Source organism: Taudactylus pleione, unplaced genomic scaffold (genome assembly GCF_031769625.1).
Source record: "Taudactylus pleione unplaced genomic scaffold, aTauple2 ptg001576l, whole genome shotgun sequence".
NCBI classification, from domain to species: domain Eukaryota; kingdom Metazoa; phylum Chordata; class Amphibia; order Anura; family Myobatrachidae; genus Taudactylus; species Taudactylus pleione.
Window position 1 is genome coordinate 197,338 of NW_028285973.1, and position 242,086 is coordinate 439,423.

Sequence of the window (242,086 nt, forward strand, 5' to 3'; positions counted from 1 at the left end):
TACTGATGTGTGTGTGTGTGAGATTACATGTAGTTACTGATGTGTGTGTGTGTGATTACATGTAGTTACTGATGTGTGTGTGAGATTACGTGTAGTTACTGATGTGTGTGTGAGATTACATGTAGGTACTGATGTGTGTGTGTGTGTGTGTGTGTGATTACATGTAGTTACTGATGTGTGTGTGATTACATGTAGTTACTGATGTGTGTGTGATTACATGTAGTTACTGATGTGTGTGTGTGTGTGTGAGATTACATGTAGTTACTGATGTGTGTGTGTGTGAGATTACATGTAGCTACTGATGTGTGTGTGAGATTACATGTAGCTACTGATGTGTGTGTGAGATTACGTGTAGTTACTGATGTGTGTGTGTGTGTGAGATTACATGTAGTTACTGATGTGTGTGTGTGTGTGAGATTACGTGTAGGTACTGATTTGTGTGTGTGTGTGAGATTACATGTAGTTACTGATGTGTGTGTGTGTGTGTGTGATTACATGTAGTTACTGATGTGTGTGTGAGATTACGTGTAGTTACTGATGTGTGTGTGAGATTACATGTAGGTACTGATGTGTGTGTGTGTGTGTGTGTGTGATTACATGTAGTTACTGATGTGTGTGTGATTACATGTAGTTACTGATGTGTGTGTGATTACATGTAGTTACTGATGTGTGTGTGTGTGTGTGAGATTACATGTAGCTACTGATGTGTGTGTGAGATTACATGTAGCTACTGATGTGTGTGTGAGATTACGTGTAGTTACTGATGTGTGTGTGAGATTACATGTAGGTACTGATGTGTGTGTGTGTGATTACATGTAGTTACTGATGTGTGTGTGTGTGTGTGTGAGATTACATGTAGTTACTGATGTGTGTGAGTGTGTGTGAGATTACATGTAGTTACTGATGTGTGTGTGTGTGTGTGAGATTACATGTAGTTACTGATGTGTGTGTGAGAGATTTCATGTAGTTACTGATGTGTGTCTGAGATTACGTGTAGTTACTGATGTGTGTGTGAGATTACATGTAGGTACTGATGTGTGTGTGTGTGTGATTACATGTAGTTACTGATGTGTGTGTGAGATTACGTGTAGTTACTGATGTGTGTGTGAGATTACATGTAGGCACTGATGTGTGTGTGTGATTACATGTAGTTACTGATGTGTGTGAGATTACATGTAGTTACTGATGTGTGTGTGTGTGAGATTACATGTATTGACTGATGTGTGTGTGTGTGTGTGTGTGAGATTTCATGTAGTTACTGATGTGTGTGTGTGTGAGATTACATGTAGTTACTGATGTGTGTGTGTGATTTCATGTAGTTACTGATGTGTGTGTGAGACATTACATGTAGGTACTGATGTGTGTGTGAATTACATGTAGTTACTGATGTGTGTGTGTGTGAGATTACATGTAGTTACTGATGTGTGTGTGAGTGTGTTAGATTACGTGTAGTTACTGATGTGTATGTGTGTGTGAGATTTCATGTAGTTACTGATGTGTGTGTGAGAGATTACATGTAGTTACTGATGTGTGTGTGTGTGTGTGTGTGTGTGTATGTGTGTGAGATTACATGTAGTTACTGATGTGTGTGTGTGTGTGTGTGTGTGAGATTATATGTCGTTACTGATGTGTGTGTGTGTGATTTCATGTAGTTACTTATGTGTGTGTGTGATTTCATGTAGTTACTGATGTGTGTGTGTGTGTGTGAGATTATATGTCGTTACTGATGTGTGTGTGTGTGATTTCATGTAGTTACTGATGTGTGTGTGTGATTACATGTAGTTACTGATGTGTGTGAGATTTCATGTAGTTACTGATGTGTGTGTGTGAGATTTCATGTAGTTACTGATGTGTGTGTGTGTGAGATTTCATGTAGTTACTGATGTGTGTGTGTGTGTGTGTGAGATTTCATGTAGTTACTGATGTGTGTGTGTGTGAGGGATTTCATGTAGTTACTGATGTGTGTGTGAATTACATGTAGTTACTGATGTGTGTGTGTGTGTGTGTGATTTCATGTAGTTACTGATGTGTGTGTGTGATTACATGTAGTTACTGATGTGTGTGGGATTTCATGTAGTTACTGATGTGTGTGTGTGAGATTTCATGTAGTTACTGATGTGTGTGTGTGTGTGAGATTTCATGTAGTTACTGATGTGTGTGTGTGTGTGTGTGAGATTTCATGTAGTTACTGATGTGTGTGTGTGTGAGGGATTTCATGTAGTTACTGATGTGTGTGTGAGAGAGAGATTTCATGTAGTTACTGATGTGTGTGTGAGATTACGTGTAGTTACTGATGTGTGTGTGAGAGATTACATGTAGTTACTGATGTGTGTGTGTGTGAGATTACATGTAGTTACTGATGTGTGTGTGTGTGATTTCATGTAGTTACTGATGTGTGTGTGTGTGATTTCATGTAGTTACTGATGTGTGTGTGATTACATGTAGTTACTGATGTGTGTGTGTGAGATTTCATGTAGTTACTGATGTGTGTGTGTGTGAGAGATTACATGTAGTTACTGGTGTGTGTGTGTGTGAGATTTCATGTAGTTACTGATGTGTGTGTGTGTGTGTGATTTCATGTAGTTACTGGTGTGTGTGTGTGTGAGATTTCATGTAGTTACTGATGTGTGTGTGTGTGAGGGATTACATGTAGTTACTGATGTGTGTGTGTGAGATTTCATGTAGTTACTGATGTGTGTGTGAGAGAGATTACATGTAGTAACTGATGTGTGTGTGTGAGATTACATGTAGGTACTGATGTGTGTGTGTGTGAGATTACATGTAGTTACTGATGTGTGTGTGTGATTTCATGTAGTTACTGATGTGTGTGTGTGAGATTACATGTAGGTACTGATGTGTGTGTGTGTGAGACATTACATGTAGGTACTGATGTGTGTGTGTGATTACATGTAGTTACTGATGTGTGTGTGAGAAAGAGATTACATGTAGTTACTGATGTGTGTGTGAGAGAGATTTCATGTAGTTACTGATGTGTGTGTGAATTACATGTAGTTACTGATGTGTGTGTGTGAGATTACATGTAGTTACTGATGTGTGTATGAGTGTGTTAGATTACGTGTAGTTACTGATGTGTATGTGTGTGTGAGATTTCATGTAGTTACTGATGTGTGTGTGAGAGATTACATGTAGTTACTGATGTGTGTGTGTGTGTATGTGTGTGAGATTATATGTAGTTACTGATGTGTGTGTGTGTGTGAGATTATATGTCATTACTGATGTGTGTGTGTGTGATTTCATGTAGTTACTGATGTGTGTGTGTGATTTCATGTAGTTACTGATGTGTGTGTGTGTGTGTGAGATTATATGTCGTTACTGATGTGTGTGTGTGTGATTACATGTAGTTACTGATGTGTGTGAGATTTCATGTAGTTACTGATGTGTGTGTGTGAGATTTCATGTAGTTACTGATGTGTGTGTGTGTGAGAGATTACATGTAGTTACTGATGTGTGAGATTTCATGTAGTTACTGATGTGTGTGTGTGTGTGAGATTTCATGTAGTTACTGATGTGTGTGTGTGTGTGAGATTTCATGTAGTTACTGATGTGTGTGTGTGTGTGAGATTTCATGTAGTTACTGATGTGTGTGTGTGTGAGGGATTTCATGTAGTTACTGATGTGTGTGTGAATTACATGTAGTTACTGATGTGTGTGTGAGATTTCATGTAGTTACTGATGTGTGTGTGAGATTACGTGTAGTTACTGATGTGTGTGTGAGAGATTACATGTAGTTACTGATGTGTGTGTGTGTGTATGTGTGTGAGATTACATGTAGTTACTGATGTGTGTGTGTGTGATTTCATGTAGTTACTGATGTGTGTGTGTGTGATTTCATGTAGTTACTGATGTGTGTGTGATTACATGTAGTTACTGATGTGTGTGTGTGAGATTTTATGTAGTTACTGATGTGTGTGTGTGAGAGATTACATGTAGTTACTGGTGTGTGTGTGTGTGAGATTTCATGTAGTTACTGATGTGTGTGTGAATTACATGTAGTTACTGATGTGTGTGTGAGATTACATGTAATTACTGATGTGTGTGTGTGAGAGAGATTACGTGTAGTTACTGATGTGTGTGTGTGTGATTTCATGTAGTTACTGATGTGTGTGTGTGTGATTTCATGTAGTTACTGATGTGTGTGTGTGTGAGAGATTACATGTAGTTACTGGTGTGTGTGTGTGTGTGAGATTTCATGTAGTTACTGATGTGTGTGTGTGTGTGTGTGTGATTTCATGTAGTTACTGATGTGTGTGTGTGTGTGTGATTTCATGTAGTTACTGATGTGTGTGTGTGTGAGGGATTACATGTAGTTACTGATGTGTGTGTGTGTGTGAGATTTCATGTAGTTACTGATGTGTGTGTGTGTGTGAGAGATTACATGTAGTTACTGATGTGTGTGTGTGAGATTTCATGTAGTTACTGATGTGTGTGTGAGAGAGATTACATGTAGTTACTGATGTGTGTGTGTGAGATTACATGTAGGTACTGATGTGTGTGTGTGTGTGTGAGATTACGTGTAGTTACTGGTGTGTGTGAGATTACATGTAGTCACTGGTGTGTGTGTGAGATTACATGTAATTACTGATGTGTGTGTGTGAGAGAGATTACGTGTAGTTACTGATGTGTGTGTGTGAGATTACATGTAGTTACTGATGTGTGTGTGAGATTACGTGTAGGTACTGATGTGTGTGTGTGTGTGTGATTACATGTAGTTACTGATGTGTGTGTGAGAGAGATTTCATGTAGTTACTGATGTGTGTGTGAATTACATGTAGTTACTGATGTGTGTGAGATTACATGTAGTTACTGATGTGTGTGTGAGTGTGTTAGATTACGTGTAGTTACTGATGTGTATGTGTGTGTGAGATTTCATGTAGTTACTGATGTGTGTGTGAGATTACGTGTAGTTACTGATGTGTGTGTGAGAGATTACATGTAGTTACTGATGTGTATGTGTGTGTGAGATTTCATGTAGTTACTGATGTGTGTGTGTGTGTGTGATTTCATGTAGTTACTGGTGTGTGTGTGTGTGAGATTTCATGTAGTTACTGATGTGTGTGTGTGTGAGATTTCATGTAGTTACTGATGTGTGTGTGTGAGGGATTACATGTAGTTACTGATGTGTGTGTGTGTGAGATTTCATGTAGTTACTGATGTGTGTGTGTGTGTGTGTGATTACATGTAGTTACTGATGTGTGTGTGATTACATGTAGTTACTGATGTGTGTGTGTGTGTGTGAGATTACATGTAGTTACTGATGTGTGTGTGTGTGTGTGAGATTTCATGTAGTTACTGATGTGTGTGTGTGTGTGAGATTTCATGTAGTTACTGATGTGTGTGTGTGTGTGAGATTTCATGTAGTTACTGATGTGTGTGTGTGTGAGGGATTACATGTAGTTACTGATGTGTGTGTGAGAGAGATTTCATGTAGTTACTGATGTGTGTGTGAATTACATGTAGTTACTGATGTGTGTGAGATTACATGTAGTTACTGATGTGTGTGTGAGTGTGTTAGATTACGTGTAGTTACTGATGTGTATGTGTGTGTGAGATTTCATGTAGTTACTGATGTGTGTGTGAGATTCCGTGTAGTTACTGATGTGTGTGTGAGAGATTACATGTAGTTACTGATGTGTGTGTGTGTGTGTATGTGTGTGAGATTACATGTAGTTACTGATGTGTGTGAGATTTCATGTAGTTACTGATGTGTGTGTGTGAGAGAGATTACATGTAGTTACTGATGTGTGAGATTTCATGTAGTTACTGATGTGTGTGTGTGTGTGAGATTTCATGTAGTTACTGATGTGTGTGTGTGTGATTTCATGTAGTTACTGGTGTGTGTGTGTGTGAGATTTCATGTAGTTACTGATGTGTGTGTGTGTGAGATTTCATGTAGTTACTGATGTGTGTGTGTGAGGGATTACATGTAGTTACTGATGTGTGTGTGTGTGAGATTTCATGTAGTTACTGATGTGTGTGTGTGTGTGAGAGATTGCATGTAGTTACTGATGTGTGTGTGTGAGATTTCATGTAGTTACTGATGTGTGTGTGAGAGAGATTACGTGTAGGTACTGATGTGTGTGTGTGTGTGTGAGATTACGTGTAGTTACTGGTGTGTGTGAGATTACATGTAGTCACTGGTGTGTGTGTGAGATTACATGTAATTACTGATGTGTGTGTGTGAGAGAGATTACGTGTAGTTACTGATGTGTGTGTGAGATTACATGTAGTTACTGATGTGTGTGTGTGTGAGATTACATATAGTTACTGATGTGTGTGTGTGAGATTACATGTAGTTACTGTTGTGTGTGTGTGAGATTACACTAGTTACTGATGTGTGTGAGTGATTACATGTATTTACTGGTGTGTGTGTGTGTGAGATTACGTGTAGTTACTGATGTGTGAGAGATTTCATGTAGTTACTGATGTGTGTGTGAGATTTCATGTAGTTACTGATGTGTGTGTGAGATTACATGTAGTTACTGGTGTGTGTGTGAGATTACATGTAATTACTGATGTGTGTGTGTGAGAGAGATTATGTGTAGTTACTGATGTGTGTGAGAGATTACACGTAGCTACTGATGTGTTTGTGTGTGTGAGATTACATGTAGTTACTGATGTGTGTGTGTGTGTGTGAGAGATTACGTGTAGTTACAGATGTGTGTGTGTGTGTAATTACATGTATTTACTGATGTGTGTGTGTGTGATTTCATGTAGTTACTGATGTGTGTGTGAGATTTCATGTAGTTACTGATGTGTGTGTGTGTGTGATTACATGTAGTTACTGATGTGTGTGTGTGTGTGAGATTTCATGTAGTTACTGATGTGTGTGTGTGTGTGAGATTACATGTAGTTACTGATGTGTGTGTGTGAGATTTCATGTAGTTACTGATGTATGTGTGTGTGAGATTTCATGTAGTTACTGATGTGTGTGTGTGTGAGGGATTACATGTAGTTACTGATGTGTGTGTGTGTGTGTGAGATTTCATGTAGTTACTGATGTGTGTGTGTGTGAGAGATTACATGTAGTTACTGATGTGTGAGATTTCATGTAGTTACTGATGTGTGTGTGTGTGTGAGATTTCATGTAGTTACTGATGTGTGTGTGTGTGAGGGATTACATGTAGTTACTGATGTGTGTGTGTGTGAGATTTCATGTAGTTACTGATGTGTGTGTGAGAGAGATTACGTGTAGGTACTGATGTGTGTGTGTGTGATTTCATGTAGTTACTGATGTGTGTGTGTGAGATTACGTGTAGTTACTGATGTGTGTGTGTGAGATTACGTGTAGTTACTGATGTGTGTGTGTGAGATTACGTGTAGTTACTGATGTGTGTGTGTGAGATTACATGTAGGTACTGATGTGTGTGTGTGTGAGATTACATGTAGTTACTGATGTGTGTGTGTGTGATTTCATGTAGTTACTGATGTGTGTGTGAGATTTCATGTAGGTACTGATGTATGTGTGTGTGTGTGAGATTACGTGTAGTTACTGGTGTGTGTGAGATTACATGTAGTCACGTGTGTGTGTGAGAGATTACGTGTAGTTACTGATGTGTGTGTGTGAGATTACATGTAGTTACTGATGTGTGTGTGTGTGAGATTACATGTAGTTACTGTTGTGTGTGTGTGTGAGATTACACTAGTTACTGATGTGTGTGAGTGATTACATGTATTTACTGGTGTGTGTGTGAGATTACGTGTAGTTACTGATGTGTGAGAGATTTCATGTAGTTACTGATGTGTGTGTGAGATTTCATGTAGTTACTGATGTGTGTGTGTGTGTGAGATTACATGTAGTTACTGGTGTGTGTGAGAGAGATTACGTGTAGTTACTGATGTGTGTGAGAGATTACACGTAGCTACTGATGTGTTTGTGTGTGTGAGATTACATGTAGTTACTGATGTGTGTATGTGAGATTACATGTAGTTACTGATGTGTGTGTGTGTGTGTGTGAGATTACATGTAGTTACTGATGTGTGTGTGTGTGTGAGATTACATGTAGTTACTGATGTGTGTGTGTGTGTGATTACATGTAGTTACTGATGTGTGTGTGTGTGTGAGATTACATGTAGTTACTGATGTGTGTGTGTGTGTGTGTGTGTGTGAGATTACATGTAGTTACTGATGTGTGTGTGTGTGTGTGAGATTACATGTAGTTACTGATGTGTGTGTGTGATTACATGTAGTTACTGATGTGTGTGTGAGATTACGTGTAGTTACTGATGTGTGTGTGTGAGAAAGAGATTACATGTAGTTACTGATGTGTGTGTGAGAGAGATTTCATGTAGTTACTGATGTGTGTGTGAATTACATGTAGTTACTGATGTGTGTGTGTGAGATTACATGAAGTTACTGATGTGTGTGTGAGTGTGTTAGATTACGTGTAGTTACTGATGTGTATGTGTGTGTGAGATTTCATGTAGTTACTGATGTGTGTGTGAGAGATTACATGTAGTTACTGATGTGTGTGTGTGTGTGTGTATGTGTGTGAGATTACATGTAGTTACTGATGTGTGTGTGTGTGTGTGAGATTATATGTCGTTACTGATGTGTGTGTGTGTGATTTCATGTAGTTACTGATGTGTGTGTGTGATTACATGTAGTTACTGATGTGTGTGAGATTTCATGTAGTTACTGATGTGTGTGTGTGAGATTTCATGTAGTTACTGATGTGTGTGTGTGTGAGAGATTACATGTAGTTACTGATGTGTGAGATTTCATGTAGTTACTGATGTGTGTGTGTGTGTGTGTGAGATTTCATGTAGTTACTGATGTGTGTGTGTGTGTGTGTGTGAGATTTCATGTAGTTACTGATGTGTGTGTGTGTGTGAGATTTCATGTAGTTACTGATGTGTGTGTGTGTGTGTGTGTGTGTGTGTGTGTGTGTGAGATTACATGTAGTTACTGATGTGTGTGTGTGTGTGTGAGATTACATGTAGTTACTGATGTGTGTGTGTGATTACATGTAGTTACTGATGTGTGTGTGAGATTACGTGTAGTTACTGATGTGTGTGTGTGATTACATGTAGTTACTGATGTGTGTGTGAGATTACGTGTAGTTACTGATGTGTGTGTGAGATTACACGTAGCTACTGATGTGTTTGTGTGTGTGAGATTACATGTAGTTACTGATGTGTGTATGTGAGATTACATGTAGTTACTGATGTGTGTGTGTGTGTGTGTGAGATTACATGTAGTTACTGATGTGTGTGTGTGTGTGAGATTACATGTAGTTACTGATGTGTGTGTGTGTGTGATTACATGTAGTTACTGATGTGTGTGTGTGTGTGAGATTACATGTAGTTACTGATGTGTGTGTGTGTGTGTGTGTGTGTGTGAGATTACATGTAGTTACTGATGTGTGTGTGTGTGTGTGAGATTACATGTAGTTACTGATGTGTGTGTGTGATTACATGTAGTTACTGATGTGTGTGTGAGATTACGTGTAGTTACTGATGTGTGTGTGTGAGAAAGAGATTACATGTAGTTACTGATGTGTGTGTGAGAGAGATTTCATGTAGTTACTGATGTGTGTGTGAATTACATGTAGTTACTGATGTGTGTGTGTGAGATTACATGAAGTTACTGATGTGTGTGTGAGTGTGTTAGATTACGTGTAGTTACTGATGTGTATGTGTGTGTGAGATTTCATGTAGTTACTGATGTGTGTGTGAGAGATTACATGTAGTTACTGATGTGTGTGTGTGTGTGTGTATGTGTGTGAGATTACATGTAGTTACTGATGTGTGTGTGTGTGTGTGAGATTATATGTCGTTACTGATGTGTGTGTGTGTGATTTCATGTAGTTACTGATGTGTGTGTGTGATTACATGTAGTTACTGATGTGTGTGAGATTTCATGTAGTTACTGATGTGTGTGTGTGAGATTTCATGTAGTTACTGATGTGTGTGTGTGTGAGAGATTACATGTAGTTACTGATGTGTGAGATTTCATGTAGTTACTGATGTGTGTGTGTGTGTGTGTGAGATTTCATGTAGTTACTGATGTGTGTGTGTGTGTGTGTGTGAGATTTCATGTAGTTACTGATGTGTGTGTGTGTGTGAGATTTCATGTAGTTACTGATGTGTGTGTGTGTGTGTGTGTGTGTGTGTGTGTGTGTGTGTGTGTGTGTGAGATTACATGTAGTTACTGATGTGTGTGTGTGTGTGTGAGATTACATGTAGTTACTGATGTGTGTGTGTGATTACATGTAGTTACTGATGTGTGTGTGAGATTACGTGTAGTTACTGATGTGTGTGTGTGATTACATGTAGTTACTGATGTGTGTGTGAGATTACGTGTAGTTACTGATGTGTGTGTGAGATTACATGTAGGTACTGATGTGTGTGTGAGATTACATGTAGTTACTGATGTGTGTGTGTGAGATTACATGTAGTTACTGATGTGTGTGTGAGATTACATGTAGTTACTGATGTGTGTGTGTGTGTGAGATTACATGTAGCTACTGATGTGTGTGTGAGAGATTACATGTAGTTACTGATGTGTGTGTGAGAGATTACATGTAGCTACTGATGTGTGTGTGAGAGATTACATGTAGTTACTGATGTGTGTGTGTGTGTGAGATTACATGTAGTTACTGATGTGTGTGTGTGTGAGATTACATGTAGTTACTGATGTGTGTGTGTGTGATTACATGTAGTTACTGATGTGTGTGTGAGATTACGTGTAGTTACTGATGTGTGTGTGAGATTACATGTAGGTACTGATGTGTGTGTGTGTGTGTGTGTGTGATTACATGTAGTTACTGATGTGTGTGTGATTACATGTAGTTACTGATGTGTGTGTGATTACATGTAGTTACTGATGTGTGTGTGTGTGTGTGAGATTACATGTAGTTACTGATGTGTGTGTGAGATTACATGTAGCTACTGATGTGTGTGTGAGATTACGTGTAGTTACTGATGTGTGTGTGTGTGTGAGATTACATGTAGTTACTGATGTGTGTGTGTGTGTGAGATTACGTGTAGGTACTGATTTGTGTGTGTGTGTGAGATTACATGTAGTTACTGATGTGTGTGTGTGTGTGTGAGATTACATGTAGTTACTGGTGTGTGTGTGTGTGTGTGATTACATGTAGTTACTGATGTGTGTGTGATTACATGTAGTTACTGATGTGTGTGTGATTACATGTAGTTACTGATGTGTGTGTGTGTGTGTGTGTGAGATTACATGTAGTTACTGATGTGTGTGTGTGTGAGATTACATGTAGCTACTGATGTGTGTGTGAGATTACATGTAGCTACTGATGTGTGTGTGAGATTACGTGTAGTTACTGATGTGTGTGTGAGATTACATGTAGGTACTGATGTGTGTGTGTGTGATTACATGTAGTTACTGATGTGTGTGTGATTACATGTAGTTACTGATGTGTGTGTGTGTGTGTGAGATTACATGTAGTTACTGATGTGTGTGTGTGATTACATGTAGTTACTGATGTGTGTGTGAGATTACGTGTAGTTACTGATGTGTGTGTGTGATTACATGTAGTTACTGATGTGTGTGTGAGATTACGTGTAGTTACTGATGTGTGTGTGAGATTACATGTAGGTACTGATGTGTGTGTGAGATTACATGTAGTTACTGATGTGTGTGTGTGAGATTACATGTAGTTACTGATGTGTGTGTGAGATTACATGTAGTTACTGATGTGTGTGTGTGTGTGAGATTACATGTAGCTACTGATGTGTGTGTGAGAGATTACATGTAGTTACTGATGTGTGTGTGAGAGATTACATGTAGCTACTGATGTGTGTGTGAGAGATTACATGTAGTTACTGATGTGTGTGTGTGTGTGAGATTACATGTAGTTACTGATGTGTGTGTGTGTGAGATTACATGTAGTTACTGATGTGTGTGTGTGTGATTACATGTAGTTACTGATGTGTGTGTGAGATTACGTGTAGTTACTGATGTGTGTGTGAGATTACATGTAGGTACTGATGTGTGTGTGTGTGTGTGTGTGTGATTACATGTAGTTACTGATGTGTGTGTGATTACATGTAGTTACTGATGTGTGTGTGATTACATGTAGTTACTGATGTGTGTGTGTGTGTGTGAGATTACATGTAGTTACTGATGTGTGTGTGAGATTACATGTAGCTACTGATGTGTGTGTGAGATTACGTGTAGTTACTGATGTGTGTGTGTGTGTGAGATTACATGTAGTTACTGATGTGTGTGTGTGTGTGAGATTACGTGTAGGTACTGATTTGTGTGTGTGTGTGAGATTACATGTAGTTACTGATGTGTGTGTGTGTGTGTGAGATTACATGTAGTTACTGGTGTGTGTGTGTGTGTGTGATTACATGTAGTTACTGATGTGTGTGTGAGATTACGTGTAGTTACTGATGTGTGTGTGAGATTACATGTAGGTACTGATGTGTGTGTGTGTGTGTGTGTGTGTGATTACATGTAGTTACTGATGTGTGTGTGATTACATGTAGTTACTGATGTGTGTGTGATTACATGTAGTTACTGATGTGTGTGTGTGTGTGTGTGTGTGAGATTACATGTAGTTACTGATGTGTGTGTGTGTGAGATTACATGTAGCTACTGATGTGTGTGTGAGATTACATGTAGCTACTGATGTGTGTGTGAGATTACGTGTAGTTACTGATGTGTGTGTGAGATTACATGTAGGTACTGATGTGTGTGTGTGTGATTACATGTAGTTACTGATGTGTGTGTGTGTGTGTGTGAGATTACATGTAGTTACTGATGTGTGTGTGTGTGTGTGAGATTACATGTAGTTACTGATGTGTGTGTGTGTGTGAGATTACATGTAGTTACTGATGTGTGTGTGAGAGATTTCATGTAGTTACTGATGTGTGTCTGAGATTACGTGTAGTTACTGATGTGTGTGTGAGATTACATGTAGGTACTGATGTGTGTGTGTGTGTGATTACATGTAGTTACTGATGTGTGTGTGAGATTACGTGTAGTTACTGATGTGTGTGTGAGATTACATGTAGGCACTGATGTGTGTGTGTGATTACATGTAGTTACTGATGTGTGTGAGATTACATGTAGTTACTGATGTGTGTGTGTGTGAGATTACATGTATTGACTGATGTGTGTGTGTGTGTGTGAGATTTCATGTAGTTACTGATGTGTGTGTGTGTGAGATTACATGTAGTTACTGATGTGTGTGTGTGATTTCATGTAGTTACTGATGTGTGTGTGAGACATTACATGTAGGTACTGATGTGTGTGTGAATTACATGTAGTTACTGATGTGTGTGTGTGTGAGATTACATGTAGTTACTGATGTGTGTGTGAGTGTGTTAGATTACGTGTAGTTACTGATGTGTATGTGTGTGTGAGATTTCATGTAGTTACTGATGTGTGTGTGAGAGATTACATGTAGTTACTGATGTGTGTGTGTGTGTGTGTGTGTGTATGTGTGTGAGATTACATGTAGTTACTGATGTGTGTGTGTGTGTGAGATTATATGTCGTTACTGATGTGTGTGTGTGTGATTTCATGTAGTTACTGATGTGTGTGTGTGATTACATGTAGTTACTGATGTGTGTGAGATTTCATGTAGTTACTGATGTGTGTGTGTGAGATTTCATGTAGTTACTGATGTGTGTGTGTGTGTGAGATTTCATGTAGTTACTGATGTGTGTGTGTGTGTGTGTGAGATTTCATGTAGTTACTGATGTGTGTGTGTGTGAGGGATTTCATGTAGTTACTGATGTGTGTGTGAATTACATGTAGTTACTGATGTGTGTGTGTGTGATTTCATGTAGTTACTGATGTGTGTGTGTGATTACATGTAGTTACTGATGTGTGTGAGATTTCATGTAGTTACTGATGTGTGTGTGTGAGATTTCATGTAGTTACTGATGTGTGTGTGTGTGTGAGATTTCATGTAGTTACTGATGTGTGTGTGTGTGTGTGTGAGATTTCATGTAGTTACTGATGTGTGTGTGTGTGTGAGGGATTTCATGTAGTTACTGATGTGTGTGTGAATTACATGTAGTTACTGATGTGTGTGTGAGAGAGAGATTTCATGTAGTTACTGATGTGTGTGTGAGATTACGTGTAGTTACTGATGTGTGTGTGAGAGATTACATGTAGTTACTGATGTGTGTGTGTGTGAGATTACATGTAGTTACTGATGTGTGTGTGTGTGATTTCATGTAGTTACTGATGTGTGTGTGTGTGATTTCATGTAGTTACTGATGTGTGTGATTTCATGTAGTTACTGATGTGTGTGTGATTACATGTAGTTACTGATGTGTGTGTGTGAGATTTCATGTAGTTACTGATGTGTGTGTGTGTGAGAGATTACATGTAGTTACTGGTGTGTGTGTGTGTGTGTGAGATTTCATGTAGTTACTGATGTGTGTGTGTGTGTGTGTGATTTCATGTAGTTACTGGTGTGTGTGTGTGTGAGATTTCATGTAGTTACTGATGTGTGTGTGTGTGAGGGATTACATGTAGTTACTGATGTGTGTGTGTGTGTGAGATTTCATGTAGTTACTGATGTGTGTGTGTGTGTGAGAGATTACATGTAGTTACTGATGTGTGTGTGTGAGATTTCATGTAGTTACTGATGTGTGTGTGAGAGAGATTACATGTAGTAACTGATGTGTGTGTGTGAGATTACATGTAGGTACTGATGTGTGTGTGTGTGAGATTACATGTAGTTACTGATGTGTGTGTGTGATTTCATGTAGTTACTGATGTGTGTGTGTGAGATTACATGTAGGTACTGATGTGTGTGTGTGTGAGACATTACATGTAGGTACTGATGTGTGTGTGTGATTACATGTAGTTACTGATGTGTGTGTGAGAAAGAGATTACATGTAGTTACTGATGTGTGTGTGAGAGAGATTTCATGTAGTTACTGATGTGTGTGTGAATTACATGTAGTTACTGATGTGTGTGTGTGAGATTACATGTAGTTACTGATGTGTGTATGAGTGTGTTAGATTACGTGTAGTTACTGATGTGTATGTGTGTGTGAGATTTCATGTAGTTACTGATGTGTGTGTGAGAGATTACATGTAGTTACTGATGTGTGTGTGTGTGTGTATGTGTGTGAGATTACATGTAGTTACTGATGTGTGTGTGTGTGTGTGAGATTATATGTCGTTACTGATGTGTGTGTGTGTGATTTCATGTAGTTACTGATGTGTGTGTGTGATTTCATGTAGTTACTGATGTGTGTGTGTGAGATTATATGTCGTTACTGATGTGTGTGTGTGTGTGATTTCATGTAGTTACTGATGTGTGTGTGTGATTACATGTAGTTACTGATGTGTGTGAGATTTCATGTAGTTACTGATGTGTGTGTGTGAGATTTCATGTAGTTACTGATGTGTGTGTGTGTGAGAGATTACATGTAGTTACTGATGTGTGAGATTTCATGTAGTTACTGATGTGTGTGTGTGTGTGAGATTTCATGTAGTTACTGATGTGTGTGTGTGTGTGAGATTTCATGTAGTTACTGATGTGTGTGTGTGTGTGAGATTTCATGTAGTTACTGATGTGTGTGTGTGTGAGGGATTTCATGTAGTTACTGATGTGTGTGTGAATTACATGTAGTTACTGATGTGTGTGTGAGATTACATGTAGTTACTGATGTGTGTGTGAGTGTGTTAGATTACGTGTAGTTACTGATGTGTATGTGTGTGTGAGATTTCATGTAGTTACTGATGTGTGTGTGAGAGATTACGTGTAGTTACTGATGTGTGTGTGTGTGTATGTGTGTGAGATTACATGTAGTTTCTGATGTGTGTGTGTGTGATTTCATGTAGTTACTGATGTGTGTGTGTGATTTCATGTAGTTACTGATGTGTGTGTGATTACATGTAGTTACTGATGTGTGTGTGTGTGAGATTTCATGTAGTTACTGATGTGTGTGTGTGAGAGATTACATGTAGTTACTGGTGTGTGTGTGTGTGAGATTTCATGTAGTTACTGATGTGTGTGTGAATTACATGTAGTTACTGATGTGTGTGTGAGATTACATGTAATTACTGATGTGTGTGTGTGAGAGAGATTACGTGTAGTTACTGATGTGTGTGTGTGAGATTACATGTAGTTACTGATGTGTGTGTGAGATTACGTGTAGGTACTGATGTGTGTGTGTGTGATTACATGTAGTTACTGATGTGTGTGTGATTACATGTAGTTACTGATGTGTGTGTGTGTGTGTGTGTGAGATTACATGTAGTTACTGATGTGTGTGTGTGTGAGATTTCATGTAGTTACTGATATGTGTGTGTGAGATTTCATGTAGTTACTGATGTGTGTGTGTGTGAGAGATTACATGTAGTTACTGATGTGTGAGATTTCATGTAGTTACTGATGTGTGTGTGTGTGTGTGTGTGATTTCATGTAGTTACTGGTGTGTGTGTGTGTGAGATTTCATGTAGTTACTGATGTGTGTGTGTGTGAGGGATTACATGTAGTTACTGATGTGTGTGTGTGTGTGTGAGATTTCATGTAGTTACTGATGTGTGTGTGTGTGTGAGAGATTACATGTAGTTACTGATGTGTGTGTGTGAGATTTCATGTAGTTACTGATGTGTGTGTGAGAGAGATTACATGTAGTTACTGATGTGTGTGTGTGAGATTACATGTAGGTACTGATGTGTGTGTGTGTGTGAGATTACGTGTAGTTACTGGTGTGTGTGAGATTACATGTAGTCACTGGTGTGTGTGTGAGATTACATGTAATTACTGATGTGTGTGTGTGTGTGTGTGTGATTACATGTAGTTACTGATGTGTGTGTGTGAGATTACATGTAGGTACTGATGTGTGTGTGTGTGTGAGATTACGTGTAGTTACTGGTGTGTGTGAGATTACATGTAGTTACTGATGTGTGTGTGAGATTACGTGTAGGTACTGATGTGTGTGTGTGTGTGTGTGTGTGTGATTACATGTAGTTACTGATGTGTGTGTGATTACATGTAGTTACTGATGTGTGTGTGTGTGTGTGAGATTACATGTAGTTACTGATGTGTGTGTGTGTGAGATTTCATGTAGTTACTGATGTGTGTGTGTGTGTGAGATTTCATGTAGTTACTGATGTGTGTGTGTGTGAGGGATTACATGTAGTTACTGATGTGTGTGTGAGAGAGAGATTTCATATAGTTACTGATGTGTGTGTGAATTACATGTAGTTACTGATGTGTGTGTGAGATTACATGTAGTTACTGATGTGTGTGTGAGTGTGTTAGATTACGTGTAGTTACTGATGTGTATGTGTGTGTGAGATTTCATGTAGTTACTGATGTGTGTGTGAGAGATTACATGTAGTTACTGATGTGTGTGTGTGTGTATGTGTGTGAGATTACATGTAGTTACTGATGTGTGTGTGTGTGATTTCATGTAGTTACTGATGTGTGTGTGTGATTTCATGTAGTTACTGATGTGTGTGTGTGTGTGAGAGATTACATGTAGTTACTGATGTGTGAGATTTCATGTAGTTACTGATGTGTGTGTGTGTGTGTGTGTGAGATTTCATGTAGTTACTGATGTGTGTGTGTGTGTGTGTGTGTGATTTCATGTAGTTACTGGTGTGTGTGTGTGTGAGATTTCATGTAGTTACTGATGTGTGTGTGTGTGAGATTTCATGTAGTTACTGATGTGTGTGTGTGAGGGATTACATGTAGTTACTGATGTGTGTGTGTGTGTGAGATTTCATGTAGTTACTGATGTGTGTGTGTGTGAGAGATTACATGTAGTTACTGATGTGTGTGTGAGATTACGTGTAGTTACTGGTGTGTGTGAGATTACATGTAGTCACTGGTGTGTGTGTGAGATTACATGTAATTACTGATGTGTGTGTGTGAGAGAGATTACGTGTAGTTACTGATGTGTGTGTGTGAGATTACATGTAGTTACTGATGTGTGTGTGTGAGATTACATGTAGTTACTGTTGTGTGTGTGTGAGATTACACTAGTTACTGATGTGTGTGAGTGATTACATGTATTTACTGGTGTGTGTGTGTGTGTGTGTGAGATTACGTGTAGTTACTGATGTGTGAGAGATTTCATGTAGTTACTGATGTGTGTGTGAGATTTCATGTAGTTACTGATGTGTGTGTGAGATTACGTGTAGTTACTGGTGTGTGTGAGATTACATGTAGTTACTGGTGTGTGTGTGAGATTACATGTAATTACTGATGTGTGTGTGTGAGAGAGATTACGTGTAGTTACTGATGTGTGTGAGAGATTACACGTAGCTACTGATGTGTTTGTGTGTGTGAGATTACATGTAGTTACTGATGTGTGTGTGTGTGTGTGTGAGAGATTACGTGTAGTTACTGATGTGTGTGAGATTACATGTAGTTACAGATGTGTGTGTGTGTGATTACATGTATTTACTGATGTGTTTGTGTGTGATTTCATGTAGTTACTGATGTGTGTGTGAGATTTCATGTAGTTACTGATGTGTGTGTGTGTGTGAGATTTCATGTAGTTACTGATGTGTGTGTGTGTGTGAGATTACATGTAGTTACTGATGTGTGTGTGTGTGAGATTTCATGTAGTTACTGATGTATGTGTGTGTGAGAGATTACATGTAGTTACTGATGTGTGAGATTTCATGTAGTTACTGATGTGTGTGTGTGTGTGTGAGATTTCATGTAGTTACTGATGTGTGTGTGTGTGAGGGATTACATGTAGTTACTGATGTGTGTGTGTGTGTGTGAGATTTCATGTAGTTACTGATGTGTGTGTGTGTGAGAGATTACATGTAGTTACTGATGTGTGAGATTTCATGTAGTTACTGATGTGTGTGTGTGTGTGTGTGAGATTTCATGTAGTTACTGATGTGTGTGTGTGTGAGGGATTACATGTAGTTACTGATGTGTGTGTGTGTGTGTGAGATTTCATGTAGTTACTGATGTGTGTGTGAGAGAGATTACGTGTAGGTACTGATGTGTGTGTGTGTGTGTGATTTCATGTAGTTACTGATGTGTGTGTGTGAGATTACGTGTAGTTACTGATGTGTGTGTGTGAGATTACGTGTAGTTACTGATGTGTGTGTGTGAGATTACGTGTAGTTACTGATGTGTGTGTGTGAGATTACATGTAGGTACTGATGTGTGTGTGTGTGAGATTACATGTAGTTACTGATGTGTGTGTGTGTGATTTCATGTAGTTACTGATGTGTGTGTGAGATTTCATGTAGGTACTGATGTATGTGTGTGTGTGTGAGATTACGTGTAGTTACTGATGTGTGAGAGATTTCATGTAGTTACTGATGTGTGTGTGAGATTTCATGTAGTTACTGATGTGTGTGTGTGTGTGAGATTACATGTAGTTACTGGTGTGTGTGAGAGAGATTACGTGTAGTTACTGATGTGTGTGAGAGATTACACGTAGCTACTGATGTGTTTGTGTGTGTGAGATTACATGTAGTTACTGATGTGTGTGTGTGTGTGTGTGTGTGTGTGAGAGATTACATGTAGTTACAGATGTGTGTGTGTGTGATTACATGTATTTACTGATGTGTGTGTGTGAGATTTCATGTAGTTACTGATGTGTGTGTGATTACATGTAGTTACTGATGTGTGTGTGTGTGAGATTTCATGTAGTTACTGATGTGTGTGTGTATGTGAGATTACATGTATTTACTGATGTGTGTGTGTGAGAGATTACATGTAGTTACTGATGTGTGTGTGTGAGATTTCATGTAGTTACTGATGTATGTGTGTGAGATTTCATGTATTTACTGATGTGTGTGTGTGAGATTTCATGTAGTTACTGATGTGTGTGTGAGATTACATGTAGTTACTGATGTGTGTGTGTGTGATTTCATGTAGTTACTGATGTGTGTGTGTGAGTGATTACATGTAGTTACTGATGTGTGTGTGTGAGTGAGAGATTACATGTAGCTACTGATGTGTTTGTGTGTGTGTGATTTCATGTAGTTACTGATGTGTGTGTGAGATTACGTGTAATTACTGATGTGTGTGTGTGAGAGAGATTACGTGTAGTTACTGATGTGTGTGAGAGATTACACGTAGCTACTGATGTGTGTGTGTGTGTGTGTGTGTGAGATTACGTGTAGTTAGTGTGTGTGTGTGTGAGATTACATGTAGTTACGGATGTGTGTGATTACATGTAGTTACTGGTGTTTGTGTGAGATTACATGTAGTTACGGATGTGTGTGATTACATGTAGTTACTGGTGTTTGTGTGAGATTACATGTAGTTACTGATGTGTGTGTGAGATTACGTGTAGTTACTGGTGTGTGTGAGATTACATGTAGTTACTGATGTGTGTGTGTGTGTGAGATTACATGTAGTTACTGGTGTGTGTGTGAGATTACGTGTAGTTACTGATGTGTGTGTGAGAGATTACATGTAGTTACTGATGTGTGTGTGTGTGTATGTGTGTGAGATTACATGTAGTTACTGGTGTGTGTGTGTGTGTGTGTGAGATTACATGTAGTTACTGATGTGTGTGAGATTTCATGTAGTTACTGATGTGTGTGTGTGAGATTTCATGTAGTTACTGATGTGTGTGTGTGAGATTACGTGTAGTTACTGATGTGTGTGTGTGTGAGATTACATGTATTGACTGATGTGTGTGTGTGTGTGTGAGATTTCATGTAGTTACTGATGTGTGTGTGTGTGTGAGATTACATGTCGTTACTGATGTGTGTGTGTGTGATTTCATGTAGTTACTGATGTGTGTGTGTGAGATTACATGTAGGTACTGATGTGTGTGTGTGTGTGAGACATTACATGTAGGTACTGATGTGTGTGTGTGATTACATGTAGTTACTGATGTGTGTGTGTGAGAAAGAGATTACATGTAGTTACTGATGTGTGTGTGTGAGAGAGATTTCATGTAGTTACTGATGTGTGTGTGAATTACATGTAGTTACTGATGTGTGTGTGTGTGTGAGATTTCATGTAGTTACTGATGTGTGTGAGTGTGTTAGATTACGTGTAGTTACTGATGTGTATGTGTGTGTGAGATTTCATGTAGTTACTGATGTGTGTGTGTGTGTGTGTGTGTGTGTATGTGTGTGAGATTACATGTAGTTACTGATGTGTGTGTGTGTGTGAGATTATATGTCGTTACTGATGTGTGTGTGTGTGATTTCATGTAGTTACTGACGTGTGTGTGTGAGATTATATGTCGTTACTGATGTGTGTGTGTGTGATTTCATGTAGTTACTGATGTGTGTGTGTGATTACATGTAGTTACTGATGTGTGTGAGATTTCATGTAGTTACTGATGTGTGTGTGTGAGATTTCATGTAGTTACTGATGTGTGTGTGTGTGTGAGATTACATGTAGTTACTGATGTGTGTGTGTGAGATTTCATGTAGTTACTGATGTATGTGTGTGTGAGAGATTACATGTAGTTACTGATGTGTGAGATTTCATGTAGTTACTGATGTGTGTGTGTGATTTCATGTAGTTACTGACGTGTGTGTGTGAGATTACATGTAGTTACTGATGTGTGTGTGATTACATGTAGTTACTGATGTGTGTGTGATTACATGTAGTTACTGATTGTGTGTGTGTGTGAGATTACATGTAGTTACTGATGTGTGTGTGTGTGAGATTACATGTAGCTACTGATGTGTGTGTGAGATTACGTGTAGTTACTGATGTGTGTGTGAGATTACATGTAGGTACTGATGTGTGTGTGTGTGTGTGTGTGTGTGATTACATGTAGTTACTGATGTGTGTGTGTGTGTGAGATTACATGTAGTTACTGATGTGTGTGTGTGTGTGTGAGATTACATGTAGTTACTGATGTGTGTGTGTGTGAGATTACATGTAGTTACTGATGTGTGTGTGTGTGAGATTACATGTAGTTACTGATGTGTGTGTGTGTGTGTGAGATTTCATGTAGTTACTGATGTGTGTGTGAGATTACGTGTAGTTACTGATGTGTGTGTGTGATTACATGTAGTTACTGATGTGTGTGTGAGATTACGTGTAGTTACTGATGTGTGTGTGAGATTACATGTAGGTACTGATGTGTGTGTGTGTGAGATTACATGTAGCTACTGATGTGTGTGTGAGATTACATGTAGTTACTGATGTGTGTGTGAGATTACGTGTAGTTACTGATGTGTGTGTGAGATTACATGTAGGTACTGATGTGTGTGTGTGTGATTACATGTAGTTACTGATGTGTGTGAGATTACATGTAGTTACTGATGTGTGTGTGTGTGTGTGTGTGTGTGTGTGTGTGTGTGTGTGATTACATGTAGTTACTGATGTGTGTGTGAGATTACATGTAGGTACTGATGTGTGTGTGTGTGTGATTACATGTAGTTACTGATGTGTGTGTGATTACATGTAGTTACTGATGTGTGTGTGATTACATGTAGTTACTGATGTGTGTGTGTGTGTGTGTGTGTGTGTGTGTGTGTGTGAGATTACATGTAGTTACTGATGTGTGTGTGTGTGAGATTACATGTAGCTACTGATGTGTGTGTGTGATTACATGTAGCTACTGATGTGTGTGTGAGATTACGTGTAGTTACTGATGTGTGTGTGAGATTACATGTAGGTACTGATGTGTGTGTGTGTGAGATTACATGTAGCTACTGATGTGTGTGTGAGATTACATGTAGTTACTGATGTGTGTGTGAGATTACGTGTAGTTACTGATGTGTGTGTGAGATTACATGTAGGTACTGATGTGTGTGTGTGTGATTACATGTAGTTACTGATGTGTGTGAGATTACATGTAGTTACTGATGTGTGTGTGTGTGTGTGTGTGTGTGTGTGTGATTACATGTAGTTACTGATGTGTGTGTGAGATTACATGTAGGTACTGATGTGTGTGTGTGTGTGTGTGTGATTACATGTAGTTACTGATGTGTGTGTGATTACATGTAGTTACTGATGTGTGTGTGATTACATGTAGTTACTGATGTGTGTGTGTGTGTGTGTGTGTGAGATTACATGTAGTTACTGATGTGTGTGTGTGTGAGATTACATGTAGCTACTGATGTGTGTGTGAGATTACATGTAGCTACTGATGTGTGTGTGAGATTACGTGTAGTTACTGATGTGTGTGTGAGATTACATGTAGGTACTGATGTGTGTGTGTGTGTGTGTGTGATTACATGTAGTTACTGATGTGTGTGTGTGTGAGATTACATGTAGTTACTGATGTGTGTGTGTGTGTGTGTGAGATTACATGTAGTTACTGATGTGTGTGTGTGTGTGTGTGAGATTACATGTAGGTACTGATGTGTGTGTGTGTGTGTGTGTGATTACATGTAGTTACTGATGTGTGTGTGATTACATGTAGTTACTGATGTGTGTGTGATTACATGTAGTTACTGATGTGTGTGTGTGTGTGTGAGATTACATGTAGTTACTGATGTGTGTGTGTGTGAGATTACATGTAGCTACTGATGTGTGTGTGAGATTACATGTAGTTACTGATGTGTGTGTGAGATTACGTGTAGTTACTGATGTGTGTGTGAGATTACATGTAGGTACTGATGTGTGTGTGTGTGATTACGTGTAGTTACTGATGTGTGTGAGATTACATGTAGTTACTGATGTGTGTGTGTGTGAGATTACATGTATTGACTGATGTGTGTGTGTGTGTGTGTGTGTGTGAGATTTCATGTAGTTACTGATGTGTGTGTGTGTGAGGGATTACATGTAGTTACTGATGTGTGTGTGTGTGAGATTTCATGTAGTTACTGATGTGTGTGTGTGTGAGAGATTACATGTAGTTACTGATGTGTGAGATTTCATGTAGTTACTGATGTGTGTGTGTGTGTGTGTGTGTGAGATTTCATGTAGTTACTGATGTGTGTGTGTGTGAGGGATTACATGTAGTTACTGATGTGTGTGTGTGTGTGTGTGAGATTTCATGTAGTTACTGATGTGTGTGTGAGAGAGATTACGTGTAGGTACTGATGTGTGTGTGTGTGAGGGATTACATGTAGTTACTGATGTGTGTGTGTGTGTGTGAGATTACGTGTAGTTACTGATGTGTGTGTGTGAGATTACGTGTAGTTACTGATGTGTGTGTGTGAGATTACGTGTAGTTACTGATGTGTGTGTGTGAGATTACATGTAGGTACTGATGTGTGTGTGTGTGAGATTACATGTAGCTACTGATGTGTGTGTGAGAGATTACATGTAGTTACTGATGTGTGTGTGAGAGATTACATGTAGCTACTGATGTGTGTGTGAGAGATTACATGTAGTTACTGATGTGTGTGTGTGTGTGAGATTACATGTAGTTACTGATGTGTGTGTGTGTGAGATTACATGTAGTTACTGATGTGTGTGTGTGTGATTACATGTAGTTACTGATGTGTGTGTGAGATTACGTGTAGTTACTGATGTGTGTGTGAGATTACATGTAGGTACTGATGTGTGTGTGTGTGTGTGTGTGTGATTACATGTAGTTACTGATGTGTGTGTGATTACATGTAGTTACTGATGTGTGTGTGATTACATGTAGTTACTGATGTGTGTGTGTGTGTGTGAGATTACATGTAGTTACTGATGTGTGTGTGAGATTACATGTAGCTACTGATGTGTGTGTGAGATTACGTGTAGTTACTGATGTGTGTGTGTGTGTGAGATTACATGTAGTTACTGATGTGTGTGTGTGTGTGAGATTACGTGTAGGTACTGATTTGTGTGTGTGTGTGAGATTACATGTAGTTACTGATGTGTGTGTGTGTGTGTGAGATTACATGTAGTTACTGGTGTGTGTGTGTGTGTGTGATTACATGTAGTTACTGATGTGTGTGTGATTACATGTAGTTACTGATGTGTGTGTGATTACATGTAGTTACTGATGTGTGTGTGTGTGTGTGTGTGAGATTACATGTAGTTACTGATGTGTGTGTGTGTGAGATTACATGTAGCTACTGATGTGTGTGTGAGATTACATGTAGCTACTGATGTGTGTGTGAGATTACGTGTAGTTACTGATGTGTGTGTGAGATTACATGTAGGTACTGATGTGTGTGTGTGTGATTACATGTAGTTACTGATGTGTGTGTGATTACATGTAGTTACTGATGTGTGTGTGTGTGTGTGAGATTACATGTAGTTACTGATGTGTGTGTGTGATTACATGTAGTTACTGATGTGTGTGTGAGATTACGTGTAGTTACTGATGTGTGTGTGTGATTACATGTAGTTACTGATGTGTGTGTGAGATTACGTGTAGTTACTGATGTGTGTGTGAGATTACATGTAGGTACTGATGTGTGTGTGAGATTACATGTAGTTACTGATGTGTGTGTGTGAGATTACATGTAGTTACTGATGTGTGTGTGAGATTACATGTAGTTACTGATGTGTGTGTGTGTGTGAGATTACATGTAGCTACTGATGTGTGTGTGAGAGATTACATGTAGTTACTGATGTGTGTGTGAGAGATTACATGTAGCTACTGATGTGTGTGTGAGAGATTACATGTAGTTACTGATGTGTGTGTGTGTGTGAGATTACATGTAGTTACTGATGTGTGTGTGTGTGAGATTACATGTAGTTACTGATGTGTGTGTGTGTGATTACATGTAGTTACTGATGTGTGTGTGAGATTACGTGTAGTTACTGATGTGTGTGTGAGATTACATGTAGGTACTGATGTGTGTGTGTGTGTGTGTGTGTGATTACATGTAGTTACTGATGTGTGTGTGATTACATGTAGTTACTGATGTGTGTGTGATTACATGTAGTTACTGATGTGTGTGTGTGTGTGTGAGATTACATGTAGTTACTGATGTGTGTGTGAGATTACATGTAGCTACTGATGTGTGTGTGAGATTACGTGTAGTTACTGATGTGTGTGTGTGTGTGAGATTACATGTAGTTACTGATGTGTGTGTGTGAGATTACGTGTAGGTACTGATTTGTGTGTGTGTGTGAGATTACATGTAGTTACTGATGTGTGTGTGTGTGTGTGAGATTACATGTAGTTACTGGTGTGTGTGTGTGTGTGTGATTACATGTAGTTACTGATGTGTGTGTGAGATTACGTGTAGTTACTGATGTGTGTGTGAGATTACATGTAGGTACTGATGTGTGTGTGTGTGTGTGTGTGTGTGATTACATGTAGTTACTGATGTGTGTGTGATTACATGTAGTTACTGATGTGTGTGTGATTACATGTAGTTACTGATGTGTGTGTGTGTGTGTGTGTGTGAGATTACATGTAGTTACTGATGTGTGTGTGTGTGAGATTACATGTAGCTACTGATGTGTGTGTGAGATTACATGTAGCTACTGATGTGTGTGTGAGATTACGTGTAGTTACTGATGTGTGTGTGAGATTACATGTAGGTACTGATGTGTGTGTGTGTGATTACATGTAGTTACTGATGTGTGTGTGTGTGTGTGTGAGATTACATGTAGTTACTGATGTGTGTGTGTGTGTGTGAGATTACATGTAGTTACTGATGTGTGTGTGTGTGTGAGATTACATGTAGTTACTGATGTGTGTGTGAGAGATTTCATGTAGTTACTGATGTGTGTCTGAGATTACGTGTAGTTACTGATGTGTGTGTGAGATTACATGTAGGTACTGATGTGTGTGTGTGTGTGATTACATGTAGTTACTGATGTGTGTGTGAGATTACGTGTAGTTACTGATGTGTGTGTGAGATTACATGTAGGCACTGATGTGTGTGTGTGATTACATGTAGTTACTGATGTGTGTGAGATTACATGTAGTTACTGATGTGTGTGTGTGTGAGATTACATGTATTGACTGATGTGTGTGTGTGTGTGTGAGATTTCATGTAGTTACTGATGTGTGTGTGTGTGAGATTACATGTAGTTACTGATGTGTGTGTGTGATTTCATGTAGTTACTGATGTGTGTGTGAGACATTACATGTAGGTACTGATGTGTGTGTGAATTACATGTAGTTACTGATGTGTGTGTGTGTGAGATTACATGTAGTTACTGATGTGTGTGTGAGTGTGTTAGATTACGTGTAGTTACTGATGTGTATGTGTGTGTGAGATTTCATGTAGTTACTGATGTGTGTGTGAGAGATTACATGTAGTTACTGATGTGTGTGTGTGTGTGTGTGTATGTGTGTGAGATTACATGTAGTTACTGATGTGTGTGTGTGTGTGAGATTATATGTCGTTACTGATGTGTGTGTGTGTGATTTCATGTAGTTACTGATGTGTGTGTGTGATTACATGTAGTTACTGATGTGTGTGAGATTTCATGTAGTTACTGATGTGTGTGTGTGAGATTTCATGTAGTTACTGATGTGTGTGTGTGTGTGAGATTTCATGTAGTTACTGATGTGTGTGTGTGTGTGTGTGAGATTTCATGTAGTTACTGATGTGTGTGTGTGTGAGGGATTTCATGTAGTTACTGATGTGTGTGTGAATTACATGTAGTTACTGATGTGTGTGTGTGTGATTTCATGTAGTTACTGATGTGTGTGTGTGATTACATGTAGTTACTGATGTGTGTGAGATTTCATGTAGTTACTGATGTGTGTGTGTGAGATTTCATGTAGTTACTGATGTGTGTGTGTGTGTGAGATTTCATGTAGTTACTGATGTGTGTGTGTGTGTGTGTGAGATTTCATGTAGTTACTGATGTGTGTGTGTGTGTGAGGGATTTCATGTAGTTACTGATGTGTGTGTGAATTACATGTAGTTACTGATGTGTGTGTGAGAGAGAGATTTCATGTAGTTACTGATGTGTGTGTGAGATTACGTGTAGTTACTGATGTGTGTGTGAGAGATTACATGTAGTTACTGATGTGTGTGTGTGTGAGATTACATGTAGTTACTGATGTGTGTGTGTGTGATTTCATGTAGTTACTGATGTGTGTGTGTGTGATTTCATGTAGTTACTGATGTGTGTGATTTCATGTAGTTACTGATGTGTGTGTGATTACATGTAGTTACTGATGTGTGTGTGTGAGATTTCATGTAGTTACTGATGTGTGTGTGTGTGAGAGATTACATGTAGTTACTGGTGTGTGTGTGTGTGTGTGAGATTTCATGTAGTTACTGATGTGTGTGTGTGTGTGTGTGATTTCATGTAGTTACTGGTGTGTGTGTGTGTGAGATTTCATGTAGTTACTGATGTGTGTGTGTGTGAGGGATTACATGTAGTTACTGATGTGTGTGTGTGTGTGAGATTTCATGTAGTTACTGATGTGTGTGTGTGTGTGAGAGATTACATGTAGTTACTGATGTGTGTGTGTGAGATTTCATGTAGTTACTGATGTGTGTGTGAGAGAGATTACATGTAGTAACTGATGTGTGTGTGTGAGATTACATGTAGGTACTGATGTGTGTGTGTGTGAGATTACATGTAGTTACTGATGTGTGTGTGTGATTTCATGTAGTTACTGATGTGTGTGTGTGAGATTACATGTAGGTACTGATGTGTGTGTGTGTGAGACATTACATGTAGGTACTGATGTGTGTGTGTGATTACATGTAGTTACTGATGTGTGTGTGAGAAAGAGATTACATGTAGTTACTGATGTGTGTGTGAGAGAGATTTCATGTAGTTACTGATGTGTGTGTGAATTACATGTAGTTACTGATGTGTGTGTGTGAGATTACATGTAGTTACTGATGTGTATGTGTGTGTGAGATTTCATGTAGTTACTGATGTGTGTGTGAGAGATTACATGTAGTTACTGATGTGTGTGTGTGTGTGTATGTGTGTGAGATTACATGTAGTTACTGATGTGTGTGTGTGTGTGTGAGATTATATGTCGTTACTGATGTGTGTGTGTGTGATTTCATGTAGTTACTGATGTGTGTGTGTGATTTCATGTAGTTACTGATGTGTGTGTGTGAGATTATATGTCGTTACTGATGTGTGTGTGTGTGTGATTTCATGTAGTTACTGATGTGTGTGTGTGATTACATGTAGTTACTGATGTGTGTGAGATTTCATGTAGTTACTGATGTGTGTGTGTGAGATTTCATGTAGTTACTGATGTGTGTGTGTGTGAGAGATTACATGTAGTTACTGATGTGTGAGATTTCATGTAGTTACTGATGTGTGTGTGTGTGTGAGATTTCATGTAGTTACTGATGTGTGTGTGTGTGTGAGATTTCATGTAGTTACTGATGTGTGTGTGTGTGTGAGATTTCATGTAGTTACTGATGTGTGTGTGTGTGAGGGATTTCATGTAGTTACTGATGTGTGTGTGAATTACATGTAGTTACTGATGTGTGTGTGAGATTACATGTAGTTACTGATGTGTGTGTGAGTGTGTTAGATTACGTGTAGTTACTGATGTGTATGTGTGTGTGAGATTTCATGTAGTTACTGATGTGTGTGTGAGAGATTACGTGTAGTTACTGATGTGTGTGTGTGTGTATGTGTGTGAGATTACATGTAGTTTCTGATGTGTGTGTGTGTGATTTCATGTAGTTACTGATGTGTGTGTGTGTGATTTCATGTAGTTACTGATGTGTGTGTGATTACATGTAGTTACTGATGTGTGTGTGTGTGAGATTTCATGTAGTTACTGATGTGTGTGTGTGAGAGATTACATGTAGTTACTGGTGTGTGTGTGTGTGAGATTTCATGTAGTTACTGATGTGTGTGTGAATTACATGTAGTTACTGATGTGTGTGTGAGATTACATGTAATTACTGATGTGTGTGTGTGAGAGAGATTACGTGTAGTTACTGATGTGTGTGTGTGAGATTACATGTAGTTACTGATGTGTGTGTGAGATTACGTGTAGGTACTGATGTGTGTGTGTGTGATTACATGTAGTTACTGATGTGTGTGTGATTACATGTAGTTACTGATGTGTGTGTGTGTGTGTGTGTGAGATTACATGTAGTTACTGATGTGTGTGTGTGTGAGATTTCATGTAGTTACTGATATGTGTGTGTGAGATTTCATGTAGTTACTGATGTGTGTGTGTGTGAGAGATTACATGTAGTTACTGATGTGTGAGATTTCATGTAGTTACTGATGTGTGTGTGTGTGTGTGTGATTTCATGTAGTTACTGGTGTGTGTGTGTGTGAGATTTCATGTAGTTACTGATGTGTGTGTGTGTGAGGGATTACATGTAGTTACTGATGTGTGTGTGTGTGTGTGAGATTTCATGTAGTTACTGATGTGTGTGTGTGTGTGAGAGATTACATGTAGTTACTGATGTGTGTGTGTGAGATTTCATGTAGTTACTGATGTGTGTGTGAGAGAGATTACATGTAGTTACTGATGTGTGTGTGTGAGATTACATGTAGGTACTGATGTGTGTGTGTGTGTGAGATTACGTGTAGTTACTGGTGTGTGTGAGATTACATGTAGTCACTGGTGTGTGTGTGAGATTACATGTAATTACTGATGTGTGTGTGTGTGTGATTACATGTAGTTACTGATGTGTGTGTGTGAGATTACATGTAGGTACTGATGTGTGTGTGTGTGTGAGATTACGTGTAGTTACTGGTGTGTGTGAGATTACATGTAGTTACTGATGTGTGTGTGAGATTACGTGTAGGTACTGATGTGTGTGTGTGTGTGTGTGTGATTACATGTAGTTACTGATGTGTGTGTGATTACATGTAGTTACTGATGTGTGTGTGTGTGTGTGAGATTACATGTAGTTACTGATGTGTGTGTGTGTGAGATTTCATGTAGTTACTGATGTGTGTGTGTGTGTGAGATTTCATGTAGTTACTGATGTGTGTGTGTGTGAGGGATTACATGTAGTTACTGATGTGTGTGTGAGAGAGAGATTTCATATAGTTACTGATGTGTGTGTGAATTACATGTAGTTACTGATGTGTGTGTGAGATTACATGTAGTTACTGATGTGTGTGTGAGTGTGTTAGATTACGTGTAGTTACTGATGTGTATGTGTGTGTGAGATTTCATGTAGTTACTGATGTGTGTGTGAGATTACGTGTAGTTACTGATGTGTGTGTGAGAGATTACATGTAGTTACTGATGTGTGTGTGTGTGTATGTGTGTGAGATTACATGTAGTTACTGATGTGTGTGTGTGTGATTTCATGTAGTTACTGATGTGTGTGTGTGATTTCATGTAGTTACTGATGTGTGTGTGTGTGTGAGAGATTACATGTAGTTACTGATGTGTGAGATTTCATGTAGTTACTGATGTGTGTGTGTGTGTGTGTGTGAGATTTCATGTAGTTACTGATGTGTGTGTGTGTGTGTGTGTGTGATTTCATGTAGTTACTGGTGTGTGTGTGTGTGAGATTTCATGTAGTTACTGATGTGTGTGTGTGTGAGATTTCATGTAGTTACTGATGTGTGTGTGTGAGGGATTACATGTAGTTACTGATGTGTGTGTGTGTGTGAGATTTCATGTAGTTACTGATGTGTGTGTGTGTGTGAGAGATTACATGTAGTTACTGATGTGTGTGTGAGATTACGTGTAGTTACTGGTGTGTGTGAGATTACATGTAGTCACTGGTGTGTGTGTGAGATTACATGTAATTACTGATGTGTGTGTGTGAGAGAGATTACGTGTAGTTACTGATGTGTGTGTGTGAGATTACATGTAGTTACTGATGTGTGTGTGTGAGATTACATGTAGTTACTGTTGTGTGTGTGTGAGATTACACTAGTTACTGATGTGTGTGAGTGATTACATGTATTTACTGGTGTGTGTGTGTGTGTGTGTGTGTGTGAGATTACGTGTAGTTACTGATGTGTGAGAGATTTCATGTAGTTACTGATGTGTGTGTGAGATTTCATGTAGTTACTGATGTGTGTGTGAGATTACGTGTAGTTACTGGTGTGTGTGAGATTACATGTAGTTACTGGTGTGTGTGTGAGATTACATGTAATTACTGATGTGTGTGTGTGAGAGAGATTACGTGTAGTTACTGATGTGTGTGAGAGATTACACGTAGCTACTGATGTGTTTGTGTGTGTGAGATTACATGTAGTTACTGATGTGTGTGTGTGTGTGTGTGAGAGATTACGTGTAGTTACTGATGTGTGTGAGATTACATGTAGTTACAGATGTGTGTGTGTGTGATTACATGTATTTACTGATGTGTTTGTGTGTGATTTCATGTAGTTACTGATGTGTGTGTGAGATTTCATGTAGTTACTGATGTGTGTGTGTGTGTGAGATTTCATGTAGTTACTGATGTGTGTGTGTGTGTGAGATTACATGTAGTTACTGATGTGTGTGTGTGTGAGATTTCATGTAGTTACTGATGTATGTGTGTGTGAGAGATTACATGTAGTTACTGATGTGTGAGATTTCATGTAGTTACTGATGTGTGTGTGTGTGTGTGAGATTTCATGTAGTTACTGATGTGTGTGTGTGTGAGGGATTACATGTAGTTACTGATGTGTGTGTGTGTGTGTGAGATTTCATGTAGTTACTGATGTGTGTGTGTGTGAGAGATTACATGTAGTTACTGATGTGTGAGATTTCATGTAGTTACTGATGTGTGTGTGTGTGTGTGTGAGATTTCATGTAGTTACTGATGTGTGTGTGTGTGAGGGATTACATGTAGTTACTGATGTGTGTGTGTGTGTGTGAGATTTCATGTAGTTACTGATGTGTGTGTGAGAGAGATTACGTGTAGGTACTGATGTGTGTGTGTGTGTGTGATTTCATGTAGTTACTGATGTGTGTGTGTGAGATTACGTGTAGTTACTGATGTGTGTGTGTGAGATTACGTGTAGTTACTGATGTGTGTGTGTGAGATTACGTGTAGTTACTGATGTGTGTGTGTGAGATTACATGTAGGTACTGATGTGTGTGTGTGTGAGATTACATGTAGTTACTGATGTGTGTGTGTGTGATTTCATGTAGTTACTGATGTGTGTGTGAGATTTCATGTAGGTACTGATGTATGTGTGTGTGTGTGAGATTACGTGTAGTTACTGATGTGTGAGAGATTTCATGTAGTTACTGATGTGTGTGTGAGATTTCATGTAGTTACTGATGTGTGTGTGTGTGTGAGATTACATGTAGTTACTGGTGTGTGTGAGAGAGATTACGTGTAGTTACTGATGTGTGTGAGAGATTACACGTAGCTACTGATGTGTTTGTGTGTGTGAGATTACATGTAGTTACTGATGTGTGTGTGTGTGTGTGTGTGTGTGTGAGAGATTACATGTAGTTACAGATGTGTGTGTGTGTGATTACATGTATTTACTGATGTGTGTGTGTGAGATTTCATGTAGTTACTGATGTGTGTGTGATTACATGTAGTTACTGATGTGTGTGTGTGTGAGATTTCATGTAGTTACTGATGTGTGTGTGTATGTGAGATTACATGTATTTACTGATGTGTGTGTGTGAGAGATTACATGTAGTTACTGATGTGTGTGTGTGAGATTTCATGTAGTTACTGATGTATGTGTGTGAGATTTCATGTATTTACTGATGTGTGTGTGTGAGATTTCATGTAGTTACTGATGTGTGTGTGAGATTACATGTAGTTACTGATGTGTGTGTGTGTGATTTCATGTAGTTACTGATGTGTGTGTGTGAGTGATTACATGTAGTTACTGATGTGTGTGTGTGAGTGAGAGATTACATGTAGCTACTGATGTGTTTGTGTGTGTGTGATTTCATGTAGTTACTGATGTGTGTGTGAGATTACGTGTAATTACTGATGTGTGTGTGTGAGAGAGATTACGTGTAGTTACTGATGTGTGTGAGAGATTACACGTAGCTACTGATGTGTGTGTGTGTGTGTGTGTGTGAGATTACGTGTAGTTAGTGTGTGTGTGTGTGAGATTACATGTAGTTACGGATGTGTGTGATTACATGTAGTTACTGGTGTTTGTGTGAGATTACATGTAGTTACGGATGTGTGTGATTACATGTAGTTACTGGTGTTTGTGTGAGATTACATGTAGTTACTGATGTGTGTGTGAGATTACGTGTAGTTACTGGTGTGTGTGAGATTACATGTAGTTACTGATGTGTGTGTGTGTGTGAGATTACATGTAGTTACTGGTGTGTGTGTGAGATTACGTGTAGTTACTGATGTGTGTGTGAGAGATTACATGTAGTTACTGATGTGTGTGTGTGTGTATGTGTGTGAGATTACATGTAGTTACTGGTGTGTGTGTGTGTGTGTGTGAGATTACATGTAGTTACTGATGTGTGTGAGATTTCATGTAGTTACTGATGTGTGTGTGTGAGATTTCATGTAGTTACTGATGTGTGTGTGTGAGATTACGTGTAGTTACTGATGTGTGTGTGTGTGAGATTACATGTATTGACTGATGTGTGTGTGTGTGTGTGAGATTTCATGTAGTTACTGATGTGTGTGTGTGTGTGAGATTACATGTCGTTACTGATGTGTGTGTGTGTGATTTCATGTAGTTACTGATGTGTGTGTGTGAGATTACATGTAGGTACTGATGTGTGTGTGTGTGTGAGACATTACATGTAGGTACTGATGTGTGTGTGTGATTACATGTAGTTACTGATGTGTGTGTGTGAGAAAGAGATTACATGTAGTTACTGATGTGTGTGTGTGAGAGAGATTTCATGTAGTTACTGATGTGTGTGTGAATTACATGTAGTTACTGATGTGTGTGTGTGTGTGAGATTTCATGTAGTTACTGATGTGTGTGAGTGTGTTAGATTACGTGTAGTTACTGATGTGTATGTGTGTGTGAGATTTCATGTAGTTACTGATGTGTGTGTGTGTGTGTGTGTGTGTGTGTATGTGTGTGAGATTACATGTAGTTACTGATGTGTGTGTGTGTGTGAGATTATATGTCGTTACTGATGTGTGTGTGTGTGATTTCATGTAGTTACTGATGTGTGTGTGTGATTTCATGTAGTCACTGACGTGTGTGTGTGAGATTATATGTCGTTACTGATGTGTGTGTGTGTGATTTCATGTAGTTACTGATGTGTGTGTGTGATTACATGTAGTTACTGATGTGTGTGAGATTTCATGTAGTTACTGATGTGTGTGTGTGAGATTTCATGTAGTTACTGATGTGTGTGTGTGTGTGAGATTACATGTAGTTACTGATGTGTGTGTGTGAGATTTCATGTAGTTACTGATGTATGTGTGTGTGAGAGATTACATGTAGTTACTGATGTGTGAGATTTCATGTAGTTACTGATGTGTGTGTGTGATTTCATGTAGTTACTGACGTGTGTGTGTGAGATTACATGTAGTTACTGATGTGTGTGTGATTACATGTAGTTACTGATGTGTGTGTGATTACATGTAGTTACTGATTGTGTGTGTGTGTGAGATTACATGTAGTTACTGATGTGTGTGTGTGTGAGATTACATGTAGCTACTGATGTGTGTGTGAGATTACGTGTAGTTACTGATGTGTGTGTGAGATTACATGTAGGTACTGATGTGTGTGTGTGTGTGTGTGTGTGTGATTACATGTAGTTACTGATGTGTGTGTGTGTGTGAGATTACATGTAGTTACTGATGTGTGTGTGTGTGTGTGAGATTACATGTAGTTACTGATGTGTGTGTGTGTGAGATTACATGTAGTTACTGATGTGTGTGTGTGTGAGATTACATGTAGTTACTGATGTGTGTGTGTGTGTGTGAGATTTCATGTAGTTACTGATGTGTGTGTGAGATTACGTGTAGTTACTGATGTGTGTGTGTGATTACATGTAGTTACTGATGTGTGTGTGAGATTACGTGTAGTTACTGATGTGTGTGTGAGATTACATGTAGGTACTGATGTGTGTGTGTGTGAGATTACATGTAGCTACTGATGTGTGTGTGAGATTACATGTAGTTACTGATGTGTGTGTGAGATTACGTGTAGTTACTGATGTGTGTGTGAGATTACATGTAGGTACTGATGTGTGTGTGTGTGATTACATGTAGTTACTGATGTGTGTGAGATTACATGTAGTTACTGATGTGTGTGTGTGTGTGTGTGTGTGTGTGTGTGTGTGTGTGTGTGTGTGTGTGATTACATGTAGTTACTGATGTGTGTGTGAGATTACATGTAGGTACTGATGTGTGTGTGTGTGTGATTACATGTAGTTACTGATGTGTGTGTGATTACATGTAGTTACTGATGTGTGTGTGATTACATGTAGTTACTGATGTGTGTGTGTGTGTGTGTGTGTGTGTGTGTGTGAGATTACATGTAGTTACTGATGTGTGTGTGTGTGAGATTACATGTAGCTACTGATGTGTGTGTGTGATTACATGTAGCTACTGATGTGTGTGTGAGATTACGTGTAGTTACTGATGTGTGTGTGAGATTACATGTAGGTACTGATGTGTGTGTGTGTGAGATTACATGTAGCTACTGATGTGTGTGTGAGATTACATGTAGTTACTGATGTGTGTGTGAGATTACGTGTAGTTACTGATGTGTGTGTGAGATTACATGTAGGTACTGATGTGTGTGTGTGTGATTACATGTAGTTACTGATGTGTGTGAGATTACATGTAGTTACTGATGTGTGTGTGTGTGTGTGTGTGTGTGTGTGATTACATGTAGTTACTGATGTGTGTGTGAGATTACATGTAGGTACTGATGTGTGTGTGTGTGTGTGTGTGATTACATGTAGTTACTGATGTGTGTGTGATTACATGTAGTTACTGATGTGTGTGTGATTACATGTAGTTACTGATGTGTGTGTGTGTGTGTGTGTGTGAGATTACATGTAGTTACTGATGTGTGTGTGTGTGAGATTACATGTAGCTACTGATGTGTGTGTGAGATTACATGTAGCTACTGATGTGTGTGTGAGATTACGTGTAGTTACTGATGTGTGTGTGTGATTACATGTAGTTACTGATGTGTGTGTGTGTGAGATTACATGTAGTTACTGATGTGTGTGTGTGTGTGTGTGAGATTACATGTAGTTACTGATGTGTGTGTGTGTGTGTGTGAGATTACATGTAGGTACTGATGTGTGTGTGTGTGTGTGTGTGATTACATGTAGTTACTGATGTGTGTGTGATTACATGTAGTTACTGATGTGTGTGTGATTACATGTAGTTACTGATGTGTGTGTGTGTGTGTGAGATTACATGTAGTTACTGATGTGTGTGTGTGTGAGATTACATGTAGCTACTGATGTGTGTGTGAGATTACATGTAGTTACTGATGTGTGTGTGAGATTACGTGTAGTTACTGATGTGTGTGTGAGATTACATGTAGGTACTGATGTGTGTGTGTGTGATTACGTGTAGTTACTGATGTGTGTGAGATTACATGTAGTTACTGATGTGTGTGTGTGTGAGATTACATGTATTGACTGATGTGTGTGTGTGTGTGTGTGTGTGTGAGATTTCATGTAGTTACTGATGTGTGTGTGTGTGAGGGATTACATGTAGTTACTGATGTGTGTGTGTGTGAGATTTCATGTAGTTACTGATGTGTGTGTGTGTGAGAGATTACATGTAGTTACTGATGTGTGAGATTTCATGTAGTTACTGATGTGTGTGTGTGTGTGTGTGTGTGAGATTTCATGTAGTTACTGATGTGTGTGTGTGTGAGGGATTACATGTAGTTACTGATGTGTGTGTGTGTGTGTGTGAGATTTCATGTAGTTACTGATGTGTGTGTGAGAGAGATTACGTGTAGGTACTGATGTGTGTGTGTGTGAGGGATTACATGTAGTTACTGATGTGTGTGTGTGTGTGTGAGATTACGTGTAGTTACTGATGTGTGTGTGTGAGATTACGTGTAGTTACTGATGTGTGTGTGTGAGATTACGTGTAGTTACTGATGTGTGTGTGTGAGATTACATGTAGGTACTGATGTGTGTGTGTGTGAGATTACATGTAGTTACTGATGTGTGTGTGTGTGATTTCATGTAGTTACTGATGTGTGTGTGAGATTTCATGTAGGTACTGATGTGTGTGTGTGTGAGATTACGTGTAGTTACTGGTGTGTGTGAGATTACATGTAGTCACTGGTGTGTGTGTGAGATTACATGTAATTACTGATGTGTGTGTGTGAGAGAGATTACGTGTAGTTACTGATGTGTGTGTGTGAGATTACATGTAGTTACTGATGTGTGTGTGTGTGTGTGTGAGATTACATGTAGTTACTGTTGTGTGTGTGTGTGAGATTACGTGTAGTTACTGGTGTGTGTGAGATTACATGTAGTCACTGGTGTGTGTGTGAGATTACATGTAATTACTGATGTGTGTGTGTGAGAGAGATTACGTGTAGTTACTGATGTGTGTGTGTGAGATTACATGTAGTTACTGATGTGTGTGTGTGTGTGTGAGATTACATGTAGTTACTGTTGTGTGTGTGTGTGAGATTACACTAGTTACTGATGTGTGTGAGTGATTACATGTATTTACTGGTGTGTGTGTGTGTGTGTGAGATTACGTGTAGTTACTGATGTGTGAGAGATTTCATGTAGTTACTGATGTGTGTGTGAGATTTCATGTAGTTACTGATGTGTGTGTGAGATTACGTGTAGTTACTGGTGTGTGTGAGAGAGATTACGTGTAGTTACTGATGTGTGTGAGAGATTACACGTAGCTACTGATGTGTTTGTGTGTGTGAGATTACACGTAGTTACTGATGTGTGTGTGTGTGTGTGTGTGTGAGATTACATGTAGTTACAGATGTGTGTGTGTGTGATTACATGTATTTACTGATGTGTGTGTGTGTGTGATTTCATGTAGTTACTGATATGTGTGTGTGTGAGATTTCATGTAGTTACTGATGTGTGTGTGATTACATGTAGTTACGGATGTGTGTGATTACATGTAGTTACTGGTGTTTGTGTGAGATTACATGTAGTTACTGATGTGTGTGTGAGATTACGTGTAGTTACTGGTGTGTGTGAGATTACATGTAGTTACTGGTGTGTGTGTGTGTGTGAGAGATTACATGTAGTTACTGATGTGTGTGTGTGTGAGATTTCATGTAGTTACTGATGTGTGTGTGTGTGTGAGAGATTACATGTAGTTACTGATGTGTGTGTGTGTGTGATTACATGTAGTTACTGATGTGTGTGTGAGAGATTTCATGTAGTTACTGATGTGTGTGTGTGTGAGAGATTACATGTAGTTACTGATGTGTGTGTGAGAGATTTCATGTAGTTACTGATGTGTGTGTGAGATTACATGTAGTTACTGATGTGTGTGTGTGTGTGAGATTACATGTAGTTACTGATGTGTGTGAGATTTCATGTAGCTACTGATGTGTGTGTGTGAGATTACGTGTAGTTACTGATGTGTGTGTGAGAGATTACATGTAGTTACTGATGTGTGTGTGAGATTTCATGTAGTTACTGATGTGTGTGTGTGAGAGATTACATGTAGTTACTGATGTGTGTGTGAGATTACATGTAGTTACTGGTGTGTGTGAGATTTCATGTAGTTACTGATGTGTGTGTGTGAGATTACGTGTAGTTACTGATGTGTGAGATTTAATGTAGTTACTGATGTGTGAGATTTCATGTAGTTACTGATGTGTGTGTGTGTGTGAGATTTCATGTAGTTACTGATGTGTGTGTGTGTGTGAGATTTCATGTAGTTACTGATGTGTGTGTGATTACATGTAGTTACGGATGTGTGTGATTACATGTAGTTACTGGTGTTTGTGTGAGATTACATGTAGTTACTGATGTGTGTGTGAGATTACATGTAGTTACTGGTGTGTGTGTGTGTGTGAGAGATTACATGTAGTTACTGATGTGTGTGTGTGTGAGATTTCATGTAGTTACTGATGTGTGTGTGTGTGAGAGATTACATGTAGTTACTGATGTGTGTGTGTGTGTGATTACATGTAGTTACTGATGTGTGTGTGAGAGATTTCATGTAGTTACTGATGTGTGTGTGTGTGAGAGATTACATGTAGTTACTGATGTGTGTGTGAGAGATTTCATGTAGTTACTGATGTGTGTGTGAGATTACATGTAGTTACTGATGTGTGTGTGTGTGTGTGTGAGATTACATGTAGTTACTGATGTGTGTGAGATTTCATGTAGCTACTGATGTGTGTGTGTGAGATTACGTGTAGTTACTGATGTGTGTGTGAGAGATTACATGTAGTTACTGATGTGTGTGTGAGATTTCATGTAGTTACTGATGTGTGTGTGTGAGAGATTACATGTAGTTACTGATGTGTGTGTGAGATTACATGTAGTTACTGGTGTGTGTGAGATTTCATGTAGTTACTGATGTGTGTGTGTGAGATTACGTGTAGTTACTGATGTGTGAGATTTAATGTAGTTACTGATGTGTGAGATTTCATGTAGTTACTGATGTGTGTGTGTGTGTGTGAGATTTCATGTAGTTACTGATGTGTGTGTGTGTGTGAGATTACATGTAGTTACTGATGTGTGTGTGTGAGAGATTACATGTATTTACTGATGTGTGTGTGTGTGAGATTACATGTAGTTACTGATGTGTGTGTGTGTGATTTCATGTAGTTACTGATGTGTGTGTGATGTAGTTACTGGTGTGTGTGTGAGATTACATGTAGTTACTGGTGTGTGAGAGATTACATGTATTTACTGATGTGTGTGTGTGTGAGATTACATGTAGTTACTGATGTGTGTGTGTGTGAGATTACATGTAGTTACTGATGTGTGTGTGTGTGAGATTACATGTAGTTACTGATGTGTGTGAGAGATTACATGTAGTTACTGATGTGTGTGTGTGTGTGTGATTTCATGTAGTTACTGATGTGTGTGAGAGAGAGATTACATGTAGTCACTGCATGTGAGAGGAGTGCATGTAGGGTCTCCGGTGAGCGGGCTGCATGTCCTGGCAGCTATCCCTATTCCGCACCTCCTCCTTGGTGGTTTCCCTCACTACGGCAGAGCACAGAAGTGACGGCAGCGTAGTAGTGTGGGAGGTGTATGGGTCCTGGCCTGCGTCTGTCTTTGTATTATGCCCCGCGGCTGTCATGTCTGGCAAAGGGGGTATGTCCAGGGCTAAGCCCAGAGGAGGGACATTGGCGAACGCTTTTGCCTGCTCAATATGCCACGTTCCCAGTGTGGGGCGGACGCCCAATGCATACATTTTTCTATTTTCTTACAATGGAAAACAATCCCCTATTGCCCCAATGCTTTGTGCCCCGTCACGGGCTCAGTACTGCACCTAGACCCCGATATGTGACTAATATTCCAGGGTATTACACATAGACCAGTGTCTGCGATTATTCCCAGCACGTTTCTGCTCCTCTTGGGATATTCTCCCCGATAATTTCATTATAATGTATGATGCCCAGATCTAGGGTAACGGTCGGCGCCTTACCCAACGCGTGCAGATTCTGTGTGAGGAAAACCTTCTGCAGAGGAGGAACATAGATGACGGCCATCTGCCCCAGGATGGACCCGATCACCGAGTACCAGAACATCCGGTTCCTGAAAATGCCGATCTCAAATATCGTTTTATTCTGCAATAGAAAGAAACCGTGTTGGTTACACTGGCAGAGTAAGTGCGGCTGATAAATAGCGCCTGTTCCCTACAGCCATTTTGTGGTCGGAGCCTATGCATCATCTTGGAACCAGCGTTCTAAAACACATTGGTGGTTTTTCCTAGTGTGGTCTATGCCAGTAACACGTATGTAAATGGGTCTGACCAAAGTATGATGTCACCATACCCTGCGCCATTTTACTAGCGCAGCGTTCCATCGCTGTGCTTTTATATTTCCTACTTTCTGTTTGGTGAGCGGCGCTGTCAGCATCTGTTAGATGTGGATTGGGGGGCTGCCCTCTCGATGTGTACATTAGATGTGGATTGGGGGGCTGCCCTCTCGATGTGTACATTAAATGTGGGTTGGGGGGCTGCCCTCTCGATGTGTACGTTAGATGTAGGTTGGGGGGCTGCCCTCTCGATGTGTACATTAGATGTGGATTGGGGGGCTGCCCTCTCGCTGTGTACATTAGATGTGGGTTGGGGGGCCGCCCTCTCGCTGTGTACATTAGATGTGGGTTGGGGGGCCGCCCTCTCAATGTGTACATTAAATGTGGGTTCAGGGGCCACTCTGCATGAGTTAGATGTGGTTGGGGGGCACTCTCAGCGTGTGCGTTAGATGTGAGTTGGGGGGTTGCTCTCTTGGCGTGCGTTAGATGTGGGTTGGGGGGCCGCTCTCTTGGCGTGCGTTAGATGTGGGTTGGGGGGCCGCTCTCTTGGCGTGCGTTAGATGTGAGTTGGGGGGCCGCTCTCTTGGCGTGCGTTAGATGTGAGTTGGGGGGCCGCTCTCTTGGCGTGCGTTAGATGTGAGTTGGGGGGCTGCTCTCTTGGCGTGCGTTAGATGTGGGTTGGGGGGCCGCTCTCTTGGCGTGCGTTAGATGTGAGTTGGGGGGCCGCTCTCTTGGCGTGCGTTAGATGTGAGTTGGGGGGCCGCTCTCTTGGCGTGCGTTAGATGTGAGTTGGGGGGCCGCTCTCTTGGCGTGCGTTAGATGTGAGTTGGGGGGCCGCTCTCTTGGCGTGCGTTAGATGCGGGTTGGGGGGCCGCTCTCTTGGCATGCGTTAGATGCGGGTTGGGGGGCCGCTCTCTTGGCGTGCGTTTGATGTGAGTTGGGGGGCCGCTCTCTTGGCGTGCGTTAGATGTGAGTTGGGGGGCCGCTCTCTTGGCGTGCATTAGATGTGAGTTGGGGGGCCGCTCTCTTGGCGTGCGTTAGATGTGAGTTGGGGGGCCGCTCTCTTGGCGTGCGTTTGATGTGGGTTGGGGAAGGAGCACCCAGCACGCGTTAGGTGTGGGTCGGTGCGCCTGTTACATGTGGGTTGTTACTGGGTTTTTAGGTTTTGAATATAAGACTATTATTAAAAAAAAAAAAAAAAAAAAACACAACTGGAGTTTACCAAAGATCGGCACGACAAGGCGTTGAACATGTCAAAGAACACAAAACAGGTGAATGTCATCGTTGTGGTTCTCGGGGTGACTTTACCGTCTGGGATCTGGATGTTGGAAGAAGAAAAGAAGTTATTCTATCTAACAGTGGAGACGGAGAGATGTGATCTCTTCTCTTCTTGTGCTCAGTCCTGCGCTATCAGATGCTCATAGATCCCCAAATCTACTCTTCACCTACTGGACCCTCTTAGGTCTAACACTCCACAGAGACTGAGGTGGTGAATGATCCGTCATTACTCTGCACGTGACACTGTGACCGCTCTCTCCTCAGGTGGGGGATAATTAGTAACTCAGCAAAATAGATTTACTCACCTCTGCATGAATAAAGAAATCCAGAAAACATGACCTGTTGGGGTGGTACTTGAGGACTGGAGCGGAGAGGCACTGGGCTAGACTGAACTTCCTAGCTAAGCGTTCCTCTGCTGTTCTGCTCTCAGGGCCTAATTCATTACGGATCGCTATAGCGTACGCAGACGGGCGATTGTTGCGTACTGCGCATGCGCTAAGGCACTACTGCGATCGCACTGCGAACACTGAGACCACTGTCATTGACAGGCAGTGAGCGTTCGGGGGTGGTCGGCAAACTGCAGGGGTGTCTGTCCGCTTGAACGACGTTACCTGCAAGCTATTCTAGCCAAATACCTCCCCCCTGCACAGTTCACACAAAACTTACATGTGTTCTCTGTCTACACTCCCAACAACCCGCAGCCTGCGGTTATAGCAATGCATGTAACAACATAAATCTTCTCCTGCACCGTATATTATGGAGATGACGCCCTCATTCCTGACGCTGCCAATGTGTATATTCCCTGCCGTACATAAGCGCTAACGAGAATAAGAGGCTGCGTCTAATATAGGAATGAGCCACGTCATGGAGTTTTAGATCTCGCCCTCGCTTTGGGAACTAGTCATTTAATCATTAATGGCCTTCCACCGCATTATTGCTGTTCCTGAAATTCTCTGTGCTGCGCGCTCCTCCAGCTCCTGTCCTGCCTCATTCTCTGCGGCTGATCATCTAGAAGTAATTATTTGGCAATTCAAATGTTCCAACCTCTTTCCAGAAGACGAAGAGTGTCCCGCTAATGATGATGGCTGCGGAGAGCAGGATCTTCAGGAGTAAGGCTTTGCTCAGTATCGACTCCTTGGCGTTCCGGGGGGGCTGCTTGATGGCGTCTTTGTCTACCGGCTCCACGCCCAAACTGGACACGGTGAAATAAAGGTTAATTCAGCCGACTTTTACTACACAGAAATATCTATAACCACAAGCAGCCCGGTAAGGGAGATTTACTAAGCTATGGACGAATGTTTCAGATACACCAACCAAATGATGGCAAATATCAGCCCGATGCTGGTGATTTCTCTGCTACCGGACCCCACAAACATTATATTTAGGGTTCACCTAGTGTTTCCCCTCACATCGGCTGCATGTATGATGCCCAGGTAGGTATGTATATACCGCATGTCCGCCACACTCACAGCTCTCAGTGATTATACACTGGGAAAGTTATTACATACATCAGGCAGGAACGGGGGTAACATCACTGCAGCGGCCGCTGACCCCAGTCACATAGCACTAGAACCGGGTGGGAAAGGGAAACGCTGTCACCTGTAATCCGCTGGCCCAGCAACACGACGTCAGCTGGTTACGTGTCGGTACCAGGGACAGCAGCTCCTTTGCATGAATGTGGCACAGCGGGAAGATACCGGTGACAGTCGGGTGCTGAGGGTGTTTGCAATGTGAATTTGGGGGAATTATGTGGGAGAGGCAGAAGCCATGGAGCACTGCTAAACAGAACCGTTTCCCCCTCCCAAATATTATACCCCTGCCCTCCTCCGATGTCTCTCCCCGTTGTGCTGGGCTCTGCGGGGGAATCCCTGGTGGGGTAATATTGGTGCCCTGCAGGAGCGGAGCTGAGTGCCCCGGGAAGAGGCTGCGCCTCGCTTACGGTGTTTGGGCAGAAGGGGATGGAGGCCGCGGCACTGCCGGATTAATCTGAGGGACTCCGCTGCCTATAATACGGTCATTGTATAACGGATGCAGCGGGGTATCGGTGCTGCGCAATGATAGGATGTGGATGATTGTTAATGAGACGTTTTCTCTATTATCTGAATTTCGCTTTGTTTTTAAACAACATATTTATCAAACAGCATTGAGAGGTGACAAGCGCCCGCCTGTAACGGCGTTATTACATACATTATATATAATGTATAGGCCAGTATTCTGCTATAGGGGCTTACCTCTGTGCCGGAGGCCCGTCCATTATAATGTTGATCCAGAGAATCTGCATGGCGTTCAGAGGGTTTGGCAGGTTCATGATGGTGGATAAAGTGATGAGACTTAGCGCAGAAATGCTCCTGTAACAGAATGAAGCGCAGTCACACACTTTGCATCCATTATAATACATAGCACCTTACACATTGTGTGGTTCCAATTATTCAGGGTCCTGACCATAGAAACCGCGCAGCGTCGATAAAAGCGAGCATCGGCCAGCAATGATACGGTAAGGTGAGGTCATAACACATGCGCTATATTAGATGGGGGGGTACAATATGATAATCAGTGTACAAATAACCAGGAGGATTACACTGGATGATAATCTTACACATAACCGTTTAGCGCGCAGCGTACTATAGAGTAACGATAGGGAACCTATAGACCTTTATTTGCCCCCTGTTACTCTCGTTATTGAGTTTTCCCTGTGTGCAATATTCTTGGCTATTGGTGGAAGCTTGTAGCAAGCAACCTTTCATATATGTAGGGATCTTTCTTTCATTCAGATGATATAATATCTTTTGTTGTAAATTCCTAGTCCCAGTACTTATTAGGTGATTTTGAGGGACGTTGTTTCTACAAACCGTATAACATTCGTTCATTGTACTTTAATATACAGTAATCAGTCTCTGGAGCATTACGCTGCCCGTCAGTAACAGACGTGTGATCTAGGTAAAGGGATTAGAGGCTTGGATAATTGCTAAACCTATACAGCTGTGTGAATGGTGGTGTATTACTAGTATTTGCTCTTAGATAATCGCTAGCATGTTCTATAAGAGCAAACACTAGTAATAAGGACCCCATACATCAGCAATTGACTGAAAAAGGGAAAGATTTTATACATAATCTATTGCAAATTGCACGATTGCTGCAATCAATTGCTGATGTATGGGGTCCTTATTACTAGTATTTGCTCTTATAGAACATGCTAGCGATTTTCTATTTCAACTAAATTCTAAATGCTATATTTATCAAAGTTTGATTTTGCATTCGATTTTATGTTCGATTTAGCTCTAAATTTCACCTGAAATCAAATCAAATCGAATGTGAAAATCCCACATTTGCTAATATTTGATTTTGGAATCCTTTTCTAAATATAATTTGATTTGGTTCGATTTAGAATGGAGATTTCTTGTTCGATTTTGCATGTCCAAATGGAACACAAAATCAAGCTTCAAATCCTCTGCTTCATTCTGGTGATTTTAGCATGAGCTGGTGTGAATTACATAGAAGCATAGACGGAACTCACTGATCTGTGCATGCATCTGTGTAAAAAAAAAAATGTGGGGGTCCCCCCCCTAAAAGCACAACCAGCACCAGGCTTTTCTGAGCCGGTCCTGGTTGTAAAAATACATGGGACAAAAGATGTATGGGGTCCCCCGTATTTTGCACAACCAGCACTGGGCTCAGTAATCCGGTCCTGGTTTTGGAAATATGGGGGACAAAAGATGTAGCAGTTACTAAAGGTCACCTGGCTCTTCTCACCGTTGAAGTCAATGGTGGGAACCACTCGCCTCTCAGCCAATGAATGTTCAAGCCCATGCATTTCTAAGTGAAATACCACAGCTGAGAGCTGTCATCTGGCAAGTACTGTCCTTACAGGATGGGTACTTATGTCCGTGGCTCTGGGACTTAGCGTTTTTTATATTTTAGGAAGATGTGGATGCTTACATGGAGAAGATTACTTGTCCAAGGATTGTAGGCGAGTATGTGTGTGGGAGTGTAATAAAGCTCTACATTCACAGTGGTTCTCTAAATTCCAGCATGTGGGGGAGGCTTGCTGAGACCTCTAGTTCTCCTGTAAAAGACAATGTTAATTAATCTATCTTTATACGCAATCAACCTGGCACCCACAGCCCAGGGGTGCCGGGAATAGCCCTGGGGTGCCCTGGAGAGGGCCCCCACCTCCCCATGGATCCCCAGCCTGGGCTGACTAGCCGTCAGGTATATTGCTTTGGCTGGGGGACCTGGTGAAAGGGTACCCCAGCTGTGACATTACACCTCTGCTAAAAGAGTCCGATGCTGGTTTTGGAAGATACGGGGGACCCCTACATCATTTGTCCTCCGTAATTCCAAAACCAGGACTAGCTCACTGATCAGAGTCCTGGTTTTGTAAAAAACAGGGGATCCCTACCTAACCCCCGGATTTTCACAACCAGGATTGGCTCAGAAAAGCCTGGTGCTGGTTGTGCTTTTAGGAGGGGTATACACACTTACCAATTTGTCTGACCAATGTGCCAGGCTTGACAGCTGAAATGGGCAGGAGATTTGAGCCGCCAATCAACACCAGGTCCAGCAGCATATGCACGGGCGATCAGCGGGTTGTCCATGCTCACCAGTAGATGTAGCTTTCAGATATACATCGGCTATCTGCTGTACACACCCAGCGATGCACTATAGATACAGTCAAGTGCATAAATATTGGGACATTGACTGAATTTTCAGATTTTGGCCTCTAGTCACCACCACAATGGCTTTGAAATGAAACAAACAAGATGTGCTTTACCTGCAGACTTTCAGATTTAATTTGAGGGTAATTACATCCAAATCAGGTGAACGGTGTAGGAATTACAATGGTTTCTATATGTGCCTCACACTTTTTAAGGGGCCAAAAGTAATGGGACTATCAACTCAAAAGCTATTTCATGGACAGGTGTGGGGTATTCCCTCGTTATTTCATTATCAATTAAGCAGGTACAAGGTCTGGAGTTGATTCTAGGTGTGACATTTGCATTTGGAATCAGTTGCTGTCGACTCTCAATATGAGATCCAAAGAGCTGTCACTATCAGTGAAGCCATCATTAGGCTGAAAAATCAAAACAAACCCATCAGAGTGATAGCAAAAACATTAGGTGTGGCCAAATCAACTGTTTGGAACATTCTTAAAAAGAAAGAACGCACCGGAGAGCTCAGCAACACCAAAAGACCCGGAAGACCACGGAAAACAACTGTGGTGGATGACAGAAGAATTATTTCCCTGGTGAAGAAAAACCCCTTTACAACAGTTGGCCAAATCAAGAACACTCTCCAGGAGGTAGATGTATAGGTGTCATAGTCAACAATCAAGAGAAGACTTCACAAGAGTGAATATAGAGGGTTCACCACAAGATGTAAACCATTGGTGAGCCTCAAAAACAGGAAGACCAGGGGGGTGTGGCCTGACTGGCAGCACTGTATGGGAGCTCCGTCCGAGGAAGCCTGTAAACCCCTTCCTCAGCATATAAAGGGGCTTCTTCTCCCCCCATATACTGGCTATAGTGGAGCTAAGTGCAGGGGAAGTGAAATTAGCCTCCCCGGAATCGTTGGTGCGGAGGCGGGAGACCAGCGGCCTTCTCGCGCCAGAAGCCGCGGCCTAAATTTTGGATCAACTGCCCGCAGCGGATCGTGGAGTGCCGCGCGGCTTGACGAAACTCCCCACGGGGCTATCCTACAGCCGCTGTCCCCCACCGGCCGACCTAATACCTCTGAGTGGATCTACTCACCACCCGGGTGCCGCGGATCGTGGCCTGGGGCTCCGGCGGGGTCCCGCGTGGCGCTGCTGTAACGGGCGCTGCCCGGCGCTCCTGGTCGCGGTGAGTGCGTCCCCTGGCCTCTACTTTCCTCAGCTGTGCCGGTTCTCTCCTCTCCCAGGGCTGCTGATAACCAGACTCCATTAGACGCCTCTGAGGAGGCCGAGGGCGCCATTTTGGATCAGGGCTACACGCCCATAACATACTTGCTTCTTGCTGGTTCTGCTCTTATCAACTTTCTGTATGCCCTATTCATTCCAATACTACCATCCCCCTATTGGATGAACATTGCATTCCTCTATATCTTCCTCATACCAGCATACATTGCTGCCATGTTTTTTCAGTGATTTACTTTCACATCCCTATGAGACCTCCACAGCCCATATTTACCTAATACTACACTGTTGGTAACAGTAACCATCTATCTTCTCATATTTGCTATACGAAGACGCCAGTATGCCCAACAAAAGAGGCAAGTTGTCTACTCTTGCGCCTCCTATTAAATTTGTAGCACAGAAAACCACCGATTCTTCCTCTACTGGGAAATCTCCGCTGACAACTAAGGTTGTTCCTTCTCCTGGCCCTGACGTCAACCTTGATATTTCTGCTGATGCTCCGCTTACTGTCCGCACTCTTCACCAAATGCTTCAGGCATTCCGCACGGACATTACCTCTGACTTTCAAGTGTCTATTAAGCAACTCACTACTGAAGTGACAGGTGTTGGAGATCGCACGAATAACTTGGAGACTAAGATGCAAGAACTAGTCTCTTCACATAATGACCTTCTAACCTCTCACAATTCGGCCCTCATGGAGTTGACGGCTGTCAAAAACAAATTGGCAGACTTAGAAGATAGATCCCGGAGGAACAACGTTAAAATTAGAGGCGTCCCGGAATCGGTATCGAATTCAGAACTCCAGTCCTTTGCTTTAAATATCTTTCAGAAACTATTGCCATCTGTAGAAGTTCGTGATTTAGTGATCGACCGTATTCATCGCCTACCTAAGCCCCGCTCAGCTCCAGCAGGTTCTCCCAGAGACGTTCTCCTGAGGCTTCACTTCTTTCACATCAAGGAAGAGATACTCAGGGCGGCACGTGATTCGACAGATGTGGAAGTCCTTAATAACCTACAGTTGTTTCCTGATTTCTCGATCCATACTATAAATACACGGAGGACATTCCAACCTCTTACGAAGGCGCTTCGGGATAACGACATCCAGTATAGGTGGGGGTTCCCGGTGAAGCTCCTAGTACGAAAAGATGGCTCGACATTTGTAATCTCTTCCCCGGAAGCTGGCGTTAAATTGTTAGCAGAATGGGAGATTCCGGTCTCGATCCCTACACCTTCACAAGCTCTCCCTATCCAATCGGAGTGGTCTCGAGTGGGATGAAGCCGATTTTTGCTGCCTTTTCTGAAATCCTTTCCATTTTTCTCTTTTTTTTCTCCCAACGTCAGAACTCTGTTTCTTCCATAGATACAGATTTGGATTTCTTTTGCAGTCGTTTCATGTTGATTCTTTTAGATAAGAACTTACTGATGTAAGGTCTGTTGTTGATTTACAACTTCTGTGTATTGTTCTGTTTAAAATAAGTGGTTTACTGTTTGACTAAAATAATCCCTTTCCCCTCCTCCTACCCTCTTTTCCATCATAATATGTATTGGGATTATCTCCCTGTTGTTAGGGTGGAGAGGGGTAGGTAAATATGTTATATCATTATATGTTTATATTATGTTTCATAATAGGTCTCAGGGATGGGTATTGTCACGACCCGCCCCACATGTTAACCATGTTGCCGTATTGTTTTCTCACGGCAACTACTGTGGCCCGATATACCGGGCCTTTTGGGTTCTCTATTTTTCTTTTTTACCTTGGTTTTTTATTTTTCTCCTTTTTTCTTATGTACATCTGTAACCTTTCTTTTTTGTTTTGTTGCCGTCTGACATATATACTTGGAGGAGCTTACATTATGCACTGTTTTCAATGTCCCAATGGTTAAGGTTCTTTCGCTAAATGTCAAGGGGCTTAATTCCCCACAAAAGAGACGCTTGGCTCTTTCTACTTTTCATTATCATAAGGCTAATATTGTAGCTCTCCAGGAGACGCACATCTCATCCTAAGCCCCCCCGTATTTAAGGATCACCGATACCCTGTATGCTATACGGCTAATAGCCCTCTCAAACGTAATGGAGTTGCTATACTGTTTCATGTTAACACCCCATTTGAGTTACATAGGAAAGTGGACGATGGGAATGGCAGGTTTCTTATTCTCATTGGGAAGGTTGAGGAGACTTTAGTCACTTTGGTATCTCTATATGCCCCCAATTCCCGACAGGTTCCCTTTTTACGAGACACCTTTGAGGAGATATCTAAAGTTAGACAAGGTGCTCTCATTTTGCTGGGCGACTTTAATTTAGTCCTCGATCCTAAACTAGACAGGTCCTCGCCGCAGGGACATTCCTCTTCCCCTCGTGAAACGGGCCCATCGTTGGCCTTTAAGAAATTATTGGCGGAATATGATTTGTATGACGCTTGGCGTACTTATCTACCTGATGAGAGGGATTATACCTTTTACTCTTCAGTCCACAATAGTTACTCCAGAATCGACCTAATCCTTCTAGATAAACGAACTCTACAATCTACTAAAAAGGTTAAAATCCTCCCTATTGCTTGGTCTGACCACGCGCCTGTCCTGTGGATTTGGAGTATAGGTCAACGCATCCCCTCTAGGCGTCCCTGGCGCCTTCCTGAGTATCAATTAAAAGACTCAGAGACTCTGCAGGCCCTAACTGATTCTCTTAAATTATATATTCAGACTAATTCCCCTACCGATACTTCTGTTTTCACACATTGGTGTGCCTTAAAAGCAGTACTCCGTGGTACTTCCATTCAATAAGGAGCTCAATTTAAGGCTCGCTCTCATGAATTACAGAATAATCTGGAAACGTCCCTTCGGTCCTTAGAGTCCCAAAATCAAACTCATCCCACTAGAGCATTGCGCAAACAACTCCAAGAAGTGCGAACACAACTCCAAAAGCTCTTTATGTCACGTATGCAGGCAGCTTTTTCGCGTTTACGACATAAGTTCTATACGGCCGGCAATAAAGCCTCCCGCCTATTAGCCCGGAAGCTGAGGGGCCAGCAAGCTCGCAATAGAATTAAATGTTTATTAACCCCCTCGGGAACGAAATGCCTTAATCCTCTTGACATTGCTAATTTATTTTCGGATTATTATGCGAAATTATATAATCTACGAGAGGATCCCTCAATCCCCCAACCTTCAGCTACTGTTATATCCTCTTTCTTAGATAACCTATCTTTTCCCTCCCTAGATGCGGACAACCTGGAGTCCCTGAACGCCCCTTGGTCCTTGAAGGAAATTCAGGAAGTCATTCAGAAACTACCCAGGGGCAAAGCCCCTGGTCCTGATGGCTTTTCAAACTCCTTTTACTCTGTATTTACTGAAGCCCTCTCCCCAATTTTGCTAAATTTATTTACGGAAGCTTCCGATATTGGATCCTTCCCACCCGAAATGGTAGAAGCACAAATTGTCACCATCCCGAAGCCTGGTAAAGACCCCTCTGAGAGTAAAAATTATAGACCCATCGCGCTCCTTAATACGGATGTGAAAATTTTTGCTAAATTAATCGCCAATCGTTTAAACCCACTGCTCCCCCGTCTGATACATCCTGATCAAGTTGGGTTTGTCCATGGGCGCCAGGCTCCTGATAACACCCGGAGGGTTTTGGATTTAGTGGAATGGGTATCGTTCAATAAGGGACAATGCCTTCTTTTATCCCTTGACGCTGAGAAGGCGTTTGATCGGCTTCACTGGGATTATATGCGTCAGGTTTTACATCGGTATGGATTTCGGGGCGATATTCTCCGATCCATTAATGCCCTTTATTCTGATCCCTCTGCTCGTGTCTTTAGTAACGGATTTCTCTCCTCACCCTTCTCAATCTCTAACGGCACAAGACAGGGGTGCCCACTTTCTCCACTAATATACGTGTTGGCCATAGAACCTCTTGCTCAAAAGATTCGACAATCATCTGAGTTCCCAGGGCTCTCTGTTTATGATACCTCCCATAAACTATGTCTGTTTGCAGATGATGTTTTGTTGTTTGTCACCGACCCGGAGATTTCGCTGCCATCGCTCCAAGGCATTTTAGATTCTTACAGCGCAGCATCCTATTATAAATTGAATGTTACAAAAACTGAAGCTTTACCTATTAATATCTCACCTTCTTATTTACGATCATTAAAGAGTCGTTATCCTTTTACTTGGAAGCAGTCTTCCCTATCCTATTTGGGAATTAATATACCTTCCTCTATTGATGGTGTCTTTACTGAAAATTATGCTCCCCTTTTGCTGCAATTGTCCTCTCTAGCCACTGCCTGGATGAGCCACGAGATCTCCTGGTTGGGCCGTATAGCGGCGTTCAAAATGATGCTCTTACCAAAACTGATGTACCTATTCCGTGCTATTCCATATGTTGTCCCAGGGAGGCTACTGCAACAGATGCGCCGCTTGATGGTTTCATATGTCTGGAAAGGCAAAGCTCATAAAATGGCTTATAGTCGCATGGTTCGTCCTAAACCTCAGGGAGGCCTTAATCTCCCTGACCTGACTAGATATCATGAAGCGGCCCTTCTTTCTCAAATATGTGACTGGTCTCTCCCTCCTGCAGTCAAACCCTGGGTTGATCTGGAGCATGCACTCCTGCGGCACTTTCCCCTCCCTGACCTTTTATGGATACCTCATAGATTGCGACCACAACTCCCTTTATTCCCTAAAACAATATTGGACACTTTAAAAGTTTGGTATAACAGTCTCTTGGCCCATTTCGACTTTGCCTTACCTACCAGAAATGTTTCCCTTCGGGCGCTGAGCAGGATCTTGCCTAATCTCAATTTGTCCTACTGGATGTCTTTGGGCATGGTGTCTTTCGCAGACTTTCTCTCCCCGTCCTCTTTAATACCATACACAGATTTGTGCATTAAGTACCCATTGGGATCATCAGTCTGGTTTTACTATCTCCAACTCACACATTGGTATGCTCTGATGAACACCGGCCCTACCGTATTCCAGACTCCACCACATCTAATTCTAAGTAAACTTAATAACCCCTCCTCTAGGGGTGCAATATCTTTTTGGTATTCCGTACTCTCCCCCATAGCCCCGACGGTTAAGTCCCCTGCTCAGCTCCGGTGGGAGGCAGATCTTCAACGTACCTTTACCTTCTCACAATGGGAGACTATCTATCTCTCTACCTTCTCTATATCTAAATGCACTAACCATATTGAAATGTATGTAAAACTTTTAAATAGATTATATTTGACACCCTCTAGATTGCATAAAATTTGGCCTACAGTCTCAAAGTTCTGTTGGCGTCTCTGTCATTCTGAAGGATCTATTTTTCATGTCTTCTGGGATTGCCCTGTAATACGCCCCTTTTGGGAGGAAGTGTTCAACCTTATTAAAGATGTCCTCGGTCTCACCTTAATCCCAGATCCTTCCCTCGCCCTTCTCCACTGGTACCCAATCTCTGTACCCAAATCTGACCGATATGTTCTTGGCCATATTCTGATTTCTGCTAAAGCTACTATCGCTCAGAGTTGGAAATCCCCTTCCCCTCCCCCATTTGCCAAAGTCATAACTAAAACACAATCCCATTTTGAAATGGAGACGGGGGAGGTTCCTCACTCTATGACTATTTCATCCCCTACTGTAAAATGGTATCCTTGGTATCTGTATGTCACAAATGGGGGAGCGCCACCCCTATCCCTACCCTCTCCGGTTCCTCAGGGTGCCTCTCCTTTTGATCTAAATGAGACTCCAGAGCGGGACTAGCACATCTAAGTACATGTTCAGGCAGCTATGGTTTCTTTATTGGTTCTCTTTTTTTTTTGTTTGATGTCTTCAAGTGTACTGTCACATCCTTTTATTTTATGTATGTTCCCCCCCTTTTTTTTCTTTCTGTACCCCATAAAAATTTTGTACTTTATTCAATAAAAATTTATTGATGAAAAAAAACAAAAAAAAAAAAACAGGAAGACCAGATTAGAGTTTGCCAAACAACATCTAAAAAAGCCATTACAGTACTGGAACAACATCCTATGGACAGATGAGACAAACATCAACTTGTACCAGAGTGATGGGAAGAGAAGAGTATGGAGAAGGAAAGGAACTGCTCATGATCCCAAACATTCCACCTTATCAGTGAAGCATGGTGGTGGTAGTGTCATGGCGTGGGCATGTATGGCTGCCAATGGAACTGGTTCCCTTGTATTTATTGATGATGTGACTGCTGACAAAAGCAGCAGAATGAATTCTGAAGTGTTTCGGGCAATATTATATGCTCATATTCAGTCAAATGCTTCAGAACTCATTGGACGGCGCTTCACAGTGCAGATGGACAATGACCCGAAGCATACTGCAAAAGCAACCAAAGAGGTTTTTAAGGCTAAAAAGTGGAATGTTATGCAATGGCCAAGTCAATCCCCTGACCTGAATCCGATTGAGCATGCATTTCACTTGATGAAGACAAAACTGAAGGGAAAATGCCCCAAGAACAAGCAGGAACTGAAGACATTTGCAGTAGAGGCCTGGCAGAGCATCACCAGGGATGAAACCCAGCGTCTGGTGATGTCTATGCGTTCCAGACTTCAGGCTGTAATTGCCGGCAAAGGATTTGCAACAAAGTATTAAAAAGTGAAAGTTAGATTTAGGATTGTTTAGTTTGTCCCATTACTTTTGGCCCCTTGAAAAGTGGGAGGCACATATAGAAACCGTTGTAATTCCTACACCGTTCACCTGATTTGGATGTAATTACCCTCAAATTAAATCTGAAAGTCTGCAGGTAAAGCACATCTTGTTTGTTTCATTTCAAAGCCATTGTGGTGGTGAATAGAGGCCAAAATATGAAAATTCTGTGAATGTCCCAATATTTATGCACCTGACTGTATATTGCCCGTTCCAGTGAACAGGTGATATAGCAGTGTGTATCCAGCTTAAGAATATGAATCTAATGGTGTCCCATACATTAGCGACGAATTGCTGCAATCCTGCAATGCTACAACCCAGGATCGCAGAAATCCAACATGTTGGATTTCGGCCATTTGATGATCGCAATCAAAAAATTATCGCAATTCTCAAATCTCTGACATTTAACAAGTGAAATGTCTGCGATCCGGCGACGGTTCGCAGAACATCGATGGTGGGAGATCGACGTTACCACCCGGAAACGCCGTCATTTCTCTTCGCATCGCGACAACAAGTCGCTGATGTATGGGCACCTTGACACACTGACTGGTATATTTCACATGCTATATATAGCAATTATCCAAGCTTCGAATCAGATTACCTAGCTCACACTTCCAAATTGAATAAACACAACTGAAATATCAGAGTCACATCAATTATTGAATGAATGCACCTGTGCTACTTTATGAGGCAACCTGTATATTAAGCAAAAGGAGATCAGCCAACACATCATTAGGCTGCCATATACTAGACCAGGGATGGGGAACCAATCTATGGGCTCGTTCTGTAACACGGGGGGTGAATGAGAACCCTGCCCTTAGGTAACACGGGGGGTGAATGAGAACCCCTGCCTTTAGGTAACACAGGGGGTGAATGAGAACCCTGCCCTTAGGTAACACGGGGGGTGGATGAGAACCCTGCCCTTAGGTAACACGGGGGGTGAATGAGAACCCTGCACTTAGGTAACACGGGGGGTGAATGAGAACCCTGCCCTTAGGTAACACGGGGGGTGAATGAGAACCCTGCCCTTAGGTAACACAGGGGGTGAATGAGAACCCTGCCCTTAGGTAACACGGGGGGTGAATGAGAACCCCTGCCCATAGGTAACACGGGGGGTGAATGAGAACCCCTGCCCTTAGGTAACACGGGGGGTGATTGAGAACCCTGCCCTTGGGTAACACGGGGGGTGAATGAGAACCCTGCCCTTAGGTAACACGGGAGGTGGATGAGAACCCTGCCCTTAGGTAACACGGGGGGTGAATGAGAACCCTGCCCTTAGGTAACACGGGGGGTGAATGAGAACCCTGCCCTTAGGTAACATGGGGGGTGAATGAGAACCCTGCCCTTAGGTAACACGGGGGGTGAATGAGAACCCTGCCCTTAGGTAACACGGGGGGGGGTGAATGAGAACCCTGCCCTTGGGTAACACGGGGGGTGAATGAGATCGCAGCACGTGGTTCCTGATCCCATCTGACTGCAATGTAAATGTAGATGGAGCAGTAACACATCTGTCTGTACATGGGGCCATTGTCCTCACTTACGTGCTGAGCTGGAACCGGACAAAGTTCTTGATGTTGTAAAATATCCCTTTCCCTTCCTCAATGGCGTTCCTGCAATGTATGACACAGACCGAGCGTTAGCGAGGAATCATGGACAGCGCACAAGCGGCTCTATAAAGTGCAATCACCGTAACAAGTTGTGTTATTACAGGCCGGCCAGGCTAACACACGCTCCAAATACCATATCAGCGCATTCTGCCACTTGTAGTTCCACAGTAGCTGAAGAGCAACACGCTCCCTACATCAGCCCTAGGTACATGTAATTATGAGATTTCACAACCCGCAATTTGAGGACTTTGAGGTATTTTGAGCAACTTACAAACCGATGGATTTATTAAAGCAGAACAGGCAGAAAATCGCTTTCAAAACCACCATTGACCCCCTCAGTATAATAAATATGATCTATGCCCCCTCCCCCATCATAATAATTAGCATTTCTGGCTCCTTCATAATAATGCAAATATCTGCTCCCTATTTATTTTATTAAATTAATACTTTTGCCATTATTAGTATAATATATAATATGTCCCTGTGTTTTCTGTAATGGATCCAAACTTTGCGCTGCTGTTTTCTTGATCTGACTTAGGGTCTCATTCAGACCCACTCACAAGCGGGTCGATGTAGAGGCCCAGCGCACGCGCAGCGGCCGCACTGCGCGTGCGCAAGCCCCGATGCGAGGGAGAAATTCTCAGCTTACACAGTTTTGTAAGCGGGGCGGGGTGGCGGCTTGCCAAATGGAGGCGTTCCCGACAGAACGCCTGCCGTTTGGGGGCGACCCCACTGACATCACTAATAGAGCCGGAAGCTCACTGGGGCTTGCGGCAGACGAGACCCTACCACAAGGGTCTCGTTGCAAGCCCCGATGGTCTTGACCATCGCGACCATCAACCTGGCCGATCCTTTATGTGACGTTCCTGAGGCAGCTCAGAGGCGGTTTATACGGAGCTGTGACGCCAAGTCTCCCATCATCATTGGGAAGAATCCGCATTGCGGCGTCCGGGCTCAGTGATGGGTTCCGCGGCAGGAAGCACAACGGAGGCAGCCTCACCGCTAAGGTAGCACGATCGTAACCATCGCCCCAGGTACGGTAATTTAGGAAGATGACTGACGTGGAGACACAACTGTATAAACACTGATTGGTATTGGATAGAGAAGTGTGAGAGTTACATGTGACCTGTTACAGCCACTCGTCATGTTCCTGAATATTGGGGGCGTCTCTAAAATACACTGCAATATAAATATGCTCCACATTTATCAACACTGCACTGACCACTGTTATTAGTGCCCCGAACGCCCCCCACCATGCACTCGGTCTATGTTGTCGGTGCGACTCTACCTTATATTATATAAAGCCATAATACCAGCTCACCAGGTCTCTCTCATTCATAATCGTATGTCCATGCACCATGTTATTCGCACCCAACGCGTTTCATCATCAGATTATGTCATCACGGGACAATGGCCCTCATTCAGACCCACTCGCGAGCGGCTGTCCGCTCGCAAGTGGGTCGATGGTCCCCACTTCGCATGCGCACGACGGAGGGAGCTCCGTCGTGCGCATGCGCAAGACTTCGCTCGGAGTGTCTCATCAAATGGGGCGTGCTGTCGATGGTGACTGACAGCACGCCCCCTTTGGTGGGCGTGCCTGCCAGACGGAGGCGTTCCCAAGGGAACGCCTACCGTCTGAAGCCGGCCCCACTGACATCACTAGTGATGTCAGTGGGAGTGATTTTGGCTCTGATAGAGCCAAAATCACTCCTGGCCTTGCGGTTGAGAAACCCAACCGCAGGCTTTTGCTCGCAGTTTCGATGGTCGCGATGGTCAAGACCATCGCGACCATCATTTTGCACGCTCGTATATGCTGTGGGTGGTGACCCACAGCTATACGAGCGTCCAGCAGGACGCTCCATATTATTGGAGGTGGGCACTGATTCAGAGCGAGCGCTCTGGTCAGAGCGTCTGGCTCTGAATCAGGGCCAATGTCCATTAGTGCCGGGATATAGACGGTGTGGCTATTAAATAATGTGACCTTACTTGTAAAAAATAAACCATACTGTGTGAGGTAAAAGAAAGTGGGGGGGACATTGACCTTGGACCCCTGCGTCGTAAAAATGCTTAGTTCAGTAAGCGTAGAGCAAACTGCGCCCACCAAATCTTTCCAAATGCTAACCAAGGCTTACGTGGGCAGTTGTATGTCAGGGGCTGTGCTGTATAGTAATAGCCTGCACGGTCCCAGTCCTGCATGGGGGAGCAGGGTGTAATGTGCGGTCTTTACGGTAAGTGCAGAGCAGAGGCTGTAACGCCTATTACTATACAGCACAGTGAGGAAAGAATATAAGAGACGTATTGTTTGGCCATAAGACAGCCGTCTCCGCGCGTCATTTCTACAATTACACTTGTGAGTGATCACGGAGAGCCGCAGTACAGTACAGATGGCGAGCGTTACAGAGATTATCCAGCACTACACATCCGGCTGTAGCCCTTAGTGCTGCTTAATGGAACGGAAATGTTCCTTGTCTCAGCTGCTCACTCAGAGTCAATATAGACTCAATGCAAACACTATAAGAGGTGCGACCAGACTGCGAGCACTTACTGTATTCCGGGAACCGAGCGTGCTGACCTATAAACTAACTGTCATAGCGCAATAACTGCTGAGCGTCCCCTGTAACGGATATACTAATATGTTACAGATAGGACTACTGACCTCTCTAGTCATCTGCAGAACATTGCTCTGCACCCTGACATACACAGTGATATATTCTGCAGATTATTACATTACTGACCTCTCTAGTGATCTGCAGAACATTGCTCTGTCCCATCTACCCCCTGACAGATACATAATGATATATCCTGCAGATTATTACATTACTGACCTCTCTAGTGATCTGCAGAACATTGCTCTGTTCCATCTACCCCCTGACAGATACATAGTGATATATTCTGCAGATTATTACATTACTGACCTCTCTAGTCATCTGCAGAACATTGCTCTGCACCCTGACATACACAGTGATATATTCTGCAGATTATTACATTACTGACCTCTCTAGTGATCTGCAGAACATTGCTCTGTCCCATCTACCACCTGACAGATACATAGTGATATATTCTGCAGATTATTACATTACTGACCTCTCTAGTGATCTGCAGAACATTGCTCTGTTCCATCTACCCCGACAGATACATAGTGATATATTCTGCAGATTATTACTTTGACCTCTCTAGTGATCTGCAGAACATTGCTCTGCTCCCTCTACCCCCTGAAAGACACATAGTGATATATTCTGCAGACTAGTACATCACTGACCTCTCTAGTGATCTGCAGAACATTGCTCTGTTCCATCATCTCACTAACAGATACATAGTGATATATTTTATCCACTAAACTTTGGGCCTGATTCAGACCCACTCGCGAGCGGCTGTCCGCTCGCAAGTGGGTCGATGTTATGCACTGAGCATGCGCACGACGGAGGGAGCTCCGTCGTGCGCATGCGCCAGACGTGACGATGAAGGAAAGTCCTTCGCTCGTTGTGTCTGATCAAAGGGGGCGTGCTGTCGATGTTGATTGACAGCACGCCCCCTTTGGTGGGCGTGCCGGGGGCATGCCTCCCTGACGGGGGCGTTCCCACGGGAACGCCTCCCGTCAGAAGCCGGCCCACTGACATCACTAGTGATGTCAGTGGGAGTGATTTTGGCTCTGATAGAGCCAAAATCACTCCGGAGCTTGCGGTTGAAAACATCAACCGCAGGCTCCGGCTCGCAGTTTCGATGGTCGCGATGGTCACGACCATCAAAATGCACGCTCGTATAGGCTGTGGGTGGTGACCTACAGCTATACAAGCGTCCAGGAGGACGCTCCATTTTCATGGAGGGCGGCCCTCATTCAGAGCGTGCGCTCTGCTCAGAGCGTACGGCTCTGAATGAGGGCCTTTGTTCCCTAATTTCAGGAATATCTGTATTTATTTAGTAAATCTTTTCCCACAAACAATTTCTCAGGAGAGCACCGTGGTCCATCCCTTGTACAGACAGAATGACAGAAGAGCGGGGGGGGGGGGGGGTCAGTAGCTTTTAGGAGATCTCATTTACTTACATGATCGTTGAGAAATCATCATCCACCAGGATCATGTCTGCCGCCTCCTTACTGACATCTGTGCCCGTTTTCCCCATCGCCACACCAATATCAGCCGACTTGAGAGCGACAGCGTCATTCACGCCATCCCCGGTCATGCCAACGATGGCGCCTGTGCGCTGCAGAGCCTGAGTATACACAGCAGAACTATTACATGCGCTGCAGAGCCTGAGTATACACAGCAGAACTATTACATGCGCTGCAGAGCCCGAGTATACACAGCAGAACTATTACATGCGCTGCAGAGCCTGAGTATACACAGCAGAACTATTACATGCGCTGCAGAGCCTGAGTATACACAGCAGAACTTTACATGCGCTGCAGAGCCCGAGTATACACAGCAGAACTATTACATGCGCTGCAGAGCCTGAGTATACACAGCAGAACTATTACATGCGCTGCAGAGCCTGAGTATACACAGCAGAACTTTACATGTGCTGCAGAGCCCGAGTATACACAGCAGAACTATTACAGCAGAACTTTACATGCGCTGCAGAGCCTGAGTATACACAGCAGAACTTTACATGCGCTGCAGAGCCCGAGTATACACAGCAGAACTATTACATGCGCTGCAGAGCCTGAGTATACACAGCAGAACTATTACATGCGCTGCAGAGCCTGAGTATACACAGCAGAACTATTACAGCAGAACTTTACATGCGCTGCAGAGCCTGAGTATACACAGCAGAACTTTACATGCGCTGCAGAGCCTGAGTATACACAGCAGAACTATTACATGCGCTGCAGAGCCTGTGTATACACAGCAGAACTATTACATGCGCTGCAGAGCCTGAGTATACACAGCAGAACTATTACATGCGCTGCAGAGCCTGAGTATACACAGCAGAACTATTACATGCGCTGCAGAGCCTGAGTATACACAGCAGAACTATTACAGCAGAACTTTACATGCGCTGCAGAGCCTGAGTATACACAGCAGAACTTTACATGCGCTGCAGAGCCCGAGTATACACAGCAGAACTATTACATGCGCTGCAGAGCCTGAGTATACACAGCAGAACTATTACATGCGCTGCAGAGCCTGAGTATACACAGCAGAACTATTACATGCGCTGCAGAGCCTGAGTATACACAGCAGAACTTTACATGCGCTGCAGAGCCCGAGTATACACAGCAGAACTATTACATGCGCTGCAGAGCCCGAGTATACACAGCAGAACTATTACATGCGCTGCAGAGCCTGAGTATACACAGCAGAACTTTACATGCGCTGCAGAGCCCGAGTATACACAGCAGAACTATTACATGCGCTGCAGAGCCCGAGTATACACAGCAGAACTATTACATGTGCTGCAGAGCCTGAGTATACACAGCAGAACTTTCTACTTCAGGGTCCATAGGGGGTCCACAGGGTTGACCTTGGGGTATAGCTGGATCTGGATCCATGGGCACCACGCAGTTAAAGCTTTGCTGCTCCCAGGATGCACTTGGGTCCGTCCTCCTCTATACCCCGCCCCCGGCCACAGGCACCTCAGTTTTAGTTGGTGCCCGGCCGGAGTCGGATCACCCTGTCGCAGTGGGGCTGCAGGAGCAGCCCCTAAGCTTTATTTTAAAAGAGACATTTTTTATTTTTTTCTACTTTTTTTACACTTTTAGAGCGGCAGCATCAGACTGTCCTTTAGGACGTCCACGCTGCCGCTCCTTCTCCCCGCTGGCGCCGCGACGCCAGTACAGCTCTGGGGATCGCGGCGGGACCCCAGAGCCTGTACTAGCCGGGCACTGGGGACTCCCTTGACTGCTGCCGGACGCGACGGGGATCAGGTAAGCCGCGGGTCGCCGCGTGCGGCGGCCCGCGGATACTTTGTATGCAGTCAGAAGCCTCCGGTCTCTGGGGACAGACCGGAGGCGCTAGCGGCGGCGGCGGGCTCCCCCTCAATTGAGGAATACCCCGCGTGTCCGCTAGACCACCAGGGTAACAGGCTGGTAGCAGGACTGGCAACCCGGGGGTTAATTGCTAGCCAGGGGAGGCAGCCTTCCCTGGCTAGCGGCTCCTCCCCTCAGCTCAGCGCGCCTTTCAACAAGCAGTCTGGCGTCGCTGAGCTGCTCTTATCTCTCGGCCACTCCTCTGAGGTCTCCGGCGGCCATTTTCTCTGGCAGGCATCGCAGACTCCCAGGCGGTATCAAGTGGACCGGTCCCCCTGTGTACCTCTCTCCTGCTAAAGGACAGTGTACACAGCGCTATAGCCCTCCCAGACACTGAATCTGGGAGGTTGATTGTAGCGGAAGGTGCAGTGAGTATAACTTTTTTGCATTGTATGTGACTATTGCTAGTGCTGCCTGTCTGTGACTTATTCTCCTTGCTGTCAGCTTATAACTATCCCTTTCCTTCTCCTACGGCCCGGCAGGTGTGTGGGGGAAGGGTGTTTTTCTGAGACCCTCACATATAAATCACGTATTAGTGGGGTCAGTTACATACTGTTGTGTGCTACACAGTACCATATCTGGCCTGTTGTGTCGCATACTGGTGAGTGCGCGGGTGTTAAAACCGTAATTCCTCTGGTGATACCTATTTCTTGTGATTTACGGTATCATGTCTGATGAGGAGACTGAGCGCTCTGTGGCTCCTGTGTTATTTTCCTGCAGACGCTGTGCTGCTGGAGTTGATGGGGAGGACTTATCTCAGGATGGTCTGTGCGGGCGGTGCCAGCTGGTACCGGGCCCCTCCAACCCCCCTGTATCACAGGACCCTCCTTGGGCAATGTTTTCACAGGTGCTGGCGTCTATTGCGGACCGGTTATCGGTCCCATCAGCGGTCCCTTCTAGGGCGTTGCCGCAGCCCACCATCCCCCATTCCCCGGGTGTTCCACAAATGTTGCCGTCTCCCCCCGGGGCCCAGACTGTGGGTCCTTACTCGGGACTGCCTGTGTATGTGCAGTCTTCCCCAGGGACGCGTCAGTCTGTAGTGCCTTTGCAGAGTTTTGCTCCGACGGCTCCTCCGCCTTGGGTGGATGTTCTCTCCAGCTCCGTACAGAGTCTGGCGGCTTCATCCTCGGCGTTTCAGTCCATGTTGCAAGGTGATGTGCCACCAAGGGCGTCTAAACGTCCGGTTGTGAGTTCACTAGCTGCGCAGTTGTCGGACTCGGAAGTGTCCTCAGATGATGGAGAAATCCATGAGGACTCTGACTCTGATGTCATGGGGCAGGAGGTGGAAGCTAAGTCCTCCATTAATGTTCCAGCCTTAGTTAGGGCGGTGCGGGCTATCCTACATGTTGAGGATGATGCGCCGGCTCCTAGGTCGAAGTTTCCTAATTTTAAAAAGGCCAAGGTGACTTCAACTGTGTTCCCCCTGTCTGATCAATTATCGGATCATATGGCGGCGGCCTGGCAATTACCCAGTAAGAGGTTCCATCCACAGAAGAGGTTGGCGGCGAACTATCCTTTTCCTGAAGCTCATTGCAGGAAATGGGAGACTCCGCCGGCGGTGGATTCCCACGTTATCCGCTTGATCAAAAGCGCGACGCTGCCATTGCCGTCTATCTCCTCTTTGAAGGATCCCACGGACAGGAAGGTGGAGACTTGTTTAAAGTCCATTTATTCTCTTTCCGGGGCGGTGGCTCGCCCGTCCATGGCTATCTCCTGGGTGGCTAAAGCCATTGAGGCATGGGCCAATGCCTTGGAGGATACCTTTCCTGATGAGGCTCCGGATATCCAGAGAGCGTTAGTGGGACAGATGCGGGATGCAGCTTCCTATATTGGGGAAGCGTCTTTGGATGCCAGCCTGCTCACTTCTAGGGTGTCGGCTGCAGCGGTGTCTGCTCGGCGCTCCCTGTGGCTGAGGTCCTGGAGGGCTGATGCAGATTCAAAAAAGGGTCTGGAGGCCTTGCCTTTTAATGGTGATTTACTATTTGGTCCGGATTTGGACAAAATAGTGGATACTTTGGCTAAGTCCAAGTCGGCTTTCCTCCCTTCGGCCTCTGCGCCGGCTAAAGTGAGGAGCTCTGCCTTTCGGTCCTTTCGGGTTCAGGGTAAGGCCAAGGGCCAGTCCTTCCCGAGACATTCGGCGACCAAGGCCGCACCCAAGCCCAAGAAGCAAGCATGGAGTGCTCGGCGCCCTTCTTCCAAGCAGGAGGATAAGCCTGCTGCCTGATGGGACGGGCCTCTCTCTGGGGGACCCCAGAGTGGGAGGCCGACTTCTCCAATTCGCCCAGTGTTGGCACAATACCACCACGGATGCCTGGGTTCGAGAAGTAGTCTCTCAGGGGTACGCCCTGTCTTTTCGGTTCAGGCCGCCCCACCAGTTTTTCTATACGAGTCCTTCTCTGGACAAGACCAAAGCTGGTCAGATTCAGGTAGCTATAGAATCCTTGCTACAAGCAGGGGTCATTGTTCCCGTTCCGCAGTCAGCGCGGGACGGGGTACTATTCTACTCTGTTTCTGGTACAGAAACCCAATGGTTCTCATCGCCCTATCCTGAATTTGAACTCTCTGAACAGATACCTCACAGTTCCCAGGTTCAGGATGGAAACGTTACGTTCCATCATTCTGGCGATGGAACCCGGGGATTATATGGTCTCCCTCGATATCCAGGACGCCTATCTCCATGTGCCCATAGCACCGGCACATCAGCGGTATCTGAGGTTTGCTATCCTGAACCATCACTACCAATTTCGGGCGTTGCCTTTTGGCCTTTCCACGGCTCCGAGGGTGTTCACCAAAGTGATGGCAGTTATGGCTGCCCACCTTCGGGGTCAGGGTCTACGTCTGTTGCCGTACCTGGACGATCTTCTGCTGCTGGCGAGCTCCCCGGAGGTGCTTCTTCGACATCTCCACCTGACCATTGCTTGTCTTCAAGCACACGGGTGGTTGATAAACTGGAAGAAGTCCTCCCTGATTCCATCACAGCGGATGGTTCATTTGGGAGCCCTGCTGGATTCTCGTCAGCAACGGATTTTCCTGACTCCGGAGAAGGTCTCCTCCCTGCAGCTGCGGATACACAGTTGCCTGAGCAGTTGCCGCCTGTCGGTCCATTCAGCTATGAGAGTTCTGGGGTCCATGGTGTCGACATTCGACATGGTGGAATTTGCCCAGTTCCATTCGCGGCCCCTGCAGGGGCTGATTCTATCGGAATGGAACGGGTTACCTCACCGGATCCGCTCTCAGATGCTGGTGTTGTCCCCGGAGGTTCGGCAGTCTTTGGCTTGGTGGCTTCAGACGGCGCATCTGGTCGAGGGGCGCCCCTTTTGGATCCCGGACTGGGTCCTGCTCACGACGGATGCAAGTGTCCGGGGTTGGGGGGCAGTGACCGGCTCATTATCGCTTCAGGGTCGTTGGTCCGCGGAAGAAGCACTTCTCCCCATCAACATCCTGGAACTGCGGGCTGTGTACAGGGCCCTGCAGTCGTCCGGCCCCGCTCTTCACGTAAGGGCGGTTCAGGTGCAGTCCGACAACGCCACCACGGTGGCGTACATCAACCACCAAGGGGGAACTCGCAGTCGGGCAGCAATGTCGGAGCTGTCTCGCATTCTTGCTTGGGCGGAGTGTCACGTTCCAGCGATCTCGGCAGTCTTCATTCCCGGAGTCCTCAATTGGGAGGCGGACTTCCTCAGCCGTCACGACGTGCATCCCGGGGAATGGTCGCTTCACCCAGAGGTGTTTCAGCTACTCGTGGACAGGTGGGGGCTGCCGGAGCTGGACTTGATGGCCTCCCGTCACAATCACAAGTTGCCCGTTTACGGGTCAAGGACAAGAGGACAAGAGACGCAGGCGCCTGTCTGGTAGACGCTCTGTCGGTGAAATGGACGTTTCACCTGGCGTATCTGTTTCCTCCGATATCCCTGCTTCCTCGGGTTCTGCGGAAATTCAAGCAGGACGGCGGCACGCTCGTGCTGGTGGCTCCGGCGTGGCCCAGACGTCCTTGGTACTCCGATCTGAGGTGCCTCTCCATCGACGCTCCGTACCTTCTTCCTCAGCGTCGGGACCTGTTGTCTCAAGGGCCCTGCCTTTACCCGGATCTGGGTCGGCTGTCTTTGACGGCGTGGCTCTTGAGACAGCCGTCTTGAGGTCTAGGGGTTTCTCCAGTTCGGTCATTGGTACCATGCTTAGGGCACGCAAGCCTGCTTCCGCGCGGATTTACCACAGGGTGTGGCGCACTTATTTTCAGTGGTGTGAATCCAGAAACTATGATCCGCAGGTTTCCAGAATCTTGGAGTTTCTTCAATCGGGTTTGGACCTCGGCTTACGCCTGGCCTCTCTGAAGGTTCATGTGTCTGCTTTGTCCGTGTGGTTTCAGCGACGGATTGCTACACTGCCAGACGTTCACACCTTTTTCCAAGGTGTTCTCAGGATCCAGCCTCCCTTCTTGCCTCCGGTGGCTCCGTGGGACTTGGCGGTGGTACTGCGGGTCTTGCAGGGTCCTCCTTTTGAGCCGCTTGAGTCGGTGGAGCTCAAGTGGCTGACGTTTAAGACCATTTTTCTCCTGGCAATTGCTTCTGCCAGAAGGGTTTCAGAATTGGGGGCGCTTTCCTGTCGCCCCCCTTTTCTGATTTTTCACCAGGACAGGGCGGTGCTCCGCACTCGTCCTGAGTTTTTGCCCAAAGTGGTCTCAAAGTTCCACATTAATCAGGAACTTGTTGTGCCAGCTTTTCAGTCACCTGATCTTTCCGCTGGTGAGGCTTCCTTAGATGTAGTCCGGGCACTTAGAATCTACGTGGACCGGACTGCTTCGGTTAGGAAGTCGGATTCTTTGTTTGTCCTCTTCGGTTTTCACAAGAGGGGTTGGCCTGGCAACAAGCAAACGTTAGCCCGTTGGCTTCGTTCAGTTATTTGTGAGGCTTATGCACAGGAGGGTTTACCTGTGCCAGCCTCTGTTAAGGCTCATTCCACTCGTTCTGTGGGTCCCTCTTGGGCTGCTAGACGTGGCGCCTACGCTGTTCAGCTGTGTAAGGCGGCTACTTGGTCTTCAATTCAGACGTTTTTGAGGTTTTATGCGTTTGACACCTTCGCCTCTCAGGATGCATCCTTTGGGCACCGGGTACTCCTTTCAGCACAGGAGCGTCCCCGCCCTTAGTTGGACTGCTTTGGGACATCCCCAAGGTCAACCCTGTGGACCCCCTATGGACCCTGAAGTAGAAAACAAGAGATATGGTAAGAACTTACCTTTGTTATCTCTGTTTCTACGAAGTCCATAGGGTCCACAGGGCGCCCGCCCTGACGCACCTGGCTTCAAATGGGCTGTGTGGCTGGTCACCGGTTTTCCGTCTCCCATTTCTGTGAGTATGGTTTCTTGTGTGTTCCAGTCTTCCTTCTCTCTGTTTAGTCTCCTCCTCCGGCCTTAGCTGCTTACCAACTAAGGTGCCTATGGCCGGGGGCGGGGTATAGAGGAGGACGGACCCAAGTGCATCCTGGGAGCAGCAAAGCTTTAACTGCGTGGTGCCCATGGATCCAGATCCAGCTATACCCCAAGGTCAACCCTGTGGACCCTATGGACTTCGTAGAAACAGAGATAACAAAGGTAAGTTCTTACCATATCTCTTGTTTTACATGCGCTGCAGAGCCTGAGTATACGCAGCAGAACTTTACATGTGCTGCAGAGCCTGAGTATACGCAGCAGAACTATTACATGCGCTGCAGAGCCCGAGTATACGCAGCAGAACTATTACATGCGCTGCAGAGCCCGAGTATACGCAGCAGAACTATTACATGCGCTGCAGAGACCGAGTATACACAGCAGAACTATTACATGCGCTGCAGAGCCTGAGTATACACAGCAGAACTATTACATGCGCTGCAGAGCCTGAGTATACACAGCAGAACTATTACATGCGCTGCAGAGCCTGAGTATACACAGCAGAACTATTACATGCGCTGCAGAGCCTGAGTATACACAGCAGAACTATTACATGCGCTGCAGAGCCTGAGTATACACAGCAGAACTATTACATGTGCTGCAGAGCCTGAGTATACACAGCAGAACTATTACATGTGCTGCAGAGCCAGAGTAAACACAGCAGAACTATTACATGCGCTGCAGAGCCTGAGTATACACAGCAGAACTATTACATGCGCTGCAGAGCCTGAGTATACAGCAGCAGAACTATTACATGCGCTGCAGAGCCTGAGTATACACAGCAGAACTATTACATGCGCTGCAGAGCCTGAGTATACACGGCAGAACTATTACATGCGCTGCAGAGCCTGAGTATACACAGCAGAACTATTACTGAGAAACCCACAGGTCAGACTTTATGTACAGATAATTACAGAGCCCCCTCCCAAAAAAATTAAATAAAAGTCCATCTACTGCGGGTGCGCAATACGTCCCTATCTCAGCTTCATGCTCCTTAACGGCGTCTACCTCAGAGAGTTTCATCACAGCTAATTCCCTGACCTGTGTCCGACGTGGACAGACAGCCCATTACTGCCCCTGCCTGGGGCAGTTATTCAGCCTATGACGCCAGGCGTTATATTACAGACATATCGCGCAGGCGTTATATTACAGACATATCGCGCAGGCGTTATATTACAGACATATCGCGCAGGCGTTATATTACAGACATATCGCGCAGGCGTTATATTACAGACATATCGCGCAGGCGTTATATTACAGACATATCGCGCAGGCGTTATATTACAGACATATCGCGCAGGCGTTATATTACAGACATATCGCGCAGGCGTTATATTACAGACATATCGCTTTGCCAGATATCGTACCTTGATGATTTTCAGCTTGTGCTTTGGGCTGGTCCTGTAGAACACGGACACCTGGTAATTACACAAACGACTGTTAGTTCTAGGGTCTATAATGGCCAATAACACAACCTAGAAGGGATATACAGACCTTAGTAACCACTGAGGACAGAGATGCTTCATCCAAGCGATCTAGTTCTTCTCCAGAAATAGCTTTCAGATGTCCATTAGACAGACCGATGCTCCTGCCTGAACGGGACATGGGAAATGGGTGAAGAGAAAAGATAGAAGAGACTGACAGCTAATTCTATCTGTAAATTAATGACAACTCTACCAGAACTAGAGCATCCTACCAGATCAGTCTATTGCAGCATTCTATCAGAGCACTCTAATAGCTAAAACATCCTACTACAGCATTCTATCAGAGCACTCTAATAGCTAAAACATCCTACTACAGCATTCTATCAGAGCGCTCTAATAGCTAAAACATCCTACTACAGCATTCCATCAGAGCACTCTAATAGCTAAAACATCCTACTACAGCATTCCATCAGAGCGCTCTAATAGCTAAAACATCCTACTACAGCATTCTATCAGAGCGCTCTAATAGCTAAAACATCCTACTGCAGCATTCTATCAGAGCACTCTAATAGCTAAAACATCCTACTGCAGCATTCTATCAGAGCTCTCTAATAGCTAAAACATCCTACTGCAGCATTCTATCAGAGCTCTCTAATAGCTAAAACATCCTACTGCAGCATTCTATCAGAGCGCACCAATATATAGATAGCCCTAATACCGGACGCCGTGCTGGACTCGCTGCAGCTGTTAGGAGCAAGGAAATTCACCCCTGGGCCACCATTGACCATATGTCAACATTTCATCACGGTCTACATCAGGCGTTCCCAACAACGGTCCTCAAGGCACACTAACAGTCCAGGTTTTAAGGATGGCCATACTTGAGCAGAGGTGTCTTAATTAGTACTTTAGTTATTTTGATGTAACCATCTATGCTCAAGCATGGATATCACTAAAACCTGGGCTGATAGTGTGATGAATGATGAATGTTGACATTCTGGCTGTAGGATGAGGGCCCTGCTTGTGAGAGCTTACAGGATGAGAGCAGGTAGGCATTGATAGAGAATTGGTGACTGAAGCTTTGCAGAGAGAAGAGGAGTCTGATTGGGAGAGGAAATGATGGGGATCAGCACATGAGAAGTCCTGGAGATGGTGGTGGGAAGAGGTCATCAGTTGTGAGGAGAGGCGGCAGTCATTGGCAGGCGACTGAGAGACTGTGTGGAGCGGGATGAGATGTAGTGGGGAGGACAGATAAGAGGAGGTTACAGTAATCCAGTCAGGAGATGACCAGCGAGTGGATGAGGGTCTTGGTTGCCTCCGGGGTGAGAAAAAGTCTGATCCTGGAGATATTACAAAGGTGGAAGCGATAAGACTGGGAGAGGGTCTGAATGTGGGATTTCAAGAAGAGGGTGGAGTCCAGGATAACTCCAAGAGAGCGCACTGGTGGAATAGAGGAGATGATGAGGGTGTTGATGGATAGTGAAATCGGGGGAGGAGAGGGGACTTAGGTGGGAAGATGGTCAGCTCAGTCTTAGACATGGTAAGTGTAAGAAATCGCTGGGACATCCAGGAAGAGATAGCAGAGAGACAGCTGGAGATACGAGTCAGAAGAGAGGGGGAGAGATCAAGGGAGGAAAGGTAGATCTGAGTATCATCAGCATAGAGATAATACTGGAGGTCAAAAGAGCTGATGAGTATAGAAGGAGATTAGGAGAGGTCCAAGAACAGGACCTTGGGGAACACCTACTGGCAGAGAAAGTGGGTGGGAAGAGGAGACAGAGAAGGATCGGTCAGAGAAGTACGAGGACAGCCAGGAGAGGGCAGTGTCACGTAGACCAAGGGAGTGAAGGATATGCAGCAAGAGAGGGTGGTCCACAGTGTCCACAGTGTTGAAAGCAGCAGAGAAGTCCAAGAGGTAAAGAGTAGTGGCTCCTGTAGGACAGGTTATAGTAACGATGATGCGGTCAGAGAGGGAATGGGGGAAAGGACAGGTTATAGTAACGATGATGTGGTCAGTGAGGGAATGGGGGAAAGGACAGGTTACAGTAACGATGATGTGGTCAGAGAGGGGAATGGGGGAAAGGACAGGTTATAGTAACGATGATGTGGTCAGAGAGGGAATGGGGGAAAGGACAGGTTACAGTAACGATGATGTGGTTAGAGAGGGAATGGGGAAAAGGACAGGTTATAGTAACGATGATGTGGTCAGAGAGGGAATGAGGGAAAGGACAGGTTACAGTAACGATGATGTGGTTAGAGAGGGAATGGGGAAAAGGACAGGTTATAGTAACGATGATGTGGTTAGAGAGGGGAATGGGGGAAAGGACAGGTTATAGTAACGATGATGTGGTTAGAGAGGGAATGGGGAAAAGGACAGGTTATAGTAACGATGATGTGGTTAGAGAGGGGAATGGGGGAAAGGACAGGTTATAGTAACGATGATGTGGTCAGAGAGGGAATGGGGGAAAGGACAGGTTACAGTAATGATGATGTGGTTAGAGAGGGAATGGGGAAAAGGACAGGTTATAGTAACGATGATGTGGTCAGAGAGGGAATGGGGAAAAGGACAGGTTATAGTAACGATGATGTGGTTAGAGAGGGGAATGGGGGAAAGGACAGGTTATAGTAACGATGATGTGGTCAGAGAGGGAATGGGGGAAAGGACAGGTTATAGTAACGATGATGTGGTCAGAGAGGGAATGGGGGAAAGGACAGGTTACAGTAACGATGATGTGGTCAGAGAGGGAATGGGAAATTGGTGAAATCAGATATATTGCATCACATTGGTGAGTGAAGACCAAGTAAGGGAGTGCCCGCTCCAGTGTGAGGGCATAGAGGTCCATGGAGAGAGGCCAGAAGATGATGTGAGGGAGATAAGCTCGGACAGGCCAGTGTGGTCATCAATGGGAATACTGAAGTCACCCAGGATGAGGCTGGGAAGGTCGGAAGTGGGGACCAGGAGCTAAAGTTATCAAGTAATGTGGAGATATGACCAGGGGGTCCCTAGAGATGACGCTACATTTAGGTGATTGGGGTGAAAGAGAGGAATGGACTGAACCTCACGGAAAGAGAATGACAGAGAGGGTTTTTGGGGTATGTATCACCCTGCTTGGAGGTCTCATCTTGGCTGGATGGCTGGATGGATGGATGGATGGATGGAGGGATGGATGGATGAATGCATGTTACAGCTACAGGTTATTTTATGCTCCAATAACACAGAATGAAACATAATATTACGAAATCTGACATTTCATAGGTAAATTCAGGTTAGAAAATAAATATATTTTTTGTAATATTAACTTAAACTGAGTAGCAGGAGCACAATCCTGACCTCTCCCCAACACCAGCATTGTCACACAGAGGGATCAGACGCTCGTTGGCATGATAACAATCTGTATTATTTGCTATAACAACAACAGAAGTGTTTGACGCCTGAGGCACAGACAGATGAAAGGAATCCTGGGGCAGGGACAGGGGAAGCCGCGCTCAGATACGAGCCTTCACATGAACAGAGAATAACTGTATTAGGTAACACTGCACAACTATGATAATGTTTCCAATGTGACAATAGTTACTTCTAATTGATGTCAGCATACACAGAATGACTATGACATGTAATACTCTCAGTTAGCTCTGAGTTCCGAGATATAGCCCATGTATGAGGATGTAGGGGTATTCCTAGTGACGTGGGCAGAATGGAGAGAATCTTACCAGCGTTCCGCGCAGAGGGGGCGGGGCCTAATGACCCAATTAAAGTAATCAGTTATTTGTCCCCTCCCCTATTCAAATATATGGGATTCCCCCCACAAGATAACTGTGGTGCACTGAGTGACAGCATAGGGAGCGATTCCACCAAGACATCTCAGCAATGGGACAAAGATATCAGGGTAGGTGACAGTGACAAGAGAGGCCCCAGAGGAGGAGGACAAGCGACAAGCAAAGAGAAAGCACCCCCATGTATAGGCCACTATATTACATAGTACTTTCCTATGCTGTATGTATGTTTCCTATGCTGTATGTATGTTTCCTATGCTGTATGTCTGTTTCCTATGCTGTATGTGTGTTTCCTATGCTGCATGTTTGTTTCCTATGCTGCATGTCTGTTTCCTATGCTGTATGTTTGTTTCCTATGTTGTATGTCTGTTTCCTATGCTGTATGTTTGTTTCCTATGCTGTATGTATGTTTCCTATGCTGTATGTCTGTTTCCTATGCTGTATGTCTGTTTCCTATGCTGTATGTGTGTTTCCTATGCTGCATGTCTGTTTCCTATGCTGCATGTCTGTTTCCTATGCTGCATGTCTGTTTCCTATGCTGCATGTATGTTTCCTATGCTGCATGTATGTTTCCTATGCTGCATGTCTGTTTCCTATGCTGTATGTCTGTTTCCTATGCTGTATGTCTGTTTCCTATGCTGTATGTCTGTTTCCTATGCTGTATGTCTGTTTCCTATGCTGTATGTCTGTTTCCTATGCTGCATGTATGTTTCCTATGCTGTATGTTTGTTTCCTATGCTGTATGTCTGTTTCCTATGCTGTATGTCTGTTTCCTATGCTATATGTGTGTTTCCTATGCTGTATGTGTGTTCCCTATGCTGTATGTATGTTCCCTATGCTGTATGTATGTTCCCTATGCTGTATGTATGTTCCCTATGCTGTATGTATGTTTCCCATGCTGTATGTATGTTTCCCATGCTGTAGGTTTCCCATGCTGTATGTTTGTTTCCTATGCTGTATGTTTGTTTCCTATGCTGTATGTCTGTTTCCTATGCTGCATGTCTGTTTCCTATGCTGTATGTGTGTTTCCTATGCTGTATGTCTGTTTCCTATGCTGTATGTCTGTTTCCTATGCTGCATGTATGTTTCCTATGCTGTATGTTTGTTTCCTATGCTGTATGTATGTTTCCTATGCTGTAAGTTTGTTTCCTATGCTGTGTGTTTGTTTCCTATGCTGTATGTCTGTTTCCTATGCTGTATGTTTGTTTCCTATGCTGTATGTTTCCTATGCTGTGTGTTTGTTTCCTATGCTGTATGTATGTTTCATATGCTGTATGTTTGTTTCCTATGCTGTATGTTTCCTATGCTGTATGTTTGTTTCCTATGCTGTATGTTTGTTTCCTATGCTGTATGTTTGTTTCCTATGCTGTATGTATGTTTCCTATGCTGTGTGTTTGTTTCCTATGCTGTATTATTTTTTCCTATGCTGTATTTTTTTTCCCTATGCTGTATGTTTCCTATGCTGTGTGTATGCTTCCTATGCTGTATGTATGTTTCCTATGCTGTATGTATGTTTCCTATGCTGTATGTTTGTTTCCCATGCTGTATGTTTACTATGCTGTATGTTTGTTTCCTATGCTGTATGTTTGTTTTCTATGCTGTATGTAAGTTTCCTATGCTGTATATTTGTTTCCTATGCTGTATGTATGTTTCCTATGCTGTATGTAAGTTTCCTATGCTGTATGTAAGTTTCCTAAGCTGTATGTATGTTTCCTATGCTGTATGTATGTTCCCTATGCTGTATGTATGTTCCCTATGCTGTATGTATGTTTCCCATGCTGTATGTTTCCCATGCTGTATGTTTCCTATGCTGTATGTTTACTATGCTGTATGTTTGTTTCCTATGCTGTATGTAAGTTTCCTATGCTGTATGTCTGTTTCCTATGCTGTATGTCTGTTTCCTATGCTGTATGTGTGTTTCCTATGTTGTATGTAAGTTTCCTATGCTGTATGTTTGTTTCCTATGCTGTATGTTTGTTTCCTATGCTGTATGTATGTTTCCTATGCTGTAAGTTTGTTTCCTATGCTGTATGTTTGTTTCCTATGCTGTGTGTCTGTTTCCTATGCTGTATGTCTGTTTCCTATGCTGTATGTCTGTTTCCTATGCTGTATGTTTCCTATGCTGTATGTTTGTTTCCTATGCTGTATGTTTGTTTCCTATGCTGTATCTTTCCTATGCTGTATGTTTGTTTCCTATGCTGTATGTCTGTTTCCTATGCTGTATGTCTGTTTCCTATGCTGTATCTATGTTTCCTATGCTGTATTTATGTTTCCTATGCTGTATCTATGTTTCCTATGCTGTATCTATGTTTCCTATGCTGTATGTATGTTTCCTATGCTGTATGTAAGTTTCCTATGCTGTATGTATGTTTCCTATGCCGTATGATTGTTTCCTATGCTGTATGTTTGTTTCCCATGCTGCATGTTTGTTTCCCATGCTGCATGTTTGTTTCATATGCTGCATGTATGTTTCCTATGCTGTATATTTGTTTCCTATGCTGTATGTTTGTTTCCTATGCTGTATGTGTGTTTCCTATGCTGTATGTATGTTTCCTATGCTGTATGTCTGTTTCCTATGCTGTATGTCTGTTTCCTATGCTGTATGTATGTTTCCTATGCTGTATGTATGTTTCCTATGCTGTATGTTTCCTATACTGTATGCATGTTTCCTATGCTGTATGTCTGTTTCCTATGCTGTAAGTTTGTTTCCTATGTTGTATGTTTGTTTCCTATGCTGTATGTTTGTTTCCTATGCTGTATGTTTGTTTCCTATGCTGTGTGTTTGTTTCCTATGCTGTCTGTCTGTTTCCTATGCTGTGTTTGTTTCCTATGCTGTGTGTTTGTTTCCTATGCTGTATGTATGTTTCATATGCTGTATGTTTGTTTCCTATGCTGTATGTTTCCTATGCTGTATGTTTGTTTCCTATGCTGTATGTTTGTTTCCTATGCTGTGTGTTTGTTTCCTATGCTGTATTTTTTTTCCTATGCTGTATGTTTCCTATGCTGTGTGTATGTTTCCTATGCTGTATGTATGTTTCCTATGCTGTATGTATGTTTCCTATGCTGTATGTATGTGTCCCATGCTGTATGTTTACTATGCTGTATGTTTGTTTCCTATGCTGTATGTTTGTTTCCTATGCTGTATGTAAGTTTCCTATGCTGTATGTATGTTCCCTATGCTGTATGTATGTTCCCTATGCTGTATGTATGTTCCCTATGCTGTATGTAGGTTTCCCATGCTGTATGTTTCCTATGCTGTATGTTTCCTATGCTGTATGTTTCCTATGCTGTATGTTTGTTTCCTATGCTGTATGTTTGTTTCCTATGCTGTATGTAAGTTTCCTATGCTGTATGTGTGTTTCCTATGCTGTATGTGTGTTTCCTATGCTGTATGTGTGTTTCCTATGCTGTATGTAAGTTTCCTATGCTGTATGTAAGTTTCCTATGCTGTATGTTTGTTTCCTATGCTGTATGTCTGTTTCCTATGCTGTATGTATGTTTCCTATGCTGTATGTCTGATACCTATGCTGTATGTCTGTTTCCTATGCTATATGTGTGTTTCCTATGCTGTATGTGTGTTCCCTATGCTGTATGTGTGTTCCCTATGCTGTATGTATGTTCCCTATGCTGTATGTATGTTTCCCATGCTGTATGTATGTTTCCCATGCTGTAGGTTTCCTATGCTGTATGTTTACTATGCTGTATGTTTACTATGCTGTATGTTTGTTTCCTATGCTGTATGTTTGTTTCCTATGCTGTATGTAAGTTTCCTATGCTGTATGTCTGTTTCCTATGCTGTATGTAAGTTTCCTATGCTGTATGTAAGTTTCCTATGCTGTATGTCTGTTTCCTATGCTGTATGTGTGTTTCCTATGCTGTATGTAAGTTTCCTATGCTGTATGTAAGTTTCCTATGCTGTATGTTTGTTTCCTATGCTGTATGTATGTTTCCTATGCTGTAAGTTTGTTTCCTATGCTGTGTGTTTGTTTCCTATGCTGTATGTCTGTTTCCTATGCTGTATGTTTGTTTCCTATGCTGTATGTTTCCTATGCTGTGTGTTTGTTTCCTTTGCTGTATGTATGTTTCATATGCTGTATGTTTGTTTCCTATGCTGTATGTTTCCTATGCTGTATGTTTGTTTCCTATGCTGTATGTATGTTTCCTATGCTGTATGTATGTTTCCTATGCTGTGTGTTTGTTTCCTATGCTGTATTTTTTTTTCCTATGCTGTATTTTTTTTTCCTATGCTGTATGTTTCCTATGCTGTGTGTATGCTTCCTATGCTGTATGTATGTTTCCTATGCTGTATGTATGTTTCCTATGCTGTATGTTTGTTTCCCATGCTGTATGTTTCCTATGCTGTATGTAAGTTTCCTATGCTGTATATTTGTTTCCTATGCTGTATGTATGTTTCCTATGCTGTATGTAAGTTTCCTATGCTGTATGTAAGTTTCCTAAGCTGTATGTATGTTTCCTATGCTGTATGTATGTTCCCTATGCTGTATGTATGTTCCCTATGCTGTATGTATGTTCCCTATGCTGTATGTATGTTTCCCATGCTGTAGGTTTCCTATGCTGTATGTTTCCTATGCTGTATGTTTCCTATGCTGTATGTTTACTATGCTGTATGTTTGTTTCCTATGCTGTATGTAAGTTTCCTATGCTGTATGTCTGTTTCCTATGCTGTATGTGTGTTTCCTATGCTGTATGTGTGTTTCCTATGCTGTATGTATGTTTCCTATGCTGTATGTAAGTTTCCTATGCTGTATGTTTGTTTCCTATGCTGTATGTTTGTTTCCTATGCTGTATGTATGTTTCCTATGCTGTAAGTTTGTTTCCTATGTTGTATGTTTGTTTCCTATGCTGTGTGTTTGTTTCCTATGCTGTATGTCTGTTTCCTATGCTGTATGTCTGTTTCCTATGCTGTATGTTTCCTATGCTGTATGTTTGTTTCCTATGCTGTATGTTTGTTTCCTATGCTGTATCTTTCCTATGCTGTATGTTTGTTTCCTATGCTGTATGTCTGTTTCCTATGCTGTATGTCTGTTTCCTATGCTGTATCTATGTTTCCTATGCTGTATCTATGTTTCCTATGCTGTATGTATGTTTCCTATGCTGTATGTATGTTTCCTATGCTGTATGATTGTTTCCTATGCTGTATGTTTGTTTCCTATGCTGTATGTTTGTTTCCTATGCTGTATGTATGTTTCCTATGCTGTATGTTTGTTTCCTATGCTGTATGTTTGTTTTCTATGCTGTATGTCTGTTTTCTATGCTGTATGTTTGTTTCGTTTTGTGTTTTTATTTGTGATAGAAAATAAATAACTGTTGTTTTAATTCAATCAAGAAAATATCAGATTATTTTAAAATAGCTTTTCACTATGACTATATTACTAATGTACATACAGTATAGTGCAAGTAGTGTAGCTCCAAAAATAGAGCTAGTAAAAACATTCTGAAATCTTTTTAGTTTTTCTTGACATCAAATTAGTAATGTGTGGCTATTAGTAATGTAATGTATGACTATTAGTAATGTAATGTATGACTATTAGTGATGTATGACTATTAGTAATGTATGACTATTAGTAATGTGTGACTTTTAGTAATGTGTGACTATTAGTAATGTATGATTGTTAGTAATATGTGACTGAGTAATGTATGATTATTAGTAATGTATGACTATTAGTGATGTATGACTATTAGTAATGGATGACTGTTAGTGATGGATGACTGTTAGTAATGTATGACTATTAGTGATGTATGACTGTTAGTGATGTATGACTATTAGTGATGTATGACTATTAGTGATGTGTGACTATTAGTAATGTATGATTATTAGTAATGTGTGACTATTAGTGATGTATGACTATTAGTGATGTATGACTGTTAGTGATGTGTGACTATTAGTGATGTGTGACTATTAGTGATGTGTGACTGTTAGTAATGTGTGACTATTAGTGATGTATGACTATTAGTGATGTATGACTATTAGTGATGTGTGACTGTTAGTGATGTGTGACTATTAGTGATGTGTGACTGTTAGTGATGTATGACTATTAGTGATGTGTGACTATTAGTGATGTGTGACTGTTAGTGATGTGTGACTGTTAGTGATGTGTGACTGTTAGTGACGTGTGACTGTTAGTGACGTGTGACTGTTAGTGACGTGTGACTATTTGTGATGTGTGACTGTTAGTGATGTGTGACTGTTAGTAATGTATGATTATTAGTAATGTATGACTATTAGTGATGTGTGACTATTAGTGATGTGTGACTGTTAGTGATGTGTGACTGTTAGTGATGTGTGACTGTTAGTGATGTGTGACTGTTAGTGATGTGTGACTGTTAGTGACGTGTGACTGTTAGTGACGTGTGACTATTTGTGACGTGTGACTATTAGTGATGTGTGACTATTAGTGATGTGTGACTGTTAGTGATGTGTGACTGTTAGTGATGTGTGACTGTTAGTGATGTGTGACTGTTAGTGACGTGTGACTGTTAGTGACGTGTGACTGTTAGTGACGTGTGACTGTTAGTGACGTGTGACTGTTAGTGACGTGTGACTATTAGTAACGTGTGACTATTAGTAATATATGATTATTAGTAACGTGTGACTATTAGTAATGTATGACTATTAGTGTTGTGTGACTATTAGTGACGTGTGACTATTAGTAACGTGTGACTATTAGTGATGTATGACTATTAGTGATGTATGACTATTAGTGATGTGTGACTATTAGTAATGTATGACTATTAGTGATGTGTGACTATTAGTAACGTGTGACTATTAGTAACGTGTGACTATTAGTGATGTGTGACTATTAGTGATGTATGACTATTTTTAGAAAGGAAACAAATGAAAAGTATAAATTTGTTGTACAGTGTAATTAGCCGTTGTGACACCACGCACTCACCGATGGCCTGCGCAGTCTCCAGCGCGTCGCCCGTGATCATCTTCACAGATACCCCCGAATCCAGCAGAATCTGGACAGCGTCGCTCACCCCCGCTCCGTGGCGGATCGATGATACCAATCAGTCCGAGGAACGCCAGTTTACCAAGCTCAGAGCCAGACGCCAGGGCTAAGACTGGAGGGACGGAGCAAGAGACAGGGTTATAGATCATCTCATGTACTGCGCTGCAGCGCCATAGCCAGACACAGGCCGCCCGCCTAACCCTCGCTGCATGTCACTGGCTAATACTCTCACCAGGGAGAATGCCGACTCTCTGCTGATGACACAGATTTCATTTCAATGTATAATAAGACACCGAGGGGCTGATTCAGGGACGCATGTAGGTTCGCTTTGCGGCCGGATACCGCGATGGTTAGCAATTGCGTATGCATCAGAGCAACAACGGGCATTTCAGCCATGAACATCTCAGCCGCTTCTCCACCAACGCTGAACTGGTGTAAGATTTGTGTAATCCTGCGCCGGGATACGCAGGATGATGGCGTCCTAACGCTGTACAGTCATGTTGTGTTGGCGCAATTGCAAACAGACGCAGACTGGGCCAATGGCGCATACAGACCTGGGAAAGGCCTATCATTAGCGTGTGGTCAGGTAAAAGCGGATGAGGACAGTCCCCAGTTGTGATTGGCTGTTTGCGAATGTGCCGCTGACAGCGATTGGCGATCTCTTCCTCGCTCAGGCATATAAATGCTTTTGTGAATGTGGTTAAGCAATGTATTATTCTGTACCATACACACAGGGAATGGTTGTACTGCGTTGGAGGTTTTAGCAATTTTATTGATGTGTAACAGTGAATGCGTTTGCCCCAAATAACATCATTGGTAGAAAACACTGGTGCCAGTATCACATTGGCGTATATAATATGTAGCTGGCGTACACCAGACGGATACGATGCTGCTGCCGGCCGGTACACTTCCTAAGATAGTACTTGGTTATAATTGTTTTTTTTTTTATGAAGTTACGTCTGCGATCTGAGGCACAAACGTGGCCAAATGCTGCACCCGCGCCAAAGTGCCGGCGTTCTCTATCAGACAATATAGGAGTCTTTCCAAAGAGTCTATTTTCCAAGCAAAATGAAAGGAAGACAATTGGGGTACACGGAACTCCATCCGTCCCTATACTCACTCTTCAGGTTTACACTGCGGAGAAGCGGCCTGTGGATGGGACATGAAGGACACGATACGGGAGGTGTATCCCTGCTCGTGCTATAGGATAATAGTGCTGGGAGCGCAGACTCCTACCTCGCAGTCCCTGGCTCCCCATGTTCTTCTCCTCCTGGAGATAGAGAGATCGCTGCTGGTGTGTGAGCGCCATGGAGATTCCGCCGCTGTTGTACGTGGTGCAATACTGAATGACCTCCTCAAACGCTCCCTTCATGAAATACACTTCCTCCTGGTTCTTTCTCCGAGAAAACAACGTTCATAAAAGGAGATTAAATTACATTTAGGAAACACAAGTAACAAAAAATAAAATAATTAGACAAATACACTGTGCTTCCTGGTGGGCGTCACTGAGGGGCCTATTTTATTTTCCATAATGTTGTTATGTAACACCGCTATGTAAGAACAGCCTAATGCCAAGCTTTTCGGAGTTTGGCCCCGATGGTTTAGCTGCATTGTACAGTACATTGAAATAAAATCTTAACTCTTTGTACATAGGGCCCGTTTCAGAGACGGACGCTCTGAATCAGGGCGTTTTTTTTTTTTGAGCGGCCGGCCTCCTGGCCGCTCGCTTAGCAGTGGGTGACTTACTCACAGCTATTGCGTGCGGCCAGGATGATGGTCGCGATGGTTGTGGTAGGGTCTCGTGGCCGCAAGCCCCAGAGAGCTTCCGGCTCTAATAGAGCCGCAAGCTCTCCCACCGACATCACTGGTGATGTCAGTGGGGCCGCCCACAAACTGCAGGCGTTCGCTTGGGAACGCCTCCATTTGTGAAACCACCCCCCCCGCCACGCCTACGAAACGGGCGTGCTGCCGATCAACATAGACAGCCGCCCCTTTTGTAGTGAGCCACGGAGCTCCGGGGCTTGCGCACACGCAGTGCGGCCACTGAACGTATGCAGAGCACACCATCGACTCGCTCACGAGCGAGTCTGAATCAGGCCCATAGGCCCCTAAGTGGTGAAATGTAATTACGGCAGCTGTTTTGTTAGGAAATCATTATTTTTCACTCTTTTCAGTGTAGATTAGAGACAGGGATCTCCCAGTGTTGGACGCCCCCCGGTATGTATGTAGCAAGCGCCTCAATAAATGATAAAATGGTTTTTTTGTTGCATAATTCCCAGCTTTTCAGGAAGAGTTGTCACTTTGCTGTAATTTCTGGGGAGACCGTTTCCAGTAACAGCGAGATCCTGTTATACCTCCGATTTGTCCGCGCATTTCACGGCCATCCATCTCTGCTCCGAACTAAATGGAATTTCTTTCTTGCGGATGTAATTTGCACTCGCGTTCCCCAGACCCATCTGCAATGCAATGTTACGTATATTAGAAGAGTATAAGGTAGAACATGGTTAGATTTAGATAAACCGCAAACACGTAGGATTATATCTGTACATCGGTAATATTAGATTACACCCCATCAGACCCGGGGGGCGGCCTGTCGGCTCATATGTTGTCTGTACAATTATAGATCAATTAATAGTCACACTTATTGGAAGTAAACATGAATGTGAAGCTTTTGCTTTAGGAAACGGGTACACTTCTTTGGGCTTATCCTGCTAATTAATACTGATATGCAACATATAAAAATTATTATCTAAAGTGGAAATACTGAAAAGGATGCAGTAACTACTTCTAGGCAGTAGGGGGAGCTGGAGAGGAATTCCGTGCTTATGGAGAAGTTGAGAAGCTGCTCTGAGGCTGTAACTGGGCCGGTATGGGGGGTAATGAAGACCTCACCTTAGCAGTTACGTTATTAATCTAACGTAGATACATTCCCCTCCGGCCTCTCGTTGTCACACCGACATTACAGGACGTTGTCAGCTCTCTGCTATGTGTGACATATACCCAACTAGCAATTCAGGTACATCTATTGTCCTCTGCTGCTCAGAACCGGCTGCCTCCAACGTCTGCAGGAAGGATCCCGTCTGTACACATATCTGACACACTAGTCACACAGGACAATGCACGGCGACCTCAGACAACGTTAACATGACTCATTTACTCACACACGTGAAGTGTCACGGCCAAGGCGACGGATTGTGTCGGCACAGAACAGCGCACTGTGTACCAGGCACAGAAACCCCTGCCACCTAGACTACGTACCGGGCACAGGAACACCTGCACCTAGACTATGTACCGGGCACAGGAACCCCTGCACCTAGACTATGTACCGGGCACAGGAACCCCTGCCACCTAGACTACGTACCGGGCACAGGAACACCTGCCACCTAGACTACGTACCGGGCACAGGAACACCTGCACCTAGACTATGTACCGGCACAGGAACCCCTGCCACCTAGACTATGTACCGGGCACAGGAACACCTGCCACCTAGACTACGTACCGGGCACAGGAACACCTGCCACCTAGACTATGTACCGGGCACAGGAACCCCTGCCACCTAGACTACGTACCGGGCACAGGAACCCCTGCCACCTAGACTACGTACCGGGCACAGGAACCCCTGCCACCTAGACCTATGTACCAGGCACAGGAACCCCTGCCACCTAGACTACGTACCGGGCACAGGAACCGCTGCCACCTAGACTACGTACCGGGCACAGGAACACCTGCCACCTAGACTACATACCGGGCACAGGAACACCTGCCACCTAGACTATGTACCGGGCACAGGAACACCTGCCACCTAGACTATGTACCGGGCACAGGAACCCCTGCCACCTAGACTATGTACCGGGCACAGGAACCCCTGCCACCTAGACCAATGTACCGGGCACAGGAACCCCTGCCACCTAGACTACGTACCGGGCACAGGAACCCCTGCCACCTAGACTACGTACCGGGCACAGGAACCCCTGCCACCTAGACTATGTACCGGGCACAGGAACCCCTGCCACCTAGACTATGTACCGGGGACAGGAACCCCTGCCACCTAGACTATGTACCGGGCACAGAAACCCCTGCCACCTAGACTATGTACCGGGGACAGGAACCCCTGCCACCTAGACTATGTACCGGGCACAGGAACCCCTGCCACCTAGACTACGTACCAGGCACAGGAACCCCTGCCACCTAGACTATGTACCGGGCACAGGAACCCCTGCCACCTAGACTATGTACCGGGCACAGGAACCTCTGCCACCTAGGTCTGCGTCACAGTGGAAGAACGGTGCTTTCTGGGAACAGCAAATGCGTCGCTGCCCATTCATCGCTGGAAAAAGTGGCATTGTACAGTGCCCGTGTCATACAGACTCACAGAGCCAGATGCCGCCATACCCCCAAAACACCACATTCTGCAGGGATGTAACAAGAAGCCACGCCAGGTAAGACAGCGTGCTCAATTTCAGCTGTCATCGCAGCTGTAAGTGTAAGCCCAGTGGCCCAGAATGGAAGCCGGTTCCTCTCCCGGTTGTTATACCAGAAGAGAGTGTCAGCACAAAGGCACAATGACATAAAGGGGCTTCACAACAATCATAGTAAGAGCAACTACAACCAGCGGAAAACAGTCATCAGCATTCTCCCGCCAGCGAGGCGGCCATAGCAACCGACACGTCAACGAGTGGCTGACAGAGGTGGTGACTGCAGTGCAGCACGGTAGGCGTAGTGGTTAGCATTACTGCTTCACCGCACTGAGGTCATGAGTACAATTCCCAATCATGGACTATATGTGTGGAGTTTGTATGTCCTCTCGTTTTTGTGTGGGGTCTCCTCTCACTCCACACACATACTGGCAGGTTAGTTGGCTTCTGATAAAAACAGTGACCCCTAGTGTGTGTGTGTCCATGTGGTAGGGATATAGATTGTAAGCTCCACGGGTGCAGGGACTGATGTGAATGTGTGCGCTATATAAATACATACAGGGTGGTCCCTTATTGTTGGAGAAATCTTACCTTCGTTGCAAGGACTAGTAAAGCGCCCTCTGTTGGTTGCCCCATGAGTGTGTTTTCCTGGATGACTGCATTATTGGCAACACAACCCGCCTGGCAGAAAACAGAAGAACGAGTCAGATGTATAAACTACAGACATTCTGCCACATCAGTGCGAGAGGGGTCCTGACTGCGTTACTCTGCCCCCGTGGTCCTCTGCCCCGTGGTCCTCCCTTCTCTGCACCCCTGTACACTTATAGTAAGGCTGTGCTATTCCTTATAGTACACTACATGTCCTAATAATGAACTAATCATTCTTATTTCATTGGAAACAACGTTTAGAATAAATCATATTTTATAATTATGACCAATTCTATGGTTCTACGAAATAAGTAATATTATATATACTGTAGGCATGTGGTACCTGTACAATCTGTTATCTAATATATCACATTACTAATCTATTGTGTCATTCTTTTCTTTCCAGGCTATGAAGTCAGACAGAAAATGTCAGATGTAAAATGTAATAATAAGAGGATTAGCTGTGCAACCAGAGAACCGGGCTGTGCTGTAGGGAGCAGGCTGTGCAACCAGAGAACCGGGCTGTGCTGTAGGGAGCAGGCTGTGCAACCAGAGAACCGGGCTGTGCTGTAGGGAGCAGGCTGTGCAACCAGAGAACCGGGCTGTGCTGTAGGGAGCAGACTGTACAACCAGAGAAACGGGCTGTGCTGTAGGGAGCAGGCTGTGCTGTAGGGAGCAGGCTGTACAACCAGAGAACCGGGCTGTGCTGTAGGGGGCAGGCTGTACAACCAGAGAACTGGGCTGTGCTGTAGGGAGCAGGCTGTGCTGTAGGGAGCAGGCTGTACAAACAGAGAACCAGGCTGTGCTGTAGGGAACAGGCTGTACCACCAGAGAACCGGGCTGTGCTGTAGGGAGCATGCAGTGCAAACAGAGAACCGGGCTGTGCTGTAGGGAACAGGCTGTACCACCAGAGAACCGGGCTGTGCTGTAGGGAACAGGCTGTGCAACCAGAGAACCAGGCTGTGCTGTAGGGAACAGGCTGTACCACCAGAGAACCGGGCTGTGCTGTAGGGAGCAGGCTGTACAACCAGAGAACCGGGCTGTGCTGTAATGAGCAGGCTGTGCTGTAGGGAGCAGGCTGTACAACCAGAGAACCGGGCTGTGCTGTAGGGAGCAGGCTGTGCTGTAGGGAGCAGGCTGTACAAACAGAGAACCAGGCTGTGCTGTAGGGAGCAGGCTGTACAACCAGAGAACCGGGCTGTGCTGTAGGCAGCAGGCTGTGCTGTAGGGAGCAGGCTGTACAACCAGAGAACCAGGCTGTGCTGTAGGGAGCAGGCTGTACAAACAGAGAACCAGGCTGTGCTGTTGGGAGCAGGCTGTACAACCAGAGAACCGGGCTGTGCTGTAGGGAGCAGGCTGTACAACCAGAGAACCGGGCTGTGCTGTAGGGAGCAGGCTGTACAACCAGAGAACCGGGCTGTGCTGTAGGGAGCAGGCTGTACAAACAGAGAACCAGGCTGTGCTGTAGGGAACAGGCTGTACAACCAGAGAACCGGGCTGTGCTGTAGGGAGCAGGCTGTACAAACAGAGAACCAGGCTGTGCTGTAGGGAACAGGCTGTACTACCAGAGAACCGGGCTGTGCTGTAGGGAGCAGGCTGTACAACCAGAGAACCAGGCTGTGCTGTAGGGAGCAGGCTGTGCTGTAGGGAGCAGGCTGTACAAACAGAGAACCAGGCTGTGCTGTAGGGAACAGGCTGTACAACCAGAGAACCGGGCTGTGCTGTAGGGAGCAGGCTGTACAAACAGAGAACCAGGCTGTGCTGTAGGGAGCAGGCTGTACAACCAGAGAACCGGGCTGTGCTGTAGGCAGCAGGCTGTGCTGTAGGGAGCAGGCTGTACAAACAGAGAACCAGGCTGTGCTGTTGGGAGCAGGCTGTACAACCAGAGAACCGGGCTGTGCTGTAGGGAGCAGGCTGTACAACCAGAGAACCGGGCTGTGCTGTAGGGAGCAGGCTGTACAAACAGAGAACCAGGCTGTGCTGTAGGGAACAGGATGTACAACTAGAGAACCGGGCTGTGCTGTACGGAGCAGGCTGTACAAACAGAGAACCAGGCTGTGCTGTAGGGAACAGGCTGTACTACCAGAGAACCGGGCTGTGCTGTAGGGAGCATGCTGTACAACCAGAGAACCGGGCTGTGCTGTAGGGAGCAGGCTGTACAACCAGAGAACCGGGCTGTGCTGTAGGGAGCAGGCTGTGCTGTAGGGAGCAGGCTGTACAACCAGAGAACCGGGCTGTGCTGTAGGGAACAGGCTGTACAACCAGAGAACCGGGCTGTGCTGTAGGGAACAGGCTGTACAACCAGAGAACCGTGCTGTGCTGTAGGGAACAGGCTGTACAACCAGAGAACCGTGCTGTGCTGTAGGGAGCAGGCTGTACAACCAGAGAACCGGGCTGTGCTGTAGGGGGCAGGCTGTACAACCAGAGAACCAGGCTGTGCTGTAGGGAGCAGGCTGTACAACCAGAGAACCGGGCTGTGCTGTAGGGAGCAGGCTGTGCAACCAGAGAACCGGGCTGTGCTGTAGGGAGCAGACTGTACAACCAGAGAAACGGGCTGTGCTGTAGGGAGCAGGCTGTGCTGTAGGGAGCAGGCTGTACAACCAGAGAACCGGGCTGTGCTGTAGGGGGCAGGCTGTACAACCAGAGAACTGGGCTGTGCTGTAGGGAGCAGGCTGTGCTGTAGGGAGCAGGCTGTACAAACAGAGAACCAGGCTGTGCTGTAGGGAACAGGCTGTACCACCAGAGAACCGGGCTGTGCTGTAGGGAGCATGCAGTGCAAACAGAGAACCGGGCTGTGCTGTAGGGAACAGGCTGTACCACCAGAGAACCGGGCTGTGCTGTAGGGAGCATGCAGTGCAAACAGAGAACCGGGCTGTGCTGTAGGGAACAGGCTGTGCAACCAGAGAACCAGGCTGTGCTGTAGGGAACAGGCTGTACCACCAGAGAACCGGGCTGTGCTGTAGGGAGCAGGCTGTACAACCAGAGAACCGGGCTGTGCTGTAGGGAGCAGGCTGTGCTGTAGGGAGCAGGCTGTACAACCAGAGAACCGGGCTGTGCTGTAGGGAGCAGGCTGTGCTGTAGGGAGCAGGCTGTACAAACAGAGAACCAGGCTGTGCTGTAGGGAGCAGGCTGTACAACCAGAGAACCGGGCTGTGCTGTAGGCAGCAGGCTGTGCTGTAGGGAGCAGGCTGTACAACCAGAGAACCAGGCTGTGCTGTAGGGAGCAGGCTGTACAAACAGAGAACCAGGCTGTGCTGTTGGGAGCAGGCTGTACAACCAGAGAACCGGGCTGTGCTGTAGGGAGCAGGCTGTACAACCAGAGAACCGGGCTGTGCTGTAGGGAGCAGGCTGTACAACCAGAGAACCGGGCTGTGCTGTAGGGAGCAGGCTGTACAAACAGAGAACCAGGCTGTGCTGTAGGGAACAGGCTGTACAACCAGAGAACCGGGCTGTGCTGTAGGGAGCAGGCTGTACAAACAGAGAACCAGGCTGTGCTGTAGGGAACAGGCTGTACTACCAGAGAACCGGGCTGTGCTGTAGGGAGCAGGCTGTACAACCAGAGAACCAGGCTGTGCTGTAGGGAGCAGGCTGTGCTGTAGGGAGCAGGCTGTACAAACAGAGAACCAGGCTGTGCTGTAGGGAACAGGCTGTACAACCAGAGAACCGGGCTGTGCTGTAGGGAGCAGGCTGTACAAACAGAGAACCAGGCTGTGCTGTAGGGAGCAGGCTGTACAACCAGAGAACCGGGCTGTGCTGTAGGCAGCAGGCTGTGCTGTAGGGAGCAGGCTGTACAAACAGAGAACCAGGCTGTGCTGTTGGGAGCAGGCTGTACAACCAGAGAACCGGGCTGTGCTGTAGGGAGCAGGCTGTGCTGTAGGGAGCAGGCTGTACAAACAGAGAACCAGGCTGTGCTGTAGGGAGCAGGCTGTACAACCAGAGAACCGGGCTGTGCTGTAGGCAGCAGGCTGTGCTGTAGGGAGCAGGCTGTACAACCAGAGAACCAGGCTGTGCTGTAGGGAGCAGGCTGTACAAACAGAGAACCAGGCTGTGCTGTTGGGAGCAGGCTGTACAACCAGAGAACCGGGCTGTGCTGTAGGGAGCAGGCTGTACAACCAGAGAACCGGGCTGTGCTGTAGGGAGCAGGCTGTACAACCAGAGAACCGGGCTGTGCTGTAGGGAGCAGGCTGTACAAACAGAGAACCAGGCTGTGCTGTAGGGAACAGGCTGTACAACCAGAGAACCGGGCTGTGCTGTAGGGAGCAGGCTGTACAAACAGAGAACCAGGCTGTGCTGTAGGGAACAGGCTGTACTACCAGAGAACCGGGCTGTGCTGTAGGGAGCAGGCTGTACAACCAGAGAACCAGGCTGTGCTGTAGGGAGCAGGCTGTGCTGTAGGGAGCAGGCTGTACAAACAGAGAACCAGGCTGTGCTGTAGGGAACAGGCTGTACAACCAGAGAACCGGGCTGTGCTGTAGGGAGCAGGCTGTACAAACAGAGAACCAGGCTGTGCTGTAGGGAGCAGGCTGTACAACCAGAGAACCGGGCTGTGCTGTAGGCAGCAGGCTGTGCTGTAGGGAGCAGGCTGTACAAACAGAGAACCAGGCTGTGCTGTTGGGAGCAGGCTGTACAACCAGAGAACCGGGCTGTGCTGTAGGGAGCAGGCTGTACAACCAGAGAACCGGGCTGTGCTGTAGGGAGCAGGCTGTACAAACAGAGAACCAGGCTGTGCTGTAGGGAACAGGATGTACAACTAGAGAACCGGGCTGTGCTGTACGGAGCAGGCTGTACAAACAGAGAACCAGGCTGTGCTGTAGGGAACAGGCTGTACTACCAGAGAACCGGGCTGTGCTGTAGGGAGCATGCTGTACAACCAGAGAACCGGGCTGTGCTGTAGGGAGCAGGCTGTACAACCAGAGAACCGGGCTGTGCTGTAGGGAGCAGGCTGTGCTGTAGGGAGCAGGCTGTACAACCAGAGAACCGGGCTGTGCTGTAGGGAACAGGCTGTACAACCAGAGAACCGGGCTGTGCTGTAGGGAACAGGCTGTACAACCAGAGAACCGTGCTGTGCTGTAGGGAACAGGCTGTACAACCAGAGAACCGTGCTGTGCTGTAGGGAGCAGGCTGTACAACCAGAGAACCGGGCTGTGCTGTAGGGGGCAGGCTGTACAACCAGAGAACCAGGCTGTGCTGTAGGGAGCAGGCTGTACAACCAGAGAACCGGGCTGTGCTGTAGGGAGCAGGCTGTACAACCAGAGAACCGGGCTGTCCTGTAGGGAGCAGGCTGTACCACCAGAGAACCGGGCTGTGCTGTAGGGAGCATGCAGTGCAAACAGAGAACCGGGCTGTGCTGTAGGGAACAGGCTGTACCACCAGAGAACCGGGCTGTGCTGTAGGGAGCATGCAGTGCAAACAGAGAACCGGGCTGTGCTGTAGGGAACAGGCTGTGCAACCAGAGAACCAGGCTGTGCTGTAGGGAACAGGCTGTACCACCAGAGAACCGGGCTGTGCTGTAGGGAGCAGGCTGTACAACCAGAGAACCGGGCTGTGCTGTAGGGAGCAGGCTGTGCTGTAGGGAGCAGGCTGTACAACCAGAGAACCGGGCTGTGCTGTAGGGAGCAGGCTGTGCTGTAGGGAGCAGGCTGTACAAACAGAGAACCAGGCTGTGCTGTAGGGAGCAGGCTGTACAACCAGAGAACCGGGCTGTGCTGTAGGCAGCAGGCTGTGCTGTAGGGAGCAGGCTGTACAACCAGAGAACCAGGCTGTGCTGTAGGGAGCAGGCTGTACAACCAGAGAACCGGGCTGTGCTGTAGGGAGCAGGCTGTGCTGTAGGGAGCAGGCTGTACAACCAGAGAACCGGGCTGTGCTGTAGGGAGCAGGCTGTGCTGTAGGGAGCAGGCTGTACAAACAGAGAACCAGGCTGTACAACCAGAGAACCGGGCTGTGCTGTAGGGAGCATGCAGTGCAAACAGAGAACCAGGCTGTGCTGTAGGGAGCATGCTGTACAACCAGAGAACCGGGCTGTGCTGTAGGGAACAGGCTGTACAACCAGAGAACCGGGCTGTGCTGTAGGGAACAGGCTGTACAACCAGAGAACCGGGCTGTGCTGTAGGGAACAGGCTGTACAACCAGAGAACCGTGCTGTGCTGTAGGGAGCAGGCTGTACAACCAGAGAACCGGGCTGTGCTGTAGGGGGCAGGCTGTACAACCAGAGAACCAGGCTGTGCTGTAGGGAGCAGGCTGTACAACCAGAGAACCGGGCTGTGCTGTAGGGAGCAGGCTGTACAACCAGAGAACCGGGCTGTGCTGTAGGGAGCAGGATGTACCACCAGAGAACCGGGCTGTGCTGTAGGGAGCAGGCTGTGCTGTAGGGAACAGGCTGTACAACCAGAGAACCAGGCTGTGCTGTAGGGAGCAGGCTGTGCTGTAGGGAACAGGCTGTACAACCAGCGAACCGGGCTGTGCTGTAGGGAGCAGGCTGTGCTGTAGGGAGCAGGCTGTACAACCAGAGAACCGGGCTGTGCTGTAGCGAGCAGGCTGTACAACCAGAGAACCGGGCTGTGCTGTAGGGAGCAGGCTGTGCTGTAGGGAACAGGCTGTACAACCAGAGAACCGGGCTGTGCTGTAGAGAACAGGTTGTACAACCAGAGAACCGGGCTGTGCTGTAGGGAGCAGGCTGTACAACCAAAGAACTGGGCTGTGCTTTAGGGAGCAGGCTGTGCTGTAGGGAGCAGGCTGTGCTGTAGGGAGCAGGCTGTACAACTAGAGAACCGGGCTGTGCTGTAGGGAGCAGGCTGTGCTGTAGGGAGCAGGCTGTACCACCAGAGAAGTGGGCTGTGCTGTAGGGAGCAGGCTGTACAACCAGAGGACCAGGCTTTAGTGTAGGGAGCAGGCTGTGCCGCAGACGTGTCCTCGGTTTGGCAGCTCCCATTGGCCAGAGAATGACAGTGTGAGGAGCCCCTCTGCTGACTATAATTGTGGGGACTGTATTAGTGGTCGCACAATTGGCCTCACCTCCACCAGCTTTCCTATTGACAAGTTGGAGAACTCTTGAACCTCTTCGTTTGATGGTAGTAAATTAACTGTCCCTTTCTCATCATAACCGATGCCGGTAACCTGAGGATTCAACAACACCGACACAAGTCAGCAACAAGTCGGATGCTGATGAAATACAGACATTTTTATTTTAATTCATATCTCAATTTGTTGATTAAGGTGATTTGCCAATTATTAGCAACTTCAAATGAGCACATATCTATCTATATAAATATAAATATATATATATATATATTTTTTTATTTTTTTATTTCTAACCGATCTACTTGTGAGCTGGGGATTTCAGTGGCCCTGCCTTGAATACAATATAACTTATCAGACAGATACAATTATAGTTTGTTTCCAACATTGCTGCAACAATCACCTCCTTACAAAGCAGTTATTGCCCCTTAATGCTATACGGAGAGGTCAAATGTTGTATTTAAAACATAATATATTATTGTCATACACACTGAGGAGTATGAAGAGGATGAATAAATGTGTATATGAAGGAGTGTGTGCCCGGCCAGACTGGTATGTTCTAAAGCAAGTCATGGCATGTTGTAGTAACATGTGGAGGGCGTTACTCACCTCTGCATGCAGCCCATCCGACGTGACTAGCCTGGTGGCAGTCATCTCATTGGCTGTCAGTGTGCCCGTCTTGTCTGAGCAGATGACATTGCAGCAGCCTGTATGGTTCATACACATGGAGTACATAGTTTATGCAGACAGCAAATCCAGAATCTACAAAAAGGAAACTCCCAAACTAGAGGCCATCTATACTCCAGAGCACCACCCTACAACCATCTATACTCCAGAGCACCACCCTACAACCATCTATACTCCAGAGCACCAACCTACAACCATCTATACTCCAGAGCACCACCCTACAACCATCTATACTCCAGTGCACCACCCTACACACATCTATACTCCAGAGCATCACCCTACAACCATCTATACTCCAGAGCACCACCCTACACCCATCTATACTCCAGAGCATCACCCTACACACATCTATACTCCAGAGCACCACCCTACAACCATCTATACTCCAGAGCATCGCCCTACACACATCTATACTCCAGAGCACCACCATACACACATCTATACTCCAGAGCACCACCCTACAACCATCTATACTCCAGAGCATCACCCTACACACATCTATACTCCAGAGCATCACCCTACACACATCTATACTCCAGAGCACCACCCTACACACATCTATACTCCAGAGCATCACCCTACACACATCTATACTCCAGAGCACCACCCTACAACCATCTATACTCCAGAGCACCACCCTACAACCATCTATACTCCAGAGCATCACCCTACAACCATCTATACTCCAGTGCACCACCCTACAACCATCTATACTCCAGTGCACCACCCTACACCCATCTATACTCCAGAGCACCACCCTACAACCATCTATACTCCAGTGCACCACCCTACACCCATCTATACTCCAGTGCACCACCCTACACCCATCTATACGCCAGTGCACCACCCTACAACCATCTATACTCCAGTGCACCACCCTACACCCATCTATACTCCAGTGCACCACCCTACACCCATCTATACTCCAGAGCATCACCCTACAACCATCTATACTTCAGAGCACCACCCTACACCCATCTATACTCCAGTGCACCACCCTACACCCATCTATACTCCAGAGCATCACCCTACAACCATCTATACTCCAGAGCATCACCCTACACACATCTATACTCCAGAGCATCACCCTACACACATCTATACTCCAGAGCACCACCCTACAACCATCTATACTCCAGAGCATCACCCTACACACATCTATACTCCAGAGCATCACCCTACAACCATCTATACTCCAGAGCACCACCCTACAACCATCTATACTCCAGTGCACCACCCTACACCCATCTATACTCCAGGCATCACCCTACAACCATCTATACTTCAGAGCACCACCCTACACCCATCTATACTCCAGTGCACCACCCTACACCCATCTATACTCCAGAGCATCACCCTACAACCATCTATACTCCAGAGCATCAACCTACACACATCTATACTCCAGAGCATCACCCTACACACATCTATACTCCAGAGCACCACCCTACAACCATCTATACTCCAGAGCATCACCCTACACACATCTATACTCCAGAGCATCACCCTACACACATCTATACTCCAGAGCACCACCCTACAACCATCTATACTCCAGAGCACCACCCTACAACCATCTATACTCCAGTGCACCACCCTACACCCATCTATACTCCAGTGCACCACCCTACACCCATCTATACGCCAGTGCACCACCCTACAACCATCTATACTCCAGTGCACCACCCTACACCCATCTATACTCCAGTGCACCACCCTACACCCATCTATACTCCAGTGCACCACCCTACACCCATCTATACTCCAGTGCACCACCCTACACCCATCTATACTCCAGTGCACCACCCTACACCCATCTATACTCCAGTGCACCACCCTACACCCATCTATACTCCAGTGCACCACCCTACACCCATCTATACTCCAGTGCACCACCCTACACCCATCTATACTCCAGTGCACCACCCTACACCCATCTATACTCCAGAGCACCACCCTACACCCATCTATACTCCAGATCACCACTCTGCTACAGAGCACCACCCTACACCCATTTATACTCCAGAGCACCACCCTACACCCATTTATACTCCAGAGCACCACCCTACAACCATCTATACTCCAGAGCACCACTCTGCTACAGAGCACCACTCTACAACCATCTATACTCCAGATCACCACTCTACTACAGAGCAATATTATACTTTATAATAATCTCACCCAATGTCTCCACTATTGGCAGTTTCTTGACGATCACTCGTTTCTTGGCCATCCGCATTACTCCCAGGGCCAATGTCACAGTGACAACAATAGGAAGACCTTCTGGAATAGCGGCCACAGCTAAACTGAAAGAGGCAAAGATGCAGCGTCAGAAGACTCACTCTACCTGCAGAGGCATCATTCCTAGCAACCATTCATGGAGCAGCATGTAGAAGAGCTGAGCTCTCCGCAAGCCTCTCGGGGGGGCCTTGTGATTTACCAGGACGAGTGCCTGCCCCCTTCTCAGAGAGTGGGCTCCTCCTGGCCGTCTAGCAGCCCTCTTACCCCTTTATGTTAAGTAATAACCTCAATGAAGTTCATGTCCGGTTCACCCAATGGTGGGTGCAGTATGTGAGTGAAAGAAGAAAGCAACACTAAGTAAAATGGTGCACAGACCCACCCAGGTGACGGACCCACCCAGGAGCGCAGACCCACCCAGGAGCGCAGACCACAGACCCACCCAGGAGCGCAGACACACCCAGGAGCGCACACCACAGACCCACCCAGGAGCGCAGACCACAGACCCACCCAGGAGCGCAGACCACAGACCCACCCAGGAGCGCAGGACCCGTCCAGGAGCTCGGACCCACCCAGGAGCACACACCACAGACCCACCCAGGAGCGCAGGACCCGCCCAGTAGCGCACACCACAGACCCACCCAGGAGCGCAGACCCACCCAGGAGCGCAGACCACAGACCCACCCAGGAGCGCAGACCCGCCCAGGAGCGCACACCACAGACCCACCCAGGAGCGCAGACCCACCCAGGAGCGCACACCAGAGACTCACCCAGGAGCACAGACCCACCCAGGAGCGCAGGACCCGCCCAGGAGCGCAGGACCCGCCCAGGAGTGCAGGACCCGCCCAGGAGCGCAGAGCTGCCCAGGAGCGCACACCAGAGACCCACCCAGGAGCGCAGGACCCGCCCAGGAGCGCAGACCTGCCCAGGAGCGCAGACCTGCCCAGGAACACAGGACCCGCCCAGGAACACAGGACCCGCCCAGGAACACAGGACCCGCCCAGGAGCGCAAGACCAGCGACCCACCCAGGAGCGCAGACCCGCCCAGGAGCTTGTTTCCAGCTCTGAATCAGGGCCCCAATCTCTGATGGCTGATTAGTAACTGACTAATTCATGTTTCCCAAACACTGATACTTAGAGACGATCAGATATGCAACGTGGCTGCTTAGTGGGGGTCTCTGGGAAGATACAGCAGAGAACGGCTCATCCTACACTGCCAATCATCCCTACCTACATAGAGCTGTAAGCGTTGTACAGCCTGAACACACCTTACGGGTGCAGGGACAAACCTTCCGCCTAACACTTATATATAGATATACAGAGACGATGAACGTACTATAGAGAGATCTGTGTTCTCCCCGACCATTAATCTGCCTCCTGTATTGTACCAATCAGCAGCCGATGTCACTGCTCGCATATCCGATGCGACAGATAATCACTTACAAGTAAAATACATCGCTATAATTGTATTACTGACTGCAGTTACCCTGTTACCTAAAAACATAAAAAAGAACAAAGAAAAAAAAACTGAACCCTCCCCCGCCCCCTCATCCACAACAATAATAGGTCAAATAAACCAAAAAATAAAAATAAAAAATTTTTACTTGGAGGGGTCAGTTCAACGACCGGCGCGTCCCCTCAGTCAGTTTGGATTCGCGCACTGGCGGCACCGCGTTAGCACAGGGGTCAGGGGTCACTGGTGAACTATTTGCTCCGTAAATGCATGGAGCTCGTCCTGACCTGACGGCTTGTTGTTTTGGCTCCATTACAGGAATCCAGTAAATGACAGGGCGGGAGGTTTGGGGCCTCGGGGAAGTGATCACTCAGAGCCGAAAACCCTGGGAGACAGGAACTTACCTGACGCCGATCGTGAACATACTCAGCAGAGGCTTTCCCTGGAGCCAGCCGATCAGCATAATAAGCCCTGCAAGAGACACCGCTCCTGTTACTGACATTACAGGGACAAGACCTGAGTTACTCTGTCATCTACTACAAGCACTAACGCTGCATGTTGTCAGGATACCCTGGTTGCAGCACAGCTGAGATAAGCAGTGCAGGGTGTAGATATATTGCAGGTTGTGGTCGTTATTTTGGTGATATTAATCCTTGAGCTCAGTACAGTAACACATGCTGAGCAATACGGTTATAGCGCACACGCAGCCTCACGCAGAGAGTATCGTGCAGTCTGCGTAGCACGTCGCGTGCCCAGAAAGGGGACATACACTTATGCGCCCATGCATGACTCTGGCCCTTACTCCCGCTCGTGCCTGGGGAGGTAGTGAGTGGCGCTATAACAGGCTGCGCACGGTAAGTACGCGGTAGCGTAGTTGTATGTAACTGCATGCAGAGTGGGGCAGAGACGCCTGGAAAACATGGCATTACTTGCGGGCGGCCAGGGCTGATGTAAGTACGCCATGGTAATGACGCTGGTGGACCTCACTGGTGAGACGCTGCCGATAGTGAATGCACCGCTGACAATAATAGGCGCTATTTCCGCTGCTCTGGCGTACATTTTCATTTGATGTAAATACAGACAATGCGCAGCCGTAGACATCACCTTACAGCGAGGAAGACAGTCGCCCCCCGCAGGCCGCAGCTAGCGGTCATTCCTAACACCCCGCATCTAATACAGGTCATTCGCTCACCTATTATTCCGAATGAGAATAGAGACAGCTGCTTCCCTAATCTGTCCATGCTTTTCTGTAGAGGGGTTTTTGGAGTCTGAAAAATAAATAAAACATAAATAATGACATTACTGATGCTGTGAGGAAACTGTGATGATGGCACCGGCTAATCCCCGACGCGGGGGACAGGTACCGACGCGGGGGACAGGGTACCGACCCGGGGGGACAGGGTACCGACCCGGGGGGACAGGGTACCGACCCGGGGGGACAGGCACAGACACAGGGGGACAGGGTACCGACCCGGGGGGACAGGGTACCGACCCGGGGGGACAGACACAGGGGGACAGGTACAGACACAGGGGGACAGGCACAGACACAGGGGGACAGGCACAGAAACAGGGGGACAGGTACAGACACAGGGGGACAGGCACAGACACAGGGGGACAGGCACAGACACAGGGGGACAGGCACAGACACAGGGGGACAGGCACAGACACAGGGGGACAGGCACAGACACAGGGGGACAGGCACAGACACAGGGGGACAGGCACAGACACAGGGGGACAGGCACAGACACAGGGGGACAGGCACAGACACAGGGGGACAGGGTACAGACACAGGGGGACAGGGTACAGACACAGGGGGACAGGCACAGACACAGGGGGACAGGTACAGACACGTGGGGACAGGTACAGACACGTGGGGACAGGCACAGACACAGGGGGACAGGCACAGACACAGGGGGACAGGTACAGACACAGGGGGACAGGCACAGACACAGGGGGACAGGCACAGACACAGGGGGACAGGCACAGACACAGGGGGACAGGCACAGACACAGGGGGACAGGCACAGACACAGGGGGACAGGCACAGACACAGGGGGACAGGTACAGACACAGGGGGACAGGTACAGACACAGGGGGACAGGTACAGACACAGGGGGACAGGGTACAGACACAGGGGGACAGGGTACAGACACAGGGGGACAGGTACAGACACAGGGGGACAGGTACAGACACAGGGGGACAGGCACAGACACAGGGGGACAGGCACAGACACAGGGGGACAGGCACAGACACAGGGGGACAGGCACAGACACAGGGGGACAGGCACAGACACAGGGGGACAGGCACAGACACAGGGGACAGGCACAGACACAGGGGGACAGGCACAGACACAGGGGGACAGGCACAGACACAGGGGGACAGGTACAGACACAGGGGGACAGGTACAGACACAGGGGGACAGGTACAGACACAGGGGGACAGGCACAGACACAGGGGGACAGGCACAGACACAGGGGGACAGGCACAGACACAGGGGACAGGCACAGACACAGGGAGACAGGTACAGACACAGGGGGACAGGTACAGACACAGGGGGACAGGCACAGACACAGGGGGACAGGCACAGACACAGGGGGACAGGCACAGACACAGGGGGACAGGTACAGACACAGGGGGACAGGCACAGACACAGGGGGACAGGCACAGACACAGGGGGACAGGTACAGACACAGGGGACAGGAACAGACACAGGGGGACAGGTACAGACACAGGGGGACAGGTACAGACACAGGGGGACAGGTACAGACACAGGGGACAGGAACAGACACAGGGGACAGGAACAGACACAGGGGGACAGGTACAGACACAGGGGGACAGGTACAGACACAGGGGACAGGCACAGACACGGGGGACAGGTACAGACATAGGGAGACAGGTACAGACACAGGGGGACAGGCACAGACACAGGGGGACAGGCACAGACACAGGGGGACAGGTACAGACACAGGGGGACAGGTACAGACACAGGGGGACAGGTACAGACACAGGGAGACAGGTACAGACACGGGGGACAGGTACAGACACAGGGAGACAGGTACAGACATAGGGAGACAGGTACAGACACAGGGGGACAGGCACAGACACAGGGAGACAGGTACAGACACAGGGGGACAGGCACAGACACAGGGGGACAGGCACAGACACAGGGAGACAGGTACAGGGGACAGGTACAGACACGGGGGACAGGCACAGACACAGGGGGACAGGCACAGACACAGGGGGACAGGCACAGACACAGGGGGACAGGCACAGACACAGGGGGACAGGTACAGACACAGGGGGACAGGTACAGACACAGGGGGACAGGCACAGACACAGGGGGACAGGCACAGACACAGGGGGACAGGTACAGACACGTGGGGACAGGCACAGACACAGGGGACAGGTACAGACACAGGGGGACAGGCACAGACACAGGGGACAGGTACAGACACAGGGGGACAGGCACAGACACAGGGGACAGGTACAGACACAGGGGACAGGAACAGACACAGGGGGACAGGTACAGACACAGGGGGACAGGTACAGACACAGGGAGACAGGTACAGACACAGGGGGACAGGCACAGACACAGGGGGACAGGCACAGACACAGGGAGACAGGTACAGGGGACAGGTACAGACACGGGGGACAGGCACAGACACAGGGGGACAGGCACAGACACAGGGGGACAGGTACAGACACAGGGGGACAGGCACAGACACAGGGGGACAGGCACAGACACAGGGGGACAGGCACAGACACAGGGGGACAGGCACAGACACAGGGGGACAGGTACAGACACAGGGGGACAGGTACAGACACAGGGGGACAGGTACAGACACAGGGAGACAGGTACAGACACAGGGAGACAGGTACAGACATAGGGAGACAGGTACAGACATAGGGAGACAGGTACAGACACGGGGGACAGGCACAGACACAGGGGGACAGGCACAGACACAGGGGGACAGGCACAGACACAGGGGGACAGGCACAGACACAGGGGGACAGGCACAGACACAGGGGGACAGGCACAGACACAGGGGGACAGGCACAGACACAGGGGGACAGGCACAGACACAGGGAGACAGGCACAGGGAGACAGGTACAGACACAGGGAGACAGGTACAGACACAGGGGGACAGGTACAGACACAGGGAGACAGGTACAGACACAGGGAGACAGGTACAGACACAGGGAGACAGGTACAGACACAGGGAGACAGGTACAGACACAGGGAGACAGGTACAGACACAGGGGACAGGTACAGACATAGGGAGACAGGTACAGACATAGGGAGACAGGTACAGACATGGGGAGACAGGTACAGACATGGGGAGACAGGTACAGACACGGGGGGAGAGGTACAGAGACGGGGGGACAGGCACAGACACGGGGGACAGGTACAGGGGACAGGTACAGACACAGGGGACAGGTACAGACACAGGGGGACAGGTACAGACACGGGGGACAGGTACAGACACAGGGGACAGGAACAGACACAGGGGACAGGTACAGACACAGGGGGACAGGGTACAGACACAGGGGGACAGGGTACAGACACAGGGGACAGGAACAGACACAGGGGACAGGTACAGACACAGGGGGACAGGTACAGACACAGGGGGACAGGTACAGACACGGGGGACAGGTACAGGGGACAGGTACAGACACAGGGGACAGGTACAGACACAGGGGGACAGGTACAGACACGGGGGACAGGAACAGACACAGGGGACAGGTACAGACACAGGGGGACAGGTACAGTGGGGAGGCAATCGGGAAGCCAACTGCCTAAATACCGGCAGCCGGCTTCCCGACTGTCTTATCCCGGCATGGGTGAAATGCCGGGCGTCTAGATATAGACGCCCGCATTTCCCCGACGCTGGGAGACCGGCGCCCGGCATCACGATCGTACTGATGCCGGGCGCCGCGAGCGGACAGCCACTGGGGGGGGAGGATTAGGTTTAGGGCTCCCGGGGGGACATAGGGTTAGGTACCCCCCCGGGAGGGTTAGGGTTAGGCTAGGGGGAGGGAGGGTTAGGGTTAGGCACCCCCGGGGGGGACTTAGGGTTAGGCACCCCCCGGGGGACTTAGGTTTAGGCAGCGGGGAAGGGGGTGGTTAGGGTTAGGCACTTAGAGGGGGGGATTAGGGTTAGGCACTTGGGGGGGAAGTTAGGGTTAGGCACCCCTAAGGAGGGTTAGGGTTAGGGGGGTTAGGTTAGGTTAGTGGATACTTACCTATCCACGATCGGGATTTCCAGCGCTGTCGGGCTTCCGCTGCGTCGCACTCTGCTACTGTCGGGCTGCCGCTGACGAGAATCGAACCGCCGGCCATGCGGCTGACGGTATTTCATACCAATTCCGGTACAGACACAGGGGGACAGGTACAGACACAGGGGGACAGGTACAGACACAGGGAGACAGGTACTGAAGACGGGAAGAGTCTGCACATATGGAGTCGTCTCTGTTTCATCTCGGAGTAAAACAACAACATACAGAGGTGACCTCATACACCAAAGCCTCAGTACGCCATACGCCACAAGACGCAGGCGCGGCAAAACACCATTTGAAGTGTACGCTGAGCTGCAACTTTAACTGCACAGGAATTACGAACAGTCGCTGCTGAAGCGCTGGGGAACTTGGGCGCGAGGAATAACGGCCGCATCGTAGCCCTTCATATACAGATTCAGAGACAAGTGTCGCACCTCAGTGTCATCTAGCAGAGTCGTTAGTTTATTTGTGCGAATAAGACGCACGTTGTGAGCGAAAAATACATTTGCAGCCGCCAAGTGAAACGAGAAACTGCGCAACGAGAGGGGCTGCTTGGCGTTACTGCGGCTATGTCGTATGAGGACACATCTGTAATGCGGGTATCATAATGCGCTAAGACATAGGAAGTTATTTATAGCTGTGTTTAAGCATTAACTCAATTTCCAAATACAAAATGGTGGAGTTTTCAGCCGTTCCCGAACGTATTATTACACCTTTGTTACAGGGTTATTGTACGGTATGTACTCACTTAGGCCATAGTCCAGACGCTGAATACAAATTCATTATAATATATATATATACACACACACACACACTACTGAGTTATAGTGCTCTTTAAATGCTACATACAGGTATTTGACATCTCAGGTTGGGACATCAATTATTATCGTTATATAATGATCGCCTTAATTACCTGTTTGAATTGGAGATTAGTTATGGAGGATTATACAGCCGGTCCAACCAGTACATGCTGAAAGGCTGTGTAATGTCAGAAGAGGATAAGGATCTAGTATCCAGTATTAGAATACAGCCACGATATGGGGAGATTTACTAACTGGGCGCCAAACGCAGCGTACAGGTGCACATCAAACAAGGGGAGATACAGCAAAGCTCCCGTTACAGTGATACGGTAACCATCCATTACTACTGATCACTGTACTGACGTCACCTCACTGACGGGAAGCTGGAAATTGGGAGGGTGAGGTAAGACCCCCCCCCCTGGTTATCTGATCAGGGAGACAAACCTCTTCTGCCTGCATCATCTTGAAAACTTCTCCAAACTGCGACTTTTCCCCCACGCCGATGACCAGCCCCTGGGTTACAGGACAAATAGATTGTGATTTGCAGAATATCAAAAATATCAGATTATATCACCACAAGTTATCAGTACATAAAAACAAATACAATATACCAGTATATCATGGTGGCTGATACTTACAGATGTATTTATGTGTACAGCTCTGCCAGCAAACGAGAGGGAGGAGGCAGACTGAGCAGGCCTGCCTTGTAGGCTGCATAAACTGACAGTCGGGCCCTTTTATCATGAACTATTTGCAGCATATTCCCTGATCACACCCGTTTTCATAACCGCAGATAATTAGTATCGCTCAGAAGTATTATGGTGGGATCGCAGCCGATGTCTCAGATGTCCCTACATTTCCCACAGCAGCCGCAACAACCATAGGTTTTCGGGATGTGATGCTGTCAGTGCATTCTAGGACTCGGCGCCCCGCAGCTAATGTCACCCAAATATGGCGTTGTGCTGCTGTAGTCTATGGGCTACACATCGCAAAAATTACCGGGAGGGGTCCGAGTCCCGGAACAGGAGTCTCGGCACAGGATTGTAGAGACCGTTTACGCAGGCACATCGCAGGGACAGGCTCCTTCCCCAGTCCCTGTCGGTGCTTGGCCGATATGATGGCATCCTGCAATGCGATCATGTGCGCTAATATCACGCCCAGATCGCATTGTTTATGTGATCATTACTAAATGGGCCCCAATATGCATTGGAGCAGAAATACATGGTAACTGGCGCTTTCCACAAACTGCTCCGTAACTACCAGGATATATTTTATAATGAATTATCTACATCCAAATAGTCACAATTTATTATGTTACATACAGGAAATTATTTGATTGTAGTTTTCCTGTAATAAAATGTGGATTATTGCATCACATGGCACAGAACAAGCGCCTTATTGTACTGTCTGTAATGCTCCAATAACGCTGCGCCTGCAATTACCTTTCCCTTCCCGTATCGCACTAACGTTCCCATGAACACAATGTTGCTCAGTGTTGTCAGGCCGCTGGCTTCATCCACTGATCCGTGAGTTTTGCTGCATGGTTCAGTTTCCCCAGTAAAACTGGATTCATCCACTAACAGATCTGTGGTCTGAAAAAAACAGCAAATTATGTTATATGATGTGTAGGAGAACAGCTGGCAGGGTAATGGGCATGGCTGCGGGGCGAGACCTGGGGGCTGCAGGGTAAGAGGGCATGGCTACGGGGGGAGACCTGGGGGCTGCAGGGTAATGGGCATGGCTGCGGGGGGAGACGTGGGGGCCGCAGGGTAACAGGCATGGCTACGGGGGGAGACCTGGGGGCCGCAGGGTAATGGGCATGGCTGCGGGGGGAGACCTGGGGGCTGCAGGGTAAGAGGGCATGGCTGCAGCCGGAGACCTGGGGGCTGCAGGGTAATGGGCATGGCTGCGGGGGGAGACCTGGGGGCTGCAGGGTAAGAGGGCATGGCTGCGGGGGGAGACCTGGGGGCTGCAGGGTAAGAGGGCATGGCTGCGGCCGGAGACCTGGGGGCTGCAGGGTAATGGGCATGGCTGCGGGGGGAAACCTGGTGGCTGGCAGGGTAAGAGGGCATGGCTGCGGGGGGAGAGGGGAGACCTGGGGGCTGCAGGGTAATGGGCATGGCTGCGAGGGGAGAGGGGAGACCTGGGAGCTGCAGGGTAATGGGCATGGCTGCGGGGGGAGACCTGGTGGCTGGCAGGGTAAGAGGGCATGGCTGCGGGGGAAGAGAGGAGACCTGTGGGCTGCGGGGGGAGAGGGGAGACCTGGGGGCTGCAGGGTAATGGGCATGGCTGCGGGGGGAGACCTGGGGGCCGCAGGGTAATGGGCATGGCTGCGGGGGGAGACCTGGGGACTGCAGGGTAAGAGGGCATGGCTGCGAGGGGAGAGGGGAGACCTGGGAGCTGCAGGGTAATGGGCATGGCTGCGGGGGGAGACCTGGTGGCTGGCAGGGTAAGAGGGCATGGCTGCGGGGGAAGAGAGGAGACCTGGGGGCTGCGGGGGGAGAGGGGAGACCTGGGGGCTGCAGGGTAATGGGCATGGCTGCGGGGGGAGACCTGGGGGCTGCAGGGTAAGAGGGCATGGCTGCGGGGGGAGACCTGGGGGCTGCAGGGCAAGAGGGCATGGCTGCGGGGGGAGACCTGGGGGCTGCAGGGTAAGAGGGCATGGCTGCGGCCGGAGACCTGGGGGCTGCAGGGTAATGGGCATGGCTGCGGGGGGAGACCTGGGGGCTGGCAGGGTAAGAGGGCCTGGCTGCGGGGGGAGAGGGGAGACCTGGGGGCTGCAGGGTAATGGGCATGGCTGCGGGGGAAGAGAGGAGACCTGGGGGCTGCAGGGTAATGGTCATGGCTGCAGGGGAAGAGAGGAGACCTGGTGGCTGCGGGGGGAGAGGGGAGACCTGGGGGCTGCAGGGTAATGGACATGGCTGAGGGGGGAGAGAAGAGACCTGGGGGCTGCAGGGTAAGAGGGCATGGTTGGGGTGGGTGGAAGTAGTGGGCAGGCCTGGCGGCTGTGGGGCAAGACTGTTGTCTGCGTAGTAAGAGGGTATTGGCTGGGGGAGGAGGACAAGCCTGGCGGCTGCAGGGTGAGAGGGCATGGTTGAGTTGGGTGGCAGGCCTGGTGGCTGCAGAGTACGGGGGTTTGGCTGGGGTGGGTGGGGGAAGAGGGTAGGCCTGGTATCTGCAGGGTAAGGGTTTTTTTGGGTGGGTGGGGCAAGAGGGCAGGCCTGGTGGCTGCAGGATAAGAGGGCATGGCTGGGGTGGGTGGGGGAGTGAATGTCTGTCAGCTATGGGGGAGAGGGCAGGGTTGCAGGTGGTAGATGGCAGGTCTGTGAGGTGGAACAGTGCATGGATGGGGCAGAACAAAGGAATGGGGAAAAGGGGTTTAGAGTTCATGACTGAGGTGGTGGAGGTTAGAGACCAGGACCGGGTTGATGGTGGGTAGAGTGCAGGGCTGGGGTGTGGGGGTAAGAACCCAGGGCTGGATGGTTGGGTAGAGTGCAGGGCTGGTGTGTGGGGGCAAGAACGCAGGGAGGAGGGGTTGGGTAAAGTGCAAAGCTGAGGATGTTGTAAGAGTACAGGGCTGGAGTGTGGGGTAAGAATGCAGGGCTGCGGGGTTGGGCAGAGTTCAGGGCTGGGGTGTGGGGGTAAGAACGCAGGGCTGGTTGGTTAGGTAGAGTGCAGGGCTGGAGTCTGGGAGTAAGAACGCAGGGCTAGAGGGTTTATAGCGTACAGGGCTGGGGTGCTTGCCTCCCATTGTGAAGAGTGGTGTATGGAGTGACAGTTGGTGGATCTTGCATTGTGGGGCCGTTCTCGTATGGAGTGACAGTTGGTGGATCTTGCATTGTGGGGCCGTTCTCGTATGGAGTGACAGTTGGTGGATCTTGCATTGTGGGGCCGTTCTTGTGTGGAGTGACAGTTGGTGGATCTTGCATTGTGGGGCCGTTCTCGTATGGAGTGACAGTTGGTGGATCTTGCATTGTGGGGCCGTTCTCGTACAGAGTGACAGTTGGTGGATCTTGCATTGTGAGGCCGTTCTTTCGGTGTCACCATTCTTTGGGGTCTATTTACTAAGCTGTGTTAGGAGATAAAGTGAACGGAGATAAAGTACCAGCCAATCAGCTCCTAACTGCCATGTCACAGGCTGTGTTTGAAAAATTACAAGTTAGGAGCTGATTGGCTGGTACCTTATCACCGTTCTGTATTTCCTCCTTCTTAGATAATTTAGTTATTAATTTTCTATTAGTTTTATTACATTTAATTAATATTAGTTTAACTAGATATAATAAATAAAGATGACTTCCTGTCCCCTTAGCCTCAGTGTCGTTACGTCATCATTGCTATGGTTTATTGGTTTTACATTACACTGGGAGGAGGAGGACACTCGTCTGGCGATGGGGAGTTTCTGTGATGCTGAGGCTCCTCCATGTCAGTGTCGTAGTGAGTTTTGCGCTATGATGTCACAGGTAAGATGCACACTCCCAGTCTGAGTAGGGATCCCACACCTACCAAGGTGAGCAGGAGCAGCGGGGCTTGGGGCGCAGTGCGCAGGTGTGGTGAAGGGGAAACCCCTCCAGGAATTGCGCCAGGGGAATCAGCGCCTGGGCGGCTGGCGGTGTACTTGCCGCGGTAGCAGCTGTGTCGTCCCTGACTCGGGAAGTGATTGAAGTGACTAGATTCGGCTTCTGTGACAATCTCTGGGCACGGGACACAGGTACTGAGGGGGGTGTTATATTATTGGCCTGCAGGCTGTACACGCAATCCGGATTTACCTGACGTGACTGCAGCGCAGCCGAGGTACAAATATAGAGATGAGCCGACACAATGGGGGGGGTGAGAGGAGGGGGCGCAGCAGAAGCTCGTAATATTTATAAGTGGAGATGAGAAACCAGCTAACAAAAGAGCCGCAATCTGGTGACCGTCACACGGAGACGGAACACGCCCAGAGCAAACACGGACTCGGAGAATGTGCGTGAGAAACTCCTGCAGAGCCTTGTGTATCCGTCCATAAAGTATCTGCTCTGCAAGGTCACAAACCTCTGCGCACGCACTACCGGTGGCTGCAGAGCACGGAACAGGTGACGGTAATCAAACAACACTATATCCATGTATCTCACATAGGAGGTATGTACTAAGCTCTGGAGAGTGATAACTGACCAGCCAATCAGCTCCTAACTGTCATCTCACAGGCTGTTTTTGAAAAATGACAGTTGGGAGCTGATTGGCTGGTGGTTTATCACTCTCCAGAGCTTAGTACATCTCCCCCATATACTGTACATGTACTAAGCGTATACATAGCCACATGGCGTTTATCTGGGTGACAGAACAATAGAAGGTGAAGTAACATGAGGGCCGGGAGGAGACCTGTAATGCAGCTTACACTGTGCAGGAAAAACACAAATCCAAATATAATCATAGAGTGAGGCCTCAGAGAGGCTGACAGAGCATCCAGGAGCTGACACGGGCTGCTGCTCTAATACGCTGGTTCCTATATCATCATAGTCTTTTGTGTCACATTACACAGCAGCCAGCTCACATCCTGGTAATATAGTAAATGAGGCTGAAGAATGCAGCAGCCGGTCTCTGTCTGAGTACTGTACTGCCCGCTCGCCGCTCCGGGGAAATGCGCCCAACAGGGAATTCTCCACTCACCCACTCTGTAATCAGCGCTCGTATCCTACGTCTCTCAGGAAACTAACCAGCTCTTTTGGATTCTAGTATCATGTAATACAGACAGTCCCGGTGTCCTCTCACTCTCAGGACACATGTAATACAGACAGTTCCGGTGTCCCCACACTCTCAGGACACATGTAATACAGACAGTCCCGATGTCCCCTCTCTCTCAGGATACATGTAATACAGACAGTACCGATGTCCCCTCACTCTCAGGACACATGTAATACAGACAGTCCCGGTGTCCCCTCACTCTCAGGACACATGTAATACAGGCAGTCCCGATGTCCCCTCACTCTCAGGACACATGTAATACAGACAGTCCCGGTGTCCCCTCACTCTCAGGACACATGTAATACAGACAGTCCCAGTGTCCCCTCTCTTTCAGGGCACATGTAATACAGACAGTCCCGGTGTCCCCTCACTCTCAGGACACATGTAATACAGACAGTCCCGGTGTCCCCTCACTCTCAGGACACATGTAATACAGACAGACCCGGTGTCCCCTCACTCTCAGGACACATGTAATACAGACAGTCCCGGTGTCCCCTCACTCTCAGGACACATGTAATACAGACAGACCCGGTGTCCCCTCACTCTCAGGACACATGTAATACAGACAGTCCCGATGTCCCCTCACTCTCAGGACACATGTAATACAGATAGTCCCGATGTCCCCTCACTCTCAGGACACATGTAATACAGACAGTCCCGATGTCCCCTCACTCTTAGGACACATGTATTACAGACAGTCCCGATGTCCCCTCACTCTCAGGACACATGTAATACAGACAGTCCCGGTGTACCCTCACTCTAAGGACACATGTAATACAGACAGTCCCGGTGTCCCCTCACTCTCAGGACACGTGTATTACAGACAGTCCCGGTGTCCCCTCACTCTCAGGACACATGTAATACAGACAGTCCCAGTGTCCCCTCACTCTCAGGACACATGTAATACAGACAGTCCCAGTGTCCCCTCACTCTCAGGACACATGAAATACAGACTGTCCCAGTGTCCCCTCACTCTCAGGACACATGTAATACAGACTGTCCCAGTGTCCCATCACTCTCAGGACACATGTAATACAGACAGTCCCAGTGTCCCCTCACTCTCAGGACACGTGTATTACAGACAGTCCCGGTGTCCCCTCACTCTCAGGACACATGTAATACAGACAGTCCCAGTGTCCCATCACTCTCAGGACACATGTAATACAGACAGTCCCGGTGTCCCCTCACTCTCAGGACACGTGTATTACAGACAGTCCCGGTGTCCCCTCACTCTCAGGACACATGTAATACAGACAGTCCCAGTGTCCCCTCACTCTCAGGACACATGTAATACAGACAGTCCCAGTGTCCCCTCACTCTCAGGACACATGTAATACAGACTGTCCCAGTGTCCCCTCACTCTCAGGACACATGTAATACAGACTGTCCCAGTGTCCCATCACTCTCAGGACACATGTAATACAGACAGTCCCAGTGTCCCCTCACTCTCAGGACACGTGTATTACAGACAGTCCCGGTGTCCCCTCACTCTCAGTACACATGTAATACAGACAGTCCCGGTGTCCCCTCACTCTCAGTACACATGTAATACAGACAGTCCCGGTGTCCCCTCACTCTCAGGACATATGTAATACAGACAGTCCCGGTGTCCTCTCACTCTCAGGACACATGTAATACAGACAGTCCCGGTGTCCCCTCACTCTCAGGACATATGTAATACAGACAGTCCCAGTGTCTTCTCACTCTCAGGACACATGTAATACAGACAGTCCCGGTGTCCCATCACTCTCAGGACACATGTAATACAGACAGTCCCGGTGTCCCCTCACTCTCAGGACACATGTAATACAGACAGTCCCAGTGTCCCCTCACTCTCAGGACACATGTAATACAGACAGATCCGGTGTCCCATCACTCTCAGGACACATGTAATACAGACAGTCCTGGTGTGCCCTCACTCTCAGGACACATGTAATACAGACAGTCCTGGTGTCCCCTCACTCTCAGGACACATGTAATACAGACAGTCCCGGTGTACCCTCACTCTCAGGACACATGTAATACAGACAGTCCCCTCACTCTCAGGACACATGTAATACAGACAGTCCCGGTGTCCTCTCACTCTCAGGACACATGTAATACAGACAGTCCCGGTGTCTTATCTCACTCTCAGCATACGTGTAATACAGACAGTCCCAGTGTCCCCTCACTCTCAGGACACATGTAATACAGAAAGTCCCCTCACTCTCAGGACACATGTAATACAGACAGTCCCGGTGTCCCCACACTCTCAGGACACATGCAATACAGACAGTCCCGGTGTCCCCTCACTCTCAGGGCACATGTAATACAGACAGTCCCGGCGTCCTCTCACTCTCAGGACACATGTAATACAGACAGTCCCGGTGTCCTCTCACTCTCAGGACACATGTGATACAGACAGTCCCCCGGTGTCCCCACACTCTCAGGACACATGTAATACAGACAGTCCCGGTGTCCCCTCACTCTCAGGGCACATGTAATACAGACAGTCCCGGCGTCCCCACACTCTCAGGACACATGTAATACAGACAGTCCTGGTGTCCCCTCACTCTCAGGACACAGGTAATACAGACAGTCCCGGTGTCCCCTCTCTCTCAGGACACATGTAATACAGACAGTCCCAGTGTCCCCTCACTCTCAAGACACATGTAATACAGACAGTCCCGGGGTCCCCTCACTCTCAGCATACGTGTAATACAGACAGTCCCGGTGTCCCCTCACTCTTAGGACACATGTAATACAGACAGTCCCCTCACTCTCATGACACATGTAATACAGACAGTCCTGGTGTGCCCTCACTCTCAGGACACATGTAATACAGACAGTCCTGGTGTCCCCTCACTCTCAGGACACATGTAATACAGACAGTCCCGGTGTACCCTCACTCTCAGGACACATGTAATACAGACAGTCCCCTCACTCTCAGGACACATGTAATACAGACAGTCCCGGTGTCCTCTCACTCTCAGGACACATGTAATACAGACAGTCCCGGTGTCTTATCTCACTCTCAGCATACGTGTAATACAGACAGTCCCGGTGTCCCCTCACTCTCAGGACACATGTAATACAGAAAGTCCCCTCACTCTCAGGACACATGTAATACAGACAGTCCCGGTGTCCCCACACTCTCAGGACACATGCAATACAGACAGTCCCGGTGTCCCCTCACTCTCAGGGCACATGTAATACAGACAGTCCCGGCGTCCTCTCACTCTCAGGACACATGTAATACAGACAGTCCCGGTGTCCTCTCACTCTCAGGACACATGTGATACAGACAGTCCCCCGGTGTCCCCACACTCTCAGGACACATGTAATACAGACAGTCCCGGCGTCCCCACACTCTCAGGACACATGTAATACAGACAGTCCTGGTGTCCCCTCACTCTCAGGACACAGGTAATACAGACAGTCCCGGTGTCCCCTCTCTCTCAGGACACATGTAATACAGACAGTCCCAGTGTCACCTCACTCTCAAGACACATGTAATACAGACAGTCCCGGGGTCCCCTCACTCTCAGCATACGTGTAATACAGACAGTCCCGGTGTACCCTCACTCTTAGGACACATGTAATACAGACAGTCCCCTCACTCTCAGGACACATGTAATACAGACAGTCATGGTGTCCCCTCACTCTCAGGACACATGTAATACAGACAGTCCTGGTGTCCCATCACTCTCAGGACACATGTAATACAGACAGTCCCGGTGTCCTCTCACTCTCAGGACACATGTAATACAGACAGTCCCGGTGTCCTCTCACTCTCAGTACACATGTAATACAGACAGTCCCGGTGTCCTCTCACTCTCAGGACACATGTAATACAGACAGTCCCGGTGTCCTCTCACTCTCAGGACACATGTAATACAGACAGTCCCGGTGTCCTCTCACTCTCAGGACACATGTAATACAGACAGTCCCGGTGTCCTCTCACCCTCAGTACACATGTAATACAGACAGTCCCTATGTCCCCTCACTCTCAGGACAGATGTAATACAGACAGTCCTGGTGTCCTCTCAGTCTCAGGACACATGTAATACAGACAGTCCCGGTGTTCCTTCAGTCTCAGGACACATGTAATACAGACAGTCCTGGTGTCCCCTCACTCTCAGGACACATGTAATACAGACAGTCCCGGTGTCCCCTCATTCTCAGGACACATGCAATACAGACAGTCCCGGTATCCCCTCACTCTCAGGACACATGTGATACAGACAGTCCCCCGGTGTCCCCTCACTCTCAGGACACGTGTAATACAGACAGTCCCTGTGTCCCCCTCACTCTCAGGACACATGTAATACAGACAGTCCCGGTGTCCCCTCACTCTCAGCATACGTGTAATACAGACAGTCCCGGTGTTCCCTCACTCTGAGGACACATGTAATACAGACAGTCCCGGTGTCCCCTCTCTCTCAGGACACATGTAATACAGACAGTCCCGGTGTCCCCTCTCTCTCAGGACACATGTAATACAGACAGTCCCGGTGTCCCCTCACTCTCAGGACACATGTAATACAGACAGTCCCGGTATCCCCTCACTCTCAGGACACATGTAATACAGACAGTCCCGGTGTCCCCTCACTCTCAGGACACATGCAATACAGACAGTCCCATTGTCCCCTCACTCTCAGGACACATGTAATACAGACAGTCCCGTGTCCCCTCACTCTCAGGACACATGCAATACAGACAGTCCCATTGTCCCCTCACTCTCAGGACACATGTAATACAGACAGCCCCAGTGTCCCCTCACTCTCAGGACACATGTAATACAGACAGTCCCGGTGTCCCCTCACTCTCAGGACACATGTAATACAGACAGTCCTGGTGTCCCCTCACTCTCAGGACACGTGTAATACAGACAGTCCCTGTGTCCCCCTCACTCTCAGGACACATGTAATACAGACAGTCCCGGTGTCCCCTCACTCTCAGCATACGTGTAATACAGACAGTCCCGGTGTTCCCTCACTCTGAGGACACATGTAATACAGACAGTCCCGGTGTCCCCTCTCTCTCAGGACACATGCAATACAGACAGTCCCGGTGTCCCCTCATTCTCAGGACACATGCAATACAGACAGTCCCGGTATCCCCTCACTCTCAGGACACATGTGATACAGACAGTCCCCCGGTGTCCCCTCACTCTCAGGACACATGTAATACAGACAGTCCCAGTGTCCCTCACTCTCAGGACACATGTAATACATACAGTCCCGGTGTCCCCTCACTCTCAGGACACATGTAATACAGACAGTCCCATTGTCCCCTCACTCTCAGGACACATGTAATACAGACAGTCCCGTGTCCTCTCACTCTCAGGACACATGCAATACAGACAGTCCCATTGTCCCCTCACTCTCAGGACACATGTAATACAGACAGCCCCAGTGTCCCCTCACTCTCAGGACACATGTAATACAGACAGTCCCGGTGTCCCCTCACTCTCAGGACACATGTAATACAGACAGTCCTGGTGTCCCCTCACTCTCAGGACACGTGTAATACAGACAGTCCCTGTGTCCCCCTCACTCTCAGGACACATGTAATACAGACAGTCCCGGTGTCCCCTCACTCTCAGCATATGTGTAATACAGACAGTCCCGGTGTTCCCTCACTCTGAGGACACATGTAATACAGACAGTCCCGCTGTCCCCTCTCTCTCAGGACACATGTAATACAGACAGTCCCGGTGTCCCCTCTCTCTCAGGACACATGTAATACAGACAGTCCCGGTGTCCCCTCACTCTCAGGACACATGTAATACAGACAGTCCCGGTATCCCCTCACTCTCAGGACACATGTAATACAGACAGTCCCGGTGTCCCCTCACTCTCAGGACACATGCAATACAGACAGTCCCATTGTCCCCTCACTCTCAGGACACATGTAATACAGACAGTCCCGTGTCCCCTCACTCTCAGGACACATGCAATACAGACAGTCCCATTGTCCCCTCACTCTCAGGACACATGTAATACAGACTGTCCCAGTGTCCCATCACTCTCAGGACACATGTAATACAGACAGTCCCAGTGTCCCCTCACTCTCAGGACACGTGTATTACAGACAGTCCCGGTGTCCCCTCACTCTCAGGACACATGTAATACAGACAGTCCCAGTGTCCCATCACTCTCAGGACACATGTAATACAGACAGTCCCGGTGTCCCCTCACTCTCAGGACTCGTGTATTACAGACAGTCCCGGTGTCCCCTCACTCTCAGGACACATGTAATACAGACAGTCCCAGTGTCCCCTCACTCTCAGGACACATGTAATACAGACAGTCCCAGTGTCCCCTCACTCTCAGGACACATGTAATACAGACTGTCCCAGTGTCCCCTCACTCTCAGGACACATGTAATACAGACTGTCCCAGTGTCCCATCACTCTCAGGACACATGTAATACAGACAGTCCCAGTGTCCCCTCACTCTCAGGACACGTGTATTACAGACAGTCCCGGTGTACCCTCACTCTCAGTACACATGTAATACAGACAGTCCCGGTGTCCCCTCACTCTCAGTACACATGTAATACAGACAGTCCCGGTGTCCCCTCACTCTCAGGACATATGTAATACAGACAGTCCCGGTGTCCTCTCACTCTCAGGACACATGTAATACAGACAGTCCCAGTGTCCCCTCACTCTCAGGACACATGTAATACAGACAGTCCCGGTGTCCCATCACTCTCAGGACACATGTAATACAGACAGTCCCGGTGTCCCCTCACTCTCAGGACACATGTAATACAGACAGTCCCAGTGTCCCCTCACTCTCAGGACACATGTAATACAGACAGTTCCGGTGTCCCATCACTCTCAGGACACATGTAATACAGACAGTCCTGGTGTGCCCTCACTCTCAGGACACATGTAATACAGACAGTCCTGGTGTCCCCTCACTCTCAGGACACATGTAATACAGACAGTCCCGGTGTACCCTCACTCTCAGGACACATGTAATACAGACAGTCCCCTCACTCTCAGGACACATGTAATACAGACAGTCCCGGTGTCCTCTCACTCTCAGGACACATGTAATACAGACAGTCCCGGTGTCTTATCTCACTCTCAGCATACGTGTAATACAGACAGTCCCAGTGTCCTCTCACTCTCAGGACACATGTAATACAGAAAGTCCCCTCACTCTCAGGACACATGTAATACAGACAGTCCCGGTGTCCCCACACTCTCAGGACACATGCAATACAGACAGTCCCGGTGTCCCCTCACTCTCAGGGCACATGTAATACAGACAGTCCCGGCATCCTCTCACTCTCAGGACACATGTAATACAGACAGTCCCGGTGTCCTCTCACTCTCAGGACACATGTGATACAGACAGTCCCCCGGTGTCCCCACACTCTCAGGACACATGTAATACAGACAGTCCCGGTGTCCCCTCACTCTCAGGGCACATGTAATACAGACAGTCCCGGCGTCCCCACACTCTCAGGACACATGTAATACAGACAGTCCTGGTGTCCCCTCACTCTCAGGACACAGGTAATACAGACAGTCCCGGTGTCCCCTCTCTCTCAGGACACATGTAATACAGACAGTCCCAGTGTCCCCTCACTCTCAAGACACATGTAATACAGACAGTCCCGGGGTCCCCTCACTCTCAGCATACGTGTAATACAGACAGTCCCGGTGTACCCTCACTCTCAGGACACATGTAATACAGACAGCCCCCTCACTCTCATGACACATGTAATACAGACAGTCCTGGTGTGCCCTCACTCTCAGGACACATGTAATACAGACAGTCCTGGTGTCCCCTCACTCTCAGGACACATGTAATACAGACAGTCCCGGTGTACCCTCACTCTCAGGACACATGTAATACAGACAGTCCCCTCACTCTCAGGACACATGTAATACAGACAGTCCCGGTGTCCTCTCACTCTCAGGACACATGTAATACAGACAGTCCCGGTGTCTTATCTCACTCTCAGCATACGTGTAATACAGACAGTCCCGGTGTCCCCTCACTCTCAGGACACATGTAATACAGAAAGTCCCCTCACTCTCAGGACACATGTAATACAGACAGTCCCGGTGTCCCCACACTCTCAGGACACATGCAATACAGACAGTCCCGGTGTCCCCTCACTCTCAGGGCACATGTAATACAGACAGTCCCGGCGTCCTCTCACTCTCAGGACACATGTAATACAGACAGTCCCGGTGTCCTCTCACTCTCAGGACACATGTGATACAGACAGTCCCCCTGTGTCCCCACACTCTCAGGACACATGTAATACAGACAGTCCCGGCGTCCCCACACTCTCAGGACACATGTAATACAGACAGTCCTGGTGTCCCCTCACTCTCAGGACACAGGTAATACAGACAGTCCCGGTGTCCCCTCTCTCTCAGGACACATGTAATACAGACAGTCTCAGTGTCCCCTCACTCTCAAGACACATGTAATACAGACAGTCCCGGGGTCCCCTCACTCTCAGCATACGTGTAATACAGACAGTCCCGGTGTACCCTCACTCTTAGGACACATGTAATACAGACAGTCTCAGTGTCCCCTCACTCTCAGGACACATGTAATACAGACAGTCATGGTGTCCCCTCACTCTCAGGACACATGTAATACAGACAGTCCTGGTGTCCCATCACTCTCAGGACACATGTAATACAGACAGTCCCGGTGTCCTCTCACTCTCAGGACACATGTAATACAGACAGTCCCGGTGTCCTCTCACTCTCAGTACACATGTAATACAGACAGTCCCGGTGTCCTCTCACTCTCAGGACACATGTAATACAGACAGTCCCGGTGTCCTCTCACTCTCAGGACACATGTAATACAGACAGTCCCGGTGTCCTCTCACTCTCAGGACACATGTAATACAGACATTGCCGGTGTCCTCTCACCCTCAGTACACATGTAATACAGACAGTCCCTATGTCCCCTCACTCTCAGGACAGATGTAATACAGACAGTCCTGGTGTCCTCTCAGTCTCAGGACACATGTAATACAGACAGTCCCGGTGTTCCTTCAGTCTCAGGACACATGTAATACAGACAGTCCTGGTGACCCCTCACTCTCAGGACACATGTAATACAGACAGTCCCGGTGTCCCCTCATTCTCAGGACACATGTAATACAGACATTGCCGGTGTCCTCTCACCCTCAGTACACATGTAATACAGACAGTCCCTATGTCCCCTCACTCTCAGGACAGATGTAATACAGACAGTCCTGGTGTCCTCTCAGTCTCAGGACACATGTAATACAGACAGTCCCGGTGTTCCTTCAGTCTCAGGACACATGTAATACAGACAGTCCTGGTGTCCCCTCACTCTCAGGACACATGTAATACAGACAGTCCCGGTGTCCCCTCATTCTCAGGACACATGTAATACAGACAGTCCTGGTGTCCCCTCACTCTCAGGACACATGTAATACAGACAGTCCCGGTGTCCCCTCATTCTCAGGACACATGCAATACAGACAGTCCCGGTATCCCCTCACTCTCAGGACACATGTGATACAGACAGTCCCCCGGTGTCCCCTCACTCTCAGGACACGTGTAATACAGACAGTCCCTGTGTCCCCCTCACTCTCAGGACACATGTAATACAGACAGTCCCGGTGTCCCCTCACTCTCAGCATACGTGTAATACAGACAGTCCCGGTGTTCCCTCACTCTGAGGACACATGTAATACAGACAGTCCCGGTGTCCCCTCTCTCTCAGGACACATGTAATACAGACAGTCCCGGTGTCCCCTCTCTCTCAGGACACATGTAATACAGACAGTCCCGGTGTCCCCTCACTCTCAGGACACATGTAATACAGACAGTCCCGGTATCCCCTCACTCTCAGGACACATGTAATACAGACAGTCCCGGTGTCCCCTCACTCTCAGGACACATGCAATACAGACAGTCCCATTGTCCCCTCACTCTCAGGACACATGTAATACAGACAGTCCCGTGTCCCCTCACTCTCAGGACACATGCAATACAGACAGTCCCATTGTCCCCTCACTCTCAGGACACATGTAATACAGACAGCCCCAGTGTCCCCTCACTCTCAGGACACATGTAATACAGACAGTCCCGGTGTCCCCTCACTCTCAGGACACATGTAATACAGACAGTCCTGGTGTCCCCTCACTCTCAGGACACGTGTAATACAGACAGTCCCTGTGTCCCCCTCACTCTCAGGACACATGTAATACAGACAGTCCCGGTGTCCCCTCACTCTCAGCATACGTGTAATACAGACAGTCCCGGTGTTCCCTCACTCTGAGGACACATGTAATACAGACAGTCCCGGTGTCCCTTCTCTCTCAGGACACATGTAATACAGACAGTCCCGGTGTCCCCTCATTCTCAGGACACATGCAATACAGACAGTCCCGGTATCCCCTCACTCTCAGGACACATGTGATACAGACAGTCCCCCGGTGTCCCCTCACTCTCAGGACACATGTAATACAGACAGTCCCAGTGTCCCTCACTCTCAGGACACATGTAATACATACAGTCCCGGTGTCCCCTCACTCTCAGGACACATGCAATACAGACAGTCCCATTGTCCCCTCACTCTCAGGACACATGTAATACAGACAGTCCCGTGTCCTCTCACTCTCAGGACACATGCAATACAGACAGTCCCATTGTCCCCTCACTCTCAGGACACATGTAATACAGACAGCCCCAGTGTCCCCTCACTCTCAGGACACATGTAATACAGACAGTCCCGGTGTCCCCTCACTCTCAGGACACATGTAATACAGACAGTCCTGGTGTCCCCTCACTCTCAGGACACGTGTAATACAGACAGTCCCTGTGTCCCCCTCACTCTCAGGACACATGTAATACAGACAGTCCCGGTGTCCCCTCACTCTCAGCATACGTGTAATACAGACAGTCCCGGTGTTCCCTCACTCTGAGGACACATGTAATACAGACAGTCCCGGTGTCCCCTCTCTCTCAGGACACATGTAATACAGACAGTCCCGGTGTCCCCTCTCTCTCAGGACACATGTAATACAGACAGTCCCAGTGTCCCCTCACTCTCAGGACACATGTAATACAGACAGTCCCGGTATCCCCTCACTCTCAGGACACATGTAATACAGACAGTCCCGGTGTCCCCTCACTCTCAGGACACATGCAATACAGTCAGTCCCATTGTCCCCTCACTCTCAGGACACATGTAATACAGACAGTCCCGTGTCCCCTCACTCTCAGGACACATGCAATACAGACAGTCCCATTGTCCCCTCACTCTCAGGACACATGTAATACAGACAGCCCCAGTGTCCCCTCACTCTCAGGACACATGTAATACAGACAGTCCCGGTGTCCCCTCACTCTCAGGACACATGTAATACAGACAGTCCTGGTGTCCCCTCACTCTCAGGACACGTGTAATACAGACAGTCCCTGTGTCCCCCTCACTCTCAGGACACATGTAATACAGACAGTCCCGGTGTCCCCTCACTCTCAGCATACGTGTAATACAGACAGTCCCGGTGTTCCCTCACTCTGAGGACACATGTAATACAGACAGTCCCGTTGTCCCCTCTCTCTCAGGACACATGTAATACAGACAGTCCCGGTATCCCCTCTCTCTCAGGACACATGTAATACAGACAGTCCCGGTGTCCCCTCACTCTCAGGACACATGTAATACAGACAGTCCCGGTATCCCCTCACTCTCAGGACACATGTAATACAGACAGTCCCGGTGTCCCCTCACTCTCAGGACACATGTAATACAGACAGTCCCATTGTCCTCTCACTTTCATGTTTAAGGATTGAAAAATAACCAAAAATGAAAAGGGCGGTTCTAACATATTTCTAACCTGTTATTAGGATGGACGTAGAAGTTAATTACCCCCATACATATTCCCATCTATTTAAGTACTGGGCGTGGTTTGATGATACAGGAGCTTCACAAGAGCCACCTACCCCAGTAAAACACAGGGCCTGATTCAGACACGCTTGCAAGCGGGTCGATGGCTGGGCAGTGCACATGCCCGGCGTGCGCGAGCGAGAATTCACTCGCTCCAGGGCTCGCAGCAAAACGGGGCGCCTGTCAAATGTTGATCGACAGTTCGCCCCGTTTTGTAGGCGGGGGGGGGGGGGAATTGGCCAAACGGAGGCGTTCCCGAAGGAAAAGGCCCTACTGACATCACAAGTGATCTCAATAGTGAGCTTCCTGCCCTATTAGAGCAGGAAGCTCACTGGGGCTTGCGGGAACGAGACCCTACCACAAGGGTCTCGTCGCAAGCCCGAAGGTTGCGATGGTCGCGAACATCACCTGGCCACTCGCAAAAGCTGTGGGTGGTCACCTTGCATCAGGTAAGCTCTCTCTCAGGGGTCCCCGAGGTGTACCCCAAATTCGGGACTCTGTAGATACATAGGCCTCACACCCGGACGTCACTAGAATTCCCGCACCTGCCGATCACTGTGACCTATTAGCTTATATACACCAATGCTTTCTTTCTCAGCCTCGTCATTACATCATCAGGCAGATAATAGAAATAAATATCTGGTTCTCCAGATTTAATGTAAGGCGAAGCATGAACCGCGCTGGTGTCCGGTCAGCGCTCTGAGCCTCACATGGAGACATGTGACAGGCGGCCGCACTTAGATGAATGGCTCCAGTGTCTGCTCCACAGAGTACCAGAAATAACCGTATCCCAGCTGATATAACCACAGGATTCTGCCATATATTTCCCACCGTTCCCAAGGAGAAAGCACACAGCAGACGCCTGGGGAGAACTTTAACACTTTCAGTCTGTCTGCAGCTCCAGGTGATCAGGTGACTGTCATGCACCAATCACTGAGCACCAATGTGTTACCATATGGTAATTACATAACCTGACTGAGGTCAGGAAGAGACGTCGGCCATGGCCAGGTAAATCTCACACCGTCACCTAAACCTGCGCAGTTACTGCAGCTGCCGGGCTTTGTAATTAATACCGCGTTACACAGGGCGGATAGATCATCCACACGTTGTGCACCGATCATCGCAGAGAGCCAGTCACGGTAATGGCCGATGCTCCGCTACAATACAACAGGCCTTCCCGCAAACCCTCCTCTGGTGAAGCGCCGTAGTTCCAGGGCTCTGGGTTACTCTGTTTTACACCTACAGTCTAAGAATAACCTTAACATTTTATTTTGCAGTAATTGTAACTGAATGGTTATTTATTTCAACCTGGGTATCATCACATTATCTATTGTGTATGGACAGAGGATAATTTCATCGTTAGGCGACTCCGATGTTACACTGATTCCTTGCAGTGACAGCATTAAACATGACCATAGGAGGCAGGATAACACCACAATGGGAGGACGGCGTTAGACCTGCACACTGATTCTTTGCAGTAACAGCATTAAACATGACCATAGGAGGCAGGATAACAGCACAATAGGAGTACGGCGTTAGACCTGCACACTGATTCTTTGCAGTAACAGCAGTAAACATGACCATAGGAGGCAGGATAACACCACAATGGGAGGACGGCGTTAGACCTGCACACTGATTCTTTGCAGTAACAGCAGTAAACATGACCATAGGAGGCAGGATAACAGCACAATAGGAGTACGGCGTTAGACCTGCACACTGATTCTTTGCAGTAACAGCATTAAACATGACCATAGGAGGCAGGATAACAGCACAATAGGAGTACGGCGTTAGACCTGCACACTGATTCTTTGCAGTAACAGCAGTAAACATGACCATAGGAGGCAGGATAACAGCACAATAGGAGTACGGCGTTAGACCTGCACACTGATTCTTTGCAGTAACAGCATTAAACATGACCATAGGAGGCAGGATAACAGCACAATAGGAGTACGGCGTTAGACCTGCACACTGATTCTTTGCAGTAACAGCAGTAAACATGACCATAGGAGGCAGGATAACAGCACAATAGGAGTACGGCGTTAGACCTGCACACTGATTCTTTGCAGTAACAGCATTAAACATGACCATAGGAGGCAGGATAACAGCACAATAGGAGTACGGAATTAGACCTGCACACTGATTCTTTGCAGTAATAGCAGTAAACATGAAGATAGGAGCCAGGATAACAGCACAATGGGAGTACGGCGTTAGACCTGCACACTGATTCTTTGCAGTAACAGCAGTAAACATGACCATAGGAGGCATGATAACAGCACAATGGGAGTACGGCGTTAGACCTGGACACTGATTCTTTGCAGTAACAGCAGTAAACATTAAGATAGGAGGCAGGATAACAGCACAATGGGAGTACGGCGTTAGACCTGGACACTGATTCTTTGCAGTAACAGCAGTATACACGATCATAAGAGGCAGGATAACAGCACAATGGGAGTACGGAATTAGACCTGCACACTGATTCTTTGCAGTAACAGCAGTAAACATTAAGATAGGAGGCAGGATAACAGCACAATGGGAGTACGGCGTTAGACCTGCACAATGGACTGTTTCAACGTCAGAACAACTAGGTCACTACTGTGATTATCTGTTCAATAAAGATGGATTAATAGGAGGGTGATGTCCAATCACAGCGTGTGGCTCTGAACATGACATAACTGAGGTCCCTCATGTACATGGACATTACCTCTATCAGCCGGATGTCCGCTGGGACCCGATCCCCGACTGCCAGACACACCACATCCCCCGGGACCAGCTCTCGGGCCAGTAGGTGCTGTAATTTCCCTTCTCGGATACTGCGCAGAGAGACACAGAGCGTTATCTTACCAGGGGAACATACACACGGAATACACAGTATAATGGTCTGGTCCCCGCTATCTGTCTGACAGACACTTATGGGGGCGATTTAATACTTTGGTCTTCATTTATCAAAGAGTTTTATCACTCACAACACGCTCTGAAAGATGACAAATGGGAGCCGATTGGCTGGAGCGCCATTTACCATAGGCAGCGAGTTTTATCCGGCGTTGTGAGCGATAGAGCTTGTTGATAAACGAGGCCCATTATTGGATATTGGGACAATAAGTGTGAACCAGCCCGAAACAGCCTTCAGTGACGTCAGATCTATAATTGGCCATTGTACAGCTGCTTTCCTGTCACTGCGACACCGAGCCACAACCCTGACAGACTATATTGGGGTGGTGGGAAGGTTACACCTCACCTGGGGGCATTAATGCAGGTAACAGGATCGTTACAGAGCTTAGTTACAGGGTGTGACCGGCTAACGTACAATAAGCATCAGATCACCACATTGCAGGGGATCAGGACTAGACAAAGAGAACCCGTGCATTCAGTCACCTGCATAACGTTCCTCTGTGTGTGTATATATATATATATATATATATATATATATATATATATATATATATATACACACACATTATCCAAAGCACCTGTATCATGTTATGTAATGAATACTGGAAGCTTTCAACTATAAATAGCATTAAAGCAAAGTTATTACCCCAGCAGCATCATCTGGAAAGGTGGGGGATAAGGTGGGGGATAAGGGGGGGGAGAAGGGGGGGGGAGAAGGGGGGGGGAGAAGGGGGGGAGGGTGGCTGAGGGGGCTCAGTACTAGCAGCGGGGTCAGAGGGGCTCAGTACTAGCAGCGGGGTCAGAGGGGCTCAGTACTAGCAGCGGGGTCAGAGGGGCTCAGTACTAGGGGTCAGAGGGGCTTAGTACTAGCTGTGGGGTAAGAGGGGGCTCAGTACTAGCTGTGGGGTCAGAGGGGGCTCAGTACTAGCTGTGGGGTCAGAGGGGGCTCAGTACTAGCAGCGGGGTCAGAGGGGCTCAGTACTAGCAGTGGGGTCAGAGGGGCTCAGTATTAGGGGTCAGAGGGGCTCAGTACTAGCGGTGGGGTCAGAGGGGGCTCAGTACTAGCTGTGGGGTCAGAGGGGGCTCAGTACTAGCTGCGGGGTCAGAGGGGGCTCAGTACTAGCAGTGGGGTCAGAGGGGCTCAGTACTAGCAGCGGGGTCAGAGGGGCTTAGTACTAGCAGTGGGGTCAGAGGGGCTCAGTACTAGCAGCGGGGTCAGAGGGGGCTCAGTACTAGCAGCGGGGTCAGAGGGGGCTCAGTACTAGCAGCGGGGTCAGAGGGGCTCAGTACTAGCAGCGGGGTCAGAGGGGCTCAGTACTAGCAGCGGGGTCAGAGGGGCTCAGTACTAGCATCGGGGTCAGATGGGCTCAGTACTAGCAGCGGGGTCAGAGGGGCTCAGTACTAGCAGCGGGGTCAGAGGGGCTCAGTACTAGGGGTCAGAGGGGCTCAGTACTAGCAGCGGGGTCAGAGGGGCTCAGTACTAGCAGCGGGGTCAGACGGGCTCAGTACTAGGGGTCAGAGGGGCTCAGAACTAGCAGCGGGGTCAGAGGGGCTCAGTACTAGCAGCGGGGTCAGAGGGGCTCAGTACTAGCAGCGGGGTCAGAGGGGCTCAGTACTAGCATCGGGGTCAGATGGGCTCAGTACTAGCAGCGGGGTCAGAGGGGCTCAGTACTAGCAGCGGGGTCAGAGGGGCTCAGTACTAGGGGTCAGAGGGGCTCAGTACTAGCAGCGGGGTCAGAGGGGCTCAGTACTAGCAGCGGGGTCAGACGGGCTCAGTACTAGGGGTCAGAGGGGCTCAGAACTAGCAGCGGGGTCAGAGGGGCTCAGTACTAGCAGCGGGGTCAGAGGGGCTCAGTACTAGCAGCGGGGTCAGAGGGGCTCAGTACTAGCATCGGGGTCAGATGGGCTCAGTACTAGCAGCGGGGTCAGAGGGGCTCAGTACTAGCAGCGGGGTCAGAGGGGCTCAGTACTAGGGGTCAGAGGGGCTCAGTACTAGCAGCGGGGTCAGAGGGGCTCAGTACTAGCAGCGGGGTCAGACGGGCTCAGTACTAGGGGTCAGAGGGGCTCAGAACTAGCAGCGGGGTCAGAGGGGCTCAGTACTAGCAGCGGGGTCAGAGGGGCTCAGTACTAGCAGCGGGGTCAGAGGGGCTCAGTACTAGCATCGGGGTCAGATGGGCTCAGTACTAGCAGCGGGGTCAGAGGGGCTCAGTACTAGGGGTCAGAGGGGCTCAGTACTAGGGGTCAGAGGGGCTCAGTACTAGCAGCGGGGTCAGAGGGGCTCAGTACTAGCAGCGGGGTCAGACGGGCTCAGTACTAGGGGTCAGAGGGGCTCAGAACTAGCAGCGGGGTCAGAGGGGCTCAGTACTAGCAGCGGGGTCAGAGGGGCTCAGTACTAGCAGCGGGGTCAGAGGGGCTCAGTACTAGGGGTCAGAGGGGCTCAGTACTAGCAGCGGGGTCAGAGGGGCTCAGTACTAGCTGTGGGGTCACCAAGAGCAAGGAAATAAATCTTCTATATGACAATTACGGGCGCTCGGGGCTGTTCCTGGTTACTGCCAACATGCAGGATGAAGTTTGGTCACGTGACTGTGCCGAGGACTCCGTGTACCCGTGTACTACTCACCAGTTACATTCTGGGGGAACCAGTTTGTTCAACTCCTCAAGAGACTTTTCTGAGCGATATTCCTAACAAAGAAATATAGGGACGCTTAGGAAACGGCCTCCGCTACAAGATTATTAAAATAACTTAGCAAAACTATGCACAAGTAGTAAAGGACCCAGCACTAAACCAACAGTACTATCAGCTGCGGCATAAACTATATATATATATAATATTAGCTGAGTGAATTTATACACACACAGAGCATCCGGAAAGTATTCACAGCGCTTCACTTTTTCCACATTTTGTTATGTTACAGCCTTATTCCAAAAAGGAATAAATTCATTTTTGTCCTTAAAATTCTACACACAATACCCCATAATGACAACGTGTAAAAAGGTTTTTGAGATTTTTGAAAATGTAATAAATAACAAAACTAAGAGAAATCACATGTACATAAGTAGTCACAGCCTTTGCTCAATACTATATTGATGCACCTTTGGCAGCAATTACAGCCTCAAGTATTTTTGAATATGATGCCACAAGCTTGGCACACCTATCTTTGGGCAGTTTCGCCCATTCCTCTTTGCAGCACCTCTCAAGCTCCATCAGGTTGGATGGGAAGCGTCGGTGCACAGACATTATCAGATCTCTCCAGAGATGTTCAATCGGATTCAAGTCTGGGCTCTGGCTGGGCCACTCATGGACATTCACAGAGTTGTCCTGAAGCCACTCCTGTGATATCTTGGCTGTGTGCTTAGGGTCGTTGTCCTGCTGAAAGATGAACCGTCGCCCCAGTCTGAGGTCAGGAGCGCTCTGGAGCAGGTTTTCATCCACGATGTCTCTGTACATTGCTGCATTCATCTTTCTCTCTATCCTGACTAGTCTCCCAGTTCCTGCTGCTGAAAAACATCCCCACAGCATGATGCTGCCACCACCATGCTTCACTGTAGGGATGGTATTGGCCTGGTGATGAGCGGTGCCTGGTTTCCTCCAAACATAACGCCTGGCATTCACGCCAAAGAGTTCAATCTTTGTCTCATCAGACCAGATAATTTTGTTTCTCATGGTCTGAGAGTCCTTCAGGTGCATTTTGGCAAACTCCAGGCGGGCTGCCATGTGCTTTTTACTAAGGAGTGGTTTCCGTCTGGCCACTCTACCATACAGGCCTGATTGGTGGATTGCTGCAGAGATGGTTGTCCTTCTGGAAGGTCCTCCTCTCTCCACAGAGGAATGCTGTAGCTCTGACAGAGTGACCATTGGGTTCTTGGTCACCTCCGAGACTAGGGCCCTTCTCCCCCGATCGCACAATTTAGGCGGCCGGCCAACTCTAGGAAGAGTCCTGATGGTTCTGAACTTCTTCCATTTACGGATGATGGGGGCCACTGTGCTCATTGGGACCTTCAAAGCAGTAGATATTTTTCTGTACCCTTCCCCAGATTTGTACCTCGAGACAATCCTGTCTCGGAGGTCAACAGACAATTCCTTGGACTTCATGCTTGGTTTGTGCTCTGACATGCACTGTCACATGTGGGACCTTATATAGACAGGTGTATGCCCTTCCAAATCATGTCCAATCAACTGAATTTACCACAGGTGGACTCCAATTAAGCTGTAGGAACATCTCAAGGATGATCAGTGGAAACAGGATGCACCCGAGTTCCATTTTGAGCTTCATGGCAAAGGCTGCGAATACTTATGTACATGTGATTTCTTAATGTTTTTATTATTATTATTAAATTTGCAAAAATCTAAAAAAATTTTTTTACACGTTGTCATTATGGGGTATTGTGTGTAGAATTTTGAGGACAAAAATGAATTTATTCCATTTAGGAATGAGGCTGTAACATTACAAAATGTGGAAAAAGTGAAGCGCTGAGAGCCCAGGAAGTGTGTGATGGGGGTCTTCCCCTTTCAGCGCTGCCCTGGGGTGTGACATGTACTATAAGTATATGGAGCACAGGCAGAGACACATTACTATCTGACTAATAACATATATAGAGAATACGGAGCATTGAGAGCCCAGGAAGTGTGTGATGGGGGTCTCCCCCTTTCAGCGCTGCCCTGGGGTCTGACATGTACTATAAGTATATGGAGCACAGGTAGAGACACATTACTATCTGACTAATAACATATATAGAGAATACGGAGCATTGAGAGCCCAGGAAGTGTGTGATGGGGGTCTTCCCCTTTCAGCGCTGCCCTGGGGTCTGACATGTACTATAAGTATATGGAGCACAGGTAGAGACACATTACTATCTGACTAATAACATATAACAAGAGATATGGTAAGAACTTACCTTTGTTATCTCTGTTTCTACGAAGTCCATAGGGTCCACAGGGTTGACCTTGGGGTTATAGCTGGAACAGGATCCATGGGCACCACACAGTTAAGCTTTTAGCTCCCAGGATGCACCTGGGTCCTCCTCTATACCCCGCCCCCGAGCCACAGGCACCCCAGTTGGTAAGCAGCCTAGGCCGGAGGAGAATATGGAACAGAGAGAAGGAAGACTGGAACACACAAGAAACCATACTCACAGCAATAGGAGACGGAAAACCGGTGACCAGCCACACAGCCCATTTGAAGCCAGGTGCGTCAGGGCGGGCGCCCTGTGGACCCTATGGACTTCGTAGAAACAGAGATAACAAAGGTAAGTTCTTACCATATCTCTTGTTTTCTACTTCAGGGTCCATAGGGGGTCCACAGGGTTGACCTTGGGGATGTCCCAAAGCAGTACAACTAAGGGCGGGGACGCTCCTGTGCTGAAAGGAGTACCCGGCGCCCAAAGGATGCATCCTGAGAGGCAAAGGTGTCAAACGCATAGAACCTCAAAAACGTTTGAATTGAAGACCAAGTGGCCGCCCTACACAGCTGAACAGCAGAAGCGCCACGTCTAGCAGCCCAAGAGGGACCCACAGAACGAGTGGAATGAGCCTTAACAGAGGCTGGCACAGGTAAGCCCTCCTGTGCATAAGCCTCACAAATAACGGAACGAAGCCAACGGGCTAACGTTTGTTTGTTGGCAGGCCAACCCCTCTTGTGAAAACCAAAGAGGATAAACAAGGAATCAGACTTCCTAACCGAAGCCGTCCGGTCTACATAAATTCTAAGCGCCCGGACCACATCTAAGGAAGTCTCACCAGCTGAAAGATCAGGGGACTGAAAAGCTGGCACAACAAGTTCCTGATTAATATGGAACTTCGAGACCACTTTGGGCAAAAACTCAGGACGAGTGCGGAGCACCGCTCTGTCCTGGTGAAAGATTAGGAAAGGAGGGCGACAGGAAAGCGCCCCCAATTCAGACACCCTCCTGGCCGAAGCAATTGCCAGGAGAAAAACCGTCTTAAATGTCAGCCACTTGAGCTCCACCGCCTCAAGAGGCTCAAACGGAGGACCCTGCAGGACCCGTAGCACCACCGCCAAGTCCCAAGGAGCCACCGGAGGCACAAAGGGAGGCTGGATCCTGATAACACCTTGGAAAAAGGTGTGAACGTCTGGTAGTATTGCAATCCGCCGTTGAAACCACACGGACAAGGCGGACACATGAACCTTCAGAGATGCAAGGCGTAAGCCGAGATCCAATCCTGACTGAAGAAATTCCAAGATCCTAGAAACTCGGAACACCTGAGGATCATAAAGTCTGGACTCACACCACTGAAAGTAAGTGTGCCACACTCTGTGATAAATCCGTGCTGAAGCAGGCTTGCGTGCCCTGAGCATCGTACCAATAACCGAACTGGAGAAGCCCCGAGACCTCAAGACGGCTGTCTCAAGAGCCACGCCGTCAAAGACAGCCGACCCAGATCCGGGTAAAGGCAGGGCCCCTGAGACAACAGGTCCCGACGTTGAGGAAGAAGGTACGGAACGTCGATGGAGAGGCTCCTCAGATCGGAGTACCAAGGACGTCTGGGCCAGGCCGGAGCTACCAGCACGAGCATGCCGCCGTCCTGCTTGAATTTCCGCAGAACCCGAGGAAGCAGGGATATCGGAGGAAACAGATACGCCAGGTGAAACGTCCATGTCAGCGACAGCGCGTCCACCAGACTTGCACCTGCGTCTCTTGTCCTTGACCCGTAAACGGGCAACTTGTGATTGTGACGGGAGGCCATCAAGTCCAGCTCCGGCAGTCCCCACCTGTCCACGAGTAGCTGAAACACCTCTGGGTGAAGCGACCATTCCCCGGGATGCACGTCGTGACGGCTGAGGAAGTCCGCCTCCCAATTGAGGACTCCGGGGATGAAGACCGCCGAGATCACTGGAATGTGACCCTCCGCCCAAGACAGGATACGAGACACCTCCGACATCGCTGCCTGACTGCGAGTTCCGCCTTGGTGATTGATATACGCCACCGTGGTGGCGTTGTCGGACTGCACCTGTACCGCCCTTCCGTGAAGAGCGGGGCCGGACGACTGCAGGGCCTTGTATACTGCCCGCAGTTCCAGGATGTTGATGGGGAGAAGTGCTTCTTCCGCTGACCAACGACCCTGAAGCGACAAAGAGCCGGTCACTGCCCCCCAACCCCGGAGACTGGCATCCGTCGTGAGCAGGACCCAGTCCGGGACCCAAAATGGGCGCCCCTCGACCAGATGAGCTGTCTGAAGCCACCAAGCCAAAGATAGCCGAACGTCCGGAGACAACACCAGCACCTGAGAGCGGATCCGGTGAGGTAACCCGTTCCATTCTGATAGAATCAGCCCCTGCAGGGGCCGGGAATGGAACTGGGCAAATTCCACCATGTCGAATGTCGACACCATGGACCCCAGAACTCTCATAGCCGAATGGACCGACAGGCGGCAACGGCTCAGGCAACTGCGTATCCGCAGCTGTAGTGAGGCGACCTTCTCCGGAGTCAGGAAGATCCTTTGCTGACGCGAATCCAGCAGGGCTCCCAAATGAACCATCCGCTGTGATGGAATCAGGGAGGACTTTTTCCAATTTATCAACCACCCGTGTGCTTGCAGGCAAGCGATCGTCAGGTGGAGATGTTGAAGCAGTACCTCCGGGGAGCTCGCCAGCAACAGGAGGTCGTCCAGGTACGGCAGCAGCCGTACATTCTGGTTCCGAAGATGTGCGGCCATGACCGCCATAATCTTCGTGAACACCCTCGGTGCCGTGGAGAGACCAAAGGGTAGCGCCCGGAACTGATAGTGGTGTTGAAGGATAGCGAACCTCAGATACCGCTGGTGTGAAGATGCTATCGGAACATGGAGGTAGGCGTCCTGGATGTCCAGGGACACCATGTAATCCCCCGGTTCCATCGCCAGAATGATGGAACGTAACGTTTCCATCCTGAACTTGGGAACTCTGAGGAATTTGTTCAGAGACTTCAAGTTGAGGATAGGGCGATGAGAACCATTGGGTTTCTGCACCAGAAACAGAGACGAATAATACCCCGTCCCTCGTTGTGATAGAGGAACGGGAACAATGACCCCTGCTTTCAGCAAGGACTCTATAGCCTCCTGAACCTGTAACGCCTTGGTCTTGTCCTGAGAAGGACTTGTGCAGAAAAACTGGTGGGGTGGTCTGTGCCGAAAAGACAGGGCGTACCCCTGGGAGACCACTTCTCGAACCCAGGCATCCGTGGTGGTATTGTGCCAGCACTGGGCAAATAGAAGAAGTCGGCCTCCCACTCTGAGGTCCCCCAGAGGGAGGCCCGTCCCATCAGGCCGCAGGTTTATCTTCCTGCTTGGAAGAAGGGCGCCGAGCACTCCAGGCTTGCTTCTTGGGTTTAGAGGCCGTCTTACTCGCAGACTGTCTCGGGAAGGACTGACCTTTCGCCTTACCCTGAACCCGAAAGGAACGAAAAGCCGAACTCCGAACCTTAGCAGGCAGTGCCGCCGAAGGGAGGAAGGCCGACTTGGATTTAGCCAGGGTGTCCACTATTTTGTCCAAGTCCGGACCAAATAGTAATTCCCCATTGAAAGGTAAGGCCTCCAGACCTTTCTTTGAATCAGAGTCCGCTCTCCAGGACCGCAACCATAAGGATCGGCGGGCAGACACCGCTGCAGCCGATACCCGCGAGGTCAGCAGACTAGCATCTAAAGAAGCTTCTCCAATGTAAGAAGCGGCGTCCCTCATTTGTCCCAACAACGCCCCCTGGACATCCGGAGCGTCGTCCGGGAAGGTATCTTCCAATGCATTGGCCCACCCCTCAATGGCCTTGGCCACCCAGGAAATGGCCATGGACGGTCGGGCCACCGCCCCGGAGAGGGAGTAAATAGACTTTAAGCAAGTCTCAACTTTCCTGTCCGTGGGATCCTTCAGCGAGGATATCGACGGTAATGGTAAGGTGGCGCCCCGAGTTAAACGGGTGACATGGGAATCCACCGCCGGTGGAGTTTCCCATTTTTTACAATGTGCCTCAGGGAAGGGGTAATTAGAAGCCAACCGCTTCTGAGGAAGGAATCTCTTACTGGGCGCCTGCCAAGCTACCGCCATATGATCCGTCAACTGATCAGACAGGGGAAACACCGCAGAAGCCACCTTAGTTTTTTTGAAACTAGGAAACTTCGACCTAGGAACCGGTGCCTCATCCTCTATAAGAAGAATAGCTCGCACCGCCCTAACTAGTGCTCGCACATTAATGGACGACTTGGTATCCATTTCCTGGACCGAGGCGTCCGAGTCAGTGTCATCAGGGACCTCCCCATCATCTGAGGAACCCTCTGAGTCCGATACCTGAGCAGCCCGTGCCATGAGTGGGCGTTTAGAAATCCTAGAAGGCATGTCAGTCTGCAACATTGACTGAAAAGCCGAGGAAGCGGCCGCCAAATTTTGCACGGAGTTGGAGAGCACATCCACCCATGGTGGAGGCGTCGCCATAGGGGCCTGAAAAGGTACCACAGGCTGCTGCGGCACAGGGGAAGCCTGTATATACATAGGCAACCCCCCAAAGGGACCAACTGATTGAGACCCAGGAGGACTCCGCAATAACTGCGGGACACCCGGGGAATGGGGGATGGTCGGCTGGGGCACCGCCCTAGTAGGGAGAGCAGTCGGGACCGACAGACGGTCCGCAATAGACACCAGCACTTGAGAAAACATCGCCCACGGTGGTTCCTGCGCCAGAGAAGGTCTGGATGGGCCAGGAGCCACCTGGCATCGACTACACAGGCCATCCTGTGACAAATCCTCCCTATCTACTCCTGCAGAACAGCGTCCGCAGGAGGCCAACACCGGAGCCACTGAGCGCTCAACCTCCTCGTCTGACATGACAGAATATATTATATATCTGGCACCAGGGTAGAAGTAAAACGCACTCACCGGTGTGCTGAACAACAGCCCACAATATGGCACTGAGTAGCACACAACTGTATGTGACGGACCTCACAAATACGTGATCTATATAAGTGAGGTCAGTAGAAACGCCCCTCCCCCACACACCTGCAGGGCTTGTAGGAGAAGTAAAGGGATAGGTATAAGCTGACAGTAAGCGGAAAATAAGCACAGACAGGCAGCACTAGCAAAAAGTCACATACCATGCAGGAAGATATACTCACTGCACCTTTACACTACAATCAACCTGCCCAGATTCAGTGTCTGGGAGGGCTATAGTGCTGTGTACGCTGTCCTTAATCAGGGGAGAGGTACACAGGGGGACCGGTCCGCGTGCTCCCTGAGATCTGCGCTGCCACTGGGAAAATGGCCGCTGGAGACCTCAGAGGAGGAGTGGCCGAGGAATCTGCAGCTCAGCGACGCCAGACTGCGTGCTGAAAGGCGCGCTGAGCTGAGGGGAGGAGCCGCTGACAGGGAAGGCTTCCTCCCCTGGCTGGCCATTAACCCCAGGGATGCTGGCTTCCCGCTTGCCGGTTATCCCTGGTGGTCTAGTGGTCCCACGGGTTATGGGGGGGCCCGCCGCCACTGCCAGCAGCCTCTGGTCTGTCCCCAGGACCGGAGGCTAAAGGACTGCATTTAAGGCATTCCGCGCGCCGCCGCTAGCCAGCGACGCGCGGCTTACCTGAATCCCCGGCGACTCCGGCAGCAGTCCTGGGAGGTAGACAGAGTCCGGCTAGTACGGACTCTGCCCTCCCGCCGCGATCCCCAGATCAGTACTGGCGTCGCGGCGCCAGTCGGGGATCAGAGCGGCAGCGTGGGCGTCTGTACAGACAGCCCTTCGCTGCCGTCTGTAGTAAAAATAGATTAAAAATAAATAAAATTTAACTTAAAATAAAAGCTTTTGGGGGCTGCTCCTGCAGCCCCCCTGCGCGGTGACCGACTCCGGCCGGGCACCAGCTTACACTGGGGTGCCTGTGGCTCGGGGGCGGGGTATAGAGGAGGACCCAGGTGCATCCTGGGAGCTAAAAGCTTAACTGTGTGGTGCCCATGGATCCTGTTCCAGCTATAACCCCAAGGTCAACCCTGTGGACCCCCTATGGACCCTGAAGTAGAAATAGAGAATACGGAGTATTGAGAGCCCAGGAAGTGTGTGATGGGGGTCTTCCCCTCTCAGCGCTGCCCTGGGGTCTGACATGTACTATAAGTATATGGAGCACAGGTAGAGACACATTACTATCTGACTAATAACATATATAGAGAATACGGAGCATTGAGAGCCCAGGAAGTGTGTGATGGGGGTCTTCCCCTTTCAGCGCTGCCCTGGGGTCTGACATGTACTATAAGTATATGGAGCACAGGCAGAGACACATTACTATCTGACTAATAACATATATAGAGAATACGGAGCATTGAGAGCCCAGGAAGTGTGTGATGGGGGTCTCCCCCTCTCAGCGCTGCCCTGGGGTCTGACATGTACTATAAGTATATGGAGCACAGGCAGAGACACATTACTATCTGACTAATAACATATATAGAGAATACGGAGCATTGAGAGCCCAGGAAGTGTGTGATGGGGGTCTTCCCCTTTCAGCGCTGCCCTGGGGTCTGACATGTACTATAAGTATATGGAGCACAGGCAGAGACACATTACTATCTGACTAATAACATATATAGAGAATACGGAGCATTGAGAGCCCAAGAAGTGTGTGATGGGGGTCTCCCCCTCTCAGCGCTGCCCTGGGGTCTGACATGTACTATAAGTATGTGGAGCACAGGTAGAGACACATTACTATCTGACTAATAACATATATAGAGAATACGGAGCATTGAGAGCCCAGGAAGTGTGTGATGGGGGTCTTCCCCTTTCAGCGCTGCCCTGGGGTCTGACATGTACTATAAGTATATGGAGCACAGGCAGAGACACATTACTATCTGACTAATAACATATATAGAGAATACGGAGCATTGAGAGCCCAGGAAGTGTGTGATGGGGGTCTTCCCCTTTCAGCGCTGCCCTGGGGTCTGACATGTACTGTAAGTATATGGAGCACAGGTAGAGACACATTACTATCTGACTAATAACATATATAGAGAATACGGAGCATTGAGAGCCCAGGAAGTGTGTGATGGGGGTCTTCCCCTTTCAGCGCTGCCCTGGGGTCTGACATGTACTGTAAGTATATGGAGCACAGGTAGAGACACATTACTATCTGACTAATAACATATATAGAGAATACGGAGCATTGAGAGCCCAGGAAGTGTGTGATGGGGGTCTTCCCCTTTCAGCGCTGCCCTGGGGTCTGACATGTACTATAAGTATATGGAGCACAGGTAGAGACACATTACTATCTGACTAATAACATATATAGAGAATACGGAGCATTGAGAGCCCAGGAAGTGTGTGATGGGGGTCTTCCCCTCTCAGCGCTGCCCTGGGGTCTGACATGTACTATAAGTATATGGAGCACAGGCAGAGACACATTACTATCTGACTAATAACATATATAGAGAATACGGAGCATTGAGAGCCCAGGGAAGTCCTGGCAGAGAAGCCGCCTAGGCAGATGTTTATTTTACAGGACAGTACGAGATAAGGACAATATGTTCCTGTGTGGCTGTGTCAATATACACAAACCCTCAATATATCCTGCGTAAAATACCTTTACAGGTACCCCTCCCAGAAGGGAGCGTCCTCACCTGCACGAAAGCCACCGTCACCACGATCAGTATCGCCTAAGGAGAAGACAATGAGACCGGTTACCCATTAGACAGCAGTAAAAGCTGCGCAGTAAATTCCCGCACTGGGCTGACAATAGGGGAGCGCGGGACGCGGTTATTTGCAGGCTATTATGAATCTGGTGACAGAATGGGTGCAATAAATCGGAGAAGGGCCGGTCTGTGACGTACACAAGCCTCTGCCGCATGGAGACTATCGGAAAACTATGATGCGCTCAGGTTGCTGCTATTGATCTGATATTGATTCAGGAGAGCACTCGTAGAATATCGTATCGGTCACCACGCCAAACACGGCGCAACAATAAAAGGACCATTGTTAACTTTAAATTATGCCGAGAACTGCAAAACGCCTTATAAAATGTTGAATTATTTCCTTTAAACATCGTCGGAATCACTCTGCTTTCCTTGTCAACCGGTAAGAAGTGACGTTAAAACGTGAGCCGTAAAAACTGCGGAACTGCAACATACTGTACATACACCTGACTGTGGGGAAATGTGCCCGGTTACAATTAGAGGTTTAAAGATCATCCAGGTCCTCGGAGAGGAAGGGAGTGCAACCCCCCTCCCGCCAGGTAAGGACTATTCCGGTAACTGCGCCCTCTATAACCCCTCCATCTTGTGCAAATAATCCTGCTGGGACGCCCTCACGCTTCCTACACTTCCCACAGGCCGGTGTCACTTTCTGCTCCCTGATATTCATGAGTGACCCATCAATTGGTAAATAGCCACCAACATGGACTGGAAGATTCTGTTCCTGCCTAAAGTTCTATCCTAAAGATAAAGTAGTTGTATAAATGTATTGCTGAACCCAAACGAAGATAAAGGTGATTAGTCAGTCTCTGCCAATAACCAACATGGCTGCCTCCCCCTCATACACTTACCACAGTAATGCTCACTGCGTCCTCGTACTCCTTAGTTATGACGCTGACCAGGGCAGAGCCCAATAACAGCAGGATGAGGGGATTTGTAAACTAAGGAAATAAAGGGAAAGAAAACAATGATCTCAATGTTCTCTATAAACCCCCAATAACGGAAGGAACTGGCGCGATTGCAGCACAGAAGGTTCTGTCTAACCAGAGATCTAATATTAAAATGGCAGCTCCCAGCACACGTTATAAACGCAACAATACATCCCCATCTGTGTGAGGAGAAACATCTGTCTCCTAAACACCGTCACAAATGCTGAGACAAGCGGACATTTTATAGGGCACACAGCGGGGGCAGATATTTTATAGGGCACACAGCGGAGGCGGACATTTTATAGGGCACACAGCGGGGGCAGACATTTTATAGGGCACACAGCGGAGGCAGACATTTTATAGGGCACACAGCGGAGGCAGACATTTTATAGGGCACACAGCGGAGGCGGACATTTTATAGGGCACACAGCGGGGGCAGACATTTTATAGGGCACACAGCGGAGGCGGACATTTTATAGGGCACACAGCGGGGGCAGACATTTTATAGGGCACACAGCGGAGGCAGACATTTTATAGGGCACACAGCGGAGGCAGACATTTTATAGGGACAAAGCGGAGGCGGACATTTTATAGGGCACACAGCGGGGGCAGACATTTTATAGGGCACACAGCGGGGGCAGACATTTTATAGGGCACACAGCGGGGGCAGACATTTTAAAGGGCACACAGCGGGGGCAGACATTTTAAAGGGCACACAGCGGGGGCAGACATTTTATAGGGCACACAGCGGGGGCAGACATTTTATAGGGCACACAGCGGAGGCAGACATTTTATAGGGACACAGCGGAGGCGGACATTTTATAGGGCACACAGCGGGGGCAGACATTTTATAGGGCACACAGCGGGGGCAGACATTTTATAGGGCACACAGCGGGGGCAGACATTTTAAAGGGCACACAGCGGGGGCAGACATTTTAAAGGGCACACAGCGGGGGCAGACATTTTAAAGGGCACACAGCGGGGGCAGACATTTTATAGGGCACACAGCGGGGGCAGACATTTTATAGGGCACACAGCGGGGGCAGACATTTTATAGGGCACACAGCGGGGGCAGACATTTTATAGGGCACAGAGCAGAGGGGGACATTTTATAGGGCACACAGCGGAGGGGGACATTTTATAGGGCACACAGCGGGGGCAGACATTTTATAGGGCACACAGCGGGGGCAGACATTTTATAGGGCACACAGTGGAGGCAGACATTTTATAGGGCACACAGCGGGGGCAGACATTTTATAGGGCACACAGCGGAGGCGGACATTTTATAGGGCACACAGCGGAGGCGGACATTTTATAGGGACACAGCGGGAGCAGACATTTTATAGGGCACAGCGGAGGCGGACATTTTATAGGGCGCACAGCGGAGGCGGACATTTTATAGGGCACACAGCGGGGGCGGACATTTTATAGGGCACACAGCGGGGGCGGACATTTTATAGGGCACACAGCGGAGGCGGACATTTTATAGGGCACACAGCGGAGGGGGACATTTTATAGGGCACACAGCGGAGGCGGACATTTTATAGGGCACACAGCGGAGGCGGACATTTTATAGGGCACACAGCGGAGGCGGACATTTTGTGGGATGCAATAAGCAGCCTCTAGGACAGGGATGGGGAACCTCAGGCCCGGGGGCCGTATAAGGCCCGCAGAATCATTTGGTCTGGCCCTCTGAGCTTTATTCTGCTAGCCTCATCTGGCTATCACTGTGCCTAGAATGGCACCTGCAGCCAGACTCTATGCAGCAGTGCCACCTGGAGTGTCCTTAGGACGCTTCAGGCGGTCACACTGCTACCCTGGGCATTGCTGTAATCACCGGCGATGATGGCCACGCCCATGTGACGTCACACGGAGGGGGCGTGGCCTGCATCGGGCCCACAAATAATGTTATATATATCATGATGACCCTCGACAGAGAAAAAGGTTCCCCACCCCTGCTCTAGGATATACTGAGGCAAAGTGCCTTAATAATCAGTAGTGACATGAGCTCTGCAGCCATGACACATTATATCCATACTCTGGAAACAAATCCGGACTCTTCTCTTCAGTCTAGAGGCACAAGGTGTTAGTAGCTTCTGATTGCATGTGGAGTGATCTACCAATTTAGGGACAATTCGCCTCCACTCTCTCTTTTATAGATGGTGCTTTTGCCTGTGCTATATCATCATAGCTGAACAGCTTGCCACAACCTTGCAGCCCTGTCCACTGTGCTATTACGCCATATGGTCCATGCTACTGTACACTGCACTGTGGAATAATACAGGAGGAGAAGACAGGGCGCCCCGTTGTACCAGGACCCATAAAGCTGGTCACACCCCTGGCCCCCCCATAGTAGCATATCGCACCTGTCCCAGGTATTTCCTCCACACGGGATCCGTACTGTCCACCTGAAACTCGTTCCAGCCATGTTTCACCCTGCGCTGGAGCACCGAGCACTCCGGGAGCCCGCCGTCCACGTCCACCTACAAAACAGACACAGCAAGGTGAGCCCACAATCCGGACACAGTAATAAGGCATCACTGTCCTTCCAAAGACGGAGGGAAGAAGTCTCACTGCTACAAGAATCTGAGAGGTGGCTGAGAGGTATGAGGTATTATAAGTGTCTCCTCATGTACAATCCCTGCAGATACACTGTATTCTTTACTACATGGAATAATGCACCACAGAGGCATGAATAGAGGAACCTTCCTGCGGGAACATGGCGGAGGAGCAGAGCAGCACGTCAGGGGTCCCACCAGATGACATGAGCACAAGCCCCCAGATAAGTGACCTATGGGGAGCAGGTATATAACTGTAGGACATTATCACATGACAGGCCTGTAATAAGGCTCTGACGGCTGGGATAGGAAATCCAGGATAACAATTTTACTTTTAGGGCAGGGATATGGTATTAATCAAACCCTACAAAATGATGATAAATACACTAATACTGTGAGGAAAAAACCCTTAATAACGTGTGGTCCATTTACTAAGCCTTGGACAGAGATAAAGTACCAGCCAATCAGCTCCTAACTGCCATGTTACAGGCCGTTTCAAAAGTGACAGGAGCTGGTTGGTTGGTACTTCACCTCTGTCCACATTATCTCCCTCCACGGCTTAGTAAATAGACCCAATGCCTGTAAAAGGTAACCGTATTCTTACTGAACTAGTCATGTCGGAGACGCCGACATAGCAACACGACGAGCTTCAGTGTCGGCCAAAAAATGTGCTAGTTTTGGGCAGATTGTCCATTCGATAACGCACTCGCTCACACACTTGATTACGAACGTGAACGCTCGGCGCTAAATATATATAATGGAGTCCACGGGAACGTTACGCTGCAGGAAAGCCCTGTGAGAAATATTTTTTACACAAGATACTAAGGCGTCTATTTACTAAGCAGTGTTAGGAGACAGAGTGAAAAGTGATAAGAAAGTGATAAGGTACCAGCCAATCAGCTCCCAACTGTCATTTCACAGGCTGTTTGAAACATGACAGTTGGGAGCTGATTGGCTGGCACCTTATCACTTTCTTATCACTTTTCACTCTGTCTCCTAACACTGCTTAGTAAATAGACCCCTATAGTATCAGATATGTGAGAAATAGAAGTCAAATATCCAAGATCAGACGTGTGGGGAGCTACCACGGACACATAATATAACCTGAAAAGAGCAGAAAGGCAGTGAAATGTCCCATGTGGCGCCCTGTGACCCTGCTTCGGACGCCATGTTAAGGTGACATTTTCAGTGGACGGTTGCGCAGGGAGTAAGTGAGCAATTGCGCACCCAAAGGCCAACGGGGAGAATACGTCTAGGAAATGCCATTCATCTGTCTGCCAGCTACCGTACCGAGCATACAACTCCCAGAAGCCACTGCCGCAATCAGGCTTTGCTGGGTGTTGTAGTCCGGCAAGACGCTGGAGTGTTATAAAACACAATGATAATGCGCAGATCTCATGTATATATTATTTATAGATGAATCAGCTTTTTCCATCTGGTCTATGGCTGTAAGAGCGGCCGGGAACTAGCCGCCTAATAATTACCTCTAATACAAACACCAGCGCAATAGATCATGTACAGGCAAAGCTCCAGCAGCCTCGCGTAACACAACCACTTATCTCTATGGTGACATATAGAACGTGTAACAGGATTATTGATTTGGGCAACAATTAAAGCTTTATCTCCTAATCTATTTTTTTTAATTCAGATGTAATAAGTGCTCACGTGTAAATATTTTATTAGGTCGTCCTCGCCAAGGCGGCTGGCCTCCTTCGCAGGTAGCGGTATGATGTCGTCGTCTTGTTCCACGGATTTCAGCTCACACTGCTCCTCCGCCTGTGAATATGGGGAAAGTAAGAGCGTTACTGGTCAATACATGTAACTCTCGTATCAGCAAAGACCCGGAGAACGCCCCACTGACCCCATCATCCGAAATGCTGGAACGTGGCGGCACAGCGCACTTACTACAGGGCGAGTTAGAAACTACAGAGACATTTTCCCATTGTAACTTATTACTGGGGAGATCTACCAAGCCTTGGACGGTGATAAAGTACCAGCCAATCAGCTCCTAACTGTCATGTCACAGGCTGTGTTTGAAAAATGACAGTTAGGAGCTGGTTGGCTGGTACCTTATCTCTGTCTACTTTATCACTCTCACAGCTTAGTACATCTACCCCAATACTGTATATGTCACTACTGTTAGAGTCCATTCTCAAGAATATTAACTTGCTTATATATTCCGTTGCGATTTACCATTGCGCCACGATACATGGCTGCGAGGGCTTTACGCGAGCGCACACCTGTATACTGAACACTTCCATGAGAAGGGTTATTCTAGTGGGAATTTAGAAAAAAGAAAACTGAAATATTGTTTGTAAGGGAAAACAGAAGTGTGACCCCCCCATGGCATCCGGTGTAACAAGTTTAGTTACATGTCTTAGTAAATGTTTGTTTCCTATACATGTCATCTTCTAACACCATGAATAACGTGTCAGGAAGGTCACCTGTGAGGCTTATTATAATTATCAGCATATTAGGGATGACCTCTACCTAGAACATTACTTCTGCCCTTGTCTCCTAGTTTACATCAGACCTGATGCTCATCGCTAAAGTGAATAAATATATGTATTATACACTGCGGTCACCTCCAAATTTCCGACCGGTAATAGCTTCATCTTCACCCTGATTATGGGCTCGTTGCCATCAGGGAAGGGCGGATATAATACTACATCTGTCCATGGGAGGACCCTATATGTAGCTGGCTGCAATCCATATACAGGCGGTACTCTCAGCTTTGGTATTACCACCGTTTTATCACAAATACATAGATTTCCTCAGCAGGATCAGATTGAGGTAGGAATAACACCTAATCATATACATAGTACACACGCAGACTGTGTGCTACCACAAGAGCTGACTCTTTATGGCACATACCCCAGCAATATGATAATGTTTAATCCCTATAAGCTGATCCCTATTGTTTCCAGAGTCCACATAGTCCCCTTATATTAGTACTGTACATACCGGAGAAATCCTGCACAATACAGAGGTGCAGCCGCTGCCCCACCTTAGACAACTTATAAAGGAGAAGGTAAGTCAGGGTTTCTGCGCAGGTTACGGGCAAGCGAGCTGAAAGAATGTGTATAGTTTATTTAATGAGCTGGGAGAGGAGCCAGAGATAAGAGGACATCAATCACAGGTATCTGACAGACAGGGAAGTCTCATAGCAAATCACAGGAAACGTTTAACTCTTTCCTGCCCACTGGGTACAATATATACGCCTCCGATCATCCCAGCCATATACGATATACGCCTCCGATCATCCCAGCCATATACGATATACGCCTCCGATCATCCCAGCAATATACGATATACGTCTCCGATCATCCCAGCCATATACAATATACGTTTCCGATCATCCCAGCAATATACGATATACGTCTCCGATCATCCCAGCCATATACGATATACGCCTCCGATCATCCCAGCCATATACGATATACGCCTCCGATCATCCCAGCCATATACGATATACGCCTCCGATCATCCCAGCCATATACGATATACGCCTCTGATCATCCCAGCCATATACGATATACGCCTCCGATCATCCCAGCCATATACGATATACGCCTCCGATCATCCCAGCTATACGATATACGTCTCCGATCATCCCAGCCATATACGGTATACGCCTCCGATCATCCCAGCAATATACGATATACGCCTCTGATCATCCCAGCCATATATGATATACGCCTCCGATCATCCCAGCCATATACGATATACGCCTCCGATCATCCCAGCCATATACGATATATGCCTCTGATCCCAGCCATATACGATATACGCCTCCGATCATCCCAGCCATATACGATATACGCCTCCGATCATCCCAGCCATATACGATATACGCCTCCGATCATCCCAGCCATATACGATATACGCCTCCGATCATCCCAGCAATATACGATATACGTCTCCGATCATCACAGCCATATACGATATACGCCTCCGATCATCCCAGCAATATACGATATACGCCTCCGATCATCCCAGCCATATACGATATACGCCTCCGATCATCCCAGCCATATACGATATACGCCTCCGATCATCCCAGCCATATACGATATACGCCTCTGATCCCAGCCATATACGATATACGCCTCTGATCCCAGCCATATACGATATACGCCTCCGATCATCCCAGCCATATACGATATACGCCTCCAATCATCCCAGCCATATACGATATACGCCTCCGATCATCACAGCCATATACGATATACGCCTCCGATCATCCCAGCAATATACGATATACGCCTCCGATCATCCCAGCCATATACGATATACGCCTCCGATCATCCCAGCCATATACGATATACGCCTCCGATCATCCCAGCCATATACGATATACGCCTCTGATCCCAGCCATATACGATATACGCCTCCGATCATCCCAGCCATATACGATATACGCCTCCGATCATCCCAGCCATATACGATATACGCCTCAGATCATCCCAGCCATATACGATATATATGCCTCCGATCATCCCAGCCATATACGATATACGCCTCCGATCATCCCAGCCATATACGATATACGCCTCCGATCATCCCAGCCATATACGATATACGCCTCCGATCATCCCAGCCATATACGATATACGCCTCCGATCATCCCAGCCATATCCTCCTCCCCCCGACTAGCGGAACATAGGAGGAATCACCCATCATTCTGGTAGTCAGAGGGTGGGGATGCTCAGGGTAGGGATCACCCATCATTCTGGTAGTCAGAGGATGGGGATACTCAGGGTAGGGATCACCAATCATTCTGGTAGTCAGAGGGTGGGAAGACCCAGGGTAGGGATCACCGATCATTCTGGTAGTCAGAGGATGGGGATACTCAGGGTAGGGATCACCCATCATTCTGGTAGTCAGAGGGTGGGAAGACCCAGGGTAGGGATCACCCATCTTTCTGGTAGTCAGAGGGTGGGAAGATCCAGGGTAGGGATCACCCATAATTTTGGTAGCCAGAGGGTGGGAAGATCCAGGGTAGGGATCACCGATCATTTTGGTAGCCAGAGGGTGGGAAGATCCAGGGTAGGGATCACCCAACATGTTGGTAGCCAGAGGGTGGGAAGATCCAGGGTAGGGATCACTGATCATTTTGGTAGCCAGAGGGTGGGAAGATCCAGGGTAGGGATCACGCATCATTCTGGTAGCCAGAGGGTGGGAAGATCCAGGATAGGGATCACTGATCATTTTGGTAGCCAGAGGGTGGGAAGATCCAGGGTAGGGATCACTGGTCATAATGGTAGCCAGAGGGTGGGAAGATCCAGGGTAGTTTTGGTTTTCAGAAAGTCTGCTGCTTCAGTGTTTATGATAGCAATTTGCATATACTCCAGAATGTCATGAAGAGTGATCAGATGAATTGCAAAGTCCCTCTTTGCCATGACAATGAACTTAGGCCCTCATTCAGAGCCGTACGCTCTGAGCAGAGCGCACGCTCTGAATGAGGGCCGGGCTCCATTTTCATGGAGCGTCCTCCTGGACGCTCGTATAGCTGTGGGTCACCACCCACAGGCTATACGAGCGTGCTTTTTGATGGCCGCGATGGTCGAGACCATCGCGACCATCGAAATTGCGAGCCGGAGCCTGCGGTTGAGGTTTTCAACCGCAAGCTCCGGAGTGATTTTGGCTCTATCAGAGCCAAAATCACTCCCACTGACATCACTAGTGATGTCAGTGGGCCGGCTTCTGACGGGAGGCGTTCCCGTGGGAACGCCCCCGTCAGGGAGGCACGCCCCCGGCACGCCCACCAAAGGGGGCGTGCTGTCAATCAACATTGACAGCACGCCCCCTTTGATCGGACACAACGAGCGAAGGACTTTCCTTCGCTCGTCGCGTCAGGCGCATGCGCACGACGGAGCTCCCTCCGTCGTGCGCATGCTCAGTGCATAACATCGACCCACTTGCGAGCGGACAGCCGCTCGCGAGTGGGTCTGAATCAGGCCCTTAATCCCCAAAACAACATTTTCACTGCATTTCAGCCCTGTCACAAAAGGATCAGCTGGCATCATGTCAGTGATTCTCTCGTTAACACAGGTGGGAGTGTTGATGAGGACAAGGCTGGAGATCACTCTGTCATGCTGATTGAGTTAGAATAACAGACTGGAAGCTTTATAAGGAGGGTGGAGCTTGAAATCATTGTTCTTCCTCTGTTAACCATGGTTACCAGCCATATACGATATACGCCTCCAATCATCCCAGCCATATACGATATACGCCTCCGATCATCACAGCCATATACGATATACGCCTCCGATCATCCCAGCAATATACGATATACGCCTCCGATCATCCCAGCCATATACGATATACGCCTCCGATCATCCCAGCCATATACGATATACGCCTCCGATCATCCCAGCCATATACGATATACGCCTCTGATCCCAGCCATATACGATATACGCCTCCGATCATCCCAGCCATATACGATATACGCCTCCGATCATCCCAGCCATATACGATATACGCCTCAGATCATCCCAGCCATATACGATATATATGCCTCCGATCATCCCAGCCATATACGATATACGCCTCCGATCATCCCAGCCATATACGATATACGCCTCCGATCATCCCAGCCATATACGATATACGCCTCCGATCATCCCAGCCATATACGATATACGCCTCCGATCATCCCAGCCATATCCTCCTCCCCCCGACTAGCGGAACATAGGAGGAATCACCCATCATTCTGGTAGTCAGAGGGTGGGGATGCTCAGGGTAGGGATCACCCATCATTCTGGTAGTCAGAGGATGGGGATACTCAGGGTAGGGATCACCAATCATTCTGGTAGTCAGAGGGTGGGAAGACCCAGGGTAGGGATCACCGATCATTCTGGTAGTCAGAGGATGGGGATACTCAGGGTAGGGATCACCCATCATTCTGGTAGTCAGAGGGTGGGAAGACCCAGGGTAGGGATCACCCATCTTTCTGGTAGTCAGAGGGTGGGAAGATCCAGGGTAGGGATCACCCATAATTTTGGTAGCCAGAGGGTGGGAAGATTCAGGGTAGGGATCACCGATCATTTTGGTAGCCAGAGGGTGGGAAGATCCAGGGTAGGGATCACCCAACATGTTGGTAGCCAGAGGGTGGGAAGATCCAGGGTAGGGATCACTGATCATTTTGGTAGCCAGAGGGTGGGAAGATCCAGGGTAGGGATCACGCATCATTCTGGTAGCCAGAGGGTGGGAAGATCCAGGATAGGGATCACTGATCATTTTGGTAGCCAGAGGGTGGGAAGATCCAGGGTAGGGATCACTGGTCATAATGGTAGCCAGAGGGTGGGAAGATCCAGGGTAGTTTTGGTTTTCAGAAAGTCTGCTGCTTCAGTGTTTATGATAGCAATTTGCATATACTCCAGAATGTCATGAAGAGTGATCAGATGAATTGCAAAGTCCCTCTTTGCCATGACAATGAACTTAGGCCCTCATTCAGAGCCGTACGCTCTGAGCAGAGCGCACGCTCTGAATGAGGGCCGGGCTCCATTTTCATGGAGCGTCCTCCTGGACGCTCGTATAGCTGTGGGTCACCACCCACAGGCTATACGAGCGTGCTTTTTGATGGCCGCGATGGTCGAGACCATCGCGACCATCGAAATTGCGAGCCGGAGCCTGCGGTTGAGGTTTTCAACCGCAAGCTCCGGAGTGATTTTGGCTCTATCAGAGCCAAAATCACTCCCACTGACATCACTAGTGATGTCAGTGGGCCGGCTTCTGACGGGAGGCGTTCCCGTGGGAACGCCCCCGTCAGGGAGGCACGCCCCCGGCACGCCCACCAAAGGGGGCGTGCTGTCAATCAACATTGACAGCATGCCCCCTTTGATCGGACACAACGAGCGAAGGACTTTCCTTCGCTCGTCGCGTCAGGCGCATGCGCACGACGGAGCTCCCTCCGTCGTGCGCATGCTCAGTGCATAACATCGACCCACTTGCGAGCGGACAGCCGCTCGCGAGTGGGTCTGAATCAGGCCCTTAATCCCCAAAACAACATTTTCACTGCATTTCAGCCCTGTCACAAAAGGATCAGCTGGCATCATGTCAGTGATTCTCTCGTTAACACAGGTGGGAGTGTTGATGAGGACAAGGCTGGAGATCACTCTGTCATGCTGATTGAGTTAGAATAACAGACTGGAAGCTTTATAAGGAGGGTGGAGCTTGAAATCATTGTTCTTCCTCTGTTAACCATGGTTACCTGCAAGGAAACACGTGCCGTCATCATTGCTTTGCACAAGAAGGGCTTCACAGGCAAGGATATTGCTGCTAGTAAGATTACACCTAAATCAACCATTTATCGGATCATCAAGAACTTCAAGGAGATGAGGTTCAATAGTTGTGAAGAAGGCTTCAGGGAGCCCAAGAATGTCCAGTGAGCGCCAGGACCGTCTCCTAAAGTTGATTCAGCTGTGGGATCGGGGTACCACCAGTGCAGAGCTTGCTCAGGAATGGCAGCAGGCAGGTGTGAGTGCATCTTCACACACAGTGAGGCGAAGACTTTTGGAGGATGGCCTGGTGTCAAGAAGGGCAGCAAAGAAGCCACTTCTCTCCTGGAAAAACATCAGGAACAGACTGATATTCTGCAAAAGGTACAGGGATTGGACTGCTGAGGACTGGGGTAAAGTTATTTTCTCTGATGAAACCCCTTTCAGATTGTTTGGGTCATCTGGAAAAATGCTTGTCCGGAGAAGGAAAGGTGAGTGCTACCATCAGTCCTGTGTCATGCCAACAGTAACGCATCCTGAGACGATTCATGTGTGGGGTTGCTTCTCAGCCAAGGGAGTGGGATCACACAATTTTGCCTAAGAACACAGCCATGAATAAAGAATGGTACCAAAACATCCTCCAAGAAAAACTTCTCCCAACCATCCAAGAACAGTTTGGAGAGGAACACAATGCCTTTTCCAGCATGATGGAGCACCTTACCATAAGGCAAAAGTGATAACTAAGTGGCTCAAGGAACAAAACATCGAAATGTTGGGTCCATGGCCAGGAAACTCCCCAGATCTTAATTCCATTGAGAACTTGTGGTCAATCCTCATGAGGCGGGTGGACAAACAAAAACCCACAAATTCTGACAAACTCCAAGCATTGATCAGGCAAGAATGGGCGGCCATCGGTCAGTATGTGGCCCAGAAGGTGAGTGACAGCATGCCAGGGAGAATTGCAGAGGTCTTGAAAAAGAAGGGTCAACACTGCAAATATTGTCTCTTTCCATAAACTTAATGTAATTGTCAATAAAAGCCTCTGACACTTATGTAATGCTGTAAAGTTACCTCAGTATACCATAGTAACATCTGACACTTATGTAATGTTACCTCAGTATACCATAGTAACATCTGACACTTATGTAATGCTGTAATGATACGTCAGTATACCATAGTAACATCTGACACTGACGTAATGCTGTAATGTTACCTCAGTATACCATAGTAACATCTGACACTTATGTAATGCTGTAATGTTACGTCAGTATACCATAGTAACATCTGACACTTATGTAATGCTGTAATGTTACGTCAGTATAACATAGTAACATCTGACACTTATGTAATGCTGTAATGTTACCTCAGTATACCATAGTAACATCTGACACTTATGTAATGCTGTAATGTTACGTCAATATACCATAGTAACATCTGACACTTATGTAATGCTGTAATGTTACTTCAGTATACTATAGTAACATCTGACACTTATGTCATGCTGTAATGTTACCTCAGTATACCATAGTAACATCTGACACTTATGTAATGCTGTAATGTTACCTCAGTATACCATAGTAACATCTGACACTTATGTCATGCTGTAATGTTACCTCAGTATACTATAGTAACATCTGACACTTATGTCATGCTGTAATGTTACCTCAGTATACCATAGTAACATCTGACACTTATGTCATGCTGTAATGTTACCTCAGTATACCATAGTAACATCTGACACTTATGTCATGCTGTAATGTTACCTCAGTATACCATAGTAACATCTGACACTTATGTAATGCTGTAATGTTACCTCAGTATATCATAGTAACACATGACACTTATGTAATGCTGTAATGTTACCTCAGTATACCATAGTAATCATCACTGCAGCTTCCCCAGCGCTCTCCTACTGTACATCTATAGCTGGTGATTATACTGTACATCTATAGCTGGTGCGTTATACTGTACATCTATAGCTGGTGCGTTATACTGTACATCTATAGCTGGTGAGTTATACTGTATATCTATAGCTGGTGAGTTATACTGTACATCTATAGCTGGTGATTATACTGTACATCTATAGCTGGTGAGTTATACTGTACATCTATAGCTGGTGAGTTATACTGTACATCTACAGCTGGTGAGTTATACTGTACATCTATAGCTGGTGAGTTATACTGTACATCTATAGCTGGTGATTATACTGTACATCTATAGCTGGTGCGTTATACTGTACATCTATAGCTGGTGAGTTATACTGTACATCTATAGCTGGTGAGTTATACTGTACATCTATAGCTGGTGAGTTATACTGTACATCTATAGCTGGTGAGTTATACTGTACATCTATAGCTGGTGCGTTATACTGTACATCTATAGCTGGTGATTATACTGTACATCTATAGCTGGTGAGTTATACTGTACATCTATAGCTGGTGCGTTATACTGTACATCTATAGCTGGTGCGTTATACTGTACATCTATAGCTGGGGAGTTATACTGTACATCTATAGCTGGTGAGTTATACTGTACATCTATAGCTGGTGCGTTATACTGTACATCTATAGCTGGTGCGTTATACTGTACATCTATAGCTGGTGCGTTATACTGTACATCTATAGCTGGTGCGTTATACTGTACATCTATAGCTGGTGAGTTATACTGTACATCTATAGCTGGTGAGTTATACTGTACATCTATAGCTAGTGAGTTATACTGTACATCTATAGCTGGTGAGTTATACTGTACATCTATAGCTGGTGAGTTATACTGTACATCTATAGCTGGTGATTATACTGTACATCTATAGCTGGTGAGTTATACTGTACATCTATAGCTGGTGAGTTATACTGTACGTCTATAGCTGGTGAGTTATACTGTACGTCTATAGCTGGGGATTATACTGTACGTCTATAGCTGGTGCGTTATACTGTACGTCTATAGCTGGTGCGTTATACTGTACGTCTATAGCTGGTGAGTTATACTGTACGTCTATAGCTGGTGAGTTATACTGTACGTCTATAGCTGGTGAGTTATACTGTACGTCTATAGCTGGTGCGTTATACTGTACGTCTATAGCTGGTGCGTTATACTGTACGTCTATAGCTGGTGCGTTATACTGTACGTCTATAGCTGGTGAGTTATACTGTACGTCTATAGCTGCTGAGTTATACTGTACGTCTATAGCTGCTGAGTTATACTGTACGTCTATAGCTGCTGAGTTATACTGTACGTCTATAGCTGGTGCGTTATACTGTACGTCTATAGCTGGTGAGTTATACTGTACGTCTATAGCTGGTGAGTTATACTGTACATCTATAGCTGGTGAGTTATACTGTACATCTATAGCTGTGATTATACTGTACATCTATAGCTGGTGAGTTATACTGTACGTCTATAGCTGGTGAGTTATACTGTACGTCTCTAGCTGGGGATTATACTGTACGTCTATAGCTGGTGCGTTATACTGTACGTCTATAGCTGGTGAGTTATACTGTACGTCTATAGCTGGTGCGTTATACTGTACGTCTATAGCTGGTGAGTTATACTGTACGTCTATAGCTGGTGCGTTATACTGTACGTCTATAGCTGGTGAGTTATACTGTACATCTATAGCTGGTGAGTTATACTGTACATCTATAGCTGGTGATTTATACTGTACATCTATAGCTGGTGATTATACTGTACATCTATAGCTGGTGCGTTATACTGTACATCTATAGCTGGTGCGTTATACTGTACATCTATAGCTAGTGAGTTATACTGTACATCTATAGCTTGTGAGTTATACTGTACATCTATAGCTGGTGCGTTATACTGTACATCTATAGCTGGTGCGTTATACTGTACATCTATAGCTGGTGCGTTATACTGTACATCTATAGCTGGTGAGTTATACTGTACATCTATAGCTGCTGAGTTATACTGTACATCTATAGCTGGTGAGTTATACTGTACATCTATAGCTGGTGAGTTATACTGTACATCTATAGCTGGTGCGTTATACTGTACATCTATAGCTGGTGCGTTATACTGTACATCTATAGCTGGTGATTATACTGTATAATTACTGTGTATCATCACTGCAGCTTCCGAAGCGCTCTCCTACTGTACATCTATAGCTGGTGCGTTATACTGTACATCTATAGCTGGTGCGTTATACTGTACATCTATAGCTGGTGCGTTATACTGTACATCTATAGCTGGTGATTATACTGTATAATTACTGTGTATCATCACTGCAGCTTCCCCAGCGCTCTCCTACTGTACATCTATAGCTGGTGCGTTATACTGTACATCTATAGCTGGTGATTATACTGTACATCTATAGCTGGTGATTATACTGTACATCTATAGCTGGTGCGTTATACTGTACATCTATAGCTGGTGCGTTATACTGTACATCTATAGCTGGTGCGTTATACTGTACATCTATAGCTGGTGCGTTATACTGTACATCTATAGCTGGTGAGTTATACTGTACATCTGTAGCTGGTGAGTTATACTGTACATCTGTAGCTGGTGAGTTATACTGTACATCTGTAGCTGGTGAGTTATACTGTACATCTATAGCTGGTGCGTTATACTGTACATCTATAGCTGGTGCGTTATACTGTACATCTATAGCTGGTGCGTTATACTGTACATCTATAGCTGGTGAGTTATACTGTACATCTATAGCTGGTGAGTTATACTGTACATCTATAGCTTGTGAGTTATACTGTACATCTATAGCTGGTGCGTTATACTGTACATCTATAGCTGGTGCGTTATACTGTACATCTATAGCTGGTGAGTTATACTGTACATCTATAGCTGGTGAGTTATACTGTACATCTATAGCTGGTGAGTTATACTGTACATCTATAGCTGGTGCGTTATACTGTACATCTATAGCTGGTGAGTTATACTGTACATCTATAGCTGGTGAGTTATACTGTACATCTATAGCTGGTGCGTTATACTGTACATCTATAGCTGGTGCGTTATACTGTACATCTATAGCTGGTGCGTTATACTGTACATCTATAGCTGGTGCGTCATACTGTACATCTATAGCTGGTGCGTCATACTGTACATCTATAGCTGGTGAGTTATACTGTACATCTATAGCTGGTGATTATACTGTACATCTATAGCTGGTGAGTTATACTGTACATCTATAGCTGGTGAGTTATACTGTACATCTATAGCTGCTGAGTTATACTGTACATCTATAGCTGGTGATTATACTGTACATCTATAGCTGGTGAGTTATACTGTACATCTATAGCTGGTGCGTTATACTGTACATCTATAGCTGGTGATTATACTGTATAATTACTGTGTATCATCACTGCAGCTTCCGAAGCGCTCTCCTACTGTACATCTATAGCTGGTGATTATACTGTACATCTATAGCTGGTGCGTTATACTGTACATCTATAGCTGGTGAGTTATACTGTACATCTATAGCTGGTGCGTTATACTGTACATCTATAGCTGGTGATTATACTGTATAATTACTGTGTATCATCACTGCAGCTTCCCCAGCGCTCTCCTACTGTACATCTATAGCTGGTGATTTATACTGTACATCTATAGCTGGTGCGTTATACTGTACATCTATAGCTGGTGATTATACTGTACATCTATAGCTGCTGAGTTATACTGTACATCTATAGCTGGTGAGTTATACTGTACATCTATAGCTGGTGAGTTATACTGTACATCTATAGCTGGTGAGTTATACTGCATAATTACTGTGTATCATCACTGCAGCTTCCGAAGCGCTCTCCTACTGTACATCTATAGCTGGTGCGTTATACTGCATAATTACTGTGTATCATCACTGCAGCTTCCGAAGCGCTCTCCTACTGTACATCTATAGCTGGTGCGTTATACTGTACATCTATAGCTGGTGCGTTATACTGTACATCTATAGCTGGTGCGTTATACTGTACATCTATAGCTGGTGCGTTATACTGTACATCTATAGCTGGTGAGTTATACTGTACATCTATAGCTGGTGCGTTATACTGTACATCTATAGCTGGTGAGTTATACTGTACATTTATAGCTGGTGCGTTATTCTGTACATCTATAGCTGGTGCGTTATACTGTACATCTATAGCTGGTGCGTTATTCTGTACATCTATAGCTGGTGAGTTATACTGTACATCTATAGCTGGTGCGTTATACTGTACATCTATATCTGGTGAGTTATACTGTACATCTATAGCTGGTGCGTTATACTGTACATCTATAGCTGGTGCGTTATTCTGTACATCTATAGCTGGTGAGTTATACTGTACATCTATAGCTGGTGCGTTATACTGTACATCTATATCTGGTGCGTTATACTGTACATCTATAGCTGGTGAGTTATACTGTACATCTATAGCTGGTGAGTTATACTGTATAATTACTGTGTATCATCACTGCAGCTTCCCCAGCGCTCTCCTACTGTACATCTATAGCTGGTGATTATACTGTACATCTATAGCTGGTGAGTTATACTGTACATCTATAGCTGGTGCGTTATACTGTACATCTATAGCTGGTGCGTTATACTGTACATCTATAGCTGGTGATTATACTGTACATCTATAGCTGGTGAGTTATACTGTACATCTATAGCTGGTGAGTTATACTGTACATCTATAGCTGGTGCGTTATACTGTACATCTATAGCTGGTGCGTTATACTGTACATCTATAGCTGGTGCGTTATACTGTACATCTATAGCTGGTGAGTTATACTGTACATCTATAGCTGGTGATTATACTGTACATCTATAGCTGGTGAGTTATACTGTACATCTATAGCTGGTGCGCTATACTGTACATCTATAGCTGGTGAATTATACTGTACATCTATAGCTGGTGCGTTATACTGTACATCTATAGCTGCTGAGTAATACTGTACATCTATAGCTGGTGAATTATACTGTACATCTATAGCTGGTGAGTTATACTGTACATCTATAGCTGGTGAATTATACTGTACATCTATAGCTGGTGAGTTATACTGTACATCTATAGCTGGTGAGTTATACTGTACATCTATAGCTGGTGATTATACTGTACATCTATAGCTGGTGAGTTATACTGTACATCTATAGCTGGTGCGTTATACTGTACATCTATAGCTGGTGCGTTATACTGTACATCTATAGCTGGTGAGTTATACTGCATAATTACTGTGTATCATCACTGCAGCTTCCGAAGCGCTCTCCTACTGTACATCTATAGCTGGTGCGTTATACTGTACATCTATAGCTGGTGCGTTATACTGTACATCTATAGCTGGTGAGTTATACTGCATAATTACTGTGTATCATCACTGCAGCTTCCGAAGCGCTCTCCTACTGTACATCTATAGCTGGTGCGTTATACTGTACATCTATAGCTGCTGCGTTATACTGTACATCTATAGCTGGTGAGTTATACTGTACATCTATAGCTGGTGCGTTATACTGTACATCTATAGCTGGTGAGTTATACTGTACATCTATAGCTGGTGCGTTATACTGTACATCTATAGCTGGTGAGTTATACTGTACATCTATAGCTGGTGAGTTATACTGTACATCTATAGCTGGTGCGTTATACTGTACATCTATATCTGGTGAGTTATACTGTACATCTATAGCTGGTGCGTTATACTGTACATCTATATCTGGTGCGTTATACTGTACATCTATAGCTGGTGAGTTATACTGTACATCTATAGCTGGTGAGTTATACTGTATAATTACTGTGTATCATCACTGCAGCTTCCCCAGCGCTCTCCTACTGTACATCTATAGCTGGTGAGTTATACTGTACATCTATAGCTGGTGAGTTATACTGTACATCTATAGCTGGTGCTGTATACTGTACATCTATAGCTGGTGCGTTATACTGTACATCTATAGCTGGTGCGTTATACTGTACATCTATAGCTGGTGATTATACTGTACATCTATAGCTGGTGCGTTATACTGTACATCTATAGCTGGTGCGTTATACTGTACATCTATAGCTGGTGAGTTATACTGTACATCTATAGCTGGTGCGTTATACTGTACATCTATAGCTGGTGCGTTATACTGTACATCTATAGCTGGTGCGTTATACTGTACATCTATAGCTGGTGAGTTATACTGTACATCTATAGCTGGTGATTATACTGTACATCTATAGCTGGTGAGTTATACTGTACATCTATAGCTGGTGCGCTATACTGTACATCTATAGCTGGTGAGTTATACTGTACATCTATAGCTGGTGCGTTATACTGTACATCTATAGCTGCTGAGTTATACTGTACATCTATAGCTGGTGAGTTATACTGTACATCTATAGCTGGTGAATTATACTGTACATCTATAGCTGGTGAGTTATACTGTACATCTATAGCTGGTGATTATACTGTACATCTATAGCTGGTGAGTTATACTGTACATCTATAGCTGGTGCGTTATACTGTACATCTATAGCTGGTGCGTTATACTGTACATCTATAGCTGGTGCGTTATACTGTACATCTATAGCTGGTGATTATACTGTATAATTACTGTGTATCATCACTGCAGCTTCCGAAGCGCTCTCCTACTGTACATCTATAGCTGGTGCGTTATACTGTACATCTATAGCTGGTGCGTTATACTGTACATCTATAGCTGGTGCGTTATACTGTACATCTATAGCTGGTGCGGTATACTGTACATCTATAGCAGGTGAGTTATACTGTACATCTATAGCCGGTGCGTTATACTGTACATCTATAGCCGGTGCGTTATACTGTACATCTATAGCCGGTGAGTTATACTGTACATCTATAGCCGGTGCGTTATACTGTACATCTATAGCCGGTGAGATATACTGTACATCTATAGCCGGTGCGTTATACTGTACATCTATAGCCGGTGAGATATACTGTACATCTATAGCCGGTGATTATACTGTACATCTATAGCCGGTGATTATACTGTACATCTATAGCCGGTGCGTTATACTGTACATCTATAGCCGGTGCGTTATACTGTACATCTATAGCCGGTGAGATATACTGTACATCTATAGCCGCTGAGTTATACTGTACATCTATAGCCGCTGAGTTATACTGTACATCTATAGCCGGTGCGTTATACTGTACATCTATAGCTGGTGCGTTATACTGTACATCTATAGCCGGTGAGATATACTGTACATCTATAGCTGGTGCGTTATACTGTACATCTATAGCTGGTGAGATATACTGTACATCTATAGCTGCTGAGTTATACTGTACATCTATAGCTGGTGCGTTATACTGTACATCTATAGCTGGTGCGTTATACTGTACATCTATAGCTGGTGCGTTATACTGTACATCTATAGCTGGTGATTATACTGTATAATTACTGTGTATCATCACTGCAGCTTCCCCAGCGCTCTCCTACTGTACATCTATAGCTGGTGAGTTATACTGTACATCTATAGCTGGTGATTATACTGTACATCTATAGCTGGTGATTATACTGTACATCTATAGCTGGTGAGTTATACTGTACATCTATAGCTGCTGAGTTATACTGTACATCTACAGCTGGTGAGTTATACTGTACATCTACAGCTGGTGCGTTATACTGTACATCTACAGCTGGTGCGTTCTACTGTACATCTACAGCTGGTGAGTTATACTGTACATCTACAGCTGGTGCGTTATACTGTACATCTACAGCTGGTGCGTTATACTGTACATCATAGCTGGTGCGTTATACTGTACATCTATAGCTGGTGCGTTATACTGTACATCTATAGCTGGTGAGTTATACTGTACATCTATAGCTGGTGCGTTATACTGTACATCTATAGCTGGTGCGTTATACTGTACATCTATATCTGGTGAGTTATACTGTACATCTATAGCTGGTGCGTTATACTGTACATCTATATCTGGTGAGTTATACTGTACATCTATAGCTGGTGAGTTATACTGTACATCTATAGCTGGTGCGTTATACTGTACATCTATAGCTGGTGCGTTATACTGTACATCTATAGCTGGTGCGTTATACTGTACATCTATAGCTGGTGCGTTATACTGTGCATCTATAGCTGGTGCGTTATACTGTGCATCTATAGCTGGTGCGTTATACTGTGCATCTATAGCTGGTGCGTTATACTGTGCATCTATAGCTGGTGATTATACTGTGCATCTATAGCTGGTGAGTTATACTGTGCATCTATAGCTGGTGCGTTATACTGTACATCTATAGCTGGTGCGTTATACTGTACATCTATAGCTGGTGATTATACTGTATAATTACTGTGTATCATCACTGCAGCTTCCCCAGCGCTCTCCTACTGTACATCTATAGCTGGTGCGTTATACTGTACATCTATAGCTGGTGCGTTATACTGTACATCTATAGCTGGTGAGTTATACTGTACATCTATAGCTGGTGCGTTATACTGTACATCTATATCTGGTGAGTTATACTGTACATCATAGCTGGTGCGTTATACTGTACATCTATAGCTGGTGAGTTATACTGTACATCTATAGCTGGTGAGTTATACTGTACATCTATAGCTGGTGAGTAATACTGTATAATTACTGTGTATCATCACAGCAGCTTCCCCAGCGCTCTCCTACTGTACATCTATAGCTGGTGCGTTATACTGTACATCTATAGCTGGTGCGTTATACTGTACATCTATAGCTGGTGATTATACTGTACATCTATAGCTGGTGCGTTATACTGTACATCTATAGCTGGTGAGTTATACTGTACATCTATAGCTGGGGAGTTATACTGTACATCTATAGCTGGGGAGTTACACTGTACATCTATAGCTGGTGCGTTATTCTGTACATCTATAGCTGGTGAGTTATACTGTACATCTATAGCTGGTGCGTTATACTGTACATCTATAGCTGGTGCGTTATACTGTACATCTATAGCTGGTGCTTTATACTGTACATCTATAGCTGGTGATTATACTGTACATCTATAGCTGGTGAGTTATACTGTACATCTATAGCTGGGGAGTTATACTGTACATCTATAGCCGGTGCGTTATACTGTACATCTATAGCCGGTGCGTTATACTGTACATCTATAGCCGGTGAGATATACTGTACATCTATAGCCGCTGAGTTATACTGTACATCTATAGCCGCTGAGTTATACTGTACATCTATAGCCGGTGCGTTATACTGTACATCTATAGCTGGTGCGTTATACTGTACATCTATAGCCGGTGAGATATACTGTACATCTATAGCTGGTGCGTTATACTGTACATCTATAGCTGGTGAGATATACTGTACATCTATAGCTGCTGAGTTATACTGTACATCTATAGCTGGTGCGTTATACTGTACATCTATAGCTGGTGCGTTATACTGTACATCTATAGCTGGTGCGTTATACTGTACATCTATAGCTGGTGATTATACTGTATAATTACTGTGTATCATCACTGCAGCTTCCCCAGCGCTCTCCTACTGTACATCTATAGCTGGTGATTATACTGTACATCTATAGCTGGTGATTATACTGTACATCTATAGCTGGTGAGTTATACTGTACATCTATAGCTGCTGAGTTATACTGTACATCTATAGCTGGTGAGTTATACTGTACATCTACAGCTGGTGCGTTCTACTGTACATCTACAGCTGGTGCGTTCTACTGTACATCTACAGCTGGTGAGTTATACTGTACATCTACAGCTGGTGCGTTATACTGTACATCTACAGCTGGTGCGTTATACTGTACATCATAGCTGGTGCGTTATACTGTACATCTATAGCTGGTGCGTTATACTGTACATCTATAGCTGGTGAGTTATACTGTACATCTATAGCTGGTGCGTTATACTGTACATCTATAGCTGGTGCGTTATACTGTACATCTATAGCTGGTGCGTTATACTGTACATCTATAGCTGGTGCGTTATACTGTACATCTATAGCTGGTGAGTTATACTGTACATCTATAGCTGGTGAGTTATACTGTACATCTATAGCTGGTGCGTTATACTGTACATCTATAGCTGGTGCGTTATACTGTACATCTATAGCTGGTGCGTTATACTGTACATCTATAGCTGGTGCGTTATACTGTGCATCTATAGCTGGTGCGTTATACTGTGCATCTATAGCTGGTGCGTTATACTGTGCATCTATAGCTGGTGCGTTATACTGTGCATCTATAGCTGGTGATTATACTGTGCATCTATAGCTGGTGAGTTATACTGTGCATCTATAGCTGGTGCGTTATACTGTACATCTATAGCTGGTGCGTTATACTGTACATCTATAGCTGGTGATTATACTGTATAATTACTGTGTATCATCACAGCAGCTTCCCCAGCGCTCTCCTACTGTACATCTATAGCTGGTGCGTTATACTGTACATCTATAGCTGGTGCGTTATACTGTACATCTATAGCTGGTGATTATACTGTACATCTATAGCTGGTGCGTTATACTGTACATCTATAGCTGGTGCGTTATACTGTACATCTATAGCTGGTGCGTTATACTGTACATCTATAGCTGGTGCGTTATACTGTACATCTATAGCTGGTGCGTTATACTGTACATCTATAGCTGGTGCGTTATACTGTACATCTATAGCTGGTGAGTTATACTGTACATCTATAGCTGGTGATTATACTGTACATCTATAGCTGGTGAGTTATACTGTACATCTATAGCTGGTGCGCTATACTGTACATCTATAGCTGGTGAGTTATACTGTACATCTATAGCTGGTGCGTTATACTGTACATCTATAGCTGCTGAGTTATACTGTACATCTATAGCTGGTGAGTTATACTGTACATCTATAGCTGGTGAATTATACTGTACATCTATAGCTGGTGAGTTATACTGTACATCTATAGCTGGTGATTATACTGTACATCTATAGCTGGTGAGTTATACTGTACATCTATAGCTGGTGCGTTATACTGTACATCTATAGCTGGTGCGTTATACTGTACATCTATAGCTGGTGCGTTATACTGTACATCTATAGCTGGTGATTATACTGTATAATTACTGTGTATCATCACTGCAGCTTCCGAAGCGCTCTCCTACTGTACATCTATAGCTGGTGCGTTATACTGTACATCTATAGCTGGTGCGTTATACTGTACATCTATAGCTGGTGCGTTATACTGTACATCTATAGCTGGTGCGGTATACTGTACATCTATAGCAGGTGAGTTATACTGTACATCTATAGCCGGTGCGTTATACTGTACATCTATAGCCGGTGCGTTATACTGTACATCTATAGCCGGTGAGTTATACTGTACATCTATAGCCGGTGCGTTATACTGTACATCTATAGCCGGTGAGATATACTGTACATCTATAGCCGGTGCGTTATACTGTACATCTATAGCCGGTGAGATATACTGTACATCTATAGCCGGTGATTATACTGTACATCTATAGCCGGTGATTATACTGTACATCTATAGCCGGTGCGTTATACTGTACATCTATAGCCGGTGCGTTATACTGTACATCTATAGCCGGTGAGATATACTGTACATCTATAGCCGCTGAGTTATACTGTACATCTATAGCCGCTGAGTTATACTGTACATCTATAGCCGGTGCGTTATACTGTACATCTATAGCTGGTGCGTTATACTGTACATCTATAGCCGGTGAGATATACTGTACATCTATAGCTGGTGCGTTATACTGTACATCTATAGCTGGTGAGATATACTGTACATCTATAGCTGCTGAGTTATACTGTACATCTATAGCTGGTGCGTTATACTGTACATCTATAGCTGGTGCGTTATACTGTACATCTATAGCTGGTGCGTTATACTGTACATCTATAGCTGGTGATTATACTGTATAATTACTGTGTATCATCACTGCAGCTTCCCCAGCGCTCTCCTACTGTACATCTATAGCTGGTGAGTTATACTGTACATCTATAGCTGGTGATTATACTGTACATCTATAGCTGGTGATTATACTGTACATCTATAGCTGGTGAGTTATACTGTACATCTATAGCTGCTGAGTTATACTGTACATCTATAGCTGGTGAGTTATACTGTACATCTACAGCTGGTGCGTTCTACTGTACATCTACAGCTGGTGCGTTCTACTGTACATCTACAGCTGGTGAGTTATACTGTACATCTACAGCTGGTGCGTTATACTGTACATCTACAGCTGGTGCGTTATACTGTACATCATAGCTGGTGCGTTATACTGTACATCTATAGCTGGTGCGTTATACTGTACATCTATAGCTGGTGCGTTATACTGTACATCTATAGCTGGTGCGTTATACTGTACATCTATAGCTGGTGCGTTATACTGTACATCTATATCTGGTGCGTTATACTGTACATCTATAGCTGGTGCGTTATACTGTACATCTATAGCTGGTGAGTTATACTGTACATCTATAGCTGGTGAGTTATACTGTACATCTATAGCTGGTGCGTTATACTGTACATCTATAGCTGGTGCGTTATACTGTGCATCTATAGCTGGTGCGTTATACTGTGCATCTATAGCTGGTGCGTTATACTGTGCATCTATAGCTGGTGCGTTATACTGTGCATCTATAGCTGGTGATTATACTGTGCATCTATAGCTGGTGAGTTATACTGTGCATCTATAGCTGGTGCGTTATACTGTACATCTATAGCTGGTGCGTTATACTGTACATCTATAGCTGGTGATTATACTGTATAATTACTGTGTATCATCACAGCAGCTTCCCCAGCGCTCTCCTACTGTACATCTATAGCTGGTGCGTTATACTGTACATCTATAGCTGGTGCGTTATACTGTACATCTATAGCTGGTGATTATACTGTACATCTATAGCTGGTGCGTTATACTGTACATCTATAGCTGGTGAGTTATACTGTACATCTATAGCTGGGGAGTTATACTGTACATCTATAGCTGGTGCGTTATACTGTACATCTATAGCTGGTGCGTTATACTGTACATCTATAGCTGGTGCGTTATACTGTACATCTATAGCTGGTGAGTTATACTGTACATCTATAGCTGGTGATTATACTGTACATCTATAGCTGGTGAGTTATACTGTACATCTATAGCTGGTGCGCTATACTGTACATCTATAGCTGGTGAGTTATACTGTACATCTATAGCTGCTGAGTTATACTGTACATCTATAGCTGGTGAGTTATACTGTACATCTATAGCTGGTGAATTATACTGTACATCTATAGCTGGTGAGTTATACTGTACATCTATAGCTGGTGATTATACTGTACATCTATAGCTGGTGAGTTATACTGTACATCTATAGCTGGTGCGTTATACTGTACATCTATAGCTGGTGCGTTATACTGTACATCTATAGCTGGTGCGTTATACTGTACATCTATAGCTGGTGATTATACTGTATAATTACTGTGTATCATCACTGCAGCTTCCGAAGCGCTCTCCTACTGTACATCTATAGCTGGTGCGTTATACTGTACATCTATAGCTGGTGCGTTATACTGTACATCTATAGCTGGTGCGTTATACTGTACATCTATAGCTGGTGCGGTATACTGTACATCTATAGCAGGTGAGTTATACTGTACATCTATAGCCGGTGCGTTATACTGTACATCTATAGCCGGTGCGTTATACTGTACATCTATAGCCGGTGAGTTATACTGTACATCTATAGCCGGTGCGTTATACTGTACATCTATAGCCGGTGAGATATACTGTACATCTATAGCCGGTGCGTTATACTGTACATCTATAGCCGGTGAGATATACTGTACATCTATAGCCGGTGATTATACTGTACATCTATAGCCGGTGCGTTATACTGTACATCTATAGCCGGTGCGTTATACTGTACATCTATAGCCGGTGCGTTATACTGTACATCTATAGCCGGTGAGATATACTGTACATCTATAGCCGCTGAGTTATACTGTACATCTATAGCCGCTGAGTTATACTGTACATCTATAGCCGGTGCGTTATACTGTACATCTATAGCTGGTGCGTTATACTGTACATCTATAGCCGGTGAGATATACTGTACATCTATAGCTGGTGCGTTATACTGTACATCTATAGCTGGTGAGATATACTGTACATCTATAGCTGCTGAGTTATACTGTACATCTATAGCTGGTGCGTTATACTGTACATCTATAGCTGGTGCGTTATACTGTACATCTATAGCTGGTGCGTTATACTGTACATCTATAGCTGGTGATTATACTGTATAATTACTGTGTATCATCACTGCAGCTTCCCCAGCGCTCTCCTACTGTACATCTATAGCTGGTGAGTTATACTGTACATCTATAGCTGGTGATTATACTGTACATCTATAGCTGGTGATTATACTGTACATCTATAGCTGGTGAGTTATACTGTACATCTATAGCTGCTGAGTTATACTGTACATCTATAGCTGGTGAGTTATACTGTACATCTACAGCTGGTGCGTTATACTGTACATCTACAGCTGGTGCGTTCTACTGTACATCTACAGCTGGTGAGTTATACTGTACATCTACAGCTGGTGCGTTATACTGTACATCTACAGCTGGTGCGTTATACTGTACATCATAGCTGGTGCGTTATACTGTACATCTATAGCTGGTGCGTTATACTGTACATCTATAGCTGGTGAGTTATACTGTACATCTATAGCTGGTGCGTTATACTGTACATCTATAGCTGGTGCGTTATACTGTACATCTATAGCTGGTGCGTTATACTGTACATCTATATCTGGTGAGTTATACTGTACATCTATAGCTGGTGCGTTATACTGTACATCTATATCTGGTGAGTTATACTGTACATCTATAGCTGGTGAGTTATACTGTACATCTATAGCTGGTGCGTTATACTGTACATCTATAGCTGGTGCGTTATACTGTACATCTATAGCTGGTGCGTTATACTGTACATCTATAGCTGGTGCGTTATACTGTGCATCTATAGCTGGTGCGTTATACTGTGCATCTATAGCTGGTGCGTTATACTGTGCATCTATAGCTGGTGCGTTATACTGTGCATCTATAGCTGGTGATTATACTGTGCATCTATAGCTGGTGAGTTATACTGTGCATCTATAGCTGGTGCGTTATACTGTACATCTATAGCTGGTGCGTTATACTGTACATCTATAGCTGGTGATTATACTGTATAATTACTGTGTATCATCACTGCAGCTTCCCCAGCGCTCTCCTACTGTACATCTATAGCTGGTGCGTTATACTGTACATCTATAGCTGGTGCGTTATACTGTACATCTATAGCTGGTGCGTTATACTGTACATCTATAGCTGGTGAGTTATACTGTACATCTATAGCTGGTGCGTTATACTGTACATCTATATCTGGTGAGTTATACTGTACATCATAGCTGGTGCGTTATACTGTACATCTATAGCTGGTGAGTTATACTGTACATCTATAGCTGGTGAGTTATACTGTACATCTATAGCTGGTGAGTTATACTGTATAATTACTGTGTATCATCACAGCAGCTTCCCCAGCGCTCTCCTACTGTACATCTATAGCTGGTGCGTTATACTGTACATATATAGCTGGTGCGTTATACTGTACATCTATAGCTGGTGATTATACTGTACATCTATAGCTGGTGCGTTATACTGTACATCTATAGCTGGTGAGTTATACTGTACATCTATAGCTGGGGAGTTATACTGTACATCTATAGCTGGGGAGTTACACTGTACATCTATAGCTGGTGCGTTATTCTGTACATCTATAGCTGGTGAGTTATACTGTACATCTATAGCTGGTGCGTTATACTGTACATCTATAGCTGGTGCGTTATACTGTACATCTATAGCTGGTGCTTTATACTGTACATCTATAGCTGGTGATTATACTGTACATCTATAGCTGGTGAGTTATACTGTACATCTATAGCTGGGGAGTTATACTGTACATCTATAGCCGGTGCGTTATACTGTACATCTATAGCCGGTGCGTTATACTGTACATCTATAGCCGGTGAGATATACTGTACATCTATAGCCGCTGAGTTATACTGTACATCTATAGCCGCTGAGTTATACTGTACATCTATAGCCGGTGCGTTATACTGTACATCTATAGCTGGTGCGTTATACTGTACATCTATAGCCGGTGAGATATACTGTACATCTATAGCTGGTGCGTTATACTGTACATCTATAGCTGGTGAGATATACTGTACATCTATAGCTGCTGAGTTATACTGTACATCTATAGCTGGTGCGTTATACTGTACATCTATAGCTGGTGCGTTATACTGTACATCTATAGCTGGTGCGTTATACTGTACATCTATAGCTGGTGATTATACTGTATAATTACTGTGTATCATCACTGCAGCTTCCCCAGCGCTCTCCTACTGTACATCTATAGCTGGTGAGTTATACTGTACATCTATAGCTGGTGATTATACTGTACATCTATAGCTGGTGATTATACTGTACATCTATAGCTGGTGAGTTATACTGTACATCTATAGCTGCTGAGTTATACTGTACATCTATAGCTGGTGAGTTCTACTGTACATCTACAGCTGGTGCGTTCTACTGTACATCTACAGCTGGTGCGTTCTACTGTACATCTACAGCTGGTGAGTTATACTGTACATCTACAGCTGGTGCGTTATACTGTACATCTACAGCTGGTGCGTTATACTGTACATCATAGCTGGTGCATTATACTGTACATCTATAGCTGGTGCGTTATACTGTACATCTATAGCTGGTGAGTTATACTGTACATCTATAGCTGGTGCGTTATACTGTACATCTATAGCTGGTGCGTTATACTGTACATCTATATCTGGTGCGTTATACTGTACATCTATAGCTGGTGCGTTATACTGTACATCTATATCTGGTGAGTTATACTGTACATCTATAGCTGGTGCGTTATACTGTACATCTATAGCTGGTGCGTTATACTGTACATCTATAGCTGGTGCGTTATACTGTACATCTATAGCTGGTGCGTTATACTGTACATCTATAGCTGGTGCGTTATACTGTACATCTATAGCTGGTGCGTTATACTGTACATCTATAGCTGGTGCGTTATACTGTGCATCTATAGCTGGTGCGTTATACTGTGCATCTATAGCTGGTGCGTTATACTGTGCATCTATAGCTGGTGCGTTATACTGTGCATCTATAGCTGGTGATTATACTGTGCATCTATAGCTGGTGAGTTATACTGTGCATCTATAGCTGGTGCGTTATACTGTGCATCTATAGCTGGTGCGTTATACTGTACATCTATAGCTGGTGATTATACTGTATAATTACTGTGTATCATCACAGCAGCTTCCCCAGCGCTCTCCTACTGTACATCTATAGCTGGTGAGTTATACTGTACATCTATAGCTGGGGAGTTATACTGTACATCTATAGCTGGGAGTTACACTGTACATCTATAGCTGGTGCGTTATTCTGTACATCTATAGCTGGTGAGTTATACTGTACATCTATAGCTGGGTGCGTTATACTGTACATCTATAGCTGGTGCGTTATACTGTACATCTATAGCTGGTGATTATACTGTACATCTATAGCTGGTGATTATACTGTACATCTATAGCTGGTGAGTTATACTGTACATCTATAGCTGGTGCGTTATACTGTACATCTATAGCTGGTGCGTTATACTGTACATCTATAGCCGGTGAGATATACTGTACATCTATAGCCGCTGAGTTATACTGTACATCTATAGCCGCTGAGTTATACTGTACATCTATAGCCGGTGCGTTATACTGTACATCTATAGCTGGTGCGTTATACTGTACATCTATAGCCGGTGAGATATACTGTACATCTATAGCTGGTGCGTTATACTGTACATCTATAGCTGGTGAGATATACTGTACATCTATAGCTGCTGAGTTATACTGTACATCTATAGCTGGTGCGTTATACTGTACATCTATAGCTGGTGCGTTATACTGTACATCTATAGCTGGTGCGTTATACTGTACATCTATAGCTGGTGATTATACTGTATAATTACTGTGTATCATCACTGCAGCTTCCCCAGCGCTCTCCTACTGTACATCTATAGCTGGTGAGTTATACTGTACATCTATAGCTGGTGATTATACTGTACATCTATAGCTGGTGATTATACTGTACATCTATAGCTGGTGAGTTATACTGTACATCTATAGCTGCTGAGTTATACTGTACATCTATAGCTGGTGAGTTATACTGTACATCTACAGCTGGTGCGTTCTACTGTACATCTACAGCTGGTGCGTTCTACTGTACATCTACAGCTGGTGCGTTATACTGTACATCTACAGCTGGTGCGTTATACTGTACATCTACAGCTGGTGCGTTATACTGTACATCATAGCTGGTGCGTTATACTGTACATCATAGCTGGTGCGTTATACTGTACATCTATAGCTGGTGCGTTATACTGTACATCTATAGCTGGTGCGTTATACTGTACATCTATAGCTGGTGCGTTATACTGTACATCTATAGCTGGTGCGTTATACTGTACATCTATAGCTGGTGCGTTATACTGTACATCTATAGCTGGTGCGTTATACTGTACATCTATAGCTGGTGCGTTATACTGTACATCTATAGCTGGTGCGTTATACTGTGCATCTATAGCTGGTGCGTTATACTGTGCATCTATAGCTGGTGCGTTATACTGTGCATCTATAGCTGGTGCGTTATACTGTGCATCTATAGCTGGTGATTATACTGTGCATCTATAGCTGGTGAGTTATACTGTGCATCTATAGCTGGTGCGTTATACTGTACATCTATAGCTGGTGCGTTATACTGTACATCTATAGCTGGTGATTATACTGTATAATTACTGTGTATCATCACTGCAGCTTCCCCAGCGCTCTCCTACTGTACATCTATAGCTGGTGCGTTATACTGTACATCTATAGCTGGTGCGTTATACTGTACATCTATAGCTGGTGCGTTATACTGTACATCTATAGCTGGTGAGTTATACTGTACATCTATAGCTGGTGCGTTATACTGTACATCTATAGCTGGTGAGTTATACTGTACATCTATAGCTGGTGAGTTATACTGTACATCTATAGCTGGTGCGTTATACTGTACATCTATATCTGGTGCGTTATACTGTACATCTATAGCTGGTGCGTTATACTGTACATCTATATCTGGTGAGTTATACTGTACATCTATAGCTGGTGAGTTATACTGTACATCTATAGCTGGTGCGTTATACTGTACATCTATAGCTGGTGCGTTATACTGTACATCTATAGCTGATGCGTTATACTGTACATCTATAGCTGGTGCGTTATACTGTACATCTATAGCTGGTGCGTTATACTGTGCATCTATAGCTGGTGCGTTATACTGTGCATCTATAGCTGGTGCGTTATACTGTGCATCTATAGCTGGTGATTATACTGTGCATCTATAGCTGGTGCGTTATACTGTGCATCTATAGCTGGTGCGTTATACTGTACATCTATAGCTGGTGCGTTATACTGTACATCTATAGCTGGTGATTATACTGTATAATTACTGTGTATCATCACTGCAGCTTCCCCAGCGCTCTCCTACTGTACATCTATAGCTGGTGCGTTATACTGTACATCTATAGCTGGTGCGTTATACTGTACATCTATAGCTGGTGAGTTATACTGTACATCTATAGCTGGTGCGTTATACTGTACATCTATATCTGGTGAGTTATACTGTACATCATAGCTGGTGCGTTATACTGTACATCTATAGCTGGTGAGTTATACTGTACATCTATAGCTGGTGAGTTATACTGTACATCTATAGCTGGTGATTTATACTGTACATCTATAGCTGGTGAGTTATACTGTATAATTACTGTGTATCATCACAGCAGCTTCCCCAGCGCTCTCCTACTGTACATCTATAGCTGGTGCGTTATACTGTACATCTATAGCTGGTGCGTTATACTGTACATCTATAGCTGGTGATTATACTGTACATCTATAGCTGGTGCGTTATACTGTACATCTATAGCTGGTGAGTTATACTGTACATCTATAGCTGGGGAGTTATACTGTACATCTATAGCTGGGGAGTTACACTGTACATCTATAGCTGGTGCGTTATTCTGTACATCTATAGCTGGTGAGTTATACTGTACATCTATAGCTGGTGCGTTATACTGTACATCTATAGCTGGTGCTTTATACTGTACATCTATAGCTGGTGATTATACTGTACATCTATAGCTGGTGATTATACTGTACATCTATAGCTGGTGAGTTATACTGTACATCTATAGCTGGGGAGTTATACTGTACATCTATAGCTGGTGCGTTATACTGTACATCTATAGCTGGTGCGTTATACTGTATAATTACTGTGTATCATCACTGCAGCTTCCCCAGCGCTCTCCTACTGTACATCTATAGCTGGTGATTATACTGTACATCTATAGCTGGTGAGTTATACTGTACATCTATAGCTGGTGCGTTATACTGTACATCTATAGCTGGTGAGTTATACTGTACATCTATAGCTGGTGTGTTATACTGTACATCTATAGCTGGTGATTATACTGTATAATTACTGTGTATCATCACTGCAGCTTCCCCAGCGCTCTCCTACTGTACATCTATAGCTGGTGCGTTATACCGTACATCTATAGCTGGTGCGTTATACTGTACATCTATAGCTGCTGAGTTATACTGTACATCTATAGCTGGTGATTATACTGTACATCTATAGCTGGTGCGTTATACTGTACATCTATAGCTGGTGCGTTATACTGTACATCTATAGCTGGTGCGTTATACTGTACATCTATAGCTGGTGCGTTATACTGTGCATCTATAGCTGGTGCGTTATACTGTGCATCTATAGCTGGTGCGTTATACTGTGCATCTATAGCTGGTGATTATACTGTGCATCTATAGCTGGTGCGTTATACTGTGCATCTATAGCTGGTGCGTTATACTGTACATCTATAGCTGGTGCGTTATACTGTACATCTATAGCTGGTGATTATACTGTATAATTACTGTGTATCATCACTGCAGCTTCCCCAGCGCTCTCCTACTGTACATCTATAGCTGGTGCGTTATACTGTACATCTATAGCTGGTGCGTTATACTGTACATCTATAGCTGGTGCGTTATACTGTACATCTATAGCTGGTGAGTTATACTGTACATCTATAGCTGGTGCGTTATACTGTACATCTATATCTGGTGAGTTATACTGTACATCATAGCTGGTGCGTTATACTGTACATCTATAGCTGGTGAGTTATACTGTACATCTATAGCTGGTGAGTTATACTGTACATCTATAGCTGGTGATTTATACTGTACATCTATAGCTGGTGAGTTATACTGTATAATTACTGTGTATCATCACAGCAGCTTCCCCAGCGCTCTCCTACTGTACATCTATAGCTGGTGCGTTATACTGTACATCTATAGCTGGTGCGTTATACTGTACATCTATAGCTGGTGATTATACTGTACATCTATAGCTGGTGCGTTATACTGTACATCTATAGCTGGTGAGTTATACTGTACATCTATAGCTGGGGAGTTATACTGTACATCTATAGCTGGGGAGTTACACTGTACATCTATAGCTGGTGCGTTATTCTGTACATCTATAGCTGGTGAGTTATACTGTACATCTATAGCTGGTGCGTTATACTGTACATCTATAGCTGGTGCTTTATACTGTACATCTATAGCTGGTGATTATACTGTACATCTATAGCTGGTGATTATACTGTACATCTATAGCTGGTGAGTTATACTGTACATCTATAGCTGGGGAGTTATACTGTACATCTATAGCTGGTGCGTTATACTGTACATCTATAGCTGGTGCGTTATACTGTATAATTACTGTGTATCATCACTGCAGCTTCCCCAGCGCTCTCCTACTGTACATCTATAGCTGGTGATTATACTGTACATCTATAGCTGGTGAGTTATACTGTACATCTATAGCTGGTGCGTTATACTGTACATCTATAGCTGGTGAGTTATACTGTACATCTATAGCTGGTGTGTTATACTGTACATCTATAGCTGGTGATTATACTGTATAATTACTGTGTATCATCACTGCAGCTTCCCCAGCGCTCTCCTACTGTACATCTATAGCTGGTGCGTTATACCGTACATCTATAGCTGGTGCGTTATACTGTACATCTATAGCTGCTGAGTTATACTGTACATCTATAGCTGGTGATTATACTGTACATCTATAGCTGGTGAGTTATACTGTACATCTATAGCTGGTGATTATACTGTACATCTATAGCTGGTGCGTTATACTGTGCATCTATAGCTGGGGAGTTATACTGTGCATCTATAGCTGGTGCGTTATACTGTACATCTATAGCTGGTGATTATACTGTATAATTACTGTGTATCATCACTGCAGCTTCCCCAGCGCTCTCCTACTGTACATCTATAGCTGGTGCGTTATACTGTACATCTATAGCTGGTGCGTTATACTGTACATCTATAGCTGGTGCGTTATACTGTACATCTATAGCTGGTGAGTTATACTGTACATCTATAGCTGGTGCGTTATACTGTACATCTATATCTGGTGAGTTATACTGTACATCATAGCTGGTGCGTTATACTGTACATCTATAGCTGGTGAGTTATACTGTACATCTATAGCTGGTGATTTATACTGTACATCTATAGCTGGTGAGTTATACTGTATAATTACTGTGTATCATCACAGCAGCTTCCCCAGCGCTCTCCTACTGTACATCTATAGCTGGTGCGTTATACTGTACATCTATAGCTGGTGCGTTATACTGTACATCTATAGCTGGTGATTATACTGTACATCTATAGCTGGTGCGTTATACTGTACATCTATAGCTGGTGAGTTATACTGTACATCTATAGCTGGGGAGTTATACTGTACATCTATAGCTGGGGAGTTACACTGTACATCTATAGCTGGTGCGTTATTCTGTACATCTATAGCTGGTGAGTTATACTGTACATCTATAGCTGGTGCGTTATACTGTACATCTATAGCTGGTGCGTTATACTGTACATCTATAGCTGGTGCGTTATACTGTACATCTATAGCTGGTGCTTTATACTGTACATCTATAGCTGGTGATTATACTGTACATCTATAGCTGGTGAGTTATACTGTACATCTATAGCTGGGGAGTTATACTGTACATCTATAGCTGGTGCGTTATACTGTACATCTATAGCTGGTGCGTTATACTGTACATCTATAGCTGGTGCGTTATACTGTACATCTATAGCTGGTGCGTTATACTGTATAATTACTGTGTATCATCACTGCAGCTTCCCCAGCGCTCTCCTACTGTACATCTATAGCTGGTGCGTTATACTGTACATCTATAGCTGGTGAGTTATACTGTACATCTATAGCTGGTGTGTTATACTGTACATCTATAGCTGGTGAGTTATACTGTACATCTATAGCTGGGGAGTTATACTGTACATCTATAGCTGGTGCGTTATACTGTACATCTATAGCTGGTGCGTTATACTGTACATCTATAGCTGGTGCGTTATACTGTACATCTATAGCTGGTGATTATACTGTATAATTACTGTGTATCATCACTGCAGCTTCCCCAGCGCTCTCCTACTGTACATCTATAGCTGGTGCGTTATACCGTACATCTATAGCTGGTGCGTTATACTGTACATCTATAGCTGCTGAGTTATACTGTACATCTATAGCTGGTGATTATACTGTACATCTATAGCTGGTGAGTTATACTGTACATCTATAGCTGGTGATTATACTGTACATCTATAGCTGGTGCGTTATACTGTGCATCTATAGCTGGGGAGTTATACTGTGCATCTATAGCTGGTGCGTTATACTGTACATCTATAGCTGGTGATTATACTGTATAATTACTGTGTATCATCACTGCAGCTTCCTCAGCGCTCTCCTACTGTACATCTATAGCTGGTGAGTTATACTGTACATCTATAGCTGGTGAGTTATACTGTACATCTATAGCTGGTGCGTTATACTGTACATCTATAGCTGGTGAGTTATACTGTACATCTATAGCTGGTGCATTATACTGTACATCTATAGCTGGTGATTATACTGTATAATTACTGTGTATCATCACTGCAGCTTCCCCAGCGCTCTCCTACTGTACATCTATAGCCGGTGCATTATACTGTACATCTATAGCCGGTGAGTTATACTGTACATCTATAGCCGGTGCGTTATACTGTACATCTATAGCCGGTGCGTTATACTGTACATCTATAGCCGGTGCGTTATACTGTACATCTATAGCTGGTGAGTTATACTGTACATCTATAGCTGGTGCGTTATACTGTACATCTATAGCTGGTGCGTTATACTGTACATCTATAGCTGGTGCGCTATACTGTACATCTATAGCTGGTGCGCTATACTGTACATCTATAGCTGGTGCGCTATACTGTACATCTATAGCTGGTGCGTTATACTGTACATCTATAGCTGGTGTGTTATACTGTACATCTATAGCTGGTGCGCTATACTGTACATCTATAGCTGGTGCGCTATACTGTACATCTATAGCTGGTGCGTTATACTGTACATCTATAGCTGGTGAGTTATACTGTACATCTATAGCTGGTGAGTTATACTGTATAATTACTGTGTATCATCACTGCAGCTTCCCCAGCGCTCTCCTACTGTACATCTATAGCTGGTGAGTTATACTGTACATCTATAGCTGGTGAGTTATACTGTACATCTATAGCTGGTGCGTTATACTGTACATCTATAGCTGGTGCGTTATACTGTATATCTATAGCTGGTGAGTTATACTGTACATCTATAGCTGGTGCGCTATACTGTACATCTATAGCTGGTGCGTTATACTGTACATCTATAGCTGGTGAGTTATACTGTACATCTATAGCTGGTGCGTTATACTGTACATCTATAGCTGGTGAGTTATACTGTACATCTATAGCTGGTGAGTTATACTGTACATCTATAGCTGGTGCGTTATACTGTACATCTATAGCTGGTGAGTTATACTGTACATCTATAGCTGGTGCGCTATACTGTACATCTACAGCAGCTGGTGTGTTATACTGTACATCTCTAGCCAGTGAGTTATACTGTACATCTATAGCCGGTGAGTTATACTGTACATCTATAGCCGGTGAGTTATACTGTACATCTATAGCTGGTGCGTTATACTGTACGTCTACAGCTGGTGCGTTATACTGTACGTCTACAGCTGGTGATTATACTGTACGTCTACAGCTGGTGAGTTATACTGTGCATCTACAGCTGATGATTATACTGTGCATCTACAGCTGGTGAGTTATACTGTGCGTCTACAGCTGGTGCGTTATACTGTACGTCTACAGCTGGTGCGTTATACTGTACGTCTACAGCTGGTGCGTTATACTGTACGTCTACAGCTGGTGCGTTATACTGTACATCTACAGCTGGTGCGTTATACTGTACATCTACAGCTGGTGCGTTATACTGTACATCTACAGCTGGTGCGTTATACTGTACATCTATAGCTGGTGCGTTATACTGTACATCTATAGCTGGTGCGTTATACTGTGCATCTATAGCTGGTGCGTTATACTGTGCATCTATAGCTGGTGCGTTATACTGTGCATCTATAGCTGGTGCGTTATACTGTGCATCTATAGCTGGTGATTATACTGTATAATTACTGTGTATCATCACTGCAGCTTCCCCAGCGCTCTCCTACTGTACATCTATAGCTGGTGCGTTATACTGTACATCTATAGCTGGTGCGTTATACTGTACATCTATAACTGGTGCGTTATACTGTACATCTATAGCTGGTGAGTTATACTGTACATCTATAGCTGGTGCGTTATACTGTACATCTATAGCTGGTGCGTTATACTGTACATCATAGCTGGTGCGTTATACTGTACATCTATAGCTGGTGAGTTATACTGTACATCTATAGCTGGTGAGTTATACTGTACATCTATAGCTGGTGCGTTATACTGTACATCTATAGCTGGTGCGTTATACTGTACATCTATAGCTGGTGCGTTATTCTGTAAATCTATAGCTGGTGCGTTATACTGTAAATCTATAGCTGGTGCGTTATACTGTGCATCTATAGCTGGTGCGTTATACTGTATAATTACTGTGTATCATCACTGCAGCTTCCCCAGCGCTCTCCTACTGTACATCTATAGCTGGTGCGTTATACTGTACATCTATAGCTGGTGAGTTATACTGTACATCTATAGCTGGTGAGTTATTCTGTACATCTATAGCTGGTGATTATACTGTACATCTTTAGCTGGTGAGTTATACTGTACATCTATAGCTGGTGATTATACTGTACATCTTTAGCTGGTGAGTTATACTGTACATCTATAGCTGGTGCGTTATTCTGTACATCTATAGCTGGTGCGTTATACTGTGCATCTATAGCTGGTGCGTTATTCTGTACATCTATAGCTGGTGCGTTATACTGTGCATCTATAGCTGGGGAGTTATACTGTACATCTATAGCTGGTGCGTTATACTGTACATCTATAGCTGGTGATTATACTGTATAATTACTGTGTATCATCACTGCAGCCTCCCCAGCGCTCTCCTACTGTACATCTATAGCTGGTGCGTTATACTGTACATCTATAGCTGGTGAGTTATACTGTACATCTATAGCTGGTGAGCTATACTGTACATCTATAGCTGGTGAGCTATACTGTACATCTATAGCTGGTGCGTTATACTGTACATCTATAGCTGGTGCGTTATACTGTACATCTATAGCTGGTGCGTTATACTGTACATCTATAGCTGGTGCGTTATTCTGTACATCTATAGCTGGTGCGTTATACTGTACATCTATAGCTGGTGAGTTATACTGTACATCTATAGCTGGTGCATTATACTGTACATCTATAGCTGGTGATTATACTGTATAATTACTGTGTATCATCACTGCAGCTTCCCCAGCGCTCTCCTACTGTACATCTATAGCCGGTGCATTATACTGTACATCTATAGCCGGTGAGTTATACTGTACATCTATAGCCGCTGAGTTATACTGTACATCTATAGCCGGTGAGTTATACTGTACATCTATAGCCGATGCGTTATACTGTACATCTATAGCTGGTGAGTTATACTGTACATCTATAGCTGGTGCGCTATACTGTACATCTATAGCTGGTGCGCTATACTGTACATCTATAGCTGGTGCGCTATACTGTACATCTATAGCTGGTGCGCTATACTGTACATCTATAGCTGGTGCGCTATACTGTACATCTATAGCTGGTGCGTTATACTGTACATCTATAGCTGGTGCGTTATACTGTACATCTATAGCTGGTGAGTTATACTGTACATCTATAGCTGGTGAGTTATACTGTACATCTATAGCTGGTGATTATACTGTACATCTATAGCTGGTGCGTTATACTGTACATCTATAGCTGGTGCGTTATACTGTACATCTATAGCTGGTGATTATACTGTACATCTATAGCTGGTGCGTTATACTGTACAACTATAGCTGGTGCGTTATACTGTACATCTATAGCTGGTGATTATACTGTACATCTATAGCTGGTGCGTTATACTGTACAACTATAGCTGGTGCGTTATACTGTACATCTATAGCTGGTGATTATACTGTACATCTATAGCTGGTACGTTATACTGTACATCTATAGCTGGTGATTATACTGTGCATCTATAGCTGGGGAGTTATACTGTGCATCTATAGCTGGTGCGTTATACTGTGCATCTATAGCTTGTGAGTTATACTGTGCATCTATAGCTGGTGAGTTATACTGTACATCTATAGCTGGTGAGTTATACTGTACATCTATAGCTGGGGAATATACTGTACTATAGCTGGGGAGTTATACTGTACATCTATAGCTGGTGATTATACTGTACATCTATAGCTGGTGAGTTATACTGTACATCTATAGCTGGTGAGTTATACTGTGCATCTATAGCTGGTGAGTTATACTGTGCATCTATAGCTGGGGATTATACTGTACAACTATAGCTGGGGAGTTATACTGTACATCTATAGCTGGTGATTATACTGTACATCTATAGCTGGTGATTTAAACTGTACATCTATAGCTGGTGCGTTATACTGTACATCTATAGCTGGTGCGTTATACTGTACATCTATAGCTGGTGATTATACTGTACATCTATAGCTGGTGATTATACTGTACATCTATAGCTGGTGCGTTATACTGTACATCTATAGCTGGTGCGTTATACTGTACATCTATAGCTGGTGCGTTATACTGTACATCTATAGCTGGTGCGTTATTCTGTACATCTATAGCTGGTGCGTTATACTGTGCATCTATAGCTGGTGATTATACTGTGCATCTATAGCTGGTGAGTTATACTGTACATCTATAGCTGGTGATTATACTGTACATCTATAGCTGGTGCGTTATACTGTACATCTATAGCTGGTGCGTTATTCTGTACATCTATAGCTGGTGCGTTATTCTGTACATCTATAGCTGGTGCGTTATACTGTGCATCTATAGCTGGTGCGTTATACTGTGCATCTATAGCTGGTGATTATACTGTATAATTACTGTGTATCATCACTGCAGCTTCCCCAGCGCTCTCATACTGTACATCTATAGCTGGTGAGTTATACTGTACATCTATAGCTGGTGATTATACTGTATAATTACTGTGTATCATCACTGCAGCTTCCCCAGCGCTCTCCTACTGTACATCTATAGCCGGTGAGTTATACTGTACATCTATAGCTGGTGAGTTATACTGTACATCTATAGCTGGTGATTAATACTGTACATCTATAGCTGGTGATTATACTGTACATCTATAGCTGGTGATTATACTGTACATCTATAGCTGGTGCGTTATACTGTACATCTATAGCTGGTGATTATACTGTACATCTATAGCTGGTGAGTTATACTGTACATCTATAGCTGGTGATTATACTGTACATCTATAGCTGGTGAGTTATACTGTACATCTATAGCTGGTGATTATACTGTACATCTATAGCTGGTGATTATACTGTACATCTATAGCTGGTGAGTTATACTGTACATCTATAGCTGGTGCGTTATACTGTACATCTATAGCTTGTGAGTTATACTGTACATCTATAGCTGGTGAGTTATACTGTACATCTATAGCTGGTACGTTATACTGTACATCTATAGCTGGTGATTATACTGTGCATCTATAGCTGGGGAGTTATACTGTGCATCTATAGCTGGTGCGTTATACTGTGCATCTATAGCTTGTGAGTTATACTGTACATCTATAGCTGGTGAGTTATACTGTACATCTATAGCTGGGGATTATACTGTACAACTATAGCTGGGGAGTTATACTGTACATCTATAGCTGGTGATTATACTGTACATCTATAGCTGGTGAGTTATACTGTACATCTATAGCTGGTGCGTTATACTGTACATCTATAGCTGGTGAGTTATACTGTACATCTATAGCTGGTGCGTTATACTGTACATCTATAGCTGGTGCGTTATACTGTGCATCTATAGCTGGTGCGTTATACTGTGCATCTATAGCTGGTGCGTTATACTGTGCATCTATAGCTGGTGATTATACTGTATAATTACTGTGTATCATCACTGCAGCTTCCCCAGCGCTCTCATACTGTACATCTATAGCTGGTGCGTTATACTGTGCATCTATAGCTGGGGAGTTATACTGTGCATCTATAGCTGGTGCGTTATTCTGTACATCTATAGCTGGTGCGTTATACTGTGCATCTATAGCTGGGGAGTTATACTGTACATCTATAGCTGGTGCGTTATACTGTACATCTATAGCTGGTGATTATACTGTATAATTACTGTGTATCATCACTGCAGCCTCCCCAGCGCTCTCCTACTGTACATCTATAGCTGGTGCGTTATACTGTACATCTATAGCTGGTGAGTTATACTGTACATCTATAGCTGGTGCGCTATACTGTACATCTATAGCTGGTGAGTTATACTGTACATCTACAGCTGGTGAGTTATACTGTACATCTACAGCTGGTGCGCTATACTGTACATCTACAGCTGGTGCGTTATACTGTGCATCTACAGCTGGTGCGTTATACTGTGCATCTACAGCTGGTGCGTTATACTGTGCATCTACAGCTGGTGAGTTATACTGTGCATCTACAGCTGGTGAGTTATACTGTGCATCTACAGCTGATGATTATACTGTGCATCTACAGCTGGTGATTTATACTGTGCATCTACAGCTGGTGCGTTATACTGTACATCTACAGCTGGTGCGTTATACTGTACATCTACAGCTGGTGCGTTATACTGTGCATCTATAGCTGGTGCGTTATACTGTGCATCTATAGCTGGTGCGTTATACTGTGCATCTATAGCTGGTGCGTTATACTGTGCATCTATAGCTGGTGCGTTATACTGTGCATCTATAGCTGGTGATTATACTGTGCATCTATAGCTGGTGAGTTATACTGTGCATCTATAGCTGGTGAGTTATACTGTGCATCTATAGCTGGTGCGTTATACTGTGCATCTATAGCTGGTGATTATACTGTATAATTACTGTGTATCATCACTGCAGCTTCCCCAGCGCTCTCCTACTGTACATCTATACCTGGTGCGTTATACTGTACATCTATAGCTGGTGCGTTATACTGTACATCTATAACTGGTGCGTTATTCTGTACATCTATAGCTGGTGAGTTATACTGTACATCTATAGCTGGTGCGTTATACTGTACATCTATAGCTGGTGCGTTATACTGTACATCATAGCTGGTGCGTTATACTGTACATCTATAGCTGGTGCGTTATACTGTACATCTATAGCTGGTGCGTTATACTGTACATCTATAGCTGGTGCGTTATACTGTACATCTATAGCTGGTGCGTTATACTGTACATCTATAGCTGGTGCGTTATACTGTACATCTATAGCTGGTGCGTTATACTGTACATCTATAGCTGGTGCGTTATACTGTACATCTATAGCTGGTGCGTTATACTGTACATCTATAGCTGGTGCGTTATTCTGTAAATCTATAGCTGGTGCGTTATACTGTGCATCTATAGCTGGTGCGTTATACTGTGCATCTATAGCTGGTGCGTTATACTGTGCGTCTATAGCTGGTGCGTTATACTGTGCGTCTATAGCTGGTGCGTTATACTGTGCGTCTATAGCTGGTGCGTTATACTGTGCGTCTATAGCTGGTGCGTTATACTGTGCGTCTATAGCTGGTGAGTTATACTGTGCGTCTATAGCTGGTGAGTTATACTGTGCGTCTATAGCTGGTGCGTTATACTGTACATCTATAGCTGGTGATTATACTGTATAATTACTGTGTATCATCACTGCAGCTTCCCCAGCGCTCTCCTACTGTACATCTATAGCTGGTGCGTTATACTGTACATCTATAGCTGGTGCGTTATACTGTACATCTATAACTGGTGCGTTATACTGTACATCTATAGCTGGTGAGTTATACTGTACATCTATAGCTGGTGTGTTATACTGTACATCTATATCTGGTGAGTTATACTGTACATCATAGCTGGTGCGTTATACTGTACATCTTTAGCTTGTGAGTTATACTGTACATCTATAGCTGGTGAGTTATACTGTACATCTATAGCTGGTGATTTATACTGTACATCTATAGCTGGTGAGTTATACTGTACATCTATAGCTGGTGCGTTATACTGTACATCTATAGCTGGTGCGTTATACTGTACATCTATAGCTGGTGAGTTATACTGTACATCTATAGCTGGTGCGTTATACTGTACATCTATAGCTGGTGCGTTATTCTGTGCATCTATAGCTGGGGAGTTATACTGTGCATCTATAGCTGGGGAGTTATACTGTACATCTATAGCTGGTGCGTTATACTGTACATCTATAGCTGGTGCGTTATACTGTACATCTATAGCTGGTGCGTTATACTGTATAATTACTGTGTATCATCACTGCAGCTTCCCCAGCGCTCTCCTACTGTACATCTATAGCTGGTGCGTTATACTGTACATCTATAGCTGGTGAGTTATACTGTACATCTATAGCTGGTGTGTTATACTGTACATCTATAGCTGGTGAGTTATACTGTACATCTATAGCTGGGGAGTTATACTGTACATCTATAGCTGGTGCGTTATACTGTACATCTATAGCTGGTGATTATACTGTATAATTACTGTGTATCATCACTGCAGCTTCCCCAGCGCTCTCCTACTGTACATCTATAGCTGGTGCGTTATACCGTACATCTATAGCTGGTGCGTTATACTGTACATCTATAGCTGCTGAGTTATACTGTACATCTATAGCTGGTGATTATACTGTACATCTTTAGCTGGTGAGTTATACTGTACATCTATAGCTGGTGCGTTATTCTGTACATCTATAGCTGGTGCGTTATACTGTGCATCTATAGCTGGTGCGTTATTCTGTACATCTATAGCTGGTGCGTTATACTGTGCATCTATAGCTGGGGAGTTATACTGTACATCTATAGCTGGTGCGTTATACTGTACATCTATAGCTGGTGATTATACTGTATAATTACTGTGTATCATCACTGCAGCCTCCCCAGCGCTCTCCTACTGTACATCTATAGCTGGTGCTTTATACTGTACATCTATAGCTGGTGAGTTATACTGTACATCTATAGCTGGTGCGCTATACTGTACATCTATAGCTGGTGCGTTATACTGTACATCTATAGCTGGTGCGTTATACTGTACATCTATAGCTGGTGCGTTATACTGTACATCTATAGCTGGTGCGTTATTCTGTACATCTATAGCTGGTGAGTTATACTGTACATCTATAGCTGGTGCGTTATACTGTACATCTATAGCTGGTGATTATACTGTATAATTACTGTGTATCATCACTGCAGCTTCCCCAGCGCTCTCCTACTGTACATCTATAGCCGGTGCATTATACTGTACATCTATAGCCGGTGAGTTATACTGTACATCTATAGCCGCTGAGTTATACTGTACATCTATAGCCGGTGAGTTATACTGTACATCTATAGCCGATGCGTTATACTGTACATCTATAGCTGGTGAGTTATACTGTACATCTATAGCTGGTGCGCTATACTGTACATCTATAGCTGGTGCGTTATACTGTACATCTATAGCTGGTGCGTTATACTGTACATCTATAGTTGGTGATTATACTGTACATCTATAGCTGGTGAGTTATACTGTACATCTATAGCTGGTGAGTTATACTGTACATCTATAGCTGGTGATTATACTGTACATCTATAGCTGGTGCGTTATACTGTACATCTATAGCTGGTGATTATACTGTACATCTATAGCTGGTGCGTTATACTGTACAACTATAGCTGGTGCGTTATACTGTACATCTATAGCTGGTGATTATACTGTACATCTATAGCTGGTACGTTATACTGTACATCTATAGCTGGTGATTATACTGTGCATCTATAGCTGGGGAGTTATACTGTGCATCTATAGCTGGTGCGTTATACTGTGCATCTATAGCTGGTGAGTTATACTGTGCATCTATAGCTGGTGAGTTATACTGTGCATCTATAGCTGGTGAGTTATACTGTGCATCTATAGCTGGGGATTATACTGTACAACTATAGCTGGGGAGTTATACTGTACATCTATAGCTGGTGATTATACTGTACATCTATAGCTGGTGAGTTATACTGTACATCTATAGCTGGTGATTATACTGTACATCTATAGCTGGTGCGTTATACTGTACATCTATAGCTGGTGATTATACTGTACATCTATAGCTGGTGCGTTATACTGTACAACTATAGCTGGTGCGTTATACTGTACATCTATAGCTGGTGATTATACTGTACATCTATAGCTGGTACGTTATACTGTACATCTATAGCTGGTGATTATACTGTGCATCTATAGCTGGGGAGTTATACTGTGCATCTATAGCTGGGGAGTTATACTGTGCATCTATAGCTGGTGCGTTATACTGTGCATCTATAGCTTGTGAGTTATACTGTGCATCTATAGCTGGTGAGTTATACTGTGCATCTATAGCTGGTGAGTTATACTGTACATCTATAGCTGGGGATTATACTGTACAACTATAGCTGGGGAGTTATACTGTACATCTATAGCTGGTGATTATACTGTACATCTATAGCTGGTGAGTTATACTGTACATCTATAGCTGGTGATTATACTGTACATCTATAGCTGGTGCGTTATACTGTACATCTATAGCTGGTACGTTATACTGTGCATCTATAGCTGGTGCGTTATACTGTGCATCTATAGCTGGTGCGTTATACTGTGCATCTATAGCTGGTGAGTTATACTGTGCATCTATAGCTGGGGATTATACTGTACAACTATAGCTGGGGAGTTATACTGTACATCTATAGCTGGTGATTATACTGTACATCTATAGCTGGTGATTTATACTGTACATCTATAGCTGGTGATTATACTGTACATCTATAGCTGGTGCGTTATACTGTACATCTATAGCTGGTGAGTTATACTGTACATCTATAGCTGGTGGGTTATACTGTACATCTATAGCTGGTGCGTTATTCTGTACATCTATAGCTGGTGCGATATACTGTGCATCTATAGCTGGTGATTATACTGTACATCTATAGCTGGTGAGTTATACTGTACATCTATAGCTGGTGATTATACTGTACATCTATAGCTGGTGCGTTATTCTGTACATCTATAGCTGGTGCGTTATTCTGTACATCTATAGCTGGTGCGTTATACTGTGCATCTATAGCTGGTGATTATACTGTATAATTACTGTGTATCATCACTGCAGCTTCCCCAGCGCTCTCATACTGTACATCTATAGCTGGTGAGTTATACTGTACATCTATAGCTGGTGATTATACTGTATAATTACTTTGTATCATCACTGCAGCTTCCCCAGCGCTCTCCTACTGTACATCTATAGCCGGTGAGTTATACTGTACATCTATAGCTGGTGAGTTATACTGTACATCTATAGCTGGTGATTATACTGTACATCTATAGCTGGTGAGTTATACTGTACATCTATAGCTAGTGATTATACTGTACATCTATAGCTGGTGATTATACTGTACATCTATAGCTGGTGCGTTATACTGTACATCTATAGCTGGTGATTATACTGTACATCTATAGCTGGTGAGTTATACTGTACATCTATAGCTGGTGATTATACTGTACATCTATAGCTGGTGATTATACTGTACATCTATAGCTGGTGAGTTATACTGTACATCTATAGCTGGTGATTATACTGTACATCTATAGCTGGTGATTATACTGTACATCTATAGCTGGTGCGTTATACTGTACATCTATAGCTGGTGAGTTATACTGTACATCTATAGCTGGTGAGTTATACTGTACATCTATAGCTGGTACGTTATACTGTACATCTATAGCTGGTGATTATACTGTGCATCTATAGCTGGGGAGTTATACTGTGCATCTATAGCTGGTGCGTTATACTGTGCATCTATAGCTGGTGAGTTATACTGTGCATCTATAGCTGGTGAGTTATACTGTACATCTATAGCTGGGGATTATACTGTACAACTATAGCTGGGGAGTTATACTGTACATCTATAGCTGGTGCGTTATACTGTACATCTATAGCTGGTGCGTTATACTGTACATCTATAGCTGGTGCGTTATACTGTACATCTATAGCTGGTGCGTTATACTGTACATCTATAGCTGGTGCGTTATACTGTACATCTATAGCTGGTGCGTTATACTGTGCATCTATAGCTGGCGCGTTATACTGTGCATCTATAGCTGGTGCGTTATTCTGTGCATCTATAGCTGGTGCGTTATACTGTGCATCTATAGCTGGTGATTATACTGTATAATAACTGTGTATCATCACTGCAGCTTCCCCAGCGCTCTCATACTGTACATCTATAGCTGGTGCGTTATACTGTACATCTATAGCTGGTGATTATACTGTATAATTACTGTGTATCATCACTGCAGCTTCCCCAGCGCTCTCCTACTGTACATCTATAGCCGGTGAGTTATACTGTACATCTATAGCTGGTGAGTTATACTGTACATCTATAGCTGGTGATTAATACTGTACATCTATAGCTGGTGAGTTATACTGTACATCTATAGCTGGTGAGTTATACTGTACATCTATAGCTGGTGCGTTATACTGTACATCTATAGCTGGTGAGTTATACTGTACATCTATAGCTGGTGCGCTATACTGTACATCTATAGCTGGTGCGCTATACTGTACATCTATAGCTGGTGCGTTATTCTGTACATCTATAGCTGGTGCGTTATACTGTACATCTATAGCTGGTGCGTTATTCTGTACATCTATAGCTGGTGCGTTATTCTGTACATCTATAGCTGGTGCGTTATACTGTACATCTATAGCTGGTGCGTTATACTGTACATCTATAGCTGGTGCGTTATACTGTACATCTATAGCTGGTGCGTTATACTGTACATCTATAGCTGGTGCGTTATACTGTACATCTATAGCTGGTGCGTTATACTGTACGTCTATAGCTGTGATTATACTGTACGTCTATAGCTGGTGCGTTATACTGTACGTCTATAGCTGGTGATTATACTGTACGTCTATAGCTGGTGCGTTATACTGTACGTCTATAGCTGGTGCGTTATACTGTACGTCTATAGCTGGTGAGTATACTGTACGTCTATAGCTGGTGCGTTATACTGTACGTCTATAGCTGGTGCGTTATTCTGTACGTCTATAGCTGGTGCGTTATACTGTGCGTCTATAGCTGGTGCGTTATACTGTGCGTCTATAGCTGGTGATTATACTGTGCGTCTATAGCTGGTGCGTTATACTGTGCGTCTATAGCTGGTGCGTTATACTGTGCGTCTATAGCTGGTGCGTTGTACTGTGCGTCTATAGCTGGTGCGTTGTACTGTGCGTCTATAGCTGGTGCGTTGTACTGTGCGTCTATAGCTGGTGATTATACTGTGCGTCTATAGCTGGTGCGTTATACTGTACGTCTATAGCTGGTGAGTTATACTGTACGTCTATAGCTGGTGCGTTATACTGTGCGTCTATAGCTGGTGCGTTATACTGTACGTCTATAGCTGGTGAGTTATACTGTATAATTACTGTGTATCATCACTGCAGCTTCCCCAGCGCTCTCCTACTGTACATCTATAGCTGGTGCGTTATTCTGTACATCTATAGCTGGTGCGTTATACTGTGCATCTATAGCTGGTGCGTTATACTGTGCATCTATAGCTGGTGATTATACTGTACATCTATAGCTGGTGCATTATACTGTGCATCTATAGCTGGTGCGTTATACTGTACATCTATAGCTGGTGAGTTATACTGTACATCTATAGCTGGTGAGTTATACTGTACATCTATAGCTGGTGCGTTATACTGTACATCTATAGCTGGTGATTATACTGTACATCTATAGCTGGTGAGTTATACTGTACATCTATAGCTGGTGCGTTATACTGTATAATTACTGTGTATCATCACTGCAGCTTCCCCAGCGCTCTCCTACTGTACATCTATAGCTGGTGCGTTATTCTGTACATCTATAGCTGGTGAGTTATACTGTATAATTACTGTGTATCATCACTGCAGCTTCCCCAGCGCTCTCCTACTGTACATCTATAGCTGGTGCGTTATTCTGTACATCTATAGCTGGTGCGTTATACTGTGCATCTATAGCTGGTGCGTTATACTGTGCATCTATAGCTGGTGATTATACTGTACATCTATAGCTGGTGCATTATACTGTGCATCTATAGCTGGTGCGTTATACTGTACATCTATAGCTGGTGAGTTATACTGTACATCTATAGCTGGTGAGTTATACTGTACATCTATAGCTGGTGCGTTATACTGTACATCTATAGCTGGTGATTATACTGTACATCTATAGCTGGTGAGTTATACTGTACATCTATAGCTGGTGCGTTATACTGTATAATTACTGTGTATCATCACTGCAGCTTCCCCAGCGCTCTCCTACTGTACATCTATAGCTGGTGCGTTATTCTGTACATCTATAGCCGGTGAGTTATACTGTACATCTATAGCCGGTGAGTTATACTGTACATCTATAGCCGGTGCGTTATACTGTACATCTATAGCCGGTGCGTTATACTGTACATCTATAGCCGGTGAGTTATACTGTACATCTATAGCTGGTGATTATACTGTACATCTATAGCTGGTGATTATACTGTACATCTATAGCTGGTGCGATATACTGTACATCTATAGCTGGTGTGTTATACTGTACATCTATAGCTGGTGAGTTATACTGTACATCTACAGCTGGTGAGTTATACTGTACATCTACAGCTGGTGCGTTATACTGTACATCTACAGCTGGTGCGTTATACTGTACATCTATATCTGGTGCGTTACACTGTACATCTATAGCTGGTGCGTTATACTGTACATCTATAGCTGGTGCGTTATTCTGTACATCTATAGCTGGTGATTATACTGTATAATTACTGTGTATCATTACTGCAGCTTCCCCAGCGCTCTCCTACTGTACATCTATAGCTGGTGCGTTATACTGTACATCTATAGCTGGTGATTATACTGTATAATTACTGTGTATCATCACTGCAGCTTCCCCAGCGCTCTCCTACTGTACATCTATAGCTGGTGCGTTATACTGTACATCTATAGCTGGTGCGTTATTCTGTACATCTATAGCTGGTGCGTTATACTGTACATCTATAGCTGGTGCGTTATACTGTACATCTATAGCTGGTGAGTTATACTGTACATCTATAGCTGGTGCGTTATACTGTACATCTATAGCTGGTGAGTTATACTGTACATCTATAGCTGGTGCGTTATACTGTACATCTATAGCTAGTGAGTTATAGTGTACATCTATAGCTGGTGCGCTATACTGTACATCTATAGCTGGTGAGTTATACTGTACATCTATAGCTGGTGCGTTATACTGTACATCTATAACTGGTGAGTTATACTGTATAATTACTGTGTATCATCACTGCAGCTTCCCCAGCGCTCTCCTACTGTACATCTATAGCTGGTGCGTTATTCTGTACATCTATAGCTGGTGCGTTATACTGTACATCTATAGCTGGTGCGTTATACTGTACATCTATAGCCGGTGAGTTATACTGTACATCTATAGCTGGTGAGTTATACTGTACATCTATAGCTGGTGCGTTATACTGTACATCTATAGCTGGTGCGTTATACTGTACATCTATAGCTAGTGCGTTATACTGTACATCTATAGCTAGTGCGTTATAATGTACATCTATAGCTGGTGCGTTATACTGTACATCTATAGCTGGTGATTATACTGTACATCTATAGCTGGTGCGTTATACTGTACATCTATAGCTGGTGATTATACTGTACATCTATAGCTGGTGCGTTATACTGTACATCTATAGCTGGTGAGTTATTCTGTACATCTATAGCTGGTGAGTTATACTGTACATCTATAGCTGGTGAGTTATTCTGTACATCTATAGCTGGTGATTATACTGTATAATTACTGTGTATCATCACTGCAGCTTCCCCAGCGCTCTCCTACTGTACATCTATAGCTGGTGCGTTATACTGTACATCTATAGCTGGTGATTATACTGTACATCTATAGCTGGTGAGTTATACTGAACATCTATAGCTGGTGAGTTATACTGTACATCTATAGCTGGTGCGTTATACTGTACATCTATAGCTGGTGCGTTATACTGTACATCTATAGCTGGTGCGTTATACTGTACATCTATAGCTGGTGCGTTATACTGTACATCTATAGCTGGTGAGTTATACTGTACATCTATAGCTGCTGAGTTATACTGTACATCTATAGCTGGTGCGTTATACTGTACATCTATAGCTGGTGCGTTATACTGTACATCTATAGCTGGTGAGTTATACTGTACATCTATAGCTGGTGAATTATACTGTACATCTATAGCTGGTGCATTATACTGTACATCTATAGCTGGTGAGTTATACTGTACATCTATAGCTGGTGCGTTATACTGTACATCTATAGCTAGTGAGTTATACTGTACATCTATAGCTGGTGCGCTATACTGTACATCTATAGCTGGTGAGTTATACTGTACATCTATAGCTGGTGCGTTATACTGTACATCTATAACTGGTGAGTTATACTGTATAATTACTGTGTATCATCACTGCAGCTTCCCTAGCGCTCTCCTACTGTACATCTATAGCTGGTGCGTTATACTGTACATCTATAGCTGGTGAGTTATACTGTACATCTATAGCTGGTGCGTTATACTGTACATCTATAGCTGGTGCGTTATACTGTACATCTATAGCTAGTGAGTTATACTGTACATCTATAGCTAGTGAGTTATACTGTACATCTATAGCTGGTGCGTTATACTGTACATCTATAGCTGGTGATTATACTGTACATCTATAGCTGGTGCGTTATACTGTACATCTATAGCTGGTGCGTTATACTGTACATCTATAGCTGGTGCGTTATACTGTACATCTATAGCTGGTGAGTTATACTGTACATCTATAGCTGGTGAGTTATACTGTACATCTATAGCTGGTGCGTTATACTGTACATCTATAGCTGGTGAGTTATACTGTACATCTATAGCTGGTGATTATACTGTACATCTATAGCTGGTGCGTTATACTGTACATCTATAGCTGGTGCGTTATACTGTACATCTATAGCTGGTGCGTTATACTGTACATCTATAGCTGGTGAGTTATGCTGTACATCTATAGCTGGTGCGTTATACTGTACATCTATAGCTGGTGATTATACTGTATAATTACTGTGTATCATCACTGCAGCTTCCCCAGCGCTCTCCTACTGTACATCTATAGCTGGTGCGTTATACTGTACATCTATAGCTGGTGCGTTATTCTGTACATCTATAGCTGGTGCGTTATACTGTACATCTATAGCTGGTGCGTTATACTGTACATCTATAGCTGGTGAGTTATACTGTACATCTATAGCTGGTGCGTTATACTGTACATCTATAGCTGGTGAGTTATACTGTACATCTATAGCTGGTGCGTTATACTGTACATCTATAGCTAGTGAGTTATACTGTACATCTATAGCTGGTGCGCTATACTGTACATCTATAGCTGGTGCGTTATACTGTACATCTATAGCTGGTGCGTTATACTGTACATCTATAACTGGTGAGTTATACTGTATAATTACTGTGTATCATCACTGCAGCTTCCCCAGCACTCTCCTACTGTACATCTATAGCTGGTGCGTTATTCTGTACATCTATAGCCGGTGCGTTATACTGTACATCTATAGCCGGTGCGTTATACTGTACATCTATAGCCGGTGAGTTATACTGTACATCTATAGCTGGTGAGTTATACTGTACATCTATAGCTGGTGCGTTATACTGTACATCTATAGCTGGTGCGTTATACTGTACATCTATAGCTGGTGAGTTATACTGTACATCTATAGCTAGTGAGTTATAATGTACATCTATAGCTGGTGCGTTATACTGTACATCTATAGCTGGTGATTATACTGTACATCTATAGCTGGTGCGTTATACTGTACATCTATAGCTGGTGATTATACTGTACATCTATAGCTGGTGCGTTATACTGTACATCTATAGCTGGTGAGTTATACTGTACATCTATAGCTGGTGATTATACTGTACATCTATAGCTGGTGATTATACTGTATAATTACTGTGTATCATCACTGCAGCTTCCCCAGCGCTCTCCTACTGTACATCTATAGCTGGTGAGTTATACTGTACATCTATAGCTGGTGCGTTATACTGTACATCTATATCTGGTGCGTTATACTGTACATCTATAGCTGGTGAGTTATACTGTACATCTATAGCTGGTGAGTTATACTGTACATCTATAGCTGGTGCGTTATACTGTACATCTATAGCTGGTGCGTTATACTGTACATCTATAGCTGGTGCGTTATACTGTACATCTATAGCTGGTGAGTTATACTGTACATCTATAGCTGCTGAGTTATACTGCACATCTATAGCTGGTGAGTTATACTGTACATCTATAGCTGGTGCGTTATACTGTACATCTATAGCTGGTGAGTTATACTGTACATCTATAGCTGGTGCGTTATACTGTACATCTATAGCTAGTGAGTTATACTGTACATCTATAGCTGGTGCGCTATACTGTACATCTATAGCTGGTGAGTTATACTGTACATCTATAGCTGGTGCGTTATACTGTACATCTATAACTGGTGAGTTATACTGTATAATTACTGTGTATCATCACTGCAGCTTCCCCAGCGCTCTCCTACTGTACATCTATAGCTGGTGCGTTATACTGTACATCTATAGCTGGTGAGTTATACTGTACATCTATAGCTGGTGCGTTATACTGTACATCTATAGCTAGTGAGTTATACTGTACATCTATAGCTAGTGAGTTATAATGTACATCTATAGCTGGTGAGTTATACTGTACATCTATAGCTGGTGCGTTATACTGTACATCTATAGCTGGTGATTATACTGTACATCTATAGCTGGTGCGTTATACTGTACATCTATAGCTGGTGAGTTATACTGTACATCTATAGCTGGTGCGTTATACTGTACATCTATAGCTGGTGAGTTATACTGTACATCTATAGCTGGTGCGTTATACTGTACATCTATAGCTGGTGAGTTATACTGTACATCTATAGCTGGTGATTATACTGTACATCTATAGCTGGTGAGTTATACTGTACATCTATAGCTGGTGCGTTATACTGTACATCTATAGCTGGTGAGTTATACTGTACATCTATAGCTGGTGAGTTATACTGTACATCTATAGCTGGTGCGTTATACTGTACATATATAGCTGGTGCGTTATACTGTACATCTATAGTTGGTGATTATATTGTATAATTACTGTGTATCATCACTGCAGCTTCCCCAGCGCTCTCCTACTGTACATCTATAGCTGGTGCGTTATACTGTACATCTATAGCTGGTGAGTTATACTGTACATCTATAGCTGGTGCGTTATACTGTACATCTATAGCTGGTGAGTTATACTGTACATCTATAGCTGGTGCGTTATACTGTACATCTATAGCTGGTGCGTTATACTGTATAATTACTGTGTATCATCACTGCAGCTTCCCCAGCGCTCTCCTACTGTACATCTATAGCTGGTGCGTTATACTGTACATCTATAGCTGGTGAGTTATACTGTACATCTATAGCTGGTGCGTTATACTGTACATCTATAGCTGGTGAGTTATACTGTACATCTATAGCTGGTGAGTTATACTGTACATCTATAGCTGGTGAATTATACTGTACATCTATAGCTGGTGAGTTATACTGTACATCTATAGCTGGTGCGTTATACTGTACATCTATAGCTGGTGAATTATACTGTACATCTATAGCCGGTGCGTTATACTGTACATCTATAGCCGGTGAGTTATACTGTACATCTATAGCCGGTGAATTATACTGTACATCTATAGCCGGTGAGTTATACTGTACATCTATAGCCGGTGAGTTATACTGTACATCTATAGCTTGTGCGTTATACTGTACATCTATAGCTGGTGAGTTATACTGTACATCTATAGCTGGTGCGTTATACTGTACATCTATAGCTGGTTAGTTATACTGTACATCTATAGCTGGTGCGTTATACTGTACATCTATAGCTGGTGAGTTATACTGTACATCTATAGCTGGTGAGTTATACTGTACATCTATAGCTGGTGATTATACTGTACATCTATAGCTGGTGATTATACTGTACATCTATAGCTGGTGAGTTATACTGTACATCTATAGCCGGTGAGTTATACTGTACATCTATAGCCGGTGATTATACTGTACATCTATAACCGGTGAGTTATACTGTACATCTATAGCCGGTGCGTTATACTGTACATCTATAGCCGGTGAGTTATACTGTACATCTATAGCCGGTGATTATACTGTACATCTATAGCCGGTGAGTTATACTGTACATCTATAGCCGGTGAGTTATACTGTACATCTATAGCCGGTGCGTTATACTGTACATCTATAGCCGGTGAGTTATACTGTTCATCTATAGCTGGTGTGTTATACTGTACATCTATAGCTGGTGAGTTATACTGTACATCTATAGCTGGTGCGTTATACTGTACATCTATAGCTGGTGCGTTATACTGTACATCTATAGCTGGTGCGTTATACTGTACATCTATAGCTGGTGCGTTATACTGTACATCTATAGCTGGTGCGTTATACTGTACATCTATAGCTGGTGAGTTATACTGCACATCTATAGCTGGTGAGTTATACTGTACATCTATAGCTGGTGATTATACTGTATAATTACTGTGTATCATCACTGCAGCCATTAGGCTCACACTGTATTTGGCAGTGACACCTGGATAACAGTGCTATAATGGGATCGGTGCCCCTTCATCATCGCACGGGACAAATCAGATTTATCATGGCCTCTTCTCCATGAGTCCACGCGTCTTATGTCCTTATTTGAAAAATGTGCGTTTGGGGGGGGCGCCAATGCTCTTGTGGCCTAGGGCGCCAAAAAGACCACTTACGGCCCCGGGTGATCGAAAGGAGCGTGACTGAGTAATGTTCATTCAATGCATCCGTCTGGCAGCGCCACAGTATCCGCTGAAAACCGATATACACTACACGCCAGAGATTTGTATATTAGTTGCCGTAGATGTGTGAAACGAGGAATATGTCTCGTGAGCTCAGTGCTGATAGTAATTACGGCTTCCTGGGGAGTTGGTAACATATGGCGTTGCGCCGGGGAACATCAAACCATTTCCAGGAAACGCACAGATGTCGTGGCAGCCAGATCAATACAGAACGGTGAATCTCACCCCGGAATATTGCACAGCGCAGTCAGCGTCACTAACATGTAGGAAATCACAAGATAGGCGCCATTCACCAAGCCGACAACCGGATCAGTCCTGCAACTGGAACCACTAAACGCTCTTCCCCTAAATTCTGGAAAATCAGTTCCCTTTCTCCTCACTAGCACCCCATCCCCCTCCTCCTCCTCCAAGTGACCTAGTTCTGCAAGCGATACAATGCAGCGACTCCCCTGGCTCAGCGCCCCACAGGTTAATTGGCAGCACCTTGTTCTGTGCAAACTCTGGATTCAAAGGAAATAAAATGATTCATATTGAATGGCATCTGCTGGGCGAGTGGAGGGTAAGGGGTGGCTGCAGGTACACATAAATCATTGTTCCTCAGCAGGACACTACACCAGGCTCTGCTGTTCTGCCATCTGTACTGGCAGTAGTGGTCGGTAACACAGCTGCAGAGGGGAGGCAATCGGGAAGCCGACTGCCTAAATACCGGCAGCCGGCTTCCCGACTGTCTTATCCCGGCAAGGGTGAAATGCCGGGCGTCTAGATGCAGACGCCCGCATTTCCCCAACACCGGGAGACCGGCGCCCGGCATCACAATCGTAGTGATGCCGGGTGCCGCGAGCGGACAGCCGCGGGGGGGGGGGGGAGGGTTAGGTTTAGGGCTCCTGGGGGGGACTTAGGGTTAGGCTAGGGGAAGGGAGGGTTAGGCTAGGGGAAGGGAGGGTTAGGCACCCCCGGGGGGGACTTAGGGTTAGGCACCCCCCGGGGGACTTAGGTTTAGGCAGCGGGGAAGGGGGTGGTTAGGGTTAGGCACTTAGAGGGGGGATTAGGGTTAGGCACTTGGGTGGGAAGTTAGGGTTAGGCACCCCTAAGGAGGGTTAGGGTTAGGGGGGTTAGGTTAGTGGATACTTACCTATCCACGATCGGGATTTCCAGCGCTGTCGGGCTTCCGCTGCGTCGCACCCTGCTCCTGTCGGTCTGCCGGTGACGGGAATCGAACCGCCGGCCATGCGGCTGGCGGTATTTCATACCAATTCCCTGCAGAGGGATGTGTAGCTGGCTACAGGTCCCCCAACCCTTGAGCTCCATACCTGCTGTAGCCCCTGGAAAGGTTCCCCCACTGGGCCTGATTCCGAGATGGCTGCAGCCCCACAATTTTCGCAGTAGAGCGATGTTTTGCAGAAAAAGTCCAGGAATCCCTTACGGCGCATGCACGAACCCAAGTGTCCAAGTGCGTACGATATCGCTGACTCTTGGGAAGGGCTTGCGGTCCCTGGGCAAATCTGGGAGGTGATCTAAAGGGTCCGTTTCATGGGCGTGTTATGGGAGTATCACAGGCTTTTGCATTCCCAATCGCAAATACACAGCGTCAGAGGCCATGTTTAGCGGGATTAGAGGAGACCCTGGGCTACCGCAAGCGTCGATGTTGGAGTGTTTACAATCCCCATTACAAATGCACAGACCGCACAGCCTGAAAGTAGTGCTCGTACCCTCCATCGCATCAGCTAGCTGTACATAAGGTATATCAAATGATTTACATAAAATTGCTTTTTGGTGCCATTTTAGTTTTTAAAACATGTTCTGACCATCGATGTTTACCCAAGCATCAATGGGCCTGATTCAGAGCCACTCGTAAGCGGCAGCTCGTTCGCTCCGAGCGATGTTTGCCCAACTGCGCATGCGGACGAAATTCATGTGCTCGCAAAATAGCGAATGCCTGCTAATTTGAGTGACAGAAAGAGGCGTATGTGGGTGGTAACAGGGGAAGGTGCTTGAAAACGGGGAGTGGAGATCCGATCGCAGGCGTGCTTAAAGGTCAAAACGGGCGTTTTATGGGTGTGCATAATTAATACAGCAGCGTCATTGACCACGTCACTGGGTTTTTTTTAAGCCAGAACTGCTCGCAAAATTGTGGTAGCAAAAACCAACCACAAGAATAGCGAGCAGTTCATACCCTGGTCGATGTACTCGATTAATCTAATAAATAGCGGACATGACGTAGGATGCGAGAGGCCAGGGGGCGTTGTTTCCCAAAAAACAACCGCAAGTTTTGTTCGCTCGTTCAGACCTAGAGGCGTGAACAGACCGCAAAGAGCGAACGGTTCATTTGAATAGCCACCCCTATTTTCAGGACGAGCGAGCGCTAATTGCTTCCGGCTCTGAATCAGGCCCAATGTTCGATGTTCTGCTCTTACCATGCGGGATTCCTGCTCTGGATTTTTCTGTCAGTCTATGAATTCCACCGATAGAGCGTCAGCTTCTGTGTTAACATTGCATTAAACTCCACCTTCCTACAGCACTGACCAATCCCTCTCATTACATAAAATGTTTCAGTCTTCCATCTTACACACAGCAGCGTAGAGCCTCCCTTACGGCTTATATCAGGGGTGGGGAACCTTTTTTCTGCTGAGGGCCATTTTGATATATAGAACATTATTCGCGGGCACGGTGCAGGCCACACCCCCTCCATGTGATGTCACAAGGGGGTGGGGCCACAATCACCAGGCTTACTGCAATGCCCGGAGCATCCTGAGGATGCTCCAGGGAGCTGTAAGTTCAGCGCTGAGACTGTCTGAAGCAGCCTAAGGACGCCCCGGGCGGCACTGCTGTATAGAGTCTGGCTGCAGGGTGACATTCTAGGCACAGTGATAGGCAGATGAGGCCAGCAGAAAAAAGCTCAGAGGGACAGACCAAATACGGCCAGACATTATACGGCCCCCGGGCCTGAGGTTCCCCATCCCTGGCTTATATTAATCATGAGTGAAGTGAAATCTGCATTTCATGTGATACTTGTGTATTTCAGGGTTTATGACATTGGCCAAACTGTTCTTCTGCACTGGAGGGTGCGAGTGGGAAGTACAAATGCATCACATACAGGGGTCTATTTACTAAGCAGTGTTGGGAGACAGCGAAAAGTGATAAGAAAGTGATAAGGTGCCAGCCAATCAGCTCCCAACTGTTATCTCACAGGCTGTGTTTGAAAAATGACAGTTGGGAGCTGATTGGCTGGCACCTTATCACTTTCTTATCACTTTTCACTCTGTCTCCTAACACTGCTTAGTAACTAGACCCCACAGTATGAAGAGTTGCTGCAATATCCAAGTGGTGTTGTGGACTGAAAATGAACATCCCAAAAATGGGTCCTCTCTGCCTCTATAATAATCTCACTCCACGAAATTACATCACAATATTACACAGCTCTGAAACACTAACATACGCGGCGACCAGCTAAACGTGCTGCAGCGCCATTCAAGCCTTCCTATTGCCCGCTGGAAATTACCGCTCTTCTGTACAGAGGTGTCCTCACTAACCTATGCTCAAATCGCAAAATACAGTCCCGTATGGGCGCCACAGATTATGCGACTGAGCCGCGCCATGCGTCCCACGCTGTTCCATATGTGCATCTTAGCCGTACCACCATTGCGACAGAAGTACAGTGCAGGGGTACCCTGAGCTCTGGCGCTGTCTTTGTACGCAGCAGTGGCGTGTGCGACGCGGAGGCTAGCCTGGGAAAGGCAAAGAACCGAGGAAAGACGCGAGTGACCCAGGCCAAGCTTTGTGCTTAATCTGCCGCTAATATGGCGCAATAAGGATGTGTGAAAGAGGACACGTCTGTAATTGTCACAGTCAATCAGGTTTGGGGACATCCGCCTGCAGCGGTTCCCTTCTACATACAATGCGACAAAAGTCTTCGCAAAAAGAAAACTAGCTGAAATTTCAGAGGGAGGAAAGTTCCGCGAAGCCCAAATGAATAATTCTACAGAATTTCTCCTGAGTGTCCGTCCCATAAGAAGCTGGTTACCGCGACAGCCGCCATGACGCTGGCACCGCTTGCAGTTTTTACAAGGTTATCGGTGTACACCCACCGTAATGGTCCCTGGTGCTCGCTCTGTTTGCGGTGTCAGTGTACAGTGTGTAATATGCACATGCCTTTATTGGCTGTAATAGTCTGAGAACGCCGTTACACAGCTGCCAGGAATCCACGTCCTGTATATAAGAGAAAGCCGTCCTGTAATCTGGAGGAGCCATAAAACTGGTAAACATGGGTGTCGGAGGCCCTGCTAACAGGATGCGGTAATACAAAGTCATCTTATCTAAAAACAGGCCTGGCCACGATGCACAGCGCTCGCACAGCGGCCAGGAAATAGTCATTTCTATTTTGTGACAGGGAAACATTTTCCAGGCTAAGCAGAGAGCTGAGCAGAGACGGAAGGGACGAGGCGGCCGCATTCTCACACACACATATCGTGGCGTTTCGTCTAACGTATGTACAAACCATACAGAGTATTTACTCTACACAACCTTCCCACCAACTACCTGACCTTCCCATGGTAACTAAGCCCGCACCAGGTATACAATAACATCTGCAGCTAATGTATTTCACAACTAGTCTAAACGAGCTGCCGCGGAACATCCAACAACGGGTGGTACGGCCGCAATGCGCCATTTCACAACTCCCAGAACCAACACGTTTATTCAGTTCTGTTGGTCTCCCCCCTCCCCTAAGACTGTAAGCTCCATGAGCAGGGCCCTCCTCCCCACTGTTCTCATTACCTCCTCCTCTCTGCCCCTGGACTCCGCTCCAGTGACCTAGACCCGTTATATGCGCCTGCGCTAATAGCTACAGGTTTCAGCTTATGCTGAATATTTCCATTGCACCCCCTGCATCAGTGGCTGTGCTGAGAGTTGTAGTGCTATTTGTTACTTGCTCGCTGTATTGGACTGTACTGTACGGTCTTATTGTTTTGCCTTCTGTACAGCGCAGCGGACCACGTGTGGCGCTCTATAAATAAAGGTTTATAATAATAATAATACTGCAAAGGCATTATCCGTGCTATATACATGGTGTGGGGTGAGGATTAACAGATCTATAATAAAAAGGTCGACAGTGTCAGGCAATAGGTCGACAGGTACAAATGGTCGCCATTATCAAAAGGTAGACACACAAAACGTCGACGTGGATGAAAATCGACAGGGACAAAAGGTCAACATGGCCAAAGGGTCGACATTGGAATGATCAACACAAGAATGTTTTTTTTCTGTTTTCTAACCCTAATCTTCACCCTAATGCTGGGTACACACTAGATGATATGATGTCTAATCTGGCGGATCAGACGTCATATCGGGCACATCAGCCAGTGTGTACCCACTATGTCGCTGATGATGTACTCTCCCGCGCGACATCGCCCATCAGACTTGCATGCAGGTCCGATGGGCGATATAGTCAGCGTGGGCCATGCTGCCAAATGCAACATGGCCCCCGCCATCGTTGCCGGCATCGCCAGGAACGACATTGTGCTCAGTCCACATCGTTTAGTGTGTACCCAGTATAAACCTTCCCTTGGTGCCTAACCCTAACTCTACCTCTACCTCCTAGTGCCTAACCCTAACTCTACCTCCTAGTGTCTATCCCTAACACTACCTCCTAGTGCCTATTCCTAACTACCTCCTAGTGTCTATCCCTAACTACCTCCTAGTGTCTATCCCTAACTACCTCCTAGTGTCTATCCCTAACTACCTCCTAGTGCCTAACCCTAACTCTACCTCTACCTCCTAGTGCCTAACCCTAACTCTACCTCCTAGTGTCTATCCCTAACACTACCTCCTAGTGTCTATCCCTAACTACCTCCTAGTGTCTATCCCTAACTACCTCCTAGTGTCTATCCCTAACCCTCCCTCCTAGTGTCTAACCCTAACTCTACCTCCTAATGTCTAACCCTAACTTTACCTCCTAGTGTCTATCCCTAACTCTACCTCCTAGTGCCTAACCCTAACTCTACCTCCTAGTGCCTAACCCTAACCCTCCCTCCTAGTGTCTAACCCTAACTCTACCTCCTAGTGTCTATCCCTAACTCTATCTCCTAGTGTCTATCCCTAACTCTACCTCCTAGTGTCTATCCCTAACTCTACCTCCTAGTGTCTATCCCTAACTACCTCCTAGTGCCTATCCCTAACTCTACCTCCTAGTGTCTATCCCTAATGCTGGGCATACACGGCAAGATAAAATGTCTGTCAGACCGACAGACATTTTATCTGGCTGGCTGCCAGCCACAGATGTCCGCGGCATACACTATGAGAGAAATCTCACAGTGTATAGCCCGACATCTGCGCTCCGCCCCCGGGGGAGGAGACATTTCCCTGTTCCTTCCGTAGGAAGGAACACAGGAAATGTCTGTCTGTCGCCCGCGCTGGGCATACACTGCCCGATGCGGCCGACAGTTACCGGGTAAATATCGCATCGGACGGGCATGCTGGACAATCCAGCATTCCCGACCGAGCAATATTTAACCCTCGGTCGCGCCCCCCCACGCTACAATTATCGCGGCGATCCGCCGATATCGGGCGGATCGTCCCGATAATTGCAGCGTGTATGGCCAGCATAACTCTACCTCCTAGTGTCTATCCCTAACTCTACCTCCTAGTGTCTAACCCTAACTCTACCTCCTAGTGTCTATCCCTAACTACCTCCTAGTGTCTAACCATAACTCTACCTCCTAGTGTCTACCCCTAACTCTACCTCCTAGTGCCTAACCCTAACTCTACCTCCTAGTGCCTAACCCTAACTCTACCTCCTAGTGCCTAACCCTAACTCTACCTCCTAGTGTCTAACCCCAACTCTACCTCCTAGTGCCTAACCCTAACTCTACCTCCTAGTGCCTAACCCTAACTCTACCTCCTAGTGTCTATGCCTAACTCTACCTCCCAGTGCCTAACCCTAACTACCTCCTAGTGTCTAACCCTAACTCTACCTCCTAGTGCCTAACCCTAACTCTACCTCCTAGTGTCTAACCCCAACTCTACCTCCTAGTGCCTAACCCTAACTCTACCTCCTAGTGCCTAACCCTAACTCTACCTCCTAGTGTCTATGCCTAACTCTACCTCCCAGTGCCTAACCCTAACTACCTCCTAGTGTCTAACCCTAACTCTACCTCCTAGTGCCTATCCCTAACTACCTCCTAGTGTCTATCCCTAACTACCTCCTAGTGTCTAACCCTAACTCTACCTCCTAGTGTCTATCCCTAACTCTACCTCCTAGTGCCTAACCCTAACTCTACCTACTAGTGTCTAACCCTAACTCTACCTCCTAGTGCCTAACCCTAACTCTACCTCCTAGTGCCTAACCCTAACTCTACCTCCTAGTGCCTAACCCTAACTCTACCTCCTAGTGCCTAACCCTAACTCTACCTCCTAGTGTCTATCCCTAACTCTACCTCCTAGTGCCTAACCCTAACTCTACCTCCTAGTGCCTAACCCTAACTCTACCTCCTAGTGCCTAACCCTAACTCTACCTCCTAGTGCCTAACCCTAACTCTACCTCCTAGTGCCTAACCCTAACTCTACCTCCTAGTGTCTATCCCTAACTCTACCTCCTAGTGTCTAACCCTCTGGTGAGTGCCTAACTCTAACCGTCCCTTTTACAGCCTAACCCTAAAAAATAATAACAAAAAAATGGATTGACAATTTGTGTGTAGACCTTTTGACCATGTCAACCTTTTGAACCCTTCGATCTTCATCCATGGCGACCTTTTGTGAGTCAACCTATTGCCTGTCTACCATCTGGCGTCTACCTAGACACGGTAGACCTTTTTACTGTAGATCTATTGATTAGAAACCCATGGTTTGTTAGTGGATGGAGATAAGGGACATGGGGTCTAGAACAAAGGAGCCACAAAACTCTGATCCCAACTGGAACTAAGGTCACACTGTCACAGGCCTTGTAGCAGATGAATATTTGGGGTACGCTGAAGCCCCTCGTCCTCTATCCAAAACACAACTCCCAGGTTTGATCAAACATGGATTAATGAAAAGACAATCCAATGAGATCTGCCATTTCTGACGGCGCTGACTGTAACGTCACCGTGCGGTTGTCACATCACCGAGTGGTTGTAACGTCACCGTGCGGTTGTCACATCACCGAGTGGTTGTAACGTCACCGTGCGGTTATCACATCACCGAGTGTTTTTACGTCACCGTGCGGTTATCACATCACCGAGTGTTTGTAACGTCACCATGCGGTTGTCACATCACCGAGTGTTTGTAACATCACGTGCGGTTGTCACATCACCAAGTGGTTGTAATGTCACCTTGCGGTTGTCACATCACCGAGTGGTTGTCACATCACCGTGCGGTTGTCACATCACCGAGTGTTTGTAACATCACGTGCGGTTGTCACATCACCAAGTGGTTGTAACGTCACCGTGCGGCTGTCACATCACCGAGTGTTTGTAACGTCACCGTGCGGTTGTCACATCACCGAGTGTTTGTAACGTCACCATGCGGTTGTCACATCACCGAGTGTTTGTAACGTCACCGTGCGGTTGTCACATCACCGAGTGTTTGTAACATCACGTGCGGTTGTCACATCACCGAGTGGTTGTAACGTCACTGTGCGGTTGTCACATCACCGAGTGTTTGTAACGTCACCGTGCGGTTGTCACATCACCGAGTGTTTGTAACGTCACCTTGCGGCTGTCACGTCACCGAGTGTTTGTAACGTCACCGTACGGTTGTCACATCACCGAGCGGTTGTAACGTCACCTTGCGGCTGTCACGTCACAGAGTGTTTGTAACATCACCGAGTGGTTGTAACGTCACCGAGCAATTTATCACACAGAGGGATTATACAAGGTTACTAACTGTACGCTGTGCCCAGTAACAGGTTTATCTAGATCAACAGGTTCATATGGGTTAGTTCAGCTCTATAACGTAATGGCCGGAGATTCTCCGTCATTAGCAAAGAATGTCATCAATGGGTTTAATACAGTTATTTTTAGCCTGAAATTAGTTTCCCTATAATGAATAGAAAACACTGTGATCCTGACACACCCATGTAAGTTACACATCAGCTGGATGACGGTTAAGGTCACCGATCCACTACTTCTGTATAGTATATTCTGCCAAACTAACTCCATAGGCAAACACAGGAGGGGAGGGGTTTCCAGTTGCCTGACCATTACCACAATAGAAATACTATATAATTCAATTTTACTAGTGCTGCATGTTCTCCTCAGTATCAGATATGAAATAATTATCACCACCTGTGGATCTCTTAACATGTGTCAGACAGTAATGAATACAACTGTGCACCAACTAGGAGATCTGGAAAACATGCACTGTTAGGGTTGACTGCTATAGACCATCTATATTCTATAGGGTTAATTATTAATACTGTTATCCAGTGCATGAGGAGACTAATATATACATATATGTCCAGGGCAGTGCTAGGTTCTTCTGCTGCTCACCCAGACTCTCGGTTTGCTCCCATGTTATGGAATGATGCCCACATGTGAAATTAAAACATTAAATTCATACAACATGGCCCTACTACCGTATACAGTGTTCGCTGGTCCTGTATATGCTGGAATTATAACATACACTGCACTGTATATGTCACATATTAAAGCTCTGACGTCAAGCATTTGGAAACCCCCCCCTCTAGAAATCCTGCGTTTGCCCCTGAACTCTCTTTTTAGAGAATGGGGTGCTATCATCGCCATTTCTTTTAAAACAAAAGACAGTGAGCCTGATTCAGACCCGCTCGCAAGCGGGTCGATGGTCCCCCACTGCGCATGCGCGAGACCCGGCCAGCGACGGGCGCTCCGTCGCTACAGGTCTCGCACCAAAGTGGGACAGCTGTCGATTGTGATTGACAGCTTGCCCCGTTTTGGAGGCGGGCAGGGGGGGTGGCTGGCCAAACGGAGGCGTTCCCGTGGGAACACCTGCCGTTTGGGGGCGGCCCCACTGACATCACGAGTGATGTCAGTGGTGGAGCTTCCGGCTCTATTAGAGCCGAAAGCTCACTGGGGCTTGCGGGAACGAGACCCTACCACAAGGGTCTCGTCGCAAGCCCCGATGGTTGCGATGGTCGTGACCTTCACCTGGCCGCTCGCTAAAGCTGTGGGTGGTCACCCACAGCTTAGCGAGCGGCCAGGAAGCCATCTTTAAAAAAATCATGGATGCCCTGATTCAGAGCGAGCGCTCTCAAAGAGCGTCCGGCTCTGAATCAGGCCCAGTATATCAGACATATTGTGTATTCATGAGGAACTGCTGATCTGTCATCCTCATTAACCCTGTACTGCTTTCTGTTCTATTCCGTGTGGGGGGCATTTAGAGGCGGGAGCGTGTCCTGACATCCAGAACGGTGTCTGGTTTGGGCACACGCGTGTTTGGATGTCAGGCCAGGAGGGCTAATAGTGCCGGTGGCCGGAAGATTCAGCCAGTAGGAGTAATTTACCAACACTTCACTTGGGTCCAGCAGCCAATCAGCAGTAAGCGTTCTTCTGCCTAGTGTTTTCTTGGGCAATGAAAGCAAGTGCCCCATTGGTTACTGCAAACTTTGTACCCGAAGGATTCTGAACGACCATTTGTCAAATTTGAAGATTTCCGGTGACTTTTTTTTACATAGGTTTTAATTGGGTGGATTTAGTTTAAAGGAGAAACATCCTGGTGGGTTTTACCGTTAATAAAATCGCCCCTTTATATCCTGTGGCCAAAAAATGCAGAAAATGTGATATTGAAAAAACGTTTTATGAGCTCAGCACAGGAGGAATCCGGCTAAAAGCAATATAAATCCTTACCGATTTCAGCCTAGCCGCCGTGGGTAACACAAAACTGGACGGATGGGCGTTTCTGCGGCAAGCGTGGCAGGGTCGCTTCAGACGTGTAATTAGGAGAACCCTAAACAGGACAATACCCGTGTACTTCATGACCCTACAGGTGTATAATTAACCAATGTATCACATCCTGCCTCGTTATCATAGGTGGGAACTTCTGAAGATTTTGGAAATGTATTAATAGGGCAGAATTACAATTTCAGGGGACCATCCTGACACACTCAGGGGGCTGTCATGGCAGCTTCCAACTGGCAAAGGCTAAAATGGAGTCTGCTGTAAATCCTCAGCGACCCCTATACCTGTAGGAAAACGAGCGGCCTCTGGAGTTTGTTACTTTTGCCGTTTAGTTTCACTTTAACCTTCATTATACGAAAAATAAAACACAAATTCACCAAATGTTGGGCGTTTACTAACCAATCACCAATGAGCCCAAACCAAACATCTTAGAGTCAGAAGAAAAGAAAATGCGAAAAAAAAAACATAATGCGTTTGTTATATAATAAGCGGGAGAAGGAATTCTATGCTGAAGAATAGTCCGGAACTCCCCAGGGGCCCCTCTAAGAGGCCGATTGTTACAGACTCCTTGTCGGATAAAGTCCCAGGGAAATGGGACTCGCTTTATACACGGCTGAATGGGACACAGGGACAATGGGAGACAAGTGGTCCCAGTTCTGCAGCGATGAGCGGATCAATGAGCCCATTCACCTAGGTGTAATTAGGAGTTATATAATATGCTCCAGAGGGGTAATCAGCCAGGCTGAACGGTCGCGCTACATCGGGGGGAGATGGCGATGAACCCGGACAACCAGCTGACTGGTACTTATTACCATCAAGATACATTTCCTCCATTACAACAGAGGCTTCTCCTTCCTAATATTGACTTAGTTTTGATAATCTGCAGGCGTCACCGCTGCCCATAAGAAGGGCCTATTTATTAATACGTCCCTTTCTCTAGACAGAAATCTGATTTCGTTTTTCTATATCACGATGAAATATCCCGGAGCAGTGAGGGTTAATTTACCACTGTGCCGGGCCGGTCTTTCTTTACCGACGAGCCAGCTTCCTCGTAGAGGAACTGAATGCCCAGACTTACGCTTTTGGCTACACTCATAGTAATACAAAAGGTAGAGTTAAATAAACAATGGCGCAATCGGTTGTATTTAGAGACCACGTAATAACTTGTTCAGATCCCATCTGTAATTAATTATAGTGTTTCCACTGATTCCAAATGAAATACTGGAGGGAACTCCATTGGTTAATGCATTTCCAAACAAAAGCTTCATCATGAAGATCAATGAACATTCAAAGCAACCAAGAGACAAGGTGGTAAATGTTATAGACTGTTAGTTGCAGGCATTGGTGAGATTCCGGCGAGTTTGGTCGATGTTTTAAAATGGGCAGTCATCTAAAATGAGCCAAACCAACCTGGTCGCAGGCTACAGTATTACATTTACCCCAAGGCTTTTGTCAAGCACCAATAAGGAGAGATAGAAGAAGACTTTCCCTGTAGCAGTGTCATGTTTATCATAAAAAGAAATAAGTATGAGAATCGGGGATAAGACAATTACAAAGCCAGAAAGATGTGGGACCAGCAGACGAGTGGCGAGAAATGGCGCGGGGATTGTCAGATAGTACAGACAGACTTCTCGCTGAATTTTGCGCTCTACACACAGGGGCGTATTCAGAGTTGCAGGCAGGTCCGTTTTGTGACTTATTCTGCACTGCACATGCTCTGTAGCGACTACGGGTGACTCAGTGGTATACGCAACTCACTGCACCTCCATTCGCAACGGAGTGGGTGTTCCTCAGCGGGAACTGGGTGTATAGCGAGGGCAGGCTTAGGGCATGGAGGCGGAATTGTGACCCATTCAGAGGTGTGCACATGCGCCTGACTTTAAACGGATCTCTTGCACTAAGGATGGGGCTGGTGCCGGCGTTGACCACCATGACACTATGGGCTCCATTTAATACAGCGAGCTGCTTGGTCACAATAAAGGATTTCTTCTCGCACCTCCGAGGGTGCAAGGTGAAATCCGACAAAAGTGCCAGCCGCAAGGCTATTTTCCAGCTTAGCGCAGTGCTAACAGCCTCGCGGACATCACTTTAGCTGGAGAATGCTGGTTATCGCCACTAAACACCCATGTTAAGTTACGAGAACCGACATTCTCCGACTTAACTGGTAACTGTCAGCCCAAACAGTGCGCTGAATTGAATCGAGCCCCATGTTCACAAGGGTCTAGGGATGGCCATCCACCATCAATGGTTTGCCAACGATCGAAAGGAGCTCAGCCCCCACCCCCAATGTGCCACCAAGCCCCTTGATTGGCTCGCCGCCCGCTCTGCAGGACAAGCAGTACTGTCCACTGAAGGGTGAAACCTTCAATTGGTTCCATGCCATTGATGCCAAGTACTGATGGCACCATTAATGGGTAACCCTCTGATGGCCATCCCTACTCTGAATACAGGCAGAGATCCAAGCGCGCAATGCGGCCACATCTGAGCTACGCTGAATCGGACCATGTGGAAGCTGCCATGTTGTGGGTGGAGCCAACATTCAGCTTTGCAAATAAATAACTCCAAGTTAACAAGAGGACAACAGAAATAATAATAATGACAAAATTGAGGGTGTATATAAGTAACTGAGGTATAATAGAATATAGCTGCGAGTTGGTCCTGTTTCTGCCTCAGCAGACAATGAGGAAGGGAATAACTCAGGTCAGCCGGTACCGGGACATTTGCATAGATGTATCATGCTGTATGTATAGCTGGTGCTTTGACCTGATAAAGTAGCAGCGCAGAGGATGTGTCACATGCCCGATGGCTGGAAATAATGGAAATATTCATATATAAATGGAATTCATTTAAACGCAGTAGAATAAAATGGTATCAGTCCACTTTCCTGTGATCCCAAAGAGGTGCTCCAGAAACACCCCACAATCACAGACCTGCCAGGGTAGCCCCAATAGAGGATGGGACACACAGAATACCGGCAAATGGCTTCATGGATTTATGTATGCAATTAGCAGTCTACCCCCTGCCACTGGCAACCTGACTCTAGGGAGCGGCCATCTTGTTTTCCTCAAAACATCACATGACACAGTCTGACTGTGAATACAGACCCTCCAACATGGCCCGCTCATTAGGTACCCAATGCTCTGCTCCTGGACTTCCTTCTCAATGTATGATTGCAGCCACCTGTGCTGAAACACCTGTCTCATCTATTACCTAGTTCAACACAGGTGGCTGCAATCTTACATTAGGTGGGAAGTCCAGGAACAGAGCGTTTTGTACATGATGGAAGGGGTCCATGTTGGAGGGTAGGTGAATATGGACCTTGAATTGTAAGTACATCATGTACAACATGTCCTGAAAAGAAGGAACGCAGTGAGCCAGCTTCGGTCTGTAGACAGCCATGTTTGGCACAGAGCGGCTGAGGGGGAATGAATGGAAAGATGGCCGTGACAGACGTATTGGAAGCTTCTCAGCAATTCAAATCAATCTGGAAAAAAGAGCTAAATCAGACAAGTGTGATAAATGACACTCGCCGGTGATAAATCGCCAGTGCTCACATGACTTACACTAACCAATGAATGATACTGTAGCTTTAATGTTTATAAAGGCCACTGTTTATTCTCAGTTCCTTTGCCACAATGGTGTAGACACGAGAGCTGTCTGAGAGCATCAGAAGTGATTAGGGGAATCAGCAATGTGAGAAATGCTGTCAAACCCCCGAAAAAGCAGTTTCCCAGTGTTCCCAGTGTAGAATAACAACATTCCAGTGTTCCCAGTGTATAATAATTATATCCAAGTGTTCCCAGTGTAGAATAATTATATCCAAGTGTTCCCAGTGTAGAATAATTATACCCAAGTGTTCCCAGTGTAGAATAACAACATTCCAGTGTATAATAATTATATCCAAGTGTTCCCAGTGGATTATACCGCCCCAGTGTAGAATAACAACATTCCAGTGTTCCCAGTGTATAATAATTATATCCAAGTGTTCCCAGTGGATTATACCGCCCCAGTGTAGAATAACAACATTCCAGTGTTCCCAGTGTATAATAATTATATCCAAGTGTTCCCAGTGTATAATAATTATATCCAAGTGTTCCCAGTGTAGAATAATTATATCCAAGTGTTCCCAGTGTATAGTAATTATATCCAAGTGTTCCCAGTGTATAGTAATTATATCCAAGTGTTCCCAGTGTATAGTAATTATATCCAAGTGTTCCAGTGTATAGTAATTATATCCAAGTGTTCCCAGTGTATAATAATTATATCCAAGTGTTCCCAGTGTATAGTAATTATATCCAAGTGTTCCCAGTGTATAGTAATTATATCCAAGTGTTCCCAGTGTATAGTAATTATATCCAAGTGTTCCCAGTGTATAATAATTATATCCAAGTGTTCCCAGTGTATAATAATTATATCCAAGTGTTCCCAGTGGATTATACCGCCCCAGTGTAGAATAACAACATTCCAGTGTTCCCAGTGTAGAATACTGGGTATGTACTGTAGTCAGTTTATCGATATTGGAAATGTTGCACGCTGACACTCACAATGCTGACACTTACAATGCTGACACTCACAATGCTGACACTCACAATGCTGACACTCACAATGCTGACACTCACAATGCTGACACTCACAATGCTGACACTCACAATGCTGACACTCACAATGCTGACACTCACAATGCTGACACCTAATATTAGGGTTGGGTCAGTGAAAGTTAATGGGAGTAAAAGTTTATGGGAAATCCCATGGGAGTTTAGCTCAGATCTAAAGCTACTCAATTGTTTTGGGCGACCAGCCCTGAGGTTGCACTTATCGCGGATTTCTGCTCGCACGATCCTGAGGTGTGAGCAGAAAATCAGCGGACAGTAGGGCTTTGTGGCTGGTCACCATTGCCGGGTGTGCGTAACTGCAGCGCGCCCGACACTTAGCACAGAAGAAGCCGCTCAATGCGGCTAATCTCATGCATTCTCGCACGAAAATGCGGCCATCGTAGGGCTGGGCATGCAAACGACCGAATATGTGCAGTTTAGACGCGAGCTAGAAACAATGGAATCGCCCCCACAATGCTGTAATGAGTCTGAATGTTGACAGAATATACCACAGCCTGATAATGACTTTCTAGTTATCCCAGTGTGTAATAACAGCATCCCAGTGCTCCCATTATATAACAACTACCTGGTTTTCCCAGTGTGTAATAAGAACATCCCAGTCCCAGTGTATAGAAACATCCCAGAGTATAATAACATCCCAGTGTTTGCAGTGCATAATAATGACTCGTTTTCCCAGTGTATATTAACATCCAATGTATTATAACAAGTACAGAGGTTCCCAAACTAGGTTCTCAAGGCACCCTAACGGTCAAGGGCCCTCATTCAGAGCCGTACGCTATTTGCGGTCGTTCGTTCAAAAACAAGGGGTGGCTATTCAAATGATCCGTACGCACATTGCAGTCTGTTCACACCTCTAAGTCTGAACGAACGAGCAAAACATACGCTCGTTTATTTGTTAAAAACGCCCCCTGGCCGCACGCATCCTACGTCATGTCCGCTATTTATTAGATTAATCGAGTACATCGACCAGCGTATGAACTGCTCGCTATTCTTGTGGTTGGTGTTTGCTACCACAAATTTGCGTGCAGTTCTGGCTATAAAATAACCCAGTGACGTGGTCAATGACGCTGCTGTTTTAAATATACACACCCATAAAACGCCCGCTTTGACCTTTAAGCACGCCTGCGTTTGGATCTCCACTCCCCATTTTCAAGCACCTTCCCCTGTTACCACCCACATACGCCTCATTCTGTCACTCAAAGTAGCAGGCACTCGCTATATAGCGAACAAACGATTTTCGGCCGCACTGACTGGTTCGCGCATGCGTACTAAAAAGCGTACGCATGCGCAGATGTGCAAACATCGCTCGGAACGAGCGTACTGCCGCTAACGAGCGGCTCTGAATGAGGGCCAAGGTTTTAAGGATATCCATGGTTGAGCACAGATGGTTAACTCAAATTGACTGAGGAACTAATTAAAGTCACATGTGCTCAAGCCTAGTTATCCTTTGTATATTAATAACATCCCAGCCTATAACAACATCATCCCTGTGTTCCTAGTGTATAATAACATCCCAGCCTATAACAACATCATCCCTGTGTTCCTAGTGTATAATAACATCCCAGCCTATAACATCATCATCCCTGTGTTCCTAGTGTATAATAACATCCCAGCCTATAACAACATCATCCCTTTGTTCCTAGTGTATAATAATAACATCCCAGCCTATAACATCATCATCCCTGTGTTCCTAGTGTATAATAATAACATCCCAGCCTATAACATCATCATCCCTGTGTTCCTAGTGTATAATAATAAAATCCCAGCCTATAACATCATCATCCCTGTGTTCCTAGTGTATAATAACATCCCAGCCTATAACAACATCATCCCTGTGTTCCTAGTGTATAATAATAACATCCCAGACTATAACAACAACATCCCAGTGTTCCTAGTGTATAATAACATCCCAGACTATAACAACAACATCCCAGTGTTCCTAGCGTATAATAACATCCCAGCCTATAACAACATCATCCCTGTGTTCCTAGTGTATAATAATAAAATCCCAGCCTATAACATCATCATCCCTGTGTTCCTAGTGTATAATAACATCCCAGCCTATAACAACATCATCCCTGTGTTCCTAGTGTATAATAATAACAACATCCCAGACTATAACAACAACATCCCAGTGTTCCTAGTGTATAATAACATCCCAGACTATAACAACAACATCCCAGTGTTCCTAGTGTATAATAACATCCCAGCCTATAACATCATCATCCCTGTGTTCCTAGTGTATAATAACAACATCCCAGCCTATAACATCATCATCCCTGTGTTCCTAGTGTATAATAACATCCCAGCCTATAACAACATCATCCCTGTGTTCCTAGTGTATAAAAACATCCCAGCCTATAACAACATCATCCCTGTGTTCCTAGTGTATAATAACATCCCAGCCTATAACATCATCATCCCTGTGTTCCTAGTGTATAATAACATCCCAGCCTATAACAACATCATCCCTGTGTTCCTAGTGTATAATAACATCCCAGCCTATAACAACATCATCCCTGTGTTCCTAGTGTATAAAAACATCCCAGCCTATAACAACATCATCCCTGTGTTCCTAGTGTATAATAACATCCCAGCCTATAACAACATCATCCCTGTGTTCCTAGTGTATAATAACAACATCCCAGCCTATAACATCATCATCCCTGTGTTCCTAGTGTATAATAACATCCCAGCCTATAACAACATCATCCCTGTGTTCCTAGTGTATAAAAACATCCCAGCCTATAACAACATCATCCCTGTGTTCCTAGTGTATAATAACATCCCAGCCTATAACATCATCATCCCTGTGTTCCTAGTGTATAATAACATCCCAGCCTATAACAACATCATCCCTGTGTTTCTAGTGTATAATCACAACATCCCGGACTATAACACTATCCTAGTGTTCAACTTCCTAGTGTATAACAACATCATCCTAGTGTATATTAATAACATCCCAGACTATAATAACAATTTCCCCGTGTTTTTTGTGTATAATAATAACATCCCAGACTATAATAACACAATCCCAGTGTTTCTTGTGTATAATAACAACATCCCAGACTATAATAACACAATCCCAGTGTTTCTTGTGTATAATAACAACATCAAAGACTATAATAACACAATCCCAGTGTTTCTTGTGTATAATAAATAACATCCCGGACTATAATAACAATTTCCCAGTGTTTTTTGTGTATAATAATAACACTCCAGACTATAATAACACAATCCCAGTGTTTCTTGTGTATAATAACATCCCAGACTATAATAACACAATCCCAGTGTTTCTTGTGTATAATAACAACATCCCAGACTATAATAACACAATCCCAGTGTTTCTTGTGTATAATAACAACATCAAAGACTATAATAACACAATCCCAGTGTTTCTTGTGTATAATAAATAACATCCCGGACTATAATAACAATTTCCCCGTGTTTTTTGTGTATAATAATAACATCCCAGACTATAATAACACAATCCCAGTGTTTCTTGTGTATAACATCCCAGACTATAATAACACAATCCCAGTGTTTCTTGTGTATAATAACAACATCAAAGACTATAATAACACAATCCCAGTGTTTCTTGTGTATAATAATAACATCCCAGACTATAATAAAAATATCCCAGTGTTTCTAGTATATAGAAATAACATCCCAGACTATAACAACAACATCCCTGTGTTCCTATTGTATAATAACAACATCCCAGTCTATAACACCATCCTAGTGTATAATAACATCCCAGCCTATAATAACAATATCCATGTGTTCCTAGTGTATAATAACACCCCAGCCTATAATAACAATATCCATGTGTTCCTAGTGTATAATAACACCCCAGCCTATAATAACAATATCCATGTGTTCCTAGTGTATAATAACACCCCAGCCTATAATAACAATATCCATGTGTTCCTAGTGTATAATAACATCCCAGACTATAATAACAATATCCCAGTGTTCCTAGTGTATACTAACAACATTCCAGTGTTTGTAGTGTACAATAATTACTTCCTAGCTTTCCCAATGTATAAAAAATAAATTCCAGCATATAATGATGATATTCCAATGCTCCCAGTGTATAACAACAACATCCATTTGTACCCAGTGTATAATAATAACAACATACCAGCATATAACACAGGAGTGTTCCCAGTCTATGATAACATCCCAGTGTATAATAATAACATCACAGTCTATAATAACATCGTGGTGTTCCCAGTGTATAATAATAACATCCCAGTCTATAATAACATCCCATTGTTCCAATGTATAATAATAACATCACAGTCTACAAGAACATCCAAGTGTTCCCAGTGTATAATAATATGTTCCCAGTGTATAATAATATGTTCCCAGTGTATAACAACAACATCCATTTGTCCCCAGTGTATAATAATAACAACATACCAGCATATAACACAGGAGTGTTCCCAGTCTACGATAACATCCCAGTGTATAATAACAATATCCCAGCCAGCCTATAATAACAACATCCCAGTGTTCCTATTGTATAACAGCATCAAGACTATAACACCATCCCAGTGTTCCTAGCATATAACACCATCCCAGTGTATCTAGTGTATAATAACATCCCAGTGTTCCTAGCATATAATACCATCCCAGTGTATCTAGTGTATAATAATATCCCAGTACAATGACATCTGAGAGTTTCCAATATATTCTAATAATAACATCCCAGTGTCACCAGTGTCCAGTAATGACATACAGATTTATATTACCCAATTATAACACCCCAGTGTCACCAGTGTCCAGTAATGACATACAGATTTATATTACCCAATTATAACACCCCAGTGTCACCAGTGTCCAGTAATGACATACAGATTTATATTATTCAGTTATAACACCCCAGTGTCACCAGTGTCCAGTAATGACATACAGATTTATATTATTCAGTTATAATACCCCAGTGTCACCAGTGTCCAGTAATGACATACAGATTTATATTACCCAGTTATTATAACACCCCAGTGTCACCAGTGTCCAGTTATACATGCCCAGTGAATGATGATGACATCAAAGTGTAGCCAGTGCTCAGTAAAGCCACCCCAAAATAAACTAGTAATGGCATGCCAGTATAACCAGCTGTAAGGACACCCCCAGTATAACCAGTCGTAATGACAACCCCAGCATAACCAGCTGTAATGAGACCCCCAGCATAACCAGCTGTAATGACAACCCCAGCATAACCAGCTGTAATGAGACCCCCAGTATAACCAGCAGTAATGACACCACCAGTATAACCAGCTGTAATGAGACCCCCAGTATAACCAGCTGTAATGACAACCCCAGTATAACCAGCTGTAATGACAACCCCAGTATAACCAGCTGTAATGACAACCCCAGTATAACCAGCTGTAATGTCACCCCCAGTATAACCAGCTGTAATGTCACCACCAGTATAACCAGCTGTAATGACAGATCCCAGTATAACCAGCTGTAATGACAGATCCCAGTATAACCAGCAGTAATGACAACCCCAGTATAACCAGCTGTAATGACAACCCCAGTATAACCAGCTGTAATGACACCACCAGTATAACCAGCTGTAATGACAACCCCAGTATAACCAGCTGTAATGACAACCCCAGTATAACCAGCTGTAATGACACCACCAGTATAACCAGCTGTAATGACACCACCAGTATAACCAGCAGTAATGACAGATCCCAGTATAACCAGCTGTAATGACAGATCCCAGTATAACCAGCAGTAATGACAACCCCAGTATAACCAGCTGTAATGACACCACCAGTATAACCAGCAGTAATGACAACCCCAGTATAACCAGCTGTAATGACACCACCAGTATAACCAGCTGTAATGAGACCCCCAGTATAACCAGCTGTAATGACAACCCCAGTATAACCAGCTGTAATGAGACCCCCAGTATAACCAGCTGTAATGAGACCCCCAGTATAACCAGCAGTAATGACAACCCCAGTATAACCAGCTGTAATGAGACCCCCAGTATAACCAGCTGTAATGACAACCCCAGTATAACCAGCTGTAATGAGACCCCCAGTATAACCAGCTGTAATGAGACCCCCAGTATAACCAGCAGTAATGACAACCCCAGTATAACCAGCAGTAATGTCACCCCCAGTATAACCAGCAGTAATGTCACCCCCAGTATAACCAGCTGGAATGTCACCCCCAGTATAACCAGCTGTAATGACAACCCCAGTATAACCAGCTGTAATGTCACCCCCAGTATAACCAGCAGTAATGTCACCCCCAGTATAACCAGCTGTAATGTCACCCCCAGTATAACCAGCTGTAATGTCACCCCCAGTATAACCAGCAGTAATGTCACCCCCAGTATAACCAGCTGTAATGTCACCCCCAGTATAACCAGCTGTAATGTCACCCCCAGTATAACCAGCTGTAATGTCACTCCCAGTATAACCAGCAGTAATGACAACCCCAGTATAACCAGCTGTAATGTCACTCCCAATATAACCAGCAGTAATGACACCCCCAGTATAACCAGCAGTAATGACAACCCCAGTATAACCAGCTGTAATGACAACCCCAGTATAACCAGCTGTAATGACAACCCCAGTATAACCAGCTGTAATGTCACTCCCAGTATAACCAGCTGTAATGTCACCCCCAGTATAACCAGCTGTAATGTCACTCCCAGTATAACCAGCTGTAATGACAACCCCAGTATAACCAGCTGTAATGACACCACCAGTATAACCAGCTGTAATGACACCCCCAGTATAACCAGCAGTAATGACACATCCCAGTATAACCAGCAGTAATGACACATCCCAGTATAACCAGCTGTAATGACACCCCCAGTATAACCAGCTGTAATGTCACTCCCAGTATAACCAGCAGTAATGACACATCCCAGTATAACCAGCAGTAATGACACATCCCAGTATAACCAGTAGTAATGAAACCCCCAGTATAAGCAGCTGTAATCACACCCCCAGCATAACCAGCTGTAATTACGTACCCAGTATAACCAGTAGTTAGGACACCCCCAGCATAACCAGCTGTAATTACGTACCCAGTATAACCAGTTGTTAGGACACCCCCAGTGTAACCAGCTGTAATAACACTCCCAGTATAACCAGCTGTAATGAGACCCCCAGTATAACCAGCTGTAATGAGACCCCCAGTATAACCAGCAGTAATGACAACCCCAGTATAACCAGCAGTAATGTCACCCCCAGTATAACCAGCTGGAATGTCACCCCCAGTATAACCAGCTGTAATGACAACCCCAGTATAACCAGCTGTAATGTCACCCCCAGTATAACCAGCAGTAATGTCACCCCCAGTATAACCAGCTGTAATGTCACCCCCAGTATAACCAGCTGTAATGTCACCCCCAGTATAACCAGCAGTAATGTCACCCCCAGTATAACCAGCTGTAATGTCACCCCCAGTATAACCAGCTGTAATGTCACCCCCAGTATAACCAGCTGTAATGTCACTCCCAGTATAACCAGCAGTAATGACAACCCCAGTATAACCAGCTGTAATGTCACTCCCAATATAACCAGCAGTAATGACACCCCCAGTATAACCAGCAGTAATGACAACCACAGTATAACCAGCTGTAATGACAACCCCAGTATAACCAGCTGTAATGACAACCCCAGTATAACCAGCTGTAATGTCACTCCCAGTATAACCAGCTGTAATGTCACCCCCAGTATAACCAGCTGTAATGTCACTCCCAGTATAACCAGCTGTAATGACAACCCCAGTATAACCAGCTGTAATGACACCACCAGTATAACCAGCTGTAATGACACCCCCAGTATAACCAGCAGTAATGACACATCCCAGTATAACCAGCAGTAATGACACATCCCAGTATAACCAGCTGTAATGACACCCCCAGTATAACCAGCTGTAATGTCACTCCCAGTATAACCAGCAGTAATGACACATCCCAGTATAACCAGCAGTAATGACACATCCCAGTATAACCAGTAGTAATGAAACCCCCAGTATAAGCAGCTGTAATCACACCCCCAGCATAACCAGCTGTAATTACGTACCCAGTATAACCAGTAGTTAGGACACCCCCAGCATAACCAGCTGTAATTACGTACCCAGTATAACCAGTTGTTAGGACACCCCCAGTGTAACCAGCTGTAATAACACTCCCAGTATAACCAGCTGTAATGACACCCCCAGTACAACTAGTAGTAATGACATCTCAGTTTAATCATTGCCCAGTAATGTCACCCCAGTATAACGAGTGCTCAGTAATGCCACCCCAATATATCCAGTAATGACAGATCCCAGTATAACCAGTAGTAATGACATCACCAGTAACCAGTAGTTAGGACACCCCCAGTATAACCAGCTGTAATTACACCCAGTGTATAACCAGTAGTAAGGACACCCCCAGTATAACCAGTAGTAAGGACATCCCCAGTACAACCAGTAGTAAGGACACCCCCACTAAAACCAGTAGTAAGGACACCCCCAGTATAACCAGTAGTAAGGACACCCCCAGTACAACTAGTAGTAATGACATCCCAGTTTAATCATCGCCCAATAATGTCACCCCAGTATAACGAGTGCTCAATAATGCCACCCCAATATATCCAGTAATGACAGATCCCAGTATAACCAGCTGTAATGAAACCCCCAGTATAACCAGCTGTAATTACACCCCCAGTATAACCAGTAGTTAGGACAACCCCCAGTATAACCAGCTGTAATGACATCCCCAGTATAACCAGTAGTAATAATAACACCCCCAATATATCCAGTAATGACATCCCCAGTATAACCAGCTGTAATGACATCCCCAGTATAACCAGTAGTAATGATAACACCCCCAGTATAACCAGCAGTAATGTCACCCCCAGTATAACCAGCTGTAATGACATCCCCAGTATAACCAGTAGTAATGATAACACCCCCAATATATCCAGTAATGACAGATCCCAGTATAACCAGCTGTAATGACAACCCCAGTATAACCAGCTGTAATGACAACCCCAGTATAACCAGCTGGAATGACAACCCCAGTATAACCAGCTGTAATGACAACCCCAGTATAACCAGCTGTAATGACACCCCCAGTATAACCAGCTGTAATGACAACCCCAGTATAACCAGCTGGAATGACAACCCCAGTATAACCAGCAGTAATGACACATCCCAGTATAACCAGCTGTAATGACAACCCCAGTATAACCAGCTGTAATGTCACTCCCAGTATAACCAGCAGTAATGACACATCCCAGTATAACCAGCTGTAATGTCACTCCCAGTATAACCAGCAGTAATGACACATCCCAGTATAACCAGCAGTAATGACACATCCCAGTATAACCAGCAGTAATGACACATCCCAGTATAACCAGTAGTAATGAAACCCCCAGTATAACCAGCTGTAATGTCACTCCCAGTATAACCAGCAGTAATGACACATCCCAGTATAACCAGTAGTAATGATAACACCCCCAGTATAACCAGCAGTAATGTCACCCCCAGTATAACCAGCTGTAATGACATCCCCAGTATAACCTGTAGTAATGATAACACCCCCAATATATCCAGTAATGACAGATCCCAGTATAACCAGCTGTAATGACAACCCCAGTATAACCAGCTGGAATGACAACCCCAGTATAACCAGCTGTAATGACACCCCCAGTATAACCAGCTGTAATGACAACCCCAGTATAACCAGCTGTAATGTCACTCCCAGTATAACCAGCAGTAATGACACATCCCAGTATAACCAGCTGTAATGACACATCCCAGTATAACCAGCTGTAATGACACCCCCAGTATAACCAGCAGTAATGACAACCCCAGTATAACCAGCTGTAATGACACATCCCAGTATAACCAGCTGTAATGTCACTCCCAGTATAACCAGCAGTAATGACACCCCCAGTATAACCAGCAGTAATGACACATCCCAGTATAACCAGCTGTAATGTCACTCCCAGTATAACCAGCAGTAATGACACCCCCAGTATAACCAGCAGTAATGACACATCCCAGTATAACCAGCAGTAATGACACATCCCAGTATAACCAGCAGTAATGACACATCCCAGTATAACCAGCAGTAATGACACCCCCAGTATAAGCAGTAGTTAGGACACCCCCAGTGTAACCAGCTGTAATTACGTACCCAGTATAACCAGTAGTTAGGACACCCCCAGTGTAACCAGCTGTAATAACACTCCCAGTATAACCAGCTGTAATGACACCCCCAGTACAACTAGTAGTAATGACATCTCAGTTTAATCATTGCCCAGTAATGCCACCCCAATATATCCAGTAATGACAGATCCCAGTATAACCAGTAGTAATGACATCCCCAGTAACCAGTAGTTAGGACACCCCCAGTATAACCAGCTGTAATTACACCCTGTGTATAACCAGTAGTAAGGACACCCCCAGTATAACCAGTAGTAAGGACACCCCCAGTACAACCAGTAGTAAGGACACCCCCACTAAAACCAGTAGTAAGGACACCCCCAGTATAACCAGCTGTAATGAAACCCCCAGTACAACTAGTAGTAAGGACACCCCAATTTAATCATTGCCCAGTAATGTCACCCCAGTATAACGAGTGCTCAGTAATGCCACCCCAATATATCCAGTAATGACAGATCCCAGTATAACCAGCTGTAATGACACCCCCAGTAAAACCAGTAGTTAGGACACCCCCCAGTATAACCAGCTGTAATTACACCCTGTGTATAACCAGTAGTAAGGACACCCCCAGTATAACCAGTAGTAAGGACATCCCCAGTACAACCAGTAGTAAGGACACCCCCACTAAAACCAGTAGTAAGGACACCCCCACTAAAACCAGTAGTAAGGACACCCCCAGTATAACCAGCTGTAATGAAACCCCCAGTACAACTAGTAGTAAGGACACCCCAATTTAATCATTGCCCAGTAATGTCACCCCAGTTTAACGAATGCTCAGTAATGCCACCCCAATATATCCAGTAATGACAGATCCCAGTATAACCAGCTGTAATGACATCCCCAGTATAACCAGTAGTAATAATAACACCCCCAGTATAACCAGTAGTAATGATAACACCCCCAATATATCCAGTAATGACAGATCCCAGTATAACCAGCTGTAATGACATCCCCAGTATAACCAGCTGTAATGACATCCCCAGTATAACCAGCTGTAATGACATCCCCAGTATAACCAGCTGTAATGACACCACCAGTATAACCAGTAGTAATAATAACACCCCCAGTATAACCAGTAGTAATGATAACACCCCCAATATATCCAGTAATGACAGATCCCAGTACAACCAGCTGTAATGACATCCCAGTATAACCAGTAGTAACACCCCCAGTATAACCAGCTGTAATGACACCACCAGTATAACCAGCATTAATGACACCACCAGTATAACCAGCATTAATGACACCCCCAGTATAACCAGTAGTAATAATAACACCCCCAGTATAACCAGTAGTAATGATAATACCCCAGTAGTGTTCACTCTAGCTCCGGCGGCAGGCAGGGTGCCGGAGCTAGAGAGGGCAACTTTGTGCACGTGGGCAAAAAGTGGGCGTGGCCATAAAAGGGGGAGTGTCTATAAGACGCGTCCCCTTACTTGGGGGCATGCCCGGCACTTACGGACATGCCGGGCAGCCCCCAAGCGCTGCAGACAGGGAGAACAGATGCCGGGCGCATGTGCCCGGCGTCTATTCTCCGGCGGTGACCGGGTCACTGCACATTTCTCCAGAAGACTGCACCCACAGCCTGTGAGGGCAGGGTGCTTTTTGCCCTCCAGAAGGAGGGCAGGGTGCCGCACCCTGCTAAAACAGCCTAGCGGGAACGCTACCCCAGTATAATATGGAATATGGGAATATGGATTAGAAGGGACCAATTTAAGATCCTCCATCCTAATACGTGTTACATGTCTCCTTTTTGTATATATATGTATGTATATTGTATAAGTGAGTCCAACTATAAAGGTTGATAATTGCCCCTTTGGGGAAAACCACCAAGATAATGTCATACAGAGTGTGCCCCCTGCCCCCTGCCCCATAGAGAAGCACTTTCCTGTGTCCTCTCTAATAACATGTTGCTTCTGGGAGCCCCTTATCGTTTGTGTACAATCTACACTATTCTGTTTATTGGGGTTACCAACCCGACTGTTATCAATAGGTAAATCTATGCTGGGACCACATTTTCTCCTTTTTAGATCCCAGTATAACTAGTAGTAATGGTAACACCCCCAGTATAACCAGTAGTAATGATAACACCCCCAGTATAACCAGTAGTAATGACAGATGACACTACCAGTATAACCAGTAGTAATGGTAACACCCCCAGTATAACCAGTAGTAATGGTAACACCCCCAGTATAACCAGCTGTAATGACACCACCAGTATAACCAGTAGTAATGATAACACCCCCAGTATAACCAGTAGTAATGACAGATGACACTACCAGTATAACCAGTAGTAATGGTAACACCCCCAGTATAACCAGTAGTAATGGTAACACCCCCAGTATAACCAGTAGTAATGACAGATGACACTACCAGTATAACCAGTAGTAATGATAACACCCCCAGTATAACCAGCTGTAATGACACCACCAGTATAACCAGTAGTAATGATAACACCCCCAGTATAACCAGTAGTAATGATAACACCCCCAGTATAACCAGTAGTAATGACAGATGACACTACCAGTATAACCAGTAGTAATGGTAACACCCCCAGTATAACCAGTAGTAATGGTAACACCCCCAGTATAACCAGTAGTAATGACAGATGACACTACCAGTATAACCAGTAGTAATGATAACACCCCCAGTATAACCAGCTGTAATGACACCACCAGTATATCCAGTAGTAATGATAACACCCCCAGTATAACCAGTAGTAATGATTACACCCCCAGTATAACCAGTACTAATGATAACACCCCCAGTATAACCAGCTGTAATGACACCTCAGTAGTAATGACAGATCCAAGTATAACCAGTAGCAATGATGACAGATCACAGTATAACCAGCTGTAATGGCACCACCAGTATAACCAGTACTAATGATAACACCCCCAGTATAACCACTAGTAATGATGATACCCCAGTATAACCAGCAGTAATGACACCAGAGTAGTAATGACAGCTCCCAGTATAGTCAGTAGTAATGATGACAGCTCCCAGTATAACCAGTAGTAATGATGACAGCTCCCAGTATAACCAATAGTAATGATGACAGCTCCCAGTATAACCAGTAGTAATGATGACAGCTCCCAGTATAACCAGTAGTAATGATGACAGATCCCAGTACCACCAGTAGTAATGATGCCAGCTCCCAGTACCATCAGTAGTAGTAATGATGCCAGTTCCCAGTATACCCAGTAGTAATGATGACAGCTCCCAGTATAACCAGTAGTACTGATGCCAGTTCCCAGTACAACCAGTAGTAATGATGCCAGCTCCCAGTACCACCAGTAGTAGTAATGATGCCAGTTCCCAGTACCACCAGTAGTACTGATGCCAGCTCCCAGTATACCCAGTAGTAATGATGCCAGTTCCCAGTACCACCAGTAGTACTGATGCCAGCTCCCAGTATACCCAGTAGTACTGATGCCAGCTCCCAGTACCACCAGTAGTAGTAATGATGCCAGCTCCCAGTACCACCAGTAGTACTGATGCCAGCTCCCAGTACCACCAGTAGTAGTACTGATGCCAGCTCCCAGTATACCCAGTAGTAGTAATGATGCCAGCTCCCAGTATACCCAGTAGTAATGATGACAGCTCCCAGTACCACCAGTAGTAATGATGCCAGCTCCCAGTACCACCAGTAGTAGTAATGATGCCAGCTCCCAGTACCACCAGTAGTAGTACTGATGCCAGCTCCCAGTACCACCAGTAGTAGTACTGATGCCAGCTCCCAGTATACCCAGCACAGTAATCACAGCAGAGCGGGGGGTACTGACCTCCGCCTTGAGCTCCCCGCTCCCCAGCAGGTGGTACCGGTGAGGCAGCCGGCGCACGTTCTGCAGCAGCTTGGAGAAGCGCTTTCCCCCCATGGCCCCCGGGACGCGGTTCTGCTCCGGCTGAGGGAGCGGGGCCGGGGTCTCCGGGCTGTACCTGGGACAGGTGAGCGCAGCCCCGCCCTCCTCCAGCAGGTGCCGGCCCATCCCAGGCTCCGTGCACGGCGGACAGGGGGAGGAAGCGGCAGCCATGGGCAGGAGGATGAGACCCGGCCGCCCGGTGCTGCTGCTGGCTCCGTCCTCTCCGCGCATGTGCGACCCCCACTCCGCTCACTGAGCCTGCGTCTGCAGAGCATCACACCAGGGGTGGTCTGCACCTGATCTGGGCCCTGCAGAGCCTCGCATCAGAAGTGTGTGTTGGGGGTCGCACCTGATCTGGGGGCAGTACAGCATCACATCTCCTGGGGATGCACTTCATAATGGAACTGAGCATCTCAACATGAGGTGGTAATGGAGGGGTCTGCAGAGCATCGCTCCGGAGAATGCACCTGATAATTGGGAGGGGGAGGCACAGGGCACATACCCCCATGATCAGCCAGGCCTGTGTTGCCACAGAGGAGGAGGATACATGTTACATACTTATTACATACATACTCCATGCTAAGTACATACATATCCCAGCAATACAGGGCTCAGCCACACTAGGGGGGCTCCTGGGGGCGGTGTATTATGGGGGAACAGGGGAGCTATAAGGGGTGACTGCAGCCCCTATATGACTGTGTTATTATACCCAGATAGTCCGGTATGTGGTGACACTGCTACATGTATACCAGACATCACTGTATCCCCTGTGTCTAACACCTGTGTACTGTACAGATGGCTATCAGGATCACCAGCCCTCTTTTACTGACAGGTTCATAACAATTTACTGACAGGTGGCAGCACATATTACTGACATATTACTGACAGGTGGCAGCACATATTACTGACAGGTGGCAGCACATATTACTGACATATTACTGACAGGTGGCAGCACATATTACTGACATACTACTGACAGGTGGCAGCACATATTACTGACATATTACTGACAGGTGGCAGCACATATTACTGACAGGTGGCAGCACATATTACTGACATATTACTAACAGGTGGCAGCACATATTACTGACATATTACTGACAGGTGGCAGCACATATTACTGACAGGTGGCAGCACATATTACTGACATATTACTAACAGGTGGCAGTACATATTACTGACATATTACTAACAGGTGGCAGCACATATTACTGACATATTACTAACAGGTGGCAGCACATATTACTGACAGGTGGCAGCACATATTACTGACATATTACTAACAGGTGGCAGCACATATTACTGACATATTACTAACAGGTGGCAGCACATATTACTGACATATTACTAACAGGTGGCAGCACATATTACTGACAGGTGGCAGCACATATTACTGACATATTACTGACAGGTGGCAGCACATACTACTGACAAATTACTGACAGGTGGCAGCACATATTACTGACATATTACTGACAGGTGGCAGCACATATTACTGACAGGTGGCAGCACATACTACTGACATATTACTGACAGGTGGCAGCACATACTACTGACATATTACTGACAGGCGGCAGCACATACTACTGACAGGTGGCAGCACATATTACTGACATATTACTGACAGGTGGCAGCACATACTACTGACATATTACAGGTGGCAGCATATATTACTGACATATTACTGACATATTAGTGACAGGTGGCAGCACATATTACTGACATATTAGTGACAGGTGGCAGCACATATTACTGACATATTACTGACAGGTGGCAGCACATATTACTGACATATTACTGACAGGTGGCAGCACATATTACTGACATACTACTGACAGGTGGCAGCACGTATTACTGACAGGTGGCAGCACATATTATTGACATATTATTGACATTCAAAAGGGTAAATTTAGAGTTTTTAGAAGTGGAGATGTTACCCATAGCAACCAATCAGATTCTAGCTATGATCTTCTAAGGTGCTGGATAAATGATAAGTAGAATCTGATTGGTTGCTATGGGCAACATCTCCACTTCTAAAAACTCTCACTTTAGTAATTTTACCCCCCAGTATCTACAAAAGTGACGGTGTGAAGTCAGGGGACTCTGAAACCTCGTCAGACCCAGAACCATTGCTGTGATGACGGAACTGCCAGAGGGGCGCGCACTTTACTCACCTCATTCTTACTGACAGGGAAAACCGGGACAAGTGTCAGTGTCAGGGGCGTATTTATAATGGGTCCAGGGGGGCCCGCACCGCGCACCTTGCACTCATACTTACCTCTCCGGAGTCCCACGTCGGCGCCGGTGTCAGCGCTGTAAAAACACCTGGAAAATGGCCACCGCAGCCATTTTCCTGTCATTTTGCACATGCTCAATACAGGGAAAATGGCTGCTGTGGCCATTTTCCTGGTGACCTGCACATGCACTATAGACTCTGGGCACATGCTTAGTGCGCTGCCGGCCGCCAGACTGAGAGTAGATGGCCCGTGACGGAGCCTGCACCCAGGCCCCTTCCTCTCTTGAAACGCCCCTGGTCAGTGTGCCATTGTTCTGGAACCCCGAGTGTCAGCATGCCATCGTTGAAGTATCAGCGTGCCATCGTTGAAGTGTCAGCGTGCCATTGTAGTTGTCGAAGGTGAAGGGGGTGTGGCCTCGTTAGTACAAGGTCACACCCCCTGTATGATGCTGATTTGGGTACGTGACTGCATGTCACGCCTCCCGTTTTACATCATGCTGGGGCGAGCCCCGCACTCCGACATCTGCTGCGCGGAATCGGTACGAATTACCGCTGGACCCCTGCCCGGCGGTTCAAATCCCGACAGCGCGTGGCCGACAGAGGAAAAAATCCCAATCGTCCCTAGGTAGGTATTCACTAACCTAATCTACCCCCTAACCCTCCTTTACGGTGCCTAACCCTAACCTTCCCCCCCTGTGCCTAACCCTAATCCCCCCTCTAAGTGCCTAACCCTAAGTCCCCCGGGGGGGTGCCTGACCCTAACCTCCCCCCGGCGGTGCCTAACCCTCCCTCCCCCTAGCCTAACCCTAACTCCCGGGGGTGTGCCTAACCCTAAGTCCCCACCCGGGAGCCATAAACCTAACCCCCCCACGCGGCTGTCCGCTGCGCGCCCGGCATCCGCTCGTTCGGGATGCCGGGCGCCAGTCTCCCGACGTCGGTCAAATGCTAGATTTAGACGCCTGTCATTCGTCCCTAGTCGGGATAACAATGTCTAGAAGCCGGCGGTCGGCATTCCGTCCACCGGCTTCCTGAATGTATACCTGCTGCGCTGCCCCCAACCTCCTCCCTGCACTAAATCAATGCGCGCATGCACACGGCATCCTTTCAGCTTTACCGGCACCACTTCTCTCTGCTTAACAGAGCAGAGCTGCGGGGGTGACAGTATGTCCCCAACCTGCCGACCGCCCTCTGACAGTGCTCAAAAAATGGGACTGTCCCACTGAAACTAGGACGTTAGGGAGGTATGTGATACAGGGGCGTCTTTAGAGAGGAGGGGGTCCGTGTGTATTCCCCTTCACAAGCCCCTTCCTCTCACCCCGGCGGCCACTGCAGAATCAGTACTCTGGGCACTAGAGTCTACAACTGGGCATCCACTATACAATTATCTGTCACATATCTGTCTCTCTATCACTAATGCTGGGTATACACTATACATTATCTGTCACATATCTGTCTATCACTAATGCTGGGCATACACTATGCATTATCTGTCACATATCTGTCCTATCTGGCTGATCACTAATGCTGGGCATACACTATACATTATCTGTCACATATCTGTCCTATCTGGCTGGTTACTAATGCTGGGCATACACTATACATTATCTGTCACATATCTGTCCTATCTGGCTGGTTACTAATGCTGGGCGTACACTATACATTATCTGTCACATATCTGTCCTATCTGGCTGGTTACTAATGCTGGGCGTACACTATACATTATCTGTCACATATCTGTCCTATCTGGCTGGTTACTAATGCTGGGCGTACACTATACATTATCTGTCACATATCTGTCCTATCTCGCTGGTTACTAATGCTGGGCGTACACTATACATTATCTGTCACATATCTGGCTGGTTACTAATGCTGGGCGTACACTATACATTATCTGTCACATATCTGTCCTATCTGGCTGGTTACTAATGCTGGGCGTACACTATACATTATCTGTCACATATCTGTCCTATCTGGCTGGTTACTAATGCTGGGCGTACACTATACATTATCTGTCACATATCTGGCTGGTTACTAATGCTGGGTATACACTATACATTATCTGTCACATATCTGTCCTATCTGGCTGGTTACTAATGCTGGGCATACACTATTCATTATCTGTCACATATCTGTCCTATCTGGCCGGTTACTAATGCTGGGCATACACTATACATTATCTGTCACATATCTGTCCTATCTGGCTGGTTACTAATGCTGGGCATACACTATACATTATCTGTCACATATCTGTCCTATCTGGCTGGTTACTAATGCTGGGCGTACACTATACATTATCTGTCACATATCTGTCCTATCTGGCTGGTCACTAATGCTGGGCGTACACTATACATTATCTGTCACATATCTGTACTATCTGGCTGGTTACTAATGCTGGGCGTACACTATACATTATCTGTCACATATCTGTCCTATCTGGCTGGTTACTAATGCTGGGCGTACACTATACATTATCTGTCACATATCTGTCCTATCTGGCTGGTCACTAATGCTGGGCGTACACTATACATTATCTGTCACATATCTGTCCTATCTGGCTGGTTACTAATGCTGGGCATACACTTTACATTATCTGTCACATATCTGTCCTATCTGGCTGGTTACTAATGCTGGGTATACACTATACATTTACCTGTCACATATCTGTCCTATCTGTCTGGTTACTAATGCTGGGCATACACTATACATTATCTGTCATATATCTGTCCTATCTGGCTGGTTACTAATGCTGGGCATACACTATTCATTATCTGTCACATATCTGTCCTATCTGGCTGGTTACTAATGCTGGGCATACACTATACATTATCTGTCACATATCTGTCCTATCTGGCTGGTTACTAATGCTGGGCGTACACTATACATTATCTGTCACATATCTGTCCTATCTGGCTGGTTACTAATGCTGGGCGTACACTATTCATTATCTGTCACATATCTGTCCTATCTGGCTGGTTACTAATGCTGGGCATACACTATACATTATCTGTCACATATCTGTCCTATCTGTCTGTTACTAATGCTGGGCATACACTATACATTATCTGTCACATATCTGTCCCATCTGGCTGGTTACTAATGCTGGGTATACACTATACATTATCTGTCACATATCTGTCCTATCTGGCCGGTTACTAATGCTGGGCGTACACTATACAATATCTGTCACATATCTGTCACATATCTGTCCTATCTGGCTGGTTACTAATGCTGGGCGTACACTATACATTATCTGTCACATATCTGTCCTATCTGGCTGGTTACTAATGCTGGGCGTACACTATACATTATCTGTCACATATCTGTCCTATCTGGCTGGTTACTAATGCTGGGCGTACACTATACATTATCTGTCACATATCTGTCCTATCCGGCTGGTTACTAATGCTGGGCGTACACTATACATTATCTGTCACATATCTGTCCTATCCGGCTGGTTACTAATGCTGGGCGTACACTATACATTATCTGTCACATATCTGTCCTATCCGGCTGGTTACTAATGCTGGGCGTACACTATACATTATCTGTCACATATCTGTCCTATCCGGCTGGTTACTAATGCTGGGCGTACACTATACATTATCTGTCACATATCTGTCCTATCCGGCTGGTTACTAATGCTGGGCGTACACTATACATTATCTGTCACATATCTGTCCTATCTGGCTGGTTACTAATGCTGGGCGTACACTATACATTATCTGTCACATATCTGTCCTATCTGGCTGGTTACTAATGCTGGGCGTACACTATACATTATCTGTCACATATCTGTCCTATCTGGCTGGTCACTAATGCTGGGCGTACACTATACATTATCTGTCACACATCTGTCCTATCTGGCTGGTTACTAATGCTGGGTGTACACTATACATTATCTGTCACATATCTGTCGTATCTGGCTGGTTACTAATGCTGGGTGTACACTATACATTATCTGTCACATATCTGTCCTATCTGGCTGGTTACTAATGCTGGGCGTACACTATACATTATCTGTCACATATCTGTCCTATCTGGCTGGTTACTAATGCTGGGCGTACACTATACATTATCTGTCACATATCTGTCCTATCTGGCCGGTTACTAATGCTGGGCGTACACTATACATTATCTGTCACATATCTGTCCTATCTGGCCGGTTACTAATGCTGGGCGTACACTATACATTATCTGTCACATATCAGTCCTATCTGGCCGGTTACTAATGCTGGGCGTACACTATACATTATCTGTCACATATCTGTCCTATCTGGCCGGTTACTAATGCTGGGCGTACACTATACATTATCTGTCACATATCTGTCCTATCTGGCTGGTTACTAATGCTGGGCGTACACTATACATTATCTGTCACATATCTGTCCTATCTGGCTGGTTACTAATGCTGGGCGTACACTATACATTATCTGTCACATATCTGTCCTATCTGGCTGGTTACTAATGCTGGGCGTACACTATACATTATCTGTCACATATCTGTCCTATCTGTCTGGTTACTAATGCTGGGCGTACACTATACATTATCTGTCACATATCTGTCCTATCTGGCTGGTTACTAATGCTGGGCGTACACTATACATTATCTGTCACATATCTGTCCTATCTGGCTGGTTACTAATGCTGGGCGTACACTATACATTATCTGTCACATATCTGTTCTATCTGGCCGGTTACTAATGCTGGGCGTACACTATACATTATCTGTCACATATCTGTCCTATCTGTCTGGTTACTAATGCTGGGCGTACACTATACATTATCTGTCACATATCTGTCCTATCTGGCTGGTTACTAATGCTGGGCGTACACTATACATTATCTGTCACATATCTGTCCTATCTGGCTGGTTACTAATGCTGGGCGTACACTATACATTATCTGTCACATATCTCTCCTATCTGGCTGGTTACTAATGCTGGGCGTACACTATACATTATCTGTCACATATCTGTTCTATCTGGCCGGTTACTAATGCTGGGCGTACACTATACATTATCTGTCACATATCTGTCCTATCTGGCTGGTTACTAATGCTGGGCGTACACTATACATTATCTGTCACATATCTGTCCTATCTGGCTGGTTACTAATGCTGGGCGTACACTATATATTATCTGTCACATATATGTCCTATCTGGGTGGTTACTAATGCTGGGCGTACACTATACATTATCTGTCACATATATGTCCTATCTGGCTGGTTACTAATGCTGGGCGTACACTATATATTATCTGTCACATATCTGTCCTATCTGGCTGGTTACTAATGCTGGGCGTACACTATACATTATCTGTCACATATCTGTCTGGTTACTAATGCTGGGCGTACACTATACATTATCTGTCACATATCTGTCCTATCTGGCTGGTTACTAATGCTGGGCGTACACTATACATTATCTGTCACATATCTGTCCTATCTGGCTGGTTACTAATGCTGGGCGTACACTATACATTATCTGTCACATATCTCTCCTATCTGGCTGGTTACTAATGCTGGGCGTACACTATACATTATCTGTCACATATCTGTTCTATCTGGCCGGTTACTAATGCTGGGCGTACACTATACATTATCTGTCACATATCTGTCCTATCTGGCTGGTTACTAATGCTGGGCGTACACTATATATTATCTGTCACATATATGTCCTATCTGGGTGGTTACTAATGCTGGGCGTACACTATACATTATCTGTCACATATATGTCCTATCTGGCTGGTTACTAATGCTGGGCGTACACTATATATTATCTGTCACATATCTGTCCTATCTGGCTGGTTACTAATGCTGGGCGTACACTATACATTATCTGTCACATATCTGTCTGGTTACTAATGCTGGGCGTACACTATACATTATCTGTCACATATCTGTCCTATCTGGCTGGTCACTAATGCTGGGCGTACACTATACATTATCTGTCACATATCTGTCCTATCTGGCTGGTTACTAATGCTGGGAGTACACTATACATTATCTGTCACATATCTGTCCTATCTGGCTGGTTACTAATGCTGGGTATACACTATACATTATCTGTCACATATCTGTCCTATCTGGCTGGTTGCTAATGCTGGGTATACACTATACATTATCTGTCACATATCTGTCCTATCTGGCTGGTTACTAATGCTGGGCGTACACTATACATTATCTGTCACATATCTGTCCTATCTGGCTGGTTACTAATGCTGGGTATACACTATACATTATCTGTCACATATCTGTCCTATCTGGCTGGTTACTAATGCTGGGCGTACACTATACATTATCTGTCACATATCTGTCCTATCTGGCTGGTCACTAATGCTGGGCGTACACTATACATTATCTGTCACATATCTGTCCTATCTGGCTGGTTACTAATGCTGGGTATACACTATACATTTACCTGTCACATATCTGTCCTATCTGTCTGGTTACTAATGCTGGGCATACACTATACATTATCTGTCACATATCTGTCCTATCTGGCTGGTTACTAATGCTGGGCATACACTATTCATTATCTGTCACATATCTGTCCTATCTGGCTGGTTACTAATGCTGGGCGTACACTATACATTATCTGTCACATATCTGTCCTATCTGGCTGGTTACTAATGCTGGGCGTACACTATTCATTATCTGTCACATATCTGTCCTATCTGGCTGGTTACTAATGCTGGGCATACACTATACATTATCTGTCACATATCTGTCCCATCTGGCTGGTTACTAATGCTGGGTATACACTATACATTATCTGTCACATATCTGTCCTATCTGGCCGGTTACTAATGCTGGGCGTACACTATACAATATCTGTCACATATCTGTCACATATCTGTCCTATCTGGCTGGTTACTAATGCTGGGCGTACACTATACATTATCTGTCACATATCTGTCCTATCTGGCTGGTTACTAATGCTGGGCGTACACTATACATTATCTGTCACATATCTGTCCTATCTGGCTGGTTACTAATGCTGGGCGTACACTATACATTATCTGTCACATATCTGTCCTATCCGGCTGGTTACTAATGCTGGGCGTACACTATACATTATCTGTCACATATCTGTCCTATCCGGCTGGTTACTAATGCTGGGCGTACACTATACATTATCTGTCACATATCTGTCCTATCCGGCTGGTTACTAATGCTGGGCGTACACTATACATTATCTGTCACATATCTGTCCTATCTGGCTGGTTACTAATGCTGGGCGTACACTATACATTATCTGTCACATATCTGTCCTATCTGGCTGGTTACTAATGCTGGGCGTACACTATACATTATCTGTCACATATCTGTCCTATCTGGCTGGTCACTAATGCTGGGCGTACACTATACATTATCTGTCACATATCTGTCCTATCTGGCTGGTCACTAATGCTGGGCGTACACTATACATTATCTGTCACACATCTGTCCTATCTGGCTGGTTACTAATGCTGGGTGTACACTATACATTATCTGTCACATATCTGTCGTATCTGGCTGGTTACTAATGCTGGGTGTACACTATACATTATCTGTCACATATCTGTCCTATCTGGCTGGTTACTAATGCTGGGCGTACACTATACATTATCTGTCACATATCTGTCCTATCTGGCTGGTTACTAATGCTGGGCGTACACTATACATTATCTGTCACATATCTGTCCTATCTGGCCGGTTACTAATGCTGGGCGTACACTATACATTATCTGTCACATATCTGTCCTATCTGGCCGGTTACTAATGCTGGGTGTACACTATACATTATCTGTCACATATCAGTCCTATCTGGCCGGTTACTAATGCTGGGCGTACACTATACATTATCTGTCACATATCTGTCCTATCTGGCCGGTTACTAATGCTGGGCGTACACTATACATTATCTGTCACATATCTGTCCTATCTGGCTGGTTACTAATGCTGGGCGTACACTATACATTATCTGTCACATATCTGTCCTATCTGGCTGGTTACTAATGCTGGGCGTACACTATACATTATCTGTCACATATCTGTCCTATCTGGCTGGTTACTAATGCTGGGCGTACACTATACATTATCTGTCACATATCTGTCCTATCTGTCTGGTTACTAATGCTGGGCGTACATTATACATTATCTGTCACATATCTGTCCTATCTGGCTGGTTACTAATGCTGGGCGTACACTATGCATTATCTGTTACATATCTCTCCTATCTGGCTGGTTACTAATGCTGGGCGTACACTATACATTATCTGTCACATATCTGTCCTATCTGGCTGGTTACTAATGCTGGGCGTACACTATACATTATCTGTCACATATCTGTCCTATCTGGCTGGTTACTAATGCTGGGCGTACACTATACATTATCTGTCACATATCTGTCCTATCTGGCTGGTTACTAATGCTGGGAGTACACTATACATTATCTGTCACATATCTGTTCTATCTGGCCGGTTACTAATGCTGGGCGTACACTATACATTATCTGTCACATATCTGTCCTATCTGTCTGGTTACTAATGCTGGGCGTACACTATACATTATCTGTCACATATCTGTCCTATCTGGCTGGTTACTAATGCTGGGCGTACACTATACATTATCTGTCACATATCTGTCCTATCTGGCTGGTTACTAATGCTGGGCGTACACTATACATTATCTGTCACATATCTCTCCTATCTGGCTGGTTACTAATGCTGGGCGTACACTATACATTATCTGTCACATATCTGTTCTATCTGGCCGGTTACTAATGCTGGGCGTACACTATACATTATCTGTCACATATATGTCCTATCTGGCTGGTTACTAATGCTGGGCGTACACTATACATTATCTGTCACACATCTGTCCTATCTGGCTGGTTACTAATGCTGGGCGTACACTATACATTATCTGTCACATATATGTCCTATCTGGCTGGTTACTAATGCTGGGCGTACACTATACATTATCTGTCACATATCTGTCCTATCTGGCTGGTTACTAATGCTGGGCGTACACTATATATTATCTGTCACATATATGTCCTATCTGGGTGGTTACTAATGCTGGGCGTACACTATACATTATCTGTCACATATATGTCCTATCTGGCTGGTTACTAATGCTGGGCGTACACTATATATTATCTGTCACATATCTGTCCTATCTGGCTGGTTACTAATGCTGGGCGTACACTATACATTATCTGTCACATATCTGTCTGGTTACTAATGCTGGGCGTACACTATACATTATCTGTCACATATCTGTCCTATCTGGCTGGTCACTAATGCTGGGCGTACACTATACATTATCTGTCACATATCTGTCCTATCTGGCTGGTTACTAATGCTGGGAGTACACTATACATTATCTGTCACATATCTGTCCTATCTGGCTGGTTACTAATGCTGGGTATACACTATACATTATCTGTCACATATCTGTCCTATCTGGCTGGTTGCTAATGCTGGGTATACACTATACATTATCTGTCACATATCTGTCCTATCTGGCTGGTTACTAATGCTGGGCGTACACTATACATTATCTGTCACATATCTGTCCTATCTGGCTGGTTACTAATGCTGGGCGTACACTATACATTATCTGTCACATATCTGTCCTATCTGGCTGGTTACTAATGCTGGGTATACACTATACATTATCTGTCACATATCTGTCCTATCTGGCTGGTTACTAATGCTGGGCGTACACTATACATTATCTGTCACATATCTGTCCTATCTGGCTGGTCACTAATGCTGGGCGTACACTATACATTATCTGTCACATATCTGTCCTATCTGGCTGGTTACTAATGCTGGGTGTACACTATACATTATCTGTCACATATCTGTCCTATCTGGCTGGTTACTAATGCTGGGCGTACACTATACATTATCTGTCACATATCTGTCCTATCTGGCTGGTCACTAATGCTGGGCGTACACTATACATTATCTGTCACATATCTGTCCTATCTGGCTGGTTACAAATGCTGGGAGTACACTATACATTATCTGTCACATATCTGTCCTATCTGGCTGGTTACTAATGCTGGGCGTACACTATACATTATCTGTCACATATCTGTCCCATCTGGCTGGTTACTAATGCTGGGCGTACACTATACATTATCTGTCACATATCTGTCCCATCTGGCTGGTTACTAATGCTGGGCGTACACTATACATTATCTGTCACATATCTGTCCCATCTGGCTGGTTACTAATGCTGGGCGTACACTATACATTATCTGTCACATATCTGTCCCATCTGGCTGGTTACTAATGCTGGGCGTACACTATACATTATCTGTCACATATCTGTCCTATCTGGCTGGTCACTAATGCTGGGCGTACACTATACATTATCTGTCACATATCTGTCCTATCTGGCTGGTTACTAATGCTGGGAGTACACTATACATTATCTGTCACATATCTGTCCTATCTGGCTGGTTACTAATGCTGGGAGTACACTATACATTATCTGTCACATATCTGTCCTATCTGGCTGGTTACTAATGCTGGGCGTACACTATACATTATCTGTCACATATATGTCCTATCTGGCTGGTCACTAATGCTGGGCGTACACTATACATTATCTGTCACATATCCTATCTGGCTGGTTACTAATGCTGGGAGTACACTATACATTATCTGTCACATATCTGTCCTATCTGGCTGGTTACTAATGCTGGGAGTACACTATACATTATCTGTCACATATCTGTCCTATCTGGCTGGTTACTAATGCTGGGCGTACACTATACATTATCTGTCACATATCTGTTCTATCTGGCTGGTTACTAATGCTGGGCGTACACTATACATTATCGGTCACATATCTGTCCTATCTGTCTGGTTACTAATGCTGGGCGTACACTGTACATTATCTGTCACATATCTGTCCTATCTGGCTGGTTACTAATGCTGGGCGTACACTATACATTATCTGTCACATATCTGTCCTATCTGGCTGGTTACTAATGCTGGGCGTACACTATACATTATCTGTCACATATCTGTCCTATCTGGCTGGTTACTAATGCTGGGCGTACACTATACATTATCTGTCACATATATGTCCTATCTGTCTGGTTACTAATGCTGGGCGTACACTATACATTATCTGTCACATATCTGTCCTATCTGTCTGGTTACTAATGCTGGGCGTACACTATACATTATCTGTCACATATCTGTCCTATCTGGCTGGTTACTAATGCTGGGCGTACACTATACATTATCTGTCACATATCTGTCCTATCTGGCTGGTTACTAATGCTGGGTGTACACTATACATTATCTGTCACATATCTGTCCTATCTGGCTGGTTACTAATGCTGGGCGTACATTATACATTATCTGTCACATATCTGTCCTATCTGGTTGGTTACTAATGCTGGGCGTACACTATACATTATCTGTCACATATCTGTCCTATCTGGCTGGTTACTAATGCTGGGCGTACACTATACATTATCTGTCACATATCTGTCCTATCTGGCTGGTTACTAATGCTGGGCATACACTATACATTATCTGTCACATATCTGTCCTATCTGTCTGGTTACTAATGCTGGGCGTACACTATACATTATCTGTCACATATCTGTCCTTTCTGGCTGGTTACTAATGCTGGGCGTACACTATACATTATCTGTCACATATCTGTCCTATCTGGCTGGTTACTAATGCTGGGCATACACTATACATTATCTGTCACATATCTGTCCTATCTGGCTGGTTACTAATGCTGGGCGTACGCTATACATTATCTGTCACATATCTGTTCTCTCTGGCTGGTTACTAATGCTGGGCGTACGCTATACATTATCTGTCACATATCTGTTCTCTCTGGCTGGTTACTAATGCTGGGCGTACACTATACATTATCTGTCACATATCTGTCCTATCTGGCTGGTTACTAATGCTGGGCGTACACTATACATTATCTGTCACATATCTGTCCTATCTGGCTGGTTACTAATGCTGGGCGTACACTATACATTATCTGTCACATATCTGTCCTATCTGGCCGGTTACTAATGCTGGGCGTACACTATACATTATCTGTCACATATCTGTCCTATCTGGCCGGTTACTAATGCTGGGCGTACACTATACATTATCTGTCACATATCTGTCCTTTCTGGCCGGTTACTAATGCTGGGTATACACTATACATTATCTGTCACATATCTGTCCTATCTGGCCGGTTACTAATGCTGGGCGTACACTATACATTATCTGTCACATGTCTGTCCCATCTGGCTGGTTACTAATGCTGGGCGTACACTATACACTATCTGTCACATGTCTGTCCTATCTGGCCGGTTACTAATGCTGGGTGCACACTATACATTATCTGTCACATGTCTGTCCTATCTGGCCGGTTACTAATGCTGGGCGTACACTATACATTATCTGTCACATATCTGTCCTATCTGGCTGGTTACTAATGCTGGGTGTACACTATACATTACCTGTCACATGTCTGTCCTATCTATCAGGTACCATTTATGATTGCAGTCACCTGTGACGGAGATCCCTTCTCATCGATGAACTAGTCCAACACAGGTGACTGCAGTAGTAGATTTAGGATTGTTTAGTTTGTCCCATAAAGGCCCCCATACATCAGAGAATGATTGCAGCAATCGTGCAATTTGCAATCGATTGTGTATAAAAATTTTTCCCTTTTTCAATCGATTGTGGCAATTCTGCAATCTGCAATCGATTGAAAAAGGGAAAGATTTTTATACACGATCGATTGCAAATTGCACGATTGCTGCAATCAATCTCTGATGTATGGGGGCCTTTACTTTTGGCCCCTTAAATAGTGGGAGGCACATATAGAAACCGTTGTAATTCCTACACCGTTCACCTGATTTGGATGTAATTACCCTCAAATTAAATCTGAAAGTCTGCAGGTAAAGCACATCTTGTTTGTTTCATTTCAAAGCCATTGTGGTGGTGACTAGAGGCCAAAATCTGAAAATTCTGTCAATGTCCCAATATTTATGGACTTGACTGTATATATATATCGGCCTTCTGTTGTGTTGAACAGCTGATCGTATATATCAGACATATCCGCTGTACACACCCAGCGATGCACTATAGATATATCACCCCTTCAGTGGAACGCCCGATATATCTATCAGTGTGTACCCAGCTTCACTCTCCCTGTGACACCCAGATTTCTCCAGCATTGGACTATGACACCGGTAACGCCGAATTATACAATCACATAGACAGGAGGGTGAGGTAACCCTCAGACCATGCACATAAATCTCCATTGGGAGTCTTTTCTTCAATCGAAAAGTGGCCTTGTGAAGTTTTACCTCCCTAAAGAAGGAAATCAGGATCCGGAAGATATCGCTGTGTTTCACCGAATAGGAACTGTTTTGTTCTTTATATGTTATCTACCAAAAGGACATTGTTCTTGTGTTGTAAAATTCTATCAATGTAAGATCTCTATTGAGCGCCCTCTCTCTTATATATTTTTTGTGTGTTTAAATCTAGCCATTCTAACGGGGTTCTGTGAGGGGAGCAGCTGTTGGTGTGATTACCGATTGTAGCAGAACTATAGTTTGAGAGCGCACTCTAAAGGCAACTCTATTTTCTATATATTGTCTTGCCTGTTGCACACAGGCTCCCCCTGCTGGTCATTATTATACACACTGATCAGTCAGGGGATAAAGGACCTGATTCAGAGCCGGACGCTCTGACCACAGCGCTCGCTCTGAATCAGGGCCCTCCTCCCTAAAAATGGAGCGGCCTCCTGGCCGCTCGTATAGCTGTGGGTGACCACCCACAGCTATAGCGAGCGGCCATGATGGTCGCGATGGTCTTTGACCATCGCGACCATCGGGCTTGCGACGAGACCCTGCGGTAGGGTCTCGCTGCCGCAAGCCCAGGCGTGATTTTGGCTCTATCAGAGCCAAAATCACTTCCACTGACATCATTACTGATGTCAGTGGGGCCGGGCTCAGACGGTAGACGTTCCCATGGGAACGCCTACGTCTGGCAGCCACGCCCACCAAAGGGGGCGTGCTGTCAGTCACCATCGACAGCACGCCCCCTTTGGTGGGAGACCCCGAGCGACATATTCCTCGTGTCGCTCGCCGGGTCTCGCGCATGCGCACGACGGAGCTCCATCCGTTGTGCACATGCGGAATCGGCAAACATCGACCCGCTTGCGAGCGTTCTTTGCTCGCGAGCGGGTCTGAATGACCCCCAAAGTACCAGCCTGTGCAATCTGTGAGACCTGTAGGTACACAGGGCCTGATTCAGAGCTGGACGCTCTGACAGAGTGCTCGCTCTGAATCAGGGCCGGCCTTTTTTTTTATTTTTTAGAACGGCCTCCTGGCCGCTCGCATAGCTGTGGGTGACCACCCACAGCTATAGCGAGCGGCCATAATGATGGTCGCGATGGTCAAGACCATTGCGACCATCGGGCTTGCGACAAGACCCTTGTGGTAGGGTCTCGTTGCCGCAAGCCCAAGACTGCTTTCGGCTCTAACAGAGCCGAAAGCACTCCCACTTGTGATGTCAGTGGGGCCGCCCCCAGACGGTAGGCGTTCTCATGGGAACGCCTCCGTCTGGGCAGCAACGCCCCCGGCACGCCCACCAAAGGGGGCGTGCGGTCACTCAACATCGACAGCACGCCCCCTTTGGTACGAGACCCAGAGCGACTGTTTGCCCGTGTGCACTGGTCCACCATCGACCCACTTGCGAGCGCACGCTCACAAGCGGGTCTGAATCAGGCCCACAGTGCAGATCTCCAGTCCCTTTTACTGTGCTTCTACTTATTTTAGTAATTAACTTGCAATTACAGCATTCTAGCAGCAAGAATTCCCTCTAAATTACTATTTACTTTGCTGTAGTAGCGGCATGTTTAACCTGTTCACTGCCAGGGCATAGTACCAACCACATAACTTCTTTGTGTTTTTGTAAATTGATTTATTTCATTTGTAGCTTTCTTGTTGTCTCACTTGTGGCCATCGGTCGCCTGATATCCCTGATATAATGCAACAAAGTCACTGATTTATCCCCTAATCACATTGTCACCAGGGCCGGATTATGGTCTCTACACCAGCGCCAGATTGGGAGCTCCGCTCTGCACCAGCCACCAGATTGGGAGCTCCGCTCTGCACCGGCCGCCAGATTGGGAGCTCCGCCCTGCACCAGCCGCCAGATTGGAAGCTCCGCCCTGCACCAGCCGCCAGATTGGGAGCTCCGCTCTCCACCAGCCGCCAGATTGGGAGCTCCGCTCTCCACCAGCCGCCAGATTGGGAGCTCCGCTCTCCACCAGCCGCCAGATAGGGAGCTCCGCCCGGCACCAGCCGCCAGATTGGGAGCTCTGCTCTCCACCAGCCGCCAGATAGGGAGCTCCGCCCGGCACCAGCCGCCAGATTGGGAGCTCTGCTCTCCACCAGCCGGTGGGGACAGAGATGTGCTGACCTGTCACCCTTAGGGTCAGTTATGTGGTGAGGACAGGGATGTGCTGACCTGTCACCCTTAGGGTCAGTTATGTGGTGAGGACAGGGATGTGCTGACCTGTCACCCTTAGGGTCAGTTATGTGGTGAGGACAGGGATGTGCTGACCTGTCACCCCTAGGGTCAGTTATGTGGTGAGGACGGGGATGTGCTGACCTGTCACCCTTAGGGTCAGTTATGTGGTGAGGACAGGGATGTGCTGACCTGTCACCCTTAGGGTCAGTTATGTGGTG

The 242,086-nt window shown here is 45.6% G+C and overlaps 1 protein-coding gene across 1 annotated transcript; it reads right to left on the reverse strand.

Moving 5' to 3' along the window:
- Positions 1 to 41,078: 41,078 nt before the first annotated feature.
- LOC148442272 (calcium-transporting ATPase type 2C member 2-like) lies at positions 41,079 to 224,357 on the reverse strand. The gene is given in 27 exon segments (XM_088464101.1): positions 41,079 to 41,318; positions 42,731 to 42,826; positions 43,831 to 43,978; positions 45,018 to 45,134; positions 56,868 to 56,936; positions 60,976 to 61,142; positions 69,688 to 69,738; positions 69,815 to 69,912; positions 80,430 to 80,520; positions 80,522 to 80,601; positions 81,726 to 81,882; positions 82,844 to 82,945; positions 85,496 to 85,585; positions 92,564 to 92,665; positions 93,176 to 93,273; positions 95,435 to 95,559; positions 97,349 to 97,415; positions 98,137 to 98,212; positions 103,465 to 103,533; positions 104,463 to 104,612; positions 123,343 to 123,451; positions 126,151 to 126,212; positions 136,100 to 136,135; positions 137,020 to 137,109; positions 139,464 to 139,580; positions 141,321 to 141,431; positions 224,033 to 224,357. Coding segments are annotated over 27 exon segments (3,027 nt in total). The 5' UTR covers positions 224,342 to 224,357.
- Between the last annotated feature and the right edge of the window lie 17,729 nt (positions 224,358 to 242,086).